This window comes from Argopecten irradians, chromosome 2, assembly GCF_041381155.1.
Source record: "Argopecten irradians isolate NY chromosome 2, Ai_NY, whole genome shotgun sequence".
Classification (NCBI taxonomy): domain Eukaryota; kingdom Metazoa; phylum Mollusca; class Bivalvia; order Pectinida; family Pectinidae; genus Argopecten; species Argopecten irradians.
Genome location: NC_091135.1, coordinates 16,368,697 through 16,608,255, shown reverse-complemented (window position 1 = coordinate 16,608,255; position 239,559 = coordinate 16,368,697). Strand labels below are relative to the sequence as shown.

The 239,559-nt window shown below is 36.1% G+C and overlaps 5 protein-coding genes across 19 annotated transcripts; 3 read left to right on the top strand and 2 right to left on the bottom strand.

Annotated features, from left to right (window-relative positions):
* Positions 1-2,568: 2,568 nt before the first annotated feature.
* Positions 2,569-10,466, top strand: LOC138314623 (beta-1,4-galactosyltransferase galt-1-like). The gene is made up of 4 exons (XM_069255052.1): positions 2,569-2,737; positions 2,996-3,263; positions 6,758-8,907; positions 8,957-10,466. The coding sequence occupies exon 3, from the start codon at positions 6,834-6,836 to the stop codon at positions 8,496-8,498; it is 1,665 nt and encodes a 554-aa protein (XP_069111153.1). The 5' UTR covers positions 2,569-2,737; positions 2,996-3,263; positions 6,758-6,833; the 3' UTR covers positions 8,499-8,907; positions 8,957-10,466.
* Positions 10,467-11,473: 1,007 nt separating this feature from the next.
* Positions 11,474-15,786, bottom strand: LOC138314624 (uncharacterized). The gene is made up of 3 exons (XM_069255053.1): positions 14,590-15,786; positions 13,943-14,026; positions 11,474-12,982 (listed from the first exon to the last, which is right to left on the bottom strand). The coding sequence occupies exons 1-3, from the start codon at positions 14,982-14,984 to the stop codon at positions 12,826-12,828; spliced, it is 636 nt and encodes a 211-aa protein (XP_069111154.1). The 5' UTR covers positions 14,985-15,786; the 3' UTR covers positions 11,474-12,825.
* Positions 15,787-23,701: 7,915 nt separating this feature from the next.
* On the top strand, positions 23,702-190,543 carry LOC138314620 (SRC kinase signaling inhibitor 1-like). Of its 15 annotated transcripts, none has more exons than XM_069255042.1 (18): positions 23,702-23,851; positions 24,328-24,597; positions 111,513-111,769; positions 146,416-146,523; positions 168,734-168,929; positions 170,649-170,847; positions 171,113-171,281; positions 171,814-172,327; positions 172,778-172,994; positions 177,490-177,650; positions 179,006-179,032; positions 182,284-182,465; positions 182,721-182,839; positions 183,189-183,319; positions 183,749-183,824; positions 185,126-185,209; positions 188,091-188,238; positions 188,579-190,543. In XM_069255042.1, the coding sequence occupies exons 1-18, from the start codon at positions 23,755-23,757 to the stop codon at positions 190,358-190,360; spliced, it is 4,737 nt and encodes a 1,578-aa protein (XP_069111143.1). In that variant the 5' UTR covers positions 23,702-23,754; the 3' UTR covers positions 190,361-190,543. The 15 variants fall into 15 exon arrangements, with proteins under 15 accessions (XP_069111143.1, XP_069111144.1, XP_069111139.1 ...); XM_069255043.1 differs by lacking the exon at positions 23,702-23,851 and adding an exon at positions 23,946-24,045; XM_069255038.1 differs by lacking the exons at positions 23,702-23,851; positions 24,328-24,597 and adding exons at positions 53,360-54,137; positions 59,103-61,386 and having other exon boundaries at positions 172,778-172,982.
* A 7,129-nt stretch (positions 190,544-197,672) lies between these two features.
* LOC138314619 (solute carrier family 49 member 4 homolog) lies at positions 197,673-210,673 on the top strand. The gene is made up of 14 exons (XM_069255035.1): positions 197,673-197,778; positions 198,072-198,229; positions 199,234-199,433; positions 199,888-199,978; positions 203,232-203,395; positions 204,818-204,869; positions 204,991-205,055; positions 205,348-205,401; positions 206,140-206,269; positions 206,665-206,773; positions 207,248-207,315; positions 207,604-207,722; positions 208,194-208,376; positions 210,546-210,673. Exons 2-14 carry the CDS (start codon positions 198,084-198,086, stop codon positions 210,671-210,673), a joined length of 1,509 nt encoding a protein of 502 aa, XP_069111136.1. The 5' UTR covers positions 197,673-197,778; positions 198,072-198,083.
* An 18-nt stretch (positions 210,674-210,691) lies between these two features.
* Positions 210,692-232,356, bottom strand: LOC138314618 (sodium- and chloride-dependent creatine transporter 1-like). The gene is made up of 16 exons (XM_069255034.1): positions 232,280-232,356; positions 226,275-226,409; positions 224,468-224,650; positions 223,892-224,023; positions 222,482-222,626; positions 217,173-217,274; positions 216,529-216,661; positions 216,255-216,389; positions 214,645-214,748; positions 214,412-214,536; positions 214,007-214,119; positions 213,558-213,692; positions 213,179-213,281; positions 212,776-212,876; positions 211,240-211,410; positions 210,692-210,903 (listed from the first exon to the last, which is right to left on the bottom strand). The coding sequence occupies exons 2-16, from the start codon at positions 226,315-226,317 to the stop codon at positions 210,820-210,822; spliced, it is 1,809 nt and encodes a 602-aa protein (XP_069111135.1). The 5' UTR covers positions 226,318-226,409; positions 232,280-232,356; the 3' UTR covers positions 210,692-210,819.
* Positions 232,357-239,559: the final 7,203 nt, after the last annotated feature.

Here is a 239,559-nt window from a genome sequence, read left to right as displayed (position 1 = left end):
GTTTAAATAGTTATTAATTAAGATTCTATGTAGGCAAATCTCACCTAAAAGAGAAAACTACAATGTATATAAAAATATCTCCAAATATAAAAGACGAGATGTCTATCAAATCCTCATTTAGTGCCAATTTGACTAAACTTCTCTCTAAGTCCTTAAGTTGAAATACATATGTATCAAAAATGTAAATATCTATGTTGTGGCTAATCAGATTGCAAAATCATTTGGCAGATATTACTACCATAATGGAGCGTTCTATATAAAGTGAAATTGAAGTTTCTTTTTGATCAAATATTTGAATAGGTCAGTTTTTCATTTTTCCATAATGGAACCGGATGGGAGTTACATAATTTTCAATGAGATAAAGGAATAAGATAAACGTTCCATTTCAATTTTATAGCTGAAAATCATCACAGTTCTGATTTATTTACTGGCAAAATTTTATGACGAACGAATAAAGCATATTCGAAGAATTAAGATTTTTGTATTGTAGATTTAGACATATTTTGGTATTCAGCCAAATTAACGTGATAGGAAGTTTTTACTACTAAATAAGATGTGCATATTTATACCGTTTTTACAACAAATGATCAAAATAATAAGTACAAAATATACAAAAAAAGGTTATAACATATTTGAAAGCACTTGCTTTTTACTTTCCGAAATATTAGCTACCAAATTGGGTCTTTTGCCAAAAATCTAAGTACAAAAACACGTCAAATCGGCACGATCAGTCAACTTGCAGGTTAATATTTAGTTTTTTTTCTAGCTAATGTATTATCGATCATGCATTAATAACCCTTTAAGACATAAAACATAAACTGATATTGTTCAGGGTAAGATTTTATACATGTTTGCATCTAAAAAGAACAAAAACGGTAATGCTAGCTAAATTCAAAAGGTTTTGAGCCGTTTTCATTCTTCTTTATTTCTTGGATTAACTGAAATTATTGTATCATTTCAACTTATTTGTACTAACCTAAAGTTTGAATTACTTTATACCCGATTTCATATTTCAAGTGTAGCAAAAATAGCAGACATTGTACTTTAAAAGTGGCCAAAAGTGTGATTTCTTTTCTTTATATTTTCTGATTTTTCGGGTGTTGAAAAAACGATTTTCCGAACATATTTTTTGACGATTTTTTTCATGGTAAAATATTAAGATCCTCAAATCCCAAAAAGCATAAAACAAGTTCTGTTGCAATTATTTTGAGGTTAGGCCTCTAATTTTCGTATTTTACTGGACTATCCAGGCTGTGTCAAGGAAGACGGTAGGTAGATGTAAGTCATGTAGGAAAGGATAAAACTCCTAACACTACGTCGACCGCTGGAAACATGCAATGGGGGTTGCATGTACAATTTTAAGACCAAACCAATTTAATCAAATAACGTATTTATTAAGCCTGATTTCTGATACATTTTAAGTGCCAGACATCAGAAACGTGACTTGCGTTCAACTTAAGACAAGTGAAAACTAAAATATTAATAATGCTGCTAATTATGGCATGTGAAACGTTGCAATATTCATAAAATTGATATTTTTGTTCTAAAAAATAAACATTTGTTCTAAAAATATTTGTTCAATAACACGAAACATATGTTCAAAGAAAAGTTCTCAAAAATATCAATATACAATATATGGTCAAAAAATAAATACATATTATATATATATATATATATATAGTCAAAAATAAATATCTGTCCATAAAAAGTAAATGTATGTTCAAAAATATAATATATGGTCAAATTTTTTTTTGTTCAATCTGTATTTAATATTATACAATTATCGACCTATTTTCAGGTGGATACGGTGAGTTATCAACCCGAGTAAGTGATACATGTATATCCCGAGGCCGGAGGCCGAGGGTTATATCATTTACGAGGGTTGATAACTCGCCGTATCCACCTGAAAATAGATCGATAACTGTTTTATTATATGAAACTTACATATATTTACCCGGCTCTTCAAAAAGAATTAACTACAAAAACAGGATGGTATTTGCAAACTTTCTGTTTACAAAGTAGTTACATGTAGTATTAATGGTAAATATCCAAATGCTTCTTGCTAACGGTTTAGACTGGTAGAACCGGAATATATATTCTGGCATTCTTGAACGTTTTCCATAAATTGAAGTTCGCAGTTCATTTCTGTTGATAACCTTTGATCGCAGTAAACTTGCTGCCTTCTGCCATAATAATGACGTCACAATAGACTATCCCGACGTCATTGAATGAGGGAAACTCCCGTTACGCTATATTTGGGTACGACTCGACGTCAAAAGTAATTATGACGTCACATCTCAAGGGAATTTTCCTCGATCTATTTTTGACACAGGTTACTGGACTCGCTAGAGGTATCTGGACTGAGTCCAGTAACCTCGCGTGCTTTTCGCCGCCGATTTCGGGGTTGATATCGCAGTTGATGAATACTTCTGAGAAGCGTATCGGCCAATCAAAAGACAGTAAAAGCAGCAGTCATATAATAAAATTGAATATATAATGTATATTATATTCAATATGCCAAAATAAATATATTTGTATCTTTCACCCATTCTTATATTGAAGATGAGTTCCCTTGAGTTTCGCTGCATCACCATTTGTCACGTGAACCAGCTATACTACATAGTAGAGTTGACTGGGATATAGTATCTAACTATTACATTGTTGCTTGCTGTAACTCGTACCCACCCGTGTATAGTGGAAATACACAGCGCCACACAATGTGATAAAAATGCATTCTGTAAGTATATATACAGCTGATAAAGAGTGACCTGAATCCGTGTAGTAATCACCATAATTTACCTTGATCAAGGTCCATCCCACGTGTGCAACAACATGTACCCTACCTGACTACCTGAAAACGAAATATGCCCTAAAGTTCACCGGGTGATTTACGATACTGTTAACTCTCTATAAATTACAACCCGAACCATGGATTATTATATATTGGGAGAGTTGAATGTAAATAAAACAAAATTTGTTGATTTGATCTATTTAGCTTCCTGGTTGGTTTTGTGATTGGTAAAGTTGACAACACCTAAAACAAAAGTTGTGTCTCCGATAGCAGGCCTCCTGATGATAGGGACGCACTGATTACTGTTGGAGGACTCTTACATGCATATACACGTTACATCCTGATACACACATCTTATACCTCCATATATAGCTTAAGTATTTTATAAATACTGATGCTGAACGGTCTCGGTAAATTATGTCATCATGGAGAATGGAACCAGCGAAGTAGACTGAGAAGGACATATGAAAAGGTGAGTTATTAGAACTTTATTTTATTAGTTATCTACATGCAACTTACACGTGGGTCACATGGATTAAAGTGACATTGATATTTTAACCCCTCGCCTTTTGACTGTGGTAGATAGTTTGTTACCTTGTGCCTGATATTGACAGAAGGTCGATGGTTTTTGTCCCGGTACTCCGCGCGTACCCAAGCATGTTCAAAGAAAGGCATGTCTTAATGACTGTTGATAGAATGTTAGAAATAAAACCGAAAGCATATTGAGTAACAAATTTACAATATATATCATTATGTAATATTCAGTTGTTATATTGTTGTATAGCATGTCCAAGGGAACCGACACTGTATAGACATGGATATATATGTGTATGTGAAGGTTGTTATGATTTAGTACCATGATTACCTCGACAATTGTGCTGATAACACCGGGAAGTGAAATACACAGTACTGCGTACCAACGCCTCTCTGCTGTTGTTAAACATGTCAGTGGTTAAAGCAGCGGGACTTCGTATTATACCAAACTAACAATATCATTTAAAATGAAGAAAAAAACATTTATAGTGAATACAAAATAAAAAAATAAAAAGAGATTAACTTACATATGTTAACACATAACAAATTATACGAGGACAAGGCGTTCCGGAATATAAAACGTCTTCTATTCAATCGAGTTGCTGTTTAGATAGTTTACTGCAGCTTAACATTATAAAGAGAGAACGAGTTAATAGTATTTGAAATATACATTATAATCATTATATTAATGTACGTTTTTCCATTGTCATGGTTAGATATTTTAGCAGTTTTATTATAGTAATTTTAAAATAAAATATATGCAATGGGGAAACTTTTTACTATAGGGTATTTTATGGATTATGTAAAAAAAAAAAGTAGTTTTGTATGATTGAATGGATCCGGATGCTTAAGATAACAGTATTGTATGTATATTAATCGTGTTGTGTATCCTAGTTTATTTACATCAAATATTTACTTCAATAAATAAACAGGTGGGCTATATGACGATGACGTAAATATATATAGATCGCTGATAGTTACCCGCTGTAATTAGCAAACACTGATTAGTAATCTTAACCATTACACTTGGCCGTATAGTATGTAGGCCTGTAAAGGCCATTTTGCCAGTTTCAAGTGGTAAAATGAGCAGAAGTTCTGCATAAAACTTCGGATGGAGATCACTGCAACGACATTATTCATTGGAATTTATCTAATAGGTACGCGAATCAAAGGTAAGAAAACGTCATTTTTCCCATGCAAAGACAAAGACTGATCCCCAACGTTAACACCATCGGAGAAACATATATACCATAATGTTAAATAAACTTTCGCTGGAAATTAAATCTCTATGCTCCCTGTATTCAGCTTCCGCATATACACAGAAAATATACAATTTCCAGAAAAAATACGTATATGAATATCATCTTTTAAAACCTAGCACCTACTCCCGAGGAAAATAACAATCATATCGCTTTGTTTCCATAATATTAAAGTATACATTAAAAAAAATACTCAACTTACTTTACCGAATGCCATTTATCTGCTGAATGTTGCTGAAAGCGATGTATGACAAAATAACTGAACGTAATAAAGAAGAAAACGAAGAACAGACCAAAATAGACTTGATAAAACATGGGGAAATGAGGAGATAGTATACATTAACTACAAGGCAACATTAACCGGAATATGAATTTTATCAACTAATTGTTAATTCATTGAGTAGGGTGAAGAGGAACTATTAGTTCATGTAATGGAAATTATTTATATATATTATGATACTTGATAAAAATTGCCCTGATTCCGATCATATGCCTTACAGCATATGGAAATTACAACAATTTAGATGTAGATTACAACAAAACGTGACTTCTGGAACAAAAGCATGGTACAAGCAATTGACAATTGGCATTTAGTAACCTGTACTGAGAGAGGCTTTCGAAGTTTAAAAATAGATCATCTTGTATTATTTGAAAGCCTTGCAAGGAAGTGCCCATGGTTTGAAAAAGGAGTCCACAAGGATCTTTTGTAATCTATTGTTTCCGGTATGATCTACATTTGTGTTCATCACCTCCTCAAAGAAACACATATCAACAGTAGCATTCTGGATAGCATCATATTTCTATAAACGAATACTGTGCGATTGCATGATGCGAATAAGTTAAATTGTTATATACACATGAGGAAGAGAATCTGTATATAAAGAATAGCATTGTCAACTTGTCAAAGTGACAGATATTTTATCAAGACAAAATCTTAATACAGTACTGTGTAGCAGTAGTGTTTGTGTGTTTGTTGTAATAGAGCGGATTGCCTCGAACAAATTTCATTGTCCACACTGTGTTGGAACTTCTTCATGGTACAATGCAATATACTTCTATTTTTTATCACACAATAATCTATTTTGCCTTTTACTGTTAAGAGGTTCCATGGTATTTCTAGGGTGTACACCAAAAACTAAGATAATGCATAAATGTTTGTAAATCTAAAATTCTGGTGACTTAGTCAATTTCCTGAAGTTTGGGATTCAGATAGTGTGTATTGGAAACCACAATACCGGGTACATCTAACGTGCTATTCTTGAAGTTAAACAAAGGCCCAAACATTTGGGTATTTTCTTCCAATTTGACTATTACCAAAACTGTTCTCATTGTTTTAGAGAACACCTCTTTTTGTCAAGCGCCGAGACTTTTTCATTATTTTAAAGAACATAGAGTAGTTCTCTAGTTCAAGGCAGTTTAAAAATTGCGATATCTTACGTTTGCACTCACTAAGGTCAGACAAATGTTTGGTGGATATTTCACGCCCCATCCGTTGTCTCAATTATCATCGAAAGCTATTGAATCAAATTCCAGTTACTAATTCAGGAAGTCAACGTTTTGTGTGTTATCTACCGGGTGTGTATTTAGATTACACAACAGTTTTACATCATAAGTATGAGGTTTTGCCCTAAATAACGTATCAAGCATAATTTCATACTTGAACAAAAAGTGTTAACATTTCCTATTATGGATAAGCACTATTAACCTCCGTGTAAATATTTTACAAGTTGGCTTTAAAAGACAAACATGTCTCACACTGATATATCAAACACAAACCCGATATCAATGGGTTATCAGTACAGGAAACGCGTAAGGAAAATCCATACTTGAATTTGGAGACGGAAATGAAACTAGCGACATGCACATGAAGAACATGTGTACGGGAACAATCTTTCGATGTAAACGGTAATGATTTTCAGTAATATATTATTTATAAAATGTATCCGTTTAGTTAATTTATGTGTCATTATACTTTTTTTCTAATTTTACAAAATATTCTATAAACCACAAACAAAAGTTCGCCATGTTTCTAAATATAAAAATGATATGGGATATATAACATTTATATATGATATCAAGACCATAAAACATTGATCTGTGATTCCATACATATCAGCAAAAAATCGTTATTTTTTATGAAATATGTAAAACAGATTATTTTGATTTATTTCAGACTTCGGTATCGACACCAAGAAGAAATTTCATAAAACCCAGTTCAACAAGACACACGCGGAAGGTAGAAAGGAAACATGTTATCACGCCGCATAGGGAAGTGTTTGATAATACTTCTGGTAGTGTATCTTACTGTGACTGTCTACATTGCATCTACTCTACTCGTGTCTCCGGCTACAAACGTGGAAGGTGTGGGAGACGGTTCATCACAGGACATGGGTGGTATATCAAAGACAAAGACAAATCTGGCCGACAAGAAATATCAACTTTTCAAAATTAGAAATCCTAAATTCAGCTCAAACGATTACGGCAATGTGAAGCAACAAGAAATTCGAACTACTCTTAAACACATCGGTACATCGAAAACGGAAGTTGGACATTCCTCAACAAACAGCTCGGACATTCGGTTTAATCTAGAGGGATGGAAACAGAAAATAATTATGTTACGTAATAAACAAGACGAAAACGCCAGAAATAGTAGTAAATTACTCCGTCTAGAGAAACTGAAGGAAATGGTTGCTCAGCTAAAAGGCAAGACACTTGGCAACAATACAATGCTAGACTTGCGAGGTATATCAAATGACCTTCACGCAATTCTGTCACGTTATCATGTCAACATGGCAGCTCTTCCGGGAGAAACACTGGTGTATTCGGCATATCTAGACAAAAGAAAGCCTACTAGATTCGTCAGAATAGTTTTAATTAGTAAACGATTAAACACCAATAAAGACATTATCTGTAAATTTCTTCTTCCAGACAATTCCAACATCACATTGGTGTCGCCTTTAATATTGTACGAGACCTGTGAAGGTCACATGAAGCTCTCGTCCTCATTTATTGGCTCATGCGCAGTGCCCAGTAATGATGTTTTACTTGACCAAATCATCCTATCATCTGGCAGTACAGACATTTTTATGAATGTCATTGACAACAATAAAAAGACCAAAACTGACCAGCAAAACTTGGCAATATGTGTTCCGCCACTTTTTGGAAACGTTGATATCCTGAGATTAACGGAATTTATTGAATTATCGAGAATATTAGGAGCTCAGCATTTTGTGTTTTATCCTAAATTTGTTTCCTCGGAACTTTTGTCACTGTTGGATTATTACCAGGGTTTAGGTTTGGTGACTGTGATGCTTTGGAACATGACAATTCCCGAGAACCAGATCTGGTACCACGGTCAGTCAGCGTCCATTTGGGACTGTCTTTATAGAACCATGTTTAAATTTAGACATGTAGCTTTCATGGACTTCGATGAATTTATTGTTCCAAGATTCCAAAATACTATACCAGACTTTTTATCATATTTACAAGAAGAACAAAACATAAATAACGAAAATATATCAGCCTATAAATTCAAAAGTGTATTCTTTGATAGTAAATTCAATAGTGTAGATGATGTGCCCGAGTTGCCGGAGCTACGACAGCTCGTGACGTTAAACAACACCGTCAGGACCCGGAAGTTTAGTAGAGTCAGAACCAAACTGGTTGTAAACCCGGCCAACGTGTTCGAGCTAGGAATTCACCATGTCAGTAAACCAAACGAGGAGCATTATAAATGTTACGAAGTTCACCCTAAACAGGCGTTCATCCATCATTACCGACAATGTAAGCCTGATTATGGTATGAATTGTAAGTTGACAGAGAAGGATACTTCTATAATGAGATACAGGTCTCAGCTTGTACATAGTGTTAGACAACAGCTATTGGACGCTAGTACACATAAACCAACTGTTTGACAAATCAGTTTTAATAATTCATGTCACGTTTGAGTTCTTGTTATTGTTATTTTTTCATTTTTAATGATTTTGATTTTTTAACATTTTGAAATTGTTAACAGAACACAACACTACATGGATGCTATATAAAGAGATGGTACAATAACCATATGTCAATCAATGCATATGTTTAAGTAAATCACGGGTAGCCATCTTTGCAATGTCACTTTGACTGTTGGTCCAATGACTAGTCCAACTAATGTTTACAATTCTTTATGATATACAAAATGCAACAATATAGCCAAAGTCAATCAAGAGTTTTACCTCGAATTAATTGCAATATATCTTTATTCATAAAGATTATTATTATACCTCACTTTCATTTAGAATGTTCTGATTGGATTAAACTTTATCACATGACATTGAATAAGTTGGATATTTCCCCGGAATTTAAACTTTATCATATGACATTGAATAAGTTGGATATTTCCCCGGAATTGAAAAGCGAGGGAAATAACTCCAGTGAAATAACCCTTGAGTGAAATAACCCAAGGGAAACAACCCAAGGGAAATAACCCCTTGGAAGATACGCACGTGATCGGAAGTTGACGTCATTTGCAACGCCAACCAACAATGGCAACGATGTTGCTTATTTTTTGCAGCCCGACAAATTTAACAATGTTGGGAAATATCTTCATGAGTTCTTTTACCAGAGATGTTTTTCTTTTAATTTTGTTCGGTATAATCAAATAATTATGTCCCTATGTGTCGGGATACATTTAGAATTGTCTCCGTGGAAAGAGTTATTTTCCCTCGGGCTTCACCCTTCGAGAAAATAACTCTTTCCAGGGAGACAATTCTAGATGTATCCCTCCACAGAGGGCCATAATTGTATTATGTTTTGATAGTGGAAAATATCACGAAAATAAAAATAAATGCTTAAAGTTATATGTGCCGTATTTTTCATACTCACGAATCAAGATGAGCTTTTAATATGTTATTCATTACCAAAAATAACCATCATTTTGAGAATTACACTACTTTCAATCCATAGGTTTTTATTTTACAAGCACATATAAGAGCTGAAAATGATTTTTGGCAGTATTGCCAAAAATCATGATGTTTACATCTATAGTGAATTGAAATGAGTACATACAGTCAGACCATGAAGCCAAATTGTGGTTTACAATTTCATTTCACATTTTTACAGTGTTATTAGTAATTGTTAAGTGATTTCAGCAGGTATGTTTCCATCTAAACATACATAAGGCATAAAATACAACAACTTTACAGTATATAATGTATGTGTTGTAGCTAATATTTATAAGGCATCTGAAGTCATTTGAATGACTTTCACAGCTTACTTCATCAAACATTGTGGTTTTCAATAGGTTAATGAAGAAAAAATAACATGTCAAATTTTTGTCCAGTTACGGCACATATAACTTTAATGGTCCAACTTTAAAGTTCAATAACGTTCCTTTTTGTTACAAGAAAGCAACGGTATTGATCGTTTCATGCACAATATTTATTTACAAAAATGTTCAGGTGGAATTATCCACTAGAAAAAAAATCCCGAAAGATTTAATTGCTATCAATGCTACTAATTTACCAATCATATTAGCCTTTGTTTTTCTCAGGCAAAATATTGAGATAATCAACATATCTGTTAATACTGATTTATCAAGACCGGTTAAATACGATTGGTATAAGGTCATTAAAAGTTGGCCTGCTGATCAAATGGCTGTCAAAAATTTGCATGAGCTATAGAATTAAGCATGAGTTATTTAAAATTACTATTAACAAAATTAATGCTAATGTATGTATTGATGTTTTGTAGGTTATTCTTAATGAAAAATGGCATTTTAGTGAGTAAAGATATCTACTTGTAAGGGTTTAATTCAGGTCCATAAAATCTCATTTGATGTTAATTGTATAAACTTCAAAACTTGAATCCATAATTATGAACCAGAAAAATTGGAATACAAATGTATTATTTTTTGTGCTACATTCGATTTTTATACTATTTTGGCAAAAATTATCATCATAGTGTAGTTGTTTTAATTAATAGGGATTACCATTCCACTGTGGTCTTGCATTTAAATTGAATATTTTTCCCTTTCCTCAATAGAAAACTTTATTTCAATTGGACAGGGCATATACAGAAAATTCATTTTTGTTTGTTGTTCAGATTTATGGATTTCGCCATTTTTCAACACTTATGCCAAATTGAATGGAATACAATATTTTTCAGTAAGAAATACTTTAAAACTTGCATTTCCAAAAATAGAAATTTTCAATATTTACTCAACGAATTATATACTTTACATTTGCTTTCTCAAGATTTACGTAAATTGTTAATATTAATACAATATGGCATGGAATTGACATGATAGGCTAACTTTGAAGTTCCTGTTTATTTGTATCATGTGAAATATAATGATTCTGTTGTAAGGACACTGGATGAGTTTGGCTTCCAAGGAGGTGGGTTTCACCACAAGGCGTGTTCAGGATGGCGAACGCTCGCGAGTGTAAGGGGGAGTATGCTTCTGAACGGACATAAAGGAGCTCTGCATAGGGATTATTTTTTATTTATACTGATAATAGTGCCAGAACAAGTGCACGAAAGACCACAATATCGAGTGCGCGCCCGAGTACCCACTGCTGTAAAGTTAATTTCTTGTCGCGCGAGCGCTCGCCATCCTGAACACGCCTCTGGTCATAAAGTATATATACATGTACTCACGTGTGACCGTAGAATTTGACCGATCGCTCTGGTGTAATATAGCCACGCCTCGCGCTCACAAACGCACGTGTTTCTATTCAATGTCGGAGCAAACATCGTTCCACACACAATACAAAATACAAAGTCACGTGCGGTTTGATTGACAGCTGGCGATCCGTCATATTACTAGGCAAAAGGTCATGTTTGAAGAAGGGTGAACAAATTAAAAAAAAAAATAAGTTCGGTTTATATTGACACTAAGTTGACTGGACTTATTAAGAGTTTCGAATTTTGTACAAAACATCGCATTAAAAGCTGTTGCATTTTAATGCACAACATGAAGAAATATGTTAAAAGAACTTATTGGTGGTTCAAAAGACATCATGTATTAAGTTGGTAATGGTAAATAACTATTGCCGGATGGCAGTCACGTGACGATTTTATAATATTACAATACACAATGTAACCGAAATTCACGAAAGTGATATCACATTAAGAATCAAAGTTACAAAGTTGTTGTCTCTCCGTTCGTATCGTTTTACAACATGTTAATAAAATGGTGATGTTGACGAAAACAAAAAAACATTCAATAAAAAATCAGTTAATGTTTCCATGTTTATGATAGTATGAATATTTGCATACTCAAATTTACAAACTACCAAAACCAAAATAAATAAAATCTTTTGTACTATTTTAACTTTTATTTCTTCATGATTTTCATTTATCGTTTGAAAAACACAGAGTAAAATGAGATATCATTTGTTGTAAAATATGTCGGTTCATTCATGTGATGGAAACAAAGTGTAAAACTCACATGGAAGGACTTATGTAACAAGACACAAACAAAAGAGAATATTTGAATGTTGTCAAATTCAAACTGCCTGAGTTTTAATGACTGTGATGTCAATCTAACTTGACATTTAATTCCGCTCTACGATGCGTTCCAATCATAATGTATTACAAATTAAAATGAAAAAGTCATTGAGGTGCTTTTACTGTTTTCAACTGCAAACAACACATGTATACTGATCGTTATTTAGAACAGCGATGAAACATGGGTAAAAAAATACATGTAAATATATTAAAGAACGTAATACATATATTAGAGAATTTACATAAATATATTTATAAAGTTCGTAATTAAAACATTGGAAATACATGTCGGTAATAATTGTGATTGCTGCTAATTGTAATTGACGAAAGTTATCAGTGGTGGCGATTGTGCACATTACAATTGTTGCATAGGATTCTAAGTTGTTAACGTTTATGATAAACATATATAAACATATAACTTACATAGCTAATACCATTGTTAAAAAATGCGAATTGGTAGAACATACAACATTAAGATTATTTCTCCATAGTTAGCAAAGCTTCATCTAATATACAATGTGTGATTTTTTATACTAGTAATACAATAATGTAAACATACAAAGCATTTTAAAAGCGCCCGAGAATTGAAAACAATAAATATAGAATAAAAGCAAAAGAGTTGAACTTGCCTTTAAAATAAAACATAAATGATATAGATATGATAAATAAACTACGATCTTAATTCAAAGCCAGTGTAGCAATTGCAATATGTATATACAAAGTAATTAAGTAAATCTATCAAAATAATCCCTATCCAGCATTAGCATGGATACAATGTCCGGGGTATTCCGCAGGTACAAAACGGTAACGAGGAGTGACAACTGGAAACTCGTGAACAAGTGTCTCCTCAAGGATCCAATAAATACGATTTTCGAGCGAGCACCGACAGTTCCTACACTCTCTGCTCCTGTAACATAAGCAGTTCTGGATGAATTAATTTAGGTAAAGAAATTACATCGGCAAAACAATAAAGGTTAAAAAGATACTAGAAATACAGAATCAACAGCTCCAGCAACTTCGCTAGCCACGGGTATTAAGTCCGATTCCCTTTATCCTTGGCATATCTCACTTCAGAACAGGTGTTTTTGCTTTCAAATTCTGATTGGATGCGGCTAGGTTGGGGCGACCAATGAAAACGCAGCTTTGATTTGTCAACAAAACTGAACTGAAGCGGTAGTATAGTGACCTACATTTGTAAAATGAGGCATCAGGCATGTCTGTCAACATCATCTCCTAGCGAACTTATATTACTATCTATTTAATCAATTAGATGTTTTATACCAGTTAAAAAACGTCTTGGAGACGTTGCTCTCCAAACAGATTGGAAAGTACGTGCGTGGTTTATGTTTCACAAATTAAACAATTAAAAGATATACTACGATCTCGTTACAAAATTGGACACTGCAGAATTTCTGCATGAAACGCAAAAACTGGTGTCCGTACTCACTAATAAACAAATGCCTCACGCACATGTTCATCTTTGGTATTTTGAATCTGTCGCAAACAACACGCGTGTTTCATGGGGCGCTGCCATTTTTCAACCATACAACAATGATACGAGCTTTTTAATTGGTTGCTTATTACGTAAATGGAAGGGGCGCAACTGCGGTGATCCAGCAGGTGGCGCAGTGCGGGACTATCCGTTCTGAAGTCAGATATGCCAAGGGTAAAAGTAGAGTGTCGCATTCGATTATCCGATGAAACGTGAAAACAATGTTGTCATAATGCAAAGCCTATTTATTGCATAGGGGAAACTGTAGCCTCGTGGATTCATTCACATGTTTTAAAACAGACATTCGAGGGATGTTCTAACCAGTGAAACATATTTCCTGTTATAAGTCTGTGGTTAATAAATCTCTATACTGACCTGCTAATATCCGGACACGCCCCCACGGATATGATCTGGGTGAGGTTAGAGGTCAGAGGAGCCAGCTGTAACATGACAATCTCCCTGGAATCACAATTATTGGTCTGTCGGTAACAACTGAAGAATTACATCTAATTGTATACAGTTTGACATATACATGTATTTGTATGGCGTTGGAGGGTTCAAACAATGTTTCAGAGCGTTGTGATGGGTTCGATATTCGTATAGCATTCGCATTTACCAAATATATTTGAATAACGTTAGGAGTTTGGTCTATATTTGTATAATGTCTGAGGATGTGACCTATAGCGTTGGAAGGTTTGACATCAACATAATCAACATCAAAGCTTTCGTTTATAAAATTCACAAAGGGGACACATTTGTCAAAATACATAGCCAAAGAAAATTAATACTAAATGACAAATGAGCTGCCAGGTCCGGTTGTTCAAAGTTTTCTAATCCCACTTTATCGACAATTTTCAAATCAAGATGAAATCATTTCTTGTACAACTAATTTTACAAAATGTTACAAAAAATTTCAGTAACTCTAATTCATTTTAGTGAAGATATAATAACAGGTTTTGCAGCAAATGAGAAATAAAAGTTTCACTAATTAAGCCATTAAGCTAATCCTTGATCTTACTCACGTTCTGCAGCAGTCACAGCAGCTCCTGTAGATATGGCGTTTGCCCCGCTCTATTCCAGCTTGAGATAGATGACGGTTGTCAACGTCATACGGCGTTTTTATCGTATAACTAGATTCTGCAGGCGTCGGTTCATTATGTCGATACGTACGAGTTGATTTGAAATTAGGAAAGACTGGAATCGTCTTTTCTGAATAGCTCGGATGAGATTTCGTCATATCTCTTAATCTTGTTATTTTTTCTCCGAACATTTTGTTCAGAATATAATTAAAATCTGTATGTTTTTCGTGTTTAAATGGTAGCACTCCCTTCATTGGTACTAAAAATGGTGAATTTTTCTTGCAAAAAATACTAGAAATAATGCCTGCTACTACAAGTATACGTATATGGAACACCATTTTGGCAAGTATGTGAATTTTGTACTCATTTTACTCTTATATACTAATGCAAAAGAAGTGGGTGACAAAATACTCGATGTACCACAATGAGTTCGCGACAATATTAAAAAATGAAATGTAGGTGGTAGAAAACAATCGATCTCCATGATTATATCGTTGATCTGGGTGATGTGTGATATTTATGACCTGATAACTTTGTTAGGAATGTGGCGTTGACAAAGGGTTAAGTTGAAAGGGAGGTTAGAGTAATGGCGGACTGAGGGTGGAGGATTCCGGAATCCCAACTATGTCGAATCTAATATTATATCCAATCCCGTAAACTATCCCATATACATCCTTCAAAGTATATGATAACCACAGGGGCCAGCTCAAAATTATCTAAAACATCGGGATATTAAATATCTGTTTTATAGTAAATATCCCGGGTTTTTTAAATAATTTTTCAAATCTCGTATTTTCTGAAAAAAAAAACCACATGACTGTTACGTACTTGTATATTCATCAGTCAATCAACCAAATGCCAAAAAATGTATGACTACATCCGTTTTCATTGACCTGGTCCCCTGTGATGATAACACTTTAAATAGTTTTACCCGGAAACAAGAAATATAAAGTAGTTCCTGTTCAATAGTGATCCAGTGTCGAACATACGAGAGCACCACCCACAGCGAAGAAAGTCGGACATTGATTACCTCACAGAAAAACAATAAGAACTTCTTAAAAAAGGAATATGAAGCCGCTGAATTGTAGTCTGGTCGTCTTATGTGTTTGTAACTTATGTGTCTTTATTAACTTTTAACTTGCAAAGGTCCTCAATATATATTTCGTAACCCCCCCCCCCCTCCCCCTTGCGCGCCCCGCACCCACCGCACCCACAGGAAATACTTGATATACTTTTTCATATTGTATCATTACATATAATCCTTGTACACATCTATAGACAATGGCGTAGCTAACAGGAAATTAATGAATACGCAAATTAGCGTGCTACTTTTTTTTTTTTTTTTTTTTTTTAGGGGGGGGGGGGGGGTTTCGGGGTATCCCCTGATGGAAAAATTACACCATTTAGAATGACTGATATGAGTATTACGATTCATTTTGATGATTTTGCGAAGACCGAAGGTGCGAGATTTTGGTGTTTGGAGGATCCAGGGGTCTCCCCCGGGAAACAAATTTACGATTTAGAATGGCATTGATGAGTTTTAAGATGCATTTTGTTAAATTTGCGACCTCCGAAGGCGCGAGATTTTGGTGTTTAGGGGTCCGGGGGTATCCCCCAGGAAAATTGTACGATTTAGAATGGCTGAGATGAATTTTACGATGCATTTTGTTATATTTGCGAGTGCTGAAAGCGCGAGATTGTTTTGTTGGTGGTGGGGGGGGGGGGGGGGGGGGGGGGGGGGGTTTGTTGTTGAGGGGTCCTGGGTTGTCCTCATGGGAAAAAATTAGGATTTAGAATGGCTGAGATGAGTTTTACGACGTATTTTGATGAATTTGCGTGCGCCGAAGGTGCGAGATTTTGTTGTTTGGGAGAAAAAAATATTACGATTTTGAATGGCTGAGATGAGTTTTACAACGTGTTTTGATGATTTTAAAGCGTTCTTAACACGATAATTTTTTTTCCGATTTAAAGTTACCTGCATTGAGAAATGATAATTGTGAGTGTCGTCATACCATTATGCAACCAAGCTCGAGCTGAACATACCGGATTCACATCATCGACACACTGTTGTGTGTAACTCAAAATAATAATAAATTGATTGTCTTGCTAAGACATATAAACAAACAAATTAATCTTTTAAGAAGTATTTTTTGAAGTAATATAATCCCTTGATGGACATTTTTAGTGTAATTCTGGTGTATTGAATTTTCATTATTAACGGTTTGAACGTCACGTACTTGAATGTTTTAGGGAACGCGCCGCGCAGCGGAAATTTTTCTAAAACGAAGTACAAAAATGTACAGGAGGACCCTTTTTTCTTTCAAATGTGCACTTTTAGAACATTTCACTCGACGAAAATGGGGGGTGGGGGTGAGGGGGGGGGGGGGGGGCAAAAAGACATGTTTGCCCCCCCCCCCCTGCCCCCCGCGCTTCCTACGCCCCTGGGTACAGTGTATACTTTCCCACATATTCATTTTTTTAACTTCGTTATAGATATGGCAAAATGCATAGAATATATCAGATAAGCGCTAGTATTTAATTACGACACTCAACTATTGTCACCCCAACCGTATTGAAATAACTATAGTCTACATGTGTAGTGATAAATGTACGATAACAATGGTACAAGTATCTGGAGTGTCAATTAAATTGCCGAGATATTTTTCCCACTTTTAATGACCCAACTTTATACATATTACATTTTGAATACATAGTAACTTTGCTCTCAGAATACCAGGAAATTGCTAGAAAATGATTAGTACATATTCATTATTTTCTTGGGAGATGGTATATATGTTCGGTAATGAAAATCAAATTGGGAACAAGATTTGCCCCCACATTGTTTCAACCCTGACTACGCCACTGGATTTGAGCATAGGTCTGGTCTAGTGGGTTCATAATTATATAAACTGAACTAATTCTCAGATCACTTAATTTGGGTTCGAGATCTGCCTGCTGATCGTAAAAGGCGACTAAATTTGGGGAACCATTTTTTCTTTTATTTCTTACGTCTCCCTGTCCGCTTCCTGTTGAGCATTCGTCCCTCTATTCCGTGGCCGAGACGCACAATATCTATAAAAATATGGTAGTTTCAACTCCCGCTTACCACTTATTATGAATAGAAACATTTATAACACGGAATATGAAATTACAACGTACCTAAATTGGATGACATCATATTTATAAAACTGGTCTAGTTTGGCGACAGGATAATGTGACAAGGATGTACTATTTGTTGTCATTGAGGACATGCGACAGTGAGATAGCACTCTGAAGACAACGTGAGTTTTACTATCACAAGGAGACACAACACTAATGTACCGCAGCCTCCCAAAACTTACAAATTACTCATCATAACATATTTACCCTAGCTGTTCAATGGAAATTATGCTGAACTTATGCTATATTTGTACAAATCTCGATCAAGAACATGAAGAAGTAGCTTTAAATTCGATAAAAATGTAGGCGTGAGTTTACCAGCCTACAGTTATATTGGTACATGTAGTATATAGTAGGTGTATGGTAATCGGGATTGGCCTGTGACACATATATCGAAGTCGCTTTCATAAAGTTATCCATGACAATCTAATATAATCAGTGGTTAGTAATAGCGTTATCTTTAAAAGCAATGTCAACAAAGCTATTGTAAAATGTGCACAAAAACACATATTTATCAACTCTAAAAGTGGCGGAGTGAATGACGGATCTCGCGAACCATATTAACCAATCAATTGAAAGTGGAACGCTCTGTCACACAATCCTGGTCTGAAACAGGTACTTGTAGTAACACAAAAAAACCGGTTTTCATTGGCTACGACAGTTAGAAATCGATTGTGATGTTGTAACAAGGCTGTACGTCACATCAGGTATATAGAACAAATTAATAGTATTGCCTTTATCTAAACAAAATAAATAAAAACAAAAACAAACAAAAATGCCACACACACGAAACAAAAACAAAATAAATGTATGCCGATATACTAAAGACTCCAACAAGAATCCTTCAAGGAGCCGCGCTGGGCCCACTACTATTGATAATATTTGCGACCGATCAACCAGAAATAGCAAACTCAGAGAAACTATTCAAAATTATAACAAAAAGAGAACACGAAATTATCCATGCGTTCCATTGGCAGATTCGTACCAGTTGTATCTATACGAATCTGTTGTATCTCAAATGGAAAGCGCTGTATCTTCGTTTTCAGAAGTGTACCACTTGGATCCAAGATGGGGACTCGAGATTTATTTATTTGTGATCGAAATGTTTTCTTTGTTGAAAACAAGACAGAGATTATTCATATCCGATAAAATTACACGGATCATTTATTTGAATGTATTCCGACACTATTTAGGTATAACTTCTACATCCATTTTATTGTTAACACCGAAGCGTAGCTTCCATTTTGCCGCCATCATGGAAAAATCCAAACGCGTTCCTCCATTTAGCGGTGCAGTATCAATTTAGTACAACTGGTACACATCCGCAAATGGAACGTACGGATGGTGAGTATTATACCTTAAACGACATCTGGCATCCCGGGAAATGCAAACATACACAATATGCATGCATATGTGTAGTAAACATCAAAATATTGAAGAGCAAACAAAATCATGAATTACTGAAAAACGGACAGAAATAATATCAGAGCAATTTTTAACTCAGAACTCAGTTTTGAAAATCATATAAGCGAGAATTTAAGGTAAATAAGGGTAAACGATGTTTTAAACTCTTGAGAAAAAACATTTAGATTCTTCATTTTGCTGTACAAAACTCCGTGTCCAACCGTACTTTGGAGATTGCGGTTGAAGTAACGCAGAGTTTGCGGTTATCACCGGAAGGTGATGGAAAATTGAGAGGGTAGGTCCACGAAATTGTCAAATAACGAAATTCTAGAGAATCTATCAAAAAACTGAGTCGCTCACGGATTGTAGCACACATTGAAGAATTCAAGGCATGTTTCGCATATTGTCGATGTTTTTTGTGGAGTTCAAACACTCCACGACAAAATTCGAAATCGGATTTTTTTGTAAACAAATCAAAATTTCATAATGTTTTAAGCCATATTATTTTATATAAACACTTTCCATTTGTGTGTTGATGTTCTAAAAACACCCCGACTGAATGACATTTGTTTGTGTCAAGAAATTTCCATGAAATACTGAATTGAATTTTTGAAGGATGAGGTTGCGGTTGCATAAAGTAAAAAATGGGGGTTGCGGTTTTTGGTCATTCAATAGCTATAATGGGCGGATGATATTTGCCATTTTCCATGACCTCAGAGTGTTTCGGAGATGTTTGCGTTTAATGTTATTATCACTAAGACAATCAATTAAGTTTCCGTTCCGTATTGATCAGTTTTAATATTAGCAATGGTATGTATATTTAAGAATGGTATGTCAGCTTTAACTCTTCATTTGTTATTATAAAACTGTGTAGCAACAAACAGGAAAATTATATGAAATTATCATGAAGATCATGAAGCATTTTTCACCCCACGAAACACACCCGTACCCGTTATAAAAATACATAATGTGTATTGTGTTACTCTGTAGTCTTCGTAATAAGAGTAGGCCCTAGTAGCCGCTACAGAGACGCCTACTGCTACAGGCGATTGATAACGCAGTAAATAAATAAAAGTAAATAAAAAAAAAAAAAAAAAAAAAAATAAAGATTGAATTGACCTTTGATAATCGAATGATTCTTATAGTCTTAAGAGTCTCTTTAGATGTATCCGCCATAGTCTCTGCAATGAAATAAATATAAAAATTTAAAAAAAAAAAAAAAAAAAAAAACAACATTTGAATCAACGTCAACATACCTTAACAACATTTGAATCATTGCTAAAAAGCGATGTAAAAATATACACAGTTGACTGGCACCTAATTATAAATAATTTAGTAATCGATGCAGTAAGTCGAAAAGGGGGATAAGCTGCACCAGATGGTATCATTTCGTCCATTTAGGACTCATCTGACAATCCGCACTCATAAAACCTACTTTATCCAACCCAACCGCAACAATCAATGACGTTACTTTTTTTACTTTACATTTTCCGCAACCACGAAAAACTACTTTATGTCAACCGCAATAATGACGTTACTTTTACCGACACATTTTCAAAATCGTATCTCTCAATCAGCCGGTATTAGATTTAGAAAATCTTTTGAGAGGCTGTTTACAAGGGTTCGAAATTATAATATAATCAGTTGATATTGGTCTAGACTAGATTTGTAAAGCAGCATGAGATCATGAACTTGACAATTGGCGAAAAGTGGCAAAAAATATGCACTGTACGTAGGTGTTTGAAATACTGGGGCCATACAGAAAGAGGTTACCGCTTCCCGATTTTGGATATATCATCTCTGTTCTCCGTGCACACTTTAGATTTCTGAAAAAAACTTCCTGATGAGAAATATGACATTTTCTCTTCCGACTTACCTCCGTTTTCCGGCTCATAACCGCAAACTCTGCGTTACTTCAACCGCAATCTCCAAAGTACGGTTCGACACGGTGAGATATGTCGATGGATTGGAGGCAGTACAGCGGAGAGCAACCAGGAATGAGTGACTTCTATCGTATTCACAGAGGCTCTGGAAACAAAATGTGAAATGGAAAAATAAAAAAAGTTAAACAAGAGATCCCAGAGGAATCTTGGCGCCCACTAAAGAATGATTTACATCTGACAATGGAAAGATGTATCTTTTCTCAGCTTTTCTAACTTTTATTACATACTACATATGGAATTTGATAAACATCCTTTCCTTAATTTATGTGATACATCGGAGTAACAAACTTCAATTATCAAAATCTAAGATGACTACCTGTTGGCCATCTTGTTATAGTAGTCCCAAAATGCATTATGAATAACGAAGGTCCTAGTAGGGGAACCTGAATATGAAATTTGAGACAGATCACTTCGGTACTTACTAAGAAATAGCGGTAACAAACTTCAGTTATCAAAATCTAAGATGGCGGCCTGTTGGCCACTTTGTTCATCGACTGGTCCCAAACTGCAACGAATCACCAATTGGTTCCAAAATACAATATGCTCAACTAGGGTCCTAGGGGAACATACATATAAAATTTGACACAGATCCCTTCAGTACTTTCTGAGAAGAAGCGGTAACAAACTTTAACTATCAAAACCAAAGATGGCGGCCGGTCAGCCATCTTGTTGACCGATCCGTCACAAAATGCAATATGCACAACAAGGGCCCTAGGGTAACCTACATATGGAATTTGAAAAAGATCCCTTTCGTACTTTCTGAGAAATAGCGGTAACAATATTTGTTAACGGACGGACTGAGGGACGGACCACGGACAAAAGTCGATTTGAAAAGCCCAGCATCTGATGATGGTGGGCTAAAACTACATTTGACACAAGGGCAGCATCTCACTGTAAATAACCCCTTTCATGCTCTATCAGAGTTGTGCCCCCTTAACCGTACTCATCAAACCTTATTATAAAATAACACAGGAAACTACGAAAAATACAAAATAAGATCACCGTGGAGATAGAGCATCTTTCTTTGGATCGCAAAATTTTGTTACCACTTTGTCAGCGAGGAAGGTACATTGTAGTGTCGTATCCAATTATTTTGGTTAATTTGCACATAAATAAACAAATGGAATGATATAGACAATGTTATTACAACGTATATAAAATTACATCTGTATATTGTATCATACAATATGTTGTGATTGTAAAAAACTAGCTAGTCTCTTTTTACTAGTAGAAATTGTTTAAAAAGACTTTTCCGCTTTCTGATATCAACCCAGAAACATATATACATATGTATATATATATATGTTTCTGATCAACCATACAGTGTATATCCCTGAGTAAAGGGGGTTGCTATGGCAGCACTTAATTACGACAGTTACATATATGTACATTGTATATCAAAACGTTTTTAAAAGGAAAATGATCGATCTTTTAAACGGTTGTATTTACCATTGCCGTGAAGACCAACTAAATCTATCATAGAAAGAAACGTATGAAGAAATAAAATCACCACGGCACTTCAACACCGCCGAATAAGAGATGAAATTATATTTCTTTTAGAATAGTGAAACAATAAATACGATTATATAACGACGTTAATAGAAAAAAGTAATACTTCTAGCAAAACACTCAGCTTATTCCCATGACAATACATATATATTTGTTATACCTACTAATATATAAAAAATTAGCAATACATGTAATTGCTACTCTGACCAGTGTTGGATCCAATTTTAGGTTTAAATCCAGCGGGGGTCAAAACTTGTCCCTCTCCGGAGCCTATGGATCCGGATAGGCCGCTTATATAAATATGATATTCTAATTTCTTAGTTAAATAATTTACTTATTCCTTCGATCAGCAGTTGATTCTGAAGCCGCCGAGCTTTCACTTGCAAAGCTCGCTAATCCATTGGCTTTAAACAACTTTATTTTCCGGACATGCGCAAAGTAGCAATTTCCTAAGCTTTGGGCGTTCAACTTTCTAAGTTTCTTGGACCGCCCCGGGGGCATAAGTCAAAAATAAAATTTTTGTATATTATATCTTTGACCTCTCTTAACTTTCTAGACTTGTAATCTTGGGAAAGTTCATAACTTAGGGATATTACAACCATTTCTTGTCACTGTTTGTTTTTATGAAAGATACGGATCATTGCTGGCTTTATTGTATTTACCATCTGCCTGAAGATCCAACTAAATCAATCATAGAAAGAAACGTATGAAGAAATTTAAATCAGCCACGAGGCACTGTCAACACCGCCGTGCTACGAAGCTAAGCAACAAAAATACTCTTTAGAACTTTTATTGATCTATTCTAATGTTGAGCTTTGGAAGACATAAAATAATAGACTCATCAATGATTCCTAAAAATACATCAACCCTCAAATCTCTGTCATGCACGTGCTTACGTTTACTGTTTACGCCAGGTGATCGAAAGGTAAGTAACGCAAACCATTTCTCTGTTTACCATATTATCTGATATATAACCACCGTACCAACGTGGAATGTTACCTTACCGCCACAGATAGTGCAAATATAACTAGCGCGTGATTTCCACGCACTCGGATGTAAATTTGTGCAGTGTAACAGACAGCTAAAAAACAACATGTGCTCTTACAGTGGAAGTCCAAACAATCGGCTGACTCCTTTTCGCGTGGAACTATCTTCATGTGTGTTCCGGAGTCTACTTTGTTGTAGCTTAAGTGAGTTGGATAATGCCATTGTGATAATTATATTGCATCATATAGGTCTTCCCTACATACATGTAGATATAGTATACATATGCATGTTCATTTCGCGTGTAGCAGGATGCACGTAAAAGAAGGTTATTCCTGGGGCCATTACTTCTAAACTACCATGTATAAGTTTATCAGGGGAGGGGCTTTGGTTAGAAAGGGTGAGATTACCTTGGTGTCAAATTTATATTCCAAAATCCTTTCATTTTCTCTGATTAAGATTTGTATTAGTTTTTCTTGCTGTTTTTAAGACAGGCATATTTTGTTTGCTCTTGATAATATGATTTTTCTCTTTCAAGTTAAAAGACACTCAAATTTCTTCATAGAATTATACTTGATTTAAAAGTAACTTCATAAATTGTAGTTGGAAAGAATATCTGTTTTAACATGTATATTATCTTGACAGGGTGCAAGTTTTATAGATGTCATTTTCATCTTATTAGATTTAGATAGTCCCCTGAAGGAAATCGATGGTGGGATTCCATTCCGAGGGTTTGTCTGTGGAAAGTTCCAGCCCTCCACTGGATTAGTCTCCCTCCTGGACCCAACTATGGATGGAATTCCGCCTCCAGCTCCATACGCAGACAAACCGAGCAGGAGAGACCGGTATCGTCGGATAAGGACGAGGGCAACAAAGGAACCTGGATATGGAAGCCATTCAGGGACAGATTTTATCCGGGCAGTCGGGCCACCTTCACTCTCCTGTCCAAACAGTATGTAGATATTTATTTTTTAAGACAAAAATGACCGAAAAAAAAATTGTTATTTAGTTATGAATTCATGAATGGATAATGAGATTTGTGTACCTGGTTACTTAAAAAAGAAGATTTAAAAAAAAAAAAATCATTAATTAGCATAAGACTCCTGATTTAAGTTAAAGGGTCAATTTTGTCTGTGCATCCTTTATAGTTGCATGTTTGTAGGAATTGCTAAATTTGAACAACAGATGAGTAATACTTCACACCTGGTTAGCTGTATATCACATTTCTTTGCAGGTGATTTGAGTTATCATTTAAAAAGCCCATCATTTACATTTGTACTGCTTTTACATGCAATACACATAAAATAGTCAATATTATCTCCAAAGAATTACATGAATACATTTGTACTGCTTTTACATGTAATACACATAAAAGAGTCAATATTATCTCCAAAGAATTAAATGAATCCTTAAGCATTATAATTACAAAGAAGGATGGAATCTTTTAAATTTGATTTAATGTTGGTCCTGATGGTCAGTCCCGCTAACTGATTCCGATCTTCATCCAAATCCGATCAGGAGGACACTATCATAACTTCTCTGACCAATACTAAACAAACCTGATGGGAGGATAATGATACCAATCAGATGTGTTTTCTGTCTATTTGGAAAGCTTAGTATGCTGAGTCACTAAGTATTTTTTATCATACTTTAAAATGATTTACTGTATTTCAAGGCAAAAATAGCTGATGATTTTGCCCATAGTAAATACAAGTTTGATCTTCATTGATTTGATTGAGTGTTAATTAATACAGGCAAGTATGTATCGAATAAACGGAAAAGGAGATCAGTGTTAGCAGTGAAGATTAATTTACAGATGTAGACAATTTTGTTATGATTCATTGATTTGAGAGCTTGATGAAAAATCTTCATCTTGAAATTGATTCATTTGTAAACATATATTCTTGTGTAAAAAAAAAATTAAAGTGATATGATAAGAAGGCGTCATGAACTGAAATATTTTTGGTCTGAGTTCCTTTATCTCTTTATACATTCATCCAGTAGTGTTTCAAATTACGAGGAAATATCGTTGCAGCGCTCTAAACAAACATATTATACACTGCTGGTGTGATTTAGAGAAAGAGTTGAGATAGCAGGAGGCTCTGTCAGAAGCTTTGTGAAATGTTTTCTTCATCTTTCTGCTTCCCACAGACTGTAATAAATATCTAAGTATAGAATATTACAGAGGAAATCATGATTTACGGCAATAAATAAAATCCAGTTTCATTATTCTTGCATTGGTTGGAGTATTTAAAATAGATATGAATAAGTTATTTTTGGATATAAATCTACATTGTAATCATCTGGTATCTATGCCACATTATTGATTGTTAGGGGAAGAAACTAGGTTTTATCAAAGGAATTAATAGTTCTTATAGAATGAAGGAAATCATTAAAAAGACATTTAGAGTATCAAAGTATTTACTGTGCTGGTAACATATAGCTTAGTTAATAGAAAATAACATGTTGTTTTTTTTTTAAAGAAAAACGAAAAACAAATTTACGCAATGACAATTTTTAAAGCTTTTATAATAGCTAGACCACTGAAAAAATTAGGTGAAGATGAAACTAAGATGAAAGGTTGAATCTACATCTGATGAATAAATCCCACAAAAAGTACCCTGTTCAAACTTTCGAGCCTTTGAATATAGCTTGGGTTGTGTTTTCAGAAATAAGTGTTTGGAGGATAGATAAGATACCACCGTATTTATTTTTGAATCTTTGTGATATTTACTGTAAAGATTGTATTTAATGTGATAAAGCCCATTAGTGTTAATGACTGTAATAATTAACAGCATCTGGAATGGAAAGGAGAAAACATCCCCTTTATTAACTCGCATATTATCCCAACTATTACACACCTATTAACAATAGTCTGCCTTCAACATCAAAACATTATTTTCAATTCTTGTGTCTTTGAGAATCTGCCATAAACAACAATGGGTGATTTCACTTCCTTTGCATGTTTGCTATTAAATTTGTACAATTAATGTTGAGTCATAGTGACTCATGGAATATATTTGTCATAGGGCTATATAAGGGATGGATTAATATGAGTTATTAATGCCCTTGTTTCTGGTTATAACAAGGGTTGGTTGGTTGGTTTGGATGTTTATACAGTCACAATTTAGGGTACATGCTTTACCCTTCCTCTTGGGACTGTCTATGGCAGAGTGTTGGTGATAACAAGGGGGAGGGGATGAGGTAATCATCAGGGAGATTTTTTTTTTTTTTTTTTTGTTTTTTTTTTTTTTTTTTTTTTTTTTGTTTTTTTTTTTTTTTTTTTTTTTTTTTTTTTTTTTTTTTTTTTTTTTTTTTTTTTTTTTTTTTTTTTTTTTTTTTTTTTTTTTTTTTTTTTTTTTTTTTTTCTTTTTTTTTTTTTTTTAAATATTGTGAATGAGAGGACATGATTAAAGGACAAGGGCAAATAATCATTGTAGCATGCAGGGGAGATAAATATTGTTAATGAGAGGACATTATAATAGGGTTGTCAGGGTGTGTTAATTATTAAACATCAGGGGGAGGTGAATATTTTAAATAAGAGAACATAATCATAGGATGTCAGAGGGGGGATAATCATTGTTCATCAGGGGAGATAAATATTGTTGTTTTTTTAGATGAGGGGGACATTATTATAGGACAGGGGGGATAATCATTGTTCATCAGGGGAGATAAATATTGTTAATGAGGGGACATTATTATAGGTTGTCAGGGTGTTAATTATTAACATCAGGGGGAGGTGGATATTCTAAATAAGAGAACATAATCATAGGATGTCAGAGGGGGGATAATCATTGTTCATCAGGGGAGATAAATATTGTTAATGAGGGGACATTGTATATAGGTTGTCAGGGTGTTAATTATTAAAACATCAGGGGGAGGTGGATATTCTAAATAAGAGAACATAAATATATAGGATGTCAGAGGGGGGATAATCATTGTTCATCAGGGGAGATAAATATTGTTAATGAGGGGACATTGTTATAGGGTGTCAGGGTGTTAATAATTATTAAAACATCAGGGGGAGGTGGGAATATTCTAAATAAGAGAACATAATCATAGGATGTCAGAGGGGGGATAATCATTGTTCATCAGGGGAGATAAATATTGTTAATGAGGGGGACATTGTTATAGGTTGGTCAGGGTGTTAATTATTAAACATCAGGGGGAGGTGAATATTCTAAATAAGAGAACATAATCATAGGATGTCAGAGGGGGGTACTAATCATTGTTCATCAGGGGAGATAAATATTGTTAATGAGGGGACATTATATAGGTTGTCAGGGTGTTAATTATTAAACATCAGGGGAGGTGAATATTCTAAATAAGAGGGACATAATCATAGGATGTCAGAGGGGGGATAATCATTGTTCATCAGGGGAGATAAATATTGTTAATGAGGGGACATTATTATAGGACAGGGGGGATAATCATTGTACATCAGGGGAGATAAATATTGTTTAATGAGGGAACATTATTATAGGTTGTCAGGGTGTTAATTATTAAACATCAGGGGGAGGGGAATATTCTAAAAAAGGAACATAATCATTGGACAGTCAGAGGGGGATAATCATTGTTCATCAGGGGAGATAAATATTGTTAATGAGAGGACATTAATAGTTTGTCAGGGTGTTAATTATTAAACATCAGGGGAGGTGAATATTGTAATTAAGAGAACATAATCCATAGGATGTCAGAGGGGGATAATCATTGTTCATCAGGGGAGATAAATATTGTTAATGAGGGGACATTATTATAGGACAGGGGGATAATCATTAACATAACATCACGGAAGATAAATATTGTAATTGAGAGGACATTATTATAGGATGTCAGAGGGTCATTGTAGATCAGGGGAGATAAATATTGTTAATGAGGGACATTATTATAGGGACAGGGGGGATAATCATTATACATAACATCACGGAAGATAAATATTGTAATTGAAGAGGACATTATTATAGGATGTCAGATCATTGTAGATCAGGGGATATAAATATTGTTAATAGAGGGGACATTATTATAGGATGTCAGAGGGGTAATCATTGTAGATCAGGGGAGATAAATATTGTAAATGTCAACATAGACCAGGTGTCACATGTCAAAAAAAAAAAAATAAACAGGTTTTTCTCCTCCGTAAAAAAATGTGAAAGAAACGTTACATTTGGGTTATGAGTTAAGCTCGATCAAGTGGTTAGGTTATATCACCCAAAGCAAGGCACTGTGACTTCTTTCAGCCTCCTACATACATCAAAGCTTCTCTCAAAAGTGCAGGGAAATTTCTGATGTTTATTTGAATCCTGTATTTAATTTTATAGTTATTATATCATAGGAGAACTTGATATGTTTAACCCCTGTTGGTTTTATGACTTCACAGGATTTGGGAGCAGCCTCCTTATTTCTAGGTATTACAGTCTATTCTCATGATTCAGTCTGATTTATAAGAGTACAAGAACAATGGTTCAGGCATTCCAGATGGGATTAAAATTTATAGCATTTAAAGGAGAAAAGGTTATCTGTTTTCCTTACAGAAATTGGAAGCAGTTTTGGATAAATTTTCATGAAAGAGATACTATGTATAGAATTTCTGTAGCTTCCGAAAGTACAAGATTATTAGTAAGTCTAAGGGGAAATGTCAAAAACAGCTGTAGGTGAAATGTATCTTTTTGTGTATTTGCTGAGTCTTTGAGATAATAAGTATTGTATCATATAGTAGTCAGTATACATGTATATAGGTTTGTTATATCCTGAATTATGTGTACCTATATAGCTGTAATGGTAAGGGGTGGTCAAACAGATTTCAAAGAGCATTGACAATGTTTACATCAAGTTCAATCTCTTTTGAATATAATTGGCCTTGAAGTGTCTTGGGATGTGCAGTATTGCCTTATTTGGTAATGCCTATTAATTGGCAGACAGACATATGATGCATCATTAGATTACCGTCACATTAAGACACATTATGCCACACAAATCATATTACGTTTTCATCATCAGCGGACATTTGTTATTACTATACAGAAGGAAAGTTGCCAAAAATCCACAAAAAACTTGCTGCATATTGTTTGATAAATGTGTGTGCCTCAGAAATAATGAAATTCAGGTTCCAGCTTGTGTGAAACTTGAAAAACAAGTGTTGGTATTATAAACTACAAACAAAGATAGCAGAAGGCAATAAAACTTAAAGAAAAGTGTTTGTCTTTTGTATGTATACTTGCATACCATTGACAATTATGGTATCAGCTGTATCTGATGATTTTATTTATAATAATTTAGTATTGGTAAAAAATAAGGTTCAACATGCTCTCATCCCTTCTTCCCTTTCTTCTTCCTGACGACCTCCCTGCCTTCTTCTCCTGCTCTCATCCCTTTTTTTGACAACCTCTCTCTGCATTCTTCTCCTGCTCTCAACCCTTCTTTTCTGTTCAATATCCAATCAATTTCTTTTACTTTCCTATTTTATTAACACCTTCTTTTCTCCTTTTGCCCCTTGTCCTCCATGTACTGAAATATTTGTTTACCTCACCTCCCTTCCCCACTGTTACTCCCTCCCCCACCACTGTTACTCCCCTCCCTCCCACTGTTACTCCCCCTCCCCCTCACCACTCTCCCTCCCTTCACTGTTACTCTCCCTCCCCTCACCACTGTTACTCCCTCCCCTCACCACTGTTACCCTTCCCCTCACCACTGTTACCCTTCCCCTCACACTGTTACTCACCACTCCCTCCCCTCACCACTGTTACTTCCCTCCCCTTCACCACTCATCACCACTGTTACTCCCTCCCCCTCACCACTGTTACTCCACTGCCCCCCCTCACCACTGTTACTCCCTCCCTTCACCACTGTTACTCCCCGTCCACTCACCACTGTTACCCTCCCCTCACCACTGTTACTCCCTCCCCTCACCACTGTTACTCCCTCCCCTCACCACTGTTACTCCCTTCCCCTCACCACTGTTACTTCCCCACCCCCTCACCACTGTTACTCCCTCCCCTCACCACTGTTACTCCCTTCCCCTCACCACTGTTACCTCCCTCCCCTCACCACTGTTTACCCCCATCCCCTCACCACTGTTACTTCCTCTCCCCTCACCACTGTTACCCTTCCCCTCACCACTGTTACCCTTCCCTTCACCACTGTTACTCCCTCCCCTCACCACTGTTACTCCCCTCCCCTCAACCACTGTTACCCTTCCCCTCACCACTGTTACCCTTCCCTTCACCACTGTTACTACTCCCTCCCCTCACCACTGTTACTTTACCTTCCCCCCTCACCACTGTTACCCTTCCCCCCCTCACCACTGTTACCCTCCCCTCACCACTGTTACCCTTCCCTTCACCACTGTTACTTACCCCCTCCCCTCACCACTGTTACTCCCTCCCTTCACCACTGTTACCTCCCTCCCCTCCCCTGTCACCACTGTTACTCCCATCCCCTCACCACTGTTACCCTTCCCTTCACCACCCCCCCCCTACACCACTGTTACTACTCCCTCCCCTCACCACTGTTACCCTTCCCCTCACCACTGTTACCCCCTCCCCTCACCACTGTTACTCCCTCCCTTCACCACTGTTACTACTTCCCTCCCCCTCACCACTGTTACCCCCCTCCCCTCACCACTGTTACTCCCTCCCCTCACCACTGTTACTCTGACTCTCTCCTCCCTTCACCACTGTTACTCCCTCCCCTCACACTGTTACTCCTTTACTCCCTCCCCCTCACCACTGTTACCCTTCCCCTCACCACTGTTACTCCCTCCCCTCACCACTGTTACTCCCTCCCCTCACCACTGTTACTCCCTCCCCTCACCACTGTTACTCCTCCCCTCACCACTGTTACTCCCTCCCCTCACCACTGTTACTCCCTGCCCTCACCACTGTTACTTACCCTTTACCCTTCCCCTCACCACTGTTACTTACTCCCTCCCCTCACCACTGTTACCCTTTCCCCTCACCACTGTTACTCCCTCCCCTCACCACTGTTACTCCCTTCCCTCACCACTGTTACACTTTCCCTCCCCTCACCACTGTTACTCCCTCTCCCCCTCACCACTGTTACTTCCTCCCCTCACCACTGTTTACTCCCTCCCCTCACCACTGTTACCCTTCCCCTCACCACTGTTACTCTCCCTCCCCTCAACCACTGTTACCACTCCCCTCCCCTCACCACTGTTACTCCCTCCCCTCACCACTGTTACCCCCTCCCCTCACCACTGTTACCCTTCCCCTCACCACTGTTACCCTCACCACTGTTACTCCCCTCCCCTCACCACTGTTACTCCCCCCCTCACCACTGTTACCCTTCCCCTCACCACTGTTACTAACCCCTCCCCTCACCACTGTTTACCCTTCCCTTCTCACCACTGTTACCCTTCCCTTCACCACTGTTACTCCCTCCCCTCACCACTGTTACCCTTCCCTTCACCACCTGTTACTCCACTCCCTCCCCTCACCACTGTTACCCTTCCCCTCACCACTGTTACCCTTCCCCTCACCACTGTTACCTCTTCCCCCTTCCTCCCTTCACCACTGTTACTCCCCCTCCCCCTCACCACTGTTACCCTTCCCTCACCACTGTTACCCCCTCCCTTCACCACTGTTACTCCCCTCACCACTCCCCTCCCTCACCACTGTTACCCTTCCCCTTCACCACTGTTACTTCCCTCCCCTCACCACTGTTTACCCTTCCCCCCCTTCCACCACTGTTACTTCCCTCCCCTCACCACTGTTACCCTTCCCCTCACCACTGTTACCCCCTCCCTTCACCACTGTTACTTCCTTCCCCTCACCACTGTTACCTACTCACCTCCCCTCACCACTGTTACTCCCTCCCCTCACCACTGTTACTCCTTCCCCTCACCACTGTTACCCCTTCCCTCACCACTGTTACTCCCTTCCTCCCCTCACCACTGTTACTCTTCTCCCTCCCTCACCACTGTTACCCTTCCCTCACCACTGTTACTTCCTCCCCTCACCACTGTTACCCCTCCCCTCACCACTGTTACTCCTCCTCCCTTCCCCTCACCACTGTTACTCCTCCTGTTACCCTCCCCTCACCACTGTTACTCCCTCCCCTCACCACTGTTACCCTTCCCTTCACCACTGTTACTCCCTCCCCTCCCCTCCCCTCACCACTGTTACCCATCCCTTCACCACTGTTACTCCCCTCCCCTCACCACTGTTACCCTTCCCCTTCACCACTGTTACTCCCTCCCTCACCACTGTTACCCCCTTCCCTTCACCACTGTTACTCCCTCCCCTCACCACTGTTACCCTTCACCACCTTCACCACTGTTACCCTCCCCTCCCCTCACCACTGTTACCCCCTCCCCTCACCACTGTTACCCTCCTCCCCTCACCACTGTTACCCCCTCCCTTCACCACTGTTACCCCTCCCCTCACCACTGTTACCCCTCCCTCCCATCTGTTACCTTCACCTCACCACTGTTACCCCCTCCCCTCACCACTGTTACCCCTCCCTCACCACTGTTACCCCTCCCCTCACCACTGTTACCCTCCCTCCCTTCACCACTGTTACCCCCTCCCCTCACCACTGTTACCCCCTCCCCCTCACCACTGTTACCCCCTCCCTTCACCACTGTTACCCCCTCCCCTCACCACTGTTACCCCTCCCCTCACCACTGTTACCCCCTCCCTCACCACTGTTACCCCTCCCCTCCCCTTACCCCTCACCACTGTTACCCCCTCCCTCACCACTGTTACCCCCTCCCTCTCACCACTGTTACCCCCTCCCCTCACCACTGTTACCCCCTCCCCTCACCACTGTTACCCCCTCCCCTCACCACTGTTACTCCCTCCCCTCACCACTGTTACTCCCTCCCCTCACCACTGTTACCCCCTCCCCCTCCCCTCACCACTGTTACCCTTCCCTCACCACTGTTACCCTTCCCCTCACCACTGTTACCCCCTTCCCCTCACCACTGTTACCCCCCTCCCCTTCACCACTGTTACCCCTTCCCCTCACCACTGTTACCCCCTCCCCTCACCACTGTTACCCTTTCCCTTCACCACTGTTACCCCCCCTCCCCTCACCACTGTTACTCCCTCCCCTCACCACTGTTACCCTTCCCTTCACCACTGTTACCCCTCCCCTCACCACTGTTACCCCCTCCCCCTCACCACTGTTACTCCCTCCCCTCACCACTGTTACCCCTCCCTCTCACCACTGTTACCCCCCTCCCTCACCACTGTTACCCCCTCCCCTCACCACTGTTACCCCCTCCCCTTCACCACTGTTACCCCTCCCCTTCACCACTGTTACTCCCTCCCCTCACCACTGTTACCCCTTCCCTTCACTTACCCTCCCCTCACCACTGTTACCCCCCCCCTCACCACTGTTACCCCCTCCCCCCTCACCACTGTTACCCCCTCCCTCACCACTGTTACCCCTCCCCTCACCACTGTTACCCCTTCCCTCACCACTGTTACCCCCTCCCCTCACCACTGTTACCCTTCCCTCACCACTGTTACCCCTCCCTTCACCACTGTTACCCTCCCCTCACCACTGTTACCCCTTCCCTCATGTTACCCCCTCCCTTCACCACTGTTACCCCTCCCCTCACCACTGTTACCCCTTCCTCATGTTACCCCCTCCCTTCACCACTGTTACCCCTCCCCTCACCACTGTTACCCCTCCCTCATGTTACCCCCTCACCACTGTTACCTCCCCCATCCTCTCACCACTGTTACCCCCTCCCCTCACCACTGTTACCCCCCCCTTCCCTCATGTTACCTCTCCCCACACACTGTTACCCCCTCCCCTCACCACTGTTACCCCCTCCCCTCACCACTGTTACCCCACCCTCACCACTGTTACCCCTCCCTTCACCACTGTTACCCCTCCTCACCACTGTTACCCCCTCCCCCTCACCACTGTTACCCCCCCCTCACCACTGTTACCCCCTCCCTCACCTCTGTTACCCCCCCTTCCCATGTTAACCCCACTCTCACCACTGTTACCCCTTCCACTCACCACTGTTACCCCCTCACCTCTGTTACCCCCACCTCTCACCACTGTTACCCCTCCCTCACCACTGTTACCCCAACCCCTCACCACTGTTACCCCTCACCTCAAATGTTACCACTTCCCCTCACCACTGTTACCACCTTCCTCATGTTACCCCCTCCCCTCACCAACTGTTACCCCCTCCCTACCCTGTACTCATGTTACCTACCCCCTCCCTCACCACTGTTACCCCAACCCTCACCCTGTTACCCCTCCCTTCACCTCTGTTTACCCCCTCACCACTGTTACCCCTCTCCGTCCCCACTGTTACCCCTTCCCTCATGTTACCCCCTCCACCTCACAACGGTTACCCCCATCCCCCTCTCCTTACTATTACCCCCGATCACCTCCTTACCGTCACCTGTTACCACCCTCCCCTCACCACTGTTACCCAACTCCTAACAGCTGTTACCTCCTACCTTCACAACCTGTTACCCCTCCCCCTTTTCACCTCCCCTGCTTACCCCTACCCTCACCTCTGTTACCCCTCGGCTTCCGTCATTGTTACACCCTCTCCCTCAACTACTCGTTTACCCCTCCTCTCACCCACTCCCCACCCCTCACCACTGTTGAACCCCCTCCCCTCATCACATGTTACCCCCTCCCCTCTTGTTACCTCACACTCACCACTGTTACTCCCCTTCGACCTCTCACTGTTACCACCCCTCTACACCACTGTCACCACTCTTACCTCTCCTCTCCTCACCACATTACCCCTACCTTCACCACTGTCCCCACCTCCCCTCAACCTGTTATTTCAACCCCTCACCTCTGTTACCCCCCCTCTCCTCACCTCTGTTACCCTCTTCCCTCATGTTACCCCAACCCTCACCACTGTTACCCCACTCCTCTCACCACTTTTTACCCCTCTACTCACCTCTGTTACCCCCTTCCCTCATATTACCCCACCCTCACCACTGTTACCCCTTCCCTCATGTTACCCCCTCCCCCTCACCACTGTTACCCCTCTACTCACCTGTTAACCCTTCCCCTCATGTTACCCCCACCCTCAACACTGTTACCCCCCTCCCCCATGATACCCCCTCTCCTCACCACTGTTACCCCTCTCCTCACCACTGTTACCCCTTTCCTCACCTCTGTTCCCCCCCTCATGTTACCCCCACCCTCACTACTGTTAACCCCTTCCCTTATGTTACCCCCTCTCTTCACCACTGTTACCCCTCTCCTCACTACTGTTACCCCCTCACCTCATGTTACCCCTTCCCTCACCTTGGGTGTACCCTCCCTTCACTTTTACCCCCTCCCCTAACCACCCCCTCCTTGAAGCCTCTCCCCTTTCTTTTACCCTTGTTAGTTATATATGACAGGATATTCATCATTTTGTATCTATATTTACATTATTGTTAGCCTTGTTTCCTTGATATACTACTGAGGTATTCTATTTAGAGTTGATCAGCCTCTCCTCATTTATCTATTCTGTAAGAACATACAATATAACAGAGAGCAAATTCCTGTTCCTTTAACATTTTCTGTTATAAGTCATTCATGACATCAGTGCTCTGCAGGTTTGGAGAGTTTGATGTAAGAGAAGATCCCCAGTCTACAAATAAATCTTGTCCTTTAAAAATAAAAATCTTCTGGGATAGGATCTACTAAACAATTTTTGCTTCTCTTAGCACCTTTCCACATCTTTGATTTCCTTTGAATTATGATACCTTTATTGATCTTAAAATGACCTTCATTGACCTTTTCTAACATTTTTGTAACCTTTGTGACCTTTACAGACCTCTGCTGACCTCTGCTGACCTCAGAAAATAGCTAATTTGTTGATTGGTAGAGGCCTATGTATGATGAATATTCATGTAGAATCCATTTAACTTGTTTTATAGACCTATCTGGTCTTCAGAGATTATGAAATATCAGACTGTAAGTATAAGTGTTTCTGTTACACTGTGTATGTCAGACATGTATTTATACATGTATACAACTGCATTCCTTACCTAATGTATGATTGTATCTGAAATTTGACATTATTTGACCTTCACCTTCGTAATTGGCTGCTAAAGTCTTGATAAGAACTGTATGTTGCAAAATAATCTAGTTGCTAGTTGTTAAAAATCTTAAAAAAAAAAAGAAAACATGATTAATGATGAAAAAAAGCTGAATATAGTTTAGAAATAGATAGATAAAAACTAATTCTTGTGCCATTATTGTGATACTATCAGGTAGAGAGCATTTATTACATCAGATTTGATTAGAAGGTCTTTATAATTAACCAGTAATCATGACATTTAGTATAGTAAGATAAAGGACACATGTGTTATCTGTAGGCCATTTACAACAATACCTTCTTTACCACAAATATTACCCTGGTATTGTTTTAGGTTGTAGAGGGTATTTATGTATCTGTCTATCAAGGGATTATGATAATTCCTGATAGGACCTATTTTGTAGTTAAGTCCAAGGAAGCATCTTGTTATTGAACTATATATCAAAGGGAATAATTTGTATGTACATAGATGTATACTGGTATATACCACAGGGTTTTGTCTCTTAATTATACAGACACTTATATATTTGTTACTATGCAAAACACAGTACACATCTAGAAGTGTCTATATTTATTTAGATTAATCAAAAACCTGTGATTAAGGATGCTTTACTTGATGTTGTCATCAGTGTTTGATTTTGATTTGTCCTGTAAAACAGGAAAATATAAAATCTGACATTACAATTTACATGTGGTTCACATAAAACTGATGTCATACTCTGTGGATTATGGATAAAATGGTATTGTACAAAACTAGAGTTGTCTCCCTTCCCACATTTTCTTGCATTAAACAAATAAAACTTTGACAGAAATCCCACTAAATCAAACTGAGAATTATATCAATGGAGGAAAAAATGAGTTAGAGGAGGAAATTGAGAAGGAAGAGGATGAAAACAAGGAAGAGGAACTGAAGAAGAAAAGATTTGGATGATGTAGAGTGAGTAGGAGTGAGGTAGATGAGGTAGAGGAATAGATAGATGAGAAGTACGAGGAGGAATGGAGAAAGAGGAATTGAATAAAAGTAAGAAATGGAAGAGGAATGAGGAAGTAGATGAGGTAGAGGGATAAATAGATGAGAAGGAAATTAAGGAAGAGGGAATGGAGGAGGAAGGAATAGAAGATGGAATAGAAAATGAGTAACCGGTAAAGAAAAAATTCTGATGTAGGATTAGGGAGTAGAGAACGAGAATGAGATCAGAAGAAGGGACAGATAAAGAAGGATTGGAGAAGAAGAAATAAAGAAAGAAGTTGAAAAAGAAGAAATAGAGAAGGGAATGGAAAAGAAGGAAGAAAAATGATATGGAAAAGAAAGGGTAGCTGAAGAAGGGGATTGGAGAAGAAAGAGTAATAGAATGAGGGAGAAAAATAAAAAAAGGACAATCTAGGCGGAGATGGAGAAGGATGTTATGTAGAAGGACAAGGAAGAGGAGAGGCTGATGAGAAGTAGGGAAAGGAGAAGGATAAACAAAACAAGGAAAATAGGAGTTAAGGAAGAAGAAGGGGAGTACGATATAGAGGACCAAAGAGGAAAATGAGGAGGAAAAAGAGAAATAGAGAGAAGGAAAGAAGAGTAAGAAAGAGAAAGAAGACAGAGGCAATGGAGAAAGAAATGAACTAAATGAGGTAGAGTAAAAATATAAGGAGGATAAAGGAAGGGTAAAAGGGTTAGGGGAGGAGGATCGCTTACATGATCTACTGCCAGTCTGTGTCTTAATGGAGAGGAAGGAGGGGGACAGAGTATAAAGGCAACATGATACAGTAATTTGTCATTTTCTCCACATAGTGGAATGAGATATAGGGAGGGGTGTATCACCTAAGTGGAATAGTATTAGCATGTACAGATGTACTCTTGAATGTATGTGTCAACTTAGCACAACTGTTTTGTCAATAATAAATTCCTAAGCTATTGTCTTGTCTGTAGGGTTGAACCAATCCATGCCAGCTGTATGGTGAGTTTACAAGGCCACCATTGTACTACTGCCATCACATTCACCAATCTCTATCTTCTGTATCCTTGTGTAAAAGATAGGTGTGAGTGATTAACTCTAACTACCATTAAATAAAACATATTAAATGTTATATATCTACATTAATATCTACACAGGTTTGATATGGAGAACACTTGTATAGTGGGTGCAACACGTTTCGTATACACTCTTGAAACACAACCTTTCCTTAGTTCTCAGTACTACGTATCACTTCATTAATGCTTGGCACACGTTAAGATTAAAACAGATTAATGGTGAAATAATTTCTTGTAAAGATTTTTTTTACTGTAATTAGATTTGTATTAAGATAAATTAAGACCTTACAGAGTAAATCATGATTGATACTGTAGGGTAGGGTTACTGGGGATATACGGTATTAGGAAAGGACAACTTAGTACATTTAGATGCAATAGTTAAAACCTGTGTTGATTATTATTCCTATTAAGGAAATAACTTTATATACATTTGATTTCCAACCATGTAATATGAACCAATATGTATCCTCTTGATTGCCTAAATGTATTAGCACGAGGACTGTCATAATACTAGGGACTTAGGCTGATTACCTTCATACCTTTCCACATCCCACTTAGGAATCAAATTGTTTTGTTATAAATGTGTGTTAATGACCACTGTGTATCGTCATTCCTTGGTGTCCTGGTGATTTTAGTGTTTGTAACTGTATTTTAGTCCCTGTGAGAGCCCATGTTGTTATGATGTTGGGCTTTGAAACTTTGATGTTGCGCCTCGTGCTCGTACACATAAGTGTATCTATTTACAATGCAAAATGTGAAGTGCATGTGGTACCTGGTTTGTGTAATTAATTGATTTATTCTGAAATTAACACCCTGTTGAGGTATTCCTCTTCATTTGAGAAAGACTGTGGACACTGTAATGTTTACCATAACTTAAGGAATCTTACTCCTAAAGCCAACTTCTCTGTATAACATAAAGGTTTAATGGTCACCGTAACTTAAGGAATCTTACTCCTAAAGCCAACTTCTCTGTATAACATAAAGGTTTAATGGTCACCGTAACTTAAGGGATCTTACTCCTAAAGCCAACTTCTCTGTATAACATAAAGGTTTAATGGTCACCGTAACTTAAGGAATCTTACTCCTATAGCCAACTTCTCTGTATAACATGAAGGTTTAATGGTCACCGTAACTTAAGGGATCTTACTCCTAAAGCCAACTTCTCTGTATAACATAAAGGTTTAATGGTCACCGTAACTTAAGGGATCTTACTCCTATAGACAACTTCTCTGTATAACATAAAGGTTTAATGATCACCTTAACTTAAGGAATCTTACTCCTAAAGCCAACTTCTCTGTATAACATAAAGGTTTAATGGTCACCGTAACTTAAGGGATCTTACTCCTATAGCCAACTTCTCTGTATAACATAAAGGTTTAATGATCACCGTAACTTAAGGAATCTTACTCCTATAGCCAACTTCTCTGTATAACATAAAGGTTTAATGGTCACCGTAACTTAAGGGATCTTACTCCTATAGCCAACTTCTCTGTATAACATAAAGGTTTAATGGTCACCGTAACTTAAGGAATCTTACTCCTATAGACAACTTCTCTGTATAACATGAAGGTTTAATGGTCACCGTAACTTAAGGAATCTTACTCCTATAGCCAACTTCTCTGTATAACATAAAGGTTTAATGGTCACTGTAACTTAAGGGATCTTACTCCTAAAGCCAACTTCTCTGTATAACATAAAGGTTTAATGATCATAGAAACTAGGGATGTCACGGTTCATGTTTTTTCAACTCGGTTCGGTTTCAACTTTTTTTGATCGGTTTTCGGTTTTTTCGGTTCGGTTCAGGCAAATCTCAATTACACTTTTTAAGTCTATTTTCTATCTAAAGCAAGTTCTGCTTTAGATTTAAAGATGGTATATCACTTAAACAAATGGTTTTTTTCTTTATCAAGATTTCACTTCTAATTAAAAACATATAATTTATTGCGCCCTGAAAAATAATCCACAGCACTATATCCTATATACATTGAAGTTCTAAAAGTGCATGCAGCAAAGAAATTCATTAATTATTCTATATCATTTTTGTGTCTTAATTAGACATATAAAACGATTAAATACCAATTTTTGTTCAAATATTGAGTATCATTTATGATCTCTCAGCAGTGGAACATCTTTAAAACAACATAATTGAACATTTTCTTATCTTTTTAACTCTTTCAGTACTATTGACACATTAATCAGTCACAGAGAGATATATGTCCTCGTATCCTTTATGATACATTATTTCGTCACTAAAACTTTTCCCGTATCCTTCATGACGCATTATTATGTGATGATTGACATGTGAAAATCGTAAGTTTTACCGCAAATCAATACATCGGTATTATCCCAGAAAAAAGTGTTTTTAAAAAGTATTATGCATTGGAATCATAATAGAGATAAACATTATTACGTACCAGGTGCATGTTCAATCGTAAAATGGTTTAATTCACGGAATATTGGCCGACGGAAACGCGATTGTTTACAATCGGCAACACAATGGCGGCTTGATTTAGCTGCCGATATTCTGCGGGATTAATGTTATCGGAAAAATACATAATAAAAAATTATCAATTATAAAATATCAAACATTTAGTGAAATATATCATTTAGATATTATGTATGTGAAAAATCATGTCCGCAGACAGCAAAAAACGATCTTCTGAATGACTGAACTTGCACACGTGTTACACATATATGTCGGTCAACAGGTGTATTTCTCGGGATTCTGACAAACAACTTCGCCGTATTTTCAATGAAATAATCTGCAATACAGTTTATACACGTAAATTACAGGTATTATAGGACAGTTATTTTTTTAATGAACCGAACCGAAACTTAGAATTATCGTACCGAACCGAACCGTACGGTTGAATTTTTTCGGTTAACCGTATTTTCGGTTAACCGTGACACTCCTAATAGAAACTTTAGGTATCTTACTCCTATAGCCAACTTCTCTGTATAACATAAAGGTTTAATGGTCACTGTAACTTAAGGAATCTTACTTCTATAGCCAACTTCTCTGTATAACAAAGGTTTAATGGTCACCGTAACTTAAGGGATCTTACTCCTAAAGCCAACTTCTCTGTATAACATTGGGGTTTAATGATCATCGTAACTTAAGGGATCTTACTCCTAAAGCCAACTTCTCTGTATAACATAAAGGTTTAATGATCACCGTAACTTAAGGGATCTTACTCCTATAGACAACTTCTCTGTATAACATGAAGGTTTAATGGTCACCGTAACTTAAGGAATCTTACTCCTATAGCCAACTTCTCTGTATAACATGAAGGTTTAATGATTGTAACTTAAGGGATCTTACTCCTATAGACAACTTCTCTGTATAACATAAAGGTTTAATGATCACCCTAACTTAAGGAATCTTACTCCTATAGCGAACTTCTCAGTATAACATAAAGGTTTAATGGTCACCGTAATTTAAGAGATCTTACTCCTATAGCCAACTTCTCTGTATAACATGAAGGTTTAATGATTGTAACTTAAGGGATCTTCCTCCTAAAGCCAACTTCTCTGTATATCATAAAGGTTTAATGATCACCTTAACTTAAGGAATCTTACTCCTAAAGCCAACTTCTCTGTATAACATAAAGGTTTAATGGTCACCGTAACTTAAGGGATCTTACTCCTATAGCCAACTTCTCTGTATAACATAAAGGTTTAATGATCATAGAAACTTTAGGGATCTTTCTCCTATAGCAAACTTCTCAGTATAACATAGGGGTTTAATGATCATTGTAACTTCAGGATCTTACTCCTATAGCCAACTTCCCCGTATAACATTAAAGGTTTAATGGTCACTGTAACTTAAGGAATCTTACTCCTATAGCCAACTTCTCTGTATAACATAAAGGTTTAATGGTCACCGTAACTTAAGGGATCTTACTCCTATAGCCAACTTCTCTGTATAACATAAAGGTTTAATGATCACCCTAACTTAAGGGATCTTACTCCTAAAGCCAACTTCTCTGTATAACATAAAGGTTTAATGGTCACCGTAACTTAAGGGATCTTACTCCTAAAGCCAACTTCTCTGTATAACATAAAGGTTTAATGATCATAGAAACTTTAGGTATCTTACTCCTATAGCCAACTTCTCTGTATAACATAAAGGTTTAATGGTCACTGTAACTTAAGGAATCTTACTCCTATAGCCAACTTCTCAGTATAACAAAAGGTTTAATGGTCACCATAACTTTAGGAATCTTACTCCTATAGCCAACTTCTCTGTATAACATAAAGGTTTAATGATCATAGAAACTTTAGGAATCTTACTCCTATAGCAAACTTCTCAGTATAACATAAAGGTTTAATGATCATCGTAACTTCAGGATCTTACTCCTATAGCCAACTTCTCCGTATAACATAAAGGTTTAATGATCACCCTAACTTAAGGGATCTTACTCCTATAGCCAACTTCTCTGTATAACATAAAGGTTTCATGGTCACTGTAACTTAAGGAATCTTACTCCTATAGACAACTTCTCTGTATAACATAAAGGTTTAATGATCACCCTAACTTAAGGGATCTTACTCCTAAAGCCAACTTCTCTGTTTAACATTGGGGTTTAATGATCATCGTAACTTAAGGGATCTTACTCCTAAAGCCAACTTCTCTGTATAACATAAAGGTTTAATGATCACCGTAACTTAAGGGATCTTACTCCTGTAGACAACTTCTCTGTATAACATAAAGGTTTAATGGTCACCGTAACTTAAGGGATCTTACTCCTATAGACAACTTCTCTGTATAACATGAAGGTTTAATGATTGTAACTTAAGGGATCTTACTCCTATAGCCAACTTCTCAGTATAACATTAAAGGTTTAATGGTCACTGTAACTTAAGGAATCTTACTCCTATAGCCAACTTCTCTGTATAACATGAAGGTTTAATGATTGTAACTTAAGGGATCTTACTCCTATAGACAACTTCTTAGTATAACATAAAGGTTTAATGGTCACCATAACTTAAGGGATCTTACTCCTATAGACAACTTCTCTGTATAACATAAAGGTTTAATGATTGTAACTTAAGGGATCTTACTCCTATAGCCAACTTCTTAGTATAGCATAAAAGTTTAATGGTCACCGTAACTTAAGGGATCTTACTCCTATAGACAACTTCTCTGTATAACATAAAGGTTTAATGGTCACCGTAATTAAGGGATCTTACTCCTATAGCCAACTTCTCAGTATAACATAAAGGTTTAATGGTCACCATAACTTTAGGAATCTTACTCCTATAGCCAACTTCTCTGTATAACATAAAGGTTTAATGATCATCGTAACTTCAGGATCTTACTCCAATAGCCAACTCTCTCCGTATAACATAAAGGTTTAATGGTCACTGTAACTTAAGGGATCTTACTCCTATAGCCAACTTCTCTGTATAACATAAAGGTTTAATGGTCACTGTAACTTAAGGAATCATACTCCTATAGCCAACTTTTCCGTATAACATAAAGGTTTAATGATCACCGTAACTTAAAAGATCTTACTCCTATAGCCAACTTCTCTGTATAACATGAAGTTTTAATGGTCACCGTAACTTAAGGAATCTTACTCCTATAGCCAACTTCTCTGTATAACATAAAGGTTTAATGATCACTGTAACTTAAGGGATCTTACTCCTAAAGCCAACTTCTCTGTATAACATAAAGGTTTAATGGTCACTGTAACTTAAGGGAATCTTACTCCTATAGACAACTTCTCTGTATAACATAAAGTTTTAATGGTTACCATAACTTAAGGAATCTTACTCCTATAGCCAACTTCTCTGTATAACATAAAGGTTTAATGGTCACCATAACTTAAGGGAGCTTACACCTATAGCCAACTTCTCTGTATAACATAAAGGTTTAATGGTCATCGTAACTTAAGGGATCTTACTCCTAAAGCCAACTTCTCTGTATAACATAAAGGTTTAATGATCACCCTAACTTAAGGGATCTTACTCCTAAAGCCAACTTCTCTGTATAACATAAAGGTTTAATAGTCACCGTAACTTAAGGGATCTTACTCCTAAAGCCAACTTCTCTGTATAACATAAAGGTTTAATGGTCACTGTAACTTAAGGAATCTTACTCCTATAGACAACTTCTCCGTATAACATGAAGGTTTAATGATCACTGTAACTTAAGGGATCTTACTCCTAAAGCCAACTTCTCTGTATAACATAAAGGTTTAATGGTCACCGTAACTTAAGGGATCTTACTCCTAAAGCCAACTTCTCTGTATAACATAAAGGTTTAATGATCATAGAAACTTTAGGTATCTTACTCCTATAGCCAACTTCTCTGTATAACATAAAGGTTTAATGGTCACTGTAACTTAAGGAATCTTACTCCTATAGCCAACTTCTCAGTATAACATAAAGGTTTAATGGTCATCGTAACTTAAGGAATCTTACTCCTATAGCCAACTTCTCTGTATAACATAAAGGTTTAATGGTCACCATAACTTTAGGAATCTTACTCCTATAGCCAACTTCTCTGTATAACATAAAGGTTTAATGATCATAGAAACTTTAGGAATCTTACTCCTATAGCAAACTTCTCAGTATAACATAAAGGTTTAATGATCATCGTAACTTCAGGATCTTACTCCTATAGCCAACTTCTCCGTATAACATAAAGGTTTCATGGTCACTGTAACTTAAGGAATCTTACTCCTATAGACAACTTCTCTGTATAACATAAAGGTTTAATGATCACCCTAACTTAAGGGATCTTACTCCTAAAGCCAACTTCTCTGTATAACATAAAGGTTTAATGGTCACCGTAACTTAAGGGATCTTACTCCTAAAGCCAACTTCTCTGTATAACATTGGGGTTTAATGATCATCGTAACTTAAGGGATCTTACTCCTAAAGCCAACTTCTCTGTATAACATAAAGGTTTAAGGATCACCGTAACTTAAGGGATCTTACTCCTATAGACAACTTCTCTGTATAACATGAAGGTTTAATGATTGTAACTTAAGGGATCTTACTCCTATAGCCAACTTCTCAGTATAACATTAAAGGTTTAATGGTCACTGTAACTTAAGGAATTTTACTCCTATAGCCAACTTCTCTGTATAACATAAAGGTTTAATGGTCACTGTAACTTAAGGAATCTTACTCCTATAGCCAACTTCTCTGTATAACATGAAGGTTTAATGATTGTAACTTAAGGGATCTTAATTACTCCTTTAGACAACTTCTCAGTATAACATAAAGGTTTAATGGTCACCATAACTTAAGGGATCTTACTCCTATAGACAACTTCTCTGTATAACATAAAGGTTTAATGATTGTAACTTAAGGGATCTTACTCCTATAGCCAACTTCTCAGTATAGCATAAAAGTTTAATGGTCACCGTAACTTAAGGGATCTTACTCCTATAGACAACTTCTCTGTATAACATAAAGGTTTAATGGTCACCGTAACTTAAGGGATCTTACTCCTATAGCCAACTTCTCAGTATAACATAAAGGTTTAATGGTCACCATAACTTTAGGAATCTTACTCCTATAGCCAACTTCTCTGTATTACATAAAGGTTTAATGATCAATGTAACTTCAGGATCTTACTCCTATAGCCAACTTCTCCGTATAACATAAAGGTTTAATGGTCACTGTAACTTAAGGGATCTTACTCCTATAGCCAACTTCTCTGTATAACATAAAGGTTTAATGGTCACTGTAACTTAAGGAATCTTACTCCTATAGCCAACTTTTCCGTATAACATAAAGGTTTAATGATCATCGTAACTTAAGAGATCTTACTCCTATAGCCAACTTCTCTGTATAACATAAAGGTTTAATGGTCACCGTAACTTAAGGAGTCTTACTCCTATAGCCAACTTCTCTGTATAACATAAAGGTTTAATGATCACTGTAACTTAAGGGATCTTACTCCTAAAGCCAACTTCTCTGTATAACATAAAGGTTTAATGGTCACCGTAACTTAAGGGATCTTACTCCTAAAGCCATCTTCTCTGTATAACATAAAGGTTTAATGGTCACCGTAACTTAAGGAATCTTACTCCTAAAGCCAACTTCTCTGTATAACATAGGGGTTTAATGATCATCGTAACTTAAGGGATCTTACTCCTAAAGCCAACTTCTCTGTATAACATAAAGGTTTAATGATCACCCTAACTTAAGGGATCTTACTCCTAAAGCCAACTTCTCTGTATAACATAAAGGTTTAATGGTCACCGTAACTTAAGGGATCTTACTCCTAAAGCCAACTTCTCCGTATAACATAAAGGTTTAATGGTCACTGTAACTTAAGGGATCTTACTCCTATAGACAACTTCTCTGTATAACATAAAGGTTTAATGGTCACCGTAACTTAAGGAATCTTACTCCTATAGCCAACTTCTCTGTATAACATAAAGGTTTAATGGTCACCGTAACTTAAGGGATCTTACGCCTATAGCCAACTTCTCTGTATAACATAAAGGTTTAATGGTCACCGTAACTTAAGGAATCTTACTCCTAAAGCCAACTTCTCTGTATAACATAAAGGTTTAATGGTCACCGTAACTTAAGGAATCTTACTCCTATAGCCAACTTCTCTGTATAACATAAAGGTTTAATGATCACCGTAACTTAAGGTTTCTTACTCCTATAGCCAACTTCTCTGTATAACATAAAGGTTTAATGGTCACCGTAACTTAAGGTTTCTTACTCCTATAGCCAACTTCTCTATATAACATAAAGGTTTAATGGTCACCATAACTTAAGGAATCTTACTCCCATAGCCTATTTTTCTGTGTCCAATCAATCATCACTTCTATTCAGGATTTTGTTTTCTTCAAAGTACACAAAGTTTTTGTATTAATTTTTTGGATGATTTCCATTGATAAATGAAACCTGTTCATTGCGATTCTGTCTCTATCCTCAGCAAGGAAATTTGCCAGCATGTGATAAATGGTGATTTTGTTTTGAGAGAAGATAATTCCTTTGGGAGGATAAAAAGCCAACAATCTGATATCTGTATTTTCCAATATTGTTTCTCTGCAGGGAATAGTTTGTATCTGATTTCATGTGTGTGTGTCTTTTTTTTTTACAGTTTCTTGTGATAAATGTTCTAAATCTGTCAGTATTAAATTTTGAACCATTATGCTCTGGTAAGAATCATTTAAGCCATGGCAGTAACATTGGATAACATTCCAATAACTGGACAAATTTGTTTTATAAATGTAAATGAAATAAAAGTAGTTAGGGTTTGAAGGTGGATATTGGCCTATGAAAGTGGGGAAAAACTACAGACATAGAGGTCAGTATCTGGAAACTGTCATATATGAGTTTCTAGAGAAACCACAGAAGTGTAAGTTTAATGGTAGAATATGGTGTCACCTTGGTTACCACAAATAACCCAGAAGTGAAGGTCTGATAGTAGAAAATGGTGTCACCTTGGTTACCACAAATAACCCAGAAGTGAAGGTCTGATAGTAGAAAATGGTGTCACCTTGGTTACCACAAATAACCAGAAGTGAAGGTCTGATGTAGAATGTGTCACCTTACACAATACCAAGTGAAGGTCTGATAGTAGAAAATGGTGTCACCTTGGTTTAGTTTAAACATATTTTATGTGAACAAAGTCAAAAGGAATAAGGCTAAAGTTATACAACTTAGGATTGCCCTCTCCTTGAATACCAAAAACAAACCAGAAGTGAAAAAAGAAGTGTGAGTCTAATGGTAGAATATGGTGTCACCTTGGTTACAACAAATAACCCAGAAGTGTAAGTCTTATGGTAGACTATGGTGTCACCTTGGTTACCACAAATAACCCAGAAGTGTAAGTCTTATGGTAGACTATGGTGGAACCTTGGTTACCACAAATAACCCAGAAGTGTAAGTCTAATGGTAGAATATGGTGTCACCTTGGTTACCACAAACAACTCAGAAGTGTAGGTCTAATGGTAGACTATGGTGTCACCTTGGTTACCATGAACAACTCAGAAATGTAGGTCTAATGGTAGAATATGGTGTCACCTTATTAACCACCACAAATAACCCAGAAATGAAGGTCTGATAGTAGAAAATGGTGTCACCTTGGTATAGTTTAAACATATTTTATGTGAACAAAGTCAAAAGGAATAAGGCTAAAGTTATACAACTTAGGATTGCCCTCTCCTTGAATACCAAAAACAAACCAGAAGTGAAAAAAGAAGTGTGAGTCTAATGGTAGACTATGGTGTTACCTTGGTTACCACAAATAACTCAGAAGTGTAGGTCTAATGGTAGACTATGGTGTCACCTTGGTTACCACAAATAACTCAGAAGTGTAGGTCTAATGGTAGACTATGGTGTTACCTTGGTTACCACAAATAACTCAGAAGTGGTGTCTAATTGTAGACCATTGTGTCACCTTGGTTACCACAAACAACTCAGAAGTGTAGGTCTAATGGTAGACTATGGTGTCACCTTGGTTACCACAAACAACTCAGAAGTGTAGGTCTAATGGTAGACTATGGTGTCACCTTGGTTACCACAAACAACTCAGAAGTGTAGGTCTAATGGTAGACTATGGTGTCACCTTGGTTACCACAAACAACTCAGAAGTGTAGGTCTAATGGTAGACTATGGTGTTACCTTGGTTACCACAAACAACTCAGAAGTGTAGGTCTAATGGTAGACTATGGTGTCACCTTGGTTACCACAAATAACTCAGAAGTGTAGGTCTAATGGTAGACTATGGTGTTACCTTGGTTACCACAAATAACTCAGAAGTGTAGGTCTAATGGTAGACTATGGTGTCACCTTGGTTACCACAAATAACTCAGAAGTGTAGGTCTAATGGTAGACTATGGTGTCACCTTGGTTACCACAAATAACTCAGAAGTGTAGGTCTAATGGTAGACTATGGTGTTACCTTGGTTACCACAAACAACTCAGAAGTGTAGGTCTAATGGTAGACTATGGTGTAACCTTGGTTACCACAAACAACTCAGAAGTGTAGGTCTAATGGTAGACTATGGTGTAACCTTGGTTACCACAAACAACTCAGAAGTGTAGGTCTAATGGTAGACTATGGTGTTACCTTGGTTACCACAAACAACTCAGAAGTGTAGGTCTAATGGTAGAATATGGTGTCACCTTGGTTACCACAAACAACTCATTAGTGTAGGTCTAATGGTAGACTATGGTGTCACCTTGGTTACCACAAACAACTCAGAAGTGTAGGTCTAATGGTAGACTATGGTGTTACCTTGGTTACCACAAACAACTCAGAAGTGTAGGTCTAATGGTAGACTGGTGTCACCTTGGTTACCACAAACAACTCAGAAGTGTAGGTCTAATGGTAGACTATGGTGTTACCTTGGTTACCACAAACAACCTAGAAGTTAAAGAGCTAGGGATTACTTTAACCAATATTTTAGAATGTATACATTATATATGGTCCTATGTGAACCTCTATTTAGAGATTCACTCTAATATGTGCTTTGTATATAAGTACACACATCTTTGTTTTTGTCATGTAGGAATTTGAATATATATAGTCAAAAACTCTAATAAAAGATTTATGTAATGCTCTCAATATCTTTCTGTCTTTTGTTCAGACTATTCCTCCCTGTCCTGATTTCTGATCACCAAGGCATTCTTTATATGAACGTGTAGAAACTGATCATTGCTCTCACCGATTATTGTCCATGAGCTTGACCACTGCACTCTGTCATTGTTCTGAATGCATTATCTTGTGCGCTTGACCATTTCGCTCCCCCATTAAGGTGTTAGATTTCTTTATACACAGTGCATTCCTCATTTCTTCTCCAACAGTAATGATGGAAGCTCGATCCCCACCATACCTGGTATTAAATAGCCCTAACAAGACCTCCTGCCAGGTCACCTGGGCAAACCATTGACATTTTGGTGTGGTATCATACAATGCAGGCCTCGTCTGACCTTGGCCAGGGTCATGTCTGGTAGGACGTTGTGGCAGATATCCCAGTGTCAAGATGTCTGAAAATGATTATACTTCATGTAATTGTAAACTGAAACAAATTGCTGAAAAAAGCCTATAGAGCTAATAAAGGATATTTGACAAATCACACATAAGAAGCTTAAGCTGTCAGATTATTTTGTTGTTTAATGCAAACTTTTTAGGGCTATGTCTGTAGGAAGCAATTTATATCTGAATTGTGCATACATGTACTCTTATGTTTTAAATTGCAAAACCATAATCTTACATGTAATAATATTTTATGCCATGGTGTATCTCCCTTTGTTTATAGGCAATATTTTTGTGAGGACACTCTATCACCCTCTCCTACTTCTGCCTGTTGAAGTTTAAGTAACTGTTACATTGATTTTGTTACTTGAAATAGAGAACCATCTCTAGACAATATATACAGTAAACATCCTATCTTTCCACAAAATTCTAAATACATTTTAGCTTTGTCAGTTACTGTAGTAAAGCTAAATGTTGTCAGCTTTTTATGCATCACAAGTTTTAGATATTTACTACATTTTAACGAGGCACCAGGTAATGTAATAGTCTAGAAGAAGGAATGGATGATTTTAGAAAACTTCTGACTCATCTGGTGAACAGAACTACCTGGCAATTCTTCAGGTACACATTGTTACAGAGGATTTGATACAGGTAAAGTAGAATAAAAAAGGGATAATTATGAATCATCAAAGTTAGAAATATATTGAAACAGCTATGAAATACTTATAGAAGTGAAAAGTAATATTTTAATAGTTACACATTGATCCTCACAACTTAATCTTTTGTCAACCTTTCCTTAGTGATGCATGTATATTCTCCAAACCAGGTATTTCAAATTGTCTTCACTTCCTTAAAGCCCTCCTGACCATTCATTTGTAATCTCTCCCTCTCTAAATAACACCCTTGCTAAAAGCAAGTATTGTATTCCCCCCTCATACTTGACCCCAGTGTATGGAATATGTATTTTGTAGTTATAACCACAATAATGGCTGCCCTTTGTACACCTAATGGCCTTTAGTTTTACACTGTAGCAGCCTGACACAATTTTGATTGATTTCCTCTAATTGTGAAAAAAAATATATATATTGTCTGGTCATATAGTGTGAGGTGAGGGAAAGAATAAACAGGAAATTAAAAAAGAGAAAAATCTATATTTCTGCTACATCCAATAGAGAAATCAATCCTTCTTTTAAAGGATTGTAAAACAAAAGATAATGTCTATTACTGTCACTCATGTATACAGTGGAATACTGGAATATCAGAGGGGAAGTTATCTGACACAAAATGTTGGAGATGAATGAAAACAGAGATAATATGTATTGATTAGAACTCAACAGTGTACATAGGGTGGTATGTATATAGTTGATACAATCTGTACAAGTCATTAGTAATTACTGTCTTATATTTGTTAATTATAGGGTTCATCAAAGAGATGGAGATATTTTTTCTGTCGTTATAAACGTTTATACCACAAACCGAGAGATGAATCAGATTGAGTCTGGAGCACACAAACGTTTTACTACCACATTGTACCAGTTGGCATGTGTATAAAAGGCCTGGTGCTTCCTCCTCATTCCTCGACCAGGACTCGTGAATTTCACTTAACATATTGATTTCCTAGCCAAGTTTTTATAAGTTATGAGTGACACCTATGGTAGAACATCGGAGCATCGCTGCACAGTGTGGCGATCGCTCAGGCATGCGGAAACCGCCAATCACCTTGGAGATCGATTTCAATTTCTTCTGTTGTCATGGATAACTGATCTAGTTTAAAACAATACCAGCACATGTTAATGGAACGGCTCCAGTAGGTTCACTGCTTTAGGTGTAACGTGTTGAAATAACCTGTAATGTTTGTAGCAGCTCCAATGTCACGAGAAAAACAGGCGCTTTATGTGAGATTAATTTGAAAGCTTTGATACTTGACTAGAGAAGCCAATTCCACAAAATGACATGATTTTCATGGATTATGCTTTTTATCATCATGTGTAATCAAAGGAAGATCTTGGTAATTAGATAGAGGATCCATTACATTTAGTGTGGTGTTAATATAGTTTTAAAACTTCTCATAGCCATTAATTTATTTTATTTGTCATAAAAATTTAAATTCTTAAAATGTATCAAAGCATTTATTTTGTCAACTAAATTGCTGATTCTTCCAATTTGGATTGATAAATCAATAAAGATAGATAATTTCTTATACGTTCTAATCTATTTCCATTCATATACTCTTGAAATATATTAATGTTATTTTCTTTAAGGTATATGATGGGCATCTATAGATGTTTACTTAGAACAGAAGTCAATATTTGAGAGATGCTGGCTTGTACAGAGTATTTAAATACCATCAGCTAGCACTAAGTAGAAAACACTGGGTCCCTAAGGGGCTGTGAACTGTGGGTTTGTGTTCCAGGATATTGACTATCTTGTGTTGTGTAGAACTTCTAACATGATCCTGGAGCTCTGTAGAGACACGGACATACTGTCTCCCTTTAATACAACCTGGAGATTGTCGCAGTGTTGCGGAACTATTTCCGCATCCAAGTAGCTTTCTCAATGACGACAGCATTGTCCTGAAAATACCAATAGTTTTCAGCAAGTGTGATCCAGTGACTGTGAGGTTTAACGCCACTGGTATACACTTATGGGAGTATCGGGAGGCTACGGAGCAGTGATACCAGGCACGTTTAAATATTTATGGATCCTAAGTCAACCGACCTGGAAATGCGTTATTAGTGAAACGATTTCTTGATGCTGCTTTTTCAATCCCCATTCCAGCAGGTTTTTGTACAACTGAGAGTGAGTGGCAGATATAAACCAGAGGAGACAAGGTCTAGGGTCCATGTGGCTCTGTGTGTGGGTAATGCACCGGTGCATCCCTCAGCACTGTAATATTGCAGCTTCTATTATACCATTATTTCAGTAGATCCTGGGATGTATATATACCTGCAGCATTAGACTTCTGGATTCCCATCTTAATGTTGTGTGCGAGTGACTGTCTGATCAATACGCTGGATTTACCAGTGATACGATTATACGAGTCAGCTTAATGGACCATTCATGTTTCCATGTGATCTCCGGGAGACAGGTCAGGTGACTGGATGGATGTTCACCTGTAAAACATGTGCATGATACGACGGATTGCACACAGCTATAAATAGTCTAAAGTAGTATAAGGTACAAGTAGCATTTGAAAAGAAAGTTTGATCAGTTGATTACTGATTCGTGGATTTCATTGTGCCAATATGATATCTGACTGTTGGTATTGGTAAACAAACAAGTTGTGTTGTTTGTAGACAGCGTAAACAGGAACGCACGAGATTGATGGGAATTTTCACTGCGTTTTGTATGCATGAATGGTGTGTACGTAAGTGAATGAAATCAAGTTTAAAGTGCATTGATGCTTATTGATTTGGGATATTGGAGCTGCAGCATCAAAGGTACCTGAAGCGATAATGGGTTTATCAGGTAAATTAACGAAGAGTCAAGGTAGTGTAAACAAACTCTGGTTATAATTGTATCTATGGGTATATCAGAGCTATGACCTTGAAGCATCATATGTTTATATGAGCAGTTTGACAACTATTACAAGCTCTAAATGCTTCATTTATTTATCTCAGTTAATCTTAAATTCATGATGTCAGTGAGTGGAAGTGATTGATTATTTTCTAAATGCTGATTATGGAGTTTCATGACTGCACATGCCACTAGGTACTGATAGTGGAGACCTGTAGAGACCTGATTATTGTCATTGGAATGATGTCCTCGTTTACATCTAGGTTTATCATTAGTATAGCCTTACTATATATCTAGGTTTATCATTGGTAGAATTGCTTTTTGGTAAGATGTGTTTAATGATGTGCTATATTAATAGATGTTGGATTGGAAATGTTACAGAAACACAGTTTAATAGGAAACATATAAAGATTAGATAAATCCAAGTTATGACTGCAGGTATCAGATTATTTCAGTGTAATTTAATTTACTTGAGAATTGATTGACATTTAGATGTTTTTGACATCTTCTGTTTTAAATGAGAAAAATCTTCAGCGGTTTTCTCTAGTATATTAATTTTTGCTCATTGTAGCAGGCTTGTCAGGATTACAGGTGAAGGTAATATAGAGGTTAAGGTCATAAGGAGGGTTGTCATAATAAAGGTGAAGGTCATATAGAGGTTTGTCATGACAAAGGTTAAAGGTCATATAGAGCTTTCTCATGATAAAGGTTTAATGTCATAAAGAGGTTTGTTATGATAAAGGTTGAAGGTCATATAGAGGTTTATAACGATAAAAGTTGAAGGTCATATAGAGATTTGTCATCATAAAGGTGAAGGTCTTATAACGATGGAGGTCATATAGAGCTATGTCATGATAAAGGTCAAGGTCATATAGAGGTGAAGGTCATATAGATGTTTGTCATGATAATTTAAAGGTGAAGGTCATATAGAAGTTTGTCATGATAAAGGTGAAGTTCATATTGAGGCTTAATTGCCATACCAAAAGCTTAATGTGATGTAAGAGTTTATCATGCTAAAGTTGAAGGTCAAATGTCAGTCTTGTTTTAGCTGAAGATGAAAGGAGTTTTTTGATAATTATTAATGTGAATGTTATATAGAAATTTGATTGTAACTGCATTAATGGAATAATTATAATTGATTGGTTCATCAGACAGTTGACCATTGGGCCTCATTTTCAATAGATATATATTTTCTTCAGTAAAATGGATAAGTATTTCATCACTAGTTTGGTTTAAAAGTGTGTTATGTTCTCTTGTGCATAGGCTTTGTTAGTCAAGCAACTGGGAAACTAAATCAATCCTTTTTTTTGACATTTATCTAATGAAAATGAAAAAAAATGTATTATAGACATCCTGCTTACTTGCATTTCTAAAGGTATGATATACTGAGTTTATAAGTTTTATGTTGATTATAGAGTGCCTGGTCTTACAGTATTAATACCAACTCTTATTATCTGCCACAAGGTTGAATAAATCTCACAAACACTATTAATACGAACTCTCATCGTCTGCCACAAGGTTGAGTAACTTTCACAAACACATTCACAATGGTAGAGTTATATCTAACCCATGAAATATTGATCAGGTTCATCAGTGTTAGAATGTTCTCTCTGCAGATATTTTGCATATCTCTAAAAAACAGGAGACAAAAATCAATGGGAACATTTAACTAACCATTTTATGTTAAAGATGATAAAGTTGATAAAGTTATCAGTTTACGGGTAATTGATTTTAACTATAATATTCATTTATGTATCTGTAGCAAGGAAAAGAAACTGTGGTTTTATCAAAAGTGATGTATTTGCCTTATAAGCTGACATTATAAGGTTATCAACAGTTAGGTGGATTTGAAGAAGAGGATAAATGTCACCTCCAGTGCAGTATGAGTTCTGTATTGTAGATCATGTCATCTGTATACTAACCAGGGAGGTGTGGACTTTGGTCACAATAAAATGGCTGTCAGATGAAAAAGCTGCCCCTCTGTAGTAATGACCAGTCTCTTGACTACATATCATTTCAATACAGTTGTGAGACAGATTATATTTGGGTGGGACAATTTTTTTCAATTGACATCCGTTTTGTTTTACCTAAAGGTCCGCGCCTACCCCCTGTGGTACTGACTAGGAATGTTGGCCAGTGTCAGTTATCATAATCATAGTATATTGATGTACCAATATTTGAGTAAGAGTATCCAGAGTTATCTTCCCTTGAACTTTGACAGGGCATCACTTAATCCACATACAACTACACCCCTAACCAGATGGATAGTAATGTTATGGTATAACTACATTACCCTATATACATTAATCCTAATGGTATATCATGTCTACAACATCTCAAACACATGTTCACTATTAACTGCATAAACATCTTTAAATGAACCCAATTTTCCTTTGTCTACTCCACACATTGCTTCAGAGGGTCAAAGGTCAAGGTCATTGGTGTGCAGACACAATATCCTGAAGTACAAATGGCTATCGATGAGACATTACAGTATACAAACTAGGTATATATACATCGGTAGTCTCTGTGTTTTGGGAGAGGCTTCTGACTTATTAATGACCAAAAGAATAGTGGCTTGGTTCTCAGACATTTCAGATAGATTTTCAGACATAGAAGGAAATTGCAGGTCTGGTCGACACTTTTCTTAGGTCTAGCAAGTTTTATCAGTCTTGGTCTACAATTTCATCAGGTCTGGTCAACAGTTTTGTCAGTTCTGGTTAACAGTTTCATCTGGTCTAGTCAACATTTTATCAAGTGTGGCCGATAGTTTCGTCAGGCCAACAGTTTCATCAGGTCCTGTTAACAGTTTCATCTGGTCTAGTCAACAGTTTCATCAGGTCTGGTCAACAGTTTCATTTGGTTTAGATAACAATTCCATCAAATAAAAACGTTTTGCCATCAAACATAGGGTGAATTTGATTAAAAAAAAAAAGACAACTGTACAAATCTGATTAAAACCAAGTTATATACACAGTTGTTGCCCCTTGATAAATGTGTGCTTATTTATCACAGTTGTTTACAATTTATAATTATCATTATCATATGAAACTTGGAAGTGTTGTCAGTTACATATAAGCCGAGGTGTGTGACATTTAGAAGAAATTATGTTGTATATATATAAAAAATTCTGAGATTGTGTATTATGTCTGTGTAGATGTATCACTCTCTAGGTGTATGTGTGTGTATGTGTGTTTCCTCTGACTGTCTCTGGTTCCTGAGTATTTATCAGGAAATATGTATATATATATATATATATATATAGTGTCTAGCTGTCACCAGCAAGGGTGAATGATTATGTGGAACTGATTTTTCAAAGATGTTCTGAGACAAAATTATTGGAAAAAGAACCATCAAAATAGTTTAGAGAGGGCAAAGGTCAACTGTGATCAAAGGTCATTGGTCACAGGTCAGAGGTCAGGTATGTATGAAATTTTGTGTGATAACATGAAACACAGGATAAATCAAAGGTTAGAGGCTAATTTAGTACTTTCAGGGCATTTCAGTAAATAATCCCGATTGTTGATTAGAATATAAAAGTAAAAAGGAACTCATTAGATTGGTATACATTTTTTGCTGACCATTAGTCATGATAATGTAATGAACAGTGTATTAATTTTTAAAGAAATGTTTTTTCTTACCTGAGGAGGTTTTGAGAAGATTAGATAAGGCCATGGATCTGTGACTAACTTGTTTTTACTCTCTCAGTTTCTCTGAATGGGATGTTTGTTTTCTACTCCGCATATAGACATGTGAAGATGGAAACTTTTTGACATACGTTAGGAATGTAGATTTTGGTTTACTTTGGATCTGTCGGTTGCTCCTCCCTGTTTATTTCTCTGTTTACATTGCTCTGTTGTGTGACAGAATTGTATTCTAGGTGTTTTTTCTGACATTAATCGATTCACACTGTTTGACTGGCTGACGTGTAAATTAGTTTATCAGAAAGCTCATTAACGTAAAAAAAAATTTAATCCATCTCTGGAAAAATTATCTAGGTGACAGATTATTGGCAGATAATTGTATGCACAAGCTTCAAGGTCATAGGTCACAAAACTCCTTCATGGTACCAACACCTGCAGGACTATCAAATATTGATTGATTATTTTACAGGTGTTGTAGTTGTAAAGAATGGTTGATCCGATGGATGTTTAATTGGAATGAAAGCACACTTCCTTTTCTCATGATAATTTAAAAAGTGACAATAGCATTTTACACCAAACTGTATGTAGGATTTTTTTTAGCTTGCATGGCCCAAAAGGGCTGCGATGAACTTATGCCATGGCATGGCGTCCAACTGTCTGTCTGTCATTTTGTACAAATCTTGGCATTGACCCCCCCCACTCCTGGGGCAGGAGGGGTAGGGCCCAATAGGAGATAATGGAGGTCATTCATTTAGATTGCTATTAGTCATTAAGTTTTGCATGGATTGTAATCAAGTTTGCCAGAAACATCCTTAAAAGAAAGTTTGTATAAATCTAATGTCACTGACCACTGAACAACCATTGGGCAAGACGGGTAAGGCCAATAGGGAAAATTACATGTTATTTTTCTTTATAATCCTTGAGAAAATAAACACTTAATCTGCACTCATAACATTGCTTGGCATAATAAGCCAGGTGAGCAATACAGGCCCTCTGGACCTCTTGTATTTCCTTGCTAGTGAAATACACCATCCATGTGTAAGTAAATGTAAAGCATAATCAAATCAAAATAATGAAGGAAATTAGACGATTTTAAAATGACAAGAAAAAAAATAGAAAAGATATCGTTTAGGGTATCATTTTAAACATTTCGAGTTGTCTGTTAGGTTTTAGACTTTGGGATTGTTTCCTCGGTATTATTTGTTGATAATATTATGAATATACAAGTTGAATAGAATTAGGGGGAGATAACTCATGAATTGTTCTGTTGCAGCCACTAGGGATGTAAAGCTACAGGTGGTATACATATGGATATAGTTACTGAGCTCATAAACTTCTTGAAGGATCCATCTGGAGTAGATTCACCTCCGACCTATCTAGTCCTGTGTGTTAAGGATTGTACACCTGATTGGGTGTCTATGACATATGGTAGAGCTTTGAGTGACAATCCTTACCGTTTTCTGTGTAAACTTATCCACTGTGTTAACCAGATTCAGAGATACCCAATGTATGTGAAAGTTTGACTCTACCGAAATTCCTGGAAAAATCATATCAGAGAATTTTTGTGTGTTTTTAGCTTAGAACTGTATCTCTTTGATGTGACTGAAATGTTAACCTGAAAAAGGCCTGAATTTGAGCGTTTACTTTTAATGACGTATTAATTGTATATGCATAGCTCAATAAATTGTCTACAAGTCAACTAAAATTATTGATCATCACAGGAGAGAAAGCCATAAAAATGTGTTTGGTTTTTTATCACCGATTCCTAAGTGGAGGACTCCAATGGGTGTCATTCATCTGTTAAAGCTATACAAATATTGAGTGATACAGTACACAACGAGGATGTAGATCAGAGTCTCAGAAAAGCTTGTCTCGTGTAAATGGAGAATGATTGATTCCTGTAGTACTAGCATGGCCTGACCAAAGTCAATGTTACAAAACGGGGATAGAATTTATGGAAAGTAGAAGTATGCAATTTAGATGTCCGAAACCAAGTGAAATATGTGTATACCCAGTAATTATTGGTTCAGTGTAAGATTAAAACGGGAAAATGGTAGACAATCTGTGTCAGATCCTTGGTGTGTCTAATGGTAATCATTATAAGATCTGATGCATTTGTGTAATTAATAAAGTCATGATGAATAGAGATGATTAATCTGAGAAAAACTTTTTAGGACTTATTCACAGTATGGATAGCTATATATATAAACAACCTTCAGTTGACAATAAAACTGATTCACCGAAAAAAAGTGCCAAAAATTCTACCAATAAGGAGAGTAAAAAAGATGGTGGAGTTCTGTCACTGCTTGGTAAGAAAAAGAAACCAGCCCGGCAGAAGAAAGCTCAGGAACTGAAACGACAGGGCCGTGTTCCATCAGCGGATTCATCGTCTACCATTGGTAAGAGGTATGGTAGTGTGGATGCTAGTCCTACCAGTCCTCCGTGGCGAGGTGCTGGGCGGGGCGGTCAACCAGGAAGGCCCTCAATGGGGTCCTGTCCTAATAGTCCTATGATGACGGCCTACCAGGGACCAAAAGGAAACATAATGACCAAATCAGCTTTTGAGGCATTTTGGAATGGACCTGAGCCCCTGTTTGATCCCACACAAGGCCCAAAAGAGTATAAGAAGGACCTGTCACCGGAGTCGGAGACTGGAAGCAAGGACATCCATCTAAAACCTGGGGGAAGTCCGGAAGTACATCGGATACAATTGAGAGTCAGTACCGCAGCACCTCCGACTAGACCCCCACCTGTGTATCAAAACATGGCCCAACTACGTTCTCCACCGCCGAAACCCAAACATACTGTAGACCACAACTGTCCGGCAGGGCATCATACACGGTACAGGTTTCCATCTCCGGGAGTAAGTCCGGAAATACAACGAAGTAACTCACCCAACACATCGCGGCAAAGTTCTCAGGATAATGAAATTCCTGGTGATGCCCCAAAATCTACAGCCTTGAGTGTTTTACCTGATCACTACAAATACCTTAGTGATTACACCTATAGTGAGTTACCTCCAAAACCTAAACACAGCATGCCTCAGCAGTTTATAGTACAGGAGGGCGTTTATAACGAAGCTGTTATGGAACACACTCGCCGCAACGTTGTTCCTCAACAGTATGTTGCACCAGATGAAATTTACTCAAAAGCTATGCCGGAGAGAATACCCAGAAATGTAAATTCTAAACCATGTGATATGGAGGGTGGAATTCCTGTAAGTGCAAATATCGAAAAAGGAAATCGTAATCCATCACAAGGAATTGTAAGTTCGGAAGGAATTTATTCTCATGGAAGTCCAGAAAGAGGCCGCCATAACACAATGTCATCATCTTCACAATCAAGTCCGGAGAGTCCACGTGCGCAAATTATTCGTGCCTCTCAGCACATTCACTCGGGAGCAGGGATTATACGCAGGCAACACAGCCTCCCTACACCTGGAAATAGTCCCGAGATCCAGCGTATCTTACGATCTTGTCCTCCTCCGGAAGAGAGTCCTTCTCCTCCATCTCAGCGAGCCCGATCAGCCATGGAGGAGAGTATCTATTGGACCACGGGTAAGTGTGGCGTTATATTGTTTGCTCTTCTATTACAGCTATCTACATACAGACAATGGTTTTTTGTATCTATTTAAGTTTAAATTCAAGAAATACATGCAGTCATGTTATGATTCAATGAGTGCATATATCACATTTGTGGATTTGTTTCAGATGTAAGATTTTGGTGAAAACTGTTAATAAGGTACTTAGATATTTTCATTATCATAATACACAGGCCTGTTGGGCCTCTTATCAGCTGTCTATCTGTGACTGATATGTTTGTTTTATATAGTGTACAGGTCCTTTATACCTTTTGTCCTCGACCCTGAGGCACATATTCAGGTCATTCAGCTCCCCATAATTAATATGGATTTCCCCGGAACAAAAATTTTTGAAAGACAATGACCGATACAGTTGGGGAGATAATTATAGAACTTTATTGATTTTATGAGGATTTCAATCTTGGGTGGACAAAGGTGATTTGACTGGACAATGGAGAATTTGATGCTTGACCGAACCAGGTCTCCTGGGTCTCGACTTTCACCACCTGTTCTAGTCTCAGACACTATGAACACTCGTCACACCTCAGTTGGTCCTATGCACATTCAAGGTTAGAAGGTCAGCTTTGTGCCAAGAACATGACTTTAGAATTGACCTGTTCTCTGTTCGCACTTATTTTTCACTATTGTATAGGGGTCGCAGTGACTGAGTAAATAGATGTTCCGACATATTACTACAAGCCCTCCACCTCTGGGTGTGAGTTCGAATCCCATGTGAGGCAGTTGCCAGGTACTGACCACCGGTTGATGGGTTTTCTTCAGGTACTGTTGCTTTTTTCCACCAATAAACCTGACTCATAAATGGCTCTGGCCATTGATAGGACATTTAACTAATCAAACTAAAGAATACAGGTTAACGTAGTGTGAGAGAATTATCAGATTAGTTTATTGTATATATTAATTACAAAAGATATGTGAGAGAAATTAAACATTACAGAATCCAAATGGCTATGTGTAATGGCTGTAATTCTCCGTCAGTACTGCCTTGTTGAACCATCATCATCGCATGCTGTGGGTATATTGCGCCATTCTGGCATCATTTGAATGCAGAATAAAAGTCCCTGGTGTATCTGCCCAATAAATGTCACAGTTTTAGATGCTTGGTGTAGAACAATCATTTATAAAAAGATGTAACCGTCTCCATGGTAACCAAACTTAATTCTAGTCTGCTCTGGTTGTGCCAAGAAAACCTCATCCCAGAAGAGATGTGGAAACTGTTTGGAATCTTTTCTCAAACAATAAATACAACATAAATATGACTTGATGCAGGATGAAGTTGATATAACTTTAATATGAACAAGTTATTTTTGCTGCAAAAAGTTTATCGTATATTGTTTTATAAATTTTAAACATTTTAATAGAGTTATCTTCTCTTGTTGGCAAGTATTTAACTTTATATACCGTATTTTCCGGACAATAAACCGCACCTGTGTATAAGCCGCAGAGGCCTTTTTTACGATTTTTTCAGGTTTTGTACACGTATAAGACGCACCATTATATAAGCTGCACCCAAAAGTTAGGCCCATGCACCCACGTAACCATCTGTGTTTCAAGTTTCTGATACGATCAATCTCTATTGAAGTACGGTAATGCTTATCGATGTTTATAATCATGAAAACTGTCTGTAAACTTATACTGCAAATATATAACAAATAAAAACTCACTATAGTGTAAATATCTTTAGCAAAATGGACTTGGTCATGTCTCTGTTCGTTGTTTATTCTGCCATTACGTAAGCCTACTTGTGTGTAAACAAACATGGCGGCCGTACGAATCCATGCTTACTCTCTCTCATATTTCAGCATGCCGGTTAAAATACTTTCTTCAATATGCATATGATTTTATTTTATCTCTATTTTGATATATTTCGCGTATTAATTATATTGATGTGTAAAGGATTACTGTATTATCAAGGCTTGTATCATTAACCTTAAACTGACTTTGTTTAGAGTGTTCTCGGTCAATTTGCCATTGATTTTAATATGACTGTGCGGTGTTTTACACTCGGTATAATGTTCTAAATTACATGTGATTTACGTGTATAAACTTGATTGCTGATTATTTCATTAAAATCAAAGCGACAGGATTCTGGGAAATTCCCCTGTTGACCGACATATGTGAAACACGTGTGCTTACTCTCGCTCATATTTCAGTACGCCGATAAAATACTTTCTTCGGTAACGTTATGCATAGGAATGGATTATATACATTTTTTTATTTATTTTATGTATTAAATATATCTTTGTGAAAAGAGTTACTGTATCAATCGACTTTGTTTAAAGTGTTCTTCCACTGTTTGTAAACTAGGTATCCCATGATGCAATTCACGGAAGCCTTATTTTTGTAAACTTCCGGATTATGACCTCGTGGTGTTTGCCGCTACAGAGATCGATAAAATGGTGTTTTATAGACTACTTGATGCTTAAAACATTGCTATAATGTTCTATATAACATGTTAAACACACGAATAAACTTGATGGCTGATTATTTCACAGCGACAGGATTCCGAGAAGTACACATCTTGACCGAGTGTAACATGTGTGCAAGTTAGCAATAGCAGTCATTCGGAAGATCGTTTTCTTGCTGTCCGCGGACATTTCTTGCACACACATAATATTTAAATAATATATTTAACTTATTGATTGATATTTGATTATTTTTGACGTTTTAATTATTATTTTCTTGGTAACAATCCTGCAGTAAATTGGTAGCGAAATCAGTCCGCCATTTTGTTGTGACTGTAAACAACCATGCTTCAGTCGGCCGATTTTCCGTGAATTAAACAATTTTACGATTTATCATGTATCTGGTACGTTATTATTTTTATCTTTATTATATTTTCATCACATATCATATCGTTTAAACACTTTTACAATGATTTTTTTCGATGTATAACTTTACTAAACCGCCATTGTGATGTGACTGGAAACAATCACGCTTCAGTCGGCCGATTTGCCGTGAATTAAACAATTTTACGAATAAACATGCATCTGATACGTGATTATTTTCATCTTTAATATTTTCATTGCATATTTTATCTTTTAAACACTTTTTACAGTGATTTGGTCGATGTATAACTTAACAAAACTGGCGAGTAAAACTAACGATTTTCACATGTGAATCACGACGTAATCATGCAAAAACATGTTCAGATTTTGGTTTTCGTCCACGGATAAGCCGCACTGATGTATAAGCCGCACTAACGATTTTCAGGGAAAAAAGTAGCGGCTTATACTCCGGAAAATACGGTACTTCATTCCTTTGGGAAGGTTTTAGGGGAGCTAACAGATGTATGTAATGTAACAATGGTAATGATGCTGGCTGTACATTAATCTGTATTGTGGTATTATAAATTTTTATTTTATCAAAATTAAACTCTCCACTTTAGGTAAAAGTCTTGTTATTATTTACCAAAAGCATTATTTTACTAAGCTTTAACTATTGTTACCAGATTATAATTGCTGTTTTTTGCTTGTAATTATACTCTCGACATTTGATATTTTTTGAAAGTTTGATATAACAATATAAAGACTATGAGACTAAGGTAAGTCATTAATTTTGTATCATCTTCATAAGTGTTACCAGTATTCCCTTATCATCCATGATACCAATTTCTGGTAATATTGAATACTGAGCGTCGTTTGGCAATGGAGTACTAGACTATTTATTTTCCTGTAGAAGTTGAGGTATGCTTAAGACTGAATATGATACAGAGAAGTATGAGTGGCCTTGACATGACCTTGGTGGACCTTTGAGTATGTTCAAGGTCAAACAAAAGCAACTGGTCCCCTGTTTGCATCCATTATAAAAGATATGTGCTGACAGACATTTTCCTAATTATAGATAACACTTAACAATAAAAAGTGTATTTATAAATATCACTTATACATACAGTGTCCATATGGTTTTACCCAATATCACTGATGTAACAGATGCATATATAGTTGATATTCAAGTTAATTCTTATTACACAACAGAAAAGGTATTCAGATATAAATGGCATGCACATGTATCAATCTAAACTACAGACAGTGTGTTGTCATCTGTAGAGGGATAACTATAGTAGAGAGAGAGTGGTTGTCTGGAAAAGACTGGTGAATATTTCAGGAGACATGTTAGGTTGGCTGTAAGAATTCCCTGTACTGTCTGATTGTTGTGGGACTGAAGGAAACATTTCTTAGTCAGCCATAAGGAATGTAGTACCATGTTAATTGAGATACTGCTCACAATGCTGACTGATGTCATTTCACTTCCACTGTTAGGTTTGGTAAAAGAAGCATTAGACTATTGGTAACATTGAAACAAGCTGATAGCATTAAAAGTAAAGAGTACAGTGAAATTGGTTTATTAGATCTGTTATTCTATATTACACTAAGAATACTTTACTTTGACTGTATGTGAAGGTGAATGTACTATTAGCAAGACGCACCATCAAATTATGAAGTGACCAATGGTCTCTACAGTAAGTGATCATGTGACCAATAGAAGTAACCAATGACCTCTACAGAAAGTGATCATATGACAAATAGAATTAACCAATGGTCTCTACAGTAAGTGATCATGTGATCAATAGAATTAACCAATGACCTCTACAGAAAGTGATCATATGACAAATAGAATTAACCAATGGTCTCTACAGTAAGTGATCATGTGACAAATGGAATTAACCAATGACCTCTACAGAAAGTGATCATATGGCAAATATGAATAACCACTATTGTCTCTACAGTAAGTGATCATGTGACCAATATAATTAACCAATGACCTCTACAGTAAGTGATCATGTGACCAATATAATTAACCAATGGTCTCTACAGTAAGTGATCATGTGACCAATATAATTAACCAATGGTCTCTACAGTAAGTACAGTGACCAATATAATTAACCAATGGTCATTACAGTAAGTAATCGTGTGGCAAATAGAAGTAACCAATGACCTCTATAGTAAGTGATCATGTGACCAATAGAATTGACCAATGACTTCTGCAGTAAGTGATCATGTGACCAGTAGAATTGGACAATGCCATTGATTTGTAGAAGAATCTGGGTTAAACTGCTGACAGTCCTATAATGACTGGTAACTGGATAGTCCATGGAGAGTCTCACAACCAAACCATGATTTAAGTTTGTTGTATTTGGGATCAAATCCCCAGTCTACTACAGACATATTATTGCCTTTAATGTGCCTCTTGGTAGGGACAACAATTTGATAAATTACTTTCAAGTACAGTTTTGATACTCAAGTGTACACATATGAAACTTACTGATATTTATCTTAGTTGGTAAAGATATATATGATAAAAGCTAATCACATTACAATTAATAGTTATTACAGTTTAATTGCATGTTATAAAAGCATCATTTAAAGCCTCATTTGCCATTGATGTATAAATACAGATCCTGATGTAGGAGTTAGCCTTGGCATCTTATATCTATACAGCCCCATCCCATGTGATAATGTTTCTGGATCATATCTTTTATACGGTGGAGATCTCCTTCTTGTTCCCAGGTTCTTTGTTCACTGTTGTTGAGATTCCCACCTCCCAGTTCATTTGTTCTATGTTCACTCTTGTTGAGATTCCCATCTCCCCGTTCATTTGTTCTGTGTTCACTGTTGTTGAGATTCCCATATCCCCGTTCATTTGTTCTGTGTTCATTGTTGTTGAGATTCCCATCTCCCCGTTCATTTGTTCTGTGTTCACTCTTGTTGAGATTCCCATCTCCCCGTTCATTTGTTCTGTGTTCACTGTTGTTGAGATTACCATCTCCCCGTTCATTTGTTCTGTGTTCACTCTTGTTGAGATTCCCATCTCCCCGTTCATTTGTTCTATGTTCACTCTTGTTGAGATTCCCATCTCCCCGTTCATTTGTTCTGTGTTCACTGTTGTTGAGATTCCCATCTCCCCGTTCCTTTGTTCTGTGTCATGTTGTTGAGATTCCCACCTCCCAGTTCATTTGTTTTGTGTTCACTGTTGTTGAGATTCCCATCTCCCAGTTCATTTGTTCTGTGTTCACTGTTGTTGAGATTCCCACCTCCCAGTTCCCAGGTTCTGTGTTCATTGTTGTTGAGATTCCCACCTCCCAGTTCATTTGTTCTGTGTTCACTGTTGTTGAGATTCCCACCTCCCAGTTCATTCGTTCTGTGTTCACTGTTGTTGAGATTCCCATCTCCCAGTTCATTTGTTCTGTGTTCACTGTTGTTGAGATTCCCACATCCCAGTTCATTCGTTCTGTGTTCACTGTTGTTGAGATTCCCACCTCCCAGTTCATTCGTTCTGTGTTCACTGTTGTTGAGATTCCCATCTCCCAGTTCATTTGTTCTGTGTTCACTGTTGTTGAGATTCCCACATCCCAGTTCATTCGTTCTGTGTTCACTGTTGTTGAGATTCCCACCTCCCAGTTCATTCGTTCTGTGTTCACTCTTGTTGAGATTCTCATCTCCCCGTTCCTATGTTCTGTGCTCATTGTTGATGAGATTCCCACCTCCCAGTTAATTTGTTCTGTGTTCACTGTTGTTGAGATTCCCACCTCCCAGTTCCTATGTTCTGTGTTCATTGTTGTTGAGATTCCCACCTCCCAGTTTCCAGGTTCTGTGTTCACTGTTGTTGAGATTCCCACCCCCCAGTTCCAAGGTTCTGTGTTCATTAATGTTGAGATTCCCACCTCCCAGTTCATTTGTTCTGTGTTCACTGTTGTTGAGATTCCCACCTCCCAGTTCATTCGTTCTGTGTTCACTGTTGTTGAGATTCCCATCTCCCAGTTCATTTGTTCTGTGTTCACTGTTGTTGAGATTCCCACCTCCCAGTTCATTTGTTCTGTGTTCACTCTTGTTGAGATTCCCATCTCCAAGTTCCTATGTTCTATGTTCATTGTTGTTGAGATTCCCACCTGCCAGTTCCTATGTTCTGTGCTCATTGTTGATAAGATTCCCACCTCCCAGTTCATTTGTTCTAAGTTCACTGTTGTTGAGATTCCTACCTCCCAGTTCATTTGTTCTGTGTTCATTGTTGTTGAGATTCCCATCTCCCAGTTTATTTGTTCTGTGTTCATTGTTGTTGAGATTCCCATCTTCTGTGTTCAATGTTGTTGAGATTCTCGCCTCCCATTTCAGTTTCCAGGTTCTGTGTTCAATGTTGTTGAGATTCTCGCCTCCCAGTTCCTAGGTTCTGTGTTCAATGTTGTTGAGATTCCCACCTCCCAGTTCCCATCGGAGTGATACAGGCACTCTGGGCCTCTTGATAAGTTATGGCACTAAATTACACTAGTAATGTACCTAACTTTATACATCTTCTCATAAAATCTAAAGATTGCATGTAACAGTTATGTTTCTGGATGGATATGTTTGATGTAATTAGTCCCCTGTCACTCGCAGTTTGATGGTCATTTGATCATGATAATGACTAATTTAAGGAGTTGAAGTAAAAAAAAAAGTACATGTACCTTTCTTCTGCAGTGCTAAGAGTAACCACATAGAAGAAGGAAGTCTTTCAGTATAATCATGATTTAGAGAGAAATGAAAGTTTGATGTATTTGTTCTGTTTGTAATGCATGATTTTCTGTTTAGAATTCCATTGGGATCTGTTCATGCATTTGGCTTCTGAGTTTTGTTTCTCAGCCAAAACATGGTTGCTTGAAGACAACAATGAAATTATATGCTTTCTAACAAAAGCACAAAGTTTTAAGACAAAAAATCATCATTATATTGAGGTTGAACTGAATAAATTAAATCATCATGATCATTTTACAATAAAAATAGAAAAATAGATAGAAATTTCAAACAGGTATTCAGTTTCATTACTGATGTTAATTAGAATTAGTTTTAAGAATTTTAAACCAAAGAAATATATCTTAAAACGAAGAAGAAGAATTATTACACTTTTGTCTTAAAATGTACAGTACAACACAGTTATAATGAACCTCTGGGGACCAACGGAATCCCCTCATCATATATGGTTATGTACACATAGTCATATATCTTATAGGAATTTTGACAGGGAATAGTAATTACTATGTTATAACCATTAATTAGTTGTAAGCGTGACTAGTATAGAAGAGTTTTACTGTACTTTATCTGAACTTTAAAATGGCAACTTGTTCCTGTATATTTCAGTCAATATTAAGAAAAGAAATGAACATCTGTCAATGTACTGTATGTAAATATTTTTTTCTTCATTTCTGTTCAGATTTTAAATATTTTTGTCTAAATTTCTTTTAAGATTTAAATATTTTTGTTTTACTTCCTGTTAAGATTTTCCCTCTCTATTCCTCTAATATTAGCGAGGACCCCTCCTTTGCTTTTTTGAAGAACTAAAAATACATATTCTTCTTAGTTTTCACTGGATATTAAAATGTTCAATGAATTGTCTGCAAGTACACCAAGGAGATGACATAAATCAGAGTTTCGTTGTAAGTTAATACAGCTTTTACTATCCTTGAGTTACCCATTTACAAAGAAACTTTTGAAACGAAACTGTGGAAGAAACCTGGAGAAAATATAATTTTTATTTCGTTGTTGGTTCCAAAGCAGACTATAGGGACTTATTAAAAATACTTAAGGTACGATCGAGGTTAAAGTATTCAGGAAAATTCACAAAAAATGCTCAATATTTCATTGAAATTTTCTGTGATTTATATGGTTTTGAAATTATTATATTAAAAAAAAAGCTTTAGTGTTGCTTGAAATATTCACGAAAAATGGCTGGCTTAATATTTCATTGAAATTTAATGTAACTTATGTTTTTGAAGTTATGACATTAAAAAAAAGCTTAGTGTTGCTTGAACAAGGAATGTTTGTTAATTAAAGGCTAAGCCAATAAAATAACTGTTTTGTCACTTTTATCAATGCTATTATGTGGTTTCTTGTTTGTAGTGGTAAAATTTTGTAAATTGATGAAATTCTTTTCTAACAGACATAATCTTTGTAAAATTTTCTTCATAAATTGAAGTGACATTAAATTTTCATTGAATTACAATGTGGAGGCTGCATGTTTCTGTAACAGCTAAAAACTCAAAAGAATTTTTTTTTTCATGATTTTCTATTTTATTTGTTGTAGAGTTTTGTATATTTCCTATATTTATAAGTTTAGTGAGTCTAACCTATCAACACACTGCTGCACCACTACCGAGTGCTGCATTCCTCCTTGGTAAAGTGTGTCAAAGCGCATTCTCTCCTCATAAAAGTGTAGGATCCACTGCAAAAATCAATACTCAGATAATATAACTAAATTATTGTCTCTAACAAACCACGGGTGTGTTTCATACATAGTTGGGATATGATAGGGAGGGATAGTATCAATGACATTCTTTTATTAAACTGTCACTGGAGCAAAAATAATTAAGGTATATGTTTTTATACTAAAGAAGAAAAAATATTTGTTTTCTATTGAAAAGTCTACTGATTTGCCTTGGCCTTGCAGTGTTGTTAGAGACTCTGAACATGACATTGTCTTGGTCTTACTATGTTAGTCTGAACATGATATTGCTGTAGCCTTATAATGTTGTTAGAGACTCTGAACATGACATTGCTTTGGCATTACTCCGTTACTCCGAACATGGCATTGCCTTGGCCTTATATTGTTGTAAGAGACTCCGAACATGACATTGCCTTGGCCTTATATTGTTGTTACAGACTCCGAACATGACATTGCCTTGGCCTTATATTATTGTAATAGACTACACATGACATTGCCTTGGCCTTATATTATTGTTAGAGATTCTGAACATGATATTGCTTTGACCTTATATTGTTGTAATAGACTACACATGACATTGCCTTGGCCTTATATTGTTGTAAGAGACTCCGAACATGACATTGCCTTGGCCTTATATTGTTGTTACAGACTCCGAACATGACATTGCCTTGGCCTTATATTATTGTTAGAGATTCTGAACATGATATTGCTTTGACCTTATATTGTTGTAATAGACTACACATGACATTGCCTTGGCCTTATATTGTTGTAAGAGACTCCGAACATGACATTGCCTTGGCCTTACATTGTTGTTACAGACTCCGAACATGACATTGCCTTGGCCTTATATTATTGTTAGAGATTCTGAACATGATATTGCTTTGACCTTATATTGTTGTAATAGACTAAACATGACATTGCCTTGACCTTGCAGTGTTGTTTGTCAATGCCTTGGCCTTAAAGTGATGTTAGGAACTCAGAATATGACATTGCATTGACTTTACAGTGTTGTGAGAGACTGAACATGACATTGCCTTGGCCTTACATTGTTGTTATAGACACTGAACATGACATTGTCTTGGCCTTACAGTGTTTTTAGAGACTGAACATGACATTGTCTTGACCTTACAGTGATGTTAGAAACTCATAACATGACATTGCGTTGACCTTTCAATGTTGTTCTAACCTATGAACACAACATACATTATTGCCTTGGCCTTACATTCTGTGACTAACTGAACGCAACTTTGTCTCGCCTTTATATAACAAATCTCCAGTTGTGATGTTTAACATAATGTTTCCTTGGCCTTACAGTATGTAACAGACTTTAGGATAGTAATGGAGTTTGTGCTGTATACATGTTTCTCATCATTTTGTACCATTGAGGATACATACCCATAGATAATTCAATAAATGTACCCATCAATATATGTATGTAGCAGCAGACAGCTTTTAAACAGCCAGACATGCACGAACAGCAGATATTGGTTGATCTAAGCGTGAATTCATCTTTATCTCAAAACATTATTGGCAAGTCGTATGGTTTTCATTTGACGTTTAAAACCTTTCTTACCATTAAACAGGACATGATTAATGTTTTATGAGGCCTATAGACAGTAAATGCTAATCGGATTTGTCACTCACAAAATCACTTTGTCTCAAATGTTTTTATCGGTTAGGTTAATGTAAACACATTGTTCACAATTTCTCAAGCTAATTAAAATTATAGGTATGTTATTGTTAAGATATCCTGAGTTTTTTCATTATGATTTTTTGTAGAGATGTAAAAACGATTACATGGGGATAAAGTTGTCCAGATTAGCGTCTGGCGCTGCTGTGACAAGGAATAAGTATTGATACTGTCATAGCCACTGGTCATGTAATGTACAGGCCAAAGATAAGTCTTACCTAGTACAGCAGACAGGAATAAATAGTGACCATACAGTGACTGACCGTACAGTAACCACAAATGTTATGGTGACTGACCACACAGTGACTGACCACTTAGTAACAAAGTGACTGACCACACAGTGACCACAGATGTTACAGTTATGGAGTGTGGACTGGACAGTGACTGACCACTTAGTAACAAAGTGACTGACCATACAGTGACCACAGATATGTTACTGTTATGGACAGTGACCACAGATGCTACAGTTATGGAGTGTGGACTGGACAGTGACTGACCACACAGTGACCACAGATGTTACAGTTATGGAGTGTGGACTGGACAGTGACTGACCACACAGTGACCACAGATGTTACAGTTATGGAGTGTGGACTGGACAGTGACTGACCACACAGTGACCACATATGTTACAGTTATGGAGTGTGGACTGGACAGTGACTGACCACAAGGTGACCACAGATGTTACAGTTATGGAGTGTGGACTGGACAGTGACTGACCACATAGTGACCACAGATGTTACAGTTATGGAGTGTGGACTGGACAGTGACTGACCACACAGTAACTACAGATGTTACAGTTATGGAGTGTGGACTGGACAGTGACTGATCACATAATAAAACTAATTGGTACAGATATCACTCAGGCCTGGGTGTGAGTTTCTATTAATTTGTCTCGGAGGATCAATGTCTACAGCCCTTGGTCAGGGCTGCTGCTCAGATGGTCACACAAACCAGTTGGTTAGATGGTCATCTAAGACAGTCAGTTGGGACAGGATAAGTCTCCAGGTAACATAAGCATTCAAGCTATGGTCAGTATCACTTAGGGTTGTGGTCAGATGGGACAAAGTTTCCAAACACAAGCCAGGGTCAGTATCAGTTAGGGTTGCTGTGGTCAGAAGGGACAATAAAGTCTCCCAACACAAGCCATGGCCATATTAGTTGGAGCCGATGGTCATATGGGACAGATGGATTATGCTATGGTGTTATATTCTCTAGAATATTTACCATATTATTGATTCCATAGTCTGGAGTGCTGGACATTAACTGGTCTCTAAAGTGTTAACAAAAGGGTAAAGTAAGAGTAACCACTAGCTTATAGGTTACTTATCCTACTCCTCAAACATCATCTCATCTGTTTGTTATTGAGTATCTTATATAATGTATAGGGGAGGGAACTCTAGTAATTTCTAGTGAATGATCAAATGGTGTATGATGCATGCACCCTTAAGGGAAAATAAAGCTGGATGACATGTGCTCTTTATGTTATACAGATATTAGATTAGCTATATTTACTAACATAGTAAACTAGAAACAGATTGAGCTTGGTGGCTGATCAGCTATTTCTGAGTTAATGGTTTCATGGTGAACGGATTGATGAGCCATTCATAACATCAATTCTCTTGGATGAAAGCAGACAAATGTACTACATCCACTGTCTGTGGCTGTTCTGTATAGTAGTGCTCCTGATTAATTCTAACATCATACTCTGGAGTCACATGACCTCAAATATCAAATCATATATCACATGACAAATTACCATCAAAGGGAGTCACATGACCAATTCCGACATGCTTGCTGTATCTAGATAGTAATGATTATTTGTATGTTGTTTGTAACACAAACACAATTTTGTATATATTTTATTGATTGTAAATCATGATGGTACTTTTGTTATCTATTGATTAACATAGCTGCTCTAGTTATGAGAAAACCTGGGGCTTTGATAGTGCATTTCATTTGTGTTTTATATCACAAAACCATTCTCCCCCTCTGGCTTACTGTAATAGCAGGCGCTTCTCGTGTTTGGGAATCAAATGGCATCATGGTATTGTAGTATCAATATAAACACAGGTTAGCAGTAGACTTGGCAGGCTTTAGGACTAGAGTAGTCTGTGGAATCAGCTGGGTCCTGATGGAGGGATACCATATACACAAGTGATGAACCTGGCTTCATAAGGAATCAATGGTACTTGTGTAAATAAGACATGGAGACAAAATGACTGAGTCCAAGGCTCAGCTTCACAAACATTCCCTCGAACATTCTGTAACTTAAAATTCCCAACAGAAAAGCATCACAGAAACTATAGAGGCTTCCTTAGAAAATGTAATTCAAATACATGTAATGCTTTTATATGGAGTATTTTGAATTAAGAAATTCCTTAACATTAAGGCATGTTTGTGAAACTTCATGGTCCAGAAGTTTAAGGAAAGATTTCTTCTTCAATTTATGAGAGCTAGCTGGTGAAACAATGCTTGTTGGAGACAATATATTTCACAGTGATATTCTTTGATTAAGAATGAAATAAGATGTTGTTTAAAGTTGAAAGCTTATTTGCTGCTACACAATTTGGTCCTTTGATGGTGTGAAAAAGCTATTGCATTGATTGGAAAATAAAACCATATTCATAACTTGAAGCGTTTTATTCAGGTTATATTGCAGGGTTTAGCTTAATTGTCAATTAACATTTCCGCTGATTTTTATTGCACCCTGTCGTCACTGCTAACTTACAATTCAGAACAGGAAAGTAACAATCTTACAGCGATCAAAATATCAATTCAGTATATAAACGTTGTGCTCAATCAAATCTTTATGAAGTGTGGTCCTGAAAAATACCAGCTGCAGAATTCGATCTTCAGAGCAGTTTGTAAATTAAGGTATTGGATGAGGAAGCATAATCTAGGGGAACATTTACTGTCTCATAAATTCTATTGAAATGATTCAATACAGAAAGGATTTGACAAAATACATGGGGGTCTTTTGATGTGGGTATGTTATTGATTGTAGACTATCTGCAAACAAAGGTTATAGTTTAATTAGCTGTGCAGAGATTTATAAATTTTTACAACTCAAGCAAATTATAAAAAAAAAATTCCATCACTGAATGGCAGATTGTGCCTGCTTTCATGAATTTATTACATCCTAGTTGACTTGTTACAGCATGTTTAATGTATGATTTCATTTCTGAAAAAAGAAAATGCAATAAGTTCTATTGAAATGAGATCACCTCTATGTATCTTTATAGTAATAGTTTAACTTGCCATAGTGACCACCTCTTTATAAAGACCACCTGCATAATAAGGCCATTTTCTTGGGGTTCCAAAAGGTCAATTTCAACACAATTGAACCTGTGTATAAAAACCACTTGGCTATAACGTGGGGTGGGGCCCCAAAAGGGCAAATTTTCTTAATTTTAGCTGGCCACTTTTTTCAGTCTCCGATTGTTGGTCTATAGGGGTTTTAATGATGCCGAACAACATGGTAAAGACGGTTGTTGACAGGTTTGACTTTTTATTGATAAAATCAATATATTCCAAGATGGTCGCTGGCCCACTATTCCTGTTTTAAGGTTTTAGTCTCCGATCTCAATGAAAATTGGTCTATAGGGGTTTTAATTGATGCCGAATACCATGCAAACATTTTCGTAAAGATTTTGGTATTCCAAGATGGCCACTGGCCCACTTCCTATTTTAAGGTTTCAGTCTCCGATCTCAATGAAAATTGGTCTATAGGGGTTTTAATTGATGCCCGAACAACATGCAAACATTTTCGTAAAGATTTTGTTATTCCAAGATGGCCGCTGGCCCACTTCCTGTTTTAAGGTTTCAGTCTCCGACCTGAATGAAAATTGGTCTATAGGGGTTTTAATTGATTCAGAAGGGGGAACTTTAGGTAAGGACAATTATATTTTATAAAGGACCAAGGTAAGACCCATGGGGATAGTATGGCCGAGGTCCAAAATGGGAGCTTTGCTGAAATTTGGCATTTAAATCTGACTCCTCCTTATATTAATCCTTGAATGGGTTTCGACCATATTAGGATGAAGGGCTACCAAGTTTGTTCAACAAATGACATTTACCTTTTTCAGAAACTTACATATTCAACTAAGGAGTTCTTGTATTGTTTATATTAATCGTTAACCAATACTTTATACTGTGACTTTGTTGTTTTGTGCCATGAGTCAGATGACCGTTAAGGCCCATGGGCCTCTTGTTAGCTGTATTGAGCTAATTTTTGCTGTAAATCTTTACTTGGTTCGTGCTAATTAAAATATTGAGCATTAATGTATGAAATGATTCACTGTTTTCACTTTATTTTTACATTTAATGGTAATTTGAGCACTTTTATTTTATACTCTAAAATACTGAAAAATAACAAATATTCAAGTAGGGCAAAAAAGTAAGCACACGGACCCCCCATTTTTCTGCCTGATTCTGAAAGAACAACCCTTTTCCTATTGATATGCAAAATATTAACAAAAGTTTAATACCAGAACTTTTTCTATAAAGGGTTTGATTTGGCAAAAATGGCTGAAAATGGTGCATTTTGTAGCTCAAAATTAAGGGGTAGGGGTAGCATATCTTGTTATTCTGAGAAAAAATATTAGTCTTTTTGATCAAAACTGGTATATTTTAAAAGAAAACTACTGGAAAATAAATTCTACAAACATAAATACATATCAAACACCTCATTAGGAAATTATGGCTTTAATATCTTGTGTATATGGTCAAAATGGCAAAATTCCTATAAAATCCAATATTTTGTCAACTAGGTATCTTTCAGTGACAGTAGCTCAAAAACGAGCACACGGACATATGTTTTTTCTTTCATTTTCTTTCATGGTATGAACTCCTCTTTCCAAAAATCTATATGAGAAAAAAAGTTTAATACAAGAAAATTTTGACTTCTCAGAGGAGTACATCCTTAAATATATTAGAATCCATGTGACTAGTAAGTATTATGATCAAATGATACATGTCACTACATGATTCTGATTTCTGGTGATAAGTAAAAAGAAAACAAAAATGTTCTAAGATAAAGGTCAATGAAAGCAATTCTTGATGTCTTTTTTATGAATTAATATAATCGATGACAATGAGAATCATTCCATTGAAAGGTTGGCAAGGTTCTAGACATTGTGAAAAAAACAGTATATTGGACAAACTTAACTAAGATATATTACTCTAAAGAAAGTTAAAGGTCATTTTGTCTGAGGATGTTGTGAGTGTAATTTAGATTTCAAGTGTATGACCATTTGCCTTAGTTCTGATGTAGATGTAAACTTGTTAGCTAAAGTCTGCCTGGCCAAGCACTCTAAGATGACACAATGCCCTTTACTTTTTATGGTGTAGTCACTTCCTCTCACCAAAAAATGATGGAAATTTCCATTTCCCTTCCAATAAATGGTCCCCATATTCCTGTAAACATCTATTGAAACCTTCCATACCCCAGCCCTAGTTTACTCTGGAACGATTCGTGGGTATGTAAAACTCTTTGTAATTAGACTTATGTCACTGCTGAACATTCCGTCAGCAGTAAAAGTAACAGTTATTACATTGTAATACAAGGAAATCCTATTGAACTAGACATCTCAGGTGTTAATTACACCTTGTGATATTGACGACACTGATGTGACCTTTAGTTTTTATCCCCAGTGTCTTCATAAGGCGACACAATCTCGTCTGTTCCTGACATTTCAACTTAAACCTACACTACTGATGATATCAACCAAATGACACAGGGAATTCTCTTGAAGGTGAAGTTGTATTTTTAGAAACTGTTGATTCCTAGGTAATGCAAGTTTATATCAGGTTTGACGTATGAATGGATGGGATACAAACCCTTATCTTCCTTCTAGCTGACTTTTGGTAAAAGAGGAATTTTTTCAGGGATATAAATTTTCTCTGAGCCTTACATCAGCCGTAATTTAACGAGTCTGTACCACATTGGACCCTATGGATATCAAGAATCAATATTAAAACAACCTAAAATCATTAATCAGTTATTATGTAACAAAATACTTTGCATAATGTTAGCATTTCTTATAAGAAATTCAGAAGAAAATTTTTAATTATCTCTTCTTGAAAATAATTAGAAATATATAATGTCTAATACATATAACTCAAGATTGAGATAATCAGAAATGGGAAATGTTGGTCACTTTTCTTTGGAGACATAATCACAGACATTGGATGTTTCAGTATTGCGCCACGACCAAATGAATGGTGTTTGAGATGCATTGGTATAATAATGTGTGGACTTTTTATCTGCTTGAGTAAGCCATCGTAATCTGTTATACAGGAAATGATGGACTATCCAAACCTTATTGGCTTTGAAGGTAGGCCTTAGATAGGGGTAAAGGGGACAACCAGGCGTTTTTATGTCATTTGTTTAATATTGACCCAAGATTAGGATAAAGCAGGTCAGGGACTCCCTTGGTATCCAGTCACACCACCAGAGTACCTGGAAAAACACCACAGACCAGTGGTCAATACCTACCAACTGTTCAACATGGGATTTGCACCTGCTACCCAGAGGTGGATAGCTTGTGGTAATATGTTGTTGTGATATCCACCACGGTTCCACGCCATAAAGCAACCACTAGTTTTGTTAAGTAAATGACCTAAGCTTATACGTAGCTTACCAAAGGCTATCCACTTGTTTATTTGAATCTCGTACAATTATGTCTAAAGCTTACCAAAGGCTATCCACTTGTTTATTTGAATCTCGTACAATTATGTCTAAAGCTTACCAAAGGCTATCCACTTGTTTATTTGAATCTCGTACAATTATGTCTATAACTAAATAGTGGCTGACTTGATATTAGGCCTATCATTATGAGCTATGGTAAAAGGTAAAAATGATTTGTTGATGTGCTATATGTCTATAGTGTTAGTTTACGTTCACTTGTCAGCTACATTGTCTGATATTTCATAAAACATCACTGTATGAGGCTTAAAAAAGTTGATGGCAATAATGTTATTCCTTCATCTGTTCTTCAAAGTGTAGTGTTTGTTCAAATTAAGCAGAATTTTTTTTAAAAAGGTGTAATAAATTAATTGTGTGATTTTTGGCTCCAGTGCTGTTTTATGTCTAATAAAGAATTCATGCTTTCTTCAGCATTTAGATGTGCACAATATCATTGTATGTAGACAATTAGAGTGATATGTGAAGACCATCCTCATTACTTCACCAACAGACATTGATGTTTGACCCTTCCTTGTGTTCCACACGGTCCTGTTGGAAAGCTTCCTAACTTTTACCTCCAGATTCTCTTAGATCTTTGTGATGTTGTGATTGAAACTCGGGTTAACTATTCAGACATCACACTTGCTTTCCATTGGCTTTCAGTGATGCTTAAGGTAACTTTCTGGAAGGAGACTGTTCTGTCTGATCATGTAGTCGAAAACTTGTTTCCACACTTTACTTATAAAATGAAAACTTGACTTTGGATTTTAACCTGTGATTAGACTGTATATACCGGTTGTGGCCGTATCTATTACAGTCATTTATAATGATCATATCCCATGATTCTTATTTGACCTTTCTGCTTTGTATCAATTTATTAAAGCTATATAATTATATTAACCTGTTTCTTATTGAAGGAAACTCACTTCATGTTGGAATGAAATAAAACTGTATTCAGATAACAATGGGAGTTAACTTGAACTCATGAATCCTGAGGCAAAGGAGTCAAAAAAATTGACTGACCTTCTATCTGACAAATGTGCCTTGATGGGATCTCGCATGTTAATTGTCTGAATGAACACCAGAATAGAAAGTATTTTTTATCTCCTAAGAGTTTAAAATTTTTATGATCACTGCATGAAGAAGCTGAGGTCTTCTCAACTATAATGACTATGCATATTTGACCTTTTAACCCTTAAAGCATGTGATCATGACATACAACTTTTAACAGTCAATAAATGGTGATATATAATATTATAGTTATAAAACTTTATGACCTCGACTTGTCACATTTAACATATGTGGTTTTTTCCAACAGATCAATATAGATTTAAAGTATCTATAGTTTTTATGTTGACCCTATTTGACCCTATGACTTGACCCCGGCTGGGTTCACAGTCCATAAATCTTCTGTGTGTATAGTATAACAGCTATAGAGTTGATCTAGCTAATGAAGTGTGAGAGGTCCAATAGACATTGTGTACACTGATGTTACCTATTGTGTGGTGTACATCTGTTACTGAGGGGGGATATACAGCTACTGGGCCAGCTGACACATAGGAGGGTACACACGTACAGGTATAACGCTCGTTATCAGCACGCTACACCAATACATACCTGGATATACCTAACGTCATTCTGATTGCTGTTTGATAGAATACCTGTGTGAAATTCTCACCTGTATAACATAAAAACAGGATGTGCACCAACAGGATTAGTTCAAATTCTTACCTGAATTAAAAATTGAAATGTGTTGATCGTGGAAGTCTAAAATGTTTTATCCAATCCTTCTATGTGTGTGATATTGTGATGAATTCTTACCTGGACTTATAATGTTTATTTGTTGATATCTGGAGTTATTGTTTCACCTGTAAAATTCTCACCTGGATATTTAGCAGTGATAATGATCTGATTCAATTATAAAAACGTGTACCAGTTATCTTAGCTGTGTCCTGTATGTTTAACCTGGATGTTAGCCGTGAAATCCATCAAGAAAAACTCAACATGGAAAAATACATCATTAAAAAAGGTAACAAAGCTTTATATTATTTACATAACAAAGTAATCATTTAGCACAGCCTGTATTATCATCACAATAATTGTTTGATGGTCACATGATGTCAATGATACCATATCTTTTAATGGATGTCAGTGTAATGAGGCTGATGTAATGGAGAGGGTATGGTTTTAAATAGATGTCGGTGTAGAGACGTTATATGGTGAAGTAATATTTTGACAGTTGCCTGTAGAAATTAAGATTTGATCAGAATATATATATTAGTGATGGGCAACAAGAATCTGCCATTCTACCATGTCCTTTTATAACTCTCTGAATGGTAAAATTTGAGGATCAGGCTTGATTTCTCAACACAAAAGTTCAGACTTAAGTCAAAACTTAAGTTTTTTACCTTATATAACTTATATGAATATTTTTGACTTAAGTCAGTTTTTTTCTTAAGTTTGTTTCAAGAAATCGGGGCCAGGTCACCATACTGATCGCCTGGTCATCATAGGTCACAGCTTTTCCTCTGGGTGCTCTGACTCTCTTCAACATGACCCTGTTAAACTAAACCAAGGGTTTCTCTCTCACTGGAGATGTAGTGAGCCCTGGTTCAGACAGTTATATGTAATAAGGTATATTACTAGTATAGTTTAACTGTGTGGAGGTGTAAATGTTGACATGGACCATTAACTACAGAAACCTGTTACAACTTAATCAATGAACAGTCTACCTTAATTATATACCTACTATATTACCATGGATGATCCTCATTTTAATGTAAAACCAAGGTACAGAGCGAGAGTTTCACTTAAAAGGTAAACTTGAAACTTATCACTTTTAGAATCAGTTTATAATGCCATTATTAAAGTAATTCTACTAATAGCCTTTAGGGTTTCCTGTCTAGGTAAATAAACACACAGACATTTCACTAAGTGAAAATTAGCTAGCTAATACATAACTGGTGAAAGACTTTGGTAGCATGAGTTAAAACAGACTTCTGATTGTAAAGTAACTTATTAGTCGTTGTGATGGTTACATGTATTTGTCCATATTTTTTGTATTTTATTCATCCAACAATCTTTATTTTCAACTTCTATAGTGGAACAGTATCAGGTAAACTAAAATAAAAGACTGAATATGATGGAAATGAAAATCAATGACCTAGAAATTGACGAACTTTCAATGTCCTACTTTATATTTGGTTTTTGTGCTGTTGGCTTTTTGTGCTTGAGACAGAAGACTAAAAGAGTTCCTTCCCTGATAGTATCATACAGTTCTGTAACAAACACTTATCAATGTAACTATTCCATGGCAGACGTGATGGTGTCGCTTATCAACCAAAGTGATGCCATGTCAGGAATGATTAGGTCTGATTGGTCCTGGCATCAGTGGTTGCCATGGTAACTAACTGTACTAGAGTCTGTAGTAACTCCCTTGTGTAAGTAGTCAGTAGATGGTATTTTGGTCCACAGAATTCTTGACAGACATCTTGATGAATTTGTCGGAGAGAAGGAAACTAGTTTTGTATGTCAGCTTGTGGACTGACTACCTCTTTTTTCCTTGTAGACTCCGAGCTTTGCTCAAGATTGTCCGTAGTATTATTTATGTCCAAACTACTCAGGCAATTGCAGCTCAAGACTTTATCATCTTATTCAGTTTTCTGCTCAAGCTTGCTGACAAAATTCCTGTCCAAGACTGATAACTCAGTTATTTTTTAAGACTAACTTCTTGAGATTTTGTTTCCACCGAAAATTGAATCACTCACTTGTTCATCTGAAATCTTTGTTTCCACCGAAAATTGAATCACTCACTTGTTCATCTGAAATCTAACTTATCATAGCCCTCATATATATGACATTTTACAGCTGGATCTATTGAAGTAATATATAACATGTTTGACAACAGAGAGAGTTTGTACCTAATTCATTATTTTGCCTTACTGTTTGCACCCTTTGTATAGTCTTCATTATTTTGACCAGTATCTCTAGCACCCTTTGTAACCTAATTCCTACTGTATCTAGCACCCTTTGTACCTAATTCCTACTGTATCTAGCACCCTTTGTACCTAATTTCTACTGTATCTAGCACCCTTTGTACCTAATTCCTACTGTATCACCCTTTGTACCTAATTCCTACTGTATCTAGCACCCTTTGTACCTAATTCCTACTGTATCTAGCACCCTTTGTACCTAATTCCTACTGTATCTAGCACCCTTTGTACCTAAATTCCTACTGTATCTAGACACCCTTTGTACCTAATTCCTACTGTATCTAGCTTGTACCTATTTGTACCTAATAATTCCTACTGTATCTAGCACCCTTTGTACCTAAATTCCTACTGTATCTAGCACCCTTTGTACCTAATTCCTACTGTATCTAGCACCCTTTGTACCTATAATTCCTACTGTATCTAGCACCCTTTGTACCTACTAATTCCTACTGTATCTAGCACCCTTTGTATCTAATTCCTACTGTATCTAGCACCCTTTGTATCTAATTCCTATTGTTTTTAGCACCCTTTGTATCTAATTCCTACTATATCTAGTACCCTTTGTATCTAATTCCTACTGTATCTAGTACCCTTTGTACCTAATTCCTACTGTATCTAGCACCCTTTGTACCTAATTCCTACTGTATCTAGTACCCTTTGTATCTAATTCCTACTGTATCTAGTACCCTTTGTATCTAATTCCTACTGTATCTAGTACCCTTTGTATCTAATTCCTACTGTATCTAGTACCCTTTGTATCTAATTCCTACTGTATCTAGCACCCTTTGTATCTAATTCCTACTGTATCTAGCACCCTTTGTACCTATAATCCCTACTGTATCTAGCACCCTTTGTATCTAATTCCTACTGTATCTAGTACCCTTTGTATCTAATTCCTACTGTATCTAGCACCCTTTGTATCTAATTCCTACTGTATCTAGTACCCTTTGTATCTAATTCCTACTGTATCTAGTACCCTTTGTATCTAATTCCTACTGTATCTAGTACCCTTTGTACCTAATTCCTACTGTATCTAGTACCCTTTGTATCTAATTCCTACTGTATCTAGTACCCTTTGTATCTAATTCCTACTGTATCTAGTACCCTTTGTATCTAATTCCTACTTTGTATCTATTTACCCTTACCCTTTGTATCTAATTCCTACTGTATCTAGCACCCTTTGTATCTAATTCCTACTGTATCTAGTACCCTTTGTATCTAATTCCTACTGTATCTAGTACCCTTTGTATCTAATTCCTACTGTATCTAGCACCCTTTGTATCTAATTCCTACTGTATCTAGTACCCTTTGTATCTAATTCCCTACTGTATCTAGTACCCTTTGTATCTAATTCCTACTGTATCTAGTACCCTTTGTATCTAATTCCTACTGTATCTAGCACCCTTTGTATCTAATTCCTACTGTATCTAGTACCCTTTGTATCTAATTCCTACTGTATCTAGTACCCTTTGTATCTAATTCCTACTGTATCTAGTACCCTTTGTATCTAATTCCTACTGTATCTAGTACCCTTTGTATCTAATTCCTACTGTATCTAGCACCCTTTGTATCTAATTCCTACTGTATCTAGTACCCTTTGTATCTAATTCCTACTGTATCTAGCACCCTTTGTATCTAATTCCTACTGTATCTAGCACCCTTTGTACCTAATTCCTACTGTATCTAGCACCCTTTGTATCTAATTCCTACTGTATCTACCCTTTGTATCTAATTCCTACTGTATCTAGTACCCTTTGTATCTAATTCCTACTGTATCTAGTACCCTTTGTATCTAATTCCTACTGTATCTAGTACCCTTTGTATCTAATTCCTACTGTATCTAGTACCCTTTGTATCTAATTCCTACTGTATCTAGTACCCTTTGTATCTAATTCCTACTGTATCTAGTACCCTTTGTAACCTAATTCCTACTGTATCTAGCACCCTTTGTACCTAATTCCTACTGTATCTAGCACCCTTTGTACCTAATTCCTACTGTATCTAGTACCCTTTGTATCTAATTCCTACTGTATCTAGTACCCTTTGTATCTAATTCCTACTGTATCTAGTACCCTTTGTATCTAATTCCTACTGTATCTAGTACCCTTTGTATCTAATTCCTACTGTATCTAGTACCCTTTGTATCTAATTCCTACTGTATCTAGCACCCTTTGTATCTAATTCCTACTGTATCTAGTACCCTTTGTATCTAATTCCTACTGTATCTAGTACCCTTTGTACCTAATTCCTACTGTATCTAGTACCCTTTGTATCTAATTCCTACTGTATCTAGTACCCTTTGTATCTAATTCCTACTGTATCTAGTACCCTTTGTACCTAATTCCTACTGTATCTAGTACCCTTTGTATCTAATTCCTACTGTATCTAGTACCCTTTGTATCTAATTCCTACTATATCTAGTACCCTTTGTATCTAATTCCTACTGTATCTAGTACCCTTTGTATCTAATTCCTACTGTATCTAGTACCCTTTGTATCTAATTCCTACTGTATCTAGTACCCTTTGTATCTAATTCCTACTGTATCTAGTACCCTTTGTATCTAATTCCTACTGTATCTAGTACCCTTTGTATCTAATTCCTACTGTATCTAGTACCCTTTGTATCTAATTCCTACTGTATCTAGTACCCTTTGTATCTAATTCCTACTGTATCTAGTACCCTTTGTATCTAATTCCTACTGTATCTAGTACCCTTTGTATCTAATTCCTACTGTATCTAGTACCCTTTGTATCTAATTCCTACTGTATCTAGTACCCTTTGTATCTAATTCCTACTGTATCTAGTACCCTTTGTATCTAATTCCTACTATATCTAGTACCCTTTGTATCTAATTCCTACTGTATCTAGTACCCTTTGTATCTAATTCCTACTGTATCTAGACCCTTTGTATCTAATTCCTACTGTATCTAGTACCCTTTGTATCTAATTCCTACTGTATCTAGTACCCTTTGTATCTAATTCCTACTGTATCTAGTACCCTTTGTATCTAATTCCTACTGTATCTAGCACCCTTTGTATCTAATTCCTACTGTATCTAGTACCCTTTGTATCTAATTCCTACTGTATCTAGTACCCTTTGTATCTAATTCCTACTGTATCTAGTACCCTTTGTATCTAATTCCTACTGTATCTAGTACCCTTTGTATCTAATTCCTACTGTATCTAGTACCCTTTGTATCTAATTCCTACTGTATCTAGCACCCTTTGTACCTAATTCCTACTGTATCTAGTACCCTTTGTATCTAATTCCTACTGTATCTAGTACCCTTTGTACTAATTCCTACTGTATCTAGTACCCTTTGTATCTAATTCCTACTGTATCTAGTACCCTTTGTATCTAATTCCTACTGTATCTAGTACCCTTTGTATCTAATTCCTACTGTATCTAGTACCCTTTGTACCTACTAATCCCTACTGTATCTAGCACCCTTTGTATCTAATTCCTACTGTATCTAGTACCCTTTGTATCTAATTCCTACTGTATCTAGCACCCTTTGTATCTAATTCCTACTGTATCTAGCACCCTTTGTATCTAATTCCTACTGTATCTAGTACCCTTTGTATCTAATTCCTACTGTATCTAGTACCCTTTGTATCTAATTCCTACTGTATCTAGTACCCTTTGTATAATCCTACTGTATCTAGCACCCTTTGTACCTAATTCCTACTGTATCTAGTACCCTTTGTACCTAATTCCTACTGTATCTAGCACCCTTTGTATCTAATTCCTACTGTATCTAGCACCCTTTGTACCTAATTCCTACTGTATCTAGCACCCTTTGTACCTAATTCCTACTGTATCTAGCACCCTTTGTACCTAATTCCTACTGTATCTAGCACCCTTTGTACCTTAATTCCTACTGTATCTAGCACCCTTTGTACCTAATTCCTACTGTATCTAGCACCCTTTGTACCTAATTCCTACTGTATCTAGTACCCTTTGTACCTAATTCCTACTGTATCTAGTACCCTTTGTACCTAATTCCTACTGTATCTAGCACCCTTTGTACCTATAATTCCTACTGTATCTAGCACCCTTTGTACCATAATTCCTACTGTATCTAGTACCCTAATTCTACTGTACTAATTCCTACTGTATCTACCCTTTGTATCTAATTCCTACTGTATCTAGTACCCTTTGTATCTAATTCCTACTGTATCTAGCACCCTTTGTACCTAATTCCTACTGTATCTAGTACCCTTTGTATCTAATTCCTACTGTATCTAGTACCCTTTGTATCTAATTCCTACTGTATCTAGTACCCTTTGTATCTAATTCCTACTGTATCTAGTACCCTTTGTACCTAATTCCTACTGTATCTAGCACCCTTTGTATCTAATTCCTACTGTATCTAGCACCCTTTGTATCTAATTCCTACTGTATCTAGTACCCTTTGTATCTAATTCCTACTGTATCTAGTACCCTTTGTATCTAATTCCTACTGTATCTAGTACCCTTTGTATCTAATTCCTACTATATCTAGTACCCTTTGTATCTAATTCCTACTGTATCTAGCACCCTTTGTATCTAATTCCTACTGTATCTAGTACCCTTTGTATCTAATTCCTACTGTATCTAGTACCCTTTGTATCTAATTCCTACTGTATCTAGTACCCTTTGTATCTAATTCCTACTGTATCTAGTACCCTTTGTACCTAATTCCTACTGTATCTAGTACCCTTTGTATCTAATTCCTACTGTATCTAGTACCCTTTGTATCTAATTCCTACTGTATCTAGTACCCTTTGTACCTAATTCCTACTGTATCTAGTACCCTTTGTATCTAATTCCTACTGTATCTAGTACCCTTTGTACCTAATTCCTACTGTATCTAGCACCCTTTGTATCTAATTCCTACTGTATCTAGTACCCTTTGTATCTAATTCCTACTGTATCTAGTACCCTTTGTACCTAATTCCTACTGTATCTAGTACCCTTTGTACCTAATTCCTACTGTATCTAGTACCCTTTGTACCTAATTCCTACTGTATCTAGCACCCTTTGTACCTAATTCCTACTGTATCTAGTACCCTTTGTATCCTAATTCCTACTGTATCTAGTACCCTTTGTATCTAATTCCTACTGTATCTAGCACCCTTTGTATCTAATTCCTACTGTATCTAGTACCCTTTGTATCTAATTCCTACTGTATCTAGTACCCTTTGTACCTAATTCCTACTGTATCTAGTACCCTTTGTTATCTAATTCCTACTGTATCTAGTACCCTTTGTATCTAATTCCTACTGTATCTAGTACCCTTTGTACCTAATTCCTACTGTATCTAGTACCCTTGGTACCTAATTCCTACTGTATCTAGTACCCTTGGTACCTAATTCCTACTGTATCTAGTACCCTTTGTACCTAATTCCTACTGTATCTAGCACCCTTTGTACCTAATTCCTACTGTATCTAGTACCCTTTGTATCTAATTCCTACTGTATCTAGTACCCTTTGTACCTAATTCCTACTGTATCTAGCACCCTTTGTACCTATATTCCTACTGTATCTAGTACCCTTTGTACCTAATTCCTACTGTATCTAGTACCCTTTGTACCTAATTCCTACTGTATCTAGTACCCTTGGTACCTAATTCCTACTGTATCTAGCACCCTTTGTACCTAATTCCTACTGTATCTAGCACCCTTTGTATCTAATTCCTACTGTATCTAGTACCCTTTGTACCTAATTCCTACTGTATCTAGTACCCTTTGTATCTAATTCCTACTGTATCTAGTACCCTTTGTATCTAATTCCTACTGTATCTAGCACCCTTTGTATCTAATTCCTACTGTATCTAGTACCCTTTGTATCTAATTCCTACTGTATCTAGTACCCTTTGTATCTAATTCCTACTGTATCTAGCACCCTTGGTACCTAATTCCTACTGTATCTAGTACCCTTTGTATCTAATTCCTACTGTATCTAGTACCCTTTGTACCTACTAATTCCTACTGTATCTAGCACCCTTTGTACCTACTAATTCCTACTGTATCTAGCACCCTTTGTACCTAATTCCTACTGTATCTAGCACCCTTTGTACCTAATTCCTACTGTATCTAGCACCCTTTGTACCTAATTCCTACTGTATCTAGCACCCTTTGTACCTAATTCCTACTGTATCTAGTACCCTTTGTACCTAATTCCTACTGTATCTAGCACCCTTCTATCTGACACCAGCCCACAGATCTACCTTTGTATTTTTATCATGCCATCACCTATATACCACTCCATCAGTCAGTGTTATAATCTGTTGATATATTTGGCTAATTTTCTGTGATGCTCTCACCATTGTTGTTTCTTGACCATGGAGCAGTTTCCTGTGTGTCACAGGGCGAGAGTAAGTAATTGTGCCGCCAGCCGGACTCGAACCCACAACTCCGATTCTGTATTGTTGGTCTGGTGCTCTACTGACAGAGCTGCAGGGAAATTCCTTTTAGGCAACTGTATTACAGTTTACAATTAAGACCTAGTATAGGTGCATAGTTACACAGTATTAGTACAGTCTTTGATCATTCTGAAGTTCAATGGTACAAGAATACTTAAAAATTATATATTTGCTTTATCTGTGTATGATATTCAGTGATAATGTATCTGTTGTGTCCATCCATTTGGTCAGTTTGATGTATCTGTCCATCAGGTCAGCTTGGTGTACATGTGGTCAGTTTGATGTGTCTGTCCATCAGGTCGACTTGAGCTGTGTATTTACTGATATGATTACTTGTTTACTATCTAAACTAATTACTTCAATGATTGTTGATGTGATCAGTCCGCCTAGAGTTATACACACTAGATTGTACCCTGGTAAGATTTGGTAGCCAGTAGTGTGTAATGGACATGTTCGTAATGTTTGACAGGTGTTAAAGCCGGAGTCCATTGATAGCTAAACTGTTAAGTAGTTTGTGTCAACATATCAGGATAGAGTGGTTATATGTTAGTGTGTAGACTTGCTCAAGGCAGTATATCATGAGAGTTTTGTATTACTTTTTTGCTTCATCTACAACAACATCTTCTATGTCTCAATTGCTAAAGATTAAATCACTTCAAGGCGATGGAATCAAATGCCTGAAAGTCATTATGACTTTGACCTGGAGATGTGTGATATTTGTGTACATTATCTTGGCAACTAGATTAAGTTGTTCAATATATTATTATGAAACATGTGGAATGACCATTTTTGTTTATTCTACAATCTATTGTTAACTAATTAAGGTATTTTCAGTCATATTCCACAATGTCTACAGCTGTCAGAGTTCTTGACCAGGTTGATCATTTGCAGCTGACATTTGAGTGGCTCATATGGTGGCAGCTTCTGCCATGGTGATCATGTGTCCAAGATTCCTATTCCGATAGGTCAAAGGTTATTTCCAAAGGTTCCAATATCTATTTGAAGAAATTAAATGTACACATCAAAATAATGCTAAAGGTATTGATCCCAATAATTTACAAGGTGTACAGATACTTCACTAGAGGCTATAGTCATGTGCCAACACCTTTGTTATATACTCCACCCAGAACCTTTCCCCATCTTTTACGTTGGTGCCATGGAGTGGATGAGTTGGAATGATTTATTTTGACTGTTACTCCATCTTCCTTCCAAGGGTTATTACATAACATTTGACAAATAAAGTATTCCATACTTGAGCACATGCTCATGCATGTTTGATAGAAAATGTGTTTCAGATCTGCCAGTATACTGAAGCAGTGCAATGAAGAGCACCAGTACTTAACTACTGAAGGCTTAGATGAGATATTGTTCATCTTGTGGTTCGGTACCAACAGGTGTGAAATGTCTTGATTCATGAGTAGTGTACACCCTGGCGAAATTGGATGATGTACTCAATGAAAGGACAACTGTACACAGGGCAGCACCTCTACTATAGACCAGTGTCCCTAGTATGGAACGGCTTCCCTAAGGACTTAACAGTGTCCCTCAAAATGGACCAGCGTCCCTAGGACGGACTAGTGTCCCTAGTTCAGACAAGTGTCCCAAGGATGGACCATTGTGTCTAGCACAGACTAGTGTCTCTACTGCAGACCAGTGTCCCAAGGATGGACCAGTGTCCCTGGTATGGATCAGTGTCCCTAGGACTTAAAAGTGTCCCTAGTATACACCATTGTCCCTAGGAGGGACCAGTTTCCCAAGGATGGATCAGTGTTCCCAGTATGGACCAGTGTCCCTAGTGCAGACCACTGTACCTAATACAAACCTGTGTCTCTATGATGGACCAGTGTCCCAAGAATGGACCAGTGTCCCTAGAACAGACCAGTGTCCATAGGATGGACAAGTGTCCATAGAATGGACCAGTCATGTCTCTTAGGAATGGACCAGCATCCCTAGGATAGATCAGTGTCCCTAGGATGGATCAGTGTCCCTAGTGGATGGATCAGTGTCCCTAGTGGACGGACCAGTGTCCCTATTGGACAGACCAGTGTCCTTAGTGGATGGATCAGTGTCCCTAGTGGGACGGACCAGTGTCCCTATTGGACAGAACAGTGTCCCTAGCACAGTGGACGGACCAGTGTCCCCTAAGATAGACAGTGTCCTTAGAGCAGACCAGTGTCCCTAGCACAGACCAGCATCCAAAGGACAGACCAGTGTCCCTAGTACGAACTAGTTTCCCCAGATTGACCAATGTCCCTAAGACGGACCAGTGTCCGTAGGGTAGACCAATGCTCCTAGGATAAACCAATGTCCCTAAGATAGACCAGTGTCCGTATGGTAGACCAATCCCCCTAGGATAAACCAATGTCCCTAAGACGGACCAGTGTCCGTAGGGTAGACCAATGCTCCCTAGGATAGACCAATGTATCACTAAGACAGACCAGTGTCCCGAGGGTTGACCAATGCCCCTAGGATAAACCAATGTCCCTAAGACGGACCAGTGTCCGTAGGGTAGATCAATGCCCCTAGGATAAACCAATGTCTCTAAGACGGACCAGTGTCCCTAGGGTAGACCAATGCCCCTAGGATGGACCAGTGCGCCCTAATAATGACCAATGTCCAATGTAAAAGACTCCTTGATTTAATATACTGATTCTCTCTTGGTTTTCTGGGGACATAAATTCCATTTTGTGATATTCTAAGCTACATTATTTTCATAATAGATGAAATGTTAATAGTTTTTCAACAAAAAAAATCTTCTCATATGTAGCATTTGATCGGCATGCAGCTACTTAATAACTCAAGGGAGACAACTTATCCCAAAATTTGTTTCATCTGATATGTATTGGGGTTAATGTAAAACTGGAAAATCAATAATGTTTTATCTAATTTCAGAAATCCCTTATAACTAGAAAGTCAATGAGTTTTCTCTGGTTTCCCAAATCTTTTCAAGAGTTATAAATAGGCTCTGATCTAGTTTTCCTCTCCGAGTTTTGATCATGATACTAATTGGTAATTATCAACTTGGTTTTTTTGGAAACACTTATTTCTATCTTTGTCAGAGTCTGTTCTTTGATCATCAACCTTTGATGGTTGGCAGATGTTCTGATTTCTTACAGAAAGCTTGGCAGAGTCCAATGGTATAATGTAAGTCATTGACGGTCTTTGAGACCACTGTAGGCCTCACAGAGTCTGTAGTGCCAAAAGGGCACATGATATTAGGTTTGTGTATTCTGTAGGTTGTAATAAATAATATCTTTATCATATATGTAGTGATGGTTAATGTCACATGCTTTAAAAAGAGAAAAAGACGTTGTTTTCCCACTACGGAAAAGGGGCTATAGACAATACTTGATATTTGAATAGTTACAAATTTTTTTTAAAAATCATTCCTGTGAACACATCACAGAAGAGATTTTGGAACTGTTTTATAATCTAATATTAATTTGTGTGGATTATTTGTTCTAAATAATGGTTTTGACTCTCTTTCAAAATGAAAGTGAAGAACATATTTTGAAAAAAAAATAAAAATAAAAAAAACAGCCATGTGGAATCATTATGTTTTAATTAAGATAAATAAGACACTTGTAAAGATACAGACTTAGTTGGACATTACTTACAATGTTTGTTGTAGAAATAGTTTTGAGATGGCCCCTATGTACTTATGACCAGTGACACCATTTTGACACAATTTTAATATACAGCTGGTCGAAGACTCAGGTATATATTCCAGCTACTTTATCTGTGTATGATGGTATATAAGTGTTGGAGATATGTGAAACACTACCCCATGGGGAGCCAGCCAATCTCTTACAAACAAACTGTAAGGATTTCACCCCCATGTTGATCTTCTCTCCAGAAACTTGTTGGAAACAACAGAGATGATTTTTTGAACAGGGAACAGATACTATTCTCTGGCACATTGCGTACAAAAGTACTTAAGTAGTGAATCCAGTGATTGTTTTGACATCTTTGGCCACCTGCGACTTATTCTATTCTCTCCTGCCTAAATTATAGTTTACATGTACATGGAGTTATAAAACCTAAAGAAAAACAGGAATCTTACATGCCAGGCAAAACTTTCAGGAGAAGTAGATATACAATGTGGTATGGGAATTCTGTTGGATAAAAAAGAAGCAAATTATGTGAGAAAAAAACTGAGAAAACCACAAATCAAGGATAAGTGTTGACGTGTTATGGTAAGTCTGACATTTTCTGTGACTTCCTGTTGAATTCTAGATTTTGACATAAATTTTCAAAAAAATTGAAAGGAGAAAATTACTTGTTGACAGCATACATGTGTGTCAGCCTGTGTGACTCTCTATGTCCTTAATGGAAATGACATTTGTATGTTTTGGCAGAAGTAAGAGTGGTTGTGTTTGAAGGAGTAATCATTTTAATGTGAAATTTGTGTGATAGTTCAGTACAGAATTTCCCTAGAGACATTTTGTACCTGGTTGACCCTTGAGGGAGAGTTCCATAACTAATAGGATGCTTGTCCGATACCTTCCATTTTATGTGTAGGAATTAACACCTGTAGTACAGGTAAGTCATATGTAACAGGTATGATCTATTTATGTGTATACAGGTACGTCCAATTCTGTTATAAATTTCCTGACATGTTTATAGATTACGGTGTTAAGAATGTGATGATGACCCTGACAGTTATATTGATATGACCTTGTCTATAATCTGATTTTAGTCTGGTGGTAGGGTGTCTGTAAACAGTCTGACAGTTCTTATATAACCAAGGGCTAGCATTAAAGTGTCTGAAGCTTAACATGTAAATTTGTGAAAGGAACTTAAATTTGAAGGAAACTGTTGGTTTTGAATATATATGATCTTGAATAATGTGAGTGTAAAATAAAATTAATTGAAAGATGCGTTGATGGGAAGGGGAGATAATTGTGAACAGCTAGAAGTTTTAAGTGTTAGTAGGAATGTTGGTTTAGAGCTGTTACTAACATGACAAGAAAATCTATATTTCATAAGGAAGATAAATGTTTTAATTACAAATGATATAATTAAGACTGACCTTGTTCTTGTATTCCTTGGACAGATGAATTAAGACCAACGTAATGAAGTGATTTTCACCTGATGAGTCACTTTAGTCAGGAACAATGGTTATGTGTGTGTGCTGGGATACACTCTAGTCATTAGTCTGTAAATTATTAAATATCGGTCACCTGATGAGTCACTTTAGTCAGGAACAATGGTTATGTGTGTGTGCTGGGATACACTCTAGTCATTAGTCTGTAAATTATTGAATATCGGTTATCGGTGTTAATTAAGTTATATAGCGTAGGCTACAGAACTGGGGGTCACGTGTACTTTAAGGAGTTAATAGTTTATGTTAGTGACACAGCAGGAAATACTACCCTGGTGTTGATGTTACATGGTTGTATTAGGCTCATATCAAGGGGCCCATGGGTTGGGGAAGTGGGATGTGGACAAGATGGGAAAAGCATAGGGCATAGTGGATGAATTGATGGGTAGGGGTAGGATGACAGTGGGGTGGGGATTGGATGGAGTTGGGAGGGTTCAGGTGCCAGTTTGAAATGAAAACTTACAGGATTTATAGTGCATAATTCTTCATTGAAAATTGTTTTAGAGACAAAATGCTGTAAATACCATTTGTACCTTAAACCTGGCCATCCCTAAATGATGTTTAAAAACAAAAAATATATACCATTTGTTGTTTATTTTTAGTCATTTGTTTTCACGAGTAAAAGTTATATTGCAGGATATTGTGACAATAAAATTTTTATGGAATTGATAAAATATGAATTAGACAGTTAATTTGTTCTGTAGAATACAAACAAACAAGTACAAATATTTTTTATTATAGATAAACTTCAGTTCTGTTTTATTTATTTACAAAGCCTATACTAATGTTTATTTACAAAGCCTGTACCCAAACACCTGTGTGACAGGTGTATTCTAGGTAATCAATCACATGTCCAGCCTCTATACACCTAGATTTAGGTTTCAAGTTTTTTTTACGGTAGATGTCTCGTGTTTCTTCTTTCAATACTCAGGAAAAAGAAACTTTTAGTTATGTGATGTAAAGAAAGTTAGTTTTGAAAAATTAAAACCATCAGCTCTGAACCATTCTGTGTAAGCTTGTAGCCCTAATATTCCATCACAAGTTACCAGTTTCCAATAAATGTGGCAGTGAAAACTTGTTTATGCCTTTCCACATTATGCTGTATAACACAGGTTTATAATAAAGCTAGCATAATACAGATCATAATTTGTGGATATTTACCATAATCATGTTTAATGGTCCAGTACAAAATCCATTAAAACATAACTTGACCATGTACAGAGTTCATGTTTACAAATGTAAATGTCAGGATCTAAAACATTAAAAAAAGATTGTGTGTATATCTTTATAGGTAAACATTCGCTGTAGGGAGTTAATGTAACATCTCACAATAAGGATTCGGGTTTCATTCTAACCTGTGAAGCTGTACAAGGACATGTAGGACGAGTTTTGATGGTTTTGAGTTAGAGGTCGTTCAAGGACGTAAAATTTGGATATTCAGTGGACCATGTAGAAGAGTAACAGTGTTCTAATATCTGCATGTTCAAATACAGATAGATGTGATGTAAAGTGGGTATTAAGTCTGTTATCCCTGACAAAACTTGGGTGATTTTCTGAGGAGATAAAGTGTCCTACCATGTATGTAGGTTTGATCAGCGTGCGTCCTTATACTGGGAAATACGTGTATGAGTTTGGTAAGTAAATTTACATTTACTATTTCTATATTCCAAAGAATGTTTTTTTCCTTAGAGAAAAGTTGTCATTTTCTGAAATTACATTAAATGTGGAAGAGTTTAATGCCTCGATCTATCTGGTACAGCTATAGTGTACATGTATATTAATTTACCCATTGTGAAGGGATTGTTATAAATGAAAGCTGAAAACAAACAGGAAAGATAAATATAAAGAAAAAAACGTTTTATAGATGGGCATGAAGGAAGGAATTGAGAGTTGTGAAAAATATTTAGAATTTGTTACACATTGAAACAATTGCTTAGTATTGTGATAATTAAGAAGTCTGTACTTGTCAAATTATACAAAGAAATTATACCGAAGTATGTTTTGCCTTGTGGTCCCAACCATTTGCTCTGCAATAAATTATTCCAGACTAAATATACAGATTTGTGATAGAAGACCAGGTGTTAGACTTACACCCTGTAGCTAACACAGGTACTAAATATAACCCTATAAGGATCTGATACCAAGGTCATAGCTGATTACAAGGTCGTTATAACCTAAAGGGCATTATATGTCCACTAATCAGTGGGTGAGATTTGTATCTCTATACGGGTCCTGTGTGCCTGTTCTTTATCAGTCTGTGGTAATGTCCAGTTTTGATCAAGAGGACAAATTCTGTATGGTCACTTTTTGTATAACAGGAATACAGATAATGGGAATATTGTTAAAAGAATTTCCTTGGTGTAATTTGATGCGAGAAAGGATGGAAAAATATTACAAAGCATGACCAGATATGCATGTACTGTCTTAAAAAGATATGGACTGCATCACAGGAACCTGAATATCAAACCTTGCATGGTAGTGGACAATAGAAATAATTAAGATAAAGCTGACTATAGTGTCTAAAACAATATTAGTCAGCTTACTTGATAGGTTTAGTTATAAATAGCTTCTCATTTGTCATTTGACAGGCCATCATTTGGCTTGAGTTGACCATTCTCTAAAAACCAATATATAAAGTTGTAATAGTTAGGCCTTAGTTTATATGAAAGCTGCCTTATGAACCAACAGACAACCAGTCTATAAAAGTTCAATGTAACAGATAAAGATTTGAAATAAAATGCATGAAATTGACTCCAGCTTCTAATAACAAACCTTGACCACTAAGTCCTCCTATGCCAGTAAAGCCTCAATCAGTCCACAGCCCTAATCTGCTATAAACTCCAACATTTGATAACAGCAAACAAATTTTATATTCCTATATGGGTGACATTTTCTAGTGTGCAAGAGACTGGTCACCACTTTAATCTTTGTGTTTTGAGGAATATGTGTATTTTTCATTCACTGGATCCTAATAAAGATGGCCAGAACAGACCGCCCAATAACTTGACCATTGGTAAGACAAAAGTGATGGCTGTCCAGATAATGTAACTCATAAAGATAGTCAGCATTGTATGTGCATCAATTCTTGCTGCCTGGGTTATACTGACCAAACATAAAGATGACCACAGTCCAGGACAAACTGACCAGCATTAGCACAGCAGTGACCTGATGGTCAACTCTATTTGGTGCTAATCACTTGACCATATTATGAATGGAGCAATGCTGTGTGAATAGGGAGGTAGTGACAAGTCAGTGTAGTAGACATTCTAAATTTCACACTCCCACAAATTGTCATAAATTGGAACATAGTTTTAAAGCACAAATGAATGTATACAACTTATTTTAGACTAAATGTTCTAAGAACTGATGGTCATGTTCACTAAATGAGTTTCCCTGTCTTAACCTTTGCAGCAGAGTTCCATTTATGACTATCATTGTTTCATGATATACCAGAGAAGGGGTTCTTTTCACTATTTGTAGCTTACCTATCTCCACTGTAATGGTCTGCTTGGATTGTAACAAAATTTGACCAGAAACATCAGTATAGGGAATGGAAACAGAGTTTGAATAAATCTTGGCTCTGAACCCTCTGGGGCTGGAGGGGCTAGGCCAATAGGGATAAACACTAGTAAATCCTTTAAATCGGTATTACACATTGAGCGTTTTGCATTTATTTATAACTATCATTGTTGAAGGATGTTTACTGTATGTAGAAGAAATGGTCATTTCCACTTAGTGACCTGCTTTGATTGCATGGGCCTCTGGACATTGAAGGCCATTTATGACTATCATTGTTGAAGGATATTTACTGTAGGAGAAATGGTCATTTCCACTAAGTGACCTGCCAGTGTCTCATCAGCCACTGGACCAGAGCATCAACAGGCTGGCAATGTTTACATTAGAGTGAGGTCAGAATGCACAGCTTCCTTTGTTTCTTTTCATTCCAATAATTTGGATTTTTGATGAATTTCCTTGGCAGTTTGCTTGGATTTCGGGGATCAGGTAAGGCTTTGTCAGATGTAATACCAAATGTGAGTTCTACCATTACACCATGGAGGACATAGTGTACTTATATTTGTCTATTGGCTAATAAGATACAAATGTACTTATATTATATTTATCTATTATCTATTAAGATACATCACTTTATATGTTATATGCAGTATTGTATTCTGATGAGTGGTTATTGGGCTGCATTGTAACCTGCATTCTAAAACATCTTTGGAGTTCAAAGTATAATTTTTACTTAAGACTTAAAATAAGAATGATTAAGTGAGCTTGCATATCGAAATAAACTTCAATATCAACTTGTTTAAAACGAATGGAGAGCAAACCTTAGGAAGTTGTCATTATCAAATTGAAAAGAAGAATAATTAAATTTACATTGGACAAATAATTTCAGTTATATCAATTTATGAATTATATTAATTTTTGAAATAAAATTATTTTTAAAATAATAAATCAGTCCAAGCATATTTTAACAATTTTATGTGGAGTGGGAACAGACTAAGAAAATCTTGAGTAGAATGAAATCGGCTAGCTGTCTACTCTATGGATCTTTACTATTCATGCATGCAGTGGTCACACAGATAATTAAGTTCCATACATGCAGTGTGTGTAAATCTGTACAAATTAGCCTGTGGTGTCAGTCAGATTGGAGGGAGATATTGACTGTCAGGAGCTGATGGACATGGATTTAGTGTTTAAAGATTGGATAGGTCAATGGTTCAGGGTTTGTCAGGACAGATCAGTGGTTCAGGGTCGTTCAGGAAAGGCCAGTGGTTCAGGGTCTGTTAAGACAGTTCAATGGTTCAGGGTCTGTTAGGACAGATCAGTGGTTCAGGGTCTGTTAAGACAGATCAATGGTTCAGGGTTTGTCAGGACAGGCCAGTGGTTCAGGGTCTGTCAGGACAGATCTGTGGTTCAGGGTTTGTAAGGATAGATCAATGGTTCAGGGTTTGTCAGGACAGATCAGTGGTTCAGGGTCTGTCAGGACAGGCCAGTGGTTCAGGGTCTGTCAGGACAGGCCAGTGGTTCAGGGTCTGTCAGGACAGATCTGTGGTTCAGGGTCTGTCAGGATAGATCAATGGTTCAGGATTTGTCAGGACAGCTCAGTGGTTCAGGGTCTGTCAGGACAGGCCAGTGGTTCAGGGTCTGTCAGGACAGGCCTGTGGTTCAGGGTCTGTTAATACAGATCAATGGTTCAGAGTCTGTCTGGACAGATCAATGGTTTAGGCTCTGTTAAAACAGGCCAGTGGTTCAGGGTCTGTCAGGACAGGCCAGTGGTTCAGGGTCTGTTAAGACAGGCCAGTGGTTCAGGGTCTGTTAAGACAGGCCAGTGGTTCAGGGTCTGTCAGGACATATCATTGGTTCAGGGTCTGTCAGGACAGATCAGTGATTCAGGGTCTGTCAGGACATATCATTGGTTCAGGGTCTGTCAGGACATATCATTGGTTCAGGGTCTGTGGTCCAGGGTCTGTCAGGACAGATCTGTGGTTCAGGGTCAGTGGTTCAGAGTCTGTCAGGACAGATCTGTGGTTCAGGGTCAGTGGTTTAGAGTCTGTCAGGACAGATCTGTAGTTCAGGGTCAGTGGTTCAGAGTCTGTCAGGACAGATCTGTAGTTCAGGGTCAGTGGTTCAGAGTCTGTCAGGACAGATCTGTGGTTCAGGGTCAGTGGTTCAGAGTCTGTCAGGACAGATCTGTGATTCAGGGTCTGTGTCTAACCATGTGTCACATGCTAATACAGTTAAGGGAGTCTGACAAGGATTGTATCATATTCTCAATCAAGATAACCAAGGGGAGATAACTATACCAGTATTCCTTTAAAATTCATCAAGTGACATCAAGAAGATTGCGTGTAACAAATGGACTATATCTGTATGGGAAGTAACAAGAGAGATATCAAAATTGCCGATGGTAGTTGCAAAATTGTAACAAGAAAACCTAGATTTATATTTTGAAATGCCATTCTACGGCAGATTTATGAAAAAGAAATCTGTATTTTCGGCGATCTGTTGTCCGAATAATCTCAATTTGAGTTATAAGACCATTTTATGTATGATTTTTGTCATTTGGAAAAATTTACTTTGTATTATCCAAGTTTTTTCGAGTTTTTCAAGTTCGAATTATCCGAGCTCTTTAAAACAAACAAAAAGAGTGAATTTGGCCGGGTCCGTCAAAGTACATCGTAGCCAGGTTGTCGAATTATCCGAGTTGGTAAACACCAAGTTCCACTGAAATTCAGTTCCAATGTACCTAAGTAATCTCAGTTATCGACCTGGTTAGGTCTATATAGGGAAACATTGGTAGACAGTATCTAATCAATCAAAGGCAATTTCTGATCTATCAGACAATTACTTAGGAACTTAATTTACAAACCTAGAAATGTAGATATAATTTATTTCTGATTCATTTTTGGATAGCACATAAATATCTTGTTACCCTACAGTCTCACAGCTGATTATTGTACACACATTGTATCACACATCACACCCCTCCCCTACAGTGTAAAGGATGTAAAGATGGATTTATCACAAACCGGATTCAAAGTTTGATTATAACATATCCCTCCAGATGTTCCATCGTAATTTTAAACAAAATCAATGTCAACCAGACTCTTTTAAACTTTAGTGGTTTTATAGTTGTACCACCATTTTAGCACATTACCAAACTCTGCACACTGATTTACCAGCAGAACTAATAATATGTATAGTGTACACAACATTAGATTTTGTGTTTGGTTAATATGATGTTTGATACGGAAATAGATTTCTATATCTGTAATTAAAACTACACTATGGAAAGTTTTCATTATAGATTTTTAGGTTTCCTTTCACTACTTTAAAACATTATTGAGATCCTCATGTAAATTGGTACTTATATTTGTGTCCTAATGTGTACCCTACAGCTAACTGTATTGTCTGGCATTTACTGAAAACCAATTTTCTTTCGCGACTACTAAATTTTACGATTTTCGTTTCAAAATATTTTTGCTGAGATTAGGTTTAGCCAATTGAGAATCGAATTGAGATAATTATTTAAGAATGTTCTAAGATATTATTTCACGGCAATAAACTTTTGCGATCTTATGTTACCTTGATCGTGAAATTTGCACAAATTAAATTCCACACAAAAGAAAGTTGGTTTACAGTATAGATAAGGTGCTCACAAGTTACTCAACACCCCACCAAATATTTCTCTCACTCATTAATTTCAGCTTAACACTTTCTGATCTGTATGTTATGGTAGAAAAAATCAGACTGACAAGAAATAATTTACAGGACTCTGAAACAAATGAATGAGATCTTTTACCACCAGAAACATGATGGTAGTAAAGGCTAATGTCCATGTCATCTTCTATTGTGACCCTATATTGATTTACTGGTTTAAAGATTTGTCTCCAGCTGGTATAAAAACTTATTTGACTGCCGTGGTTTTAAACAGGCTTTTAGCCAAACAGACATGGATAGGCATGTTAAGTACAGTGTCTATGTGAGAAGGAGAGTTGTAGGCTATTGTCTATCCTTCAATCCATTAGGGCATCCTGTCATATACAAATCTTCATAAAGTTCTTACCAATAAATGTCTGATTTTATTTTACATTTTGCCTTTTTCTTTTACATATACAAAAGCTTGGTCCAGATGTAGGGCTTGATTGTATAATAATCATTATGTTCATCTGTTTGTAAGTTTGTCCATTTGTACAAATTCCAGGAATTTATAAAAAAAAATAAAAAAAATTGGTCACTAAGATCATCTGTAGGTTGACAAAAAGTTTATGTCTTGAAAATTCTGTGATGTTTAGTTCAAACCAGTATAACACTTTTTGGTCTGTAGCGGAGTGGTCTGGTTAATTGGCAGATTGTGAGGCTTCAACACCTCGTGTTCCGGCTGTGTACCTATTCAATGTTGTAACAAATGTCGTAGATGACAAAATACAAAATCATGTGTGGTACCCGGGTGGTTTGATAAAAAGCTGACAATCTGTCAATTGATGCATAGATTACTGCCTAGAACATCCAAACCTGTATAGTAGGATAACTATGGTATCATACCTATTTGAAGATAAGAACATCCAAACCGGTTTAGCAGGGTAATTGCGGTATTTGACCTTGACTCCATTGACATGTCTGCTATAGCTGTGAGCTCCTCTGGGATCTCCAATACTCCACTGGATTTCAACATTTCTCAATCAATTTGCCTGGTAGGCATTTACACACTGGTGTAACAATCTTGTCAGCTTTCTAGTAAAAGTGATGGAAGCCGATATATGTCTATCTTTTGGAGATACATGAAATTGATTTAGAGGGGGAAAAAGCTATCCAATAGTGATATAATGGTGATTATATAGAAACATCTTCAGATTACATTACTAATTGTATGACATAGGGCACTGGTTACATTTAGTGTTTGTTCTATTTTATACAGCTGTCACCTCTCGACAGTCTCCCCAACCCCAATGTTGACCCTCCTTCAATACACACAAGTGTTAGTCTCTGTTAGGGATGGTGGTTTGTTAGGGATGCTGGTTTGTTAGGGATGCTGGCTTGTTAGGGATGCTTATTTGCTGAGGATGCTGGTATGTTTTGGATGCTGGTTTATTAGGGATGCTGGTTTGTAAGGGATGTTGATTCATAAGGGATGATAATTTGTTAAGGATGCTAGTTTGTTAGGGATGCTGGTTTGTTAGGGATGCTAGTTTGTTAGGGTTACTGGCTTGTTAGGGATGCTAGTTCATTAGCAATGCTGGTCAGTAAGGGATGCTGATATGTTTTTGGATGCTGGTTCTTTTAGGGATGCTGGTTCATGCAGTATTTTGTTAGGGATGCTGATTTGTGAGGGATGCTGGTTCATTTGGGATGCTAGAGTTTGGTGGTGTAACTTGAAAAAGTTCTGTAGGAGGTGATCTCATCAACATAAAAACTGGTGTAAGATGCTGTGATTATAAAAAAATATTATCTTACTTTCTCAACAGGGAGCTAAATCACTCATAACGTTTTTAATACAACGCGACTAGCGGTTGTATTAATGCTATCCGGTTTACTATTGATGTGTAAGACTGAGTAGGACTTGCCCTACAATGACATCTAGTGGTGACCTCTTGAACCATTTCATTCATAAACTTCCATTCATAAATTCCCTATTCATTGAATAATATTCCTTTGGACCAATCAGTAGTCATGGGAAGACTGCCTACTGATTGGTAGAATACACAGAGTGTGTATAGAATACACAGTGTTATATAATACACAGCCCATCTAGGTCAACTGTTGCTTGCTGGTGACTCCTCTGTCCAACTTACATAATCTCTGTTAATGATAACTTACTATCTTAAGGCTTATAGACATAAGAGTTTTAAAGTAAACTAATCATATGCCCTTTTTGTGTACTTTAAAATAGTGTTTTTAAATGAATGTTAAACACAGATCTGAGGTAAAGGCAGAATAATGTATAAGGCTGCCCTCATATGTGCATGGTTTTACCAAAATAGGTGTATGTGCAACATAAGAAACAAGAGTAAATTAAGGATTAAAACTCATTTTAATGAAGACTTTTGTTTTCTTTGTAATTTTCATGTAGGAACTTTAATGAAGAAAAATGTCAAACAAAACATGTATTTTCTGTGATCAGTTGAATGTTCTTGAAATAATTGATATCAAAGTCTTTATAATATGGTTTATATATTTTGATTTTGGAAATTCATTTGATTTCATTTTATTTTTCTGTTTCTGTTGCGTTGTATTTGCAGTACTTTGAGTACTTTGATTATTTCTGGAGATATTGCAGGATAAGTATCTGTTGTACCCTCTAATGACTCTGACAATTAAAAGTTTATTTCCAGTTTTGTGGAAAATTTGGTCAGCTGCCATGTACATACCTAGTGATATTACTCAGATTTACCATGAAATATCCTCTAAACTAATGACAGAACAAGGCAGATTGATATTAGTGTATTTGGACTGTGATAATGATGTAACAAGTACCACAGAGCTTACAAAAACCTTTCATCTGATCATTTACCCTCCCAACCTTCCCCTCCTCTACTCTACTTTCTCTGTCCCCTCCCTCGAAATTCCCCTTCTTCCTCTCTCCACCCCTCCTTCTTCCTCCCTTCATCCCTCCTTCATTCCTACCCCTTCACATTGATCATCCCACTTTTGATGTTTGTCCTCCTCTTCTCCACCCATCTCATTCTTCCTTCCTTCTCCTCCTCCCCACCCATCTCATTCTTCCTTCCCCTGCCTCCTCCCACCCATCTCATTCTCCCTTCCTCCTCCTCCTCTCCACCCATCTCATTCTCCCTTCCTCCTCCTCCTCTCCACCCATCTCATTCTCCCTTCCTCCTCCTCTCTCCACCCATCTCATTCTCCCTTCCTCCTCCTCTCCACCCATCTCATTCTCCCTTCCTCCTCCTCTCCACCCATCTTATTCTCCCTTCCTCCTCCTCTCCACCCATCTCATTCTCCCTTCCTCCTCCTCCTCTCCACCCATCTCATTCTCCCTTCCTCCTCCTCCTCTCCACCCATCTCATTCTCCCTTCCTCCTCCTCCTCTCCACCCATCTTATTCTCCCTTCCTCCTCCTCCTCTCCACCCATCTCAATCTCCCTTCCTCCTCCTCCTCTCCACCCATCTCAATTTCCCTTCCTCCTCCTCCTCTCCATCCATATCATTCTCCCTTCCTCCTCCTCTCCACCCATCTCATTCTCCCTTCCTCCTCCTGCTCTCCACCCATCTCATTCTCCCTTCCTCCTCCTGCTCTCCACCCATCTCAATCTCCCTTCCTCCTCCTCTCCACCCATCTTATTCTCCCTTCCTCCTCCTCTCCACCCATCTCAATCTCCCTTCCTCCTCCTGCTCTCCACCTATCTCATTCTCCCTTCCTCCTCCTGCTCTCCACCCATCACAATCTCCCTTCCTCCTCCTACTCTCCACCCATCTCTTTCTCCCTTCCTCCTCCTGCTCTCCACCCATCTCAATCTCCCTTCCTCCTCCTCCTCTCCATCCATCTCATTCTCCCTTCCTCCTCCTCCTCTCCATCCATCACATTATCCCTTCCTCCTCCTGCTCTCCACCCATCTCATTCTCCCTTCCTCCTCCTCCTCTCCACCCATCTCAATCTCCCTTCCTCCTCCTCCTCTCCACCCATCACATTATCCCTTCCTCCTCCTCTCCACCCATCTTATTCTCCTTTCCTCCTCCTCTCCACCCATCTCAATCTCCCTTCCTCCTCCTGCTCCTCTCCACCCATCACATTATCCCTTCCTTCTCCTCTCCACCCATCTCATTCTCCCTTCCTCCTCCTGCTCTCCACCCATCACAATCTCCCTTCCTCCACCTGCTCTCCACCCATCTCATTCTCCCTTCCTCCTCCTGCTCTCCACCCATCACAATCTCCCTTCCTCCACCTGCTCTCCACCCATCTCATTCTCCCTTCCTCCTCCTACTCTCCACCCTTCTCAATCTCCCTTCCTCCTCCTCCTTTCCATCCATCTCATTCTCCATTCCTCCTCCTCTCCACCCAACCACCCATCTTATTCTCCCTTCCTCCTCCTCCTCTCCTCTCCACCCATCTCATTCTCCCTTCCTCCTCCTCTCCACCCATCTCATTCTCCCTTCCTCCTCCTCCTCCACCCATCTCATTCTCCCTTCCTCCTCCTCCTCTCCACCCATCTCATTCTCCCTTCCTCCTCCTCTCCACCCATCTCATTCTCCCTTCCTCCTCCTCTCCACCCATCTCATTCTCCCTTCCTCCTCCTGCTCTCCACCCATCTCATTCTCCCTTCCTCCTCCTGCTCTCCACCCATCTCAATCTCCCTTCCTCCTCCTACTCTCCACCCATCTCAATCTCCCTTCCTCCTCCTCTCCACCCATCTCAATCTCCCTTCCTCTTCCTGCTTTCCACCCATCTCATTCTCCCTTCCTCCTCCTCTCCACCCAATTCATTCTCCTTTCCTCCTCCTCTCCACCTATCACATTATCCCTTCCTCCTCCTCTCCACCCATCTCATTCTCCCTTCCTCCTTCTCCTCCTCCTCCCACCTATCTCATTTTTCCTTCCTCCTACTCCTCCTCTCCACCCATCTCAATCTCCCTTCCTCCTCCTGCTCCTCTCCACCCATCACATTATCCCTTCCTTCTCCTCTCCACCCCATCTCATTCTCCCTTCCTCCTCCTGCTCTCCACCCATCACAATCTCCCTTCCTCCACCTGCTCTCCACCCATCTCATTCTCCCTTCCTCCTCCTGCTCTCCACCCATCACAATCTCCCTTCCTCCACCTGCTCTCCACCCATCTCATTCTCCTTCCTCCTCCTACTCTCCACCCTTCTCAATCTCCCTTCCTCCTCCTCCTTCCATCCATCTCATTCTCCCTTCCTCCTCCTCCTCCTCCTCCTCTCCATCCATCTCATTCTCCCTTCCTCCTCCTCCTCCTCTCCACCCATCTCATTCTCCCTTCCTCCTCCTCCTCTCCACCCATCTCATTCTCCCTTCCTCCTCCTCCTCTCCACCCATCTTATTCTCCCTTCCTCCTCCTCTCCACCCATCTCATTCTCCATTCCTCCTCCTCCTCTCCACCCATCTCATTCTCCCTTCCTCCTCCTCCTCTCCACCCATCTCATTCTCCCTTCCTCCTCCTCCTCTCCACCCATCTCATTCTCCCTTCCTCCTCCTCTCCTCTCCACCCATCTTATTCTCCCTTCCTCCTCCTCCTCTCCACCCATCTCATTCTCCCTTCCTCCTCCTCCTCTCCACCCATCTCATTCTCCCTTCCTCCTCCTCCTCTCTCCACCCATCTCATTCTCCCTTCCTCCTCCTCCTCTCCACCCATCTCATTCTCCTTCCTCCTCCTCCTCTCCACCTATCACATTATCCCTTCCTCCTCCTCTCCACCCATCTCATTCTCCCTTCCTCCTACTCCTCCTCTCCACCCATCTCATTCTCCCTTCCTCCTCCCTCCTCTCCACCCATCTTATTCTCCCTTTCTCCTCCTCCTCTCCACCCATCTCATTCTCCATTCCTCCTCCTCCTCTCCACCCATCTCATTCTCCATTCCTCCTCCTCCCCACCCATCTCATTCTCCCTTCCTCCTCCTCTCCACCCATCTCATTCTCCCTTCGTCCTCCTCTCCACCCATCTCATTCTCCATTCCTCCTCCTCCTCTCCACCCATCCCATCTCCCTCTCCCTCTCCCTCCTCCCTCCCCTATATATATACCTTCCATTGTCAGGAATTTTAGGAATATTTCTTAGTTGTGAAGAAGTAACATAGTATTTTCTATTCTAAGACTTAGTATGTTAAAATAATAAATGATTCCTAACATTGTAATGTGATATACAGCTTTGAATTTGACCGGATTACATTGTACATTACCCTACATTGTATCATGTACATTGGTACCTAGATTAACTTACAGTGATTTGGCTGGCTTCATTGTGTTATATTTATCATTTCGAATTCTGTCAGCTTAGATCCCTTAGAATGAATCACTTGATGGAATTCTGGGTGTTACTTTCAGGATCAAGGGGTGTTGGAAGTTTGGCTCCAGGCGTCATGGCCAGTATCCTATCTCAAGATTATCTGGATACAGTAATAGGTCTCTTCTTAGATAGGCCTAAAGCAGGACAAGTTGTCCCCCTTTATGAACTCCGTCAAACTAAAAAGTATGCATGTTGCTGGTGGTTTTGTGGTGGAATGATAAACTTTACTTACCATGCTGAAGGACATGTTTTAATCAAAGTAATATTCTCTCTCGGTAAATTTACGTTCACGTGACTCTCAGGCCATGAAACATTTCTCCAGCATAGATTTTTTGTGTTTTTGTAATGAGCCGCTCGGTTAATTTGCCAGCCTGTATATGTAGCAGAGATAGTTGTGTGGTTACTCACCTAACATGATTAAGATGTTACTTTGTGTGATGGTTTTACAGTCACTGCCTATAACTCAGGGTATTCCTTCCTAGCTGTAAGGTTCCAATGTTTATGGAGTTTTGTACATTAAGGCATGTACATAGCACAAAATGTCAGTTGGAACAGTAAAGGGAAATAACTCGAAACTTCAATAAGTGCCAAAGTACCAATTCTGATAAAACTCTAAAACTCACATTCATTATATATTCTGCCAAGTGAAAAAAATAACTAGCAATTTTTGTTTTGACTAACTTGAGGATCAAACGGGAAACAATCCTTTCCACTTTTTGCAGATATTTTGGTGTACTGTAAACATGGATATTTTTGTGTGGGATTGTGGGGATATTTTTGTGTGGGATTGTGGGGATATTTTTGTGTGGGGATTGTGGGGATATTTTTGTGTGGGATTGTGGGGATATTTTTTGTGTGGATTGTGGGGATATTTTTGTGTGGGATTGTGGGATATTTTTGGATTGTGGGATATTTTTGTGTGGGATTGTGGGATATGGGGATATTTTTGTGTGGGGATTGTGGGGATATTTTTGTGTGCAGATATTTTTGTGTGGGATTGTGGGGATATGGGGATATTTTTGTGTGGGGATTGTGGGGATATTTTTGTGAGAAGATATTTTTGTGTCGAAATATTTTTGTGTGGGATATTTTTGTGTGGGGATTTTTTTGTGTGGAGATATTTTTGTGTGGAAATATTTCTGTGTGGAAATATTTCTGTGTGGGATATTTTTGAGATTTTTAGCCCACCATCATCAGATGGTGGGCTATTCATATCGCCCTGCGTCCGTGGTCCGGCGTCCGTCGTCCGGCGTCCGGCGTCCGTTCGTCCGTAAACAATGCTTGTTATCACTATTTCTTAAAATCTGCTGCAGGGATTTTGTTCAAACTTCACATGGAGGGTCCCCTTGGTCCATATTTGTGCCATACAGATTTTGAGGCTGATCGGAAAAACAAGATGGCCGCCAGGCAGCCATCTTTGATTTTGGCAGTTGAAGTTTGTTATCGATATTTCTTGAGAACTACTAAAGGGATTTCGTTCAAACTTCACATGAAGGTTACCCTTTGTCCCTAGTTGTGCCATACAGATTTTTAAGCTGATCGGAAAAAAAGATGGCCGCCAGGCAGCCATCTTTGATTTTGGCAGTTGAAGTTTGTTATCGTGGTCCGTGGTCCAGCGTCCGTCGTCCGTCCGTAAACAATGCTTGTTATCACTATTTCTTAAAAACTGCTGCAGGGATTTTGTTCAAACTTCACATGGAGGGTCCCCTTGGTCCATATTTGTGCCATACAGATTTTGAGGCTGATCGGAAAAACAAGATGGCCGCCAGGCAGCCATCTTTGATTTTGGCAGTTGAAGTTTGTTATCGATATTTCTTGAGAACTACTAAAGGGATTTCGTTCAAACTTCACATGAAGGTTACCCTTTGTCCCTAGTTGTGCCATACAGATTTTTAAGCTGATCGGAAAAACAAGATGGCCGCCAGGCAGCCATCTTTGATTTTGGCAGTTGAAGTTTGTTATCGATATTTCTTGAGAACTACTGAAGGGATTTTGTTCAAACTTCACATGGAGGTTACCCTTGGTCCCAAGTTGTGCCATACAGATTTTTAAGCTGATCGGAAAAACAAGATGGCCGCCAGGCAGCCATCTTTGATTTTGGCAGTTGAAGTTTGTTATCGATATTTCTTGAGAACTACTGAAGGGATTTTGTTCAAACTTCACATGGAGGGTAACCTTGGTCCCTATTTGTGCCATACAGATTTTGAGGCTGATCGGAAAAACAAGATGGCCGCCAGGCAGCCATCTTTGATTTTGGCAGTTGAAGTTTGTTATCGATATTTCTTGAGAACTACTGAAGGAATTTTGTTCAAACTTCACATGGAAGTTACCCTTGGTCCCTATTTGTGCCATACAGATTTTGAGGCTGATAGGAAAAACAAGATGGCCGCCAGGCGGCCATCTTGGATTTTGATAGTTAATGTTTGATATCCCTATTTCTCAAAAAGTGCTGAAGGGATCTTTCTCAAATTTAATATGTAGGTTCCCCTAGGGCCCTTGTTTTGCATATTGCATTTTTGGACCAATCAGTGAACAAGATGGCCGCCAGGCCGCCATCTTGGATTTTGATAGTTAAAGTTTGTTATGGCTATTTCTCAGATAGTACTGAAGGGATCTGTCTCAAATTTCATATGTAGGTTCCCCTAGGGACCTAGTTGTGCATATTGCATTTTGGGACCGATCGGTCAACAAAATTGCTGCCAGGCAGCCATCTTGGATTTTTATATTCAAAGTTTGTTATCGCTATTTCTCAGAAAGTATTGAATGGATCTTTCTCAAATTTCACATGTAGGTTCCCCTAGGGCCCTAGTTGTGCATATTGTGATTTGGGACCGATTGATCAACAAGATGGCCACCAAGGAGTCATCTTGGATTTTGATAGTTGAAGTTTGTTACCGCTATTTCTCAAAAGGTACTGAAGCGATCTGTCTCAAATTTTATATGTAGTATGTTTAAAAAAGTTTAAAAAGTAGAGAAAAGATCCATCTTTCCTTTGTCAGATATAGATCATTCTTTGGTGGGCGCCAAGATCCCTCTGGGATCTCTTGTTGTGTGGAGATATTTTTGTGTGAAGATATTTTTGTGTGTAGATTTTTTTGTGTGTAGATATTTTTGTGTGGGGATATTATTGTATGGAGATATTTTTACTATGTTAACTTTTAAACTGTTCACAGTGTGGTGATTTTCACACAGTCTTTTGAACACCATACTACATGTCCAGATTTGTATTTGTTGATTCATGGATTTATATTTTCAGGGATTTCAAGCAAAATTAAATGAGAATTTCCATAGCGTGAATATTCCACTTTATTGGCAATACATGTAAATCTCTAGTGCTTGATATTTTAGAATCACTATAACGTAGGCTAATGTTAGTGTAGTATACTGTTTGTGATTATTACAGAATGCTGAGTTAAACACAGGTAACCGTAGATGTATGTGTGGTGATATCTCATTATCACAATTACTACCGAACATGGACTTCTGGAGATTTGTCACTGAATCTTTTGATAAGAATACTGCTGTTTATGTTTCAGCCCCTGTACAAGTGAAACAGAACCACCATGGTAGTTTAGATGATGTAAAGGGAGGCTACTCTAGTGAACCAGACACGATCGTGTGGACGACAAACAACGCCAACTATTCTGCTATACAGTCACGGAGTTTACCTCAAAAACCAACATCAGGGCAAAGTCAGGAACAACATCGAAAAAATGTGCCTCGCAAAAATCCACGTCGACATACTGTAGGGGGCGCCACCCTGATGCAGGAATCTCCGGAAGACACAGCAGATGTATGTACAAAATTTATTAATTATGATAGATTTACAATGTCATTGACACAATTAATGCATGGTAATTCTATTTGTAAAATCGATCACTAATCATGGATGGTAAAAAGAGCGTTTGATTTTGATATGAAAGTTTTGCTTAATTGTATTAATTGACATTGTAATTATCTATAAAACGCATTAAAGGTTTGTGTTGTGTTTGTGCTTGTTACAATTATATATCAAAAACATGCACTCTGTTTTTTCAGCAATTCATTGTTTTCAGAGTCTTTTAATGAAGATGCGTTTAAGAGATTGCTTTACCAAATCAGCATGACTTTCTTTCTGCAAGAAAACTTACCTAGATTGGTGTTGCACCGAGCCTATTCTAAGGGAGGCAACTCCTCCATTTCTAGGTGATACAGAAGCAGTAATGATTCTGACAGACCTAAGGAATTTTTATTACAGTAGCAGACGGTTATACAACAGCTTGTAAACATTGATGTTGAGGTTGAAGCTGTATGTTTGTGGCTGTTAAAATGCTTTATGAAGTTTGTTGACTTTTATAACAGTGATGAAAACATGTTGGATTTGGTAATTTCTTCCACATTGTGAAATGTTAGTGCCGTATCCACAGACTTTCTGCTTTCTTATGTGGCTTTAATGCATCACTGTTAAATACTTCCACTGTCTTCAGGGAATTGGGAAACGATTAAGGCTTGAATGATTGCATTTCCTGAAGTTTTCCGTGATATTTTTCTCATTGGACTGCCTTGGATAGAATACTGATGCTGGTTTGATCGCTCGTAGAGAAACAGATTTATAGCATTACATGATAGCTGAGAAAATAGTTTACTTTTGAAGTTCTGTATTTAAATCAAAATAGAAGAAAATGGATTTGATCATGGAAACCTGTATCTATGATCTACTGAAATTTTATTCATACAGAATGAATTGTCTGCAGGAAAAAGCCATTGTGCCAAAACTATTGAAGAGTTGAGATATTTTTTCACATTATTTTCCATCTCTTAAGCATATCCCATATATAAAAATAGATACATGGGTGCAGGCCTTGTATCATTCCACTGTAGCTAGCTGAAACCTTATATACCTGGGACAGACTATGTTTACTGTAGGTCAGCATCTGTAGCCTTTACTGATTTTTCTGTGTAACAGATAATCTTATGTTTGATTGTCCTAGTTATGTTCTAAATTGTATACAAAGACTGCCATATTTGATACCATTTAGTACTAAAACTATCAACTACTTCAAACAGTTCATGTCTTTGACTTTGAACATTTCAAGGTCATATATCCAATATATTATATAGATTTTACATCAAAGTAACAATTTAGACTAAAAAGTTGTGATCATAATTCTACAAAGGTGTATGAATCACATATGAATTGTTTATCTACTTTGACATTCATAATATTCACACTGAAATAAACCAGGGTAAGTCACTCTGTTGGTAATTATTTTAATTCGCTGAAAGGGCCATTACCACACAAAAGTTCAGTGAAAATATTTACCGGTAATTTCATATATCATAGGGCACTAATACTAGATTATCTCCTCTTTGTTTGGAAGTCTTGGGAACCATATTTATGACAGTTACTTTCTTATATCTAAACAAGAAATATACCAAATATACCAACTGAAATACATGTTTATAGATAAAAAATATTTTGTCTTCAATATTATTTTTTACATGCAACAAAAAATGTTTTTATTCAATATTTTTTACATACCAACTTTTCTCATTGAAACTGCACTACTGAAAATATAAAATAATATATTATCCAAGAATCGTTCTCATATTACACTAGGCGATGTAAATGTCTACAATTAAAACAAATTGTATCTTGAACAGCAAAAATTATTATTCATTTTGATTATTTCATAATTTCCCTATATATGTCACTAAAAATCCCCATTTTAATTACTCAAGTCTAGGAAATTATAATTCATATGCACATAAATTAACTTATCTATTATATGTCATTACAAAGAACAGTGATAACAAAGCAGGAAGCTTTTTTTATTGTACAGGTATGAACAAGAGATACATTAACAACATTTTGGTCAGAGTTACTTCCCCTGTACCTTCAAACTTTTGATGATAAGATTTGATATGCTTTATCAAAATATTTAAATGACCTATAACAATTCTTGCATATTGGTTAATATAGATAAGGAAACTGATGGTACAGGATTAGAAATAATCTAAGAGACTGTCTTAACTTAACCACTTTGCTGTTGTTTTGCCCTTTACATAGATACACAAACAAAAAACCTTTAATCATTACCGTATAACATTACGTATCCATGAAAATCCCTCTAGTAGGGACCCATTTAAATACTCATTGTATCATTCACAATTAATTTGGATTCCAAACATTTCTTTGAAAACTAATGCATGCCCTATTGTTTTGAAATTGCAAATGATGCAAGGTCATATAGTTGATGTGGTATGTAGATGTGCAAAAGGGGAACCCAAGATTTATACCCTGGCCTAAAAAGAAATCAAAGAAAAATTGTCTGATTTCATATGTGTTCTGGACACATTATAAAATGCATGATTACTGTTTTGATGGCATCTTCAAATCCAAGATGGGCATAGTGGTGCCAAGAAACGGTCACCATTTAGAATGTATCTGATTTCCTTGACAATAACGTGCCTTGTAGATGGTGTTCAGAGTCACTACATGGTGATGGATTTTAATAAGTCTGGGAACCAAGAGATATCTGCTTTGACCTCAAATAGGTAAAAATAAAAAAAACTCAGATTTCAAAATCAAATATAATGCGTTATACAGAGATTTTGGTTTAAATGGGGTCATGGATCCTAAAAATGGCCACCCGGGTTCCTTAGGGAGTCAAATTTTAGATATAATCTATTTCAATTGGTATAAGGAGTTTTGATTTTCTGTAGGGGCCATTTCTAATGGCCATCAGTTGTATTTCTTGTAATTTTCACCACCACAAGCTGTCATAAAACATACAATGTGTGAGTATTGATGCTTATATATGATGGTTCAGATCCATAAAAGCACCAATATACTATTGACATAGCGGTAAATGTCACATGAAATATCACATCGTGAAGAGGAAATTCCACAGTCAAAGCCATGTTTCAAACTTTTGGGTAATAGCAGAAAAGGGAGTTGGATCACATGACCGACATCGGCGATGCCTGTGTGGATTGGAACCTCCCAACGTGTCTAACCTGACCAACATCGGCGATACCCATACAGATAGGAATAGATCGGAACACTTTGGAGACATCCAAGCCATTTTAAACGTATACATGTTAAAAATCATTATTTAAACTTAATAGTTTAATAATTTTGCAAATGCGAACTTTACAAAAGTCAATAATCACAATAATTGTTGTGTATACAGTAAATATGGAAAATTTAAAACTTAGAAAGGCAGAGAAAAATATGTAAAACACTTCAAAGACTTTTTCTATGCCAAAAATACCGCAAGTCACAGACCATACAACTTTAAATAATGACGATATGATGGATTATTGAGCATGTAAGAGTTGATGAGATTGTGTGTAAGGATTACTAGTTATGACATCACTCCTACTCCATGTACATAGATATTATGTATCCAAGTGTGGAATGATATCAATGTCATTCCCTAGAGGGTACTCAATATTTAATTGTTCTTCTTGGATGAAGAATGTTCTGGTGGCGTGACATTTGATCAGATAGAGCTCTTAGTTTGGGCGTACTTTTGGGACGTATTCTGGCAATGAAAACTTTAAAGTTTGGTTTATACCGTCCTCGGCAATATGTGGCGTACCTTATAATATTGTGTGCTATTGATTTCTACTGACGGAGCAGAAAATGTAGCAACTGCTTCCTCGACTATACGACGGACAAATCTACCACTTCTGTCCGTCTGTCATCGGTTGTCCATGTTACCTGTACTAATGAGCATTGTCCGTCTGCCGTTATGTCAACCATTATCGTCTGTCTGAAGGATTCGGTGTGCGATTGGAACGCAATGGATTACGTGTCAGTTTGTCGTAGTCATTGTAGAAGAGATGCTATTTATAGGGGATAAGGAATGGAGTCAATATAAACAAACCATGCCGGGTAAGGTTATTACTACAGCTCGTTAAATTAATGAGTATGTAATATATAGTTATGATGTAATAATAGGCAATCATCCTAGAAATTATAGAAATCAATAATTCTGTGGATAATCTCTTAGACACATTAACAAGTTTAATTGTTGTGACATTTCAGAAAACCTGTTTATTTTGTCATGAAATAATTTTCAGAATCCATCTCTCATCTTATCTTCTATAGATTGGTATGTAGGATGATGTTTGAATCCTAACTATGTAATTATGTGAACCAGAATTTGATCGTTTTCTAAATCTTGGCAAAGACAAAATTGTAACTATTGTTGTTATTGTCAACCTATTGTTTACTTTGTAAACAAGACTCTAAATACCAGGTATATTGTAGTTAGTGTAAAAAAAAAACAATCACTTTCATATATGGTCAGTCATCCTGGCAACTTATTGCAACATACTCTATTGAAAATGGGTTTTGAACTCACAACCACGAGATGGAGGGCGAGTGGTAATTTGTCAGAACACTTATAGGCATTCTAATTTTAATTAATAATGGTCAAGGTGTTGCTAAGACAGATTAACATGTATGGAATTTGTGTTTGTTTTTGATTATATTTCTTTTTCTAGCACCAATAGGTAAATTGGGGTGTCTATTCCTAAATAGGTGTTTTAAGTGTAGAACATTGTCTGTGTTTGGGTAATTCTCTGCATCGTGGATATTGATTCTGGGAATGTTGGCCGATTATTAAGTCTGCTGTGTGTTGGAGTGTGTTATATAGATGCTGATTCTCACTGATGTAGATACTAGTTTCCTGTTTATATTTTATTTCATCATTGACTGATTCATGTATTCATACTATTTGATTAAAACATGAGATTTAAAGTTAAACATTTTGATTTTGAAAGGGATTATATCAGAATAATACAAAACAAATCAACTACATGACCAAAACATTATGGCCAAACTATCAAGTTTTACTGGGCCAAAGCTTTGATGATGATGAATATTTTCATTGTTTCTAGCTTAAAATTATGTGGAGAAAACAAAATGAATCAAAAACAAACTTCATTGTTAATTATTGGTTGCTTAAGAAACTAGTTAATTCAATTTCCAGGTTGATTTAATTTGACTTTGATTAAAACATCTATAGAGTGGAAGAGACATATTTTGGTTGCCGGTTGGGCAGGGTACTAGCTGGATTGTGTCTGTTTTGGTTCTGGCTTATTTCCCCCAGGAGTGCTCTGTATGGAAATATCCTGATGTGTATGGACTGTGGGTCCAGTGTCTATGTAGGCATGTGTTTGGAGGTTCTTATTGATCCAGCCTCCAGGCCCTGATGAACATGTGAACAGTCCATCTTGTCAATTGGTGTCCAAATTGATCGAGGAAATTGACCATTTACACAGAGTTTTGCATATATGGCCATCACTCATCAACTAGCTGGGATAGGCATACATTTCCAATTGTCTTCGGCTGATTGACTGCTATAAACATTGTGAAATGTACATCCATCCAGGAAATTGACTGGCAGTAAAATTAACAGGAAATATACAGGTGTTATATTGTAAGGCCGAACAAAAATTGTTATTTGTTGTTCCGAACAATCAGTGTGCTATTTATGTCCTATTTTTTAAAACAAATCTTGTAAGAAGTAAGAATTTCAATTTCACATGTGAAGTGAAAGAATATATTTGGAAGAAAAGTATGGTGAACAAAGATTAATTATTTATTGCATTCCAGTCATTTTATCCCAGATTATTTTCCCTTATTTATAAACTTCTTTTCTATATAATACGACTTTCCTTTGAAAAGAAAAGATGCAGAGTTTTAATTAATTTCTGCTATGCCATTCTTCAATTGCTTTACATTAGATTATTAAGAAATTAATGTGAAAAGAAGTGACTCTTCATTCTTTGCGAAAGTTTATTTGGAAAATTAAAGTAAAAAAGTTTAGAAGGAATGGCCACTACAGTTTCATAACCCCTAAGAGTACAACATTTACAGTAATAGGGTTAGGATACTTATGCGTGTTTTGCCTGAAATAGGGTTTAATTCTCCTATAACTCTCCAGGAAGTAAAGGTTATGGATGGTCATTGGTTCCCTACAAACCTAACTGACATTACAATATAACCATCACTAATCTAATCTCCTCTTTAAAACAGATCTGATTGCTGAGATCAATGAGATAATAAGTAGATTTGTATCTACATTTGTACTTATTTCAACAGCATGAGTACCAACACACACTACAGATCAATCTAGAACATATTTATATAGATGGTTTTATATAGTTATTGTTCTGCTAACTTCATGGTGTATAGGAAATTCTTTTCTTCATTTTGCTCATTTTAATATAATGTACGACGCGTTAGCTAAAAGCAAATATTGGGGGGGATATGTCAAGTATAACAAGGTTCAAAGTGCAGGATAAATGAAAGTAAAAATTTAGACCCCCCCCCCCCTCCCAAAAAAAGAGAGAGAAAAAAGTGGCACTATTATAATATTTGCTAAATGGAAGCAAGTTATAGAATACAAGTTGCGCTCATGCATTAAGGATCGAAGGGGAGATAATTCTAAATAATCTTATACACTGAATGATAAGATACTTTTTATAAGTATCTCAAGGGATATAACTAGAGCAAATATTTCATGCTTATCATCTAATTGTACAAACCTTTCAAGTTTCACAAAGATGCATTTTATTTTAGATTTGAAGAATGGTCTATTTAATGTGATTTTTTATGAATAGAAAATCAGACCAGCTTGATCTCCAAATCCAATATGTTTGTCAGGTCCTACTGTTTTTATAGACACACGATGATAATTACTGAAGTAATTACAGATACAAGTTGGGTTTCTTTAATCATTACAGTTGTGTGTGGTTACCATAGAAACAGTTCCTGTTCTTACAACAAAAATTACAATCAGATTGATTAGTTATGTTATTGGTGACCAATCGGTACTACAGTTACAGGGGCCTTAGTCTCATACATGTTTGATGTGCATGGATATGGAAATCTTAGAGTCAATCATGTGATATCTTCTGGTGTCGTAAGGAAGTCACTGGAAAATGTGATAATTGTAGGCTTGAGTGGCCTTGAATGTAGTTTGACCAGAGCTGCATATGATATTTGACAGAATAATAATTTGGACCGTGTGTCTCTACAGCACACAATATGAGGATCAATTTAAACTTTTCAGGCTACTTCATATAATTATGCCGCCCCCTTTTAACGCTTTGATGCTGTTTTCCTGTTCTCCTATTGGTCATCTGGTCATTTTGTAACAATAATGATTGGCATTAGGTTTCAGCAGTTCCTATCAAAGCCTTTCATTGGTCGTTAGACAACAAAAGTGGTGTCCAAAATAGCTGTTAAGAAATTTAATTTGACAATCGCAATTCAATTATTTAACGCAGAAAGGCATAATTTGACAAAAATGCTCAAGTTATCGACCAAGATTTTGCCTGTAAAATACTGATCTATAAAAAAATCTCTGGCTATTGTTGATTTAATTAAGGTTAAAGATCATTGGCCAGTTAATTGATTCTTTAATGAAAATCTCAGAAAGATTTCTCTCAGAATGAGAGCCTCATTGGCTGTCCAACATAATCTCTGATTTCAATTATAAAAATGGGGCATTATTGACACACTGCAGAAGGGGCGGACCACTCTTGTCATTACAAAACTTGATTTATTTGTATGGCCCAGCAGGCTCGTCATCGGTCAGTGAGTATCAGTAAAGTACTCTCTGACATAAATAAGGTGATGGGATCATACCGGGATACACAATCAGGATGACATGCGACTCTCCTGGGGAGGTAGACTACCAGGTGGCACCACCATACGCCCTATTGTCATGGTTACTTGTAACCTCTTCTGATTCTCTCGATCAGAGTCATCAAAGTACTTGTACACTGCAGACTTTTATAATGAAACTGTAAACTTGTTATTTCAAGAGTCTTATAAAAAAATTCTGCAAAAATCAGAAAATGTAATATACATATTGACTGATTATTCCAGTTTTATATTATTTTTATTTATTTTTTGTTTAAACAGTATTAACAAAGCTCTATACAAAGGACTCGATCAATATAAAATTAACAAGAAAACATTTACCAATATGACAATAATGTCCCTAAATGGTATATATCTTCATTGTAAGGTACTAAGAGATATAGATGTGAACATTGACTTCTACAGGGTTCAGTCCTTCAGTCTAATGGTCAGTTTCTTAGAATGTATTAGAAATAAAATAACAAACAATGCTGACAACAGGGAGTAAACTGGTGAGACGTTAATGTAAAGATGTTTGAGGTCCGTGTCAATCCTGAGTGCTGTAAAGCATGAGACCAGACACTTTCAAAGAAAATGTGGTTAGGAGTAAGTCGAGCAAAAAATGTGGAGCTTGCTGGCGATGCAATTTTCAGTAATGTGTCTCCATCAGAGGTCTGTGTAAATATTACGTAACTCTCTCCCAACACACTATTACATCTGCCTAAACAAGGTAGCACTGAGGTTTGCTTCCCCAGGTTTGGTTCGAGAATGCCAAATCTCACGAAAATGCTTGACAGTTCATGTAGGCGAGTAATGAATATCATTTGCTGAAGAAATATCTTCTTTCATTTGGAAAGAAGAATGAATTTTAATTTGCTGTTTTGTTTAGATGTAGTATCTCGTGATACATTTATCATAATATCCAAGGGTGATTCAAATGCAATGGATATATAATGATGTCTGAATTTAAAGGGATCATGGTTCATGAGGCAAAGGTCATAGTCTAGATTCGTTCAGGATTCAATATTCAGTGATCAGACTGGTCATCTACATTTGTAGCTATAGGTTCAAGTGCAATAGGCAGCATTCATTAAAGTATTGAACTGCTTTCAGTTGGTAATTTATGGAAGGATAAATGCTGGACAACAGTAACTACTATATATTGAAGGATATTTAAAAGTGCTGTGACATGGTTGTCCAGTTGACATTCATATGCAGTTCAATGCTTATATATATAATTTACATCTTTTAAGAATACATAAAATTACATATAAATAGCCGTTTCATCAGCGATTTCTTGTGCTTTCTTTCAATTATGACGTCACAATGATCATGACATCAAAATATTTGGATGGCAATTCGTGCACTGAACAATGCCGAATATGTGCTAAGATTACATAGTGAGGTGGCAGGAAAAGTGTTAATATAATGCTGCCATCTGGACATGTATAATGTATAAGGGAGGTAACTCCACCTCCAATGATTGATAACTTCATCAGCAGCCTGATAATGTCTTTGGCCATATTAAGTAGGATGGTCTGCAGGCCTCTACACCCTTTAGTACACTCTGGCAATGCTACAGAAATTGAATATTGATCAGGCTTTGTATCTGGGGACATAGTAATGTCCACCAAGATTAAAGATGGAACCTAACTGGTTCTGACTGACCATCAACTTGACCAGAAAGGAAAGGATGAATTAACTGACCTATATATATAGTACAAGGAGTTAGTCAGCTTAGTCTTTTAGATTGTAATGGTAATGAGGGTAACTGGTCTTTAGTAATAGTCTCCTCATCAGTATTTGTGTTTTTATGTCGTTACAATGAAAGGAAGTTTGTGTTACCATGTGTGTCCCGACAATGAAAGGAAGGGCGTATGGTATTTAAGTGTTACCATGTTTGTACCATTATTCTGATTTCGTATTGGGGTATAATGTCTTACAACTGAACATTAGTGGCCTTACTCACAGAGATATTTAGAAGATATTGACTTATTTCAGATATATACAGAGCAAGTGCGCAAATAACATTACTGAACTAACTGGCTAAACTAGAGTAGTGAGCTGAATCCCTAACAAATAGTAGGATATTTTTCTGATTTAACGGATCGACTTCTAACTGGAGAAAATTTGTGATTGTCTGTTAGCTTTCAATTTCATTATATTGTATAGTGATTAAAGGTCAGTTTAAAAGCTGACCACTAAATAGCCAATATAAATGGTCAGTTACCTATAGGATGAGGATATAAGCGGAGGTCAGCTAAGGTAATGTAGTGACCATGTAGTCAATGTACAGCTGGTAACAGATTAAAGCACCAGGTCGACTAGGATCACTTGGGTGAACACAATCATTTATTGACTGTTCATTTGTCGAGGAGGAACCTATAGGTGATGAACGGTCACGGGTGATCCTCAACAGCCAATACTGTCCGTCCATCATCTCATCTCGCATCGCCACCCGGAGGTTTCCGCCATCCCATCAATGTGATCGACTGATGCACTCTGGGGTATTGATCTTCGCTGGCCTAAACATCTAATACGGCTTGGAATTTCATCGCTCTGTCACCAACAAACTAAGCTCGTACACTGTCGCTCTGTTTTCCACGATTATCCGTTGGCATTGCACGGAATTCTGTGCTGTGTTTTCATTTCGTGCATTGGAATTTGTTTTGTACTGTTGTGTGAAGTTAAAGACTAGAACCAAATTGATTACTCGAGTTTGGATGTTCTGTGGAATATTGGATTTCAAAAGGTGTATCATAACATCATTTGTATTTACGGTTTAGCGTGAGGGAGCCTTTCGACAGTGCACTGGAATCCTCAATTGAACCATGTGATTAGTGTAAGTTTTAATCAACACAAACTTGAGGCTTTTCGTTTCCAGGATAAGTAGCATCTTTTGAAATTTTAAAGAGGTATTTGTTTTGTATCATAGGTTGTCAACACTTTTTAAAATAGTGTGGTTTTCAGACAAACTGTAAATTGTAGGTAGCCTGAGGGATTGTCTGTAATTTGTAAAGACTAACTAGAAGAGAAGAATTTAAAAGTAAAACTTTTTGTTTTAATGTCATACATTGGTGTCCCTATACCTTAACGGAAATCATGGTTATTATGTATAGATATCTGACAGGCATACCAACCAAAAATATATTTTATTGAATACTCATTCTGTAAAACAGGGATTAGTGCAGATAAACATCACCTCTATCTGTACACTTAAATATAGAGACCAGTTAGAGACGGATATTGAGATGAAATTATATACCAAACACCTGTCTATAGTGACCACTTTGTACATTGATACCTTAGACCTGTCTATAGTGACCACTTTGTATTGTGATTAATGTAGTCTTTTTTCAGCGACAATTTGTTGAGTTATAACTAAGACCTGTTTATAGAGACCACTTTGTATAGCAATTCCTCTAACAGTAGAGAGTGGTTTCTAGATGTTTCATTGCCATGAAAACATAGTATTGAGAGCACATATAAAGTGATGATGCTTTATCTGGCTGTAACTCAAGGTTAAATTTGTTATGGCTGTAAGCCAGTATGGTTTTATAGGCTGTAAGTCAGTATTGTTATGGCTGTAAGCCAGTATTGTTACGGCTGTAAGTCAGTATTGTTACGGCTGTAAGTCAGTATTATAACAGCTTAAAGTCAGTATTGTTACGGCTGAAAGTCAGTATTGTTACGGCTATAAGCCAGTATTGTTACAGCTGTAAGCCAGTATGGTTTTATAGGCTGTAAGTCAGTATTGTTACGGTTGTAAGCCTGTATTGCTAATGCTGTAAGTCAGTATTTTATTCATTGTAACTCAGAGTTTAATTTTAGGCATGTAACCTAAGCCAGTATATTGTTACAGCTGTAAGCCAGTTTTGTTACAGCTGTAAGCCAGTTTTGTTTAGGCTGTAAACCAGTTTTGTTACAGCTGTAAGCCAGTATTACTACAGCTGTAAGCCAGTATTGTTACGGCTGTAAGCAGTTTTGTTACAGCTGTAAGCCTGTATTGTTACGGTTGTAAGCCAGTATTGTTACACCTGTAAGCCAGTATTGCTACGGCTGTAAGTCAGTATTGTTACGGCTGTAAGTCAGTATTGTTACAGCTTTAAGTCAGTATTGTTACGGCTGTAAGTCAGTATTGTTACGGCTGTAAGTCAGTATTGTTACGGCTATAAGCCAGTATTGTTACGGCTGTAAGCCAGTATGGTTTTATAGGCTGTAAGTCAGTATTGTTACGGCTGTAAGCCAGTATTGCTAATGCTGTAAGTCAGTATTTTATTCATTGTAACTCAGAGTTTAATTTTAAGCATGTAACCTAAGCCAGTATATTGTTACAGCTGTAAGCCAGTTTTGTTACAGCTGTAAGCCAGTTTTGTTTAGGCTGTAAACCAGTTTTGTTACAGCTGTAAGCCAGTATTGCTACAGATAAACATCACCTGTTGACCACATACTGTAAGCCAGTATTGTTACAACTGTAAGCCAGTATTGCTACAGCTGTAAACCAGTTTTGTTTAGGCTGTAAGCCAGTATTGTTTAGGCTATAAGCTAGTAATGTTTAGGCTGTAAATCAGTTTTGTTTATGGGTACCTGAAAGAGAAATCTGTGCCAAGGACTGCCTAATAATGGTCATTGATTAGGAAGAAATATAAGAAAGTGTGCTGGGGATTATTGATCTGAGAAACAGCTGTGTATAAATATGGTGTTGCAGAAGAAGAAATGAGGATGGAATCAGGATACATTTTACCCTTTAGGCCATCCAAATCCTTTCCCAGGATTGGTTCAAATTGATCTGTAGCACATAGCAAGGTTCATTTTTTAAAGTAAATAAATAGGTATTTTTATGCCATTTTCAAAGGAATATATCAAAAATTGGATGAATGATAAAAAATACTTACATTGACGATTTACTATATGTATCAAGAATGATCTCTCTTTTCTCAAAAGTTGTCCACCCCTCTTGAAGTCATCTAAAGACATTTTAATGTTACAGAAAGAAATAAAGCTGATTGATCCTGGTTTTGTTTGTAGACAAGGTCATTTGGATTCTGAGGCAGAATTGTTAAAACCTTCGTAAACAGGCCCCCAGACATTTGTAATCCTTTCCTGGATATATATCTCAGAAAATGCAAATACATTTTATCTGTCTGTAGCTCTCTAACTGTGCTGTCGTTCTGATTGGCTAAGAAAGTCTGACTTAAACAAATTGCTCAGAGCTAAATACATATCGTCTAGGACATGTTGAAATTCCACCTGAAGTAAATTGTCCATCGACTGTTAGATCGTTTAGAATGCTTTATGGGACTGTAATAATACTCTTCTTATAAAAATTATACTGTTGTATCTATCACAATTGTTTAAAGTTTTAAATCCTATTTTTTCCTAAACAGTAAATTCCTAACACTTGGCTATTATCTCGGATCACACCATCATAACATGCGAGACATGTACTAATGTCTCCCTGGGTCCATATACCATGGATTAAGTCTGTGCTGTCTGATCATATGACAAGGCTTCCCTTCAAAATCAATACATTCTTGTGGTTACAATTAGAATTTGGAGATGGATTACAATGTTAAGTTGAATGGTTTGGGGTTCTGTTAGGATTTACAAGTTCTAACATTCCTAGAATGTAAAACTTGATGTAATGAGTTTGAACCTTTGGTTTATACAGTGAGCTACATGTCTACTAGACATCAACTGATCCAGTGAATACAAAATTTGGTGAACTTTCTTCAGCTTTGACCAAAGTCTGCTTTGTTCTTTTTCTCCACAACACTCCACACGTTTTCCATGTTCCAAGCCTTGATCTTTCGGCCCTTTTTCGGATTACCAAACTCTGTATAATGTTTACTGAGGAACTCTATATTTATGTGACAAGTTTCAGTCTTGTGTCCTTGTTTCTGTCCTGAAATGACCTTAGCTGTTGATGTTAAACTATTAAAGCCTAACGAGCACTTTGTGTGTAGATGTTTTATGTATGAAGTGGCTGTAGCGAGGATGGAGTTACTCTCAGCCACCTTGTTATCAGATACAAGTTCCTATTGATTATGGACCGGTGCCATTTCTCTGGATTATTCCTCAGCTGTTGTAGGTGGACCTCTGCTGTCCCCAATGGTATGGCCAGCCAGTCAGTTACAAATATCTGAGCCAAGAATATATCGCTGTATACATATTCTAAGATACAAATTATATCATATAAATATCTGGTTTTTGGAAAATTTGTTTTTTTCAAAAATATTACATATGTTGAAAATTTTGTTTTGACACCAAAATAGAGCAATTATCATTTGTCTAGTTTTGTTTCAGAAATCATAATTATGGCTTAATGTTTTACTTTTTGATACCTTGTTTTACCTTGGGTCCATCACGACCTAAACTTTAAATGTGACCAGATATGATTATCTTTATTTAAAGACCTTGTATGAGTTAATATGATGTTATTATTACAGAATTACCATAAAGACATTTTAGACCAAATTTGGCAATGTAGAATCTGTATTACTTAAATCAAGGTGACCTTGTATAAAAGTCCTGGTATGACCTAATATGACCTTGCAGAGCTTGACCTTGAATGATTAATTATAATTATCTGTGACCTTTAGAACTTTTTTTGAACTTAGGCGATTTCATTCACTTGAATGTTAGCTGATCGTTTCTTTTGTATTGACTTTTGACCTGTGAGTTGATACATGTGCTTTAGGTGTTATTTATGTAGGTATATGTACAGTCTGGTGTGTGATATACAGGATGTTATCTTTATCATCATGTCTATATCCAGCTGGTAGTGAACACTTTTCTCACTAAACCTGCTGTCTGTTGTCATATATATGATTGATACCTCTCTCTACATATACAAACACATCACGGATTATTCTGTATCCCAGAGCTCAACAGAAAGTGAAGAAGATTAAGTTTCTAATCTAAAGTTTGCAGTAACACAACTATCTTATTCTTGTTTGGTGTGAAGCTGTACCTGCTATGGGGTATGATATGAAATGACTTCTAGGGTCTGTGTCCTGGCCAAGAAACACTTTAGTCTATAAAAGTGGTAGTTTCTGCTCCAGCTTGGAGCTCAGTATTAAAGGAGTGGGACGACTTGTTCCGCCTGTTGTCAGTATGATGTGACAGGGTGGTGTCCTTGTCTTCTGCTGCAAACTTTAGTGAGATAGCACTATGAAATGGCCAATAGCTCTACAATTGCAAAGAGACACAACACAAACATACCACAGCCTCCCAAAGACTACAGATATACGGATGGAAGACAAGGAAGGCTGTCACTAAATGACCACAGCTTTTATTTAACGAAACCAAATTTCAGAGGTCAAGGTCACAAGATAGAGTCAAATATCAAATGTTTACAGCTACATATTACCTTATAACCTGAATCTTTATTTCTGAGCAATTATTTGCTAACAAACCACATGGAAATACATATATCTTAATTACTTATAATCATTGTTTTAATGTGACTCAAAGAGATTTGTTTGTTAAATGATACTCATTAAGATCGACAAATCAATATGATAGATATAAAAATCTGATAGAAGAATATAGTGTTTAATTACTTTGTCTTTTTTTGTTATGCTATACTAATATCAAAAGAAAAAATAAAATCTGATGAAAACAGACAACAAATCACTTCAATACTTTCTTTGTATTAAAGCATTGTTAAAATAGAAATTGGATCTCCATACAGGAAAATGAGGTTGTCATGGTGAGAGTAAAATGGCTGTACGTCTGTAGGGCTTAGTGGTTTTATGGTTACAATCAGAGGAATTACTAACAGCTATACAGATGTTGTGTCTCATGCATGGCTGACTAATGAGGTGATACAATCTGTTTTATTCTGAATACAGTAAAATACTCGCCTGTTTAGGTTCCATCACAGTCCTCCTGTTGTTACTATTACAGAATGGTACTATATATGGCTGTATGGCCTGACCAATCATTATCAGAGTTTACTGAGCTATATTAGTCATATATCTGACTGATGGTAATATTATGTAGTGATATGCTTTGATTGGTTTTTGTCAAGCTTCTATTAATTTTGAAAAAATAAGATATGTTCAAATTATGTACATACAACTTGTATAAACCGATTGTCATCAGGTTCAGTATACAATTATATTACCAGTATACAGGTTTCAGAAGAAATTCAGAAGAAAAATGCCTTAGAATTAAGCCAAATAGAGGGGGATCTGGATGAGACAAAGACCAGTTTTGATAGCTAGGTTTTACTTTATTTTACAAAAAATGTCTTTAGTTTGACAAAAAATATAAATAATAATTAGATTTTTTTTCTATGCTTTGACTATAGTTATTTGGGTAAAAACTCTAAAAAATCTATTTCCAATAATAATAGCTAGAGATTTTGGCTCAAAGAAATTTATATACGGATTAAAAACTCCTTTATCTCAAGAACCTTCATAATACAAATATGGAAAAGATATTTATTGATGTTTTGCCTGGCTCTGGAACACCCCCATAGATTTTGGTTACCATGACTACACATTCCTTCGCTTGTCATCTTTGGTCACATGGCCTCAGACAGTCTAATGTGACAGATAGTGTGGAAACAGTATGTGGATGACAGTAACATTAGCTGACTAGGGAGGTCTGGTAGCTCCTTAGGGGGCTGTATCCTTACACTATCATAGACAGTGTATTGTCTCCAGCTGTCAGTCAAACACTTAGGGACCACAAAAGTGCTTCCATACCATGTTCTATAGTCTGATTTAATTACCAAAAACCAAACTCTTGAGATTTCACATGTTATCTTGTGTCTTCTTAAGTTTTTCTCCATCTGTCTCGTTGACCTTGACCCTAGTATTGTAACAGAAATTGGTACTTTGCAAATGTGTGCCATTGTAAATTATATCAATTAGCTGTGTTTAAATGAGCTACAAAGGTTTGCCAGCTGAACTACTCGACTGAAACTACAGTTTTATGGAAAGTCATCAGCCTTCCAAACCAAGGTCCAACTAAATCCCTGTTTATAGCCTATACAGACTTCCAGGAATACCCATTTCTCAAAAGTGTACTCTTCCATTCATGGAATCTGGCCTTGCACATTATCTAACTTAGGGGTAGTTTGCATCAAAGAGAATCAAAACCAATGACAATTACTGAAGTCAGGTGATGGAGGATTTGATTGTTCTGACAGCAGCAGTATCCTATTGTTGTATATATATCTGTCTGGGCTGTAGGATATTCTGATACCAATGCTGGGAGATAATGTCACTGTCAATTTCCTGTTGTTTGAGTGGAACATCAACAAATATGAGACAAGGGAAAGAAGGACTCACGGGAGAGAAAGGAGATGGCAGAAAATTACCCTCTATATCATAGATCTCTATCTGGCTGCTTCATCTGAATCCTGGAACATTTACCAGAGATTGATGCAACACTTAAGTAAATCTCATATATTGTATATATTGTAAAAGGAAAATGTTGTCAGAAGATGATGTTTCTGGAGGTCAGATGGTGCAATGTTTCAAGGTCATTGGTGAGATTTGATTGGTGACTCTACTGGTAGTTAGGAATATGGTATTATTGTGCCTTTTGTAAATATTGTGCTGGAGTCTGTGGATTAGACGTTCATGTCAGACATATGATCTGGGAAGTCAAACCTTTTTCAGTAGAATAGCAATGGATTTTGTCATTGTCTTTTTTACTCTTAGATTTCCCAATTTACCAATATTTTAGAGAATTAGCAATTAATAAAATTATTAGTCTAGCCTGTCAAACTTACATTTTGGATAATCTGAAGAAATTATATGGTGAAAATCTACACAAATGATCCACAAGGTATCTATGTAAGAGATAGATAGAGTTGCAGTATATTAACAAAAAAAATATAGGAAGAAGTGTTTTTTTTTTTTTTTTTTTGGGGGGGGGGGGGTAGTAATGTATAGCTAGTTCCACGTGTAATTGTTTAGATTCTGAGGTCCTGGGTAATATTATGTTTTACTGAGCTACTGGGGTAATTTAATTCCTCATTGGATCAGGTTGTTACATCTGAAAAGGTTAAATTTGTTTGATGTGAAGCAGCATCATTTCCCTTTAGGTTTTATGTCTCGTTTGTTGACATTAATTTACAGTGGTTCTGAAGGTTACACTGGTAATACAAGTTCGAGGGGTGCACACCAGCATAGTGTTATAGTGCCTAGAAATTGTTTAAAAGGTGAATGGATGGTCTTTGATCTGAAAATGTCTCTTATGTGTGTCACTGTTACCTAGCTAAATGATTTACAATCTTCATTTCTTTGGAAATGTCAGATGGCAAATGATTATTTTAAATCTTTAAATTTGTTTTACCAGTATCTGAATTTTCTAATGAAGGTTTTTTTTTTGGCTGCGGCAAAAATTGTATAAGGTGTGCATTCTGAAACTCAGCACTTTATATCGAAAATGATGGATTGATATTTTTCTTTCATTTCTGTTTCTCTAAATATTATCACAGATGGTACACACAATGATGGTGTATATCCTGTATGAGAGTCAATGGTTAGGATAGGCTTGAAAACAAAACTAGAAAACCTCTAGAAATGGGGTGCTTCAGGAATTCATTGATATCTTAACATTTCAGAATGGTAGTGCATTACTGTTGAAATAAACCACCAGAAGTTAAAGACATTTACCTCACTTTCCAGGCTCATAAACTATCCATACAATGAGAGCCAATAGAACCTGGACCATCCAGATTCCCACAGCTCTATTTCTCACTTGTCACAGAAAAAGCTCAGTGTGAAACTGTAAGGGGATAATTATAGAGGTTTTATCAGATATCACAACCTCATGTCAGGGGAGGGGGGGGGAGTTTACACCTTCTATAGAGACTACACCACCTCTTGTCAAGAGGGGGGCTACATCTCCACCACCTCATGTCAGGGGAGGGGGACTACACCTTCTATAGGGACTACACCACCTCATGTCAGGGGAGGGGGGGGGGGGCTACATCTACACCACCTTATGTTAGGGGAGGGGGCACACCTCTAGGGACTACACACCACCTCATGTATAGGGGGACTCTACACCACCTCATGTCAGGGGGAAGGGGGGACTACACCTTCTATAGGACTACACCACCTCATGTCAGGGGGGGGGGGCTACATCTACACCACCTCATGTTAGGGGGGGGGCTACATCTACACCACCTATGTTAGGGGATGGGGGACTACACCTTCTATAGGGACTACACCACCTCATGTCAGGGGAGGGGGGCTACATCTACACCACCTCATGTTAGGGGATGGGGGACTACACCTTCTATAAAGACTACACCACCTCATGTCAGGGGGGATTCTATAGTGGGGGGGGTAAATCTACACCACCTGATGTTAGGGGGGGGGGGCTACATCTACACCACCTCATGTCAGGGGAGGGGGACTACACCTTCTATAGGGACTACACTACCTCATGTCAGGGGAGGGGGGCTACATCTACACCACTCATGTAGGGGGGGGGCTACATCTACACCACCTCATGAGGGGAGGGGGACACCTCTACACCCTCATGAGGGGGGGGGTACGGGGGGGGGGGGGGGGGGGGTACACCTGTCGGGGGGGGACTCTCATCAGGGGAAAGTAACACCTCATGTAGGGAGGGGGGCTCACACCACTCATGGGGAACTCTAAGGGCGTATGTCAGGGAGGTGCTAGTTACACCTTCTTAAAGAAAGATATTTCCACCTCAGTGAGGTGGTAATTCAGGTGGGGATGTACACCTTTATCTATAGATGTCACCTCTGTAGGCTGGAGGGAAAGGGGAGAAGGTATTGTGGGGGAGGGGTAATATTGTATGCATTATGGGAGAAATGGACACATGGTGTTTTACACTTTGTCTTCAAATTATCACCTACACCTCATTTCAGGGAGTACATGGAGTAGGGGGATAGGGACAGGATAGAAGGGGAGGAGGGGATGGGGATAAGTCTGGCTGCAGGAGAAAGGACTGAAGGATAGGGGCTAGCCACTACACATAATGTAGGTGTAAGATGTTTGACACTTCAATAAAAACAATTGATTGAGTGAGATTGATTGAGATGGATTGAGATGTCTTGAGATGGATTTTCTGTCTGGCTGGCTGATGAGAGGGAACTTTGGGGTGGGATTGGGGTTGGGGGTGGGTAGGGGTAGGGTTGTTCATGGTTAGAGTAATAGTTATGCACCTTTATCTGGAGACAGGGTGTGAAATAGAGAATAATGCTGTCAAATATTTGGAGATATTTACCATAGTAAAAATAGGACTCCTCTTTGCATGTTGTTATCTCATTTCTTCAGCATTCCTTATAATGAGTACATCCTCCTAAACACCTGGGTAATGTGCAGGTCAGTATACACATGGGAAGGCCACCATTATAGGATCCATTGACTATTGTTGTCGCATTCTAACTGGAATCTGTCTAGAACTGGAAGTTTCCAAACAGATCAGTGTAAAGTAAAGGATTATATATATAGTTTCATGGAAATTGTGAAAGTGATTTTCAATCAGTCAAAATCATGTTCAATTAGAAGTTATCCTGATATTTTGATGGAGATTTTTCCGGTATTTTTCCGGTATGGTGTTGAATGCTTGGATTAATTGTCTTATAATCTAAAGGTTACAAGTATAAGTAGAACAGTTGTACCAATGTGTAATTAAGTTTCTTCTTCTTTGTGTTGTTATATAATGACAGGAAGGTGGTAAATACATGGATAATGAAAGCTAAACATTTATAGATACAAATAAAACTTTGTCATAAAATTAAGGGGATAGAATATGAACACAAAGCTATCAGCCGTGCCTGGTAACGTACACAATGTTACTCTGTGGAAACCCTCGGTCAACAAACTGGTATTTTATAGCTGCATATAATAGTCATTCAGATTCAGATATCGGTGAATCTGCAGGATAAAACAGTTTAGTCCATACTTATAGTGTGAGAAAGTCACTTCAAAACTCAGGTAAGTTTGGAGTCACAAGATTTCACAAGGATATGAACCACCATCACAACAACCAGATTTAAAGAATCACTAGATTTGTAGAGGGGGGTATCTTATGTTTGAAAATGTGTATCTTATTATAACACTGGATATTTTACCACAAAGATCTTGTAGTCTCTGTGTATGGTGTCATTGCAAGGGGAGATAATCAGTAGAATAAAAAGGCTTTCCGGTTGGTCTTAGTTAAAGAATGTTGAAATATTAGTAAGAAAATCCATTTTGGTCTATTTTTGGCAGTAAGTCATATAAACTAACCAATAATGTTGTAGCTAAGTTTGTTCTGACCAGGGGTCAGTCTGATCACATGCTGACCAATAATTGAGCTGACTATTGTAGATTGGCTGTAACAGGAAATACTGCAGTTAAAACTCTCATAAACAGAGTGACCTAATTCTGGCTGACCATTGATGAACTGGACCAGGAATACATTGACTGGTGGTGTGAAATACCAAACAGTAAAGGTGTTATAATTAAGTCTTGACCAGAACATGTTATAGACCAAGACAGCTATTTGGATTATATGTGATAGGAGACCTATGGGACTTAATTGGTGTACAAATTCATCAATATTCATGGCTGTTTGACAACATACTGCAAAGGTATGTGGTGCACTCGAGGGGAAAGAGATATAGCGGTGTAAGTCAGGTGCTCACAAGGGGAGGTCTACTAGTTAAAAGGAGATATCTAAGTTATACCAATGGTCTTGAGAGATTATTAGTTCCTGTACACAAGGTGTCAATGACCTTGGTTAGTAGGAATACATATTGACCTGTTGATCTTTAGGCCTTTTTAACTACTTATAATACCAGATGGTTTATATTCTGTAGGATATGAGTTCAATGTTTTAGATGAAAATTTTACTCAGTTGTTATTGTTGTGCTATGCTAGTATTGTATTTAGGGTATCTAATGTGAAATTAAATCTGAAATTACTTTGATAGTTGGAACTAAAATGTACCACAAACTGAGGTGGATCATTTAACATCAGGTTTATACCAATCGGGTGTTAATATGATAACAACATTGGGAGATAATAAAGGATACAAGTTTCTCCTGTCATGGGGTCAAAGGGGCCATAAATCCAGATTCCATTGTAACATTTAACATGTTGGTGTCAGAGGATCAATTGGACCATGATAGTGACCAATTACTGACCACAACATTCCTTCAGGATAGGAAACAGGATTTGATGGCGTTGCAGGATTTCATTATAAGCTTGAGCTGTTAAGTGTTATGGTTTGGAAAAAAAGTTCTTAGGAGAGTTTTCGGAGAAGTATACATTTAGAAACTATTTATCAATATTGGCAAGTTTTCATTTTGAAAATTTGTCAACGGTGTTATAATCTAGTTGTTCTACCCCACAGCTATATAAACGTAAGTATAAATATAAGTATAATACATAAAACATTATTTTCTTTAAGTATTGAAACTTGCTGTTAAAAGTTATTTTAATGACGTTTCTGTTCTCCAGGATTTAAATCCATTTGTTATAGGCAGAAATGCCATGATATATATTGATTTCATAAAATAATGAAAATCTGTTGAACTGCACTAACAAACCTAAGGAGTTTTATGTTTGCTGTCAGGTTGTCCAGGTTCAAAATAGTTCAATAATTCAAGTGCTGTTGCTTTTCTTCCTCCTTACCTGAAGAGCTCCTATAAACACTAAAGTGATAAATATTTTTTATACACCATGCTTTTCTCTATGTCCAAAACTTGTCATGAATCTTTAATACCAACGTATTCATATCTGATGTCTAGAATGGGCATAGAATGGGCAGGTACATGTATTATATTGGTGTACATTACAATGCTGGGGTTGGCCTCATTTCACAGATATTTCTGCTGGTCACTCACTATACAGGTGATAGTTTGATAAAGGTGGTCACTTATACAGGTGGTCAGTATCTACTAATGGTCACTATAAACAGGTGATAGCTTTATAAAGGTGGTCACTATAAACAGGTGATAGATGTATAAAGGTGGTCATTTTAAACAAGTGGTCAATGTCTACAAGCAGTCACAGTATACAGATGATTATATATATATATAGGTAGTCTCTCTATACAAGTGGTCATTTAATACAGGTGGTCACTATGCATGTGTCACTCTCTTTGAGGAGATTGTTTTTACGTGTAATAAGTATCTTTATCAGATGGGGATGATTTCTTTATGATACATTATCCTTATCGTATAGACAGATAGTTGGTTATATCTTGAGAGGTCTTTATCTTTTGTATCATTTGTGAAACATACTTGTGAAAGGTAGCTTTCTTAATAGGACTATATAAAGCTGATTATAGCATCTGGATTGAGGTTACAAGTTAAATTTTGACTAAATATGAAAAACATTTCCTTCCTCATAACCCATACCTCTGATTACATAAACAAATATCACAGGCATAAACTGACAATTATATCATGTCCACTCATATTCCATTTGTGTCATTGGAGAATATATTTATATTAGTGACCATGACGGATGGTAGGTCAGTTTCTTCAGTATTGTATGGTTTTAGGTTAAAAGATAAAGCTTCTTTGTCTGTGTTTCTTCTGAAATCTAAAATATTCCAATGACCAGCTATTATTGGATCTATATGACCTGCTTATCTTCTGATCTTCAGATCTAGAAGTCATTTCTGAATAATGACAATACATTAAAGATTATTCTGCCTTAGATTTAGAACTAATGACTTTTTTTACATTTCCATATCAGTAGTGAGCCAGACATTGCTATTGAAGCAATGAGTTATCACACGGATGTAAGGAAGGGTGTTAGGAAGGCGATGCTATAATGCTGATTTAATGTAATGGCTTCTGTCTAAGGATGCACCAACTGTTTACAAATAAACAACTCGATCATCACATGGTTGTAATATCAGCTGTTAATAGCTAGCTATTTCTGGTTTGTGCTGTATTATCAAGGTTTGAAATTCAGTACAAATTATCTCTATTATTATTATTATTAAAATAATAAGTAAATATGATGATTTCTCCTAATATACTGGCTAATGGTCTCCAGTATTAATGTTGTCAAAAATGAATATCCGTGTCAATATTTGAAATATAGGCCTAATTTCAGTATGTTATCCTTAATGATAGAGTTATCTACCTTGATTTAGAATATATCCATATATCCGTATGATACAGAGTAAGTTTACACTGTAGTGGTTTGTTCTCAGTGAAGCCTGGCCCATGTCTCCCTAATGATGATCAAAGATGGTGGAGTCCCTAGTATCAAAGGGAGGCTGAACAGTAGGAGAGACTCCTTCACGCACACCAACTCCCATATCCATGGAAACTCTCTGGACAGTAAGTCTACAATGGGCTCCTGTATCCCCAAACCCCTGGTCCCACAACAACAGGATGTGGGTATCTAGTGTGCTAGAAAGGGTCCATAGGAGCCAGGGGGTTGGCTAAGGCCCTCACCCCTAAATACTCCTCATACAGGGTTTTGAGGCAGTCATGTTGTCAACCAAACTACAAATTATATTTTGGCATTCTGGAACAATTTTTTGTTTGGCGGAAATTTGTGTATAATATCCTGAATTCTTTGGAAAATCAAAGTTTCCTTGGAAATACATGTACAGGCTTTTGTTATATTGGAGTAAAGAATTACTGGAGGTTTTGAAGATTGACTTGACTGTTATGTTTGAATTCTTTACTGTGTCAATCTACAATTAATGAAACATGTCAACATAATTTGGAGAAAATGTGAAATTTAAGAAATCAAGGTGATCTGAAGTATAAAAATTTTAAAACTGCCTGCTGTTAAACTTGAAGTCTTAACTTTGCCTAAATGTTCGGAATGGTGAGAGATGGATTTCTGAGTTGTTTCTGGGGCGGGACAAATGGTGATGACCAGGAAATTGGTAGTAACCATGGTTACAATGGTAGCAATAGAAACGGTAGGCCACAAAGTAGGTCACAGCGACGGGATGTTATTAGGTCAGACAATAATGGCAGACGGATGATGCCTCCTTCAGGGAAAATGATCGGGACGATTCGTCCAGAAAAGTGTCAACCACGGAGTACCTACTATCTGGAAAGTGATTATGATGAATATGTGCGAAGTAAACAAATGGCTGCTCCCAGAAGGAGGCTGCCACTTAAAAATCCGATTACAGAAAGTATTTACTCGTCAGCTGTTCCAACTCAAAGAACACATATTTCTAGGAGTCTTTCTCCCGCGGAAAGTCATTACAAATCACGGAGTCGTTCACCCGTGGAGGGTCGCTATAGTACAAACAGAGTGCACTCCCCTGCTCAGTTTCATGATGTCATCAGGTGTCATTCACCTGCCCAAAGTGATCGGCGGGACGACTTTAGTCCAATTTATGCCCAAGTTATTCGGTGTCCTCGCACGGATTATAGATTCCATGGACAGTACCCTCGGAGACTATCCTTTCAGGATGATGGCCGTCCACTTCGCGGAATCCTTAAGAAGCCACGAGAGATGTCGCCCTACCCACAATCCCCCCAGGTAACTAAACTTGCTATCTCCACCACCGTCTGTTTGCATGTCTTCACGTCCATTATTTCTTGATGTTGTCTATCTATTATCTAGTTATGTAGATTGTCTTGCTGTCTGTCTTTAAGCTTTAGTTACTGTAGTATTAATGCCTAGTTCATAAAGCTTCAGTAGTTGTCGCAGTAGCTGTAATGCCTACTTTGGAGAATAGTTAAAAGTTCTATGCCTGTATATCCTGTTTATCATCTAATCATAATACAAAACTTTAGTAGAATGCATTTGATAACTGTATTAACAATATATAGTACGCTCCTTTCATAGATGATATTTTGAAAGTTGTAGTTCAAGACGTCCACAAAAATTAAAAGACAAATGAAATGTTCTCAATGATCTGAGAAAGATATATAAGGTATAGTTTATTACTGTACCACATGCCATCTCATTGGTACATACCCAGTCTACTGACTTAGAATTTGTTGAATTCTATATTTGTAGACATCTAGAGGAACACGTTGTGTTAGTGTTATATTGGACTGAAGAAGGCCCTATTGTGGCTGAATTTATATTCCATAGAAATGATTTTGATTTTAATTTGAATTTATTTTGGCCTTTTATTTCGGATTATTGATATACCAGCTATATACCGTTTTTACCTCATTATCTATATTTGTAAATCTAGGCTTTATTTAGAGCTTTCTGGGCAGTGATTATGTTCTAGATCATGTTGAATTCTAACTGGTCAGTCAGAAACACTACTGAATTTGGGTCAGTTTTTTGCTGAGAGTATGGATTTTTAGCTTAAGTATTTGACAGGTCCAGTCAATATGTGTGAAGCTGACCACTCCAGGGTGAGGTTTCCATAGCAACCAATTAGTGTTGCTGACAGCCTTTTGTAGAGTCAGCAACACTGCTGGGAGGGAGGTTGTCAGTGTCAGTAATGAGACAAGGAAGAGGGTGTGATGTAGGAGAAGGTATAGACAGTGGGAAAGAGGTTGGCAGAGGGAAGATAGTGGGAGGGAGGTTGTTAGAGGATAGACAGTGGGAAGGAGGTTAGTAGAGGATAGATTGTAGGAAGGAGGTTGGTAGAGGATAGACAGTGGGAGGGAGGTTGTAAGAGGATATACAATGGGAAGGAGGTTGTTGTAGGATAGACAGTTGGAAGGATCAAGGTTTTAGAGGACAGATAGTAAGAGGGAGGTTGTCAGAGGGTAGATAGTGAGAGGGAGGTTGTCAGAGGGTAGATAGTGGGAGGGAGGTTGTCAAAGGGTAGATAGTGGGAGGGAGATTGTCAGAGGTTAGATAGTGGGAGGGAGATTGTCAAAAGATAGACAATGGGATGTTGTTAGAGGATTGACAGTTAGATAGAGGAAAGTCAAAAGAGAAATGAAATCAACATACTAAATCATTGTGATGCAAAATCTTTCTAATAAAGATATATGGCTTTGTTAAATTAGTATCAATGATTTGTGATTTAGCCTATAGTTGGATAGTATGCTTATCTTTGTTGAAGTCAATGACAGAATGTGTATTGAAGCAGATGGGATAGAAAAGAAACCATTTCATCACTCTCCATGTTTATCAGCAGTGTGTCTGCATTGTTAACCATCAGCTGCCATCCCCAGCTACTATAGACATACCTACATTTTAGGGATCCAATACTGCTGAAATTTATTTTTCCTCTTGCAATCTTTAGCCCCTTTTCCTGACAAAACAATCACATTGTTTACTATCCAATCAATTGTTATTTAAAGCTTGAAAAACAAGACTTAAAGTTAAGTTCTTACATAGAAATTAATCTGTCAATGCCTAACATAATGATGTAACTTCTTCAAAAGTCTTAACAGAGACCATTCTACCTGGTGATGTACAGGGGAGATAATGCTAGTCAGGAGAAGAAACCTTTGACAAGGGAGATAAGCATGATTAGGGGAGATAATGCTAGACAGGGGAGGAAACCCTTTTCAAGGGAGATAAATATGATTAAGTCATGGAAGTCACTCTGTTTAGTAGCGCAGTGATGTGTATAGCAATATTTTGATAGACACTTCGAATGTCATGGTGCCGTTGTAAATGTGTTGTTAAGTTGGTTGTATTTCCGAAATATTTTAGCTTTTGCTTACACTCATTACAAAAGATGCATTTAAGTTTTATTTATTTCTCATGTTCCGTTACTAGGTTAAATAAAAAGAAAATAGAAATAAGACAGCAAGCGGCCTTATTGGCCACAAGCACAGACACTAATTAAGTGTTTTGTTCTGCTTGTGTGAACCGACATTTTGTTACTAACAAATGTTCGGCTGACATTGACCAAGGGAGATAATCCAATGTTAAATTTTATTTTTAGGTATCACAATACAAATAAATTGCACAAAATGCATCAATGCACTGCCAAAAGATGCAACACATCGATGCATCTTACTCAACACCTTTACACAGCATCTTCACATGTCAAGGAAAGATTATCCATCACACACCTTTCTAGCCTTGACAGATTCTGCTGCTTTTATGGTGCTTTACTACTGTTGCAATGTGGTGGCAAACATTTTCACTACAGTCCCGTTACTGGTTGATGATGTAAATTCTGACCAATCAGAGTGCTCGTTTGTGGTAGATTGGTTGTATTTCCGGAATATTTTAGCTTTTACTTACACTCATTACAAAAGGTGCAAGTTTTACTCATTTCCCATGTTCTATTACTAGATTGAATATACAGAAAATTCAAATAAGACAGCAAATGGCCTTATTGGCCACAGTCACAGACACAGTTTAGTGTTTTGCTCCACTTGTGATTCTGCCATTTTGTTACTAACAAATGTTCGAGCCCTAACATTGACCAAGGGAGATAATCCAATTATCAATTTTATTTTTAGGTATTGCGATACAAATAAATTGCATCAATGCATCACCAAGTGATGCAAAATATTGATGCGTCTTACTCTATACCTTTAATCCATCACAAACCTTACTAGCCTCGACAGAATGCTCCGCTTTTACGGTGCTTTACTACTGCTGCCATGTGACCAGTGGCAAAAATCTTCACTACAGTCCTGTTACTGGTTGATGACGTAAATTCTGACCAATCAGAGTGCTCGTTTCTTTCAGACAGCCACGCTGTTGATTTGTAACAGGCGCTCTGATTGTGCTATGGATTCTCACTGCAGCCAATCAGCTCATGGGTTTCCAGGCACCGGAAAAGCGTGTCAAGAGGCCAAGGGATCATCGTCGTATGTCGGTATCGCTTTGTTGGCGAAGATGATTTTATACTGTTTAGAGTTGGTAGCATATTGATTAGATGAGAAAATTTGGGTGCCTTAGAGGTCAACATCAGTCAAATATTTGATACCTACACTTATATAGACAAGTAATAACTTTTCTTTATGGAAGGATTTTCACACTTAATTGTAAGGCTTATATGGACCTTTGTAGGTATGTTATGTTTCTGGACCCTTCACTAGCAACTGAAGCACACACTTATACACTTATGAACGACATTTACTTGCATTGAAGTGTATTAAATAATGTCTGAATCTAAATTTTAAATTTTAGTTTATTAAGCCATCCAGTCTGTTTAATGACAACATTTCAAAACACTTCCCAATTAATCTGTATAATTCAAACATTTTCGTGACTAGAAATAAAACTGAAAACTACAAAGCACTTTGATACCTTGTTTAAGTATATAGATACTGCCCATTTAACTGGAGGTAGAACTGTTGATGGACCTTCATAGATAGATGTTCTTTATAATGTGGATAAATGGTTATCTATCTCAGAACTGTTATTCTGCCGTTTGACCTTTTCTGACCTGTATCACCTGCTCTGTACTAACATTAATATATATTGTGTACTGTCTTTACTTCCAGTACCCTATTGGTCTCTAGATCTCTAGACCTGCTATCTGCATCATGAACATCTCTGAGGATACAGTCATTCTAAAATACTAATTTGTAACCAAACTTTCAGATAAGCAATTGTAGCTTTTCAATTTTAACACAGTAGAAATGAGTCTAACAAACTATTGTACATGTAGTTACCTGTAACTGTGTGTGATGTGCCAATCTCTCTAGCATTCTGTCTCTTTCTTCTATTTATCACTTGTATGTAACTAAACTAAACATTATGGATTGTTCTAGTACAAGCAGGAGATGACCAGTAATGTGATATTGGTATGGTTTTACCTGTAACTGGTGGACACAAAGGAACAGGAAGATGTTACCCCCCCGTACATCCAATAGTATACTGTGTAGCTGCATGGCTATATCTGTAATGGATTCAATTTGGCTGCTGCACATGCGGTCAAGTTATAATTTCAGGTTCAAAATTTTCCAATAAAGTGGAACAAACGACAAGGAATTCTAAGATGATCTCCCTGGCTTACTGTTACAAATTAACAATGATACCTTGTTCCAATCAACTAATGTGCTCTTGACAAAGGAAGGAACTTCATAGACAAGACAAGACACAACAATGCTTGTAAATCAATTTATTAGTATCAAAGAGCAAAAGGAATTCAAACACAACTATAAAATGTACTTCATTGAAAAATTAAGGGCTTGATGAATTGTAAAACCAATGAGAGAAATTAAATATCAGAATTTATTTACATGTAAATCTGGGACCATTTGGAGAGATGTAAAATCAATAAGTTCAAAATCACTTTACTGTACTATGTTCAAAGGATGGATATTTTCTATACTCAGATTGTGAACATCTGCTCTTTGGGATCTGATGGATGGCTAATGACCTTGACCTCATTTATAAACACAAAGGTCATCTCCAGACCTCTGGTGAGCTCAGAAGAGGTGTTTAAATACAAGGCTTAACTAATTAGTGACCAGCTGGGTGTGCTCTAATGGGAGATAAATGACCATAGAATTAGTTACAATCAGGTCCACCACCATACACGGACACCTGTCCCCTAGATGTGGTCACGGTTTTTAATGATCTGTCAGCTATCTATTCTCTGACTGGTGTTCAGCTCACAATCAAACTGAAAAGTATTATTCAAATTGTTATAAACAGTGTACATTTGTATTTTGAAATTTTAGTGAGATTAGTTGAAATGCTCTACTTTAACACCAAGATGAAAATACATCATTAATTGATTTTAATAGGCAAAAACTTCTGTTGTTGCCTTACAACTATTCAAATTAGATTTCCTCACTAACTTCTAAGGTGATAATGAGATCAAAATTCCTTGGTGAGTTTTGTCTGTATTTTGTATTTTGTCACTAATTCCTATGTGATTTATACATGTTTCTGTGGGGTAGCTCTGTCCACATCTGTAAATATGATGCTTCCTGATAGATCTACTAGATAGTAGATACAGTCAAACTCTTCAATCAATAGAGATACATTGATGGTAACCGTGCCAGCCTGCTGGACCAGTGATGCTGAGGCTGGTCTTAGATGATGGTTGTGGGGTTACTAATTGATCCATCCTTATTAGGCCTCACCCCACTATTGATTTATATGGGGGTGCTCAAAAAAGGTTTGCGGGTCTCCTTCATGTCTCAATAACCATCCCTGGTGAATACCTAATTGGTTTTCAAAAATGTGTGTCAAGTCCTGTGTATGGCATTGTCCTATAGTACTGTCCGAATTCCATTGTAGCCTGTGTTGATTAGAAGTCGCTGGAGCTCTGGAATTAAGTTTTCCCAAACCATCTGCACCAATTAAGGATGCAACTCCCTTTCAGCCCCTGAATTCCTGTGTATTGGAATGGATATCGATTCAATTTCAAACTGTGACTGTTTTATGGAGAAAAATGACTATGGCCCCTTGTGGCATGTTGCAACCCATTCCTGTGACCCATTTGTTTTCTGATAATTCTGAATTCCTCCATCATGAATCATTGGTAATGTTGAAGGGACGACAAGGGGCTGTGACTTTTTATCGACTCCTTGTATTGTTGTTTTGACAGTAAGCAGGCGTTTGGATGCCCTAATGGGTCTTGTACAATAGAATTAGGTAGAGACTGGCAGGTCATTTTAGTGCCATATTTACATAACAGTGGCTACAATCATTCCTTCTATCATCACCATAAACAGTTCCCTATCAGATATTTATGAGATATTCACCATACAAAATAAGGTTTGTTTCTGAACTTTATTTCTAGAGTTGATAATCCCAGTATAGACATTAACTGTATAAACTACAAACAATTTAATGTCAACGTCATGCTTGCGATTCCTAAAGTGTTCATTAACACAGTCAGGAAATGAAATCACTATGCTGTACATATCCCTGATTTGTTGAAGTTCGCTCATAAGAAAAACCAACCTACAACTGGAAGATTGCAAAAAAATTTGATACCCTGGGAAACAGCCACTGCAGCCAATGCAGCTGACAACTTTTGAGTTCAAAACATATCTTATGTTTGGGAATGCTGAAGTACAGATTTAGTAAATTACATTTAAAATGTGTACATTCTATTCAAAATAGAACCATTTATTCTATATTTGTTATATGCCACAGGGTATCAGGAGTCAGGCTGTACTGAGTTATCCCCCTTTAATACAGTTACCAAGAAACAAATCCAGATGTTTTGTTGAGTATTTACTACAGACAAAAAACAAACATCATGTTTATGCACAAGATCTGTCTATTTTACAGGATGATATTTGGTTCTGGTATGATAAAGAGGGTTTGTCATTTGGACATTTATCTTGAGATAGTTATACTTATCAGAATATGTAATGTGTCGGTCTATGACAGTGGGTTGTTATCAGTATACAGTGGTATACCTAGTTTGATCTACAGCGTTGTTAAACATTTCCTGAGATTAATAGAACCTTATATGGTTCTGTAAAGTGGACAGTGATATCTCAACCCGAGTGAAAGATTTTGGCCGGTCAACAGACCCATGTTTGATTCTTTTGTCCCATACTTAGTAGAAAAAATGGTGAAATTCCACTTGGTTTTCAGCTTTTTCATCGCACCATTATCGCAGGAATGTCTATGCGTCAAAATTGATGACGTCATCTACAATGCGCGCCGCAGTTACGCCACATGTATTGATGACGTCACGTTATTGTCTAGCGCATGTGAGCTGTCTTACCACCCCTGTGTAAGATAGAGATATCTTTTCCCTAGCAACCGCGAGATATCCCTGTGAAGTATGGGAGAAAAAGTGGTCTTTTGTGTCATTTGACCTGTTGTCATCATACAATAAGGACATGTTACCTTTTATCATAACATGTTGTCTTTCAAGACAGGTACTCTGTCATTTCAGCTGGTCTCTCAAGACAGTTACTCTGTCATTTCAGCTGGTCTCTCAAGACAGTTACTCTGTCATTTCAGCTGGTCTCTCAAGACAGTTACTCTGTCATTTCAGCTGGTCTCTCAAGACAGTTACTCTGTCATTTCAGCTGGTCTCTCAAGACAGTTACTCTGTCATTTCAGCTAGTCTCTCAAGACAGTTACTTTGTCATTTCAGCTGGTCTCTCAAGACAGTTACTCTGTCATTTCAGCTGGTCTCTCAAGACAGGTACTCTGTCATTTCAGCTGGTCTCTCAAGACAGTTACTCTGTCATTTCAGCTGGTCTCTCAAGACAGTTACTCTGTCATTTCAGCTGTCTCTCAGTCTCTCAAGACAGTTACTCTGTCATTTCAGCTGTTCTAACAGGTCTGGTCTCCTTTGACAGGCGCTCTTTCGTTTCAGGTGGTCTCTCAAGACAGGTATTCTGTTGTTTGCTTGTAAAGGGAGTTGATCTGAAGCAAAATATTTCGATAATAATAATATAATCTAAAGAGTATTTGTACTACAGCTAAAATACAACCTTCGGTGATAAATGTAAGCCCTAGTATATGTTATGACATGATATGCATACATAAATGTAAATCAGTCTGTCCAGTAAAGGTTATCAGATTAGACAGGTTTTCCTGGAATAACAGGTAATGTATGTGGTGTACTTAGAACAAGGGATTGTAGAGAGGTAGAGCCAGAATATTATTGGTGATCACAGCTACACTTCCTCATGGCCATGCTGGAATCAAAAAAGTCTAATAATCTACAATAAGGTCAGAGTGGTAATTAGGACAGAACATTGGTTTTTCTCTGTGATGGAAGTCCCTTAGGATATGGTGGAAGTGTCATAAACCTCTACCCAGACCTCCTTATAGTGTTCTACCAAATCTGTTACCATGACAACCATAATAGACCTCAATTTTTGATAATCAATCAAGATATATACTACAAAACAACATTTTAAGACGGTTTTGTTAGTAGCTTCTATAAGATGTACTTCCTTCCCTTTCAGTGCATGTGTGTTCCTGTCGGTCTGTTTTTTTTTATGCATGCTATTTCAATTTTCAGCAGAATATCATCAAATGTTTAGTTAATCAGCTTCCTTCATTTATTGCATGTTAACACAAAACAATCACCAATACCAGCCTATCATCTCTATATTGTGCAAGGAGTTGAGGATCACAGGGATGGGGGGGGGATAGATTGGCTATCCCCCACCCACCAGGGCTCCAAGATCATAAAATAGTCTCAGACTTGAGATTTTGCTTGGCCAATCAAAAATTATGAAACATTTGTAACGTCACCTGGGATTGGCTAAGTCTACACTTAGACTGTTTTAGACATAAGATTGTTTCATGATCTTGGAGCCGGAAGTCTTTTTATAAAAAGTTCTCAGCAGAGTTCAAAGTAAACACTGTATTATCTCCCCTTAGTTTGAAACAGACATATCACTAAGACAAAAAAAATATCCGGCAACATTTCAGTGGTTATTGTAATACTTCAGAGACTGGTGGCCAGTCTAGGTTTGGATGGGAATAGGCTGGCCATTAGACCTGGGGTCTTTTATAAGAATTTCTGAGCTGAACTGTTGATTATTTCCCCCTAGTTTTATACTAAATTTTGACTTGTCGTTGTATTCAACATCATTGTGGAGTATGGTATTAGAAAAAGTTAGCCATATTTTAACACTTTCTATACTCATAGCAGAATAATCTATCACATTAAAATCATGTCTTTTTTCATTTGATACGCATTATTACATTGTGATTCACATGTGAAGGACTCAAGTTCATGTAATTATGCCGATGTAATAATAGCATCATACAGTTGTAAACATTATATATATTGTTAAATCCATAAGTCTGGGAGGGGTGCTTACTGGGTAAGAGATGATGATAATTATGGTGAACACGGTATACCAATTAGGAACGAGTTAGGAGCCACGGGTGACATTATATGGTGCATACGTTACATGTTAATAATTACAGCCCATACACAGGTAATTATTCCATTTCGATGACCTGGTATAAATACATCTACAATCTCATACAATAATGGAATATATTACATGATTTTCTCTTGTGTTCCAGGACTCTGCACGGAAGCGGGAAGCGTTTATGGAACTGTTGGCCAAACGCTACCCCCAATATCGTGACAAAATCAGTGGTACGGCCAGTGAGGAGGGTTTTCCTATCGGGGTGAGTATAAAAAGAAAAATTGGAATGAAACGGCACCATTTAAGTGTGTGGTTCTATGGAATTGAGTTTCAGTATCTGTGAATAAAATGCGTTTTCATTGAACTTAAAGTAGTTTGGAAGGGTGAAATAGTATCGTGTGGAAATCAATATAATAAAGAGTAGCCATGAGAAGATTTATTAACAGTTATATTTTCATCAGAATTAATGAAAACCAATGTAGAGAAAGGAACTGCAATAGTAGAAAATACTTCAAGTAATAAAATATATTGATAGAAAATGGTGCTTTTGTGTGTCTTTATATCAGTGACCTTATGAAGCAACACTATTACCATGTTAAATTGTGTAGGCAAGAAGAACAGAAATTCAGTAGGTTTTATATATATAGTTTAGATATAAAAATAAATGAGAAGAAAGCCTCTCAGGTTAAGGGACTAATGTACGTCCCTTGTTTTGTGTGGCTATACCCACACTACCTGGAGTTCCTGATTTAGACATTACATTAGGGATCTGTCTCCCATTAAGGGACCATTATTACCCCGGACACCATATGTTGACAGGTTGGCTATGTTAGCTTATGACAATAAAAACTCCCTCTCAATGATAATGATTGTGGCCCCACAGCCCTACACCTCCGTCTGACCTCTCTCATGGGGCTGATTGTGAAGGTTGATTTATCAAGGTTATTTAAGTTATTCAATATCCTGTAATTATAGAATTCTAAGAGGACCTCTTAAGGGTTGTTCTCTTATTTCTCAGATTGTGTTGTATACTGATACTGGAATAACTGCTACATATCAATGAATCCATAATGGATGTGTAATGTTGACTTTAGTCAAATTTGTAAACATTCACTGACGTTTACTGTTTATGGTTTTCTAATTTGGGCATGAGTCATCAATAACTGAGTATATACCAGCATTTGATATTATACTTTCATGAATATAAACTTTATATTGGTGAGATACCTGAACACAGGTAAACACAGTCACAGGTGTACGATTCTAAATTAAAAATTGATACGGAAGTCAAGTCCACCTTGTTATAACCAAATCAAAGTTTTAATTATTAATCTTAATTTGCTGTTTCCTTTTGCTGTTGCACCCCTTGATTTAATTGGACTGATCCACTCTAGCTTTACTTTAACCTGAGATGAGTTGATTGTATCTCCTTATTAGGGGTGATCAGGTTTACTGGTAATCATGTTTGTGAGTTTGTATTGAGTATTATCAGACTTTGAAGCCCAATTATGTACGATCTTTTCCTAATTAATTGAAGTGATATAGACATGGATATGATAACATGTCACACCGTCAAGGCTGTATAATGCCTGGTAAATATCGTAGATATGTGAAAACCACTTGTAAATAAATGGTTTACCTATTGTGTACATACATATATACTTAATTCTTACCTGTCGAAAATATTGAAACTTGATGATGAGAAATTGTGAGGTTTTGATTACAGTTAATCATGGTGACTAATCCCCTAACTTCAGTGTAATCCAGACAGCTGGACGGGAACATTTATACGCTGGAGGAAATTACACCATGTACGATTATGTTGCAATGGGTACAATCGAATTGACATAGTCTAGAAGTGTTATGTCATACCTGTCTCTTAATCACCTGTGTGTATCTCGTTTGTCAAGGTGTTTTGTTTATATATATAACATTGTATTAAACATCTAATACGTCGGAATATTGAGGGGATCATACTTTACAATATTTATAACCATTTAATCGTGTTAATTTAAGGTATAAGTATAACATTAAGATGATGGTGCACCAATTAAATCAGTATAATTTTACCTACGTCAGCATCGATGGAGCATTCAGCCCCAGGTGGTATGAATAATCATTGATACTTTGCCGAAGGTAAATTTGCTGATTGCCTTCACGCTGGGAAAGTCAGTTGTTGATAGAATCACTGAAGCAGAAAAATACAACAGAGTTTATTGAACACACTGTTAAAGTCCCTAAATAATAGGGAGTTTGAAGGTTTGGTGGGGACTGAGTTCTTTATTCACACAAGCAGACACATCAAACAACATTTATTTGTTATGGTATATAGACCAACTGTGTTAATAAGCTTCTATGGTTAACACCTCCACAGACTGGCAGTAGGGGCCAAGGACAACGGAAAGGGCAGGCATCCCTGGCTCAGCTCAGACGGATAATTTACTGTAATTGAAAATGTGTTGTCTGTTGCATGGCACCTGTTTGGTAGTAATTACAGGCAGGGTGTAAGTACAGTAACCCTAACTCAGACTTTATAGGACAGTGTGTCAACTTGTGGAACAATGGATATGGATGTATCGGAAACGGACGACATCTCTTCGTCAATGTGATAGGGTATTGATCCCTATATAGAAACACAGGTGATAAGGCGGTGTAGATTTCCAGACTGGACCAGTTAAAGTAGCTATTGCTTAAGTCACTATGGACTTTGATAAAACAATGGAGATATTGTTTTCCAGAAGTTTGGGCTCGTATATCCAAATGTGATTGTTCTAATTGATGGTCATCATACAATTTACTCAAATTGTTGGTGAACAATGGATTAAAGCAGAAAGTGTTTTCGAAGGAACACAATCGGATTGTGATTTTGTTGGAGTGTCAGATGTACTATAAAGACCTTAAGGTGTAGTGAAATGTTATAGACTTCAATTTACTTCAACAAAGTCTGGATTTAAGTATAGGTGTAAATTGTTTCTGGTCTGGAAACAGGACTTAATCTGTGGCTGGTAATGCATTTCTCTTGAATCTACAAGAAGTTTTGATCAAGTCCCCAGGACTTCTGCTAAATCCGACCTTGAGTTACATCACATGAAATTCAGGTTTTACCTGTATTGTGGTGCACTATGATAACAGAGGAATGTAATCTTGTCAGAATTTTGATGGAATAGTGTTTTATTACATGTTGAGCGTGGCTATCTTGTGTAAATCACGATTTGCTGTCTTGGATGCGTAAAACCTGTGAAATAAAAATCTTCACTTGCCTCATAAAAAGGCATCATATTTAGCCATGTGCTGTGTACTATCTAAGGTACACATGACACCTTCGGATAGCAACAGTCTGAAGCTAGTCCTACCGGGGATGATTTGAAAGCAGACGACATTAAACAAATTAGCTCTTCACAAAATTGAAAGGAATCATTTTAAATGAAAGGATTTAGATAGGAAATCTATTCAATTTAAAAATACCAGAAATTGACTTTCTTTCTTAAAAATAAGGAAACAGTCTTTATTTCTAGGGCTACTGCAGAACGTAAATTTATCTTCAAGCAGACGCTTACATTCTAGAAATTGTACAACTAAATATCAGGATTTATATGAAACAAGACATGAAGCAATTGTTTAATATTCAAGTGACATAGAATGTGAACAATGAATGGTGAAAGGAGTCTATAAAATCTATAACTAGGAGACATTCAGAATTCTAAGACTACTGTCTATTGGACATTTTATATCAACTGATATTGTCATTGGAGCATCAAGATTTGATATAAAAATAAATCTGTTGTATATAATCATCTGGATGACACACTAAAGGTGAAATATAAATGGTGTTGTTTATGAACCTCAGACCACATAATGCCTTTCAGTAGGGCTTGAAAGGAGTTGGACAACATTTGTGATTGCCAAAAAAAACAAAAAAACTTGGCCAGTGATTCACAAATTGATAACACTATAAAAGTGGCAGTTGTGCTTTCAATTTTCAAACAGAAGTCTGTACTCCACAGTGTATCGGCCTGTGACATAAAGCAGACGGCACACACTGGGACCTTTTTCATCTACTACAATAAGGGAGTCTAATGTTTTATCAGTTCATTGATTAATAGACGTAACCTTGCCCTTGTGAGGTATACACATGTATGGTTTACCAGTAAGGTTATGAGTACGTGCAAACAGGATATATGCTTGTGTTTAAAGGTGTAATAGTAGGTGCAGGCCCGATTCAGGCAGCGTGTGGAGTACAATTCGGCCAGAAGTAGGCAATATGGTTTTTACCAGGATTTTATCTTCATTGACGCAGTGGGTCTCTTTATGAGGATTACAAATTAATAGGGAGATATATATCCTACTATAGATATATATCCTACTATAGTGTGTGTGGAGGCTACTAGTAAAAGGAATCTCGGATGTGGAGGCTACTACTAAAAACAACAGAAGCAACAATAGTGTAACAGGGAAAATGAATGCAACAGAGAAAGTGATCTGGCGTCATCATAACAACCAGGTATATATATATATTGATTGATTGTGAGAGTTTACCTATATATACAATAAAGTAAACATCATACACAATTTGAAAATTAAGTTAAAGATTGTCATAATTTATATCGTATATATATTTTTTAATACAGAAAGCAAATAATTTTATATTTTGAATGAATAAAAATTTGGATTTTTTTGCACGAGTTTCAGGTATTATGAGTGTTTGAAGTGAAAGTGTGGAAAGTGACAGTGTATATTTATATATACATACTGATCAATAACATAGTGAAATCAAGGTATTATACAGTGGTGTCGTATGACATAATCATGGTATTATACAGTGGTAACATATTACTCGTGTCGTATGACATAATCATGGTATTACACAGTGGTAACATATTACTCGTGTCGTATGACATAATCATGGTATTACACAGTGGTAACATATTACTCGTGTCGTATGAATAATCATGGTATATACACATGGTAACATATTACTCGTGTCGTATGATATAATCATGGTATTATACAGTGGTAACATATTACTCGTGTCGTATGACATAATCATGGTATTATACAGTGGTAACATATTACTCGTGTCGTATGACATAATCATGGTATTATACAGTGGTAACATATTACTCGTGTCGTATGACATAAATCATGGTATTACACAGTGGTAACATATTACACTCGTGTCGTATGACATAATCATGGTATTATACAGTGGTAACATATTACTCGTGTCGTATGACATAATCATGGTATTACACAGTGGTAACATATTACTCGTGTCGTATGACATAATCATGGTATTACACAGTGGTAACATATTACTCGTGTCGTATGACATAATCATGGTATTACACAGTGGTAACATATTACTCGTGTCGTATGACATAATCATGGTATTATACAGTGGTAACATATTACTCGTGTCGTATGATATAATCATGGTATTATACAGTGGTAACATATTACTCATGTCGTATGACATAATCATGGTATTATACAGTGGTAACATATTACTCGTGTCGTATGACATAATCATGGTATTACACAGTGGTAACATATTACTCGTGTCGTATGACATAATCATGGTATTACACAGTGGTAACATATTACTCGTGTCGTATGACATAATCATGGTATTACACAGTGGTAACATATTACTCGTGTCGTATGACATAATCATGGTATTATACAGTGGTAACATATTACTCGTGTCGTATGACATAATCATGGTATTATACAGTGGTAACATATTACTCGTGTCGTATGATATAATCATGGTATTATACAGTGGTAACATATTACTCGTGTCGTATGACATAATCATGGTATTACACAGTGGTAACATATTACTCGTGTCGTATGACATAATCATGGTATTATACAGTGGTAACATATTACTCGTGTCGTATGACATAATCATGGTATTATACAGTGGTAACATATTACTCGTGTCGTATGACATAATCATGGTATTACACAGTGGTAACATATTACTCGTGTCGTATGACATAATCATGGTATTATACAGTGGTAACATATTACTCGTGTCGTATGACATAATCATGGTATTATACAGTGGTAACATATTACTCGTGTCGTATGACATAATCATGGTATTATACAGTGGTAACATATTACTCGTGTCGTATGATATAATCATGGTATTATACAGTGGTAACATATTACTCGTGTCGTATGACATAATCATGGTATTATACAGTGGTAACATATTACTCGTGTCGTATGACATAATCATGGTATTACACAGTGGTAACATATTACTCGTGTCGTATGACATAATCATGGTATTACACAGTGGTAACATATTACTCATGTCGTATGACATAATCATGGTATTACACAGTGGTAACATATTACTCGTGTCGTATGACATAATCATGGTATTATACAGTGGTAACATATTACTCGTGTCGTATGACATAATCATGGTATTATACAGTGGTAACATATTACTCGTGTCGTATGGTATATAAATCATGGTATTATTACACAGTGGTAACATATTACTCGTGTCGTATGACATAATCATGGTATTATACAGTGGTAACATATTACTCGTGTCGTATGACATAATCATGGTATTATACAGTGGTAACATATTACTCGTGTCGTATGACATAATCATGGTATTACACAGTGGTAACATATTACTCGTGTCGTATGACATAATCATGGTATTATACAGTGGTAACATATTACTCGTGTCGTATGACATAATCATGGTATTATACAGTGGTAACATATTACTCATGTCGTATGACATAATCATGGTATTACACAGTGGTAACATATTACTCGTGTCGTATGACATAATCATGGTATTATACAGTGGTAACATATTACTCGTGTCGTATGACATAATCATGGTATTATACAGTGGTAACATATTACTCGTGTCGTATGACATAATCATGGTATTACACAGTGGTAACATATTACTCGTGTCGTATGACATAATCATGGTATTACACAGTGGTAACATATTACTCGTGTCGTATGACATAATCATGGTATTATACAGTGGTAACATATTACTCATGTCGTATGACATAATCATGGTATTACACAGTGGTAACATATTACTCGTGTCGTATGACATAATCATGGTATTACACAGTGGTAACATATTACTCGTGTCGTATGACATAATCATGGTATTACACAGTGGTAACATATTACTCGTGTCGTATGACATAATCATGGTATTACAGTGGTAACATATTACTGTGTCGTATGACATAATCATGGTATTATACAGTGGTAACATATTACTCTGTCGTATGACATAATCGGTATTATACAGTGGTAACATATTATCATGTCGTATGAATAATTATCACAGTGGTAACATATTACTCGTGTCGTATGACATAATCATGGTATTACACAGTGGTAACATATTACTCGTGTCGTATGACATAATCATGGTATTACACAGTGGTAACATATTACTCGTGTCGTATGACATAATCATGGTATTAACAGTGGTAACATATTACTCGTGTCGTATGACATAATCATGGTATTATACAGTGGTAACATATTACTCGTGTCGTATGACATAATCATGGTATTATACAGTGGTAACATATTACTCGTGTCGTATGACATAATCATGGTATTACACAGTGGTAACATATTACTCGTGTCGTATGACATAATCATGGTATTATACAGTGGTAACATATTACTCGTGTCGTATGACATAATCATGGTATTATACAGTGGTAACATATTACTCGTGTCGTATGACATAATCATGGTATTACACAGTGGTAACATATTACTCGTGTCGTATGACATAATCATGGTATTATACAGTGGTAACATATTACTCATGTCGTATGACATAATCATGGTATTATACAGTGGTAACATATTACTCGTGTCGTATGACATAATCATGGTATTATACAGTGGTAACATATTACTCGTGTGTCGTATGACATAATCATGGTATTATACAGTGGTAACATATTACTCGTGTCGTATGACATAATCATGGTATTAATACAGTGGTAACATATTACTCATGTCGTATGACATAATCATGGTATAACAGTGACATATTATCATGTCGTATGACATAATCATGGTATTACACAGTGGTAACATATTACTCGTGTCGTATGACATAATCATGGTATTACACAGTGGTAACATATTACTCGTGTCGTATGACATAATCATGGATTACAGTGGTATTATTACTCTGTCATGACATAATCAAGGTAATACAGTGGTAACATATTACTCGTGTCGTATGACATAATCATGGTATTATACAGTGGTAACATATTACTCATGTCGTATGACATAATCATGGTATTACACAGTGGTAACATATTACTCGTGTCGTATGACATAATCATGGTATTACACAGTGGTAACATATTACTCGTGTGTCGTATGACATAATCATGGTATTACACAGTGGTAACATATTACTCGTGTCGTATGACATAATCATGGTATTACACAGTGGTAACATATTACTCGTGTCGTATGACATAATCATGGTATTATACACAGTGGTAACATATTACTCGTGTCGTATGACATAATCATGGTATTACACAGTGGTAACATATTACTCGTGTCGTATGACATAATCATGGTATTACACAGTGGTAACATATTACTCGTGTCGTATGACATAATCATGGTATTACACAGTGGTAACATATTACTCGTGTCGTATGACATAATCATGGTATTACACAGTGGTAACATATTACTCGTGTCGTATGACATAATCATGGTATTATACAGTGGTAACATATTACTCGTGTCGTATGACATAATCATGGTATTACTAACATATTACATCATGGTACATATTACTCGTGTCGTATGACATAATCATGGTATTACACAGTGGTAACATATTACTCGTGTCGTATGACATAATCATGGTATTACACAGTGGTAACATATTACTCGTGTCGTATGACATAATCATGGTATTACACAGTGGTAACATATTACTCTGTTATGACATAATCATGTACGTTTTCGTACATAATCATGGTAAACAGTATTTACTCGTGTTGTATGACATTAATCATGGTAACATATTACTCATATTACTCGTGTGTGACATAATCATGGTATTACACAGTGGTAACATATTACTCGTGTCGTATGACATAATCATGGTATAATATCAGGTATTATTACTCAGTCGGTAATAATATATTACTCGTGTCGTATGACATAATCATGGTATTACACAGTGGTAACATATTACTATGTCGTATGACATAATCATGTGTCGTATACAGTGACATATTACTCGTGTCGTATGACATAATCATGGTATTACAGTGGTAACATATTACTCGTGTCGTATGATATAATCATGGTATTATACAGTATAATATATTACTCGTGTCGTATGACATAATAATGGTATTACACAATGGTAACATATTACTCCGTGTCGTATGACATAATCATGGTATTACACAGTGGTAACATATTACTCATGTCGTATGACATTATACAAATGTCACCTAGCTGGCAGGTTTTGTAGTTCAATAAGCAGGCGTCAGAAATATAATGCTGAAGAAAAATCTTCAATTGAAGCTGGTTGAACAATAGTGCATTGTTCTAACATCCTTATTTTGATTCAATGAAATCTAGCTAGCTTCGTCTTCCAGGAAATATTTTTTTAGTTGTCTTGTATTATGTAAAATCTTTGATTCTATACTGAGACTTTGGACTAGAATTCTAGGGCATTACTATTCTGTGTTCTACACTAGATATCACATTATAAATCCAAATTAGTCATTGCATGGTATTATCCCTATAAAAAGGCAGATTCAGAATTCAAATGTTTTCCATTTTTAAAACATGACTAAATTATTTTAGACTTTGTTTGGTAAAGGAAAAGCTGACTATTCCTGAGCCCCTGGTCTCACACATAAACTGACTCAAGTGTTCTTAAATACCTTTGTATGGTAAAGGAAAAGCTGACTTTTCCTGAGCCCCTGGTCTCACAGATACATTCTTAAATGTCCATTTGTATGGTAAAGGAAAAGCTGACTTTTCCTGAGCCCCTGGTCTCACAGATACATTCTTAAATGTCCTTTGTTTGGTAAAGGAAAAGCTGACTTTTCCTGAGCCCCTGGTCTCACAGATACATTCTTAAATGTCCTTTGTATGGTAAAGGAAAAGCTGACTTTTCCTGAGCCCCTGGTCTCACAGATACATTCTTAAATGTCCTTTGTTTGGTAAAGGAAAAGCTGACTTTTCCTGAGCCCCTGGTCTCACAGATACATTCTTAAATGTCCTTTGTTTGGTAAAGGAAAAGCTGACTTTTCCTGGAAAAGCTTACTTTTCCTGAGCCCCTGGTCTCACAGATACATTCTTAAATGTCCTTTGTATGGTAAAGGAAAAGCTGACTTTTCCTGAGCCCCTGGTCTCACAGATACATTCTTAAATGTCCTTTGTTTGGTAAAGGAAAAGCTGACTTTTCCTGAGCCCATGGTCTCACAGATACATTCTTAAATGTCCTTTGTTGGTAAAGGAAAAGCTGACTTTTCCTGATCGAGCCCCTGGTCTCACAGATACATTCTTAAATGTCCTTTGTATGGTAAAGGAAAAGCTGACTTTTCCTGAGCCCCTGGTCTCACAGATACATTCTTAAATGTCCTTTGTATGGTAAAGGAAAAGCTGACTATTCCCGAACACAAGCTCAATTGTCCGTTTACATAATATTTATTTTTGTTTTTATTTTTTTTGCCATAATTGTAATTACTTATCAAATATGATGGACAATTTTAGTGCTCCCACTGTTCAGAAAATCTCCATTTAAAAAGATGAGTAAATTAGAGGGTATAATTAATTAATATTTAGCTGCTTGCTGTGCTGTGATACCTGGCCAGTATGTATGGCATTAAAGTATTGTTTTAATTAGAGAGTATAATTAATTATCAGCTGCTGGCTGACAATACCTAGCCAGTATGTAAGTGCATTAGAGTATTGTTTTAATGTGATACATATGTGTGTATTAGCATGCCAGAGATTTGACAGCTTACAATTAAATTATCATACAAGACACCTACACATATTTATATTGATAACAACATGGGATTGTCCTCGTCTGATACTAGACAGACACATGTTTTGTCAGACTGACCACAGAATGGCACATTAAGGTCTCTCGAGATGTCTGTGTATATGTACAGTCCCTGTCACTGATTTACCTGTGTTTTACCAGTATGATAAATCTTACCTGCATGTCTGTGTGCAGGTGAGAATCCGTCAGTCCTCTAGATATATGACGGAGAATTAGATATGCAATCATGTTTGTAAAACAGGTAAGCCAAGTGTACTACTTGTATAATTATAAGATTACATATATAGATGTTCAGATGTGAGATGTACAATATTGTGTGTTGTTAACTCTCTTTTGTTGAATATTTTAAACATCAATATATATCATTTAACATGGCCTTATACACGGTTGAAATCTGACATGGATGATTTAAGTATACAATATTGTTGCAGTAGAAACAACAGTAGGAGTGTAATCATTGTCAGAAAATACAATAGCTGATTGAGCTGATAAGGAGGTTTACCGGTACACTAGTGGTTAGGGAGTCCTTACATTTAACAGTTATCTTCCCTTGGCTCAAAAAGTTAGTGTAGATACATCATTATATACGGAGTTATCTACCCCTGACACAAGGTATTAGTAGTCTACTATTGGACAGAACTACATTGTATCTACCCTTAGGAGAAGGTATTAGTTATGTATCCAGACAGAATCACATATTCCTGGGGGAATTAAGGCATTCATTGGTCTATTATAAGGCAAAGTTATCTTCCCTTGGGAGAAGAAATTCACTATCTCATTAGACAAGAGTTATCTACCCCTGGCAGAAGATATTTAGAGTAGTTATAGTATTAAACAGAGTTATCTACCTTGAGAGACCGTATAGGACTCAATAATACACAATGTTTAAAAGTTAATGTTTAAAAGTTAATGTTGGTAAAAATCATTACCCTCTCTCAGGAGCGCTGTCGGACAATAAAGAACATGTATATCTGTAGCTTCCTGAACAGGAATTGTTCCTAGAAGAAAATGTGATCATGTCTATGGCATTTGTGACTGATGTTTCTGTGTTATTGTTTGCTATTATAACACTCCAGGCTGATAACTATTGTCAGAAAGTTTGAAGTATGGAGTTAGCATGCACATGTTTGTAATTGCTATATCCTTCCACATGGCGCTTCAGTTATTAGAAATTCTATAGATCACCTGACTATTCTCTCTTACTAATTAGAGCCTTAATTAGGTCTTCAACTTTAACTTTATTGTAGAATTCAAGTGGAGGATAGACAGGTTTGGTTTACAAGTTTAGAGAAAGCAAATAACCATCTCCATTGACATAGCAAAGCAATTTAACTGAGCTTTATTATAACTGTTATGTATAACTGTCTAAAGGTTGTGTATCAACTGCCTGTGGTCTAATACAATGGCAGAGGTAAAATACTGAATCATGGTGTTCAGTGTTGGCATTGTTGAAAAGATAAAGTTTCACAAAGTCACTCACAGTTTTGAATTATTGTTGTGTATTCTGATACCATTTGAATTTCATAGCATTTTGCACATTTGATACAAAAACTGTTGTTTTCATGAGATGGTATAATGATTAGGAAACACTGCATGTAAAATAGAATCTGAAATGTTTGGACCTCCTCTTTATCACTGTTTGTTTACCTATATGATGATTTGTTGATTTTGTTTGTTTACCTATATGAGGATTTGTTTATTTTTCTGACATTAGAGATCCCCACACACCTGAGAAATAGATATATTTGGTATTCTTGTTGTATTACACAACAGATGTTAACATTTACATTCCTGTACAAGTATGTACACATCAGCTGGTATCTATCAAAACCTCCCTACACACACACTGATGTGGAAACTAGTTACAGATTGCTCAACAATCTATTTTTTATTGCAAATATCATCTGATACTTTGAAAGATATCTGAAGATTTAAAAGCGTTTAAAAGTAAAATTGTGTTATTCAGAAATAGCAGCAACTCTTTCTGTCAGTTTACTAAAATCAGCATGTCGGTCCAATCCATCTGTCCATTATCTGTCCGTCAAGTAAACTTAGATTGGGCCAAATTAAATGAAAGCGGTGTTGGAGACTATAATGTGTAGATGTGCATGCAGTTTTTCTTTCATTAGAATTTTGGTTGCAATGGTAATGTGGTCACTATACACAGGTTTTGTAAAATCACTAGTTTCTGAATCAATTTTGTGAAAATTCTTTGTCAATTGTTGTAACATAAATGGATGTCTATATTTTGACATATCACATGATTTATCAGTTACCATGGAAATATCATTGGTTGCATTGCTCTTATACAAGGTGTAGGAGGGCATTTTAGATAGCCATTAGACCTACAGGGACCAGTTTTAGGAACTTTCCTTAAATTTAAGGAATCCCTTAACTTAAAATTGTCCATAGAAAAGCATAACAGAATTTAAGGAAGGCTCCTTAACTTAAGATTTTTTCCTTAACTATCATAATGCTTTTCAAGAGGGAAATTTAAGTAAAGGAATTCCTAAAATTTGAGGGATGTTCATGACATTGGGCCCAGTTCTAGTTAATTTTGTTAAAATCTTTTCAAAGTGACTTTGTAAATGGATTTTGATAAATACATTGTAGTTTGATACTGAACAACCCAATAGTATGTACAAACGCTTTGTTGGGTCACTATAGAAACTATAATCCGGCATTTATAGAACCAAGTTTTTGGTAACAACTTGTAACTTGATTTCTCTAAATACAATCTGCTTTGAAAGACTTTAATTATCAAATTTGTTAAACTTAAGGAAAGCTACAGTGCATGCCTCCAGATGAGACTGTCCAGTCAAGTTGATTATCCACAAAGGGAAGCTATATTGAATTACCATGTGGCTACCAGAAGTACACAGGGCAGGGTCATACATTTGTCTGTTCTCTGACAAGAAAAGTCAAAGAAGAAATCTGAGTTGCGTTTAGATTTGAAGGAATACACAAATTCAATTATTACAAGTACAGTGATTGTCATGACAACAAAGTAGTGAGGTCACCAGGGCAATGTGCCTTTCTGGCTTGGTTGAGAATACAGTAGAGGCTCCTTTCAATAGCAGATAATTTTAGAACTGGAATTTGGAAGCTAATGGAGCTATAGTCAATAAAAATACAATAAAATAATTTAAATGACTGACTACACCTGCATTGGGATTCTGTGTTTTTGTACTATTTGTGGACTGTTTTTGTGTAGCCTTTTTTGAGCCATAAACTGGTGACTTATAGATATGGAAACCAGTGCTTTGTCTTATAGATCATCTAGAACACAAAAGGCAACATCTCCATATATATTGTAAAGTTACATTATAAGCTTGGTAGTCGGACGAATAGGTATGTAAAACAGAGCAGTGATAGAGAATGGAACTAGTTTTGGGGCTTTACATTCTGATTACTCTATTTCATTGATAGAACACCTCTATATCTCTGTGATGAGTAGGGTAATCTCCAGAATAAATTACAATTTTTCAATAAACACCTATTTTATTAGCTTGTTTTCATCAGTCTCTTGGGTTCCCAGTAATCAGGAGAACCATCAACAATTTATCTGTCTGTTACCACCATCTGATGCTTTCTCATCAGACCGCATTTCTGTCCAACTTTGATACGCCTTTGTCTTCTTGTCTTTCATACCTCCACTATCAGGAGAGCTCCATTTCTATCTATCTCGGTCTGACATGGTGATGTATATTTTTTGAACAAACAGAGATAAACTGCTCCTTGTATGTCACCCTCAGCCCATGATCGGTTGTGTAATCGTATCGTCAACTGAGCTTGTGCATCTTGTGGTGCATATCCTAAATCGAAATAACTTTGTGCAGTGGTGCAAATTTGTTTAAATAACCTTAACCTTGACACTTCATTCAAAATCTCAGGAAAAAGTTATATCTTTTAAAATTAGCAACTTCTTGTCAACAACTATAAGAGGCCTAGATACCTGCTAGCATGCATGGATGAAGAGATACCAGGTTTGTTCAAATGAATGACCTTGATCTTTATTCATTCAATGTTACAAGGGTCAAAAAGGCTAAATGACTAAGAGGTCTAGAGACCAGATATTTGGCCTGTAGCATACTGAAATGAAGGACTACCTAGCTAGTTTGTTCAAATAAATTTGACCTTGAGTAAACTTTACTATACAATGGCATGATTTATTTCTGCAGGTGAGCAATGCAGGCCCATCAGGCCTTAAATAAATGTTCTGTTCGTAGGGCAATAGCTGCCCAAACTAAAACATTACGTTACCATCTTGGATACAGATGGAACTTAAACATTAAAAGTAGCTGGTATTGGCTCCTCATATAATCTAATTTGTTTTAACCATCAGGGTACTTGGATAAGGTCACATGTGCAGAAGCTAATCATTATAATCAGTGTGTTTATATGACGGGTATCAGCCTTACGGTAGCATTGTAAGGAAGATGTGTTTGACTATATGTTAGTACATGTCAGTGGTGTTATATAACAACAGATTAGTAATCATCTCAAAAGTGGTGACCAATCAGTGTTACTGTAAACAAACTTTATTTCTTTTTGACTCATTATCATGCAGTACTAACTTTATCATGGAGATGTAATTTTGGGATGTGTGACTTGTTGTTGACCTGATTTATTATTTGCTGTAAAATATACATCAGATTTAATCACACCCAAAAGTAAGTTAGGTTTACAGTCATCAGAAATTATTTATATACAAACAAGGCTTTAGCAACACGGAAAGAATGACCTTGACCTGAATAAGATTTATTGGAAAAGATATACAATAATTGACCTCTGATTATACCACTTATGTCAGATAGTTGATGTAACAGAATCAACTTCAGAAAATGTTTGAAAATATTCAGCATTTTTATGCCCTTACAGTGGAATGGGGGCATTTATATGTTTGTATCGGATTAAGAAGATAGCGGCAGATTGCTTTATTGGCCTCGTTTTTGTACAGTTCTTTATAAGATGTACATGGCGGGTTTGTCGTGGCTGAGTCACTACAATACTGTGGAAGTTTGTGTACACTAGTAGTGATTAAATACTACAATGATAACAACCTTATCTGTAAAATAGTGCACCTTAAAACCTGTTATAGTTATAAGGATGTTCTGTATATGGAACTGAAACTCCAGTTTTGTGTTTGCCAATCACAAATTGTGACAATATACTAATGTTCTATAAACACACTGATATAAATTATTGCTAGGATTTCAATTTGAGTTTTGGAGTGTATTTATGTGTGATTTTAAAAGTATAAAGTATATAGTTTGCAATCAAATGTGTTAAGATGTTAAACATTTACACAGTTGGTATTCAATGTTATCCTTAATTCATCATTTTATAGTTAGCTTGCATTTAGATTGTATTTTATCCTTTGCTAGACATTAAGTATATTAATAGCTTATGTAAATAGTAGAGGGTCCTGGAGCACACCTCTTTTACTGTTTACAAGGAAAGTTAGCCAACCTTACATACAAACCTAATTACACTTCAGGACATTTCATCATCAAGGGGAGATAATTCACAATTGTTTATCAGCACACCACTCAGTTTATGTTCTGGTCAGGAATTAGGTATAAATGGAGGATGATGTATATCAGATATATATCTCTTATACATTACATGTTTTAGGTTTAGTTTGTTTGTACAATGATCTTCAGATTTTCTGATTGAACAAGCTTGTTCATATAATCTTAGTTATATGTGTCATTTTAGTACATAGCAAAGGTTAGCTTAGTTGATACAATAGATAAAGTAATTCACAGGGAATCCTACCAGATATCTAGAGCAGCCGGTTTGACTATGTGGATTTTGTTTTCTGAAGCTCTGTTTGCTATTGTAAACTCACTATCAAAACCACAAGAATAAATGGCTAACCAAAATCATAAAATAAGTTGCTTCCTCAATGTGACAAGGATGTGCGGTCTGTCTTGATTGTGGCAGTGTGTGCCTGCTACATTCCACTTGTAACCATTGCGGCGGACAGGTAAAAAAATGACACTTTCATGCCTCTTTGTTATGGTGTTGTAGAAAATCAATATTGCCCAGCAGTATTTCCTTAGAAGGTTTGGTATTAGGTGTGTACTGTGCAGAGATATTCACTTTGAAACAAGATTCTATGGCAAATTTTGGCAATTTTACAAGAAAACATTTACTTCTGTTGCACTTTCTGCAGAACCCTTGCATGTACATCTACTTATTGTCTGTTGTTTATACAATATCCTATTGATAACTTCCAAAGAGAGCTTAATCTTTATCAGAGAATAGTCAATAGCTCATTCACGATTCTTTTTATTCCCTCTCCTCTCCAATAACCTTAAAAACTGGCTGTCTTACATTCCATGAGGTTTAATTGTCTTGAAATCTGACTTGGTTTCCATTATTAAAGGATTTGTGGGGTTGAGATATTAATGTCTAATAGACAATGTATCTTTGTGTAATGACTGGGGTAGACATCCAAGGCCAGATAACTCTGCACACTGTACATTACAAACCTTTTATCATCTTAGACTTGGATTAGGTATCTTTGAATATTGTAAGCTTGGAAGACAAAGCATTTTCTGATTTTGGTTTCTCTGAATAAATTTTTTTTGTTTGATTTGGTGTTTGGATACATCTGCAGTGCAGTTTTAGTGTTTTATATTTAATATTATGTAAGGCATTTCATCAGTTTATCGGTGGATGATGAATCAGTCTAACATCAAGGATGATTTCTACCAAACCCTGCATGTTATGATTTTAGTTAACAATATGTCACGTATGATGGTAATTATAGTGATTGGAATAGTCATAATGTAACAAGAGAGGAGAAAATGGAGCCGCCAGACTGGGATTTGAACCGACCTGAACACTAGCGGAACGCTCTACCACTGAGCTACCTGGTCACCAATGATTGGCCCAGTCCAATCCTGCTACAATAGGTTAGGATAAGTAGCATTATGATTTGAACTACATACCAATTGAATCTTTCACATTTCATCAGGTTCTGTTAACGAAAATATAGCATTTCTTTGTCACATTGATGAGGTTTTGGTCATTATAACGATGACTGTACATTAAATACACACTCGGTCAACATGGCCATATTCTACAACATATTTGTGTCAAGTCTCCAGCAGATTTTGTTATGAATCAAGAGGGAATTCATTAATAAATGGAAGTTTTAACCACAAAGACTGCTATGGAAGTGTTAATGATATCCCTAATGAGGAAATGCTGTTTTATTTTTGTTATTGTCCTGGGTATTGAGGTGGGAGGTTTTATGGCCAGCAGTCTGGCCTGGTTATAAGGGCCCTAGACCTGTAGGGACCTTTATCTGGACAGCACAATGGATTAACTAAAATCTTATCCTAAACGTGTGACAGATTTATTTTCTAGATTTTCTGATATTAATTTTATTGGTTGATGTGATCCCCCTGGTGACTCTTAGTCATTGAAGGTCAAGGTCACTGAAAGGCACCGTCAAATGCATGTCCATTTGCCTCATTTTGCACAGCAATTCATCAGGATATTAGGTTTTATAGTATATAGGTATAAATGTAGAAGATAAAAGACCAAAAGATTACAGCATTAGTTTCAATTATTTTACCATTTCTTGTCTGAATATGAACAGCAGTCATATAATGTAAGATTTAAACTTCAGCAAGGGGAGCTGCATACTTATCTTAATTAAATGCTGAACATTAAAATCTACAAAGAAGAAGTTAAATGTCATTTAAATTTTCCAAAATATCAAAAGTTGTTTAGATATCCTGATATGATAACTATCTTGTTTTTGGATATTTATAGTAATTAGTTTGTGACTGGTTCATCATCAGTTACATTTTTCATCCGAGTGGTAATCAAATTAAAGTTTTAACTTAAGTCATCAGGAACTTTTTCTTTGCTTATGAACAGTAATAAAATACAAATGTAGTTAAAATAAACAGGAAAATATAAACCATATAGCTGAGATATAGAGACCAGAGAATTGGTCTCAAGGATATCTTTGCCTTGGGTTATAAAATTGTTTGGATAACAAGGTGATGAACAGCAGTTTAGAGAGAAAGTACAGGGTCATTCAACAAGGGTTTCTTTCTTCTTCAAGGGTTAATTACATGTATATATATAGTGTCTAAGTAAGCCATCATTGGCTGGACATGTCATACATTTTATGTAGTATTACTTTTATGAAATGTTTTTACATGTAGGTTGTAAGATGTTTGACACTTTAATAAAACAATTGAATTGAATTGATTGAATTGGTTTCCCTGGATTTGATGTGAGATTTAATCAGTAGTATGTCATAGTGTCTCGGTGCTGAATTGAATAGAACATAAAAACTTAGTATATTTTAACATTTTATCTTTGTTCATATCGATTCTTACATGTGCATGTCTTGTATGCTTGGTCATTAAAATGTTTGGCACATGTTATAAATCAGGGTTATTACAATGTTTGGCATGTTGTAGATCATGGGTCATTATAATGTTTGACATGCTTGGCACAGACTACTGCTGAACTGACAACCCCGAAGTATGTAGAGTGTGCCAATTTAAATGGATGTAAGTTAACACTTGCGATATATTGGCAGGACTTGCCATAACACATGTATCTGTGTAAAGGATGAAGGATTAGATGTCTATCAGCTGTTTAGGCAAACAAATTGTCAATTATCATTTTTGATTAATGAATTGTTGTCAAAGATGAAGGCTAAAACATGGAATATGGAGTATGGAGCTATATTTTGCTAGCTGATTACTCATTGCAGAGTGAACAATATTGAAATTTGAACTTGTACCCATGGGTCATCTGTGATGGGGTAGCCTTAGTGTGTCAGAAATACCTTCTATATGTTGTTTTAAGCTATAAGATGTTTCTGATGATATCTCAATAGTGTATCTGTTACTGCTGGCATGATATTTATGAATTTCATAATATTGACTGCTAAATCTTGAAACTAACAGTAATATCTATGTAACAAGTCACTGAGTAGCCCTGTTTCAGGTCATATCCCAGTTTAATACTCAGAGGCAGGTAAAGCCATTGATACACATAACTTGATGGTGACCCACACAGGGGAGATAATCCAGCAGTGCAGAGGGTCATCAGAGTCCTGGTGTCATTTTGACAATGTAAATTTTGTCAATGCATTAATTTAAGAAAATAGACCTACTATAAAAATGATGATGGTGAAACATTCATTTAACTGAACATTTTTGATGAGATCACTAATGAGCTATAACCGTAAATTTAGATCTGTATATAAAGTCAATCTGTAACCATAGTAGTAAATGTCACTAGGTGTATTCTGTATTTGGCTATGTTCCAGTCTCTGTAGCACTGAAGAAGATAATACTTTGTAACCCTAGAAGATACTGTATCTTCAGTGTGATAGACAATTAAGGAAGAACATTTTACCAAGTGACACCACAGCTAGTGTTAAATGTCGTGCCACTTTACATTAACTGCTAGAGTTTCTTCTCTTCAAAAGCAACGTTTCTATATTCTGTGAATATTATTGTTATCCCTTTGCTGCGAAATTCAGATACCGGGGCGGTATATGTAATTTTGAAATGAAGAGATAATATAGCTTTATAGAATAATAAACAAGTCTCTGTTTTATGTATCAATTGGTAAAGAGAGATAATATTCTGGACTTTTCACCTCGTTGTTTGATTGCTGTTTATTTCTCAGCAAGGTCACAGTAAGTCATTATAAAATGATTATTGATATGCGATGCTAGTACACTGTATTACTGGGTACTATTTTGAGTTATCTGCCCTTGTAGGTAGGTTTTGATTGTGACGTGTTTGCAAATATTATATAAAGGGAGATATTAAACTCTGTAATATGTTAATTTATTAGTAGAGCAACAGAAGAATAACTCATTCACCCCTGAAGACACATTTAGAGTCTTCAAAATCAGAGACTAGACCAGTCCATTATGAAATTCCAGGGGTGAATGAATGAAAAATTTGAGTTATAATTTTGTTGATGGAAATTGTCATGTTTGATGTCATCTGTAGTTTTTGTGAACCATTCTGCTTGGTCTGTTTATATCGACCACAGACGTTCAGGGATCATAATACAACGCTTCATCCCTCAAAGTGTTTCCATTTTTAGAACTCAATATGGCGAAGAAATCTGTCTTGCTTTCAATATGTCATTGTTACTTTGAAATTTCTGAGGGGCTATTTAAGGATTTGATCTGCAACATTGTAATCAGTGTAATAAATGTCCACTGTCCTTGGAGTAACCAATCTGGATTATTTATAGCTATGTTAGCTTGATCGTGTACAAAATAATACAGTGATATAATGTATCATCATACAACATCAATGTAACTTTGTAATTTTACAGTGTCAGTATGTACTAGGAATCTATCTAAGTTATTTATTCCTATGCATAATTTAAAAAAATTGATGTGAATCTTTGAAATAGATATGTCAGTTATGAGTTGAAAGTGGAATGATCTTTGGTTTGGATATAAATGAAGTGATTGGTTGGTTGGACTTTGTGATGAAGGGAAAGAAACATTAACAGGGGCGTGTCATTAGAAGATTATAAGGCATTCATCACCAAGTTCATCCTAACACTTTTATAAGGACTGTGGACCATTTGTTTCAGCTGTGTTTTATAAGATGCTGATCCAGTTTTGTGAGGAGGGGATTATTTTGTTGTTTTCTTGGTTATCTGACTATCTGATTTACAGAAATAGATTCTACAGGATCTAACAATGGCAGGTTTGTGTCAGTAAATGAACCGATGGAAAGATTAAAATGATCGGTCTACAAGTGTTTTATATAGATATAAAGGTATAGATTGTGAGATGAGGGTCTGGATTAGCCAGGACTATATGAAATAGAGGTACAAGGTGTGTACTTGGAGAGGGTTTTACACCAAGACTTTCCTGTCTGTGGCAGGGATCAGAACATTATCTATTGACCAAGGGACTATAAACCTAGCAACATCACAGTGTCTATATAACACTATCCATATTAATGTCTCCTGTGTGCTTCTGGTGAGTAAATTGTTGATAAACACATGTATTTAATATATTGTTCAAGAATGGCTTTGCTGAAACTGACCTTAGTGTTTTAGGGGTTTACTTTGTTTAACCTTGAACTTTTACTGTTGAAGGTTCACGGACATGTGTCTCTGCATGGAAAGCTACAGTTGTGACCTTTCAACAGATTGTCTTACCTTGACCTTTGATATTTCAGGACCATTTGAGTGACTATGCAAGGAGTGCTGCAGTTTCAATTGTATAGAATTTTTCTGACCTTGACCTTTTACTATTCCAGGGTCATGGGACGTGTCACCCTACATGAAGAGCTACAGTTGCATCTTTGTTTATGTTTTTGACCTTGACCTTTTATCATTCCAGGGTCGTAGGACACGTGACCCTACACGGAGAGCTACAGTTGTGACCTATAACCCTGGGAGTGTGTCAGGTGACTATGAGGAATCAGAAACTATGTCAAATGTGGAGGGACCGGTCAGTAATTTCTCCAGAGGGGGCTATATGCGATCAAGTCTGCCCATCGTGCGGTCACCACCCAACACCTATGAGAGACCAATGGGTGAGTAGAAGATGACTTTTTACTCATGACTTTGTTTAGAGAACATCAAATTTGTAAAACCAAATCTTGTAGGATAAGTTATTGTTAAAATGTATATACTTTTGTAAGCTTTGGAGTGTCTTTGCTTCACCATGGAATGAGAAATAAGTTTGTGGGGTGGGGGTACCATTATATGTGTATCCATCATGTCATTTCAGGTCCCCTCTCTCCCTTAAATGTGATATATTGGCTCAAATATTACAGAGCTATCTTGTTTGATATTGGCTTTTAACTTGTATACCAACATTCTCATGTAGCTACTAAATTATAAGTTTAACATATTCAAAACTGAATGAAAATACCTTTGAATTTGATCGTGCAAGAATTATGGAAAATATTAAGTCATTGAGATAAACTTTCATTAATTTACCTTGATTGTGAAATTCGTTAAAATAAAAAAAATGACCCGCGAAAGAAAGTTGGTTTACATTAAGCATATACAGTAAAACACTGTTATAACAAACCTCTGGGGACCAACAAAATTACTTCATTACAAACATAGTTTGTTATACACAAATTACACAATTTACAGGAACCTTGGCAGAAAAGAGAATTTCTACATTATAAGTATGATTCTGTGTACATTATGACCTGTAGACTGTACTACTGTTTGACTGCTCCAGAAGTTCTTTGCTCTTTCCTAACAAACCTGTCTTTGTTTTACAATTATCCTTGATTACTAAATCACCAAATAAAATTTGTCTTTAAGATCTATATATCATTGGAAGATTATAGATACTGTCCTTATCATAGGTTCAGACAAACATATGTATACATATACATTAATTTTATCATCTGATGTTAAAGATATATGTATAGGGATGTGTTCAAAGCTCACATTCTGTAGACAGGTGGACTGAAGATATCTGTCAAGTACATGTGGGTTTTAGATGGCTTATGTAGAGCATGAAGCACTTAACAAAATACACAGTCCAATACTCTGTAATATGGCTAAGATTTATATCATATTTACTTAAAAATACATAGTTAAATAATCACTCACCACGGTCACAGATATTTGACTGAATTTTCGTAGCTCAATTTGAAAACATATTTCATATAATAAAGGTATGGTTGGTTTGAGTAAAATATTTTTAGACTGGAGTTACAAGTGATCAAAGTCACTGCTTAAAAAAATGCATAATAATTCAGGTAACTTGTATAGTCTAGATCAACTATTGTCAATATTTTTTAAAAAAAAAAAAAAAAAAAAATAGTTGTGGTTTTGGTCTGTTTATAATGTGTAAGATTGTTTCCTTTCTATATTAAATAGCGATATCTGGAGTCATTTTGTCTCTCCTTGGAAATGAATATTGTGTTTTGTCCGTGTCATGTATTGAAAGACGAGGACACGTGATACCATACCCATCTTATCATGTATATCCCATGTATTTACAGCATAATGTCTTACATATATTTTGTTTTTTGTTGAATTGTTTATACATTTCCTATTTATTACTCTGAATTAGAAATAGATATGTTGTTTGCCCAAATAGGAACGATTTTGCTCTCAATGAACGGACTCAATACACATTTTAAATACCACCGTTGCAAAGAAAGATAACTTTACAATTAAAGAATTATGTCTAGATAGTTCTGTACAAAGAAGTGGAGCTTCTTCTGGGATATAAGAGTTGGTTAGATGGAGTTTTAATAAAAATGTGAAATTTAATTTTGCAGGATTTGTATTTCTGATCTATCGTGAAGAGACGAGGCGTGCTGTGTTGCCCAATGAGATCACTCACTTGGATACAGTACGGGCCATGTTTGTACGAGCTTTTCCACAGAAACTTAACCTGGAAATATTAGAGTCACCGCGCAGGAAGATCTACATCCTGGAGCCTAAAAGTTCTATCTATTATCAACTGGAAGATTTACGGTAATTATCTCTCCTTTTAACTTAAGAAAATCTTTCTGCGAACAAAAGAAAATCTTTCTGCGAACATTTTTGTTGTTCTTAAATAAAATTGGTTGTTTCCTAATCATATATTGATGAACAATATGTGACATGGCCTTTAACCTTACTAAAACCATTATTTGACCTTGACATCTGTGATTTGGCCTTTAACCTTACTCTCCATTATTTGACCTTGACAACTGTGACATGGCCTTTAACCTTACTTTCCATTATTTGACCTTGACAGGGACATCCGTGACCGAGCTGTACTGAAGATACACGAGTGTGACAGTTTCGAGCCTCAGAAGATCAAGGAGCCTGCCCCTGAGACCAGGGGCAAGCTTGTACAGCCCCCTGCTGGGCAGAGGGGACCGGGATTCCCTGGGGACTCCCCTGCTACAGCCATTACTGACCATGTAAGTATTCCCTAAGTGGTAGATATAATTAGGGAGTTGGTCCTTCAAAAATTATTTCACTCTGACTTTAAGTTCAGAGATTCAACATAGTTATATAACTCAGGATTGAAACATAATCATCAGTTGCTCTGAAGTACTGGAAAAATATTAAAACTGCTGAAATAAACTTTTGATTATATTTTAATTATGAGGTTTATACTACTACTTAAAGTCAGAACGACCAAGGTTTTCAACCTGAGTACTCAAGTAGCAAGTTTGGTTGGTACCAGAAAATTGCATGCTTGGATTTAAAGATGTGTTGAGTTGTATTGGTTTGGGTAAAGCGCAATGAATTCAGGATATGTTAATAGATCAATATTTTTTTTTTGTAAATATTTTGTAAGAAGTTACATTAATGTCTGTTCGTAACAACAGAGTCCTACATACATCAGAACACTGTTATATGCCTGAGGTTGTATTTGTGATCAAAATTACTGAGATGTAGACAAAAATCACTAAGTCAGATTTTCTATGAGTTTGTTACCTGTTTTAGGTACGGAAAGCCCAGACAATGCCTGCCAGCATGGCTCATTCCTATCCGACCTATGTAGAAATGGAGTATGAAAGGCCAAGATCACAGACACCAGACCCAGTCCGAATGTCAAGGAGTCAGGGGTCATCGTCAGGGACATACGGTCGGGTCATGTACCAGTCCCCTGAACGCCAACTCTCACTTGAACGACCAAACCTAAGACCAATTCCTGAAAATCACCAGATGCAAAATGGCTACATTCCCAATAATAAGGTTCAGTACGATGACATGGACGGCAGAGGCCAACCAATATATGGCCATCTGACAAGCAGTCGAAGTCAGCCTCCCCCTGGGGATCCTCTCCGGAGAGCATTTTCTCCTCCCCCCTCTAGTGCAGTTTCGCAAGATTATGATCATTTTCGAGCACCAGGAGGGCCAGCACCGGGAGCACCGCCTCAGACATACGTTGCCCATGGCACAAGGGCGAGCAATGTTTCAGCACCGCAAAGGGCCACAGGACCAGGCAATGATCCAAGTTTGTACCCATACAATGTTTACAATAACTGTGATACATAGCTCACATCTAGTAAGCTGTTTCTAAGCTCACTGACCTGTTCAGATAACTAATAAGTGAGCTGGCATCATATACTGTTATTTCTTTGAAATTGCCCCTGGACATTAAGTATTTAAAGAACTGTAACTGAATCAGTCAGAATATTTCTTAACATATTTTGACCTTGACCGATCTGGACTTAAAGGGCTTTTAGGGGAAATAGAGATAGGAAATTTGCTTCTTATAGTTACAATGTTTAGCCACTGACTTAAAAATCTATTTCAAATGTTATTTACCTTGTATCTATTAGCTTCAATTCAGATCAAATATTTTACCATTTTGTAATGATGAAAAAACTCTCCATTAAACACTTGCAATATGTATTGTTATCAGAGGTCCACTGAATCAACTAGTTGTTGTTTATTTTTTTAGGGCACGCTATGCATAACAATCGCCATTCCTTAGCATTCACTCCTATGGCCGATAAAACAGTTTCCCCGACAAAGCCTACAGTTACCAATGGAGTGCCCAGGTCTCAGAGTTACCGCGTTGCTCCAGATACCGATAGATCTGTCTCGTTACCACAGCGACCACGCAGCGTGACGCCGCAACCTGTACCACCTGACGTAGACCCAAAGTATGATGATTGGTAAAGGGCAACATAATACATTCTCAATGTTGTACACTAATAGAGGGAAAATAATACATTCTGGATGTTGTACACTTACATAGGGCAACATAATACATTCTCAATGTTGTACACTTATATAGGGCAACATAATACATTCTCAATGTTGTACACTTATATAGGGCAACATAATACATTCTCATGTTCAATATGTTGTTGTACACTTATATAGGGCAACATAATACATTCTCAATGTTGTACACTTATATAGGGCAACATAATACATTCTCAATGTTGTACACTTATATAGGGCAACATAATACATTCTCAATGTTGTACACTTATATAGGGCAACATAATACATTCTCAATGTTGTACACTTATATAGGGCAACATAATACATTCTCAATGTTGTACACTTATATAGGGCAACATAATACATTCTCAATGTTGTACACTTATATAGGGCAACATAATACATTATAAGGGCAAATAATACATTTCAATGTTGTACACTTATATAGGGCAACATAATACATTCTCAATGTTGTACACTTATATAGGGCAACATAAATACATTCTCAATGTTGTACACTTATATAGGGCAACATAAACATTCTCAATGTTGTACACTTATATAGGGCAACATAATACATTCTCAATTTTACACTATATAGGGCAACATAATACTTCTCAATGTTGTACACTTATATAGGGCAACATAATACATTCTCAATGTTGTACACTTATATAGGGCAACATAATACATTCTCAATGTTGTAACTTATATAGGGCAACATAATACATTCTCAATGTTGTACACTTATATAGGGCAACATAATACATTCTCAATGTTGTACACTTATATAGGGCAACATAATACATTCTCAATGTTGTACACTTATATAGGGCAACATAATACATTCTCAATGTTGTACACTTATATAGGGCAACAATAATCATTTCAATGTTTGTACACTTATATAGGGCAACATAATACATTCTCAATGTTGTGTACTTATATAGGGCAACATAATAACATTCTCTCAATGTTGTACACTTATATAGGGCAACATAATACATTCTCAATGTTGTACACTTATATAGGGCAACATAATACATTCTCAATGTTTACACTTAAGGGCAACATAATACATTCTCAATGTTGTACACTTATATAGGGCAACATAATACATTCTCAATGTTGTACACTTATATAGGGCAACATAATACATTCTCAATGTTGTACACTTATATAGGGCATCATAAACATTCTCAATGTTGTACACTTATATAGGGCAACATATACATTCTCAATGTTGTACACTTATATAGGGCAACATAATACATTCTCAATGTTGTACACTTATATAGGGCAACATAAACATTCTCAATGTTGTACACTTATATAGGGCAACATAATACATTCTCAATGTTGTACACTTATATAGGGCAACATAATACATTCTCAATGTTGTACACTTATATAGGGCAACATAATACATTCTCAATGTTGTACACTTATATAGGGCAACATAATACATTCTCAATGTTGTACACTTATATAGGGCAACATAATACATTCTCAATGTTGTACACTTATATAGGGCAACATAATACATTCTCAATGTTGTACACTTATATAGGGCAACATAATACATTCTCAATGTTGTACACTTATATAGGGCAACATAATACATTCTCAATGTTGTACACTTATATAGGGCAACATAATACATTCTCAATGTTGTACACTTATATAGGGCAACATAATACATTCTCAATGTTGTACACTTATATAGGGCAACATAATACATTCTCAATGTTGTACACTTATATAGGGCAACATAATACATTCTCAATGTTGTACACTTATATAGGGCAACATAATACATTCTCAATGTTGTACACTTATATAGGGCAACATAATACATTCTCAATGTTGTACACTTATATAGGGCAACATAATACATTCTCAATGTTGTACACTTATATAGGGCAACATAAACATTCTCAATGTTGTACACTTATATAGGGCAACATAATACATTCTAAATGTTGTACACTTATATAGGGCAACATAATACATTCTCAATGTTGTACACTTATATAGGGCAACATAATACATTCTCAATGTTGTACACTTATATAGGGCAACATAATACATTCTCAATGTTGTACACTTATATAGGGCAACATTAATTCTATGTTGTACATAGGGCAACATAATACATTCTCAATGTTGTACACTTATATAGGGCAACATAATACATTCTCAATGTTGTACACTTATATAGGGCAACATAATACATTCTCAATGTTGTACACTTATATAGGGCAACATAATACATTCTCAATGTTGTACACACTTATATAGGGCAACATAATACATTCTCAATGTTGTACACTTTAATAGGGCAACATAATACATTCTCAATGTTGTACACTTATATAGGGAACATAATACATTCTCAATGTTGTACACTTATATAGGGCAACATAATACATTCTCAATGTTGTACACTTAGGGCAAATAATACATTTCATGTGTACACTTATATAGGGCAACATAATACATTCTCAATGTTGTACACTTATATAGGGCAACATAATACATTCTCAATGTTGTACACTTATATAGGGCAACATAATACATTCTCAATGTTGTACACTTATATAGGGCAACATAATACATTCTCAATGTTGTACACTTATATAGGGCAACATAATACATTCTCAATGTTGTACACTTTATAGGGCAACATAATACATTCTCAATGTTGTACACTTATATAGGGCAACATAATACATTCTCAATGTTGTACACTTATATAGGGCAACATAATACATTCTCAATGTTGTACACTTATATAGGGCAACATAATACATTCTCATTGTTGTACACTTATATAGGGCAACATAATACATTCTCAATGTTGTACACTTATATAGGGCAACATAATACATTCTCAATGTTGTACACTTATATAGGGCAACATAATACATTCTCAATGTTGTACACTTATATAGGGCAACATAATACATTCTCAATGTTGTACACTTATATAGGGCAACATAATACATTCTCAATGTTGTACACTTATATAGGGCAACATAATACATTCTCAATGTTGTACACTTATATAGGGCAACATAATACATTCTCAATGTTGTACACTTATATAGGGCAACATAATACATTCTCAATGTTGTACACTTATATAGGGCAACATAATACATTCTCAATGTTGTACACTTATATAGGGCAACATAATACATTCTCAATGTTGTACACTTATATAGGGCAACATAATACATTCTCAATGTTGTACACTTATATAGGGCAACATAATCATTCTCAATGTTGTACACTTATATAGGGCAACATAATACATTCTCAATGTTTACACTTATATAGGGCAACATAATACATTCTCAATGTTGTACACTTATATAGGGCAACATAATACATTCTCAATGTTGTACACTTATATAGGGCAACATAATACATTCTCAATGTTGTACACTTATATAGGGCAACATAATACATTCTCAATGTTGTACACTTATATAGGGCAACATAATACATTCTCAATGTGTACTCAATATCTAATGTTGTACACTTATATAGGGCAACATAATACATTCTCAATGTTGTACACTTATATAGGGCAACATAATACATTCTCAATGTTGTACACTTATATAGGGCAACATAATACATTCTCAATGTTGTACACTTATATAGGGCAACATAATACATTCTATCAATGGGGGCAATAATACATTCTCAATGTTGTACACTTATATGGGCAACATAATACATTCTCAATGTTGTACACTTATATAGGGCAACATAATACATTCTCAATGTTGTACACTTATAGAGGGCAACATAATACATTCTCAATGTGTACATATATCAATGTTGTACACTTATAAAGGGCAAAATGACAACATTTTCAATGTTGTATGCTAATTGAGGGAAAATAATACATTCTCAATGTTATACACTTACAGAGGGCAACATAATACATTCTCAAAATGTTTTACACTTGTAGAGGGCAACTTAATCTGTACACTTGTAGAGGGCAACTTAATCTCAATGTTGTACACTTGTAGAGGGCAAAATGATACAGTCTCAGTTTTGTGTATTAATGACTTAATTATAACATATGTCTGTCCGGTGACTCTCCTGTCACACCATTCATAGTTTACTGAAGACAGAGGATTTTTACTGCTCTCCATTTTTGCAAATATTTGTAATTTGTATTTGTTTATGACCAATGATTTATCCTCAGTATCAAAATAATAAGTAAATATTATTCACCCATTCCACATATAAGATATGTCTAAAAGCATTAATAAGTAATGTAAATATCAAACATAATCTAATAAAATCTAGTTTTAATTCTTGCCAACCCTGTAAAGGAAATACAGGGAGATAACTCCCATGAATTATCTGAGTTGTTTCTGTAACCTGTTTAACATATTTTAACTGGTTTCTTGGTAACAGGTTTCGTATGGACAAGATGGAGGCCCAGATAGCCAATCTAGCTGCCTGGGTACAGACTGCCGTCGTGTCCACCAACTCAAGTCGCGCCAGCAGTGTCCGCAGTGGGGCAAGTACCACACCCTCCGACATCGCAGGCTCACAATTCGGGAGTACACCTGGAAGTAAGTACCACAGGTCATTTCCTTAGGGTTTCAAGGTCATTGGGGCTAATACTGAGGTGTTGATTGGTATAAATTTAAGCATAAAATGATTTATATATACATGTGAAATATATTATTTTATTTTTAGTTATAGGAGAGAGCTTTGGCTTGGGGGTATAATAGATTTAATTTAATTGCTTCAAAGCATCTTTGATAAAGAATGGATCTAAACATCTCTTTAATAGCAGATAATCTTGAAGTCATAATGAAGGCTCAATATTGAACCGCATGATATCTCAAGCTAATCAGTAAATATTTGAAATTTGTTGACTTGTATAAATAATTTTAAAATATTTTCATTTTTTTTTCAATATTTTCTTTAATCGCCTTGATTTCACACCTTTTAATTACATCAGTATCATTTAGTTTAATTATAATTAATTGACTGTCAAAGACAAAATATGAATTAATTTTAATTAGTATTTCTACAAAAAACAAATAAATATTTCTGAGTATATTTTCTGATATCCAGGGACTATAAGGCATGAAATTTGAGATATAAACTTACCTGTGGAGCATGAGCTATTAAAAGCTACTAACCAATTCACTGCTTAATCAGAATAGTTAGGACCTGGATTTATTTTAGAAAATTAAATTTAAATTTCTCCAAAAAAATTAGATTAAAAAACAGATCAATAGTGACATATTCTCAATTTTTTCCAACTTATAATAGTTAGTTCTTCTTTTCTTTTAAAGCTTATTTTATCCTCATATTATACAACAAAATTGGTGCACCGATTTCATTTTATCTATTTTTATAAGCATGGTCTATATTGTTTGGTGATTTTTTTGTAAATATTACAAATATTAAAATGAATTATAATGTCTATTTCTTTTAAAAGATTTTGGATTCAGTTCAATCAAAATTATTATTTGACTTATTAAGCTTTGTGATCAGTTTCAAAATTAATTTTTTTTTCTCTGTACTTTGATTACATGAAAATCTGAAATTACATTAATCATCTGTATTTATCTGATAAAAAGATCAAAGACTGTGTGCCCTTCGGATAAATATGAAGATGCTCTTCAGGGAAAGTATTATAAAGTGCTTAAAATGACACTACCTCATGTTTGTATGAAAATATTTCTGTGGTGTTTTTTTTGGCGAATTTATGATCAAATGTTTTAATGATTTTTCATAGACATATGCATTGCAAGGGTTTATATGAAAAAGACAGTTGTTCATTAAATATATTTTCAAATCTAAAATTTTAATTCAAGAAGAATAATGTTGACATACTATATGCGTAAATTTTTAAATGCTGGGTGAGTTTGGCTTTGGGTTTTCCACATGCATGTGCCTTTTTACTTTTCAGAAGTAGAAGAGGATGGTGAAAATAAAGGTATATATATATACCACAATGTCATAACGAGGCACTCCTTGCCTTGTTCACAAATATATCAATCTGTTCTTAATTCATATTAACTAATCTATTTTAGACAATGGGATTACTTCACATACCACATGATACCTGATTACATTTGTGCGGAACTAGTGTCTCCAGTTGTCATGGAACGTAACTCTTTGTAATCTTCCCGCTGAAATGACATTTACGCGATATCACCATTTGATGTAATTCCATCACCAATAGAAACAATAGTCCTGCACAAGCGTTATTAGGTATCACATGTTACGTGAATTAGATCCATTTACCAGTATACTAAGGAGATATTATTAACATTTTAATGTACAAATCATATGTCACATTTTAAAATCCTTGAACTGTATTTCTTCAAAGCTTCTGTAAAGCTTCAAATCTAACAGTTTTTTTGTGATTGTGTCAAAATGTTAGTGTGAAAAAAGATCAGATGGTATATTTGCTGATGTCTGTTTGGAGATTGAGGCTATATGCTACCTTTATATTAGAAAAGCATCACCTCTTATGTGGGGATTTAATGACTGGGTCTATGTATACACCATCTTTTGTTTCTCATTTTCAAAGAGCTGTGCTCATTAAGGGAGGTAACTGTATGTTAATGTTAAAGGTAGCATATATCCTTAAGGCATTTCTTTAACTCTGTTTCTATTTCTGCTCACCTCTGCACAGTCATGAATTATGTTGAATGACCTCTGTTGATATTTAGAAAATTAGATTATAAAAAAAGTTTAATTTCATTGGCTTGTCTTAAGAATATTAGTATAAACTTACAGGCTAATATATGACCTCACTTTCATGGTAAATGTTAAGTTTTTGTGACAATCTGTTTTTCAAGTGTTTAATCCATTAATGAATTAGCCCAATACCTGAAGTCATTCACATTGATTCTCTTTTGCATGTGTTATACAAACCTGCTGTATTCAACTACTGTATCATTTTTTGATAAACAAACACGCTAAAAGTGTTAAGTAGCTGAATTCAGTTAAATTGATTATTTGTTTTATCTTTTGTTGTCTGTTATGTAATACTGGAATTGTTTTTCAACATCACAGATATTCGTACATAATTTAATATTACATTTCAAATTGTACACTTTCTGTACAAATATGGGCCACAAATGAAGACATATGCCTTACGGTGTCCATGTTGAGAAACATGTGTTAATAGCAAGGTGGAATAGGTATCGTGTGTTTCTTCAGAATTACATGGAAACAATAATTAATTGCTAATGTTTATACTGCAAATGAATTATAAGGGAAAGTAAAGTTAATTTTCATTAAAGATGAGCATTACCAGACTTACTTGATGGAAATTTTAAGGAAAGGCCAAGAAGGAATAGATTTATTTCTTTCATGCCTACGGATGTAATCTCATGCCTCCTGAGGCTGTATTGCATGGCTAGCCATGCAATAAAGCCTTGCGACGTCACAGCGCCAACCAAATTTCTATTTTCTCCGTAAAATTTTAACATTTTTATTCACAAACTTGACTGGTTTTACTATAATAGATGCAAACAACAGAATTTTTGTTGAAAATATCGGGTAATTTACATGTATGAAAAATTGACTTTCAGTCGTGGATTTCTGCGTATTTATTTCAAATTGCAATAAAACGTCGAGGTATGAAGGTATGAAAGAAAAATACTATGTCATAAGTGGATATGAAGGATAGGGGATTTCTGCCCTCGGGATCACAAAATGTTGCAAAACCCTCGGCAAGCCTCAGGTTTTACTACATTTTGTGACCCTCGGGTAGAATATCCTTATCCTTCATATCCACATATGAAAGAGTCTTATAATATTTTATACTTCTAATATAAAAATAGAGAAAACTCACACCTACATACTGCTATATACCCAGGACTATGTAACTAGATTGGTGTAAGACAATTTATTTTTGCACCCAAACATGTTTTGTTCTGTTATGATATATATATACACAAAAAACTGAAAAATAATCAACATATAGATGTATGTATAATTATCATATCGATCACTCTATATTAAGAAATAATTGGCATTTTATTTGTGCATGTGAATGTTATATATAATAGTTTTTGAAAGTGAAACCATGAGTGGCACACCACAGAAGCTTAATCACTATCACTGATGATATTCTCACCTAGCTTCTGTGAGGACGAGGAAAAGGAATTGGTTAATAGAGTATGTTAATTTTGACATTATAAACTGCTGTATTTTGATAACTATCAATAGGTTTAATCATTTTACCACAGACAAATTATTCTTACTACATCAAAGTGGAGATAATCAGGTTATAGGGGCCTGAGGAGGAAGCAGGGTGTTTTAATAGAGATGTTAAATTTAAGATACATAACATTACAGCGTCCACATACATTTGGTGTAAATGTGTATCACTGCAGACCTCAACATTTAGGTTAGGAAGGTGCTCTCGGTAAAGGATGGTGGTTATATTAATCTAATAGTATAAAGATAGTTGAAGATTTGTTGACAGCCCAAAAGTTCAATAAGAAGAACTTTTTTCTGCATTTCTTTTGTTGCTGAATTCAAAAAGATATATATTTACCAAGCTTGTTTTAGCATATATTAGAAAGTAGTATAAACTTGATTCTACATTTAAAAAAATGTATTTTATAGTTGACAGAGCTTGAGAAGCATGATTTTCAATAGATAATGAGAATGAAATCAAATTTTTATTTGATTTATCTAAATAAATAGAATTGGTTTATTGTCGTCGTAGAGCATGGATTTCTAGGTTTGCCAGTGTCTTCTGTGTTCTTCTTCGTCTTTGGCTGGCCTCTCTCTTGTGATCTAGTCTCTCTCTCTCTTTCTCTCTCCATCTCTCTCGTGATCTCTCTTAACTCTCTTGACTCTAGCATGTAACTTATAATGTATTTTAAGGTTTTGATAGGGAGAATGATTTCAGAACGTCTATACAACCTGGCTGTCATGTTTGAAAATATGAAAACCTAAATGACTACACAAGAACATATCATTTCTCTGCATATTAATCTGCCCTGTTATTCAGGAATTTGTGTGAATATAACACTTTAATAATGTTTTAAATCCATTAATAAATCATTAAATAATTGAAAAATGAAAAAGTAAATTTTTCCAAGAAAATGTAACAAACTATCCATAGCTACTTTTGATAAAATTTCTCTTATTTGATTTCAGCTTCACATCAAAATACTTGTATTTTCCTGTTAATATACCTAGGATTATGTTACTTTTCAGGTTTATCTGATCTTTCGACGGCATCACAAACAACCTTGACCCCAGGAATAAAGGAAGGAATCCTTAACATCAAGAAGCAGACGACAGAACTTCGCTCTGATTTACGTAATATTCGGCGGCTTCACCAACTCAATAAGGAGTGTATACAGGAGTCAATTCAAGAGACGTTGGAGAAAATTACCGTAAGAAACAGTTGTTTCTTAACAGAAGATTAAATGATTACAAGTTTTGGTAAAATTTAAGTTATAGAAAATATTCTAAGGAAAGATTGTTAAGGTTACAGAGAATCTACCAAAGGATCAAATAGAATACACAGTAACATGTTATATATCTTTTAGAGTTAATATATGATTCCTGTTTGGTTAACTTGAGGATGGACAAGCTTGGTCAGGATAGACCACTTTATACTGTAAATGATGACCTTTCTATGATTACAGAAAGTTTTATCTACTGTTCCGGGCTCAGAGAACCAAGTCCTTCGTAAACAGCGCAGTGAAACTGATGTCCATTTAAAATCCTACATCAGTGACAAGGCTATGGCGTTTACAGAACTAAGGTAGGCAGGCTAGAGGTTCATTTTCTGATGTTTAGTTTGTGCCATCATCATCAAATTACTTTTTGTCTTGATCTTAACTGTTAACGTTTCTTGTTATTACTCTTCCTTTGAATATCTTCATGACTTTTTCTCAACAAAAGTTAAAGTTGATTTTGGATCCCCCTCGATTTCATAATCATGATATTTATAGTAAGAATTAAAGCATTACAATGAAAGGGAGACAACTCTTAGTTACTATGTCAATTCAAGTCCTCAAGATATATGAACTTTTCTTTGTTTTTACCATCAGAGATAAACCAAGCTATACTCAAATGTTGATGTTAATCATGTTTCTTTTTTGACCTTACAGTGACCTTGAGGCATGTGTAGAAGAGCTTCGGTTTGATGTTCTGTCTAGACATTGTCTAGTGAACATGGCTGATGTGGAAGGGATGGCTCTTCTTCTTAGTCAAGTGGCTCGGTGTCTAGGGGAACTCAAAGGTAAGTCAGGGACTCAAAGTCAAGTGGAACTCAAAGGTAAGTCAGGGTACTCAAAGTCTAGGGGAACTCAAAGGTACACTGTAAGTTAGGGTACTCAACGTCTTGGGGAATTAACTCAAAGGTAAGTCAGGGGACTCAAAGTGAAGAGGAACTCGTTGATGAATCAGGAAGCTTAAAGACTATGAGACTCAAAAGTGATTCACTTGGCTCAAAGTCTAGAGGAACTCGAAGGTAAGTCAGGGTACTCAAAGTCTAGGGGAACTCAAAGGTGAGTGAGAAGGCTTTCAATGTTAATTTGCCCCTTTATATCAATATTTGAAACTACATATATCATAAAACTACAAAAACAAAATCTGAAAATACATGAAATAAAAGAAAATCGGCATGCACTCAAAACGCTAAATTTAAGCTTATCTTTTGTGACTACAGGTCTATTTCCATCACTACAAGAAGAAGTCAAACATGTGCTGGCGGGTGAAATGGAGGTAGTGGTCAAGGAAGAAAAGTAGGTTATACCATTATATTCAATGACGATATCATCAAAATATATCTTATAATAGGGAGTCATCTAACATCAAAGTCAAGCACTTTCTGCTTAAGGATGTACTCCTCTGAGAAGTCAAAATTTTCTTGTATTAAACTTTTTTTCTTATATAGATTTTTGGAAATAGGAGTTCATACCATGAAAGAAAATGAAAGAAAAAACATATGTCCGTGTGCTCGTTTTTGAGCTACTGTCACTCAAAGATACCTAGTTGACAAAATATTGGATTTTATGGGAATTTTGCCGTTTTGACCATATACACAAGATATTAAAGCCATAATTTCCTAATGAGGTGTTTGATATGTATTTATGTTTGTATAATTTATTTTCCAGTAGTCTTCATTTAAAATATACCAGTTTTGATCAAAACGACTAATATTTTTTCTCAGAATAACAAGATATGCTACCCCTACCCCTTAATTATGAGCTAAAAAATGCACCATTTTCAGCCATTTTTGCCAAATCTAACCCTTTATAGAAACAGTTCTGGTATTAAACTTTTGTTAATATTTTGCATATCAATAGGAAAAGGGTTGTTCTTTCAGAATCAGGCAGAAAAATGGGGGGTCCGTGTGCTTACTTTTTTGCCCCACTTGAAAATTTGTTATTTTTTAGTATTTTAGAGTAAAAATTATAAGTGCTCAAATTACCATTAAATGTAAAAATAAAGTGAAAAAAGTGAATCATTTCATACATTAATGCTCAATATTTTAATTATCACGAACCAAGTAAAGATTTACAGCAAAAATTAGCTCAATACAGCTAAAAATGCTGGTGCAGTGATGATTTAAGTAAAAACATTTTCAGTAAAAAATGTAAAAACTGTGGCTGTACTTGAAGCGAAAAAAGACACAATTTCAAAATGGCCGCCAAATGGGCCATTTCTCAAAATCCCCGTATAAAAAAATTGGCTAAAGTTAGAACTGTAATTTTTTGACAAAATTTGCAACTGGCAACTTGCTACAGATATTGATAAATTGCATTTGAAAATCTCGTAACTTCTTTGATCTTTGTCGAAACGAGACTTCAACGGGACTGAAACCTCAGAAGAATACATCCTTAACTTGGAACATACAGTAGTTCTTATTTATTCTTTTTATAGAGGAAAAGTTATATAACAAAATAAAGTTTACATGTATTAACTTAAGAGAAAAAGGATGTCTTTGATAGTTTAGTTGTTCTTGCTTTGTTTCACAAAGTTTAATAATTTTCTCTTCTAAGTTTTTGACCTATGATAATTTTTAATGTGTCTGTTTTTACAGATTCCTGAAAGATGAGCCTGAAAGTTTGGAAGAAGGTTTAAAACGTTGCAAGAAACTTACCAATACACTGTTTACATTAAAAAGGTAGAGTATTGTGTTATTCCTGTCACATTTAATATGGTCGCTTCCAAGATATTACTATTTCATCCCTCTGCTTTTTGGGGAAGGTGGTCTCTTCAAGTTATCTTTATATCCTTCAAGTTTGGTCCAACATTTTGAATTACTTGTCAGTCTTACCTTGTTGTAGTAAATTGATTCTACCTTCCCCAAAATGTGGTACTATGTAAGTTGTTATCTATATGGGACAAGGAAGTATTTCCAACGGTGTGGACAAAAAACAATGTCAAATTTTCGAGGCAATCTGCCCCTCTATCAAGACATATTATACAAACACAATTACATAATAGGATACAAACAGTAATGTGGGACAAAGTAGACAAATATTTAAATATACAGCACAATGGAGCACAATTTACCCTTTGGCAAGTGGCAGCTGAAGGCCGGATCTACCAAAATGTATCCATGCTATAGTTGTCAATATATGAAGACCTGTATATCAGACTAATTTGATTACAACTGTGATCAGTGTTAGTACTGAAGGACCTGAACTGCTTTCCTGTGATCAGTGTTAGTACTGAAGGACCTGAACTACTTTCCTGTGATCAGTGTTAGTACTGAAGGACCTGAACTGCTTTCCTGTGATCAGTGTTAGTACTGAAGGACCTGAACTACTTTCCTGTGATCAGTGTTAGTACTGAAGGACCTGAACTGCTTTCCTGTGATCAGTGTTAGTACTGAAGGACCTGAACTGCTTTCCTGTGATCAGTGTTAGTACTGAAGGACCTGAACTGCTTTCCTGTGATCAGTGTTAGTACTGAAGGACCTGAACTACTTTCCTGTGATCAGTGTTAGTACTGAAGGACCTGAACTGCTTTCCTGTGATCAGTGTTAGTACTGAAGGACCTGAACTGCTTTCCTGTGATCAGTGTTAGTACTGAAGGACCTGAACTGCTTTCCTGTGATCAGTGTTAGTACTGAAGGACCTGAACTGCTTTCCTGTGATCAGTGTTAGTACTGAAGGACCTGAACTACTTTCCTGTGATCAGTGTTAGTACTGAAGGACCTGAACTGCTTTCCTATGATCAGTGTTAGTACTGAAGGACCTGAACTGCTTTCCTGTGATCAGTGTTAGTACTGAAGGACCTGAACTGCTTTCCTATGATCAGTGTTAGTACTGAAGGACCTGAACTGCTTTCCTGTGATCAGTGTTAGTACTGAAGGACCTGAACTGCTTTCCTGTTAAATATTGCTCTTTGATTTGTTCCAAATGAATATTAAATTGTTCAGAAAAGTATATCTACCTGATAGTTAAAGATGCTCCACTACTGACAAATAGCGTATTTTCTCTATCAAAAACAGGAGCAGAAGATTTAGTATTTTTCTTCAGTTACAAAAGTTACTTACTTTACACCATTACCACCATTGAAAAGTTTGAGCTTCTAATTTTACTGCAAGAAAAAACTATCAAAAATATTTAATAAATATTTAAATAATTGCATCCTGGAAAAAATCTGTGGCACTATGTCCTATATGGAATGAAGCTCTGATATTGCATCCGCCAAAAGCAAAATGAATTATTTTATAATATTTTTTGTGTTAATTAGACTTATGTATACACTATTAAACACCAGTTTTTAGCCCACCATCATCAGATGGTGGGCTATTCAAATCGCCTTTCGTCCGTGGTCCGTCATCCATTCATCCGTCCGTCCATTAACAATTCTTGTTACCGCTATTTCTCAGAAAGTACTGAAGGGATCTTTCTCAAATTTCATATACAGGTTCCCCTATGACCCTAGTTGTGCATATGGCATTTTGGGACCAATCGGTCAACAAGATGGCCGACAGGCGGCCATCTTGGATTTTGATAGTTAAAGTTTGTTACCGCTATTTCTCAAAAAGTGCTAAAGGGATCTTTCTCAAATTTCATATCAGGTTCCCCTAGGACCCTAGTTGTGCATATTACATTTTGGGACCGATCGATGAACAAGATGGCCGACAGGCGGCCATCTTGGATTTTGATAGTTAAAGTTTGTTACCATTTCTCAAAAAGTGCTGAAGGGATCTTTCTCAAATTTCATATACAGGTTCCCCTAGGACCCTAGTTGTGCATATTACATTTTGGGACCGATCGATGAACAAGATGGCCGACAGGCGGCCATCTTGGATTTTGATAGTTAAAGTTTGTTACCGCTATTTCTCAAAAAGTACTGAAGGGATCTTTCTCAAATTTCATATATAGGTTCCCCTAGGGCCCTAGTTGTGCATGTTGCATTTTGGGACCGACTGGTCAACAAGATGGCCGACAGGCGGCCATCTTGGATTTTAATGGTTAAAGTTTGTTACCACTATTTCTCAAAAAGTGCTAAAGGGATCTTTATCAAATTTCATATACAGGTTCCCCTAGGACCCTAGTTGTGCATATTGCATTTTGGGACCGATCGGTAAACAAGATGATCGACTGACGGCCATCTTGGATTTTGATAGTTAAAGTTTGTTACCGCTATTTCTCAGAAAGTACTGAAGGGATCTTTCTCAAATTCCATGCATAGTTTCCCCTTGTACCCTAGTTGTGCATAGTACATTTAAGGACTGATCCATAATGCCTTTCGGGACTGATTGGTAAACAAGATGGCAAACCGGCCGCCATCTTAGATTTCATTGTTAAAGTTTGTTACCACTATTTCTTAGAAAGTACTATAGCGATCTGACTCAAATTTTATATGTAGTGTGTTTGAAAAAGTTTGAAAAGCAGGGAAAAGATCCCTCTTTCCATTGTCAGACATAGATCATTCTTTGGTGGGCGCCAAGATCCCTCTGGGATCTCTTGTTATTCGAATGATGAGTATCGTTTGTGTTCTGTCAGCAGTGGAGCATCTTTAAAGAAATACTTTTGATTTTGTAGACTTGCCTCAGTACAAGAACATCGTCCCCATCAGAAAACTGGACAGACGTTGGGAGGTAAACTACCTACAGATGGTGACCGTAAACATCTCCTCGACAACATCTCAGCCCTCGTCCCCGACCATAACGCTCGCATACAGAAACTGGAGGTGGGTAAAAACCAGAATTATAAGTGAGAATCTGAAGGTCAAAGATGTTGTTAATATGAGCTATAATTGATTAGAACCTATTTCAGTCAGATAGATCCCATATAAAAATACACAACTCCAATAAGAAAGCTGTTTATAAGTGATATATTATTAGTAACATATTGTCCAATGTTTCTCTATTCTGAAACAGGGATACAGCAGTGTGAGGGATGTCATTTTATCCCCATACAAATTCCTGGGTTTTTTTTCAAAACATTTCAAAGATTAAGAACACGAAAACATATATTCCTTTAGTATAAAATTTTTGCTGATAGCGTTTTCTTTGGAATTATTTTTTCAGGAGGCAGATGCCTCAAGGGAAAGGAAGAAAAAAATAGTAGTTAAACAGGAAGCTTTAAAGTTTGGGAGGTCACTAGAAATGGCAACTCGAAGTCTGAAGCCAGCTTCTTCCAAGGAACAGTTGGAAAAGGGAAATGAAGTGACAGTTCAGGGCACTGAGACACAAGGTACAGGATCAAAGGTAAAAGGCTCACCAAGTCTTGTGCATAAAACTACCTCAAGTACAACAGATGCACCAACAAAATCATCCTCTCTTCCTCCCAGTGGAGATAAAGTGCGAGTGGTAAAAGACAAACAGACAGAACGGACAAAGAGTGAGCCTCGGCCTTTCCTAACGGAAAAAAGTCGATCATTGGACAACCAGTTAGATTCGAGAGATCTTGCCATGTCTGACTCAACAGTCATGAGGAAGCCAGCTGTAGTGGTTAGTGCTGAGCTGCCGTCTGCCAGTAAGTGTGTACCTGTGGAAAGCTCTAAAAGTCAAGTTAATGGTGACAGAATGGCTGCTGGTAAGCCAGTTACAACAAACGGTAAAAACGGCAGTTCAAAGCGCTCAAAAAGTGTGGACAGTGGTGCCATGGATGAGAAAGATGTAAAACGAAACGCTGAAATTCTGAGAATTCAGAAAAACGCTGCTCGAGCAAATTTCTTCAGTTCAATTACAACACCTCCTACATCTCCAGAGGAGGAGAAAAAATCAGCGTCTACCCCTAATGGGGCGAAGGCAATGGACTATACTGTACGAATGTCTCCTGTCAAGGTCACAGTGTGTGGAGAAACTCAATACACTGTTACTCCCTCTGGCTCAAACACACATCGGAACACAGTGCCAGGCTCCTCTGGCAAGCCTACATTCTTACCTGTATCCTCCAAAAGGGAGAAATCTAGTGAGAGTAAAAGTGCCACACCGTCTCCCACTACCCCGAGTTATGTAATAACCCCAGGAGGTACACGTGTTAGTAACATTCCAAGGATCTCTCCTCAAAAAACTGGTGCTTCTGTACAAATCCGTGATATAACTGAACCAAAGATTTCATCGTCATCTAAAGATTCTGTGTCATCAAGTGCAAATGGATCAAGTGCAAAATCAAACGGTAAAGTGACTGAGAAAGTAGAGAGGAAAGCTAGTGTAGACAATGGAGCAGACACGAGACAAAAGAGGGCTCCACCTCCCCCACCTCCCAGGAAAAGTAGTAGTCGCCCAAGTTCTTCCATAAATCCCCATGGGCCTGTGTCTCCGGTCCATTCTGAGGCTGACCCCCAGGACTCCAGTGTTGTGACTGGTCATCGTATGGGGCCGGCCCTGAACGTTGGCACTCTCACATCAACGCCCAAGGCTGGTATCACACATAAGCCCACTACAAAATTTGAAAAAGATTTAGCTGGTGGCAAAAGTGTAAGTAGCTTAGGCAATGGTGAAAAGAGGAAAACAGAATCTACAAAGGCTGATAAAGTCGAAACTCCTGTGTCAAAATCAGACAATGTACCAGTAGCAGCATTGAAATTTGACGATGCATCTGATCAAAGTGAGGCTGCGGCAGTAGCGAGGCGGGAGGAGCGAGAGGGAAGCAGTGAGAGTACCACAAGTTCTAGTTCACTGGACTCACAACAGGGTACAGTAGTGCTGAGGTGTACCAGTAAATCTAACAGGAAACCCAAACCTCCACCTCCAGCTCGCCGCTCTAGTCTGCCTCTCGGCAACAACCCTCCTGTAGAAAGGACCCACAGTAGTGGCAGGTCAAAGGTGAATGGGAGACGAGAGAGCGAGGGAGAGTTGGGCTGATGGATCAGCTGTATGAGATTATATAACATATTAATGTGCTAAGCTGCCACACTGCCACATATTAGCATTTCATATAACTCAATGAGGAAGAATAAGCTATTATCATTTTTCGCACGCTTTACTGAAGTTTCACTAGTGTGTAGTTGCCTTTAAGATCTGGCCCTGTTTTCTTGGGGGGGGGGGGGGGGGACAGGAAGGGACAGACTTATGTCAGAGCTTCAGTTATTTCCATTAAGTAACATATGTTAAAATTGATTTAATAGTCTGTTTCTGACTTAAGTTTGTTTCAAGAAATAAGGGCCTGGTGTTACTACAATTAATACTTATTAAGACCACTGGAAATATCGCTCTTGTTTCCCTATAAGTTAATTATTTATTATGTTTATTTTGCATTTAAATTCTCTTTTCACTCACAAGATGATGGGGTGTGATAGAACCTAATAATAAGTATTTGTTAGAGCCAGAGGCCTCATTATTTATTATCATCTAAAGCTGTATTATTCCAAACTGAAAATACAACCATCATGTCATATTTTTGCACACTTTTTACTTCATCAACTTTGCATAATAACTCTAAATAAGGCTGTGAGTAATACAATGAACTAAAAGTTGATATTTATAATTTAGTTAATACAATTTTAGATTGTAAACCGGACAATACTACATATATATCATTCCTTATTGATGATATTAGAAACAGACATTCCTTACAGCAGGGGTCACAAGTTTGAATCTTATTTGGGGCAATTGACAGGTTCTTGTATATACTGACTGCTGGTTGGTGGTTTAGGTACTTCTGTTTCCATCACCCACTACACCTGACACATACTAAATCACCCCAGCTATTAATACAACATGGTGATATGATGGGAGTTATCTCCCCTTGAACTTGCCCCATGAACCCTAAATCTGAAGACAGAATTTTTTTGTGTAATCAAGTAAGTGTAACCCATGTCTATCCCTCCTTCATCCCGCTTACATATTGAGCTGGACTGTTTATCTCTACTAAACAAATCATAGATATTTCAAAACTAAACTAAAAAACAATAAATAATTCAAGTCATTAAGTTAATTGTTATCACAAATGTCACTATATAAATATGGTTTTATCTGGTGGTCTCGTGTAAACTGAAGAAAGCAATCATGTTCAGTGAATATACAAAGAGTGAACAGATAAACAGTATTATTTAAGGGATATTGCTTAATTTCAAACATTAAATTTAGACATAGATAATTTACAAATAGTTTGCTTTAATTGTGTGGGAGTTGTATGAATACAATGTATATCTGTACTCTATGTACATGGTTGTGAATTGTAAAATGCCTTTATCTCGGAATCGGAAAGTGCAATATTTTTAGGATGTCTGATGGAACCTAATTAATCAAAAATTGTGTTTGTTAGTTTTCATTTTTTTGTAAGCGAAGGGAAATAACTGATAGGCGAAATTTGATACAAACCTCTAATGATATTTTGTTGTAAATTGTCGGATAAATAAGACCTGCAATTGCTGACATAATTGATGAATTTATCAGTGATTAATTTAAATTATCATCGGACTCGAGAAAGTGTTAACATTTACAAGGTTCCTAGGACATGTTAACACATAGTTTATGTATATATCTTTTATAAAAATCCAGTATGATGATAATTAATGAGTGTAATAATATAAATCTGAAGGTGAGTTGTGTAGGTGTGATATTGTGTGTACTGGCCGTCTAGATGTGTGGTAACGTACTTAACAAACACACTTCCTACCAATCCTAACTTGTGATGTATTATTACACGTTCCAGAGGTATTAATTTTAGACAACACTTTCCTTTTGCTGAATGAGTTGGTGGGGGGTTGTCCTTAGTTGCAAATTGATATACAGTAATATGACAAATAAATAAACTCCATAATGTCCAGTAATTGACCAGGATAAACGACATAGTCATTTTTGTGTTGAAAATGAAAGTGAACTTGGAAACAAGATATCCAAACCCTTAATGTTTGTTTAACAGGAATCTGTCGCATTAATTATTCCCCCTGAAGGTCACTGAAAAGTGTCCAGTTAGTAAAGTACATACCAGGACAGAGGAACCAAGATTATGGTCAACTATTCCCCTTCTGATCGCTGACAAAGTAATTACCTCCCCTGATAGTCCACCTGCTAAGTAATGCTTTGTTAGTGACGCCTTGTGTTTGCCACGCTTTATTTTAGGACAGTAACTAGAGCCATACATTGGAGTATCTCTCATTAACATTAACAGTTTGGTAGGTAATGTGTTTGTTAGGTAAGGTTATTGTATAGCATTGTATATAGTTAAGATTCTGGATGTCTACAATGTGTAGTTTAACAAATATGTAGATTGTAATTAGGATCAGATTTCACAAGCAAGTTGATACTTTGATCTGTTAAGAGCCATTGGACAACTAAGATCTTTACAAAATCAATTTGTAATTAGAAAACATCCTATTTGTTTATGTATTGATTAATGTATTGGTATTGATGTTACTTAAGAATGTTTCGTTACTGAATCATTATTACAATCTAAGCTGTACAGTAAATATAAGATCTCCTTGGCTATACAGTAAATATAAGATCTCCTCAACTGTACAGTAAATGTAAGATCTCCTTGGCTATACAGTAAATGTAAGATCTCCTCAACTGTACAGTAAATGTAAGATCTCCTCAACTGTACAGTAAACGTTAGATCTCCTCAACTGTACAGTAAATGTAAGATCTCCTCAACTGTACAGTAAATGTAAGATCTCCTCAACTGTACAGTAAATGTAAGATCTCCTCAACTGTATACAGTAAGTGTAAGATCTCCTTGGCTATACAGTAAATGTAAGATCTCCTCAACTGTACAGTAAATGTAAGATCTCCTCAACTGTACAGTAAATGTAAGATCTCCTCAACTGTACAGTAAATGTAAGATCTCCTTAACTGTACAGTAAATGTAAGATCTCCTCAACTGTACAGCAAATATAAGATCTCCTTGGCTGTACTGTAAATGTAAGATCTCCTCAGCTGTAAGTAAATGTAAGATCTCCTCAGCTGTACAGTAAATGTAAGATCTCCTTTGCTGTACTGTAAATGTAAGATCTCCTTGACTGTACGGTAAATGTAAATTCTCGTAAGCTTTATAGCGAAAATAGTCTATCATCAAATAAGCTGGTAATGATCAACTTGCTTGTGAAATGTAAAATATTTGACCTTGTTATAAAAACAGTATTGACGTTTTACTGATCAACGATAAACAGGAAAGTACGGGTACATGTATGTAGACAAGCAGACGACACCTACCAGGGAGACACGTCTGCTCCTGGGGATTTTGTATGAAATTTAAATACTTGCTTTGTTGGAAACCTTTCAACTGATATCTTGCCTGCAATTAATGAATACTGCAAAACAAAAACAAAAATATATCAGCTTATTTTTCCAGTGATGTAGATGTTTTAATGAAGCTACAGATTAGAAATTAACTAGGTAACACTTATCAAACACATTGGTTCTGTACTGTAATTATACAAGAGTGTATTGTTTTGATGTTAGGACCTGAATCTAAACAAGACAGTAGTAATAAACATGACTTCCAAAACTTGCTGTGCAGAAAATGGTACATGGAATCTACAATTTTACTCAGAAAGTCTTATGCCTGTATACAGGTGTATTATCATTTACGAATAGAGTGAATACATAAAAGTGAAATACTAATGTCAATTTCAATGAGCAACATTGTTTGATAAGACACGCTTGACAACCAAGAGTACTCATTTAATTTCATTATACATTACACTGATATTGAATCGTTAATAATAACCAAGGCATAGCTGATCACCGCTCATTCTTCACCCCTTTTATGTAATTTGCTTGCATGCATAATCATCCTTTCATCTCCCAAGAACGATAATGGACTGGTCCAAACTGAAGCACGGAAGAGTCTAAAATGTTCCTTGGGGTGAAAGGGAATAAAGTTTGAAAAAGAAATCAGTTCAACATAACTTGGCATGTATGTTAGTGAAAAATAGTTTACTTGTTTGAAATTTCTTTCTTGTCTCTGTTTTCAGTTGTAATTGTTACTTGTGTAAGTGATTTCTATAAGATTATTAGGATAATGTATTGTCACATCTCCAGAATAAATGCATGATTACAAAGACAAATGGCTCCCTCATGTTATCTGTTTATCTGAGGGGAAACTGCAAGGAAGCGAAGGACTACATAAGTTGATAACACAACAAAATCGCTAGACCTACTTGTTGAACAACAATAGAGTATTGGGACTGAAGTTGTACATGGAAAGAGCTGCAACAAGACCAAAATAAGATTCTGAAACATGTTGGGTAACTAGATACCTAGATGTTCACGTATTCTAGGAAGGCAACGACCTAAATATTAACGTATTCTTAAAAGGCAACGACCGAAATATTTACGTATTTTTAGAAGGCAACGACGAAAATATTAACGTATTCTTCAAAGGAAAAGACGAAAATATTTACGTATTCTTAGAAGGCAACGACCAAAATATTTACGTATTCTTAGAAGGCAACGACCAAAATATTTACGTATTCTTAGAAGGCAACGACCAAAATATTTACGTATTCTTAGAAGGCAACGACCAAAATATTTACGTATTCTTAGAAGGCAACGACCAATATATTTATTTATTCATAGAAGGCAATAACAAATTTATATTTAGAAGGCAAACACATTTTTTCGTATTCTTAGAAGGCAACGACCAAAATTTTATATTTTAGAAGCAACGACCAAAAAATTTACGTATTCTTAGAAGGCAACGACCAAAACATTTACATATTCTTAGAAGGCAACGACCAAAAATATTACGTATTCTTAGAAGGCAACGACCAAAATTTATTTACGTATTCTTAGAAGGCAACGACCAAAATATTTACGTATTCTTAGAAGGCAACGACTAAAATATTTACGTATTCTTAGAAGGCAACGACCAAAATATTTACGTATTCTTAGAAGGCAACGACCAAAAATATTTACGTATTCTTAAAGGCAACGACCAAATATATTTCATACGTATTCTATCAGAAGGCAACGACCAAAATATTTACGTATTCTTAGAATGCAACGACCAAAATATTTACGTATTCTTAGAAGGCAACGACCAAAATATTTATGTATTCTTAGAAGGCAACGACCAAAATATTTATGTATTCATAGAAGGCAACGACCAAAATATTTATGTATTCTTAGAAGGCAACGACCAAAATATTTACGTATTCTTAGAAGGCAACGACCAAAATTTATTACGTATTCTTAGAAGGCTACGACTAAAATATTAACGTATTCTAAGAAGGCAACGACCAAAATATTTACGTATTCTTAGAATGCAACGACCAAATTATTTATTTATTCTTAGAAGAAAACGACCAAAATATTTACATATTCTTAGAAGGCAACAATTAAAATATTTACAATATTTACGTATTCTTAGAAGGCAACGACCAAAATATTTACGTATTCTTAGAAGGCAACGACCAAAATATTTATGTATTCATAGAAGGCAACGGCCAAATTTATATACATATTCTTAGAAGGCAATGACCAAAATATTTACGTATTCATAGAAGGCAACGACCAAAATATTTACGTATTCTTAGAAGGCAACGACCAAAATATTTACGTATTCATAGAAGGCAACGGCCAAATTTATATACATATTCTTAGAAGGCAACAATTAAAATATTTATGTATTCTTAGACGCAACGACCAAAATATTTACGTATTCTTAGAAGGCAACGACCAAAATTTAGTTGCAACCACCAACACATTTATTCTTAGAAGGCTACGACACCAAAATATTTATGTATTCTTAGAAGGCAACGACCAATATATTTACGTATTCATAGAAGGCAACGACCAAAATATTTACGTATTCTTAGAAGGTAAAGACCAAAATATTTATGTATTCTTAGACGCAACCACCAAAATATTTATGTATTCTTAGAAGGCAACCACCAAAATATTTATGTATTCTTAGACGCAACGACCATAATATTTACGTATTCTATGAAGGCAACGACCAAAATATTTACGTATTCTTAGAAGGCAACGACCAAAATATTTATGTATTCTTAGAAGGCAACGACCAAAATATTTACGTATTCTTAGAAGGCAACGACTAAAATATTTATGTATTCTTAGAAGGCAACGACCAAAATATTTATGTATTCTTAGAAGGCAACGACCAAAATATTTACGTATTCTTAGAAGGCAACGACCAAAATATTTACGTATTCTTAGACGCAACGACCAAAATATTTTGTATTCTTAGAAGTCAACGACCAAAATATTTTGTATTCTTAAAAGGCAACGACATATTGCCAATGGTTTCATGTCTTCTTTGACATCTAAGGTTAAGGGCTTCTTTGATAGCAATGAATAATAGCATTACCAGGATTTCCTCGAGAACAAACCAAGAAAAGGTTACAGACTTCCCGCAGGACATCTGCTAGAACTTGCGTGACTATCTAGAAAAAACGTCCACATATTCGACTCTCAAGAGTGTTTTCTGAAATAAATATCTTATCTAAGTTTCTTCCAGAAAAAGCAATAAGTTTGCTTTCAATGATATTAAAAAAACTATTCAATATACCGATTTAATGTTGACAAAACAATTGCACAGAAAAAGGTATTAGTATTGATCTTTTTAACAAGGGCTGGCAAAACATCCACATTTCATAATTTCCCTATCAGTGTATTGCCGGTTCAAATTTATCTCTAGCTTCACTAATCAATATTACTTCTACTTATATCTAGGTTCCTATTCATCAAGCTGTTTTCTTTGTTTTTGTAGTCTGTATGTATTATATGTATTGTGTAAGAAACAGCTTGTTCGTCTATATGCTCAATCTTGATTACCTCCCCTTACCAATATTTCTATTATTTGTTCATAATACAATTATATACAATCATCTACAGCCATACAAAACTCTTGTTTTTTTTCTTCTTCTTTTTTTTTCAAATAAAATAATTCATCAAGATAATAATATCAAACTATTGTTTTTTTCAATGTGACTTAGTGTGCTATATGGCCTCAGCTGAAAAACACCCACCTCTGATAAATACCTAGCAACTGCCCGACGTGGGTTTTGAACTCAGTACCCTGAGGTGAAGGGCTAACAATAATCTGTCGGAACACCTACCTAGTAACTTTACCTGCAGCAACACACAATGCACTAAATCATACGTACTATGAAATGCCATCATTTTATTATAGATAGGTGTCACCTTCGGTACGTTTACCTTCGGGTATACTGTAGCTGACGTTGCTGGGTTGAAATGTCCATCGTTTTGTAACTATGATTTCCCAACTGATAAATAATTGTTGACACTAGGGTATGCTAGATAGAAATAACGAACTGTGTGCGTTATAGACTACTGAACGTTTGATCTCTACGGTAAGTTTTGACGTTATTGTCTCTCGGTAGAAATCATTTTGGTTACTTTCACCCGTCGATCTGACTCAAGTCTTGTGTAGTAAAGATAGAACATCACACAAATATATAATACTTGCTTACAGTAGCAATTTATTGCAGTTTGATATTTGTTTCAAGTTCTATGAAACATTTTAAAACATAAAACTATGAGCTGCTATTTATAAATGTTGGGGGGGAGGGAGGGGTCAAACAAAACATTAATAAATAAAGGAACTGCTGAGACACACATTATTATAAAGATGATGTTGTTATAGAAATTATAAGATATGACGAATCAAAGCAAAAAATCTCCGGCATTAAAAGTGAAGTCGGTGAAACGGATACAATCAGAACCAGAACTTCATCGAACAGAACTATCAACGACCGGCCAAGAGAGTATGAGCGGTATTGTTCCAGATACGATTGTATACAGGTATGACGATGTAATAAGCCTTAAATGCAAATCTGTTCCATGTGCCTGTCAATGAATAACACTCTATTTAATGTGTAATCCTCTTCTGTGTCGTCTATCGAATCTAGTGAAAATATAGTCCAAATAAAAATTAGAACAGAAGATGTATTTCGCTTAACAGAAGAAAAAAAATAATACCCCAATAGAAAAATGCTATTCTAGTCTACAAGATCAGGAAAATTACACAAATGACAACTCTCAATTAAGCATTTAACTATGGAACGTCATAGCAGTCTCGTAGTGTTCGAATATACAAAAATGAATTTGTGTTTTTATTATATGATATGGTTTTATCATTATATGGTTTGATTTTATCGATATATGGTATCATTTTTGTAAGTATTTGATTTGAATTGACCAATGCATCGGATTAATGATAGATGCTCATTAAGCACCTATGTCAAAAAATCAAATAATAAATGATGAAATTGATTGACATAATGACGAAAGAAAATAGTATCATGACAAATTAAAATAAAATAATCGCAAAAGCAAATGATATATTGGTCATATCAAATCAGATATTGATAAACTGATACCATATATTGATAAGATTAAATCATGTAATGATAAAACCATGTAATATAATGAAAACACCAGTTCATTTACATGAATACAGAATATTTGGACAAAACATTTCTATGGAATTAATGGTCCAAGCAGCTTCATAATGTCTGTTGAATTGTTTGTTTATATATAGCCTGTTGAGAAAGAAGTGCAAATAGCTATGTTTATTTTCACACTTTATTATCGCACGCATTCCACAACTAACTATGACAAGTGTCATCGAGTGATAAAAGTTCGATTTCACGATGTTAATTGTTACATAATATTGAAATAATATACGAGATGATAAATAGACATCATCAAAGAGTGTGCATCTTTTTCATCTATTTACTATTTGCTGCGTAGAATAAACAATAATGAGGAATAGTCACTTACATGTAACATGTATCTCTTCCTAGGAGAAGATGGTACGTACTGGCGGTATACTGCTTAATCACCTTCAGCCAAGCTGCCGTCTGGAATACCTGGGGACCGATAGCTGAGTCCTGTAAGCGAGCCTTTGGCTGGGACGATACCATCATAGCTCTGCTGCCCAACTGGGGCACTATTGGATTTATATTGGCAGCCTGGGTAACGTCGTGGAGTATGGACACCCATGGTCAGTTCAGACGCCTGCGGTTCAACCGAAAACATGCACTACACGTGTTAAAAACATGTTCAGTTTAGTTGATATATCTATTCCGTGTACTTTTTTACGAAAACGACCTATTTCACAATGGTACTCACTCCAATCCTGAATATTTAATACATGTATTTCCTTGAGACAAAATATGCATTGCCTTTGGTATTTTGATTAGAACATTATGTAGGTAACTAGACAATGCTCGATTTTTTCGACTGTGACCTTTCGTGAACCAAGTAATCATTTATTGAACATGCTTGTTATCTATTAAAAGTATACACGATATGCATTTCGATATCTACAATAGCTGTATTATTATTATTGTTTATCCAAAAGAAGGACTGAAATGAAATAAGATATATAAAAAACACTAACATTAAATAAACATTTTTCAAAGAAATATTGCTTAGACATATCTTTTGTATTCCAGGACTCAGAACTTCCTGTGTCGTCACAACTATCCTAGTAACTATAGCTACAGCCATACGGTGTATCACTACACAACCACCCTACATCACATGGTAAGTGTATCACTACACAACCACCCTACATCACATGGTAAGTGTATCACTACACAACCACCCTACATACACAACCACCCTACATCACATGGTAAGTGTATCACCACACAACCACCCTACATCACATGGTAAGTGTATCACTACACAACCACCCTACATCACATGGTAAGTGTATCACTACACAACCACCCTACATCACATGGTAAGTGTATCACTACACAACCACCTTACATCACATGGTAAGTGTATCACTACACAACCACCCTACATCACATGGTAAGTGTATCACCACACAACCACCCTACATCACATGGTAAGTGTATCACTACACAACCACCCTACATCACATGGTAAGTGTATCACCACACAACCACCCTACATCACATGGTAAGTGTATCACTACACAACCACATCACTGGTAAGTGTATCACACAACCACCCTACATCACATGGTAAGTGTATCACTACACAACCACCCTACATCACATGGTAAGTGTATCACTACACAACCACCCCTACATCACATGGTAAGTGTATCACTACACAACCACCCTACATCACATGGTAAGTGTATCACACACAACCACTACATCACACACTACACAACCACCCTACATCACATGGTAAGTGTATCACTACACAACCACCCTACATCACATGGTAAGTGTATCACTACACAACCACCTACATCACATGGTAAGTGTATCACTACACAACCACCCTACATCACATGGTAAGTGTATCACTACACAACCACCCTACATCACATGGTAAGTGTATCACTACACAACCACCCTACATCACATGGTAAGTGTATCACTACACAACCACCTACATCACATGGTAAGTGTATCACTACACAACCACCTACATCACATGGTAAGTGTATCACTACACAACCACCCTACATCACATGGTAAGTGTATCACTACACAACCACCCTACATCACATGGTAAGTGTATCACTACACAACCACCCTACATCACATGGTAAGTGTATCACCACAACCACCCTACATCACATGGTAAGTGTATCACCACACAACCACCCTACATCACATGGTAAGTGTATCACTACACAACCACCCTACATCACATGGTAAGTGTATCACCACACAACCACCCTACATCACATGGTAAGTGTATCACTACACAACCACCCTACATCACATGGTAAGTGTATCACCACACAACCACCCTACATCACATGGTAAGTGTATCACTACACAACCACCATACATCACATGGTAAGTGTATCACTACACAACCACCCTACATCACATGGTAAGTGTATCACTACACAACCACCCTACATCACATGGTAAGTGTATCACTACACAACCACCCTACATCACATGGTAAGTGTATCACTACACACAACCACACATCACATGGTAAGTGTATCACTTACATCACATGGTAAGTGTATCACTACACAACCACCCTACATCACATGGTAAGTGTATCACTACACAACCACCCTACATCACATGGTAAGTGTATCACTACACAACCACCCTACATCACATGGTAAGTGTATCACTACACAACCACCCTACATCACATGGTAAGTGTATCACTACACAACCACCCTACATCACATGGTATGTATCACTACACAACCACCTACATACATGGTAAGTGTATCACTCACACAACCACCCTACATCACATGGTAAGTGTATCACTACACAACCACCCTACATCACATGGTAAGTGTATCACTACACAACCACCCTACATCACATGGTAAGTGTATCACTACACAACCACCCTACATCACATGGTAAGTGTATCACTACACAACCACCCTACATCACATGGTAAGTGTATCACCACACAACCACCCTAATGAAACATCACATGGTAAGTGTATCACTACACAACCACCCTACATCACATGGTAAGTGTATCACCACAACCACCACAACCACACCCACCTACATCACATGGTAAGTGTATCACTACACAACCACCCTACATCACATGGTAAGTGTATCACTACACAACCACCCTACATCACATGGTAAGTGTATCACTACACAACCACCCTACATCACATGGTAAGTGTATCACTACACAACCACCCTACATCACATGGTAAGTGTATCACTACACAACCACCCTACATCACATGGTAAGTGTATCACTACACAACCACCCTACATCACATGGTAAGTGTATCACCACACAACCACCCTACATCACATGGTAAGTGTATCACTACACAACCACCCTACATCACATGGTAAGTGTATCACTACACAACCACCTACATCACATGGTAAGTGTATCACCACACAACCACCCTACATCACATGGTAAGTGTATCACTACACAACCACCCTACATCACATGGTAAGTGTATCACTACACAACCACCTTACATCACATGGTAAGTGTATCACTACACAACCACCCTACATCACATGGTAAGTGTATCACTACACAACCACCCTACATCACATGGTAAGTGTATCACTACACAACCACCCTACATCACATGGTAAGTGTATCACTACACAACCACCCTACATCACATGGTAAGTGTATCACTACACAACCACCCTACATCACATGGTAATGTATATCACTACACAACCACCCTACATCACATGGTAAGTGTATCACTACACAACCACCCTACATCACATGGTAAGTGTATCACTACACAACCACCCTACATCACATGGTAAGTGTATCACTACACAACCACCCTACATCACATGGTAAGTGTATCACCACACAACCACCCTACATCACATGGTAAGTGTATCACTACACAACCACCCTACATCACATGGTAAGTGTATCACTACACAACCACCCTACATCACATGGTAAGTGTATCACTACACAACCACCCTACATCACATGGTAAGTGTATCACTACACAACCACCCTACATCACATGGTAAGAGAGTCCTCCTGGTGATTACAGTCATCGCCAGGATGTATGCATGCGGAGGGTCATTGAATGGGAGAAAACTGAAAATGCGAATGTATAGTAACCACTAAACCACTTGATCACCCTACATCTGTATTCCATTGGTTATGTGATCAATGGTGATAAAGAAAAATAAATGCCAAATGTGAAAGTATATTAAGGGATTCTTCTTAAACGTTATATAGCGAACTACTGTAACAGCCATATACCGGCATTATAAAACATTAAAAGGACGATGAATGTCATAAACACAAACAAACATCTTCATGTATTCCTCAAAAATACCCACTTATACACCCTGTACAGGACGGCAAATATAGCGGCCTTCCTCAATGCTTTGGGCGGCCCTGTTGCCATGGGAGCACCACCGGTCCTTTCTGCAGCCTGGTTCCCGCCTCATCAACGAACGACATCAACTGCCATAGCGGCACTCAGTAACTATGCTGGAGTAGCTGCCGCATTTCTCGTAGGTATGAACCCTCGTACTATTGTATCATTTAAATACATACATCACGTGTCAGAAAACTGACTTCTGATTGATTGCGCACATCTGTTATATGCCTTACTTGGCCCGCTTTCCAAGGAACTATTCACCGTGGAGAAGGTTAACGGAATCGGTGTGAGCAGGAGATGCGTACCTCTGACTTAGGGGGCGCTTTGGCGGCATTTGGTGGGGGGGGGAAGCTCGAACGGTAGTTGTTTACATTTTTTCAATGCGATCATAGACACAAATATTGATAGGAAAATTAAAAACCAACAACTTTTGCTTGTACAGTGATTTCCATTCTATCGATGCTATTGAAACAATACGGTTGTGAACGTTCTATCGTGACGTCACTATATTCCTTTACATCACTATATCTCTGTATAATTTAATTTCATATGTTACACTCATTTCTATTGGTTAGATCTTTGAAGTTATTTTTCCATAGACCGAAAGAATTGCACGTCATGTATTATGACGTCATAAATACAAAACGTTTTCGCGGGGAATTCTAAAAGCGGCACAGTCATTTGCCAAACTGAATTATTGGATAAGATATCAATGTGCCACAACTCAATTTGTTTTATTGTAAAAGTAAGTAAATTTACAGAAATGTATGCCTAATTATTACCTGATTGAGTTATCTGAATTAAATTATAAGCATTATTCTAAATATCTTTTGAGGTTATGAAGCCAAAGGCAAGAAACGGGCGGACATTCTTTTTTATATACGCTTATTGTCTATGAAGAATGTCCTTCCGTTTTTTTGTCTATGACTTCATAACCTCAAAAGATATTAAGAATAATGCTTAAATCAAGGCGTCAAAATAACGGACAGGCTGTGATATACAAGGAAAAGGAATCAAATTGCTTTTCTGCTGAATACACTTAACTATTTTTGATTTTAATCTTTTTGAAATTCGAAATGTTGTGGCTATCATGCAATTACATGAAAATGTAATTTGAAATGCATTGTCTTTTTAAATATTGTTATTCTGAAATCAAAGGCGACCATTATGCAATTTTGAGGTAGGTGTAATAAACCATTTACTAAATAATAAACTATTAATGCATAGTTTAACGGGCATTATTTCATCCCACGGAAATACTGTAGGAAGGCAGTAGTACACGTACCTTTTCCACTCGGACATGGTAAATTAAAGTTGGTTAGTAATTATCCCCCTTGTTACCAGTGGACTACCATGTGGAGACAGCCTCGTGATGCTTTAACGCCTTTAAATTTGTAAGGTTTATTTCAATTATATCAATTTAAAGAGAGTTGGGCATTGCGTGTACATGTATGTGTATAATTTTAAAAGTATACACGATATGCATATCGATATTTACAATAGCTGTATTACTATTTTATCGAGTCCAATGTAGTACCATATGAATCTTGCCATTACAGGCCCATTATTTGACAGCACTGACACAGGTAAACTCACACAGGCGTCTAATAGGTAAGTTTGTATTACAACATGTAACGTACTCCGCAAAATGTTTAGATTTGTATGATGTTCACTCAGTTTTGTTAAAAAATATTTATGAAACATTAGTTAATGCTCGGATGTTTGTTTTTAGTACAAATGAATCCTTATCAACATCGCATAACAGCTCATGGAATTATAGCAACCCAACGAATGTAGGTATGTTGGTAATTCTCTTTCAATGTTACAATCCCTGAAAATAATGAAATTGCATCAAACATTTTTTTAATGGCAGTCAAATCTGAATATTGTTACATGATAGCGCAACAAATTCGAGTTCAAGTGGGAGCAAGTTCGAGCGGGAAGTAAACCGTTCTGATCTTTATCGTTTAATGCACCCCTGCGATTTTTGTAGTTATTTGTAATAGCACCATATAAAGCAGTACACACGCAACAGTTGTGTCAACCTGATGATCGTTTAAAGATTAAAGCGGATTTTCCTTGTTTTCAGACGACGAGAATATCACTAGGATAAGGGACAACGTCAAGGTGCTCATGTTCTCAGGTACAGACGTTTTTTATGATAATGCATGTGATTCACTTCGGAAACGGTCGTTCAAATTCATAGTAAAATAATTAATTTTTATTTGTTTCATAATAAATCCGACTTTCTGATTGGCAGTTTCTTTTTCTTCATATACTATGAAGAAAAAATCCAAGAATGGCGCGGAAAACGATGCGATCATGACGTTACAATAGAGGCGTCAGAAAAATAATCCTTTGGAAAATCAATGGAATCGTACGGTTAAACATATTTTGTGTTATCATGTAGTCTGGAAAATTAATTATAAGCATTGATGTCACTATTTTTTAACTTCATCGGGGTATGTAAGAAATTTTGTTTGCGAACTGTGTGAATCCGCGTAATGATAAATGTCTGAACATTTAAGTTGTATTTTTAAGCCTTCGGTTAGGCAACTTTAGATTTCTGATTCAAATACATAGATGTTTTTTAATCTCGCAATATCCAATAAAATTTCAGCTCAAAGATGCCAATAATTTTCAAGTATGTCCGCCATTCAAACATTGGTGCAAGTGATTCTAAAATAACCTGTTTTCCATCAGTACCGAATACGGCAAAATTATATAAGTACAACGCCAATGCTGGCTGCAGGATACAACATTATATTCCACATTTATGTCGAATTTATTTACCTCCCATCTTTAACGTGCTTGTTTCTGAGCACATTTTGGTGTAGTCTGATATTAAACTACTAATAATCAAATCGTATCCGAGTTACAGAATGCGGACTTAGTGCATTGGTGATGATCCTTGTACTGTTATACTTCCCCTCCAAGCCTCCTACTCCACCTAGTACGTCTGCGTCACAAGAACGTTTAGACATCAAGGCTGGGATAAAAAAGTTGATTAGGTGAAACAATGCCAGATAAAAGGTTAAACTAGAACGTAAAGAGTGTTTATTAGATTTCAGTTTTTTTAATGATAAGAAACTTCATTTTTTTAATGAATTTCTGGAACGTTGAAGTCAATTAATAGGCAAATAGGACGCTAATCTTATTTACAAAATAAATACCACAACATATGATTAATAAATTTCTACAACAGGTGCATTGCGATATAGATATAAAAAAGACTTTTTTGTATAGCGTCCCGTTAAGTTACACTTCTGTGCTTTACAGTAAGCATAATTAAAACATAACATATAACATTTATTTATAAAAGCAAAAGAAAAAATGATTTAAAAAGTTCCAATATCGACATGTGCATGCTTAACAATGATGCCTCTTTAATGTTTTACTCCTCTAGAAACAAGATGTTTTTATTGACATGTGTGATTTATGGACTTCCGCTCGGCATTCTGGGACTTTGGGCCAGTGTGATGTCTGTGACCTTAGAACCACATGGAGTGTCAGAGGTGTGTGGATTTGATAAATACATCAGAACCGTTCGACTGCATTTCAATAAACGTTCAGTATATCTTAGTTGTACCTTTTACTATTGGGTATCTCGCATTTTCGATATTCTCCGTTGTTTCTAGAGTACAAAACCAATATATATCTGGATAAAACACACTTATAGGTTCGGTATCAACATATATAATACTGCGTGGGATATAAAGGTGAATATAAATAAATATCTTAATTAAGTTATTTTTGTATTAACATTGTCCGCAAATGTCTGATGTCTTTATGTTCCTACCACATAGTTTAACTAAAAATAAGGTCAGGTCATGTCAATGCAGTTCACGAATGTGTGTCTGTCCTATCTTCTTTTTACATCCAATATCGTTATGTCATTGGTGTCTTGTAGTTGATGAGCTAATGGGGTCTGACCTTAGCTGATTGCATTATATATTGTGTACATTTTAACTTCAATTTTGCTGGTTTAGGGACAGGCAGGCTGGATTGGCTTTTATTCCATTATCGCTGGTTGTTTGGGATCGCTTATCATGGCAAGGTAAATGTAATATTATTCATTCGGTATAATTCTGCAGTGAATGATTTCATGAAACGTGAAAAATTACTTCATGAAAGCAAATTACTAGTCATAATTTTGTCACTAACACTGGTTTCATCCAATAATCTCTCGGGTCCAGATCAGTACATATAATCGTTAAATACTAACTGTATGATGATGGATGTTGTCAGAGCTGTTGTAAGTCCAGCTTTCACCCACCATAAACTCAAAATGATTACAGCAATCATGCACTGTGATGATAAATATATAATGTATTTTTATTTCTAGAATCTCGGATGCGTTTTCGAAGCACATGAAACATATTCTACTTGTACTGTTTTGTTCTGCTTTCCTATGCTTCCTGTGGTTTAATCTAATCCTCGTCGGGATCATTCCAAGTTCTATAGGTAAGGAACAAATAATACCCCACTCAGTGTGTGGTTGTCAGTATAACACTGCCTTATGGATTCTATAGACTTTTGGTTATTTGTAATTCCTTATATTCAGAACATGTTATGGATTTGTGTCAAATACAACAACATTGTCCTCATCCCTGTTATCTCTGCTACGAACTGTCCGGAGAACTATGTCTGTATACCGAGTTATCACAAACGTTGCTTTAACTGTTTACGTGTAAATAATGTGGTATGGTACCCTTCACATATTTTGTTGGGAAGTTAATACTTGCTTATGTTTTGTATATTGGGACATTCCTTTATTACTTCAATGATTTCATGTATAACTATGACTGACGCTATATAACAGAGGCCAAGGAGCCACCCAACAGTTAAATTCGAAAGACATTACACAGCGACGTTTCGTCTTGTTTCTCGTGAGACGATCATACTATGTATAACATGTGGATATTGTGTGTCCAGCCCAGGTGTACATCTCCGTTATAACGGGCACACTGCTGATGAATGCCACAGTACCCCTTCTGTTTGAGATGGCCTGTGAGAATACCTACCCGGTAGCCGAGGGCATCACCACTGTCGTACTCACCACTCAGCTGAATGTAGTGGGACTCATCTTCCTAGGCGTACAAATGATCCCAAATATAGGTATGGTGCTCATATATGTACATATAAACACAAATATAGGTATGATCCTCATCTTTCTATGTGCACAAATAATACCAAATGCTCAAATATGAGTTTATTGTTTATCGTTTTCAAAGTACAAATGATCCAAAATGTTGGCATGCATTTGATCTTCCATTTTGTATATATGATCCCAAGTAAAGAAATGGTAATGCATTATTCTAAATATGAGTATGATGTTTAAACTTTGTGTACAAATGATCTCTGATATAAGTGTTATATCATTCGATGGTATTTAGTCTGTGTTGTCTTCTTGACAATCAACTGACTTAGCAAATAATGTTTTCCTTCATAATAACACTCTGGATATTTTACGTTTTCTCTTTGTATTTCAAACAGAAGGTACATTAGACGAGGTATATACTAACATGATAGATAGTGTTAAATATTTATATATGTTAAGTCTTAAGAGACGTACAATGAAGGCCGTGGAGATCTCTCTTGGTAATAGGTTTTAGTTGGCCCTATATAACTGTGAAACTGCAATAAGGACGTCACCTGACTCAAACTTTATCAATGAATTATTCACATTTTTTAACCTTTGAATTATTAAGATGACAGCCTCACATTACCCAAAATTTCAAAGTAGTTCAATATTCTTTATACTTCTTTAATAAAGTAACAATATTGTTATGAATATTCTGTCAAAGTTTCGAAAAGATTAAACAAGTAATTTTCCTATATTGATATTCAAACTATTTCTTTTAAATATTTTCTGTAATCTGTATTCGTCTGAGGTAAATCTGTGCCAAAAATTAAAATTTATCAGACAATTTCTAAGGATATTTTTTGTGGTCACGAGGAAAAACAATTTTTTTAAATGCTTTAAGATCCTCACAAAAATCACAGATCAAAATTGTCAAGTTCAATTGGTACTGAAAACAAATAGAATAAAACAGACATTTTTGCTTATATTCAGTAAATTTTCCAGAAAATTGAACCACGATATTTTAAGATAAGATATAACATTTCAAGCACTATAAAAACCCTTATTTGTCATTAATCTAAAAAACTATATAATTATCTTTATCTCCCTTTATTTTGTTAATTCATGTTTCCCTGTTATAAAGCAACCTAGATGTCTTAACCTCAACCTTCATATCTTAAATCTTAAATTAAACAAGAAAGTTGAAACACTACTTAGTTAACATAAAATGGCACTTTGTATTAAGCATTAATGTCAATGGGCCTCTTGTTTTGAAATTTTATCGGGTTATGAAAAAAAAATTTTGCAAATTTTTGTGTGAATCGGCTACGTGGATTCGCGGTTTGCAAATACTTCTTTTCATAGTGGTATGCAAAAAGATATTGGCCAATCAGAATGCCTGATTTGGTATGAAAACAAAGAAAATTGAATTATTAAGAAATAAATTAATTTATGCAATACTTCAAAGGCGATACTCTGTTTAGCAGTCATTGAGTCACCTTCATCTACACGTTTGATGATGATTTTGTATCATTCTAGAGTCTGCATGAAAAAAAGGAAATAATTATATTTGTTAAATCAAGACATATTTTCCTAATATTAGATATCTTTGATGTCAATATATCTAATATTAAGTTATATAACAATGCTTAAACACTATATATCTAGCATAGAATAACACTACTATTGATAAGTTAACGGGGCTGTTATTTTTAAAAGAAATGACTTAATTTATCCATAACGTGAAAGGAGACATCCTGTTCTTCAAAACATAGTTTCAATGTACTTGAATCACAGTCAATGCTTAGACATCTCTAGAGACAACTGTATTAATCAGGCATCTGCGTAAAACATGAGTTGTCTCTCTTAGCATGAAACTACTATCTGAATGTTTCTGTTTTATTATTGTTTAGTCTTAAGTACAATTGTCTAATAATGTCGTATGATGTTACATCTAATATAACATCATCGTGTGATATATTGATTGGTCTGTCGGAAAGAAATATTGGATAGTATACAGATATATATCGTGTATTTTATTTTAGATAGACAGATACACGTCACTTCATAAATATTAATTACACAGTACACGAGATACCTATTGAAATATAAAATAAATTTCTATAATGTTCAAACTTATTTTAAAATTGACGGATTCTTAATGAGAACTAAATTAAAATATAATATGTATAATATTATTTCAGGTGTGTCTTGGGAGAGTTGGACTATACTGACATCCATAGGCGTTTGTGTTCCTATCATATGCTTTATGAACGACAACTACAATAGACTTACTATTGATGAAAAGGCGGAATCGATTTTAGCTCAATAAATTACGATGTCTTCAATAACGATTTCACCAATAAATTGGAATTAAAATCTATAAAATTAATATGATGCTTATATTTCATATAATATCACGCTGGAAAATCGAATTAAGGCTCCAAAACCGTGCCCCTCTCGTCTTCCCGCTCTTCTTTAATCTTGTCCGGCGGGGACCACACCCCACTTCGGGTGAATCTGATGCTTGCGAAGTACCGGCCTAATGGACTTTCGCCACCTCTGTAAACGGATGAAAATCTCATCTTTATCAATTTCATGGCGCAAATTAAATCAAGTCTAAATGGTGTAATATCGAGTTTACCATAACAAAATTCCTTTATCTATCTGGCGCAATTATATCAATGAATAATTATAATTTCAAGAATATTATTGTGCACGTTATGGAGTCATTAATACAATTACAAAATGTACCAACCGTGAAATTTGTTTTTAAAACAATTTAATTAATCAATAAATAAATTAAATTACATCACAATGACTTGAAAGGGGAAATAGAACTTTAGACATAACATTATTCCAATTAGTATGTAAAGGCTGTGAATCAATGTATCCTACTTGAGTCAGAGATCCGTCTTCTCGAGCAAGCTTGTAGATAGCGTAGATTGGAATGCACACCATAGACGACAATGCTAACATGATACCAAACCCCTGGGCCCAGTTCGGGTACTCGTATGTCTTGTTGTATTTGATAGGACGAAACGTAATCAACTGAGCCAAGAGCAGTCCCTGTAAAAGATGACTATTCTTATGAAACATTTCTTGGTTCTATTAATTATCGCGTGTATATATTCCTAAATTGTCTATTTTGTTCAACAGTTTTTATAACAGAATTATGTAATGCTATCTGATCTTTGGTCTATTGATGAAAACATAAACATTTAAGTTCCGATTCAATGAGCTTCCTTCTAGAAGACGAGAATCGGCTACATCAGAAGAGCAAGAGCTGCCGAGGACATCCGCCAATGAAATATTACGTCAAAGAACGGGTAAGATAATATCTAAATTTATAATCAGTAGACAACCATTTGAGCCATGTAGCAAGTTATAAACATTGCACGAGTGTGAGCTGATTTCCCAATGATCCGAATGCGATCAAGGTGTCGACAGTAAAACTTTTCTATAGTCTTCATCAATCAGTATTTACTTCCTGTTTTGTAGTTATTGTCTTTTGATCTTGATAAGGATGGAAAACAACTGAAGCTGTGATAAACACGTTAAGATGCCAATATGCAGTTGTTATGTTATTATCAATAAACGAAATCCATATAATGGATGGTTCATATAATGATAATCCTTCAAGCACTATAAAACGGATCAGTATACGTTTCATTTAAACAAGTATCATCAGTGTAAAATACAGACTGCATAAATTATGCTATTTGTTAAAAGATATTAGATACTCTATGTAACAAAGGAGGAACTCGGATCTGGATTCTACGTAGATCACATTATCTTTAATGTTATACTTGGATCACATTAGTGTAAATGTTTATACTTACATGTATATCACATGAGTATAAATGTTTATACTTTGATCACATTAGTGTAAATGTTATACTTAGATCACATTAGTAAATGTTTATACTAATTGTTTATACTTTGATCATTGGTGTAAATGTTATATACTTCGATCACATTAGTGTAAATGTTTATACTTCGATCACATTAGTGTAAATGTTTATACTTCGATCACATTAGTGTAAATGTTTATACTTCGATCACATTAGTGTAAATGTTATATTTCGATCACATTAGTGTAAATGTTTATACTTCGATCACATTAGTGTAAATGTTATAATTTCGATCACATTAGTGTAAATGTTAATTTCATCACATTAGTAGTATATATGATCACATTATGTAAATGTTATTCTTCGATCACATTAGTGTAAATGTATACTTACATGTATCACATTAGTTTAAATGTTATACTTAGATCACATTAGTGTAAATATAAAATGTTATACTTAGATCACATTAGTGTAAATGTTATACTTCGATCACATTAGTGTAAATGCAATACATACATGTATATCACATTAGTGTATATATTTATACTTAGATCACATTAATATGAATGTTAGGTCTTACCATACACAGCACGGGTGACAGGTATTTCCAGCAGAAGTGAAGATAAGGATTAATCCGGGAGCCAATCATCATCTCTATAGCGTCATAGAACCTATCAGCACCTATCAAAATATATAATAATAAAATATTTAAGCATTTTATTCCAATTACTTTTACTACCATTAAATTGGTTTTAAAACGTTTCCGAATGCCTAGATTATGATCGTATACACACAGGTATGGCGAAAGTGACAACCCAAACGATGACAATGTACCCAAGAGGTAAACCAGAACTCTAACGCGACAGTACCGAACATTCACATTATATACCAAAGAGGTAAACCAGAACCATAAGACTAAGGCGACGGTACCAAAAGTTACGGCGATTGACAATTATTCCTAAAACAGATGATATTGCACTTACCGAATACCCAGGCTATGGTTATCACCTCCCAGAACACGGACCAAAGTAGGACCATCCCACTGGCCGAATAGTAGTCAAAGAGCTGGAAGATGTACATCCCTCCCTGTAGCAAATAATGGTCATGTTTGATATATAACAGATATATGTTGTTTATTATATATATATTTAGAATGATTTAAGTCGTTATTAGCTTAATATTGTCAAATATAATTACAAACAAGCAATGACATTAGCTTCAATAGGATATTATTTCATCCAATGTTCTAATGTTCTTCTTAGGTCAACTCAACTTCAGAGAAATCGACCATGATTTTTTCGTTTTTATCGAGCAAACAAATTATACAAGTGCAATTCAAAATATTTCGATATGAAATCCCACCCGAGATACAAGCGACAGGCCGAGCAGAAAGTTAAGAAGACAATATGCCCCCAATAGCAGCATTCGACGGTTCGTTCGCCTCATGTTTGGGAAACAATCCATTATGGAGGCGATGACAGCTTCAACTCCGACAAACTTGAAAAGAAAGAAAAAAACTCACAGTTACTTGCTCAGTTAAAATTGATAAATGTGTGATTTTAAAAACAAAATTTCGCCTTAAACTTTGCCGTAAACTTGCCCGCATATTGTCTAAGAGTTCGGGTACCTTTAGAATTCTAGAATTCAAAAAGACATTCAGTCATTATTACTAAAAGTAATTGGAAATATATCACAGAAGTAATCATTTTCAAAGTTATTTTCAATGCATTGCTATGCAATTAACATTTTAATGAGTGCGTCTTAATCATGATGATAAAACAATACATTTAGTGCTGTGTAATTTTACTGACATGACTATCAAGCCCCAGAAGCACAATCATCAAAAAGAAGAGTGCGGCCCACAGTGGAGAGATCGGCATCTGTGTGACAGCGTTAGGGTAGGTAATGAAAGCAAGACCGGGACCTAGAACGCAATATAAAATTGTTAGGTCACTAATCAAGGGAAACAAACGCATAATATCTGTCATATATTACTTTGCATGCAAATAAAGCATTTTGTGCCACTTTAAACGGTGTTTCATTATTGTCTTATAAAAAGCAGGAGAGATATTTTATATTTTAGGGATATGAATGCCACGTTTGAACAATTTGCCATCAAATCGTACAGTATTCTACCGGTGGCGGCAATCGCAATAAATTGGAATGTAAGTATATACAACTGAAACTATATTGGGCTATACAGAGAAGTGATTTACCAGCATTGGCCACGTCTTCTATTGGAATGTTGTGTTGTTTAGCCATGAATCCGAGAACAGAAAACACGGCAAACCCACCAATAAAGCTTGTACCGCTGTTGATACACGATACCAGGATAGCATCCCTAAAATAACGATAAATGATACATATACAGTGTATATCGTTAAAATAATAATCATATTATAGAAATGAATTAGCGACACGTGACACTAGAACATGTGGGTTGAGTTACCTATAGAAATTGTTAGTAAACTTGTTGTAGCTGCCCAGGGTTATTACTTGATTGGCTGCAATGGCATAGGAGAAGAAAACTTGAGTTCCACCATCCATCCAAACCTACAAAAACATTCCTTCAGTAAATGTGTTCCTTCTATTGATTTAAATTTTACTAATAAATAAAGTAAAAACAACCAAACAAAGAAAGAAAAAAAGAACGTTATTATAATTTGTAATCATAATTTACAAAAAGGGAGACAACCAGTTAAAGATATATTTCAATACATTTAAATATAGTATATGTCAAAGTGAAGAACGAATGAAGAAGTGATATCCAAACGAGAGAGAATACTACCAAAGGTCCAAGGCAATATGAGTCAGCTCTACACAAAAACATAGATTTAGATGATAGGTACAATAAAATACAGATGCATCCATCAAATCTATACAGTCTTTTTGTTATCGTGTCTTAACCATACCAAAATAAAAATAATTAAATACAACATGTAAAATGAACAATTGCATGCCTGTAGCGCATACAGAAGGTACAGGTACATCCTCTGTATGGAGTTTGGAGCACGCAGACAAAACGTAACATCTTTAGTGGAGAACTTCCCGTGAGTTTGGGCTGCGTTCTTGCTGTGTTCAGATCACCGATTAAACAAAGCGCGGTTGGCGCCAGTACACCGTACGGCCAACGCGCATAACTTTTCGTTGCCACGAAAGGCAGAATATGCACGTCCGTTTTGCGTACGTGGTACGTGACTTTTCTGTACTTTTACCTGCGGCAATTGTCAAACGCCAAAACGGAACGTACAATGCACGTAACCGTTCACCCGTGCGGGCCAGGTACAATAAAACGTGTACGTGCAGCTGTCTTATGGCGCCACTTCATCGATAATCTCGACAGGAAAACGTGAAAACACGCACTGCGGGTTGCGATCAAAGCTTTAATATCGGTTTACCAAGCGAAACGAAATTATTTAAGTAATTATTAGTCTCATAACAGATAATAAAACAGCTAGTATCAAAGTGTTGTTTAACAAGGGTCTATATGCACGTAATACAGATGTATACGGAGAAAAGTGCACAGAAAATATTATACAAGTATTCTGTAAGTGTAGTATATTTTACATCAATATCGGACCCAGCATAATATGAATATATGATCATATTCAGAACTAATGCAGCGAAAATTAGATCTTGTACAAAGCATCTGAAAAAAAGGATGCAACGAAAATATAGGAAAGGTAGGCAATTTACAAGGCACGGAACTCGATGAAACTTACTTATAAGGTTCGAACGAATACACCGTAACAAAAGCGTGAAACCAGGCATAAACTACTGACTACACCCAGCTACTTGGATCCGATCCGTAGATTCTACTAGGCTTCAATCACTTCCGTTAGCGTCTTTTACGTTTTTGGTACTGTATATGCAACACACCATTGTTTAATTCATTCTGAGCATGTTCTATCACATCCTACCAAGGTTAATGCTGACCTATTAGCGATACACGCCCCCAAATACCTCTCAAGATTTTGACGCGATTTTCTACCCTTTAAATGATTTTATAAGTCAAAGTTTGATCTTTGTCCAATTTATGCTATACATACAAATACATACCTGTATATCAGCTAGCCTTGACAAGTCTGGCTTAAGGTAGTATACCACACCCGCTCCGGCGCCATCTAGCGTCAGTCCTCGCACCAACAACACAGTCAGTATGACGTAAGGAAATATGGCCGTAAAATATACAACCTAAAGATGTAACAAAGTCAAAAACGGATGATCATTGCTATGCACGGGTCAATCAATTGTCATCTGTGTTGACTTTTGTGCTCTGAATGGGTCATTTAATTTCTCTATCAACTTCCTCCTATTTTTAAATCAGACCTACCTTGCCCGTCCATCTGACTCCCCTCCACAGACAGAAGAAGACGATGATCCACATGACCAGCAAGGACAGAGCTAACTGCCACACTATACCTCCGCCATCTGTAATATCATTAGTCAGCTGCAGGACGCCACGTCTGTACAAAGGATACAATGTAGCTATGGAACTAAAACTTATTCAACGGACAACGAATGCGTAATAAGTAGATATTGTATATTTCAAAATGAATGCGAAAAAATACATGCGAATGAAACATATTGCTTTCGGTATTCTGAGTACCCGGAGAAAACCCACGTGATCAGGTAGATGAATCACTACATCTGTACCGAGAATCGAACCCGGGCGGCTTGATAAAAGCGAATGGTCTAACTACTAATCAGTTCTATTCCAGAAATCATATACCTGTATCATTATGTACCTTAAGATTCAACTCTTTTTCTGATATAACATACGTAACTAAATATACCGCGTATTTAGTGTATTCTTAATCATAAAAATACTGTAAATAACTCATTCAGCAACATTCCATGAGTTCCTACACCACGAGATCCAATGATATCACCTCCCCAAATACACCAAATTTTGTAAACATGTTTCTCAATATTCCCATAAAATGCAGATAATAGAGTGTTTTTCCAGACACTTACTCCCAAAATTCCACCGCTGGATCGGAGGGTTGTTCAGTAGTAGCACTGTGGTTCAGCAGAGATGTATGGCTTAAGTTGGAGACTTTGTTGAGGGCAACGCAACTGAAAATATAGAAACCCAGACCTCTACATTACACATATCGATATTGGGATTTCTTTGTGCTTTAATATTCATCTGGATGTAACATTTCATGAATAGAATTAAAAGCGTATTGAAACCATTTTCATAAAGACACAAGCAAAAATTTACATATGTGAAACGCATAATTTCCATGCGTGAAAGAGCTGTAAAGAGCACAACCATATATCATGCGTGAAATTCATGCACCTCATGCGTAAATTGTATAGGCTACATATGCGAAGACATTACATCACCAGAAAAATATTCTAGAACTTCTTTAGAAATGTACTCTAACTAGTACAGAATACAATTCTGTGTCAAATGTCAAATGTCACATAACCATAAAATGCAATTCATAAACATACAAAATCTCATTAGATAATAGTTTATTTCATAGATTCAAACACTTTGATAAATCAACTCTCTATGAATCCTGTTCAACATATATAACGTTTTATATGTATTTGAATGAGCGTTCAACCGTGCATGCCTTTCACCTTTGATTTACATCATTAGTTTCATTAATATAATTCATTAATAATGCTTCGTTACCATTAAGTATGCAATGTGAAAAAGTGAACTTTCTGAAAATAACAGCGGAGAATGTTTTGTTTATTTTTATTTATGTATTCACACTCTATCTTTCGACCCAGCCCCTATTTGAAAATGATGAAATTGTATTAACAGATACTAGCCACACTAGAATATAATATTTCTTTACCAAAATGATAAAAATATTGTAAAAAAAAAAAAAAAAAAAAAAAAATCTGAAAAAAAAAAAAAACAACCAAAAACCACACAAAAAGCAAGGTTGTTGCTCGAAACGAATTTACATAAATTAAAGCTGCGATTGATAACAACGATCATTGTACATGTATTATAAAAAAAAATAAAACAAAAATGATAATAAAACAAATCAATGATATTGCTATGTTTCTCACAAGTCACTTGAACGTTATATGTGTCATATTTTTCCATACTCACGAATCAAGATGAGCTTTTAATATGTTAATTGTCACCAAAAATTACCAACCTTTTGATTTTTACACTATGTACAATACTTACAATGCATTGTTTTTAATTTTACAAGTACAAATAAAAACTCAAGATGAACTTTGGTAGTACTGCCAAAATCATCCCGAATCACAAATACAATGCAGTATAAAGACTACAAACGATCAGACCAAAAGACCAAGCTATAATCTACCATTTAGTTTCACATCTTTACCATGATATTAGTAATTATAAAGTGAATTTTTCATTTATGTTTACATTAAAGCCTACATAATGCATAAAACAAGAACTATTACAGTACATAAATCATGTGTTGTTGTAAATACTTAAACCATCATACATGTTTGCCCGCGCCTTTGAATGATATTCATAGCTTAATTCACCAAGACTTATGGCTTTCAATGGATAACTGAAAAAAAATGACTGTCAAAATGTTCACCCAGTTACGGCACATATAACTTTAAAGATGCTCCACCGCCGACAGAGCATAAATTAAACTCATCATTTATACAATAATTGGTGTTCAACCGTGTGTATTATTTTTCTTTTGGTGCATGCTTAATGCAGTACTTCATTCCATATAGGACATAGTTCTACGAATTTTTTTCGGGATGCAATTAATTATATTTTTGATATCTATAGCTTGAATAAGAAGCTCAAACTTTTCTATGGTAATAATGCTGTAAAATAAGTAACTTTTGTAACTGAAGAAGAATACTAAATCGTCTGCTCCTGTTTTTGATAGAGAAAAAGTACCGTTTGTCAGCGGTGGAGCATCTTTAAACATTAGGAAACTAGAGCGATATCATATAAGCTTACGTTCATCTGAATCATTTTTGGGAACGGGCTTTATATAAGTTGTACAACTTGTGCCCAATCCCATTGCACATTTTTGCAATAAAATATGTTAAAATCAAAATTCAAATCAAATCAAATCCGAATCATAATAGCGTTCGGTAATAGTAATGTAATGAGTTTATTGCAAAGTATCATATCCAATGTGAATTATTGAAATATGACCTCTGAAAACTTCACTTGTCAGTGCGCAGGTCTAAGGAGTTACTTTAGAAGTGTATCGCACTTCGTGGCCGAATGGCTGCTCCCTTATTGATGTCTATTTCCAACGTCACGTGATGCTGTCCTTACCGCTCTTTTCCCAATAAGGGATGTCTCCATTTTCTAAAAGGTAGTTCGATTGCAAATTGTCTTTCCAAATTCACCTGTTTTCTAGTCAATACCATTTCTAATTCACATAATCAACTAAAGATGGTCACTTAAGGAATTAAATTTACAATACGTTCATCGGAATCATATAAGCGTTGAAAGCGGTCGACAATGTAACGAGCCCATTTCAAAACATGATATCCATGGTGATTTTATCCACAATCCTACATATGATTCCGAAACCTTATGCTGTTATTGCGCAGGCCGGTAAGCTGGAGATAAGCTAAGAGATAGTTCTCTTATATTTTCACGTATGCGAACCCTTATTATATTATTTTTGATAATAAAATGATCGTTGCAATCGAACACAGGCTGTTTAAAATCCGTTTCAAGCGATTTTTGTTTTTACACTTTCAATTAAACATTTTGGTAAAAATATGTCCAAATAATATACTTTCTCAATATAATAAGCTAAATAAAAACGGAATATGTGTTACAAAAATACTATTTCTTTCTTCTCAAATGGAGATGGGGCGAATTATAAAGTATAAAATATGTACTCTACTAAAAATAAATAAAAAAACTAAGTCGGCCCCATTTTCGCCATAAAATTCACTTTTGTCATATTGCATTAATTCTGTCAATTTGTTACTAACACATCCGTAGTCAATTTTACTAAGTTCGCGGCTGTACAGTAGCCTGAATAAAAGCCTGGTATTTCTAATTTAAAACTCTTTAGCTGATATACCCTTGATGAAAAAGAAGGGAGTGATTTATAACGAAATTAATGCTTAAAAACTGACAAAGCTGTACAAAAGAAAAAAAATCGCCGAATAAATCGAATTCAGCATGTAATTTCGCAAAACTTTTGCTTAGTGTGAAACAACACGTTATTTTGCCAAATTTACATGTACATTTACGCTAAAAAATTAGTGCAGTTTTGCATAGATTTACTCTAAATAATTTTGCTAAAAACATATATCAGTTTTTAAAACTACTTATGACGCATATCACACCACAGGGACCTGGCACGAAATTTTTTAACCGATAGTATACATATATATATATTATAGTATCAAGGGTATGAACTCGGCGGTCGAGAGAAACGGACCTATTTTTTTAAAACCGTGATTATTTTAATGAATGGGTTCTATACAACATTGACGGATATCTTACCTTAAAGAGAAATAATTTATCTTCCCATTGAGTGCTTGATGAACAAAATTGGCCAAGTATTGACGAAGTTATGGCTTGATGAATGGGGAAATTTACGAAAAATATGTCAGGTAGACATTTCCTTGTCCGGTCGAAATGTGGCCTCGGCTCTAATGGGTACCTCAAAAACCAAGCCAAAATCACAAAATCTACGCTTGTGGTGGTAAACAGTACCCATAACTTTGTTCATCCACAATCTCCTTTGGAGGTGTCATGACCCGTACTTTGTAGAAACTCCATTTAAACATCGTGTAGCTCACTTACTTTAACCGTCACCGCCATGTTCATTTTTCTCTCGGAACGCTTCTCGACTTTACATATCGTGACTACATTATGCAAATTATATAATGTTGTGCTTGTGGGTAAACTCGAGAAGCGTTCCGAAGAACAAATAAACATGGCGGTGACGGTCATATCACTTGGCTATCGAGTTCATACCCTTGATACTATAATATATATATGTATAGTGTTAGTTAAAAAAAATCGTGCCAGGTCCCTGTGTCACACTACAGAGTGCATTTCTCCTGGTAAGGGATTAATGATTGGAACATTAGAAAAGACTACGTGTCTCTTCATAAAATTAAAAATTAAACTGTTTAGAGGCTTAATATAATAAACTTTATATCACTTCTTATATTTACGGATGCATAGACACTTTTTATCAAATAGGTTAACTTAAGTACACCTAAGAAGTGATATATAGGCATACTTAAATCGCTCGTTTAAACCTTAATGTATTGAAATATACCCGAGTAATGATGAACGAGTTTTTGTGGGGTCACTTTTCAATGGGGTCCATTTTCAGCGGGTCAGTGTGAAAAGTGCAATTAAAGTTCAGTTTTCAACGGCATTCGCAAGGTCATTTTTCAACCGGCTTACAAATGGATCGTGATTGTTTAGGATACAAGGGCATTTCCTGATGTCAAAAACCTATTTCATTGCCGACTCATTTACACAAAAACAATTTTAGTTATCAAGTCAATGAGTCCGTGACAATACATTTGTCGTCAGGTTGAAAGGTCATTTTTCAACGTTGAGAAATGACCCGAGGTCAGTTTTCAACGGGGTCTATTTCTAACACCGGCTTACAAATGGATCGTGATTGTTTAGGATACAAGGGCATTTCCTGATGTCAAAAACCTATTTCATTGCCGACTCATTTACACAAAAACAATTTTAGTTATCAAGTCAATGAGTCCGTGACAATACATTTGTCGTCAGGTTGAAAATTTTGTTGAGTTTCGATATCATCACATTCCATGTTTGGAAAATATTTCCCGTATACTATACAAGATGTGCATAAGACATTTTTGCATTTAAAATCAATTGCATATAGTGTCCATACAATGCGGTCTCTAACACCCGTGAGAGATATTATCTGAGAAAAAAACCCAATATAATTGATAAAAAATACATACGAAAGACATGGGATTTTGCAAAAGAGTATAAAAATAAAAAAAAATAAATACGAAGCATTGAAAAAGAAGAAAATCACATGAAAAATCAGTTATAATTCTGAGGTGTGAACCATGTGGTATTCATGTGTATCTTATACATGTTTTCCCTGTATATAAATCATGCGATTATCATTTGTGAAATGAATGCCTGGTAAATCACATAAAAATCTCGTGTAAATTACAATCACGCGTGTGAAGAATAAGTTTGCGCTTGGTTTACATGTGTGGCACTTTTAAAAGGCACTGCTTCTCCAAAGATGGGAGTCATTAGAGACAGACGACCTGATTACCTTTTTGTGTTCCAGTCGTTGTTACAGTTAGACCATGATCAGTATTACCTTTTTGTGTTCCAGTCGTTGTTACAGTTAGACCAAGGAAGGACGGCTGTTAGACTGAGCACAAAGTAGTACCCGGCCCAGGCTAGTACCATGACATAGTAGATATTAGTGAGAACGATGGTGATAAGGTTAGCTAATCCTATACCTGTAAGACAAGTGCATGTTGTTTGGTGTTGATAGAAAGCAACACATAGGTAGTTTAAAGTTTAAAGCAAAAACCAATTATTTTTTTCTGAATTTAGTATTTCTATTTCTCCGATCATGAAATAATATATGTTCTATCCATATTTGGATTCGGTGGAATTCAACCTTCCTTCTTAGAAAAGAGCATGGAGTCTACCAGTTGCTTCGAGCAAGGTGTAGATAAGTGTAAGTAAACCAGCATTCAATAAATCTTAATAATCACATTAAAGAAATGACAACATTTCAATGTAGGATTTTTATGATAATTTCAGCCTGCCGTCTGTTAGATATGTCTAAAATGATCTATTTTTAAAAAGACTAAAATAACTTATGTTGAGGAAATATTTTGTTGTTAACGATCTGACGAAAAATTACGAACATTTACGATTGAGACTAAATAAATGAAACAACTGCATATTAAGTCTAGTACATAATACAACATTGTACAACATTCAAACTGCCTCCGAGGATGAGAGGAAAACCCAAACAAGTATTGGTTACACCATTGGAGTACGAGTTCTTCAGGATATAACCCACAAGGCACGGAGTGCCGAGTGGGTTACACGTGAAGAACAAGTAAACCAGCTACTGCTCAAACCCGTGGATGGTGATTCACACCTTAAAGATGCTCCACCGCCGACAGAGCATAAATGATATTCATCATTTGAACAATAATTGGTGTTTAATCGTGTATATATATGCCTAATTAACACAAAAATAACATACAATTATTTGTTTTGCCTTTGGTGCATGCGCAATCATTACTCCATTCTATATGAGATATAGTGCCACGGAATTTTTTCGGGATGCAATTAATTATTTTTCATATTTTAAACTTGATACAAGTAAAATTAGAAGCTCAAACTTTTCAATGGTGGTAATGGTGTAAAGTAAGTAACTTTTTTAACTGAAGAAAAATACAAAATCGTTTGCTCCTGTTTTTGATAGTGTAAAAATACCATTTGTCAGCGGTGGAGCATCTTTAATATTGATGTATGTATATATCAACAATATGAACTACAATAAAATTGATGTAAAAGGTGAATATTCACTTGACTATTACGGATTCGGTAGGTTCTTTTTTATAGGACTTGTCATTAACCAAGTCCAAGGACTACATGTAAATGTATCTATGCTAGAATAAGAATAAAACTGTATCGAATATTTTCGACAGTTTTTAATACGTGTATCTGATTATCTTTAAAAGAACATTAATTAAGTGAATACCTTGAAATAAGGGGCAAATTTTCCAGGCTTCGAATCCTGATAAACTCATGTACTGCCCCAGTCCTAGCTCCAGAATAAACAAAGGCACACCGCCTAATACGACAAATGTCAGAAACGGTACGAGAAATGCTCCTGGGGATACACAAAATTTACATAAATTAAATCAGTATATATATTTAAACACATTTCATCATTTGCACATTACAGAGTTCTCGTGCAATGGTTGATGGGTAATCTTTGTTGTTGGGCACTAAATTACCACTCATAAACTAATGACGAAGAACTCGAAGATAATTCTGCGTTATATGTTTATACACAATAGGTAACGCGGGAAATCTATAATTACTGCTGCACGCTTCTAGTATAAGCCTTGTAGGATAATATGTAATATTGGTAGATGTTGGAAGTAATTTCATTTTTCATTAAAACAAACAAATGATAATAATATTCACACAACAACGTATTAGATACCTCGAAAATGATACTAAAATAGACCCTAGTATTCCAGTAAATGAAATGTTCGCTGACACGTGTCTAGCAAATCCGATCCCACTGCGTTTATGGTACCGTACTCACCTCCGCCGTTTTTGTAACACAGGTAAGGGAAACGCCATAGGTTACCAAGCCCAACTGCCGTCCCCACACACGCCAGGAGAAAGTCTAACTTTTTAGCCCAGGTCTCGCGTTGACGTTGTTCTGGAATTTCAGTATCTTTGTCCTGAATAAAAGTTTCAGTAACGGTGACCCTAAAGTTGTCACCTGGAAAATGAATACATGTGTAACTGTTATCCATCAACATTAAATCACATGGTGTTTGTATTTCATTTTTACAATTGCCACTGTTTCTGTATCTATGTTTGGGCAGATCTGGTTATTTCCCAATAACTTGAGTGCAGAACATGACGCGATTTAGTGCGTATGAATACTTATAAACATTGGCGGACTTCCTTTGACATTCCACAAAATCACATGCCAATCTTTACAAATAACACATGTACGAGACAATCGGAGACATACAATAAAACGCATTTATTTTTTGAATGTAAAATTGCTATTTGACATGAATAAAATAACTGAAATATGATAACTATTTTTTTGACGTCATGGAAAAAGGGCGGGATTAAGCGATCAGTCAACGGCGTGCTTTTTTGAATGGTTATTGTGCATGGATCAACATTACAACAGTATAATTTAGACGGCGAATAACACAGGTAAATTATTGTTGATTTTATAGTTTAAAGAAAATATTGTTAATATAAGGATTAACATCTTACTTTGTTTAGTTTAGGAGATGATAAACCCAATGGAGCAGTCGGTAAATTGTACTCGTGCTCCACTGGGTTTATCAGCTCATAAACTAAACAAAGTAGGAGGTTACTCCTTAATTGATAATGGAGCCTGAAGAGCATCAAAGTGTTTAGTGAATGGGACATTGCGATCATTACTTTGGAAGTCAAAACGAGTAAGCGTTGATGACAAACCAAGCAAAGATAAAATGCTACAACCATATCCAGACGCACATAAAAAGTCTTATGTCTTAATAAAAAATAAGTAAATTACGCTTTGATAAGTAATAATTATCGAAATGTATGTTTCCATACGAGCCGAAGGCACAGAAGGCTTTATAACCTTCTAAAGTCGATGAATTTATCTAGCATGTTGACGATGTTATATTTTGATGTCGAACATCAAACCTTTTAACCTACGGGGGCTCGCGAAAGCGCTTTACACCAAATAATTGCACGTGCATGTCTTTTGGACAACGTTTTATCAAAGCAAATAGAAAACGGACTAGATCGAGGTCAAAAGCGCTGACTTGAGTAATTTTATTTAATCTATTACATTTTGTAATTGATTATTTCTTCGTAAAAGTGCGACCAAAAGGAAGCGCCTAGCGCTCGACATTCTGAAAACCTCGATCTTTACTTACAGGGTACGGAAACATAAAACTAATGAGTTTTATGACAGCTGTTATGAAATTGGTGTCATTTATGTGTAATATCTGGAGATAGCTACAATATACATCATTAACCTAAGGCTGTACAATTCCCAGATTGGTTTACACTTTTTTTAATCTTTGGGGGTTCCGTACAGACTTTTTTTTTTTTTTTTTTTGTTGATTCCTGACCACTACCCCATTGTGACGAGACCGAGCTTCGATTTCTCTTTCTCGAAACAAATTCGAATACTTAAGTTTTTCCTTATGTAACTATGTGAAAAAATATGTCAGTTTTTGACTCAAGTTTTTTTTTTTTTTAAGAAGTCGTAGTCTTATATAGCATTATGTCTAGATTCGATTTTGGAACTTCAAAATATATGTACAATGTACATACTGTATATACAACTATGAAATTGAATTGATAAAAATACTTTAAAGTCATACCTGTCTCTCCCTTTTCATCCATCTGTTGTGGCGTTGTCAGCATATATTTAGAAAGAGAGATCCGTGGTCTGCATAGATTTAGAAAGAGAGATCCGTGTTTTCATAGATTTAAAAGAGAGATCCGTGAAACATCCCCTGGAACATACATACTCACAAAACGCGGATGAAGAAATAATCACAGGTTTAGCAGCAACCGTGAAATGAATTTTTCACTTATCATATTAAGCTTATAATCTTTGAACAAACGGGCCATGGACTACTGCAGACCTGTTCTCTCCATACACTGTTTATCTCCGCGTTACATCTCATTTTCTCTCATACCTACAGATGTTATACTGGCTGGTTTCGGACAATACACTTACAATGTATGTTCCCTGAGGCGGTATATGCATGGCTACCCATGCAATAAAGCCTCGTGACGTCACACCGTCAACAAAGATACTATTTTCTCAGTACAGTTTTAACATTTTTTTCAGAAACTTGGCTTGGTTTACTTTAAACAACACAAACAAACAGGATTTGCGTTAAATTATCAAGAAATTTTCATATGTGGAGAATTGACTTGCAGTCGCGGCAAGCCTCGGGTTTTACAAAATTTTGTGACCCTCGGGTAGAATTTCCCTATCCTTCATAATTATACACTTATGAAAAAGTCTAATATTTGTATATTACGTAAGAAGAGTTGTTACGTAAGAAGAAATGTTTTAAAATGAAATGACGTATTTTATCTTCATACATTTTCCTTCTATATCAATGCAGATTTCAATGGAGGCCATGGTTATATTTGATATCAAAATAACATACCGGCATTTTTATATCAAAATACATGTATCATACCAGCATTTTTATATCAAAATAACATACCGTCATTTCTATATCAAAATACATGTAACATACCAGCATTTTTATATCAAGATAACATACCGGCATTTTTATATCAAAATAAGATACCGGCATTTCTATATCAAAATAACATACCGGCATTTTTATATCAAAATAACATATCGATAATTTTTCCAAATGCTTAAGATTCGTATTCTGTACATATATTAATAAGGTAATTAATTTTGCATTACTTAATTAAGTTAAGATTAAAAAAGAATTTTTAAAGATTTGTCTAATTGTAAAGGTACAAGATATCTGTTACGTGTAAAAAGTACCAAATCAGAACACACTGTTATTCGTGTACCATTGTTTTGCAGTGTTTGTATAACTCCTTTGATCACAGAATGAACTCGGCACAAACCTCACAAAGAAACCACAGTGATAGAAATGGAAGTAACTGATATATTGAATGACGCGCATTAGGTACAATAATAATAAAAATGTTTTATTCAAGTGTCACATATTGATCTACAGTACATGCAGTAAAATATATACATAATATTTATGAAAAAATCAATATGCAGCTAAAGTTATATTGATTTATGAGACGTATCAAATATAAGTATTCCTACAATGTATAAAACATATTATACCTTATAATTCTTAGGTATTTTCCAAATAAATTAAGCAGATTTTATCATATTACTTTCATAGTTTCACCTTTTTGATACACATGTAATACTTCGTCAACTTAATTATCAGTATGTTTAAATATGAAATAATTAAGGATTAACTTGAATAGATAGCGGTTTATGATGATTAAACCATATAATTCAATTTACTAGAAATTGTATCTTCAAAATTTAATTTTCATTTTGGTACTCTTTTGTCTATGAAGTCATTACGCCATTATCTCGACGTTACAAACGGCGAGGCCGTATTTGCTTTTATGGTCTGATAAAGTAATTTTTTCAGCCAATGGAAATGCTCGTTACAATCAAAATTCAATTATTACATTTTATTATATTTTCCGCAGTGAAATGCAAGGTTTTGCGGAGAACAAAAAAGCGATATATACAAAGAGCAAAATATCAATTTTGACCAATTGGAATGCAACATTGTTACGTCCTTAGCATTTGCGCGAAAATTACGTCATATTTTTGTGTAGAAATATGACATTATGCTTACAAAATACGACGTAATAATTGCAAGTGAAAATAACTCTTACAATACATTGGCGAAATAACCTTTGGTGGAACTAGTAGTGATGGTCTTCTGTAAAGGGAAGCGGGAAAACAAATTTAATACATAGAATATCCCATGTTTCTACATGAATAACAGTAATATTTCATCTCGTGATGCGGTAACTTTGATAAGCTTCGCACTCGTGAAAAAATATTAAAGTTTTCACCTCACTCGTTGAAATATAACTGGTATTCCTAAAACAACAAGGAATATTCTATTAAGTTTAGAAACCTCTCCGGAGCAAAATATAAAGGTTTCTTTAAAAACATTAATAACATCAGAAAATGTATACCGATGACCTAAAATAAGGTTACGACACCAAACATATGCAGGATTTCCTGCGTAATATATGAAAACAGTGGAGAGTCAATTCGCTGTTTTGCCGTCTGGCGCAGTGATAATCAACTACCGCGCGGTATTTAGGACGACGGCGGGAAACATAATACGACCCGCGTTATGAAAATAAACATTTTATTTATTTTAATCAAATCGTTCAGAAGGTGATGATAAATGAAGTATTAACGGTAAATTAATAATTTTTAAGAATCTACAAAATTATTGATCTTGTTTTACATTCCCATTTTAAAAAATTGTGTACTGTTTACACAGGGGGCCAACTCAATGAAAATGGATGTTGTCATACATTTTTTTGTATTTGGAGGATGGACTGATGAGTATATATGACAGTCATGTGATTTTTTTTCGAAAAATACGAGATTTGAAAAATTATTAAAAAATCGGGATATTTACTATAAAACAGAGAAAGGGACGACAGTCGCCATATTGGATTTTTTACCCCCACCTCGATTAAAGTTAATTTTTTCACAATAGTATACCTTTTTTCCTAGAGTCATAATCACGCATCAGTCCTCCGATAATCCATAATCACACACAAACCATGCAAAAGCATATAAACGATGTCTATATAGTCAAACGCAATATTTTAATCCAAAATTACCGGCGCTTTCTGACTTGTGACATCGAAAGCAACGTCCTAGTGAAGAGCGATTAGAGTGACTTCCCCTGCAGTGTAATTCAATGGGTTTAGTCAGAGGTATTCCGATACGTTTTAATATTCAAATTTTCCGCGAAAACAAACGTATCGGAATATCTCTGACTAAACCCATTGAATTACACTGCAGGGGAAGTCACTCTAATCGCTCTTCACTAGGACGTTGCTTTCGATGTCACAAGTCAGAAAGCGCCGGTAATTTTGGATTAAAATATTGCGTTTGACTATATAGACATCGTTTATATGCTTTTGCATGGTTTGTGTGTGATTATGGATTATCGGAGGACTGATGCGTGATTATGACTCTAGGAAAAAAGGTATACTATTGTGAAAAAATTAACTTTAATCGAGGTGGGGGTAAAAAATCCAATATGGCGACTGTCGTCCCTTTCTCTGTTTTATAGTAAATATCCCGATTTTTTAATAATTTTTCAAATCTCGTATTTTTCGAAAAAAAAATCACATGACTGTCATATATACTCATCAGTCCATCCTCCAAATACAAAAAAATGTATGACAACATCCATTTTCATTGAGTTGGCCCCCTGTGGTTTCGGAAAGGTAGTGGGCTTTTAAGTTTAGAAACCTCCACAAGTAAATTATATCCTAAATCGTAAAGTTCAATTAAACAGTGTTCTTCATCCCCTGCTCTTCTCACGTTACATTGGAAATTATTAAGTCTTCACTCCACTACTTCCAAAAATACGACTACAACGCAAATATCAATTTGCCGTACTAGCGTGTCAGTGTAGCAGTCGGCGTTTAATGAAAACCATTGTGAAATTTTTTTAAGAAAATATATACATAGAATGAAGGCTCCTCTCTGTACAACTATAGCAATACGAATGTACATGTAAAAACAAGATATTATTTATGCTCGACTCATTAGAAAAACAAAACCGCCCCATCAACAGCACACACCTGTCGCCCAGGAAAAACCGGAGATAGCCCCCGGAAACCTGTGTCCGATGGCAGGAAACAATTATATCCAAACAGGAGGGCCTAGGGGAAACGCTGGAACTGCGCCGAAATGTATCTATTCCAATAATTCAATATAACAAACATACGCTAACAATGGAAAAAAAAAAAAAAAAAAAGGAACATTGAATTCCAAAAATTAAAAATTCAGTGTCCGACCTGCTAGGAAGACAGCTAGAAAATGACCCTACCTACGATAGCGTCTGTTTCCAAAGATAATTTTTGGGGGGCCGGCAGGCGGTAAATATCGACCTAACATATCTTATGCTAATCGGCCGATTATCATATGATATTTGACCTGCTGATTTTGGTCAAATTCAATATATACCCCTAATGATATCGTCGCTTTTTGTGCCTCTTAGTCTAAATATATAGTATTTCTTCATTTTTCTGAGAATCTTTGATATAGTGAGGTCCGGAATATGGAAAAATCTCCCGGTTTTCGAGTCGAAATCATAATAAACCATTGTGTAGACACATTTTATGAAATAAAAATAAGTTTCTAGCCGATTTTGAGTTTTTCTGTATATCCTTTCGACGGCCGGCAGGATTCGAACTTGATATCTCTTCTATCGTTTAAGACCATCTGCATGTCTGTATCTTGATAATTAAGCTCACAACGACAGGTTTCCGGGCACACACTAAAATCCGGATTTCAGACCTCAATTTTTGACTTATTTGGGCATGTTCAAAGGTGATTTGTGACGTCACTAATGCAATGACCGAATCGATATTGACATGCTATATAGGGATGAACATCTCCTTTTCAAAAAAACAGTATTTAGTTTTCAACGGTCTCAGTGGGGCTCCAGAAGGGTGCATAAAATGGGGCAAATGAATAATTACGCATAAATACGTTACGGCCGTCCAAAGGATATAAAGTGAAGCAGAAGTTTGTTGTTTTAATCCAATTCCTATCTTCTTCTGTAAAAAAAAATGCAATCTTACAACTGGAGTTATTTTGAAGGAAACTATCGGTACCTTCCATGCATCCAAGATGAGACTAGTCATTTGTCTACCCAAAGATTAGATTTTCAGGACGAGCAGACCTAGAACAAGGTAATCATCTGCCAAATTATTGTGGATTTTGTGCTGAAGTATTTAATTCAATCGGGAACTATTACCTTATTACTCTATTACATAGAGTCCATTGTATATATGACTATCTTACAATATAAAAAACACCTAGTGGGTGAATGGATGAGATGATCAATCAAGTAACAGTAAATATTGGATGTGTGACAAAGTGTTTGATTTATAATATGGGGTTGATTACAAGATATTCATGGCTAATTCTACCACAAAATGCTGACATCGCGAGCAAGACAATTCATCTGGTCGCTAGAACAGGATTTTCCCTTGCTAAGTCCTAAGAACATCTCAAATAAAGACAAACAGTCTTTATAACATTTTATGAATGTATCCTGACAAACAAAATAAAAACTCTCAGTTCTTTCTGTCAAACATATAGGACATGGAAAATATTTCGATACAGTATGTTTCAAGATATGATAATTTAACGCCTGTCAAGAGGTTGGCTTAAATGTATGATTATTGATGGAAGGATTCATATTTCAGTCGTTAAATATAATGGTACTCCTGGGGTTGAAGCTTCATCTAACAGGGTTTCTTCCATTTGGTCATATATAATGCCACCAGGTGATGTATAATCCTATTTGAACCTAATGTTTAGCTTACAGTGTGACTAATGGTTTCATTTTCCAAAGGCATTCTGTTTTGTTTGATATATTTATATCCTTTTTTCCTTGGGTGGCTTTTAGCATCGGCATTTTCCGTCCTTGTTTAGTTATTTCGATTTTTAAAGAAATCCTTCAATATTTTGGCTACTATGTGATAAATGGTATTTAAGTAAGGAAAGCTGAAAAATAATTGAACCAAAGTCCTAGTTTGCTTTTTTAAAACTAAATTTACTAGCTATACTTACCATACTTTTACAGTCCCTTCCTAGATATGTGCTCACATGTAACATTTGGCTTCCCTTTCTTCCTTGTCTTGAACTCTGTTTTATTGTTAAAAATCAACAAGGACGTCATTTTAGTCGTATTAAGTCCAAATGCAAAATATATAGTGATCTTTAAGAGTCTTTTCCTTTCTTTATACGTTGAACATGTAGAATGCAAAAATGAAATAGCGGAAAGTAAGAACGTCCGTAATACATTGTATTTTATTGATAAAACAATACCATTTGAAGACCAATCTTCTTGATGATGCGTGCTTTTATTAGAGTGTTACATTAGATTTTTATATGTATCATCAATTTGCTCTCAATCACCCTAAATCATGACTTTTAAATGCTTATATCAATTGAACTGAACTCCTTGAGCCTGGAAATGTTCATTTTGACATCAATATCGTCAAACGCAGATTTATTAGAAAGGGATATATATAAATCTCATTGTATCATTGGCGACCATTTTGAATAATGTTTACATTTCCGGTAAACTGAAATCTCGCGTGTGTTTTTGGATAATTTTGTTTCTTATGCTCTAAGGTACTTTCATGCCAAAGGGGACATTTGCATCATGACTTGAAGTCAAAAGTCACTTAACCAGCCTACTATATGTTTCGATTGTCTATTGACCGGCTCGAAGCTCCTATCTACTCTATCCAGAGCCAAGGATTACACCTTAAACTAGGAGCGTTTCGAACAGCACTTGTGAAAAGTCTTTAAGTAAAAGCTAATGAGCCGACCGAAGATAGTAGCCTTGTGCTATGCTGCACAGCTGAAGTCTAATAAATAAAAAAACGCTCTTCAGACTTGTTTTCGATTATAAATATTATAAATATTTTTATGCAAAATCGAAGACTCATATCGACTTTTGGCATCAAAGTAACAAATTTTCTACAAGATCTTTATTTTAGTCTAGACACCAAAGCTGAGTACACCGTGTCGAATGTACTTCCATGGCTCATTCAAACACCTGATATAAATCTATCTTCAAATGAGAGGGCAAAATCCAGTGCACTACCCGATGATCATAAATCCTACTTTCGGGAGTGCATTAGTAGTTTCCCTGATCATTTTCATAATCTACACTAATCGTTCAAAACATGGCGAAAAAGTTTCTGCAGCATACTCTTCTGCCGACCATTGCTCGTCCATTCGACTTCGAAATGGTGCATCTACATTTGTGTTTTCTCTGCGGAAGCATGTGCTATCGATCTGACTCTTGACCACATCTAAGGACACCGCATAGACAAGGCAGTCATCTGTTTCGCCTTCAAAGTTTACTCCCAAGACACCCTACCCACGCTTTAATGCAAAAATTCTTTTCCGGTTACTTCGGATGTCTAGCAAAACCAAAATTAAATTTCTCTGGATTCCCAACCATGTAGGTGTACATAGGAATGAAAAAGCTAGCAAAGCAGACAAACCCGCACTCAGCTTGATACAGACAGATTTGAAACTACCATACACTGATACAAAACATTCAATTCAGTCAGACACCATTGGCAACAGAGGTGGTCTACCGAAACAAACCATAAATTTTTAAAATACAACCTTAACTTAAACCCCATTTGTCCAGACGCAGAGAGGAGGTTGCCCTTTCTCGGCTCCCATCTGGTGACACATATTTTATCCGTGTACATCTGCTGAGTTTGGAAGATCCTCTACCATGCCATACAAGTACTCTCCACCCACAGTAGAGCACATTGTATTACACTGTGCGGATTGTAAATTCATAAAAAGAGAAATACTTTGACGTCTCCAACATGTTTACTCTTTTTCATGCCGTGTGACTCGTTGGTATTTCTATGTATCTAAAAGAAATAAATTTGTATCATACGGTGTATATTTTGGTATAGATGTGACGTTATAAATCAACTATATGGGTAAAGGGTATATAAATCTTCGTATCATGCGGCGTTATCATTCTTATTCATTCTTATCACCTTTTCATCTGTATTCTTTTTACTATCTTATCCACTTTTTAATATATTTTTGGGGGTTTTAACTAAAAATATATATATTATATCATGCAAACTTTTAAAACGCATTTCAAAACATAAAGAGTATTTAAAGATGCTCTATCGTCGACAGAACATAAATTTTGCTCATTATTTGAACAATAATTGGTGTTTAAACATGGATATATATATATATATATGTCTAATTAACACAAAGAATAATATAAAATAATTCATTTGGCTTTTGATGCATGATCGATCAGTACTTCATTCCATATAGGACATAGTGCCACGGATTATTTTCGGGATGCAATTATTTATTTTTAATATTTTTATCATGAAGAAAAAATTTCAATGGTGGTCATGTTGTAGATTAAATAACTTTTACATCTGAAGAAAAAACCAAATTAATGTGTTCCTGTTTTGATAGAGGAAAAATACCATTCGTCGGCGGTGGAGCATTTTTAAGAACTCTCTAGTCTTTACCTTGAAGTACGTTGTAAAAGCTGTACCAATGCTGATGTTTTTTAGCCCGAAATTACCCTCGATATGTAAATGTCTTTTACAACCGAAAAAGCAATAAACAAACGTGGTCTCATGATAATGTGCGTTACATCAGGTGAATGTAGTTATCAGGTTACAGTAATTTACGTGGATATAGGGAACAACCAACTAAATATAAAACAGACCTTCGAAATGGCCCCTGTGTATACAAGATTGAGCCCAGGATAGAATTTTAACCCGGCCGCTGATTGGCTAGCGAATTATGAATTTCAAAAGTAAAAATGTTTTCTGACAGGTAATTATTCCTAGATAACCATGATATGAATTTGGAAATTCATATTGAGATTTAGGTTCAAAATATCAATTTTGATAATGAATAGGTAAAAATATTAGAATTTCAGGATTTTTTTAGTGCAAAATGCGCCTGATTTCAATAAAGCTACCCTGGTTGGAGTTTGAGCAGAAAGACCCAAACTTTTTTTCTATCTAGTGTTATATGAGAACATAGACTTTAATTATAGAAGACAATAGCTAACTAATATTCCTTTGTTTTAATAATACAGTACAAAACTTTAACAAAGTTTAACACTGTGGTCTACATATAATTTGTATGTAAAATTATTTAGTTGGTTGCTCTCTCGCCTGGCTAAATGGTGAACTTTCACCAACGAGCTTCTGTTAAAACAATACTAAAATGTTTGTCATTGAAAGGCCAAAACATTGACAATACTTTAACAAACACAACAAATACAATTACAAAATATTGATAAAACAGGTGTAAAAATTACTGATTTTCCTCGCGAAATGAACGTAATATCAAAACAAAAGCTCAGGACAGGGTAGATAAATTAATCTTACAGAGGGGAATAATGTATTATCAAATATCTGCTTAGCGAAACAGATCCTTTGTTGTCTTGTTTAGAAAGCAAAATCATTACTAAAAGAGCTTATAGAGAGCATCTTTACGTCCAGACTTGTTAATTAATTTTGTTTAGATAATAACTAATGTATCAGTTCAAAAGCCTTTGTTACTAACTAATACAAACACCCAGCTTTACTTCGTCTACAATGGAGCTTTGGCGCTGATCATATCGGCATCTACAAACACCATCCAATACGTATTGGTGTTTAAATGTTTTGAATATATTTTAATACGTTTCCCATAAGTTGATAAAATAGATATAAGGCCAAAAAAGTAAAATGTCTGTTTAGGGTTACCCGATAGACCCTAATCTTTTAACCTCGACCCTAATTTTTTATCCACTTTTCTACGAAAAAAAAATCAAAAGTTGGGATTTCGATCTCAGACTCCGGTTCCAGCCATTATTTAGAATAAAAGACACTTAAAAAAAAAACAACTTCCCGACCTACCGACCCAATTTTTTTCTGCCAGTGTAACCTAAACAGACATTTTTTGCCTGACATTGATGATGCTTACGATTGGTATCGATCGGTAGAATATTAAAAGGTAAAGTCATTTGTATTGATTAGGAGTATAGATAGCCCAACGTTCAGCATGTTTGATGACTGTTGTCCATAAATTAAAAAAAAAATACGCTATGGTGTACTACCCAAATGTTTCCACTGTTGAATTATTCATGTAAACAGTGTTTATATATATAATTTATGAAAAAGTAATCTTTTTTTAATATACATTATGAATAAATATTCATACCAGGACGTTTTTTATGTATGTGCAGGTGACACGTACGTGACACCAATATACGTATCTCGATGGCAGCGGTAACATGGGTAGCAAACTTGCATTGTGCCACCAACAAAACTGTACCATCATAAATAAATAAAATGTGAACTTGGTTACATTATTAAAAAACTGTACATCTGTGAAAAAAGGCATTTTGTAAGATCAACCATATAAGTATGACAACCAAGTGACCGACTGACAAGCAGCAATATCTGACGATGTACATAAACGTATGATGCTGACAAAAAGAGTGACGTCAAACAGCTGAGCTGTTTCTCAAACGGACCGGGGCTGACTGGCCTGAGTGAGCGTTTAGTAAAGTGGAGTAATAAAATATACATAATAACAGATGCTCAAGTTGGCTTCAAATCGGGCTATTTTAAAATAGGTACAATATATATTCTTCAAACTTTAAGTAACAAGCATTCATGTAAAAAGGAAGGGAGATTGTATTGTTGTTTTGTGGATAATAAAAAGGCATTTGATCTTATTGATAGATCTCAGTTATGGAGTTCATTGATTAAACCGGTTGTAAGATGGAAAATATTAAAAATAATTCAATCATTATATAGTTCTGTCAAATCTTGTGTTAAACATAACGGTTGTTATTCAGAATTCCCCCCCCCCCCCCCCCCCCCCCCCCCCCCCCCCCCCCCCCCTAAATTCGATCTCTTCCATGGAGAATTTTTCTTCTCGATTTTGTACTCATCACTTGTAAAGGATTGTAAAATGCGCTTTATTCCGTATTTACATATTATAGAGTTATCTGCCCTTGCCGGTAGGTATTGAATGTGACGTCACGTGTTTTAGAGCGTAACGTCATACTTTTCGGAGAAAATGACGTGAATTGCGCTCACAAAATAATGACGTAACAATCGATACCTACCCGCAAGGGAGCTAACTCTGTAATATGCAAAGATGGAATTAGTAAATGCTGTTGATCAATTGAACATATTTTATTTTTTTTATAATGGAAGCGAACTACAAATTGTTGACCGATTCGATTATCTTGGAATGCTTTTCAATTATAATGGGAAATTTTATGTGACACTAAAACAGGTTACTGAACAAGGCAATAAGGCTTATTATGCAATCAATAGTAAGTTCAAAAACCATCAATTTAACATAAGTACACAGCGTTCTGTGTTTGACACTTATGTAAATAGGTTATTGGGTTAAAGTGCGGAAGTTTGGGCATTTTTTAAAGCCTTAGATAAAGAAAAGGTTCATTTAATGTTTTGCAAAAAGATACTAGGGGTTAAAAAAGCACTCGTAATAATTAAGTATATTGTGAACTGGGAAGATTTCTATTGTCAACATTCCGAAAATTACGTATGATTAAGTACTGGCTTAAGATTCGTAACTCAAATAACTGTGTCTTAAGAATTTGCTACGAAGACAAAATACGATCTAATGACAGTTGGGTTTTAAACATATGAGGGGATTAGATAAATTAGGATTAAAATATCGCTGGATTGATACGACAGTAGATGATAAAGTTTCTAATAAAATTATTGAGAATAGATTTTAGGATGTTTATAGACAAGAACTAGTTTCGAGTATATAAACGATTTCGAAGAGGTTTCCTTATAGACATCTTGTAGATATTAATAATTCACATAAGAATGTTGCATGTCTAAGATTAAGTTCACATAGCTTACATATTGAACAAGGGCGATATAGAAATCGTTAGAGAATTCAAAAGTTGTGTGTTTAAGTTTGTACTTTTATTATCAACCTAGAATATAGTTTAATTAAACAGATTGGAAAAATACATAGATTCGGTTTTAAATCGACGAGCTAATTTAATTTCAAATTTAAGTTAATTAATATTAACATTTACAAGGTTTTGAAATGTGCGTTATTAAATTATTAATATTAAATAAAATGGTATACACATAATTAATTATACATAATTAATAATACAATGTACCTATTTTGTTGTGCAAAATGTAGCTATATGTTTGTCCAGCACTGTCTTCTTTGTTACATTGTATATGTTTATGTGAACTCACAAATGTGTTAAAGGAAATAAAATAATCTGAATCTGACCGGCGCTGGTGGGGCCCGTAAAGATAGATAACTCATCTATGCTTAAAGCAATACTATATGTCTTTTTACTATGTCTACTATGTATGTATCGAGATATAATATATATGTGATTAAAATATCGAGGTTAACCTAATTTATAAATAAATGATATTCATGTGCAATTTATTGAACATATATCATGTATTGCATATTTATATGTATCTCATATTATGTAGTTTTATCTAGAATGTTACAGAAAGTTGTTTCGATTTACTTATTTTAAGTACTTGTTTTTTGATTAATTAACGTCCTACTAACAGCTATGGTCATGTAATGACGGCCTCCCATGTATGCGGTGTTTGTTGTGCGAGGTGCGTGTTTTGGGAGACTGCGGTATATTCATGGTGTGTCTTCTTGTATAGTGGAACTGTTGCCCCTTTTTATAGTGCTATATCACTGAAGCATGCCGCCGAAGACACCAAGCAACACACCCCACCCGGTCACATTATACTGACAACGGGCGAACTCGTATAATGAGCGCTAAGCAGGAGCACTTGTACTTGAAATGAACTACAAAATTGTATAGAATTGGAAATCGAATCCATCCTTTTGTGTTCTTGTTGTTTTCAATATGAAGAGAAAAAACTTTTTTTAATGTGGCAAAATTGTTTTAAGATAAAGAAATCATCATTTTAAACTTATAGATTAAAAAAATACTTTTAAATGTATGCTAAGAAAGTCACAGCTCTAACATAATCAGTAATCGTCAAAAACGGAGGAATCCCGTCTAGAATAGTAGACATCTTCTCGCACTGGTCTCATATCAGATAATCGTCTTGTTAGGCGACTCACGAGAAAAAAATAATTCCACAGATATTGGAACTTCTTTGACTTTACATTTAGTGTTTGCAGGTCAGGTCCTTGCCAAGTTATGACTTCCAATATTTTTTTTCTCCAAAACGTAACCGCAACATGTCTTTTGACAAATATTTTATCAACCAGTATCTATGTCCAGCTATGATTTCGCAAAGCCAAAATATCGACTGAAGTCAAAA

Bases quoted from the DNA above. Each gene is read 5' to 3' on its own strand.
- LOC138314623 (XM_069255052.1), top strand. From the start codon at position 6,834: ATGTTATCACGCCGCATAGGGAAGTGTTTGATAATACTTCTGGTAGTG.
- LOC138314624 (XM_069255053.1), bottom strand. From the start codon at position 14,984: ATGGTGTTCCATATACGTATACTTGTAGTAGCAGGCATTATTTCTAGT. The intron at 14,027-14,589 runs GTGAGTAAGATC...TTGTGATTCCAG, and splicing joins TGCTGTGACTGCTGCAGAAC to GGAGATTGTCATGTTACAGC. The intron at 12,983-13,942 runs GTCAGTATAGAG...CTTATGTTACAG, and splicing joins GCGTGTCCGGATATTAGCAG to GAGCAGAGAGTGTAGGAACT.
- LOC138314619 (XM_069255035.1), top strand. From the start codon at position 198,084: ATGACGAATCAAAGCAAAAAATCTCCGGCATTAAAAGTGAAGTCGGTG. The intron at 199,434-199,887 runs GTCAGTTCAGAC...TTTGTATTCCAG, and splicing joins GTGGAGTATGGACACCCATG to GACTCAGAACTTCCTGTGTC. The intron at 208,377-210,545 runs GTATGGTGCTCA...ATATTATTTCAG, and splicing joins ACAAATGATCCCAAATATAG to GTGTGTCTTGGGAGAGTTGG.
- LOC138314618 (XM_069255034.1), bottom strand. From the start codon at position 226,317: ATGCTGACAACGCCACAACAGATGGATGAAAAGGGAGAGACAG. The intron at 213,693-214,006 runs GTCAGTAAAATT...TTTCTTTTCAAG, and splicing joins TTCTGGGGCTTGATAGTCAT to TTTGTCGGAGTTGAAGCTGT. The intron at 210,904-211,239 runs GTAGGATACATT...ATCCGTTTACAG, and splicing joins AAGACGGATCTCTGACTCAA to AGGTGGCGAAAGTCCATTAG.
- LOC138314620 (XM_069255037.1), top strand. From the start codon at position 60,018: ATGGATAGCTATATATATAAACAACCTTCAGTTGACAATAAAACTGAT. The intron at 168,930-170,648 runs GTGAGTAGAAGA...TTAATTTTGCAG, and splicing joins CACCTATGAGAGACCAATGG to GATTTGTATTTCTGATCTAT. The intron at 188,239-188,578 runs GTGGGTAAAAAC...TTATTTTTTCAG, and splicing joins CTCGCATACAGAAACTGGAG to GAGGCAGATGCCTCAAGGGA.